Source organism: Elgaria multicarinata, chromosome 1, assembly GCF_023053635.1.
Source record: "Elgaria multicarinata webbii isolate HBS135686 ecotype San Diego chromosome 1, rElgMul1.1.pri, whole genome shotgun sequence".
In the NCBI taxonomy this organism is placed as follows: Eukaryota; Metazoa; Chordata; class Lepidosauria; order Squamata; family Anguidae; genus Elgaria; species Elgaria multicarinata.
Window position 1 is genome coordinate 31,809,272 of NC_086171.1, and position 288,358 is coordinate 32,097,629.

Here is a 288,358-nt window from a genome sequence, read left to right on the forward strand (position 1 = left end):
TTCGCAGTTTCAGAAAACATCCCAATTTGGCTTGGACTGATTTGGAGGTCACCCGCCTTGGCAAGGGTACCAAACCAGAGATGAGATTTGGAAATCTGAAGCTACACGTCTACCATTGACTATCATGGGAAATAATAATAAAAAATAGCCACACCTATTCTTCTCTTTGTCAGAATAGTCTGGTATTTGCAGGCAAAGTTGCCCCATTATGCCTGCCACATGTCATGAAAAGAAGAGGTGCAGGGGGTTTTGTGTCTCGGGAAGCAGGGGCAGGTTCAGGAGAGCAGGGTCACAGATAGAGAAGTTGGAGAAATCCACACAGAATCAAATGATTTTGGATTTCTATGAATCTCACTAACAGATTCCACAGTGGACCAGCTTTTCCCGAGTTGCACGGACTTGAAGACAGTTAAAAAATAATCTTCAACTTTAGTCATAGAAAAATATATAAAATAACAACATGAAAATGCATATTCGGAGGGAGGATTTGCACATTTGTGCAAGTAGGAAGTTGTGCAAATGTGAAGATGCACAAAGTCAGGAAATTGGGGGAGGGGGAATCTGACAATCCATGAAATGCAGACAGAACAGATTTTACAAAATCCATTCATCTCTAGTTACAGCAAGGTAAGGAACTGTCAGGACCCTGGACTGACTAAATGGTTCTTCAGAAGGAAAACTGTTGTCCCAGCAAAGACTGCAGGGAACTGAGGCCTTACGTAAGCTGGCAGGCACAGGATTTTCAGAGGTTCCGCCCCTGTTGGGTAGTAGCTGTAGCAATTACAGAGCCCAGAGTAATTTCTACATCCTCATGTTCCTGCATGGCTAATGGACAGGAGAAGCTATGAGGCAGTCATTCCTCAGAGTATGAGGCTGAGGGGAGTGCTATATCCTCAGGTCTGGAAAGTATACCAAGGATTCTCCCTGAAGTCGCTCATCAGACTCTGCTGTCCTCTGAGCATGGGGACACAACTAAGTCTGAACTCCAAATCTGAATCCCCCATTTCAGATCCTTGTGCCCAGTTTCCAAGCTTTTGTTTCTCAAAATGCAAAGACTCAAAGCTCTTAGCGGAATATGACTATTTCAGTGTGTTCTTCAAATTATGAGTTGAAAAGGGCAACACTGGATTCCATTTGGGTTGTACATGATGCTAAGGATTTGGAAAAGAAAAAGCTTTACTTTTCAACTCTGTTAATACACTGAGCACAATGTATGGAAACATTCACATAGTGGGGCAGCAGGAATCATCCTGGCCTATAAATAAATAAATTAATAAATAAATAATGGTGATGGTGGTAATGATCCTTTTTAACTTCGTATGTCAATTGGGCAGTTGATAAAAACTGAAGAAATAAAGATGCCACCCTCTGGGAATAGACCAAGGTTTCCAATAATTTGGGGGCTGTGGGCACATTTGGCATTTTGAAAAAGTGCCCTTGGCGTCACCACAATTTAGCTGGTTTTGGGAGGGTGGAGGTCCAATCACAAAAATGTTGGGAATACCCTGCCTTCTTCTTCTTCTCTCTCTCTCTCTCTCTCTCTCTCTCTCTCTGTGTGTTTGTGTGTGTGTGTGTGTGTGTGTGTGTGAATGTGTTCACTGTTTTCCCTCTCTCTTCCTTGGTGGTTCCTCTTTCTTTCCTTCCTTCCTTCCTTCCTCTACAGACTTTCTCAGCCTACTAGCCCACAACCAAGTACCCATTTCCTTCCCTCCAAAGGTTGAAATGTTGACCACAGAGCTTTCAGCAGTGGCTGGGAGATCTAGGGCCTCTGTCTCTGGCCTCAAAAGAGGAGACCAGCTATATCCTACAGCCTCTTGGACTCCGTCTAGGGCACATAAGATTGCTCTCTAAATAAAACAACCCCAAAATTTAGATTTGTTTTTGAAATGACAAGAATAGATCCCACAACCCTCTTAACATCCACTCCTCTACTTTCCCTTCCAGATAGTTCCAAAATAATTAGATGTTTTAAATCTCCTCTCCCGATTCAGCCAACAGTCTGACAGAACATCTCTTTAATAGTCAGTGGCTTTAATAATTAAGCAGCGAGAGGTAGCAGGTCTTCATTAGGGATGGAGATGAAAGGAAATTCTCTGCTTTAATGGAAGACAGACAAGACAGGGTGCCAGACATCATGAACCGTGTCCTGTGTGTGGAGGACTTGATATCCCTCCCTTCACTTGAGTATCATGTTCAAGATGAAACAAGAATGTTCATACATTCCGGATAGGTTCATCCAAAGCTTCAAACCATTCATTGCAGTTAGGGGTGTTTTTATATGGGATGGGTGGGTGTTTCAGCTTGCAAGACTGTACCAATCTGGAGGTTGCAAAGGAAACATTTTCTACCTAGAAGATTATATTTATTTACAGCAGGGGTATAGAACCTCTTTCAGCATGAGCTACATATTCCATTTCACTGAAACTCTCAAGGGTCACATTCCTTGATGGGCAGGACTAAAAGCAGAAGGGGTGGGGCCAAAGCCAGCATATTTTAGCCTACAGACAAGAAGCCACCAAACAAAACATAGAATCATAGAAGAGTTCGAAGGGGGTTATAAGGCCATCAAGTCCAACCCCCTGCTCAATGCAGGAATCTACCTTAAAGGAACCCTGACAGATGGCTATCCAGCTGCCTCTTGAATGCCTCTAGTGTGGGAGAGCCCACGACCTCCCTAAATAATTGTTCCCATTGTTGTACTGCTCTAACAGTCAGGAAGTTTTTCCTGATGTCCAGCTGGAATTTGGCTTCCTGTAACTTGAGCCCATTATTCCGTGTCCTACACTCTGGGAGGATCGAGAAGAGATGATTGGGAGAAAGGGAGTGAGGTTGGAGGAAGGAGCATGGCCATCTGGAGAACCCCAAACAGCCATATTTGGAGGGTCAAATTTGCCCCCCCCCCAAAAAAAAATCCTGAGGTTCTTCACCTCCTCTGTTTTAGAGGATGAATGACCTTCACAGACCTGCCAGCTGCCTACCCCTTCTATGAGAAAGATCTTCACTTCCCTGCTTTGAAATCATGCTTTCTTGCATTTTATGGTACATTTTGTGGTTTTAATTGTGGTTCAATAGCTAGAGAGCTTCAGCTATCAGTTGGTATAGAAATGTAACAAATAAATAAAATAAAAATATGGTAATAGAAAACTATACGCATTTATTTACTTATCACATCCTTACCATATGATCACCCATCCTAGCAAACTGTGCAGCAATCACAAGTAATAGGAATTAAGGCTAGTTGATCAATGCCTCGTTTTTCATAAAAGATTTACGTTGCAGTCCTAGACATCTCTCAAGAAAGTCCCACTGAGTTCAGTGGGGTTTACTCCCATGTAAGAAGATATAAGATTACAGCTTTAAGTTGCATTTTGTCTTAATGGCAATGACTGTTTTAAAGAAAGAAAAGAAAAAGAAAGAAAATAAGTTGTTGTTATTATTATTATTATTATTTATTGCGTTTGTATACCGCCCCATAGCTGAAACTTTCTGGGCAGTTTACATAATATTAGGACCTAAGGTAGAAAAACACATGCTTTAAAGAGTGCTTTCCTTTACTTTTAGAAAAATGTTTTTAACCATGGGAGAGGCAGTGTGACGTGAAGGAGAAGTAAGCTACACAGTGCAGCTGGTGAAAAAGATAAAAGAAGAACAGAAGATCAGGCTAAACACACAAGGCTTAGCTTGCTTATTGTGCTTCATGCTTATTTATCTATTTGAAGTATTTCTATGCTGCCCCGCAACCAACATTTTCTGGGCAATATACATTTAAACAAGGGTTAAAGTTCACAATAAAATAGCTATCCACCTATCCAAAACAGGGCAATGAGATTGTTAATATAGGGTGACCATATGAAAAGGAGGACAGGGCTCTTGTATGTTTCACAGTCGTATAGAAAAGGGAATTTCAGCATGTGTCATTTGTATGCATGCAGCACCTGGTGAAATTGCCTCTTCATCACAACAGTTAAAGCTGCAGCTTTAACTGTTGTGATGAAGACTCCATTTCACCAGGTGCTGTATGCATACAAATGACACATGCTGAAAATCCCTTTTCAATGCAACTGTCAAAGATACAGGAGCGCTGTCCTACTTTTCATATGTTCACCCTAGTTAATGATCATATTATGCCAGCAGTGTTCCATCTGCACTGGCTGCCAATCCATTTCCTGGCCCAATTCAAACTGCTCATATTAACATTCAAAACCCTAAATGGCTGGGGGCCAGGTTTACCTGAAGGAGTGTCTCCTCCCATATTTATTTTCCCAGAACCTAAGTCCGTCTTCAGCAGTCCTTCTCCAGGAGCCCCTGCCAAAGAAGGTGAAGTAGGTGGGCACTAAGAAGAGGGCCTTTTCTGCTGTGGCACCCAGTTTTTGGAATGAGCTTCCCAGGAAGGCCTCCCTTGGCTCTACGTTATGTTCTCTTGGGCACCAGGGGAAGACCTTTTCATTCTCCCAGGCATTTTCGTTTTGCACCTTAATAAATGAATCAGCTGCATTAATAACATGGATCAGTATATTAATAAAACCTATTTGTTAAGAGTGGAGGGGAATTAGCAAATTCCTGGACCAGCCCTTGAGATTGACCTATTAACACACACACACACAAATCGTAGGTAGCCATGTTGGCTCACGGGGAGGGGAAGATATCCCAAAGCTAGTGGGGCCTGATGTCTTTCTTAGGACCCGCCTGAAATGACACAAAGTCTCAAGCAAGCTTCGGAATCAGCACAACCCTTTCAACGTCTTCATCTTAAAAGGATTTTCAGACTTTGCAGGCTTGAATTTTACTATTCTTGTAAGCCACGCTAAGAACATGATTATAGGAGGGAACAGCAATATTTAAAACAATATTTATCTAATGCTCCTCCACGCTTGCTTTGCTTGCTTGAAGCAGAATTCTGGATAATGCCAAAATTTGCTCATGACTTTGGGTTGTTGTATCCAGCCCTAGTTTACCCCTGCCTTCTCCAACCTGGAGCCTTTCTTAAGCGTTAGACTACAACTCCCACAGTTCCTAGCTGGCTGGGGATTGTGGGAGTTGCAGTCTAACGCATATGGAGGGCACCAAGTTGGGGACGACCATGTAACTTAAATCCCATTCATTTTCAAAGGGTCTACAGTTACTGTGTACAGTTCTGGTCACCATGCCTAAAACAGGATATTATAGAGCTGGCAAAAGTGCAGAAAAGGGCAACTAAAATGATTAAGGGGCTGGAGCATCTCCCCTGCGAGGGAAGGTTACATCAACTGGGATTGTTCAACTTGGAGAAGAGGAGGTTGAGGGGAGACTACAGGTGCACAAAATTATGCATGGTATGGAGACTGTGCGTAGGGAGACATTTTTCTCCCTCTCAAAATACTAGAACCTGGGGTCATCCCATGAAGCTGATTGGTGGGAGATCAAGGACAAATAAAGGGAAGCACTTCTTCACACAGCGCATAGTTAAATTATGGAACTCACTACAAGATGTAGTGATGGCCACCAATTTGGATGGCTTTAAAAGGGGGCTGGATAAATTCCGGGAGGCGAAAGCTATCAACGGCTACTAGCCCTGATGGTTGTGTGCTATCTCCAGTATTTGAGGCAGTAAGCCTGTGTGCACCAGTTGCTGGGGAACATGGGTGGGAGGGTGCTGTTGCACCATGTCCTGCTTGTTCATGCCTGGCCAATGGCTAGTTGGTTACTGTACGAACAGTGTGCTGCACTAGATGGACCCTTGGTCTGATCCAGCAGGGCTCTTCTTATGTTCTTATGTCTAGCCTTGGAGTAACACTTGACGTACAATCTACTGTGACATTGTGAGACTGGTCCTCATGAAACTTTTCCGGGGCTCTTTGGATTCCAGCGGTGGGTGTCAGCGGGTTAAGAGAGCATTGCAAAGCATGAACCCCGGCATATCTTGAGTATACCGATTCTGTACATAAGTTCCTGGGAGTAAGCCCCATTGCACCCAGAGGGGCGGACTCCCCCCCCCCCCGCCCCCTTGAAGTTTAAAGCCTAGGGCCCTAGTCCGCATTAAGGCTGCGCAATGCAACCCGACTGCAACGCCCCGGCTGGGAGCAAGCGGGGCTCTACTCCCGGGTAAAGAGGCAGCGGGGCCCACGTGCAGCCAGCGGGGAGAGGCGGAGCTCGGCGGCCCGGCTCCGAGGGCGCCCCTGACCCAGGCGGAGGCGGCGCCAGGGCCCGACCGGAGGCGGCCTGCGCGTGCGCGCTCGAGCCCGGCCGCCTCTTCCTTCCATTCGGGTCTGCGGTGGCCGCCGGGAAGGTCGCGCTGAGCCATGTGGGGCCGGTTCGGCGCTGCGGGGCGGCGGCTGGCGCTGCTGAGCCTCGCCCGGTGAGGAAGAGAAGGCGCTGCTGGTGGACGGGGAGGGCAAGGCTCGGGCCTTCCAAGGCACTCTACACATGCTCAGAGAGCCCCTTACCGTCCTCCTCCTAGCCTTCTTAGTCTCTCCCCGACCCCCTTGCTAGCGTCTCCCATAATTCTGAGCCCCCTGGTTTTGTGGGTCCCAGGCAGGGATTCATCCCTTGGAATCTCCTCCTGGTTGGAGCACAGAAAGGAAAGGGTGTCTCTGAGAATATGCAGAACACCTTGGAGCCTGCTTTTCCTGGTTGGGGTATGGGAAGGAAAGGGTGTCTCTGAGCATATGCAGAATCTCTTCCGCCTGGTACTAGTCAGCTGCAGCCTGCACTTGGGCTAAGATATGGAGCAGGGGGCTTTTAAAGGGGGGGGGCGTATTCGAGATAGGCATGAGCCCCGGCACCTCTCGTCTTCAGCAGCTCTGCTCAATGCCTGCCCGTCTGCAAGCCCCTCCTCATACTGCTTCCTCTGCCAAACCTCCTTTGAAAGAAAGAGCAGGAGTTGGACTATTAGATTTATGGAGGCTGCCTTGTGGCTTTTTGCTCTGCTTGCAAGTATCAGATGGGGAGCAGAGGACTGTTTGTGTGTGTGTCTTTTCCCCCTTGCCCATGCCCCATCTCATACTAAAGAGAATTTGGGGAGCGGGGCTGGGGAAATGCCCCACCCATTTCTCTCTGGGGTTATTGGCAGATGGGATTGGAGAAGGATTTGGAATGGTGATCATATTTAAACATAAGAAGAACCCTATCTTTTGAGTAGAAACCCTGAATCCAGGTCACTCTCCTTAGGCCTTAGGAAGCTGCCTCGGTCTGTCTAGCCCATGGAGCTGTCTGGGATTGAACCTGGGACCTTCTGCATGCAAAGCGTGAGCTCTACCACTGAGCCACAGCACTTGATTGCTTAAATCATTGCCATTAGGCATATTTTGGGGGGGCGCACCTGCATTGTCTGACTGCGGTTGTCATGCTGAATTGCTAAACAGGGCCTCCATGTTCAGACGCAGTATATCTCAAAATACCAGGTGCTGTGGGGACCAAGGGTGGTGGCTTTTGTAGGCCTCTTGGAGACACCTGACTGGTTACTCTTGGTTGGTTCTTCCCACTCCTATATTATCCTTGCAACAACCATGTGGAGTTGGTCACATGTCCAGAGATAATTTATTTAAAATGATTGCTAGGCTGCCTTTAAGGTAGAACTTCTTGTTTTTTTACTTTGTGGAATTGGAGCTAGGTGAACCTTTGGCCTAGACTTTTATCTTTCATCCCATTCTCTCCTACTCATCCCCCCTATTCATTGCATTGTCCATCATGTTGTTTCCCCCTTTGCAAGGGAGGCTGTCCTCTTGTCACTGGGCCTGTGCTCCTGCATTATTGCTGCCTGTTTACCTCTGCTTCCCTTTTCTCTGTTTCTCCTGTGCCAGATTTCACATTGAAGGCGGTGTGGGGCAGGGACTTCTAATGCTCTTTCTTTTGGAAACAAAGAAGTTTCATCTTTGGTTTTATCCTCTCTTTTTTTAAAGTATACGTAGTTCCAGATCGTTCATTCCAAGTTCATGGAGATGGAAGGGCAGTTCCGCTAATGAAAGAGCCTTGCAATACAAGACCGGAGATCATATCCATGGTTTCACAGTGGACCAGGTACTACCGGTTTTTTTGCTGCAATCCCCAACCCTGACATCTGTCTTGTTCCCCCATTTCCTCAGAGGTTTCGGGTGCTGGGGGCATTCAGTCAGTCCTGAAGGTTAAAAGCTCCAGCAGTTCTTTCCACGTTAATTTTTCTGCTGAGGGACCCTTGCAGAACCCTCACGAACTGTCGGCGAATGGTAAAGTGCCCCCCAACACTCCCATGTGACTGAACGATGCCAGGGAAGATGGGTAGTGGCAGACAAGCTTTCTTTCCGGGAACATTGTCTGCTGTTCCTGACCTTCTCATTTCAAGGAGGCTTGATAAGCTTCCATGGAACTTAATTCCCTGGAATACTGTTCGAAGAACTCTGCCCTAGATCCAGTGTGCAATGCCAGTTTGCATGGAATGCAACTTGTTAGAAGGTTTCTACAGCTCAGCAGAAGGTTACTACAGCTCCTAGCCATGTTTCCAGGACAGCACCCTCCCACCCTTGTTCCCCAGCGATTGCTATAAATAGGTTGACCCCCAATCTCTGGGAAGGTTCTCCTTGTCACCAGGACAAAGTGAAAGGTGCCAGTTCTGGGACAGGAGACGACCTCTCGCTTCCTGCTGGGCAAGACAGGTGGAACCAGCCAGTGTCAAAAGTCCTCTGGCGCATGCAGAGTCGGAACAAGTCAGTGTCTCAGTTGGAAGCGCCGAGAGATATCCGCCTAGTTTCCAAACGTCTCCAAAGTCCAGGGTAAAGTGAGAGGCTGCCCCATGGTGTAATGCAGAGGTGCAGAACCATTTTGGCCCCAAGGGCTGCTTATAATACCAGCGTCAGGAAGGGTGGGTGCATGCACACCCACCCAATACCCGAGGCAGTAAGCCTATGTACACCAGTTGGTGGGGAACATGGCCGGGAGGGTGCCGTTGCACCGTCCTGCTTGTGAATCCCCCCTGCTCAACAGCTGGCTGGCTGGCCATTGAGTGAATGGAGCGCTGGGCTAGATGGACCCTTGGTCTGATCCGTCAGGGCTCTTCTTCTGTTCTTACACACACCAGCATACACACACACACATCCCAGCATTCCCGATGCATAGCTTTTCTTTCATTGCTGCTGGCAGTGGCAGGGAAAAGCGCTCTGTATGAAGTTCTTTGGGGGAGCAAGTAGAGCAGTGGGAGGGGATTTCAGGCTCGAGGGCTAAACCTGATTGTTCAGGGTTCCCCCAGATTAACCACGCCTCCTTCCCCTGGCCCCTCCGTGATTGTTTGGCGATTTCCCTGTTTCTGTGCCGGTTCTCCCTCCCCGCCCCCTCTAAAAGGTTGTGCACTCCGGGCATAATGCCTAAATTGCTGCACTATGAGTGGAGAGACCTGAACTCCGATCCACGCTCAACCAGGAAGGTCACTGGATTACTTTGGGGAAGTTGCTCTCCGTCACACAAAACAACTAACAGAGGGCCTGTTCAGACAACATGGTTAGGCCGCTAACCCTTTTGCAGCAAATGGTTAGTCAGCATGTTTAAACCATGTCACCATGGTTAGGAATGGTTCACACAATAGGCTAAGCCATAATGCTTGGCTCAGAATGCTTAACCACCATGGCTTAGCGTGTCATCTGAACAGAGTCATAGATGTAATAGAAATGCTTGTGGCCTAGGCTGTTTGCCTCGGCACCAAGGAAAATCCATGCCAAATCCCAAACGATATGGGGGGAACGTTTCAGTTGGATATGCGAATCTCCCTATACATAATTACGCTGTTGTTGTTGTTGTTCTTTTTAAGTATGTTGTGGTGGCCTTTGGCTTTGAGCAAAAAAGTTGACCTGACTTTGTGCTCCAGTAATCAGGGTTAACGGGAAGGTGTGTGTGTGTTTTCCCCACTCAGGTGACGCCTGTACCCGAGTTTTCCCTAACGGCCGTTAACCTCAGCCATGATACAACAGGAGCCAAATATTTGCACGTGGCCCGAGAGGATTCCAATAATCTATTCAGGTAGGTGGCGGTGATGATATTAATAATGATAGGATACTTTTGAATATCTCATTTCTAAGCCTTTGGTACCACGTGAAAGGCATTCACCTTTGAAAATCTCCCTGTGCTGTTGCAAATGATTTTCGTGTGTAGGGTGATGTCTTACTTCTGGGTGTTCAATGCTCAAGGGTTTTCCTGCTTGCCTTACAGCGTCCAATTCCGTACCACCCCCATGGACAGTACGGGCGTCCCCCACATCCTCGAACACACCGTGCTTTGCGGTTCGCAAAAGTATCCCGTCAGAGATCCCTTTTTCAAAATGCTGAACAGGTCACTCTCCACGTTCATGAATGCATTTACAGGTGAGCAAATGAGGAGTAAGCCGACTCCTGGATTTCCACTGTGTGCAAACGGCAACTTCATTTGTATGATGAAATCTACCACGGATGTGGCTCCTTCTAACTGGGAACTTGGGTGGTGCGTGCCGACACGCATGTAGCCAAAACAGAGCTCCTTAGGAATGAGAAGGGGGAATCCCTTGGGTTTGTAGAAGGACAAAAAATGTTTTCTTAAAAGGGGGTGATGGACCCCAGAATATCCTGGTGAAGGCTGAGCATGCTCAACAGCTGCAGTTGGAAAAGAAACCTGGGACATTGCAGGGAGGGGAAGACTGAAATCTTCTGCTTGGAGAGGATGGCTTGAAAGGGAACGCTCCTTTTAGGAGGAAGGGTGAACTGCAACATTTTGTTGCAGATTCCACTTGTATGTTAATTACTGTTGAACAGGGCAGCTTATGAAGCGTTATTAAGCTATCCAATGCTTACCTTATCAAGGATTGGAGTTCCCTGCATAGTGCAGAGGGGCACCGAATGAGGGTGGGTGAGATGGCCATCTTTCCTAAACAACATGCAGCAGCAAGACCTTTTTGGAAGTTGGAGGCACTCCCATCTAAGTCCCTGCCCCAGTATGCCTTCAGTGCACACTTCTTGACCTTTTACTGATGAAAGACGATTTCCTCGGAAGCGGAGGACGGCAGCACCGTGCTGTAGGCTTCCAAAACACCTGGGTTATCGTTTTGTTGGTTGGGCTTCTGTATGGAAGCCAAGGGCAGTTTCTGCCCAAATGTGGCAGAACACGTTTGTGGCCTGCAGAAGGTCCTGGGTTTAGCAGTTGGTGTTTACAGTTAAAGGATCGCCATCTAAGTCCCTGCCCCAGTATGCCTTCAGTGCACACTTCTTGACCTTTTACTGATGAAAGACGATTTCCTCGGAAGCGGAGGACGGCAGCACCGTGCCGTAGGCTTCCAAAACACCTGGGTTATCGTTTTGTTGGTTGGGCTTCTGTATGGAAGCCAAGGGCAGTTTCTGCCCAAATGTGGCAGAACACGTTTGTGGCCTGCAGAAGGTCCTGGGTTTAGCAGTTGGTGTTTACAGTTAAAGAATCGCCGGTAGCAGCGGATGGGGGTTGTTCATTTCCTTTCTGTGCCGTCCAAAAGCCGAAGCTCTTTGGGCAGCTCACAACAATTCACAACATAAAATATAGCGTAAGAATTGAAATATACAAAATTTAAGAACATTTTAAACCATGTCAATAAAATACTAGACCTGGTCAAAATGCCCATCATGTTGAGTGAGGAATTCCCAAGATCTCTGCCCCCAAGTTTTATTAAAAAGGGGAAAAAAGAAGCCGCTAGTCAGCCTTGAGTTCCTTTTCCTCCTTCACCAGCTCCCCTTCGCTGGATGCCTTCCACTCCCTTCCCAGCTCTCCCCCGTCCCCGGCCTCTCCCAGCCTCCCCTGTGTGGCCTAGAGCAGCGCATCGCCCATGGCAAAGTTGAAAGACTCAATGTGCACTGTCAACAGGGCCTGCATGGCCGGCTGCTGTTGCTGCTTTCTGGGCCGGCACCCTGAAGTGCTTGAGCTCTGGGCAAACTCAGCCACTTCCACACAGCATCCATGCCGGATTGGTCAGCAGTGTGGGAACAGCAGTGTATTCAGGTGGTGTTGATGAACAAGTAAAACCAAACACTGGTACGCTCATCTGTTAATATCGAACAGGAACTGCAACAAAACGTTACAGTGCGAAGTGCTGCTCTTCACTGTTCCAATCCTTCCTCTGCGATACTTCACTCGATACTTCCAGTTTTCAAGGTCCCCCTCCCAACAGTCAGTCATCTTTATGTAGCAGCTGAGCATTGCAGGTCCCCAATGGGCTGTTTTGAGTTCCCCCTCCCTACACACTTTAGATTCTTTTTTTAAAAAAGAAAACTTATGCAAGCCTTGGTGTTCCCCCATGCCTGCCAGTTCCTCCCTTCTGCACATGGACAGTGCCTTTTTAGTCGCATAGCCCTCTGCATGCACACCTGCGCATTGGAAAGAGAGGGGATGGTGCCATCCAGGGTTAAATGATAATAATAATAATAATAAATTAGATGAAGATTGTAAAGCACACTAAATGCACTCCAGAAATCACTAATAGATGTATGTATATAATTATTTTCTTTCCAGCAAGCGACTACACTCTCTACCCATTCTCAACGCAAAATACCAAGGATTTTCAGAATCTTCTGTCTGTGTACCTGGATGCTGTGTTTTTTCCTTGTTTGAGACATCTAGATTTTTGGTAAGAGCTCGTATTTTTGGCACACGTGCACCGACACGTTAGTACAACCTAAAGGAATACTAACCCATTTTTGTGTGTCCTCATCTCACCCAGGCAGGAAGGTTGGAGGTTAGAACATGAGAATCCGACAGACCCTCAGACACCGCTGGTCTTCAAAGGAATTGTTTTTAACGAAATGAAGGGAGCATTTGTAAGTGCTTTTTTTAAAAAAAAAAAAAAATGTTGTGTTCACTTTTGCTAGATGAGAACATTTAAGCTGTAAATTAAAATAGACACTTTTGAACGGTGCCGGTTTCCCGGATGTAAACTTCCAAGCTGCAGGTGGATGGAATAAAAATGATTTAAGAAACATGTCTTAAAAGCAATGCGTGAGGCCTACTTCTCAAAGTGGTATACTTTGACCCTGTTCAGATGACACGCTAAGCCACAGTGGTTAAGCATTTTGAGCTAAACATTATGGCTCAGTGTGTCATGTGAGGAGAGGCGGAAGAAGCACCACTGAAGCTGGACAAGGAAGAAGAGGCGAGGCTCTGATGCTAGTGTCGACAGTAAAACTGGCTTTAATATAGAGTTTTTAAAAAAGTTTTTCTTGACAATGTATCAAAGATGCGGTCAACATTTTGTATTATGGAGAATCCTTCTTCAGGTGTTCCCCGCCTCAATCCAAAGGGAGAGGCGGGTAAGAAATTCTTCTTCTTCTTCTTCTTCTTCCCAAGAGTCAGTAATGACTCAGTGCTTGCATGAGAGGTTCCTTTCTTCCTTTCCTTTCCTACTAAAAGTGTACCTTAAATTTTACAACATGTATGAGGCATGAAGACATGTAGGTATTGATGTAAGCATAATCCAGGTAAAAACTATGTTATAAAAACTAGCGTTCCAATGGTCGTGGTAAGAGACAATAGAAATGCTATCGAGATGTTCTATATGCTTAGGGTTTGTCCATGTTGTTTGATATATGCTATATTGTAAAATTTAAGGTACACTTTTGATAACAGTATATTAATTCAATCTATTTTAGCTCCTGAAGAAGGATTCTCAGTAATCCAAAACGTTGAGCGCATCTTTGATACATTGTCAAGAAAAGCTTTTATATATATATATATATATTAAAGCCAGTTTTATTGTTGACTCTAGCACCAGAGCCTCGCCTCTTCTTCCTCATCCAGCTTCAGTGTGTCATGTGAACCATTCCATGGTGGCTACATAACCACGGTTTAAACACGCTCACTAGCCATTTGCTGCAAAAAGGTTAGCAGCCTAACCATGGCTTAGCATGTTATCTGAACAGGCCCTTTGTGGGTTAGATCCAGATTTAAGGGTCAGCAACTGTGCTGGTGGTAGAGGACTTCCTTGCCTCTTCCTCCTTACAACAGCTCTTCCTGATCCTTGAAAATGCTCTGCAGAGAGCCAGAGGTGGAAGGGGCCATAACTCTGTGTGAAAGCTTCGATCCCTGGCTTTTCCAGGTAAGGCAGGGTAAGAATTCTGCCTGAAACCCTGGAAAGCCACATCCAGTCAGTGTTAACAGTATTGGGCTAGATGAACTAACGATGTGACTCAATGGCCCCGTTCAGAAGACACCTTAATCATGGCTTTAACCATGGTGGTTAAGCCAGAAAGCCAGGCTGTGTTCAGAGACACCTTAAACCATGGCTTTAACCATGGTGAATAAAGCAAAAGGCCTTATTCACTGTGTTTAAAGCCATGGTTTAAGGTGTCTTCTGAACACAGCTCAGCTTTCTGGCTTAACCACCATGGTTAAAGCCATGGTTTAAGGTGTCTTCTGAATGGGACCAGTATAAGGCAGCTTCCTATGTTCCTAGAGGTCCCCACTGAATGGAGTGAGTTTTGGTATGTGGAGGAGGAGATATTCCTACAAATGGGGCAGATGGACCTTCTGCAAGTGGAATCCTTCCTCTCGTGGAAGGCGGATCCTGGATCCAGTGCCAGGCCAACCTGGAGAGAGGTCTCAAGTGGGGTGCCGCAGGGCTCTGTCCTAGGCTCTACACTAATCAACATTGTTTATAATTTGGATGAGGGCCTGGTTGGGCAACGTGTAGCCCTCCAGACATTCTGGCCTACAGCTATCATGCCTCAGCGTTGCCTATGCTGGCTAGGGCTGGTGGAAGTCATGGCCTTCCAGATGTTTTGGCCCTACATGTTTCCCCACCCTGGTAGAGTGGGAGCGTTTACCTAATCTGCAGGTGAAAGGAAGCAGGGAGGGAATGCTATCACCGTAGAAGATGGAATGGAGATTCAGAAGGAACCAGCAAGATGAAATTCAACAGAGGTGTAAATGTAAAGTCCTGCATATAGGTACAAAAAAAAATGAATGCACAGGTATTGGAAGAGGGAAACCTCTGGCTTGGCTGCAGTATGTGTGGAAAAGATATCGGTGTCTTAGCTGATGACAGGTCCCAACATGAGCGATCGATGGGATGAGGCTGCTAAAAAAGCGAATGCAGTCTTAAACTGTACTGCAAGGGGTGGGCAATTTCAGTGGTCCCTGGTGCCACTTCTACCACCATCCCGGATGCCTCCCCTTCTCCTCCCCCCACCCCACTCACGCCTCTGCATTGCTTAAATTTGGCGATGCAGCGGTAAGAAAACAGAAAAGGGAAATACCGAAAAAAAAATCTGTTATGGAGGCCTAGAATTGACAAACTTAGCTTGTTTCCAAGCTAGCTAATTTGCCACTTCTAAATCTCTGTAGGGCTTTGTTGTTATTTGCTAGCCCAGGAGGGGTGGCAGAGGCCATACCAGAGGTTAGGGGGGTACACATGTTGTCGTCCCCCCATTGCTATAATGTTATACCAGATGTTTTGAGCAGTCTGACTCACCTGGGTTGAGACCTTTTCCCACCTTGCTTCTCATCTTGTTGAGTGTTTTTTTTTTTGCTGAAGCGTTTTTATTCTCACTAAAATATTTCTTTTAAGACAGACAATGAGAGACTTTTCTCTCAGCACCTTCAGAACAAGATTCTCCCTGATCACACGTATGCCGTTGTATCCGGTGGTGACCCGCTGAAGATCCCTGATCTTTCCTGGGAGCAGCTGAAGCAATTCCACGCCACTCATTACCATCCCAGCAATGCAAGGTATCAGAAGTCTCAGAGAAAGAAAACAAAGTCCTTGCTATGACAATCGGGTCTGCCTTCAACACGGCTAATGCCATTTCAGTGTCCAAACTCCGTCTCGGGAGCCAGCAAATCACTGGCTCCCAGGTTGTGGGAGTGTTTAATTTCCTGTGCAAACGCAGCACAGCAGGACGGTTAAAGGCAGTTTTTTTAAAAAGTGAGAAAACCCATTAAACGTTTTGTATTCTCTTATCCAAATAAAATCCAGCATTTTAAATATAACAATGGCCTGGTTTGGATGATCCCAGATTGGCTTAATAAGCTATGGAATCTTTTCTCCATATACTTGGTTGATTTCCTCGAGCCACGATTAAAGAAGGACGTGTCTGAGTACCCATAGTTTCCCCGTTTAATCTGATCCAAAAATGATGACCAGCTTTGGGACAAGTCAGTATATTAAACCATGGTTTGACATTCGTTTACGATCCCCCAAATGCTAGCATATTTTAGCTTATAGCTCTTAACTGCCAGTAAACAAGACTGAGGAGAAGCCGGGCTAAAGGTAGGAAACTTCCCAAGGGGAAGGGAAGGGGGTGGGGGTCCTTTGGAGAACCCTGGAGGGCCAGAATGGGGTTCAGGGAGGCCAGATTTGGGCTGCAGGCCTGAGGCTCAACTACCTCTGTCTAGAGCAGCATCTCATTTGCTGTAAGGGGCTGCAGTCCAAAGGGAACAAAGAATCTTATGGCACCTGCTCCCGACCTCCATCCCTGCAAATGCGCCTTTCTGAATCCAGCCCTTGTGGGTACAGTTGTTTTTTTTCTTGGAGGACGCTGATGCTGATGCATCCAATTACAGGTTCTTTACTTATGGGAACTTCCCCCTAGAGCAACACTTGAAGCAAATCCACGACGAAGCACTGAGTCGGTTCCAGAAATTGGAACCCAACACTGCTGTCCCACGACAAAAACTCTGGGATAAGCCTGTGAGTACTGGTTTGCTTGATATTCGTGTACACCAAGATTTCTGCTCTGTGTTTCTATGAAGTGCTCTCACTCGTGCAAAGGAGAGCTGTTGCCTCAGCAAGATGCAGAGGCCTTCTAAAGCTTTCTGATGTCTGCCCATACTGTTGGCCCTACCCCTCTGAGGAGCTGTCTGTGGCTTAGGAGGATGGTTGCTTGACTCCGCAGCCATCGGTACTGGGATGTTGAGGGACTGGGCTTGCATGCATGGCCACATCCCCTCCACGTTTTTAGCCTTCATATGAAGGCTATAGCTCCTTGTTCTCAGTGGTGGCCCATGCGCCACTTTCCAGTGTATCTCTTGGGCAGAGGTGGCTGTTTAACAGCCAGAGGTGGCTTTCAGGGCCAGCCCTCTCATGCTGAGCAAGGCAGCTCATTTTGGGTGGTGATGTTGATTGTTTTATGGCCCTGTAGCAGCCACAGAAATCCCTATTTGTAGGATTATCTGTCTCGTGTGCCCAGATCACTTGACTGGTCTGGGGTACTGCTCACCTTGATGGAGATAGAGGCACCATTTTCCACTCCGCCCCAGGCAACAAAATATCTTGGGCCGGCTCTGCCGGCTTGGCAAGGTGAACATGGCTCCCAGTTTCATCGCCCCTATCTTAGAGGGAGGAAACCATAGCTTAGAGGTGGAGCATCTAATTTGCAACCAGAAGGTCCTTGGCATTTCCAGTTAATAAAAGTCTTGTAAGTGATGGGAAAGAAAGATCCCTGGCCTTCAACCCTGTAGGCTGACTGCCAGGAGTGGATCAACCTTCCGCAACCTGGTGCCCTCCATATGTGTTGGACTACAAATCCCAGCATCCCCAGCCAGCTGGCTGGGGATGCTGGGATTTGTAGTCCAACACATATGGAAGGCACCAGGTTGAGCTAGATGGATGAACAGACTTTCTTAGAAGAAGGCAGTTCCCCTAACTCAGGCTTGGGGGCGTTTCCCCGGCCCTGGTCATTCATTGGTTTCTCTTTCACAGAGGGAACACCATGTGACGTGCGGTACGGATTCATTCACTACGGACCCCAAGAAGCAGACGATGGTCAGCGTCAGCTACCTCCTGTCAGAGTACGTGGGTCAGAATGTGAAGAGGGTTTTAAAAAGCAAAACAGGAAATCGTACTCGCTGTTCCCGGCTGTGGATCCACTTGGGAGCATCTTCAGCTACCAGGAACCTTGAAATGTGTTGCGTCGCTGTTTTCCTTGCTTTCTCCAGCTGTGCAACGCATCCAACCCAACCCCAGGTTCCTGAAAGGTTACCCTAGCCGCGAAAAGCATAAACGGGCTAGTTTGGGATGGTTGTGGTGATATTTAGCTTTGCCTGGAACCCTGACCTTTCTCCTTTTCTTCCCTTTCAGGAAGGCTTAGCTGAGAAAGGTGACCCGCAAATGCCATAAAAAACATATAATTAAAACATTTAAATCTAATACATTATTAAAAGCAGCACATTATTAAGAGGCATCTTAAAATTCAACTGGGTAGGCCTGCCGAAAGAGATCGGTCTTTATGGCTTTCTTAAAATCCGGAAGACTGTTAAGTTGACGAATCTCTCCCGGCAAGCCATTCCACAAACTGGGAGCGGCAGAAGAAAAGGTCCTCTGGGTAATAGTTGTCAGCCTTGTTTTTGTTGGCTGGAGTTAATTCAACCCAGAGAACCTGAGTGTGCAGGGCGGATTGTACGGGAGAAGGCAATCCTGCAGGTAGCCTGGACCCAAACCATGTAGGACTTTAAAGGTGATAACCAACACTTTATACTTCGCCTGGAAACTAATTGGCAGCCAGTGAAGAGATTTTAAAACTGGCGTAATGTGGTCACCCCTAGCCTGGCTGCCAATTAGTATCCCTGCAGTCTAAGGATATTTTCTGTGATTGCAGCACATTCCCAGAAGATATGGCACAACACTCGCCAGACAAGTCGCCAAATAAAATAACATACATTTGTGGTGGTCTCACCGGTGCTCTGAACTTTTCTTTCTGTTTCTTTAGTATTACAGATAGCTTTGAAAACTTCACGCTGAACCTGCTGTCTTCTCTCTTGGTCGGTGGCCCGAATTCTCCCTTTTATAAATCTTTAATCGAGGCTGGTCTGGGGACAGATTTTTCACCCGACGTTGGGTAAGTGTGTTGCCTTAGCAAGCTATCGAAACCCATCCTATAGCTTGATTTTAATTTGTTGTTGTTTAATTACTGAGACTGGGATTTAAAATAGGAGCAAACCTTTCTCTTAAGGTGGGACCACCCCAGTCGAGCTTGTTGAAACTGGGATAAATAGGGAATTTGGGATGGGAAGGCAGGAGAGGCCTTCCCATCCCAAATTGGGAGAATGCTTTCTCGACTCTCAACACTTTTGCCAAAATGCACTAAAAGTGTGTTCTGGGCTCTCCACCCCTATGCAGGTGCTCAGCCTGCTCATGTGAAGGCTAAAATGTGGAGGGGGTCTGGCCAAGCTCCAAGCTCTGGCCCCCACCATATCTGTCTACGGCTGCAGAATCAGAACTGTCCTTTAAAAGCACAGACAGCTCCTCAGAGGGGCAGGGGCAACAACAAGATAAGACCGGGCAGCCGTTACGTGGCCTCAGAAGGCCTCTGCATCTTGCTGAGGCAACAGCGCTCCTGTGTGGGTAAGAACTCTCCGCCCAGCACCTTCCAGAGTGCTCTGTCCAGGGTCCTGACTGACCCTAGCTCAGGGATGCTGAACCTCTTTCAGCCTGAGGGCCAAATTCAGTTTCTGAGTAGTTCTTAGAAGGTTGCATCCCAGTGATGGGCAGGACCAAAGGTAAAGTGCAGGTGTGTGTGTGTGTGGATATTTTAGCTTAAACCTCTTGCTGCCAGTAACTAAGCCTTAGGGGAATGGAGGCAAAGCATGCAAAAGCTGTGAAACTACCGAACAATCGGGTGGGGAAGCGTCAACCACGTGGGTGATGTGGGGAATTGGGTGTGTGGACATCTGCGGAACCCAGAGTCACTTGTGGCAACTAATTCAATACGTGATTATGACACAAACGAAGGCGGAGTGGTCACAGCACCGTGTGCCTCCGGGCGCACCATAGTCGGCAGGCCCAGGCCTGGGGTTCCGCAGCCCTGCTCTAGCCCTATGCAGGCACTCAGCCATCTCACATGGGGACTAAAAGTGGGGAGGCGACCTGGGCCTGCACCCATGCTCCACCCCCAGCGTCTCAGCCCTTGACCTTCTTGCTTAAATCACAGAGGTTGAAGGGGGCTTCTACTCACATTGGCTTGAACATGAATAGAAATCCCCCTCCAATCCGGAACCCGGAGAAATGGCCCTTTGTACCTTCCCCTTCAAGACTGGAAGGTCAAGGACGGGGTGGGTGGGGTTGGTGGGCATACTCCTGTCCCCTCTCCACTTTTAGCCCTCGTGTGAGCAGGCTGACCAGGTGACACTACCTTCATTTTGAATGCTTGAGGCTTCCTTTTATTTGTTTATTATTGCATTTATATCCCGCCTTTTTTCCTCCAAGGAACCCAAGGCGGTGTTACATAATCCTCCTCCTCTCCATGTTAGCCTCACAACAACAACCCTGTGAGGTAGGTTGGGCTGAGAGTCTGTGACTGGCCCAAAGTTACCCAGTGGGTTTCCATGGCCGAGTGGGGACTAGAACCCAGATCTCCTGACTCCCAGTCCAACACCTTAGCCACTACACCACACTGGCTTCCTTTTGGCGACTGCCACAACATATTGTCAAGTGTTGTCACCTCTTTCCTCTCCCTGCCCTTCCCAGGATGCTAATCTGTCAAGATCCAGCTTCCCAAGAGCACACTGCAGGCTGTTACACTGTTTGCATTCCTTTCTCCATTGTGTTCCAGGTTTAATGGCTCGACGCGCGAAGCTTATTTCAGCGTAGGCCTTCAAGGGATTGCTGAGGAAAACATTGACGCCGTCAAGCAAATTATCACTCGAACAATTGACGAAGTCATTGAGTAAGTACAAGCCTTGTGGTTCCTTTTCTTTCTCCTCCCCTCCCCCGCCCCGATCACAAATTATTTAAATAGTTGTTTGTTTAAAACTTCTTGGAATGGCACTAAATTTTGGGTTGTATGATATTCTGAAAATGTCATCCTCTGGCTGCATTCAGACGTCATGCGAAACTTTATTTATTTATTTATTTATTACATTTCTATACCGCCCAATAGCTGAAGCTCTCTGGGCGGTTCACAAAAATTTGTTTATCATGATGTCCAAATGTGCCCTATGTCTTTCCGGGTAGATGAATGGTCCCACAAAAGCGTGCGCCTGCATGTGTGTGATATTCAGCACATCTCCAAGTTACGCACTTTATTCGTGTGTGGAGGAGTCCGGTTAGCTTCATGGTTTGTTTCTGCATTCTTGCAGCAAAATTAAACGGGTTATTTTTCTCTCAAGGAATGGCTTTGAGGACGAAAGGATTGAAGCCTTACTTCACAAAATTGAAATCCAGATGAAGCATCAGTCGACCAGCTTTGGACTGGCCTTAACTTCAGTAAGTGCTCTTTCCCCACTGAATAGTCACGTAGTGGCAAATATGTGGGTTGGATCCAGATTCAGTCTTACTTTGAGTGACTAGCTTTAGTCCCATTGATTACAGTGGTTGCACACTGAGCATGGCAAAGATTGGGTTCAGACCACACAATAGTCAACGGTTGATTAAATAGTCCCCCCTGGGTGAGGTTATTATTATTATTATTATTATTTATTTATATAGCACCATCAATGTACATGGTGCTGTACAGATAACACAGTAAATAGCAAGACCCTGCCGCATAGGCTTACAATCTAATAAAGTTGTAGTAAACAATGAGGAGGGAAAGAGAATGCAAACAGGCACAGGGAAGTGTAAACAGGCACTGGGTAGGGTGAAGCTAACAGTATAGAGTCAGAACAAACTCAATATTTAAAAGCTATAGGGAAAAGAAAAGTTTTTAGCTGAGTTTTAAAAGCTGTGATTGAGTTTGTAGTTCTCAAGTGTTCTGGAAGAGCATTCCAGGCGTAAGGGGCAGCAGAAGAAAAAGGACGAAGCCAAGTAAGGGAAGCGCCCCCCGCGTGTTCCCAGGGATGTGCATGTCCCTTTGCCCCCGCCCTGCTCCACAATGCATTTGTATATCGGTTTGAGGGGATGGAAGGAGCCAATCCAATATCCTAATGGATATCCAAATGGATCTCGGGGTGGGGCGGGTGAAGGATGGTTCCCACAGCTTGACGTGTGACGTCAAACCACAGGAGATCTCCTTCCACCGGTGTTGGGATGGGATGCACAAGCATTTCCTGCCGCCGTCAAGCAGCAGGAGATGTTGGGACCCTGCCCTCGTTCTCCTCAAAGTGATGGGGACAGAGGACGCTTGAGAGCAACAGGAGACCATAGCGGTCCCCATCCCCGCCCCATTCGCCACCGCTTTGAGGAGGGCGTGGCGGAGGAAGATGTAACGCCTGGAGAAGGACGCTGTCAGAAGGGCACTGTCTGTCATGTCTAGCCATGCTCCCCCTAGTTTGGAAGGAGGTGTTTCAGGTAAGCAATCAGACTCTGATGTAGAGGAGTCGGCGCCAGACACAGACCAGCTTGTATCAGTGTGGGGAGAAAGCTCTCATGGGTTCTTCACCAGCTGGTGGTGAACTCTCTCCAGAGCTTATCTCGTCAAGGGCAAATAATACACAGTCAGTGGGAAGCCAACATTCTTCCGAAGGAGAGAGCACCTTCAGGCTAGCCGATCCTAGAGTATGTCGCAAGCCAAAAAGGGCGGAGCGAAAGGAAGGCGAGAGAAAGTCTGCCCGGCTCGCATCATGTCAGAAGCCGCCTCAGAACTAGCCTCTCTGAAGTTAATGCTTCTTGGGAAAAGGCTTTCTTCTTCTTGAACAGACAGTTGTCCCGCTTAGTTTGCCTCGTTTTGCCTAGTGGAAAGTTCCAAGAGATTAGACTTTCTTCAGGCGGGAAGAGATGTTTGTTGCTTAAATAAAGCTTTGTGGATTACTGAGCAGGCCTTGTTATTGTCTCCCAAAAAGGCAGTAGGTTAAAGAGAAACATGACAGCTTGTCCGTTCAAGAAGAAGAAAGCCTTTTCCCAAAACACGTTAACTTCTGAGAGGCTAGTTCTGAGGTGGAGTCTGATTCTGATTGATTACCTCAAACACCTTCTGCCAAACTAGGGGGAGCAGGGCTAGACATGACACTGTCCTCCTCCGCCCGTTCCACATCCACAAACGGGGAGAGCGTGCGTGGCGGAGGGAACGCTGCTCCTGCCCCTTTGCCCCGGGATGAGCCTGCCTTTGCCCCCTCCCCACCCTTTGCCTTTCACTCCTCCAGTATATCGCCTCCTGCTGGAACCACGAAGGCGACCCCGTCGACCTCTTGAAGGTTGCTGAGAAAGTGGCTCGGTTCAGGCGGTGCCGGGAGGAGGATCCCCAGTTCCTGCAGAAGAAGGTCAAGCAGTACTTCAAGGTAGGGATCCATGACGGCGCGTGTGTGTGCATGTGTGTGTCTTTCGGCCCGGGGGGCAGGTTCCATTTTGGAGAAGCTCGTAGGGGCTGCGCTCCAGTGGTGGGAGGGGCCTAAATGCCAGCAGGTTGTCGTTTAAAGCTCTTATCACCAGCAGCTGAGCCTTAGGAGAGGCAATCTTGACTTTTCAGAATGGGGGAAATTCTGCACAAAAGCCAGGAAATTCCGAAATGGTTAGTGGGGTAGGGAATGGGGAAAGACGGTGGGGCCAGAGGAAGAGTTTGGTCATCTGGGAAATTCAAAGGGGCTGTAATTGGATCCCAGGTGGGCCAGATTGAAGCCACCCTGGAAGGGTGGGGAAAGGAAATAAGTGATAACCCCCACCCCCCGCCCTGTCCCTGCCTGGTAAACGGGAAAGGTTGGGAATGACAGCAGGGCAACTGGGGGGGGGGGGGAGAAGCTGGGGGTGGATCCAATGGAGTGGAAGGAAATGCATGGAGACCTAGGTTTGGGGATGGCCCAATGGGAGCAATCCTATACTGGATGGAGGAAGTGAGGAGACGGGGGCTGGGTTAGGCGCAGTTGCGAGGTGACCCAACAGGGGTCTGCGAAATGGGTGTTTCACAACTGGCTGTGCCCACTGAGGTAGCCATTTTGTGACAGCCCCCAAGACGCTTCCTCAACATTGCAAACGTGCCTACCAGCCCAACGAGGTTGGCCACTCCTGCACAGTTGGTGGACCTGCTCGTGATTTTCTTCCCTCTCCCCCCCCCCCCCCCGCTTTCCATGGCCTGTGGCGCTTGTCCTCGAAACAAAAGCCCCTCCCTCGCCCTCTGTAATGAGATGGTTTAGATGGCGTTGCTACCAATAGCTGAGCGGGATTGGGAGGAAAGAAGACAGAGAAATAATTTTCCCACTGATGGGCGCTTTTCTTCCTGGTTGAAGGATAACCGCCACAGACTGCTGCTCTCCATGAGTCCCGACGCGGCTTTCTATGACAAGCAAGCGGTGACGGAAGCGGCAAAGCTGAAAGAGAAAGTGGAGGCTCTTTCCGAAGAAGAGAAGAAGCAGACGTTTGAGAAAGGCGAGTGTCTCCTGCCTACTCCCGCCCTTTCCTCGACTGGCAGTGAGACCTTTAAGCTAAACGATGCTGGAATGCGGCCCGTGAGGGTTTCTCTGAAATTGAATTAGTCCCTTGGGCTCATAGATCGTAGAATCGTAGAATAGTTGAGCTGGAAGGTGCCTCTAAGGCCATGGAGTGCAACCCCCTGCTCAGAAAGATTCAGCTCCCCAGTTCTAAACACTGGCAAGATCCCTTCTCCTTTTCCTTCTGTGCATTATTATTATTATAATTGTTGTTTCATTTATATCCTGCCTTTTTTCCTCTAAAGGAACCCAAGGTTCCATACATAATCCTCCTCTCTATTTTATCCTCACAACAACAACCCTGTGAGGTAGGCTGGGCTGTGAGTCAGTGACTGGCCCAAAGTCACCCAGGGTGTTTCCATGGCCAAGTGGGGACTAGAACCCGAATCTCCCAACTCCCAGTCCAACATTTTAGCCACTACACCACACTGGATCTCTACTGATTCATCAAAATTTGCAAGGGTGGGGCGGGGGCTGCATTTTTCATTTGGTTTAAAAATCACAGGTAGGTTTTTGGGAAGTGCTTCATGGAGGGATCTTATTTACAGATCCCCGCAGGGCCTTGCCGCATCCTTAACCATTGCCGCGGGACGCGTGTTCCATTTTCTTGCCTGAAGCGGAAGTTCTGGCCCACTATTTACTGGAAAGCCAGTTATATTCCAGTTAAAGGGCACATTATTTGTCTCCATTTCTTGGGTGTATGAAAAACGGTGGTTGAATAGCTATATTTCCTCTTACGAGGATCTAACCAGTTTGTTACTGGTTGCCTTTTTGGCGGCTAAGGTGGCCAGTTTTAGGAAAAAGGAAAACATGTGTTAAATGAGCCATGTAACAGCTTTTAAATCTTGTGGGGGCTCAATAGGAGCATAAACGCTCATTTTATCGAAAAGTATATGTACTTTTGTGTAGTAACCTCACGCACACGATGGGTGATGATGGAATACCACGTTTATTGAGAATACATCCAGGGTTTATATACCATTCTTCTCTCCCCTCTTCTTCTGCTCTTCCTATGTGAGGCAACCCAATTATCACCTTGCTCTTGTATGAGGCAGAAGGTAAACAAGGTAAACAGGACGTTTGGTAACTAGCTCTCTTAACATGTTTGTTCCCGGATTAAGGTGGAAGTCAAAGCATGACTCATTCTCTTAGACAATTAACAATGGCCAATTAACTGGGAGGAAGATTACCACAGAAGCCCGTTTACCCCCCCGGACAGTGTGCTGTCAGCGTGGCGTTTCCAGGCCTATGTGTAATACTTCACTTTTGTCTTTTTGAATATTTTATTACCTCAATGTTAGACTTTTTAAAAGTAATGTTTTAGGATTCATGTATTTTGTTGCCGGAACACTTGACTGCCGTGGGCCCCCGTTGTCAGAACTGGCGATTAACGTTCTGCTTCTGTCTGCTAGGTTTGGAATTGCTGGGCCTGCAGAGCCAGCCTCAAGACACGTCCTGCCTCCCAGCCTTGCAGATTTCAGATATTGAGCCCAGGATTACGTTTACTGAGCTGGAGACGGCGCTTACAGGTTGGAGTAACTGAAGTCTCGTGGGCAAAAGGGATAAAACGCTGGAGTTCGGTTAAGCAAAAAAAAAAGTGGAGCAATCTTTCCCAACCCCGTGGCCTCCAGAAGTGTCGGTCTCCCAACTCCCATCATCCCCAGCCAAGCAGATTCCTTGGCTGTGCTGGTTGGGGGTGACAGGAGTTGTGGAGCAACACTTCTCAAAGGAGTCCACGTTGGGGAAGGCTGATGTAGAGACTGCTGAATGTAGAGAAGCCTTGAGTCGGAATAGCAGCCTGTTTTTAGGGGTTGGAGAGGTTGACATCACGTGGAAATGAAGGCAGACCTCAGCACAGTACAAGTGGGAGCTGCAACAAAATGTTGCAGTGAATAGGAGTGGTCCTCCTACTCAGGGTGCCAGCCATGCCTGCTTCTAGAACATTCCATTCCATTCCCCCTCCCAGTTTTCTGCCCCCTCCCCCCCCCTTCCCCAACAATCACAACTCCGCAATTTGTGGCCAATGAACTTGTTCAATCCTCAGTGGGCTCTTTTATTCCCCACCCCCTTTAACTTTCTTTTGCACTTCTGCAAAGTTTGGGGTTCTCCCAAGCCTTTGGATTCCCTACCTCTTTTGTACGTTTGGTGCCATCTTGGCTATGTAAGGATCCACATTCACTCCTCTTCTTCGAGAAGCAGGTTTGTAAGAGACTTTTGCAGCATGGCACGGTAGACTGGGGTAGCAGAATCCTGGACTGTATCCCTGTGTGTGTGTGTGTGTGTGTGTGTGTGTGTGTGTGTGTGTGTGAAAGAGAGCGAGCGATTTGAAATCCCCTTAATGCGAGGAACCACTCAAATTCATGATCCCACCCCCCACCAGCCACCTTCTCTCTTAAATGGCACAATCTAGAATTCTAGCACTCCTGAGAAAGGAAAAGAGTTTGCCATCTAGCCACTGGAAACAGAGATGCCTATGTAATGGTGTCTTAGTAAGGACACAGAAGCCCTGGAAAACTACAGTTCCCAGGGTGTTTTGCACAGGGAGGGTTCCTGTTGGGTTAGGCTTTAGGGCCCAGTAAACACCTGTAGGTCAAGGAGAAAAGGGAATGGGCGGCTCAGAATGGGTCTAAGCTTGTATATATAAGCCAAGCTGAAAATTCTGCTTCCTTTTCCTATCCTGTTTTTACCTTTACTTTATTAAACTTCTTTAATTCGGTTCCTGGGCTAGATTGCTTTGCCTTTTTGCACCTTCAAAGTTGGTTTTCCCCACATTGCCTAGATTGGGTTAGGCTTACCCGAGCGAGGCACCGAAGGAGGGAAAGACAAGCTAAGTACCTGTCAGACTGTCGTTTTACTGTAGCTGGCTGCCTTTCTCCTGAGTAAATGCGAGGCAGAGGCGAGGGCCTGCCTGCTCTCCTGGTGAACTAGCTGATTTAGATGGGAAATGGAGGGAAACTAGAAGGGCATGTAGCGGAGTGAGCTACCTTGCAGGGTTGGCGCTGCCACAGCCAGTGCATGAACTTGACATGATTATGGCCTGAAACCTGGTGAAGCCAACATATAACGGCTGAGTCCGCAGCCTCTGTTGGTCAAGATTGCATCGGTTAAGACTTACATCATAACTTGATGCTCCGGACTGCTTCTCTTTGGTCTCTAGCTGAGGATGTTCCCGTCCAGTACTGTGCGCAGCCCACCAATGGCATGGTGTATTTCCGAGCTGTTTCCAGCCTCAACACCCTCCCGGAAGAGCTCCGTCCTTACGTTCCCCTCTTCTGCAATGTCATCACCAAGTAAGCAAGTTTTGTGTTCGGGGCTGTTGAGCCAAATCAGGGTGATACCTGTATTAGGCCGACCAAAAGATCACGAAACATGTGCAAGCCCTTCATTGGGCACCACGTTATAAAAGGCAGGTGTCTGTTTAAGAGACCTGTGGACCTCGAAAGCTTGCACATTTTTGTGATGTTTGGTTGGCCGAATAAAGGCATTACACTAATGGGGGATTTAGAATTTTACTTATGGTCAACGCAGCTACCTTTGCCTTTTGCTCTAGAAAAGACTGATAATGGGCCCTTTCCAGAAACCTCCGTACCCCTTGTTTGTTTTGGGGTGATGAGATGGCGCAAATTAGCTTAGTTTGGGACACCAGTTTGGGCACATGTTGTGAACGTCATTCCTCTAAATGGCATCGCTGTCGATCTTACTCAAGTTCTCAGCAACTTAACTGACTTTGATAGTGCATTATGACGAATGGTTCAACTCACGGTGGGGACCGATCCTCCAGCAGAGGTGCCAGATGTTTAAGGTTGAAGACTCTGAGGGTTCAAAGTTCCAGAGAGGAGAGGATTGTGCTGAACCTGATGTGCTTCCCTCCTTGCGATTGAGGTTTAGTGAAACCTGAACTGCTCTGCTACTCATCAGAGCAGCAGGGAACATATGGGGTAGGCATCCTGATGTGCTCGGTGTGTTTTGGACTACAATTCCCAGACCATGGGCTATGTTGACTGCGGCTTTGGGGAGTTGTAGTCCTAAGGGTCTGGAGGACACCAGGTTGTCTTCCCCTAATCCAACCACAGCGCTTTCCTTTTCTCCGCCCGCCCCCAAAATCTGGTTTTAAGCTGGAGTCTCCTAACGCCACTGTTACATTAGTGCTCTAATACAACGATCTTCAACTGGTCCGCCTTGGACTCCCAGCCTGCCACATGGGACCACGTTCACAATTTTCTCCATGCCCAATGTGGTGGCAGCAAATTTTCCGTGACCCATCTGGACTGATCTTGCCACCCATTTGGGGGTCGCGATCCAGCAGTTACACACAGACCTTTACAGGCGCAGAAATGCGCTTGAGCCCAGCTGGAGTGTGTGAGCCTTCTGTGGGCTTTCTGAAGAGGTGGCTGCCGCCGAGTTAGGGAGCAAGCTTTAAGAAAGGGAAGGTTGTTAGAAACAACAACAACAACAACATGAAAAGGAGCTGCAGAGGTGGTGTTTGTGCAATCTGTGCACCTCGTCCATACAACTGTGGGAATTTGAAGATCAGGAGTGACTTCAGCTGCACCGGGAACTGCTCTCAATCCATTGAGGATTTCTGGAAGGTGGAAGCCGCAAGGGAGATATGACAACTTCTCTGTGAATTGCAGAAGACCCCGGGCAGGTGCATGCATGCATGTTTTCCCCCCCCACACACTTCATGCAAAGCTTGTGCAAAGTGTCTCTTGCTTGAATGCATCTCTCGTGCTGATTCTGCCTTTTGCCAGAAACCCTTGACAAAAGTGAGATATCCCTCCCCACGGCTTTGTTTTCTGCAATTCATTGAGGACATTCCGGGGAACTTTTGGGGCTGGCTGGCTGTGGGAGGAGGAGGGGCTTTTGCCATACCAATTTTTTTTGAGTCCTGACCGAAGATGATGAACTTTGGCTAAGTGCCATGATCTCTTATGGCAAGGAGCTACAGACTGAATTATGCACATGTTGTGGCGTTACCCCACAATTGATTAGATTGTAAATGTCTGGATTAGTATGTCTGGTAAGTAGGGAACGTTAGAACTGAGTGGGTGTGGTTTATGAGGTAATAGGTGGGGTGGGGAAGAGGAGTATATAAGGAATATATTGGGAGCTTTTGTAGTTAGTAGAGTTTGGGTTTTCTTGTGTGTGTTTTGTAAAGTAAGAAGTGTTTAGATTCTAGGGATTTAGGATTGGTGTAAAGAGAGAGAATTGCTTGGGGTATGGAGAGTTTAGATTGGGCAGGATTGAAAGTATTACATTTTTATTTAAAGCTTTTAAATAACAATAAACTTGTTATTATTTTGTTAGCTACCAAATCCCACGCGTCAGCTTGGCATTATTTACCTGCCTTACCGTTATTAAACACCCACCCCAGAATATACCCACAGTATATTTAGAGCAGATCCTGTATAAAACCTGTTTCCCTCATAGCTAGGGTAAGGTTTTATTTAACCCTCCCTCAGGTTTTCAAGTGGTGGCGCTTGGCCTGAGAAGGGTTTATGCGACGGGCCTAGTGTGAGGGTTTGTTACATCGCACACGTGTAGGGCAAATTGTGCAAAATTAAATGTATGGAGAAGCATCCGATTTTGTGGGGCCGGAGTCCACGTGACCCATGGAGAAACCCAGCTTCTTCTTTCTCTCCCTCTTGCAGAATGGGTTGCGGGGCTCTCAGTTACAGAGAGCAGGCTCAAGAAATAGATCTGAAAACGGGCGGCCTTTCTGTCGGCCCTCATATCACTGCGGACGACTCCCATCTAGACATCTATGAACAAGTAAGTCAGCTTCCAGTTAGCTGGCAGTAATTTTCTTTTAACGCCAGTGCTGTGTTGACTAGTCCCGCTTGGAGTAGAGCCATTGTCATGAACAGGACTTAATTTAGACTAAGATAAGGTACAACCCATTGGCTACGACCCCGGGGGATGTAATGCTTCACTTGCTCCAGATCAGATGTAAACCTGGTTCAGGATTTGATAAGGTTGTTGCTTTAATTTGACAATCGCTCATACGTATCGTTCTAATGTGGCAGTTAGTCAAGACATCTTAAAATGGAATTTATTGCAAGACTTATCATAGTGGAATGATTTAAATGAGTGTACTAATCAGGAAATGTTGTGTCTGACTTGAATTCAGGAACAGCCTTAGGCAAACCACTTTCTGTCTGTGTGTGTGTGTCTCGCAGCCTTCACAATCTTTCCATCTGTAATACTGAGATAATAACTCTGATCCACTTTACAGGTTTTTTGTTGTGTTTTAATTTTTATTTTTATTTTTTAAAAAAGTATTCAGTAATTTTTTCAATACACAACAGCCCTTCTTCAACCAAATAATCAGAAATCAGAAAAGAAGCAGAGGGGGAGGGATATTAATGAAACCATGAACATTTAAATAATACAAAAAGGGTCAGCAGTCGCAATATCATAAAGACAAAATGATTGATATACCAGCCACGGTTCACGTTGCATTTTGCTTCTTTTAAAAATCTATTTTAATGTGTTTTTATTCTGTTTTTGTTTTATTTTATCTTGTACACTGCTCTGAAATTTTGAATGGGGAGCGGTATATAAATATTGTAAATCAATCAATAATAAATCAATATACATCTGGAAGTCTTAAACAGATCTTCTTGAGCTGTCTACCAATCAGCTGAAAACACATTCTTGTATTTTTGTCCTCTAGCCAGGCGTAAATTACTTGTCAATTTTTCAGTTAGAGCAATTCTCCAAACTGTTTTAAGCCAATTATCCAGTGTGGCTCCGGTATTTTTTGTAAGAATTACTTAGATATTGCAATTTTAAACACAGCAATTGCAATATCAACCTATTAGTGTAGCACAGCCTTCTCAAACCGGGTGCCCTCCAGGTGGCTGAGATGACGACTCCCAGGATTCTGGACTATATGCCATGCTGGCTGGGGCAGGTGGGAGTTGAAGTCCAATACAAGCTTGTAACCGGGTTTTCTGTTACAAGACTTAGTTGGTAATTTTGTTAAAAGAACACACATTCTTACAACATACCTTACTTAAGTCAATCAGATGGGTATGTCATATTGGGCCTGTTCAGACAACACACTAAGCCATGGTTAGTCTGCTAACCCTTTTGCAGCAAATGTTTAGCGAGCGTTTTTAAACCACAGTTATGTAGTCGCCATGGTTAGGAATGGTTCACACAACACGCTAAGCCATAATGTTCAGCTCCAAACGCTTAACCAACATGGTTTAGTGTGTTTGAACAGGGCCAATGTTTTTCCCAGTGACCTGATCTTCTTTCTTTCTTTTCCTTAGGGTGTAGTCTTCACCTCTCTGTGCCTGGATAGGAATCTACCTGACATGATGCACATCTGGAGCGAAATATTCAACAAGTACAGTATATGGGGGGGGGCATCATTCCTTCCTTTGTTGCAGATGTTCACTTCCTTGAGAGATGTCTTGCTTTTTACACAGGCCATAAATCTTGGAGACATTCAAACCAGAACAATACCCCCTAATCTGTCTGCTTTTACTTCGTATCAGTTCACATAGGAATAACTCCATCAGGCTTATAGTCTTATAAAGACATGGCCTTTTGTCTTAAGTACAATTGGCACATTAACAGAAGCAGATTTGACAGTGACTTTTGGGGTCCTTTTGTACATGCCCTTGATATTCTATCCTGATGCATCGAGTAGTGGGATTCACGGTAAGGTCTCTAAACCTCAGGCCTGTGGGCCAAATCCAGACCTCCTCCTCCTGGCCCCTCAACCTGATTGCTGATTATTTGGTAGTTTACTAGTTTTGCATGTGTTTGTCTCTCCCCCACCCCATTCTTAAAAGTCTAATATACCCTTCCAAAGGCTTAAATACTACCCGTAAGAGATTTAAGCTAAATATGCTAGTTTTTAGGCCCCACTCACTAATGGAGTGTGGCCTCCGAGAACTTCTCTGAATGAATTTGGCACTCAGGCTGAAAGAGGTTCATCACACCTGCCATGGTGGGTCACATGCTCTGTGTGGGGCTACCCATGTGTGTGGTTTGGAAGGTGCAGCTTGTGTAGAACGCAGCAGCTAGGGTGCTCACCGGGACGCCTAGCTCTGCCCACGTAAAACCTGTGCTAAAAGTACTGCACTGGCTGCCTGTTAGCTACCGAGCCACATACAAGGTCATGCTATTATCCTACAAAGCCCTAAACAACTTGGGACCAGCATACCTAGCAGACCGCCTTCCCTTATACACGCCCAGACGACATTTACGGTTGTCTGAGGAGGTCCTGCTCGCCATTCCAAGACGAGCAGAATGTCGCCATGAAGAACCTCGACGGCGGGCCTTCTCTGTAGCGGCACCCGTTCTCTGGAAAACCCTCCCTCGTGCGGTTCAGGAGGCGGAAAATATAACATCTTTCAAACACCTGAAAACGCATCTTTTTAGACAAGTTTTCCTTGGATTCTAACTTTTTGTGGTTTTATATGAGTTTTTTTAAAAAATTAAAGTTTTAAGTTCTGACTTTTGTATATTGTGGCTTTAATTGAAAACTGCCCAGAGTGCCTTGGCTGTTGGGCGGTATAAATATGTAATAAATAAATAAAGTGGAAGGTGTTGGTCTTGGGGCTACATGAGTTTTAAGCCTTTCCAGTGCTTTACTCCTGTGAACTGTCTGTAACTGCATGGCTTATTTTTTTTCTCTCCCTCTCCTTTCCTCTTTCCTGATTCTCTCTGCAGCCCCCATTTTGAAGAGGAGGAACATTTCAAAGTCCTGGTGAAGATGACGGCTCAAGAGTTGTCGAACGCAATTCCCGACTCTGGGCACCTGTACGCCTCGATTAGAGCCAGCAGAACCCTGACCCCAGCAGGAGAATTGCAAGAACTGTTCAATGGCATGGAGCAGGTAAAATGAAGGGAGATGTAGGAACGTAGGGAGTGGCCTGATTCCAGGTCAGACTATGGCCCCGTTCAGAAGACACCTTAAACCATGGCTTTAACCACGGTGAATAAAGTTTTTTGCTTTATTCACCGTGGTTAAAGCCATGGTTTAAGGTGTCTTCTGAACACGGCCTGACTTTCTGGCTTAACCACCATGGTTAAAGCCGTGGTTTAAGGTGTCTTCTGAATGGGCCCATTTTGTCTGCCTAGCCCAGTGCTGTCTTATTCTCACTGGAAGCAGCTGTCTGGGTATCAGGCAGAGAGGTCTTTTTCTTGCCTGCTGTCTGATCTGTTGAACTGGAGATGCAGGGAATTGAACCTGAGACCTTGTGCGTGCAAAGCAGCCATTCTACCCCTGAGCTATGGCTCCTGTACTGGCTCTGTGCAGCATCTGTCCTTCGGGTAACATCAGACACTCTGGGTCACCCAGGAGGAGGAGTGCACAATGTGGTTCTCTGTGCTACAACAGCATTCCCCCAGGTTCTGACAGGGGAGAAGATGCTGGCTTGGGAAGGTAATTTCAGAGTAAACTGAGACCTCACATAGTCTCCAGTCAATCTAATTGGGGGAAATGTAATTGCCCACATCGTCCACCAGTCGGCGTCCTGCAACGGTTATGTCCGTTCCTGGATCTGTGAACGGTGCACTTAAAAGCACGGCAGGAAATGTTTTCCTCATTGACCTTGGTGCTGAGCAAGTTTCCTGGTGGTTAAGAAACTGGGCAACTCATCAGGATGCGTCTCGCTTGTGTCTGGCTTGCTGGGGGGTGCTGGGAGTTATGGCAAAATACATCTGCAGGACGCCAATTTAGGGAAAACTGTTATGGGTTTTATAACAAGATATATGTGAATCGCTTTAAACAGTCTAAAACTTTAGAGAATCCAAAAACACAATCTTATGCATGCTTATGCAGAAGAAACTCCTACACCTTCCAGCATTCCTCAGCCAGCACCTAAACATGCATAGGATTGTACCCTAATGTACTGTGTAAATGCTTAGTAGAAATACTATGTTCAGATCTAGCATGAACGCTCTACCCTCCTTGGACGCTGCTATCTCAATCGGTTTCAGTAGTGCCACTTTTGCCAGCAGCAGGAAGAATGCGTCCAGGATCTTAGACTCTTGTCTTTTAGGGGCTCGATCTGCATGTGTTTTAATATTAATTGACACTGAATTCTATTCAGGTGAAATTGATGAAGCGCATTGCTGAAATGTCCGATATCAGGCCCGTGCTCCGCAAATTGCCGCGCATCAAGAAACACCTCTTAAATAGCGACAACTTGCGGTAAGATTCTAGTTGTGTTTGCTTGACCATAACTGATGTTTGACGGGAGTTGATTTCTGAACCCTTGGCCTGTTTTCTCTCTGAATTTCTAGTAACATATATGTCAGGGCTGCAGAACCTGAAAGCTAGAGGTCGTACCCGGCCCACCTTGGAGAAACGGGGTCCATGGTGGGGGTGACCTTTGCCCCCACCCCCACCCATTTTTTTGGCAGAGGGTGCTTTTCCTCTCCCTATTAAAACCAACTAACAGATCACTCCATTGGCTTTAATATGGAGTCAGAGAGATGGATGGAAGGAAGGAGGGGCGGGGGAGGAAGGAGGGGAGCCACAGAGGAGAAAAGAGCCAGAGTGAGTAGCATACACACACACACATCACTACAGATAAGGGGGGGCGCCCCAATATTTTTTGTGATTGGCTCCTCACTCCCCTATAGCAGCTAATTTGTGGTGGTGCTCAGGGCACTTTTTCCCAAATGCCAGATACGTCCACTGGCCCGAAAAGGTTGGAGACCCGCCGATGTAAAAGAGAACGCCTTGTTTCGTGCAAATGTCCCTTTTTGTGTGCAACTAGATGCACTGTTTTTCCTGCATAGCTGTTCGGTGAATGCCACGCCTCAGCAGATGCCGAATGCTGTGAAAGCCATCGAAACATTTACAAAGGGCCTGGCCAGGAGCAAAAAGGAACGGAAGCCCGTTCGTCCGCATGTGATCGAGGTAAGGGGGGAGACTTGGTTAAAATATAAGATACTTTGACAACAAGCGATTCTGATCTTTCCATCCTTATGCAAATAGAAACCGGTTGCAGGATGCCCAGAGAGCATTAGTTATAGGGCAGATTAGAAATGGACTAGAGAAATAATATGAATAACATGTTTCTCTGCATCTTGCCCTAATAGCACCTTTAGTGGGATGGGGGTTTAGATCAAGACCATGATGGAGGAGAAAAAGTACGGCGTCCTTTCGTGTAGTATTACTGCTCTGATCAACTACTGAGCTTTCCTGCAGCTGTTTTAAAGTCCGAGGACAGGGAAGACTGGGAGAGACGATCGTGGCTTTCCTGTACCGCTTCTGCTTTGGCTGCTCCCATCGCCTACAGCAGCCTTTGCTCACCTGGCACCCTCCAGGTGTGTTGGACTACATGCTGGCTGAGGCATGCTGGGAGTTGTGGTCCCAACACACCCAGAGGGCACCAGGTGGGGGAAAGCTGGCCTGCAAACAAAGCCGGACAACTTAATGACCCCCTCCCAGATGTTTTGGCCTACCACTCCCATTAGCTCTAGCCAGCATTGCCAATGTTGACGGATGATGGGATTTGTAAGCCAAAGCCTTGGAGGGCCACAGCTGGCCCACAACCTAATCCTCATTGATCTTGGAGTATTCTCGGCATTAATGCTGGCAGCACATCTCTCTGGGCCTGAGGGTCAGAGGTCTGGTGCGAAAGGAACGCTCCGGGGAAGGAGGACTCACGACTCAACCGGCTGGATTTCCACCCATTCAACGACATCTTGTATTTGTAGAAACCTTCGGACGCTAAAGCTGCTGGCAGTGAGGCTCTCGCCTGCTCCCTGATCACGAGGAAGCTCATCACGGTGAGTCTGGTTTATGTGGCTTGAGTTGGTTTTCTCCATTACTCCGCAGACTGGTTCCATGAATTGGCCGTCTCGGAAATAAGTCTTATGAAGTATGGGGTAATTTCCCACAATCCATGAAGCCGTGATGGCTAGCATCCAAGGTGGATTTGATTTAAATCAATTTGATTTAAATCGTGATTTAAATCACGATTTAAATCACTACTCAGAAAGACTCGAATTAATTGTGTGACTTCTCCCCCCCCACACCTAAAATAAAGTGCACTCTTCCTCGCTATATTTTACACAACTCAGAGTTACCAAAGACTCATTCTTGCTGGTATAATCTTAATATTTACGACCAGATGAAGGTTTCATTTTTAGAATAGCAACTTTTCAGATTAGTTTTACAGTTATATCAAAAAAAAATACTGATTTGGTTATACTATTAGAAACACATCATAGATAGATAATTATGAAATTATTGCGAGGTGAACTATCTCTTGTTTAATAGGTTAATCATTCATATTTGGACAACTTTTCTGCTGTACTTTATTGGAAGGAGAAAAATAATCTTACAGAAACCTCTGGAAGAGCATAACATTGTGAATGGAATAATAGAATTCATTTAACCAAAAAATTTAAACAGCCTCATGCTACATAATTAAAAACTAATCCTTATCTCATGATGAATACCTTTGGACTATAATGTATCTTAAATAGAAAACTATCTTTAGATTTTTCCTCAAAAAGCATTTTGTTAAAAAAAATCCGATTTAAATTTAAAAAATCAATTTTTAAAAAATTATTATTTTTAAAAATCATTAATTTTTATCGACCCTGCTAGCATCCAACAGGTTGTGGAGTACTGTTTTAAGCTCTCAAAGTGATCAAGTTGATCACACATATACACAGAGGTATATACACTAGAACTATAGAGATCTGGTTTCTAGTTCCCACTTTGTCATGATGTTCACTGAGTGATTTTGGGCCAGTCACTGATGCTCAGCCTAACCTACCTCACAGGGTTGTTGTGAGGATAAAATGAAAAAGGGGACTAGAAGCATCATGTATGCCACCTTGGAGGAAAGGCGGGATATAAATGCAGTAAATAAATAGAATAAAAATGTACTCGCCTTCATTTGCACGTTTGTGCTCAATTGCTGGTGCAGAATGGACTTAATTTAGACACGAAAGAGGCTCCTTTTGATGCTTTTGGATGCCTGAGAAGGGAGCCCTGTGTTGGGGGGTGAAGGGCTTTTCCACCTCTATGGATCTGAGCTAGAGATGATCTAATCCAGGGGTTGGCAACACAGCACCTGGGAGCACTAATGTGCCCATGGACACGGTGCCCCCCAAGTTGCAGTAGCCCTCTCCCACTTTAAAAAATTAACATATTTTCTTATCAGCAGTTGGGTTTGCTGTAAAATAGGTTTCTGTTGGTGCTTAAAACTCTGGGATCAAAGGACTCATTTAGTATGTTGGGCTCAGAAACAACCTCTGCCTTGTCCCCAGCCTTTCCGGCAGGCTACTTATTCTTTGCCACACCTTCCATGGCAGCCGTTCTGTGATGGCACTCGGGACAGGGCTTTTTGTTCTTTTCAAAATACCACACGTGTTCGTGGCCCCCAAAGGTTGCCTACGAATCAAACACGCCCTGACTTTTCCCCTCCAGGATCCCACGTTCCAACCTTGTCAGATGAAGACCCACTTCCTGCTTCCCTTCCCCGTCAATTACGTCGGCGCGTGTGTTCGAACTGTTCCCTTCACAGCATCAGACCATGCAAGGTAGGACAACGGGCGTGTGATGTTCGTTAGCATTGTGAGAAATAGTGAACCTGAAAACTTGCAGATTAGGTGGATTTCATAGAATAGTAGAGTTGGAAGGGGCCTATAAGGGCATTGAGTCCAACCTCTTGCTCAATGCAAGAATCCCCCTTAAAGCATCCCTGACAGAGGGTTGTCCAGCTGCCTCTTGAATGCCTCTAGTGTGGGAGAGCCCACAACCCCCCTGGGTAACTGGTTCCATTGTCATACTGCTCAAACAGTTGGGAAGTTTTTCCTGATGTCTGGCTTCCTGTAACTTGAGCCCGTTATTCCGTGTCCTGCACTCTGGGAGGATCGAGATGAGATCCTGGCCCTCCTCTGTGTGACAACCTTTCCAGTACTTGAAGAGTGCCAATATGTCTCCCCTCAGCATTTTCTTCTCAAGGCTAAACATGCCCAGTTCTTTCATTCTCTCCTCATAGGGCTTCACTAATGTAGATCTAATCTTTGAATTCATTTTGATCACAAAGAGGGGATGAGGAGTGTCGTATCTTCAGGGCAGCTCCCTTCCTCGTTCACTGTGGATCCCTCTCTAGTTACACCCTTCACCTCTTTGCTCGATTAATAACAGCCAAATTCCCGCATACAGAAATCAAAGAAAGGATGATGAATTCAGAACATCTGGGAGGGTCCAGGTGCTGTTGGCTCAGAAGCATGCTTTGCAGCGACGTGAATCTTCAGGGAGAGATGTTGCCAAGCTAATAGCTCCACTTCTGAGCTGAATGCACCTGCACCCATTGAAAAGGGACACCCCTTCTGACTAGCAAAACGTTGGATAGCTGGTTTGGATTCTGTCCGTGGAAAGCGCCAGTTGGCATCTCCCTCTGGGAGAAATCTGTGAAACTCCCAAATGGAGAAAAATGTCAGGCTGTATGTGCAATAAAAAGAAAAACCTGCACTGAAAGATGAGGCTTAAACAACCTGACTGCCCGTAGGGAGAAAATGGATTGTTTAACATAGATTGAGTTGAGAATCATGGTCGTTACCATTGCAAGGAATCTTACTGAAGCTGAAAACTTGGAGATTAGGTGGATTTGATACTGCGGGTCTAAGCTTTGGATTTGTTTTGGTCCCAAAGAGGGGACAGGAAATGGTGTAGCTTCAAGGCACCCCCCCCCCTTTCTCGTTCACTGTCGATTCCTCTCGTTTCAGCCTTCGTATCCTGGCGCGCTTAATGACAGCCAAATTCTTGCACATGGAAATCAGAGAGAAAGGAGGAGCGTACGGAGGTGGCGCTCAGCTCGCCCATAATGGCATCTTCAGCTTCTACTCCTATAGGTAACGGTTGGGCTGATTGGGGTGGGACTTCTTTACACAGCGCGTAGTTAAACGATGGAACTCACTACCACAAGATGTGGTCATGGCCACCAATTTGGATGGCCTTAAAAGGGGGTTGGATAAATTTCTGGAGGAGAAGGCTATCAATGGCTACTAGTCCTGATGGCTCAAATGCAACCTCCAGTATTAGAGGCATACACTAGTTGCTGGGGAACATGGGTGGGAGGGTGCTGTTGCACCGTGCCCTGCTTGTGGGTCCCTGGTCGACAACTGGTTGGCCACCGTGTGAACAGAGTGCTGGACTGGATGGACCCTTGGTCTGATCCCACATGGCACTTCTGATGAGCCATCATTTCCTCCTCTGACCATCTTCGTTGATCACTTTATAAACCAGCCTCCTGTACCCTTGTCGGGGTGCCAGTTGCATGGCTTCAGAAAAGGACATTATGCAAACCATAAGGTGTTCAAGGGAAGGACATGTATGATTGTTTACACAGGAGCGCTCGGATCAGAGGTTTTAAATTGTGGAGAAGTCCCACAGAGGCATGGAGTAGGCCAAAACATCTGAAGGGTCACATGTTTCCCATGTTAAGCCATGGTTTATGTTAAGTGTGGATTGTGGCTTTAGACATGTGTTGTCTTGCAGCAGAGAAAACAAACAGTGGCTTAATGCCCCTATTTCTGGTTGCTTCTCTTCTGCCCATTTTGCCAGTTTTTAGAACATTTACATTTTCAGGCTGTTCTTGCTTGGTACCTCTGTTTCAGGCAGTTAGCCTGGGATAAGCCACAGTTCTGGGTTCAGACATCACGACTAGCCATGATTTAAATAAGGCATACTTAATAAGTTAGCAACAAACCATGGCTTCTATTTGTGGTTGTAGCTGGTTAACAAACCATCAGTTGTTTGCAGGGATGGGTCCAGAAACGGACCCAGTTCACATGCAATGGCAGCAAATTGGGGGTTATTGAACCCACAATTCACGGGAATCCGTGCAAAGCAGGGTGCCTACCACTGAGCCACTCCCCTTCTCAATATAGGATGTGAAGAATGTATGCATCTATTCCGAGAGTGGGGGGCGGGTGTGTGTGGAGTTCAAGAATCCCTTCTGGATTTCTACAAGTTGCAGAAGGTTCTAGGGAGGGTTTTTGTTGTGCGGTTGGCATGAACTGAAGATGCAACAAACCTTCTGTGCAGCTGCATGTTGCAGGTCAAGATTGGTGGTCATGGGCAAGCTGTTCGCAGGGCATGGAACCCAGTTTGAAAATAATTTCCCAATGTGAATGCTTAACGGAGATGAGATTTGACCGATCTCCCCCAACCTACCCCGGTTCCTGCTCTGCCTCTGACCCCACTGTTGACATCTATCTGATTCCTGCAAGACGCGAGGATAGCGACGCTCTTGCTATCAAAAACAAGACCGAGGACTGTGACACCCTTGAAAGATCAACTGATTTAATGTGACATGAAGGTTTGTAGGCCAGAACCTGCTGGCTCAGAAGCATCCCTTGGCACTGCTGACCTGCAGAAATGACCCTTGCTGTCTAGTGGCTGGGTTTCGTGAGTTTGACTTCTGTGTGGCAAATTTAGAAAGACTTCAGCCCTGATCAGAGATGAGTCCCCTTTGCAGTGGCTTTTCTCTGTAAGAACGGGCGGTACAAATGTATCCACCACTACTTTGAATTTTAGGGATCCAAATTCGATGGGTACTCTGGCTACTTTTGACAAAGCTGCCGAGTGGGCCAAGGCAGGCCAGTTCACTCAGCAAGACATTGACGAAGCCAAGCTGGCTGTGTTTGCAGCCGTGGACGCCCCCGTTGCTCCATCTGACAAAGGTACGTCAACGTCTCTTCTTCGATTTGAGTCTCGAGTCTTACTACTCCTAGCGTTCCCCAGACAGCCTTTTCTTTTCTTTTTTTAGGTCTATACATGTATAGGGTTGCACCTCTAGTTGTGGTTTGGGGAACTAAATTTGTGGTATGGAGAACTACATTGGATGAGCAAGTGTTATATTTTCTTAAAATTTGCAGTGTAGGTTGGAGACTAGAGGAAGGCACCCTCCTATTCTCAGGTAGGGCAGTGAGAAAAGCTAAAGATAACTAAAATAAATTATTTTGTGTCGATAATCTGGGAGCTTGAGGAATGACACTTATTAAACCAAGGGTGGATAACATGCATGACACATGTGCCACCTCTGGCCATTATTGTCCGTCCCCTTGCTGCCAAATAGCTGGTGGTGGCAGCCTCCCCAGATTTTTGAAGGAAACAAGGACCCTGGGGACGACACCTTATTTAGAAGCATAATCACGCTCCTGGGTGCTTCCGGTGTGCCTTGTTTCCTTCCAAAATTGCAAGATTTTTTGCTCCTGCAATTCCGGTGGCAGGGGAAGGGGTATGGCTCTGGAGGCGAAGTCTGTCAATGGCTACTAGCCCTGATGGTTGTGTGCTATCTCCAGTATTTGAGGCAGTAAGCCTGTGTGCACCAGTTGCTGGGGAACATGGGCAGCAGGGTGCTGTTGCACCATGTCCTGCTTGTTCATCCCTGGCCGATAGCTGGTTGGCCACTGTGTGAACACAGTGCTGGACTAGATGGACACTTGGTCTGATCCAGCAGGGCTCTTCTTATATTCTTTTGTGTTTTGGGGGAGGTAGTGTGCCCCCCTGATCCACAGAAGTACCCCGACTCTGTATTAAACAGTTCCAATACTGTTTTTGAAGGAAACTATCGGGCTGCTGAGAAACATGACAAACGCATAGCACTGAAACAGCAATGATTGTAATCCATTCAGAATTCAACACAATCCAGGTTGAAAATGGCAAGTCAAACACCCATAAAAATGGTTAATGCGTCTTAATATTTGTAATTAAAAAGCTAGAATTCTAAAGGTTGAAGTATTAATTTACACTGACTTCAGTTCTCTCTAATGCTTTTGTGCAAGGCAATACATTTTATCTGTTTAAATCATAGCCCCAGTGGTTCTTGACGAGAGTAGCCATTTGCGACTGGCAATTTCAAGGGGGAGGAGGAATTACTCAGAATAGGTTGCATAATTTTCGGCCATGCATATGCCGCTCAGGATTACATTGGGGGGGGGGGTGATGCGTATTTATGAAATGGATTAGTTTAATTTAGGAACTGAAGAATGAGGGTATGGAAGCCATCTGCTGCTGCCCTTGCTCTAAAGACTCATCTGAATTGCTCACACTTGTGGATTCTGCTTTGCAGGGATGAGTAACTTCTTGTACGGAATCTCTGATGAGATGAAGCAGAGGCACAGGGAGCATCTTTTCACAGTCTCCAAGGATAGCCTGATGGATGCAGCCAACAAGTGAGTCTGTCTGCCTGCCTGGCGGAAAAATGCAGAGATGATTCCAGAAATCAGCAAGGGGGAAAGAGAAGAGCTTGCCCCATTCACCGTTGAATTCGGCAGGGTTAGATTTTAATCTGGCATGAAGCCATTGAATCTGGTTGGCTTCACGTGCAAACGTTGGGTTGGATCCAGATTTAGCCATACACAGAATAGGCCCACTGAACTCACTGGCCCTGTTCAGAAGACACCTTAAACCACAGCTTTAACCACGGTGAATAAGGTATTTTTTTGCCTTACTCTCTGTGGTTAAAGTCGTGGTTTAAGGCATCTTCAGAACAGGGCCAGTGAGACTTCAGTTCATCATGGCTAACTTGCACCCTGTTGAAATTGTGGGCTCTCCCTCACTAGAGGCATTCAAGAGGCAGCTGGACAACCATCTGTCAGGGATGCTTTAAGGTGGATTCCTGCATTGAGCAGGGGGTTGGACTCCGTGGCCTTATAGGCCCCTTCCATCTCTACTATTCTATGATTTTAGTGAGCCTTCTCCAAGTACGTCTGGATCTAACCCATAATTCTCACTGGATTGGTGAGGAGCCCTCATATTTATTTATTTATTTATTACATTTATATCCCATGTTTTTTCCTCCAAGGAACCCAAGGCAGCGTACATAAACCTCCTCTTCATGTTATTCTCACAACCCTGTGAGGTAGGTTGGGCTGAGAGTCTATGACTGGCCTAAAGTCACCCAGTAGGTTTCCATGGCCGAGTGGGGACTAGAACCCGGATCTCCTGATTTTCAGTCCAAGACCTTAGCCACTACACCACACTGGCTTATATAACACATGTAAGGCCTGAGACACCTGCAGTATGGAATGAAAATAGAAATGACTGGCAACACGCTCATGCAGAGGTACTTCTTTGGGACAGAGAGGTGGGCAACCTCAGCCTGAGAAATCTCCCCAGGAAAGCTCCTTGCAAGCCAGACCCTTCTTTCCTGCCCCTCACCCTTCTGCTGCACATTCCCTGGGGAAGATCCAGCCCTCTAGCATTAGGTGAGAATACACCCCAGAGGCTTCAGTGATCATGCTGGTGTCTGGGGATGTTTCAGCACAACCGTTAATGGTGGGAGGGCTGCTTTGCTTGTCCAGTGGGGAGGGGGAATCCGAAAGCAGTGCTGTTGCCTTTTGACTGGTGGACATTCACTCCTTCTGTCTGTCTCATTTCAGTGTCCTTTCCTCAGTCCTATTCTATCCTTTTGTGATGTCCATAGTAGTGAGGAATGCTATGGGTGTCCTTTTAAAATATATATATATATAAAGCTATATGGCAGGAGATTTATAGCAGCAATCTACATAAGAGCCATGCTGGATCAGACTAAGAGTCCATCTAGTCCAGCGCTCTGTGCACACAGTAGCCCCAACCAGTTGTCAACCAGGGACCCATGAGCAAGACCCTGGGGAGCCGAAGGGCCTCTAGGCAAGGTAGAAGTTTTGATCAATCCGAGTCAACCATTCTGCATAATATATGGTAGTTACACTTGTGTGCTGGGCATTCTAAGATGCTGCAAACAGCGAAGTTGGATCAAGACTTTGTTATACTGATATACGTTGAAATCAATGGGACTAAAGTCACTCATGACTAACAAGTCCCATTGGTTTCAGTGGGTCTACTCGGAAGTATGGCCCGGTTTGGATCCTATCCAGTGTGGTGTAGTGGCTAGAGTGTTGGACTGGGAGTCAGGAGATCCAGGTTCTAGTCGCCACTCAGCCATGGAAACTCACAGGGTGACTTTGGGCCAGTCACAGGCTTTCAGCCCAGCCTACCTCAGAGGGTTGTTGTTGAGAGGTTAAAATGGAGAGGAAGATTGAGTTCCTTGGAGGAAAAAAGGCGGGATATCAATGCAATAAATAAATATGTTCCTGTATCTACCCAGAGGAGATGGTTCACTGGGGTTCCTGCATTAGTCACTGTTTTGCCTCTTCCCATGAAGTCTTCCAATGGGGATGTGAGCCTGGTAATTCTATGAGTGTGTGTCTGCATTAAATGCGGTTAGAGTATCCAATCACTTCCAGTACTTCTATGCAACAGAATTGCCTGCCCTCCTGTGGAAGCTGTCCATTGCATTCCTCTGTGGGTCACTACTTTGGATGTGCTTCCTTCCAGTCTGGAGGCATCTTTGGAGCAGGGACTCGTAAGAGATGGGCTTCACCTGGCTGTGATTTGTTCTTGATTTTACACCCTCTAAAACTGGAATTTCTCTGAGAATGAGAGTAAAGCACACTGCAATCAACTGTGCAGTTTGTTAAACGGCGGTGTAGAGGATGTATGTTCAACGTTACATTTGCCCATTGGGTTTTGAGAATGGAAAAATCCTAATATTCCTTAAGCTTGGGGTTGGGGTACCTCTGGCCTACTAGCTGTCCCACCGAGCCGTACCCTTCTTCTTGGCTCCAGCTTTTCTGGGGCATCTCTCCCTTTGCCCTTCGTTTCCCCCATTATTTCAAGCGCGGTCGTCCACCTTCGAGTGCTTCGGGCCACTTCCTGATGCTCCCGACCGCTCTCACGTCGCCATTCTGTTCGGCGCTCGTCTGTCATTGTTCGTCGGGCGGGCGTTGTGGTCTTCAGAAGCACGAGGACAGCAGTGAAGCCAAGCGCATCCAGCGGTTGACAAGAGTGCTGAACTGAATGGGGATGGTGGGGGGAGCGGGGAACACAAGGAAACTGCGGCAAAGTTGGCTTTTGAGGAAGATTGGCTACATGACAGCACTCCCCAATCGGTAAGTTGGGGGCGGGGGAGGCAGGCAAGATTGGACTGGCCAGGGCACCGGTACAGCAGAAGTTCTTTATTGTGTCTTAGCAAATTGCCATTATACCGGTACAATAGTTAAAGTATTATGTTGCAGAATCCTTGGTAAATTTGCATTCAGCCTTTCTGTGTGCATGCACAAATAGACACATGGCAACCTATGAAGCACACGCCCACCCCCCAAACCCATTGAGATTTAACACTCAATTCCAAATTAAGAGCAATAGCAAGAGGCCCCTTTTAACGGTTGCACTGCACTCATGCTGGATGGTTTGTTCCTTTCAGATACCTCGCCGCTGGGAAGAGCACAAGAGGGCTTGCTATTCTTGGACCAGATAACCCCGACACTGCCAAAGACCCTTCATGGGTTATACGATAATGCCTGCTGTTGGCTTAGATGAAATCAAACACGCCAATTCATGTGGCAGACACCAAAATGACTTTGAAACCTGCTCCTGTATCAAAGTGCTATCGGGACGAGAAGCCGTTTGCACTGTGTCATCTGAAAGATATAACCTGATCTAGTGTTTTTTTTTACTGAAGGAAGATTTCACCCTAGTGAAAGCCCCCAGTGGCTTTTTTCCAAGATGAAGCTCTATGGCCCAACTAAGTCCAACTGGAGCCATAATTAGTCCTGACAACTGCTCATAATTTTAGCTAAAATGTGCAGAATACTTTAGAGGTATGCAAATAGTATTTTGTCAAAGCACAGAATTAGTTTTCAGGTGGTTTGCCTTAAATCATGTCCATAAAATAAAACATCATGTTTTTAAAGATAGCTACTTGATTGACTTTAACGTTCCTCTGTACTCGAATATTTTGTGTCTCAACTTCGTGCCAATAAATATGTTGCCCTCTGAGGAGTAGCTTGTCATGAAACTTCTGTTTCGCAGAAGGTGACACTCTAAAGTCAAAACAGAACTACAAAAGTCTGTGCCTGCCTGTACCATGTGTTTTTGTTTGATGATGGAAGTTTTAATTGAAACTGCTTTCTTTCCAGGTGCTGCTGCTAGAAAAAGAATCCATTGAAGGAGGCACATATAGCAATGTTTGGGATTTAAATACATGGTTATTCCTACCATCTGATTGTATATGCATGTCACATAGGTATTTTTAAGCAGGAGGGTGCAGTTTGACAATTATGAATTGTCTGGTTTTCACCCCCGGGTGGTTAGTGGCCACGTGGCTCCTGTATTAAACGCCCTTTGTAAGGATTCCAAGTAAGGGGAAGAGATTACTGTCTCCAGAACAAAGTTGTGTCCCTGCGACTGCTTGGATCCCAAGTTACAGCTTGTTATTCACCAGGGATTACATGATGGGCTCTCTATGCTGTTAATGCTACTACAGCAAAGGATGATAGTCCTGCATTGACTATGTGTGGGTTTTTTTTCCTCTCTCCTTGCATAGCTACCAGGGCTTTCAGAGTGAAGGTGGTTGCACTAGATAAGTACTGGAAGGGGGGATTTTTCTGTTTGCAATTAATTGATAAATGCTTAAGATGCCGTCCAGCTCTTTGCTGGTCCCAGGCACTCCATCCTCCCCATCTGGATTTGGGCCTGAAAGATCAAGGGAAACTGGGTTCATGGAGGGTAAGTTTTAAGCGAGCACAGTTCGGGAGATTGCATAGTGCTGTCCTGAATGCGAACAAGAGGTTAATTAGCTTGCCTTCTATATAATTTAAGTTTTAGCAATTATTTCTAATGATGGACATATATGATTTATTTATTAACATGATTTATATACCATTCCATATCTAGATTTTGGAGTGGTGAACAAGAAGAGATAAAATAGCACAAAGAATTGTTGGGGTGGGGGCGGTATGCAATCACCCATTGAAACGGGCTCCTATCTCTGTGTCCCCTCTGAGCAAACATGTTTGGCTGCACTGTGCCTGGAACCCTGTTGCAAACCATGGGGCTTCTGAAATCATCCCACAGATTTCACCAGAGCAAAATGGTCAGAGAGACCAAAGTGAGAAGGCTCTTGAGGGGGTGGGAGGATGCCCTAGTTAAACAATTGAAGAGGCAAGATTTCTGATTAAAACAGTCTAGTTTTATGCAAGATAAGACAAAAAATGGGGGGGAGGCTTCTACTCATATCTACTCAGAAGTAAGTCCCACTTAGTTCAATGAGGTTTACTCCCAGGTGGGCGGATATAGGATTGTAACCTTAACGTAGTGTATTGCAATGTAAAAAGGAAGGGGATTTACAATTTGGAAAGAGTAGAAAATGCGATTTTCGGGTTCATGGTAACTTGTTGCATAGCAAGGCCATTATTGGGTCTTGAGCTTTGAGCAAACCTTTCAAAAGAGCAGTTTACACAATCAGGCAAGGGGTTGGTGGGATGAGACCACGTTGTTCCAGGCATGGGGTTGTATAGAACAAATGATTCCAGTCCTTATTTGTAATATAGTATTTTTATTCCAGCTGGAGCCTATATAATTTTCCTTTTAGCATGACACAAAACTAAGCCTCTGTAATGTTTTTGAGTGTAAACACTATCTGGTAAAAAGTGCAAGAGATGAATAACGTCACACGGAGTGCATAGAACCGGCTTTGGACAGGTTATCGGTAAGGAGCACATTGGTAACTGGGTTGGCTTTGTCAAGTCAGGCGCTAGGGTGTTCGTGTGGTGTATTGAGAACCCTAAAACAATACCAGGCAGAGAACTTCTGTGATGGCTGCTTTGTTTTCCCACATAAAGTGCTGGTACAATAACTTAGATGTTACAAAAGGAAGCTGTAACAAGTATTCTAAAGCATTGTTGACACACAATGGACAGCTATCACAAACTTTAACGGTACGACATCTTGGGATCAACCCCCTCAGGCTTCGTTTGGGTTTGGTCTCTGCACGTGCTCTAACTGGCCTGAATCTGAAATATCGTAGCTGGTCTTGTATTTGGCCAGAATTTTCATCAGCGGACGTAGCTTTAGCCACCATTGTTCCTTGGGAATTCTATGCCTGTTGGAGCGAGAGAGAGGGTGGGGAAACGGCATCAAAATGTGTATTTAAGCTTCTAGGAGGCTTGACCCACAGCTGCTATTCAATTTGTAACAAATAGTAGGAATGATGACCATTTGCATGGTTTAGCCATGCGAAGGAGGGAGGGCAGGCAGGGTGCGTTTTCACTCTGTTCCTACAAGCTCAGTTATAATATATTGTCTCAATGCACACACTGGCTACTCCTAAGTCAGTCCGATGAGAGAGCTCTGCTGCCCTTCTGCGAAAACAAAAATAGCAAATTCCTGATTCTGGTACTCAGGCGAGCAGCTTAACACAAGCCATCTGGTCCAGTCACACCACTGGTCCATTTGTTTTATTGTGACTGGCCAAAGCTTTCGGAAAGAGGTCTTTCTGGGCACTGCTACACAAGACTTGAGGGATCAAACTAGCGAAGTTATACATGCAAAGTATATCACCTTGATTAACTTCTGCACAAGGGCTTCTCTGCGATCTGAATTCAGTAGCTCTTTCAACTGAAAAGAATCCTACCTTTAAGGCCACAAGAAGAGCCATGCTGGATCAGACCAAGGGCCCATCTAGCCCAGCTCTCTGTTCACACAGTGGCTAACCAGTGATCAGGGACCCACAAGTAGGACACAGATGCAACAGCACCCTCCTGCCCATGTTCCCCAGCAACTGGTGCACATGGGCTTATTGCCTCGGACATGGGAGGTAGCACATAGCCATCAGGATTAGAAGCCATTGATAGCCTTCTCCAGGAATTTATCCAAGCCCCTTTTAAATCCATTGAAATTGGTGGCCATCATTGCATCTTGTGGTAATGTCTTCCTATCCACATTCTCCACACTGCAGAATTTTCCTACACCTCTATCATATCTCCCTTTGCCCTCCTTTTTTCCAGGCTTAACCCAGCTGTTGTAACCTCCCTCATAGGGGAGATGCTCCAGCCCTTTGCTCATTTTAGATCAAGACCAAAAGTGCTTGCTGGACATATATGGCATTCTTGCATGCCAACACATCTCCATTAATTACACCAGAAGAATTGGATTTGGCAGGAGAGTCAATCATGAAAATATCCTCTGCATATAACTGTTCACTCTGAACACCCCAGAAATCCTAGACGCACTTTACGAGAATTGCCATTAATAATGAAATGGACAAATCTGAATACTGGAGGAATTAAAAGCTGGGTCTGACATTTGTGCTTGGGAGTGGTGGCTGTGGGTAAACTGCAAGAGGGTATAATCCCAGAACAGTTTTTAAGTCCAAAGCTGAACTGCAGTAATACAAAGAATCTGTAGCATTGTCCTCAGAGATGCCAAGGAATGCCATACTATTTGGGTGGGTGTGCAATTCTGGTCTTCTTTTCTACCTCAGTGGTAATATGTAAGCCTATGCGGCAGGGTCTTGCTATTTACTGTTTTACTCTGTACAGCACCATGTACATTGATGGTGCTATATAAATAAATAATAATAATAACACCAGTGTTAATTTTTCACATGTTTTTACGTACTCAAAGTCTGTTTCAACCTTCAATTCAACCACAGGCTGGAAAACAAGGTTCCTCCGGCGCATTCCCAGAAGACAGACTGAATCCTCCTTGTTGGCAAATACCCTTCCTTTAAAAACAAAACACATTTTCTGCTTTCAGCTATACGAAGAGCAACGTAGCTTAGTTATATGGACGGACGGGGGGAATACTGAATGGGAAAAGAAAACGAGCTACAGATTTCCTCGCAGGGTTAAATCTGATTTGGTTACTGAAATGTTATTACAATGAGAAATGGCATAAGGTGAATTAGTGGTGAACAGCGTTAGCACACAATTGGCGTCATAGCAGTGAGAAGAGGCAGTGTTGTGACCACTCCTCAAGCTGTCCACCCTGGATCCTACCACTATCACCCTGTCACAACTGCCCCCTTTTGGGGGAAGGTTCTCAAGGGAGTCGTGGTGGGACAATTACAGGCGTTCTTGAGCTATTTGAATCAGGCCTGCTTTGGGGACATGAGGCTGCCATTAAGTTTGGTCCAGAAAGCTGTAGTTGGGGCAGAATATCGCAGCCAGGCTGATAACGGGAGCAGTTTATTGGCAGAACATCACACCTATGCTAAGAGAACTGCGTTATGCTGCCAAACCAGGTTTAAAGCTTTGGTATATTGTTTTACAGTAGGGAAGTGCTCCGCTTCTCCTCGAACCGGAGAAGCAGGAGCAGAGCGGGGGGCTTCGCCTGCCCTTAAGGCAGAGGCGAAGAGGATTGGGGGGCCGGCGGAGCGTGGCGAAGAGGATTGAGGTGAAGGCGGATCCTTTGCCTCAATCCGGAGCTCCACCAGAAAGGTAAGTGGGGTTTACTGGGCCCTGCTGCTCTCCCGGCCTTACCTGGCGTCACTCCCCTCCACTGCGGAGCTCCGATTCGGAGCCGGAGCTCCGCGGCGAAGAGGAGCGGAGTATGGGCAGAGCGGGCCGATCCGTAATTTTCGGATCGGCCCGCGGGGCGGAGCGGGGGGTCCGTGCACACCCCTATTTTACAGAGCCCATAACAATTCAAGGTCAGAATACTTAAGGGATAGCCTGAGCCCCTACCTGCCTGTGCTCATCAGGAGGTACCTTCCTGATGGTACCCAAGGTTTTGTGATTCAATCCACGACAGCTTGGAGTAGGCGTTTAGTATCGTAACTCCGTCTCTCTGGAACTCCCTAGCACTACAAAATAGGCAAGCCCCAACCCAGGAAAGTAATCTCGTCCTCTGTATGAAGGAAGACTTGTTTTTGTGCATTGTTTAGAAATTTATTTAATGTGATTGTTAAATAAATAAATGAGAGATAATTTGGGTCACTGATAAGGGACATTTGTCCAAAGCTAGCTTTCTTTTCCTTCTATTAGAAAATTTTCAGTGCCACTTTAAGAACTGTACTTCAAAGCTGACAAAATTTCAAAAGAATAAAACATTACCTTCATCTGTGATCCGTGCAGCCACCAAGAAAAAATGAGAAAGGAAGAATACTTGTAACTACAACACTGTGAATTCCTATATATTTCTAAATTATAGTCAGGAACGTATAGGTTCTGGGGGGTGGGGGGAAGGCTGGTGGAGGTGGAATTCTAACATCATATATTTTAGTACCATTGAAGAAGCTATTCTGAAAATGCAGAAACTACAGTATCAGCTACCAAGTCCAAATCACTGCAAGCTATGGCAATTTCTCTTAAGCATTCTTTTGTGAAATGTGCAGGTTAATTCTGTGCAAGTTTCCTGAGAAATAAATACCCCTAGAGTTTGGTGGACTTTATCCCCCTTCCCAAGTAAGTTTGCCTAGGATGGTAAGATGTCAGCTAATTGAAAATGTCCCCTGGGTAACTAAGGAGCTTTCACTGAACTCTCTTGGGACTACTTGAGTTTGATATACACACTTAATGTGCAAACAGTGCTTTAGCATGCATGAATATTTTAGTCCTTGCACATGTAAACAAGGAACTGATGATGAAGTACTCTCATAAGAAGATAAGAAGAGCCATGCTGGATCAGACCAAGAGTCCATCTAGACCTCAAATATTCCTGATAGTGTAAACTACCTTCGTCCTAAGCATGATTTCCCACTGATTTGGGGGGAAAGGGATGTGAGAGATGGCTTAAAATGGTTAAGAAATATTACAATAAATAACTGCAGCTACTAAACGTTTTACATTTTTTTATTTTTCTAATTTTCTATCCCTATTTTTCTGCTCCAAAAATGATGTAACTTACAATGAATAGTGACATCTAAAAACAACTTTAAAAATAGTTCAGATCTATTTAAAAAATGTAAAAGTAAAGGGGGGGGGGGAAGATAGCAAGCAGAATTAATTATCCACCTCCCTCCACACCCTGTCCCAAAGGCACATAGAAACAAAGCCTGCTCTCAAAAGACCAACAGTGAGTCAACACTACAGCCTTTTAATGGGAGAGCTTTGCACAAATGAGATGCAATTACTGGAAAAGTTCTGCTCCTAGCAGGTGCCAACTTCCACTTCTGGCCAGAAAAGCATCCATAGCAGGGCCCTCTCCTAACATCTTAATATTTCATACAGGAGGAAAAGGTCTGTTCTCAAATACCCTGGGATCCAGATCATCACCTTGAATTTAGCCCACAAATGAATGGGCAACCAATGGACTAATGATGTAATATAGTCTCAGTGACTAGCACCTTTTAATAAATTGTTTCCCCAAGACCATCACGAAGTTGAAGGTTTCCTTTTTAATTACCAAAATTAAATCGAATGTTTTCCTATCCCTACTGATGAAAATACACTGTAGCCATAATTCTCAAGCCATTCTTAATGGTGTTCTGCAATGGTATAATATCCAGTGATGAAAAATACAGTGGTAGCAAGACCTGGATCTGGCTATTTAAGGACCCATCTTCTGTGGCCTGTTCTATGTTTGAGGGACAGAGGGAGAGGGAGGGGGAGGGGGAGGGAATGAGAATCCTCATCTTTCATATGTGGCCAGTAGTGAGCTGACCTGGCCTGCTATCGAGCTACAGTGCAGGTCAGGACCAGCTCCAGGGGCCAATTGACGGTGGTGGCTGGCCTCTGGGGCAGAGACTGGAGCAGACATGGGAGAGAACCTTCCCTCTCTGGTCTACTTCAGCGGTGGCCAAGGCCTCAGCCCAGCTCAGGGGCGAGAATGCCTGCCACACACCACGTTGCAGGACGGGTCCGTATTATTGGTTGGCACTGTGATGGGTCCAAGGTTGTTGCCGCTTCCGAAGAAGTTATCCCAAAAGGTGGGACTGGATCCTTGTCCTATGTCACACCAAACCCTGTGAGTTGTAACCCATGAAGTTGTGGTCATTTATAACACACTTCAGTCCATGTGTTGTTATTACACCGTGCCCTTGCTCGATACTGCAGGTGCAACCATTTGAATTCTGGCGGTGGGAGTGGGGAGGCTATACAATTCACAGGTCCCTAACTTCAATATTGCCAGCAAGCTCATAAAAAACAGACAGGACAACTATACCAACTTTTCTCTATCTGATGTCCTCCAGCTGTTTGGGATGACAACTCCCAGCACTCCCAATTGGCCATGCTGGCTGGGGCTGGCTGGAGTTGAAGTCAACTACATCTAGAGGGCATGTAGGTTAAGGAAAGCTGGCCTTATACTAAGCCATCTTTTGTAGATGTGATGACATCCAAGAGTAAAAAAACCCACACATTTGGGTTGACCCAGATGTGCTACACACATTCAATTTACTATATCAATCTTCACAAGCTTGCCAATATCCTACGGATACAAGAAGCTGATGCACTAAACTAGTTAATGGGATGAAAAAGGCTGTTAACATTTCCTCACCTCTTCGGTAGCATTCTTTCAGTTTCTTGGAGATCCACAGAACAGCTTTTGCGGAAATTTTTGTCCCAAAGTTTCTATCAAATGGAGAAGGAGCACCACCCTGTGGAATTCAATGCTTGGTTTAACAATGACTGGAAGTTTCAGGGGTGTTTTTTTTTGGGGGGGGGAAATGTATCTGTTGTTATAAGTTACAGAACATGCACAGGAATAACTGTTTCACATTTAGGCACAAATGGAGGCACACTCATGTGCAAATATATAGGCGCAACAACTTCACAACTTCTTTTGCTGGATCAGGTTCCTACACATTTTATAATGACCTGTTTTCCAGATAGGTCGTCTTTAGTCCCTTTTTACAGAAAACTCAGGGAAGAGTCCAGGCAATACTGGCACTTTGAACAGAGATTTGAATCAGACTTACTGACACGCAGGACTGAAAAACGTAATTCAGTGGCATTTGATTCCAATGCTAATATGAGAGCCAGTGTGGTGTAGTGGCTAAGGTGTTGGACTGGGGATCGGGAGATCCGGATTCTGGTCCCCACTCGGCCATGGAAATCCACTGGGTGACTTTGGGCCAATCACAGACTCTCAGCCCAACCTACCTCACAGGGTTGTTGTTGTGAGGATAACATGGAGAGGAGGAGGATTATGTAACACCGCCTTGGGTTCCTTGGAGGAAAAAAGGCGGGATATAAATGAAATAAATAAATGTCTTCATGTCTAGTTAACTGTTGCCGCTGAATTAGTATTAAGACTATTTAAAATTATATTTCAGACTAATTCAGGGCAAGAGTTAACCGGGCATGTAGATCCATGCGGTGAATGCAGAAACTAAGCAATGGAAATGACATGTGCTGTAGCCTCTCTCATGGGTGTTTCCAAGCCTGCTTCTGAAGTCTCACTACCATTACTGTGTTAGAAGAACTGATTTACGCCTCTTGCTTCAACCTGGAGAACCTCTAACCCCTCTTTACCTGCTGCATGTGTCCCAGGACGTTCTTTCTGCAGTCAAAGACTCCTTTCCCTTCTTCAGAATACAGCTGGTAAATGAAGTCAGTTGTGTAGTTCTCACTACTGTTTTCATTCCTGTAGAGCACAAGAATAAATATGTTTTATTTATTTATTTATTTGGTACATTTTCCACTCTAGAAGTGAGGTGGAATGAATGTGAAGGGAGTGGGGTTCCTGGGTGGTTTCCCATCCAGACACTGACTAGAACTACATCTGCTTAGCTTTTCAAAAAAGCAACACGAGAAACTTTGTGTTCATAGAATAATAATAATAAATATTTCTTACCCGCCTCTCCATTCTGATCGAGGCAGGGAACAACAGTAAATATAAAATACATAAAACTTTCAGATGAATAATGCTGATAAGGGCTCAGTCTTCCTGGTGGGAATTATCAACAGAATGCCCTAGAGCGTATCTGCTTCAAAACATGAGTAGGACTCTTTGCATGAAAAAAATACGAAATGTGGGACAATCTATGAGTAGAAGAAACGGCCCTATGCTCAGGCATGGTGTCAACACCTGGCATCCTTAGGCAGCTGCCAAGGGCCCACAGATGCCCAGACCTGGGCTAGATTGGGCCCATTTACCTGCCCATTCACTTCAGCTCAGTTTTTACCTTGTGTGGCAGGTGGCTTTTTAAATGTCCTGTAATACTAGAGCTAAATCTAAAATGTGGCAAATCTAAAATGGAAGGTGCCTCCCTACTGACGGTTGCATACTGCAAGATTGCCCACCACCACCATTAAGCCCGCCAGGGGCAGAGGATATGCAGAAGTTGACAGCATTTTTTCAAGGGCCCATTTGAACCTGGAGCCAGCTCTGGCTACAACAGGGGTAGCAACCTTTTTGGGCCGTAGGCACATTTGGCAATTTGAGAAAATGTCCGGGCCCATTGCACAAAAAGGCCGCCATGAGAGATGTGGCAAAGGACAAGTGGCCTACCCAAAAGACTGAGGTATAAGGCAGAGGTGGAGTCTGAACCCCAATATACTAAACAATTCCTTTGAATCCACAGTTTTCAGCACTAACAGAAACTTATTACACAGCAATCCCAGCTGCTGGTAAGAAAAGGTGTTAATTTTTTTTTAAAAAAAAAACTGAGATGGGTAGGATATTGAGCAGGGGTTTGGACTCGATGACCTTATAGGCCCCTTCCAACTCTACTATTCTATGACTCTATGACATCTTGGCAGGCACCAAGAAAAGTGTCTGCAGGTGCAAACACAGATAATTTCTCTCTCTAACCTAGCATTAACTCTTCTGACTGGCAGGAATCTCCAGGGCCTCAGGCAGAGGCCTCTGGTAGCCCTGTTACCTGAAATCTTTAACAGGGGAATGCCAGGAATTGTACATACACTCTGTCACAGAACTGTGGTGCTTCCCAGGGAAAATGTGTTCTCTTCCTGCTGAAATATTATTTGCCATTCCTCCCCCTGCCCTCAAAAAGCACAACTGCCGCTACAATTTCACTTGATTTGATACTGTAACTCCAAAAAACTGTCAACTTACCTCAGCACCAAACCACGCTGAATACCCGTCTTCATCTTTTCAGTCAGATGCTCCACATTGGCCTATGAAAAATATAGCACTCTTCTGAGCCGGTCTAGCAGCATAAGTTTGCCTATTCCTACACTTTGCCTTGCAAACATCGCAAATATATATATTAATATGTTGTGGACCACCTTGAAAGGGGTAACCCTGAAAGATAGCCTATAAATAATAATAAAAAAGAAATCTCTGCAAGATAGGACTAACCACTCTGACTTCATTTGCAGTGCTGGTGTAAGGATTACTGAGGTATGTATGAGAACTACTTTGGACACCTGACGTATGCTATAGAATAACTATTAGAAATATTGTTTGGTTAGATGAAAGGCTTGGAGAGTCAAGTTAGACTCCAAGACCATGTCCCAAGTTTTTGTGAGTCAAGAGCCTAGCCAATGGGCCCTCCTGTTGAAATTTTGATACTTGACATATGAGGAAAATGTCCAAAGTGTGTGTGTGTGTGAGTGTGAGTGAGTGAGTGAGAGAGAGAGAGAGATTTAGGGCCAGAGTTAGGGCTCTTCAAGGGCATGGAGCACCAACTGTTCTGAGTCAGCTCAGAAAAAAGGAAGGGATTAGCGGAGAGGGGTATATTATCTAGCCCAGAGATAGGATGGATTAAAGTCACTCTTTACTTTTACCTAAACACCATTTCCCATTCTCGCCCACTTCAGCTCCTAAAATAGTGGCACTACTTATTTTGCAAGCATTATACAATGGGGTGGGATGGATTATTGAGAGTTTAAGCACTCCATCTTGTGGAAATTAGGGGGAAATGCTTTAGATGGACAGTAAAAAAACAAAGCATGCGTTGAAGATTTAGGCTTTATATATCTAGACATCCTCACAGTTAGATTACTGTAATGTGGGGCTGCCCTTGCACCTGGTTCAGAAGTTGCACCTAGAATGCAGCAGGTAGGGTGTTCAGTGGGGCACCCAGCCAATTTTACATTATACCTGTACTAAAAGGACTGCACTGGGTGCCCATTAGCTACTGAGCCATATTCAAGGCTACGTTGTTGACATACAAAGCCCTGAGCAACTTAGGAACAGGATGTCATGCGAACCGGGTCATATACTGATCACTTGATGACCATCGTGTGATGACTTGCACGTGTGAATAAACCAGCTCGGATCAAACCAACCAGCAGGACTTTCCTTTTCCCTTACACCACCTCAAATATAATGCCACTTGATGGAGAAGGTTCAAACATTCAGCAGTAAGTCATCAAACAATGATAAATCACTGGATGGACATATAAATGTGAACCAGCACATAGTCACTGCACGAACATACCATTGCATTTAACAAACAGATGAAGGGTTTTGCCTACCTGGAGCTCCCGAATATCAAACCTCTCCTCGAAGATGTATGCTGCATCAGCCCCTGCAGCAAGGGCCCCCATATTTGCCAGGTAGCCACAGTAGCCTCCCATCGTCTCAATGATGAACACACGGCGCTTTGTCCCACTTGCGGACAGCTTGATTCGGTCGCAGGTCTAGCAAAGGAGGGTCTGTTAGTAACTCATGCACCAAATGCTCACCACATTGGGAAGGTGATGTTTTAGCATCACCTGGGTTGTATCAGCAATGTTTCACACCCTAATCATAGCATTAGCTACCTGATTCCAACCTTGTACTCCTTTCGGCGCCTCCTGAAAACGTCTTTATTCCAAGAAGCCTTTCTTTAACATGCAGCCTTGGATTTCTGTGTTGTTGCTTTTTGCTGATTTTTAAATTTTGTTTTAACTGTTTTATTCTGTTTTTATTTTCATTTTACCTTGTACACCGCTCCGAAATTTTTCAATGGGGAGCGGTATATAAATATTCTAAATAAATAAATAAATAAATAAATGATTCTTAGCATTACAAAAAAAAAAATTGAAGAAAAAAATCTTACACCCAGCATTTTGCTTTTACGGAAATCCAAGACTGCTCTTGATTTTGAAATCTCTGGGTTGTGATTTTAAGAGAGCTGGGGGGGGGGGGGAACCCTTATTCCCCATCAAATGGAGAAGGCTTAGGTCAACCACACAGTACAACACAAAACCCACAGAAGATCCACTGAAATATAAATACCAACTAAAATTATTCCATTGCTCCCAGCCTCTGCAAGCCAACACAGAGAAAGTCTTATACAGCTTGTGGACAATGCTCAGGGAACCAACTTTTTACATTTCAAGGCAAATGAATTTTACAGCTGAATCTGGAGGCCTTGCATTTTGCTGTGGCAAGAAGGCTGCTGAAACTTTTAATTTGAATAATTATCACACTTTGGGGCCAAGATCTAAATCAAGGCATGGAAGAGAACATCTGTTTACCTTGGGGCAACTTTGCAACAGCTCTACACACCCCGTGACTAGTATAAACTCCAAGGCTTGGATGCTGGTCTTCTTTCCATGAGTGGAACAGCATTCACAGAGCTGGCCTTCCCTGCCTCCCTTTCCCCTCTGCTTCCCCGTGCCCTCCAAAACTCTGCGCTTGAGGGTTGGGGAGTGCTGTGTGGTATGCAGTGGGGGGCTTTAGAAGGAAGGGGGAAAGTTGGCTGAGAATGCACTCCCACTTATGCGAATTTCCCCCCTTAAGTGGAAGACCTGAACGTACAGGTTGTGCTGAACTAACATCAGGTCAGTAGCAGGACCTATATATTACATCATGATGAACTAATATTGAACACTGATCCTCTACAGCAAGCGATACAAAGGCTTGCCTGCACAGGTGGACCTATTTTCACTGCAGCGATATATTGTTGTGCAATGGCCAAAGCAACTAGTCTTTTTGACAGTGGGAGCTGCTGCTGCTGTAAATATTGCAAGTCCCGCTCTGGAAAAGCGTGCTGTCATAGCTTCATGCCATCCTTCCCCAGCCTGGGGGCCTCCCAACGTTTTGGACTTCAACTCTAATCAGCCCCAGCATGGCCAATCACGTAACCCCAAACATCTGGAGGGCACCAGGATGGAGAAAGTTGCTTTATGAGACGGGTATCAAAAGGCAACCGTTACCTATGATGCTGCCTTATAAGGCAAATGAATATATATATTGAATGAATATATACACTAAAAAGTATACATCCCTACAAAATATCTAAGATTTGCATAATCTTCCTACTTTCCAGGATGAAGCATTTGAGGAAACTCCCCAAACTGGTTTGGAATATTAAAAGCTTTTCTTTGTGCCTGTCCATAAGCAGGGAAATTGGTGCAGAGTCAGTAGCCCTGGTCCCTAGATCACAAGAGAAAGTGCATTTCTGACATCTCTGTCATGATCTTTTAAGACCCTTTTCAAACCTTGGATGACAGCAGCCAGAAATGAAGTATTGGTTGTTGTTTTTAAACTGATTTAAAATGCTCTTGCTGGCATTTTTATTCCAAAATCATATTCTGAAGCAACTAAATGAAAACCACGGGAGCAAAAATGATTTAATATTAGCAAGGGGTAAAGAAAGCTGGCCTTTTGAATTCATACTATATACTTGCCTCTGACTTGATGTGCCTTGCTTGTCCCAGCCCAGTGCACATGGCACAACAGCACCTGGTTTGAACCCAGACTCAGCCTTGCTTAGAATAGACCACTGAAATCAATGGGATGTATAAATCATGACTAACTTAAGTCCCACTGATTTCAATGGGTCTATTTTAGGATGTTTTTAGAATGTTTTTTTAGGATGTTTTAACAATGTATATTATGTTTTAATTCAGTTTTATGTATTTTATATTTACTGTTGTTCCCTGCCTCAATCAAATGTAGAGGCGGGTAAGAAATATAATAATAATAATAATAATAATAATAATAATAATAATAATAATAATACTGGATATTGTGGGCTCATCTGATGCATAGGGGGGGTGGGCTAGATATGGAGACCATGGCCATAGCTAGACCAGGCCTATATCCCAGGATCATCCCGGGATCATCCCTGTGCATCCAAATGACACATAGAGGATCCCAGGAGCAGGCAGGGACGACCCCTCCATTTGCCTGGGATAATCCTTAGGTCTAGCTAAGGCCTATAATTCTCATCCAGTCCTCAATTAATGGCACGAAGTACAAGCAAAAGGGTCCTGAAAGTGGTTCTTCTCTTTGAACTTGCAGATCCCCCAAGCCAGAAACATGCTCACTCGAAGCATTTGCTATCTTACCTCTACAATGGCATTCAGGGAAGTGTCAGCACCGATACTGAAGTCGGTGCCAGGCACATTGTTGCTAATAGTAGCAGGCACCACACAGATCGGGATGCAAAACGCTTCATAGTTGGCCCGTGCTTCAGCTAACTGCAAGCAGCTCTCAAAGGCCTGAAGCAGTGGTACAAGGAGTGTTAAGCAATAAACTTCATGCCCCTTCCGTTGCACTATTAGAAGGCGTTCTGCTAGTGGCTGCTTGTGTGTGGCAGTGGGCGTTTGGGATTTTCAGGGCTGCAAATCCCCCAAAGCTGGTGATTTTAATAATGGCTTGTCCCATGTAAATCCACAACGGGTCACTGGATTTGCATTGGCGCAGAAGAAGATCAACAGGAGTTAGCAGAAACGTGGGATGAGCAAGATGTGGAAAAGACAAAAGAGACTGAAGCAGATTAGTAAAGGAGATGAGCGACTGAACCCAAGAGTAATTCTACATTCGGAAAGGTTGAGGAAAATAACTGATGTCAGTTATTTATACCCCACTTTGCATTTTCTAAAAGGTTATTAGGAACACGTCCACTGCTGGAAGAAGATGTCAGCAGCCAGGCCTGGTTTCTTAGCCAGCCATCATTTGTGGTCCATCGCTAACCCCACCCCTCCCCACAAGCTGGAGAAGTCCGGAATAGGGCAAGTCTGTCAGTTCACACTGGGCTTTGGAGTAGGCATTAAGCATGCCAAAGCAAAGCATGACATGAGAGAACTCCCCTCCCACTTCCTGTGTCAGGGGGAGGGCAGGAGGCCAAAGCACAAGCCCCCAGCAAGCAGTTCTATGGTGGCCAGTGAACGCTAATGCTACGCAACATGCATTTAAGGCTTCTATTTGGGAGATCAAACTTAGGAGTTACCTACTATATACTTGCAGTGCATGCTGGGGGTGTTAACAGAGCTTTGAACACTGGCCCCAAACTGTTAATAAAAAGAGAACTAAACTATGCTGCTATAGCAGTGTTTGATCATTTTGTTAACATGGCTATCTCCAGACTTGGCTGGTTAAGTTTTAGTTCCTTCACCTCTCCTGACATAGTTTCTCTTGATTATACCAACATTAATTCGACCTACACTGAATGGCAGAATTCTTGACTGTACCACTAGGGATTGCAGGGATAGGTTGTTATATTTTTAATGCTTGCTTCCAATTTAAAAAAAGAACAGCCAGGAGAGATAAAAGGTTAGTCATCCCCCTGTTGTGCTAGTTTTCTAGGTATGTCGTCTTCTTTTTGTATGAAAGAAAATGGCATGCCTGTACCTGCGATCCCAGGCAGTGTAGTTCAGAATTCACATCACTTCATTCTGCATAATGTATACTCTTTTACAATGAGTAAATCCAACAACTTGACAATCATTTTTTAAAAAGAAATCTGATATTAGTCGTTTAAGCTTCAAGATGTAATAATCCTTTCTCTCTCCTTCAAGGATCTCAGGATGGCATATGTGGAGGTTTAATGTGTACAGGGTGGGCAGGGAAGAGTTCAAAATTTTCCTCACAACAACTCTGTGAGATAAAGATTAATTTGAAAGAGACAGAGGCCCAGTTTATAATTATCACTGCAGCTTAAATAAGCCATGGTGGCTTGCTTAAGATGCAGTGTGTGCTGGGTTTCATTTGCCTAATTATCTGCCTGGGCACAGCTTGTTGTGTCTTCTGAATTCGAACATCATGGTTTGTTGGAGGGGGAACCAATCCATGGCCTGTTGTTGGGTTATTTGAGGCTCGTTTCCCACTCAAACAAGTCATGCTGCCTGGGTTCAGACAAAATGACAAGCCACAACAGGGTAGGTAATTAGGTAAAGGGCACCCCAACATATGCCAGCATGGCTTGTTTAAGCTGCAGTGATGGTGCGAACTGGTTCACCCAGTGACTGGCCCAGTGTCAGTCAATAAGCTTCAGGGCTGAACGTGGATTTGAACACAGTCTCCTCGGTACAAATCCAATGTCGCACTAGAACCAATGCCACTATATTTACGGACAAAGAGAAGGTAGTAGTGGGCGCAGAAAGTCTGTACTGTTCACATACATATGAGTCGTTCTGAAGAAATTCGTTAAAAGGAAGATGAACCAGTTTTGCACCAGTTTTCACTGTGGAAGATGTTGGGAGCTGGACAATATTTCTCAGAGAAGAGTTCTGAAGAACTTAGGCAAATAACATGACAACTGATGTGGTATGAGAGATGACACTGGGTCTAAACAGCGTACACCTGAGAGTTCTTAAAGAACAAAAATGCAAAATGCTGATCTAACTAAAAATACGACATCACTTAAATCAGGTATCCTTACTAGAAGTGCTAGAAACTAGCCAAAACATTACTGAATTTTAAAAAAGGAATCCAGGTGGGTTGGTGGGTAACTTCTATAGAGCGTAAGCTCTATAGAAGTTAGCACCTCCACCATAGCAGCCCATTTGTGGAAATGCTCAGGGCACTTTTTTTAAAAAAAAACCCAAATATGCCCATGGGCCCCAAAGGGTTGGAGACCCCTGATATAGAAGAACAACTCTTGCAAAAGAAAAAAGTCAGCATGGCTTCTGAAAAGGGAAGTATAGTCTCAGCAGTCTTAGGGAGGTCTCAGAGTGTAAAAAAAATGTACATTGTTTTGATCAAGTAGATATTCTATATCTGGATTTGTGAAAGCTTTTGACAAAGTCTCTCCTGAGTCCCCATGGATTGCAAAGATCTCCAAAAGGATCTCTCTGAACTAGGCAAATGAGCAACCAAATGACAAATGAATTTGAAGAAAGTGCAAAGTGATGCACACTGAGGCAAATATATATATGCACTGATGAGGTCAAAACTGTTACTAACCAAAAAAGAGCTCTTGGTCATCAAAACAGTTTGCAGTGGTAATGAAAAAGGCAAATTCCATCTAAAGATTATTTGGAAGGAGACTGAAAATAAGATGGCTAGTACTGCAATGCTTTTATAAAAATCTACAATGTCGAAACATTTGGAATATTAGGACACGTTCTTATCACATCTCAAAACTGATCTTGTAGAGCTGGAAAAGGCGCAAATAAGGGTAAGTAAAATGATTAAGGGGTCACCTTTCCCAAGAAGAAAGACTATGGTTGCAATTTTCTGCATGTTTAGACAAAGAAGTCCTACAAGCTGGCTGGGGCATACTGGGAGTTGTAGAACTTTCTTTCTGCCTAAAAAATGCAAAGGTTTATGCCTTGACATGCTCAGGGTTTTTTAGATCAGAAAAAATATGATCGGGGGTGGGTGGGTGGATAATTGGGGATTTATATAGTTATGCAAGATGATGAGAAAATGTATATAGAGAACCTATCCCCCTCTCTCATAATACTAGAACATAGGGTCATCCAATGTCAGTAGGTTCAGGAAGGAAAATAAACATATCACACAAAACATATTTAATGTATGGAATTTATGGAGGCGATGACCATCAGTATAGACATATTAAATAGAGGGAATATGTTGTGGAAAATGCCCATCAATGGCTATTAGCCACTGAATACCAGATGCTTAGGTGCTGCAGGAAGGGAGGGTTGATGCCTTCATGATTTCCCCAGAGGCATCTGGCTAGCCCACTGCGAAAACAGGATGCAGGATCAGATGGACTCATAGACTGAGTTTACACAACACAATAGCTAATGGTGGTTTAAATAGTCTGTGGTTGGTTATTTAATCCACCATGGGTTATCGTGTTTTGTGGAGGGAGCTTTTTAACCAACGGTTGGTTATTTGGCCAAAATAACCAATGCGAATAACCAACGCTGTGCAGAGTTGGCTATGTGAACCACCATTGGTTATTGTGTTGTGTGAAGGGCACCATTGGTTATTTCCTTGGCCATTGTTGGTTATTTCAGACACAGAGTCGCAAGGCAAGAGTGGTCAAAGTGGTGGCTACCCTCTCGGCCAGCTGGCAGGATTGATTTTCAGCTGCAATGGCTGATGGGATACTAGTGGGAGGACTGAGAGGGTGGAGAGAGGGGGTGGATAAGTGAGTCAACTCAGCATGGACTAATTGTCAACTCAACACTGATCCTAATTCACACCACAGTTGATTATTATTAAATTGTGTGAGGAATACCCCCTAGAAAAACAACTGTCGAGCTGATTATTATCCCACTGTTGACAGTTGTGTTGTCTGAATACAGCCATGGTCTTATCAAGGATGTGGGGCAGGGGATGTGTTCATGTAAGCTGTCCACACGTTAAAATCCTCTGAGACTTATGAAATGAAGCTTACCCCATCTCATATAAACTAGCTCAACACAAGTACAGTTTTGGTTATCAGTGGACAGAAAGTGCAAAGTTAACATTTTACAATCATTTCCCATCAATGAGTAGCAATGAAAACATGCCATGGATTTTTTTTTTTCTGTTATAAAGGCGGGAGAATCCAATATGTTTAAGATTACATTATGTATGGATTGAATACAATAACTGCAGAATGTTGAAGCTGAATATCCGTCTGGTGCTTTTAGAACTTCCTTGCCACACCAACATCTTCAACTTGCAGAGCATTTTGTGGCATCTTTCGAGAGCTCAGCCAGTTTGGGGGTGATTTAAGCAAGGCTTCCTGGAAACTGAGCATGCACTTGAACATGCACATGGTAGCGCAAGGTCAACTGTGTGAGCATCCCGTCGCCGTTACCGGAACACCATTTGAAAAGTACTGATCAAAGCGAACAAATACAAAAACAGTCACCAGGCTCCCCTAGTATTGACACCACTAAGATGGAGCAGCTACTCTATTAAAAGAAATCTAGGAACTACCATCTACCTACAATCTAGCCAGACTTTGCGGTATCTGCATTCTAAGTAAAATGCAGAGAAAGAAGAAAGAACCACCACACGTCATTTAAATAAGACAAGAAAACCCATGAAGCAGAGAAAGGAGAGCAAGAAACATGCAAGAAAGTATTTCTCACCTTAGTTTGTCTATAAAAACCGAGGTGGGTAATTTTTTTGTACCAGAACTGGAAACTAGCACCATGTAGAGATAATTTATGGCACATGAGGAAGAAGTTTTAAAACTACACTCCATGTCCTGCCAAGATCAATATCAGCAGGGGGGAAAACAGAAATCCTTTGAGCTCTCTGTTGTCTTTTTGCATCTGATAAAATAGTCTGCATCCAACAACACTTTTATATTTCAACTCTGGCCTTAGCTAGACCTAAAGGTTTATCCCGGGATCGTCCCGGGGTCATGTAAATGACACACAGGATAGCAGGCAGGGACGATCCCGGGATAAACCTTAGGTCTAGCTAAGGCCGAAGCTTTAAAACGTTAGAGGGTTTAAAAAAGAGATTTACATGGCACTGCATTTAAAAGAGAAGCCTCAGGCTGGGATCTATGACCAGAGACTTTGGCAGGCCCAGTGGAATTTTCTGCCTTTTAAAACATTTAATAGCAGATTCCCATGACAAATCACTAAATGCTTTTGAGACACCAGTAGTTTAAAAAGCAGTTTGCCATATGGAATGGTAAAAGTGTGCTGCTTGAGGAACATTTGCACAAATTCCCCTTGGGCATGCAGAATTAGCTTTGCAGCTCTTGTCCTCATTTATATTTTAAAAGTTGCTTTATAGGAGTCTAGAAAATTCACCTTGCCTAAATGATGAATGTATTGAGCCAGACTGGTGTTCCAATCCTGAGCACATTGGCTATTTTCTTGAGCATTTAATGGTTATCTGCCTTTGTCGCCGTCTATTTTCTGCCGATTCTTCTGTTTTAGATTGTTTGATTTGATCTATCCTTATGCATATTTTTGTAGAACTATCTCTTTACTCGAGCCTTTTTGAATACTTAGGCTGTCCTTGAGTCTGGCTTAATAACTGCTGTTCTTTTAGTTTTAAATATTTTAAACATTTCAACTGATGATTTATTTTGTAGCTGTAGTTGTGTCTGTAAGCTGCTTAGAGATATGGTTTGATATTATAAGGGGTATATAATCTGAAATAAAAATAATAATGATGAGTTTTGATTTTATTTTAGTAGGGTTTGTAAGCTGCCTTGACGTCGAAATTTTTGGAAACGTGGGGTACATATTTCTTATGTGAATTAACAAAATAGAATGTAGCTTCCATGTTTTTGGAAACCTATTGTCTGATCATGGGGCAACCTCTGTGCCTAATCTGGAAACTTCAATTAGTCCAAAATATCGCAGCCAGGCTGGTCACTGGTACACCTAGGGGTGACCACATTATATCAGTTTTAAAATCTCTTCACTGGCTGCCAATTAGTTTCCGGGCAAAGTACAAAGTGTTGGTTATCACCTTTAAAGCCCTACATAGTTTGGGTCCAGGCTACCTGCAGGATCGCCTTCTCCCATACAATCCGCCCCGCACACTCAGGTCCTCTGGGAAGAATCCACTTCAGCTAGCAAAAACCAGATTAACAACTGTTACCCAGAGGACCTTTTCTTCCGCTGCTCCCAGACTGTGGAATGGCCTACCGGAGGAGATTCGTCAACTTGACAGTCCTTTAGAATTTAAAAAAGCAATAAAGACTGATCTATTCCGGCAGGCCTATCCAGTGAAATTTTAGAATGTTTCCAGGATGTTTTAATCATGTATGGTATGTTTTAATTCATTTTAATGTGTATTTTATATCATGTTTTTATACTGTTTGTTTTACACTTTGAATTGTTTTAGTTTTTGTGAACCGCCCAGGGAGCTTCAGCTATTGGGCGGTATAAAAATGCAAATAATAATAATAATAATAATAATAATAATAATAATAATAATCAAAGGATTACGTGTCTGTGTGGATATGCATCTAATTTTTGGAGTGATCATGTTTCCCAGCATTCTGGTCCAAGAAAATCTCCAACTCCAGCTGTCTTCAGCAGTAACCAGGATGGCTATGTTAGTGAGCATGCACACAAAAGAAGATAGACTTACATCAGTGATAGTGTTCAGAGCAGTGTCTGCACCAATGCTGAAATCTGAACCCGGTACATTGTTGGATACGGTTGCAGGAACCATAACCATGGGAATACAAAACTCGTCATATTTCTCCCGGGCAGCAGAGAGTTCCAAAAGTCCCAGGTAGGCCTGATGGGCACACATGGTAACGTATGCAGAATTAGAGGGGGCAAAAAGAGATTTGAATTACAGCAATGGGGATTTTGCGCACACGTTGGAGACAGAAGTCAGTTTTTTTCACAGGCTCGAAGGTGATTTGACAGAGGGATCGCTGCACACGGTGTGTGTATTGGGTACGCCCATTCTCCTTTGTCTCTGGTAAAGAGGTTTGTGCATGGTTTCAAAACCCTGCTTGACTAGAGACAACAGTAGAACAGAAACACAAGTGGACTCCATGGGAAGCAAAGCCTCTCTCAAACCACTTTCAGTGCTCTTAAAAACGACTGTGCGTCTCCAGCCACAGACACTAGGGAACACCTCATACAGAATATAACAACACATAATACAGATACAAGCAAAATAACTCTAATATCAAGCTGTTACAGTAAGTATTTCTAAGCATTTCTGAGAGTTCTGTGTAACAGTACAATAGCACAGAGAGAGAAAATCCCACATGTATAAATGACTTTTTTCTATTCATACACGGATTAAAGAATTGAAGCCCATGTTTAGGAAGGTTGAACATTAATCATGGAATCCATATTCCTGAACAGAAGTTTGGCTATAAGCAGTGCCTTAATGCTGTACGAAGATTAATTAAGTACAATTATATTTATATTAAAAACACACGCCATACCCAGTCCACAATTCTAAGAGTAATAAGAAATATGGGACTTCTACTGAAAACAGGAGGCCTGTGTAGTGTTTCACTTCCTGCTCTGTAACAATGTAAGTATCTAGATATCATCATGTTGTATTTCCCCCATCCCCACTCAATGCTATTAGTAGCTGCTGTAATACAATAGCATAATTGTATTACAGATTAAGGAGCAGAAGGAGGAAACTCAACACAGGACTGCCATTTTGGGCTTCACTGAAATGGAATAGGTGAATGCCCAGAAGTAATGTTTGCAGATTGTATCCATAGTCAATACAGAAGATTCTTAGATTGAAAATGTCGTCACTATCAGTTCTTACAAAGACAATCTGTTTTGCATTAAACCCAATGATAGAGTGTTGTGAACATCTGTGCCTATATATGTTCTCTTTCTTTTAGCTGGATCCTATGTTCTGATATACAGAGGCCATCAGTGCATAGGATGGTGTTGAGAAGTTCCCAATGCCACTGCCTGGGGGAATCCCCCATCCCCCACCCATAGGACTGCCCAGGGCATGGGGAGGGGGCAACTGGGCAATTTGCCCCAGGAAAACAACCCCACCCCCGCCTCAGCTCTTGTGCGTTCTGTTGATCCCTGCCCCAACCATGCCACATTACTCATATAGGGCCTTATAAGAAGCAGCACCAGGGCCCCCAACATCCCACCTGCCCCAACCCCAGAAACCTTCTGGGCAGTGCTGCACACACCTACACTATAACGATTGACACTGGTGTTTTGACACCTTTTCTTAGAGTGACTCCAATTATAAAGCTTCTAACTGGTTCACTGGCAATGAGCACTACCAGTTTCAATGGGCAGTATCCAACGGGGCACTGTGCCCCTACCGATTCCGTTCTGCAATGAGACCCACAACTTGCATGGCAGAGATTTAGGAAATGCTCATTTCTGGAAAAGGGTTAGGTCAGCGGAGCTTGCCTAAGGGGTCTCGGTCCTAATCCAGAAACAAGCATTTCTGCTCATTTCAGGGCTTTCTATAAGAAGTGTTAAATCTCTGTTGTGCAAGCAGTAGGTCCTGCTCGAGTAATGTAATGAGAGGGAGAGGCCACTTACCCAACAGTGACATTGGATACTGCCCACTGAGACATTTAGCAGCATGCAGTCTTGAGGATGGACTGGATAGGATTTGATCACAAAGTCTTACTGGTCTTTACATTTGAATCTTAGCATTACCTCTTGATAGTACACAATATTTTAGTTGTTCGAGCTTGTTTACTAATAAGAATTTACATGGGAAAGAAAACAAAGTGATATACCTCAAATCCACCAATAACTAGGAGGGCATTGATGTTATTAGTTCGCATCTGTTCTGCAATCTTCTCCATATACTTTCCAGGGAGCGTACTAAAATATATATTTGGGGGGGTTTTTTAGAAAAAGGCTATCAGCAATGCAGTTAGGATAAAATATTGAAACACATTTTATTTGTCACACTACTAGGCAGTACTTTTGAACATGTTAGTTTTATAAAACTATGAAGTTACATGTAATTGCTAATCTAACATACTATGTTACGGTACTTTATGAAAAGACTTTGTTTCCGTGTTGTTTGGATTGAAATCCTTCAGCCCTGCATATTTCAGAGCTTGTAAAATAACAGGTAAATTAATTTAATCATTATGTGTGTTTTTATCTTTCTGGTTTTCCCTCATTTTCCTTGGAAGGTAAAATGGGTAGACGGACATCACTTATTTTCAGAAGTACATTATTAAAAGTAACAACTGTGAATTTGGATAATATTATAGACATTCGGGTGGTTTCGATAAATAGGATAGTGGGTATCAAATTTCAGAATACACTTATTTATTATTCTTGATACCTCTATGCACCAGTCCAACATTCTGTAGATAGAGTGTCTGTACATGTGTGTGTGTCTTACCCAATTTATTTCAATTGAGGGGTTAGCATATTTATTGGCCAGAGTGGTGGTAACTATATAATCTTCCTATTCTATGTGTACTCCACATTTCAAATCTTACTAGACTCCAGCATCATGGGAGCTGAATAGCAACTATGCAGCACAGGTAACATAACTATCAGGCCTGCCTCTACAGAAGCAGTGTTCAAAGCAGTAATTTCCTCTTTGTTGACCTGTGCATCAACCCTGCATGTATATCTTCACATGAAAGTACTGATACCTATACACATTTTCACCATTATATCTTCCATTTGCTAGAAGATATAGTATATAGTCTTTTTACATTACCGTTTTGTGCCAAGGATTGACCCTCCTTGGCCAGTCCAACCTCCAACATCTCCCCAGCTGATTTCTTTGATCTATAATTTTAAACCAAAAAAAAAAGGAGCTTGTTCAAGTGATTTTCAAATTCCTACGACATAGTTTAAAAACAGATGTTAACCTCATCAAGCATCTAACTGTGCACAGTGTCCAAATTTGCTGCATTCAATTTGGGGATGCAATCCTGCAATCCTAGAAAGTGCCACAAGTTGCTAAGAGGGAGGGGAAATACTTTCTTTAAATGTTATGCCAGTTGTTAATGGGCTGAGGAGAAGCCAGTTGGAATTTGTTCTCAATGAAAAGAATATTTCATGGGTTCATAAGCACGCCACACCAAACGCCTCAAGAATAGGAACGCTCTAAACGTATTTCACAAACACCTCCTCAATGGAGGGGGGGGGGCAAAAACAGGAATCAAATGTGACAGATTTTGTGATATAATGGCCTCTTGTCTATTGTTATGTAGCCTGTGGGTCTTATCACCAGATACTGCCATAGCTATTTCAGGACAGGCAGACGGCTGAACGTGGCCTCCTGTCAAGGTCACATAAAAGCTTTCTTCAGAACAAATATATGGAATCTGAAATAGAAAGTTTCACACGAGGTATCCATGAAGCAAATGTATATACACATAAACACACATAAACAAACACACACACACACACACACACATACTTAATCACAGCCTCTTTAAAAAGATCTTTATGGCTTTTTAAAAGAAGTACTATGGGGAAATTAGCTGTTGTTCAAGTAAAGATGGACCAAGGCCATTTCCACACCTGCCTTTTTTCCTGGGATTATCCCGTGATCATCCCTGTGCATGCAAATGACACACAGGGGTCCTGGGAGCAGACAGGGACGATCCTCCCATTTTCCTGGGATAACCCTTAGGTGTAGAAAGGGCCCAAGTTTCAGGCCTCTTTTTGAGGGTGGGGGAATGATATAAGAGGTTCACAATAACCTTGCAAATAAATTACCCATTTTTAATTACATATTACACTGCACAGTCTTGCATCTTCTAACAGAGCCTCTGTGGGGAATACCGTATACCTCCATCCATCGTAAGGAGTCTTCTTCTCGTTGTTCTTCGGTATTGCTAGTTGCTAGGGTTTAGTGTTCTAAGGGTAGGCATGATCTCCTCACCAAGAGATTTCACTAAATTTCTCTCAGAATTTGAAAGATATTCTGCCCAATGAAAATCACCCCTTCTCTTTTGTATAATATTTCAGTGGAAACTCTAGCTCTGATCTTTTTACATTCTATATTTGTATGAAGATGTATTTTAAAAGTAGGATATTTTTAAGCTGCTTTCACGTCCTGGTATAGGGCACGAAAGCATCATCATCACCACTTCCCATAATATTATGAAAAAGGTCAGACGGGAACATACTAACCTGCCCTCTTGAAAAGCCTTCGAACCCATCAGTAACAGCAAACATTTTGTGTCCTTCAGTTATCCCAATTCTCACCGCGGAACGCACAGCTGCGTTCATTCCAGCTGCTGGAGCGCCTACATTTAGAACAGCTACGTTGAAGTTACTCTGCAAGAGAAGGAGAGGAAATCTTCTCAGGTACCGTATTTCTTCGATTCTAAGACGCCATCAATTGTAAGACGCACACTAATTTCAGTACCACCAACAGAAAAAAAGCTTTGATTCTAAGAAATAATAAATGACCTGCGATTCTAAGACGCACCCCGTTTTTAGAGATGTTTATATGGGGAAAGAAGTGCGTCTTAGAATCGAAGAAATACAGTATATAGTGCATGTAGCAGACCACAGTAGCGTGATCTTAGGAGGGCAGGGGGAGACAGCAAATTATGGAGTTCTAAAGCAATTCTCAGTGTAAGCAACCAATTTTTCTTTAACGTGTTTACTCCCAGTTTTGAGAGATTCCGTGTGAACAAGCTGGAGCTTTTATAATAAACACCTATATTTCATATATTGCCTAAAAATAAATTTATTACAGGCAGAAGCCTATGCAGGTCGAGACAAAAAAAGGCCTACAAGTCCCAGCATTCCCCAGCCAAGCAGGAGGTGAAGAGTTAAAAGCTCAGGAGAATATGTATACATGTCAATTTTGTGGGGGCGGAAAGTGCAAATACTTTCCCAATTGACTCTCTGGCTCCTATTCCCATCTCCCATTAAAAATATTTTAACACCTTAGACCAGCTGCCTGACTCACTGCTAACTCATAAGGAAAACCCCCACATTATTTTTTATATATGGAACTAGATCTCAAATATACCAGATGGAGAGTCCCAGAAGAGTCCTGCTTCAACATCAACTGGCTCCCGTTGCGCTCTGTGGGTGGTTCGTTAGGGAAGGGCACGTTGAACCCTCTTAGTCCATAGGTTTAATAAATAAATTGATGACTTTGTGTGAGTGAACAACAGGGCTTTATTAATTATGCCTAGTTCCTTCACTGGCATTCTGCATTCACTATTTTAATGTGGTAAGGGCAATTTTCCTGTCTAGATAATGGGAAATAATCCCAAGAATGCTCCACTGGGTCTGTACGATAAAGGTCCCATAGCACTCTCCTCTTGGTGGTTTGTCTGTCTTCCTATCCCTTCTCCTTTCTCTCTTAACTCCCTCCTATCTGCTTTCTCCTTCCTGTTGTTAATTGCTACCTCCATATTGGAGCACCCCACCCCACCCCCCGCCATCACTGTAGCTTGTCAAGGCACCCGGAATGAACTGAGGGCATATGACGGCCATCCCGCTCAGCAGATTGGGCCATTACTGCCCATGGCTGCCCCATCATTTCCCATTCTTCCATCAAAGAAGTGTGGCAGAAAGCATTGGATTCTGGGAGCTCCTCGTACCCTCCTTTTGGTGGAGGTGGTTAGTCCTCTGCAAGCCAGCAGCGACAGTTGCTTCAGCATCAGGAATATTTCCCATTACTGAATGTTCTTCCAGAGAAAAAAAAGAAGAAGAAAACCCTGCACACATAAAACTATGTGCAACCTTGTTAGGTTTTTGTAATGATGGAACAGTCAGGCACACGGCCCCATCTGCAGTGCGATGTGGCATACCCAAAGACAGGTTTACCACCTTATCAGCTGTAGAACTAAGCCTATGACTGATGAAAATAAACTATGAATATACAATTATCTCTATAGGCTTCTACCCATTTTTTTTCTTTTGTCTTATAGCTGCAATGAATTGAGGGAACATGCCTTTCAGGAGACTGGACTACCTGACCAAGAATGGACAACTTGTGGTTCTCAGATGTTTCGGCCTACAACTTCAATCACCCCTCAGTTGCTTGGGCTGATGGGAGTTGTGGACTAAAATATCTGGAACGCTACAAGTTGCCCAGTGAGATCTAAGAGACCTGGGCCTAATCTACACCAAGCAGAATATTGCATTATGAAAGAGGTATATAAAAGGCAGGAGCCACACCAAGCAGGCTATAACACTATGAAAGCAGTATGAAAGTGGTATATTTATTTATTTATTACATTTTTATACCACCCAATAGCCGAAGCTCTCTGGGCGGTTCACAAAATATATGTTGGGACTCACACATATGGTATGTGGGTCCCAACAGTTGTCATTGCACTTCAATACCACTATAAAGCAGTAGTGTGGCTCCTGCCTTTTATATACCACTTTCATAGTGCAATATCCTACTTGGTGTAGACTAGGCCCAAATCAGCAATTACCAGCCCTCTTGAGATAAAGTTTTAGCCCTAGGAAAGGTCCTGCTTTCTGGTTTCTATTTCACCTCTCAAAGCTCCAACACACCGGGGGTTAACACACTCCCTACCTTCGCGTCTCTGCCCGTGTTTTTGTTCCTCAGTTACTTCCTCTTTTCAAAAGAGGAAGTACAGAACGAGCACAAGGCCCATTGAGTCTGCTGTTCTAATGGCGCTGCTTCTCCTGCACACAGCAATTCTGAGTTTAAAAAAACATCAGACTTAACCAGAGGGTTTTTTTTAGGGATGTGCTCCGCTTCTAATCGGACCGGTGAATTAGAAGTGGAGCAGGGTGCTTCGCCTCCCCTTAAAGCGGAGGCGAAGAGGATTGGGGGGCCAGCAGAGCGTTACGAAGAGGATTGAAGTGAAGGCAGATCCTTCGCCTCGATCCGGAGCTCCGCAAGAAAGGTAAGTGGAGTTTACCAGGCCCTGCCGCTGTCGCTGTCGCCCATGCGGCAACAGCGGCAGGGCCCGGTAAACCCCCCCCTCCTCTCCCTTACCTGCGTCCCCCTCCCCCTTGGTCCCTTACCAGGCTCTGTAGGTAAGGGAGGGAGGGGAGCCTTACCTGGCACCACTCCCCCTTGGTCCCTTACCGGGCTCTGCAGGTAAGGGAGAGGAGGGAGGGGGGCCTTACCTGGCGCCGCTCCCCTCCACTGCGGAGCTCTGATTTGGAGCCGGAGCTCCGCGGCGAAGAGGAGCGGACTATGGGCGGAGTGGCACGGAGCGGAGCGGGCCTGATCTGAAATTTTCGGATCGGCCCGCGGGGCGGATCGGTGGGTCCGTGCACACCCCTAGGTTTTTTGTTGTGAAACGAAGGCCAGAAGGGGTGGGAGGTGTGCGGGAGGCAAATGATGTCATTTATTCATTTATTTATTTATTACATTTTTATACCACCCAATAGCTGAAGCTCTGTGGGCGGTTCACAAAAATGTGGGGGACCTGAGCAAACACCACGAGCGCCCAGTAACGAGCGTGCAATAAAACGCTCGCCAGATGGAGCTTTTAGTCTTTCAGCTAAGGGCATGTATATGGAGAACCTTCCCTTCTTCCTCCCCCTGGGCATTCGTACTGTGAGAGAAGTTTGGGCTAGGAACAATGGCAGGATTAGCTCCCTGGAGATCCTGGACCTTCTCACCTCCCCTACTCTCTCAGGCCCTGAAAATTACTCCATTCTTGCGCTTACTGCAGGAATGGTTGGAATTTTTGTAAGCTTGCCAACTTTTGAGGCTTAAATAAAAAACGGAAGCCACTGCAAGGCTGTTCTATTGCACGATTTGTCTCTTACAACTCCCAGAAAGCAGAGAGTAAAGCAAAACAGCACAATCTGCATGTGCTCATGCACACGTCGAAATCAGCACTATCAGGTGTCTGAAATGGAGCCTTCTTGTAAGCAAAGTGAGGAGGAATCACAGCAAAGAAATTTCTGAGGGCTATAACTGTCTACGCTAAGTCATATAAAAACAGTGGAATGGAAGATGAAGCTTGTAAACAGTTTCATGCAATTATTTCAATTGATTTTTGTTATGTCATCATTTTGTTTAGCCATCTCATCACCTTAGCAGTCTATAAGAAACTGATAAATTTTGCATCGTCTAAAGAATCCTTTAAACTTCAGAGTCATTTCTTATGCACTCTAATCACATTTTTGCAAAGGTACGTCTGAAGTAAATCAAAACTGTGGCAAAACTGAGGAACAGGGCCTGAGCATTTTTGTTGTTCAGCTTTAAGCAAAAAATAAATAAAAATGCAGTTGTAAAATACACATACAGCATGTCTTATTGCCATGCAAAAACAATAGTATAGCCTCCAAGCCTAGCAATTGAGAGCTTGCTAACGTTAATCACTTTGTAATAGGGCTGTGCAGGAACCCCCTGATCCGCCTCGGAGGCCGGTTCGGAGCCCCCGAAGCAGCCGCAATCCACCTTGGGGCTGCTTCGGGGGTTGCCCGACTCGACTTGGCGCCGAAGCCGAGATTCAGGTCCTCTGAGGCGACTCAAGACTTTTCTAGGTACCGGCTGTGCAGCCGGCACCCGGAAAAGCCTCCCTTTCCCCACTTACCTGCTGCCTCCACCGCCACCGCCGCCGCCTCACTTCTGCCAGCTTCTGTCGCCAGCGACGCAGTTAAAAATAAACAGGCCGCACGCGATTTTAAAATATCGCAGGGCCTCTGAGTTTAGTACCTCTATGGCCACCTTAGTTTGTAGCCATAGAGATACTAAACAGGAGGCAGCAGCGGCAGGTAAGGCCCGCCCGGTGCCATTCCAAATCAGCCCGCAGCAACCCAAAGCTTCGGAACCGCCTCAGAACCAAGCCAAGGTGGGCCGAATCTGTCCGCCTCAGCTCAGATTCGGTGCCTCGGCCCGAGGCGGTGCACAGCCCTACTTTATAACACTGTGGCTGTAAACATTTCCTACCAATCTAGCTGTTATATAAAACCAGTATGTGCATTTCCTGCAACATACAAAATAGTCAACAAAATCTGCTTTTAAAATGCTGATCAATTGAACAATCAGGCTACTTTGGTACTTTAAATGCGGTGAAAATTGTGAAATTGTCTTGAGACCTGTTTTAAGACAAACAACTTGTCACACAGAGTTGGCCCCATGTGGTTGCATGCTGTAATTGTCATTGTATGGGCTTATTTATACCATCACTGGAACAGGTTAGTACCAGCTGGCCTTATGCTGACCCGATAACATATGACTCAGAACTAGAAATTGTGCCTTATTTTGGAAGGCAAGTGTGTAAATGATTTGCTCTAACAAAATATGCACTTCAGCCATAGATTTGAATATTGCAGCTAGACATGCTTTTTTCAATCAGAGAAATTAAGGCCTTTCAGAAAGTGCCTTCTGGTAATTAAAGGCAAGAAATATGCCAATCTAGTGAGTTTCCAAAACGCCTAGCATGCTTCAAAACATTCTACAGGCCTGTGGCCAGTTATACCAAACTTAGTAGCAGGTGTTTCCATGGAGACAGTTTTTCAGAATTCAAAATAATCTGCTTTTCTTAATTTTTTGCTCAACAAGGCATCCACCAAGAAGGAAGAAACCAGTCAATGAATGAACCAAATATCTTGACAATTACATAAGAAGTACCTTGGGAAGCTCAGCAGCTGACTTTTTGGTAGACAACAGCTTGTATGTATTCAAATTGTTCTCAAAACTCCTGTAGAAGAAAACAATATTTCTCATTGGGTTGTTCTTTTTAACATCCAAACGATTCCACATTATTAGAGAATGGCCATGGCTAGACCTACCGGGTCTAGTGCGATGCAGGGGGGAGGATCTCGCGACATGGTTATCGTGAGATCTCCCCCTGTCTACATGCAGCGCGTGACGTCCGGGAAGAAAGAGGACATCCCAGCCACTGTTTTGTTTATTTGGTTTTAATTGAAAAAGAGCGCAGGAACGCTCCTACGAAAATGTAAGTGTAAAAAAACCCACACCCCACTCCCACTCCCCCCACCCCTGATGAGCACGGAGTTCTTGAGGAGCTCTGCATCTTGTGCCCGGCTCCTTGCGGTTACTCGGGAGGAGCCGGGACAAACCGTGATGCCCAGCCACACGTCCCGCAGTCTCAGGACGAGCCCAGGACCATGGGAAAGAACAGCATTAAACTGTAGGGTCATATCCCGTGGAAATGGAGGGATCATCTCTCCCTGTCCCCGGGATCCCCTGTGCATCATGTAGACACACAGGGATGATCCCGGGGTGATACCCAGGATATCGCCTCGTCTAGCCATGGACAATGTGTCAAAATTTCTCCAACTTAAAAAAGACACTGAGAACATTTAGTAACCACAGATCTTTACTTGTTCCTTAAGCCACTGCTACTCTTGATAGAAATGTAATGCTTTTAGAATGATAAAAGCATTACATTGCGAATGATATCTCATTGCACTTTGGACAGGACTGAATGGAAAACATTTTCATACTACTTTTAATGCCACACCACATTACTTAACCATGAAAAATAGCCCCTTAACACAATTAGCCAGTGTTCACTGGAATGCAACATGGTAATTTCTGCCACCGTGAGAATGAAGAATAGCACAGCACCTTCCACGGAGCTCCACAGCCTCAAGAAACTTCCTTTCATCCATGCACTTCTGCACATCTTGGGTCTTGCAATATGGGAAGAAGATAAAAGAATAGATTAGCATAAATGATCAAGTGATACCATCTACCAACAAAGGCCCTTTCTATACCTCCTGGCCTTCCGGGAGGGAGGGGGGAGGATCTTGCGATATTCTGCACGCAAGATCCTCCCCCTGAATCCATACGTGCGCATGACATCCCGGGAGGAAAGAGGGACGTTGCACCCGGCATTTTTTTAAAAAAATAGGGGAGATGAGTGCACTCCCAACAAAAATGTAAGTTTTTTTTTAAAAAAACAACCCGACCCCGCTTCCCCGCTCCCCCTCCCCAATGGGCATAGAGCACCCAAAGAGCTCCATGCCCATTTCCTGCTTCCTCACATTTACTCACGAGTAGGTGGGACAAAGCAGGGGCAAGCACCCACACATCTCCCACGGTCCCGGGACTGCAGAAAAACCAGGAAATCCCTGTTTTCCTGGGGTTTCCCCAGGTTCATCCCAGGTCGAACCCGGGATTCCCTGTGTGTCATCTGGACGCACAGGGATGACCCCAGGGAAAAACAACGGTGTAGAAAGGCCCAAAGCGAAGGTTAGTTGGTTATAATATTGATGGCTTTGATTTTCTATAACCTATATAATTAATAGAACTCAGTCTTGTTCATTCGTTTGTTTGTCTTTTGTATTTAGTGAGCTGCCTTGGTTCAGTGCTTAAGAAAGGTACAACAGAAAATTTTAAACTAGAAATAAATATGGAATCATAGAACTTTTGCTTGAATTCATGGATTCATACCATGCATTAAAAGCCTGTGGCTTACAGAACGCCCCATTGTAACATTACTGTGGAGGTTTTAAGAAGCCAGAATCATCTCTGTATGCCTTGAACTGGTGTGTGCATCAAGCGGAGTGAATAATGTGCTTTCATCAAACAAACAACAAGAAAAGTGAGTTAAGATAGCAAGAGAACCAACACCAAGAGTAGTGGACTACTAATATTTCAAAGGCATCAGGATGACAAAAGAAACCAAGAGTCCTGTTGGCTGTCAAGATTCATATGGCAGTTGTAACCCCAATTACTGCCACTGAGGAAATGATTAGAGCTCATTGTACTGAGCGTGGATAAGGCCTCTGCTCATGTCTTTCCATGTGCTTCAAGTAACAACAGACTATTGATTGCTACCAGCAAGATAGTGTCTGTACAGTAATACAAAGGCTTCTTTTCAGCAGCTCACCATCTGCACACACTCCATTAAAGGCAGGCGGACAGCTTGGTTTCCAGACAGGGATACCACACAAGCAGGGGTCTCAGGTGTAGCTTCTAGAAGGGCGAGGACGGCCTCCACACCCATGCGACTTGCCTGAAAATGAAAGAGGGATTTACATGCTTTGACTTTAAGTGGACAAGGTGACTCTTCAGAATATGTGCTAACAAGCAACTACAGAATGCTCTTATTATCTGTTTCTTAGAATTAGAAAAAGGAAGAGATACATTACAGTACTATAACCACAAATATCCACAGCTTTCTTTAAAATCTGCTGTGAAACCTACAAAAAAGCAAATAACTCATATACATTATGCATATAATCCCTTAGTTAATCCATTTATTTTCCCATTACCTTATTTACTTATTTACCTTAGTTGATCTACTTATTTATCTCCATGGCATCCCCACCTACATATGTCCTCTAGAAGATCTATGTGCTATATTCTGGACAGTAAATAGCTGTGCTGGAGGATCACATCTACCACAGAGTAGGGGATCTGGGCCAAGGCCTTCACCCCCTCCAAAGTCCTCCTGCCTTTTTTATACCGCTTTCATAGTGGAATATCCTGCTTGGTGTAGGTGAGCCCTAGGCCTCACAGATCCAGCATTTTCTCTATGACACCACGCAGCAGACAGCCAATAATATCACTGTGACTATTCAATGAGAATGATAAATTATATAACGCTGATCACGTCCTACAATACAGTTTGACATACTTCTGGTACTCTGAAAATGACTGGTTGGGATCACTCACCAAAATCCTATCAAAAGCCGAGGGAGTACCTCCTCTTTGAACATGACCAAGGATAGTTACACGTGTGTCATACCCTAGCCGTTGCACCACAAGCTGCAAAAAAGTTGAAGTGTTAAATTAAAAAGAGAACACATGATTATTATGACCTGTAGCAGCTGTATAAACATTCCTGTATTATTTTAATTGAGTAATGATTGGAAATCATAGCTTAAGAATGCCTATGAATCCTTACGATAAATTCAGATTCTTTGGTAGGCAAAACTAATCTCTAAGTTTCTTATACAGAAGTAGGCAATAGAAAACCATATTTAAGAAATGAAGGTGGCAAAGTTGAAAAACCAGTTTGACCGGAAGCAACAGGAATTAGTGTGTATACCAGTCTTCCAGATTTTGGACTTCAACTCCCATCAGTCCAACCTTGCCAATAGTTAGACATGCTGGGAGTTGGAGTCTAAAACATCTGAAGTGCATCTCAGGTTGGGGAAGGCTGGTTTGTGAACCGCCCAGAGAGCTCAGGCTATTGGGCAGTATAGAAATGTAATAAATAAATAAATAAATAAAATTTATCTCATTTCCAATAACGGCTCTACTATACCTCTGCCCACTCTGAAACGTTATCCTTTGTTTTCAGCCTGAATTAATGCTCCCTATAATAATTGAAATAAAACATTTTCATAGTAGAAGTTATTTCACTGCAGTGCAGAGGGATTACGTCTAGGCTGACAAGACAGTGCTTATGACACATCTTATAAACCTGAGGGGAAAATATCTATCACTGCAGGCAGAGGCATAACAAGAATTCAAAATACAGGAGGGAATGCCAGCACTGTTCCACTCCTTAACGCTACTAAGCCCTCATTCCATCTCCTGATTTGAGGCAATCTTTCTTTCTGCCCATACTGTGAAAGAGCATCCGACTTGTGTGGGGAGGGCAGGGAGGGGGAGATTCCTGGAGAAACTGGCTTACCTGATGTCTTCCTTCCTCATCAAAAATAAGGGCTCATCTACACCATGCAGGATATTCCACTATGGAAGTGGTATGAAAGCGGCATATAAAAGGCAGGAGCCACACTACTGCTTTATAGCAGTATTGAAGTGAACTGACAACTGTTGGGGCCCATGACACATATCATAGACCGCTTTCATACCACTTTCATAGTGTTATATCCTGCTTGGTGTAGATGTGACATGGGCCCCAACAGTTGTCATTGCACTTCAGTAGCACTATAAAGTAGTAGTGTAGATCCTGCAGTGCACTTCAATACTGCTATAAAGCTGGGTGACCATATGAAAAGCAGGCCAGGGCTCCTGTATCTTTAACAGTTGTATTGAAAAGGGAAATTCAGCAGGTGTCATTTGTATATATGGAGAACCTGGTGAAATTTCCTCTTCATCACAACACTTAAAGCTGCAGGTGCCCTGCCCTCTTTTAACTCTGGTCACAGTATAGCTCCTGCACTTTAACTGTTGTGATGAAGAGGGAATTTCACTAGGTTCTCCATATATACAAATGCCAACTGCTGAAATTCCTTTTTCTATGCGACTGTTAAAGATACAGGAGCCCTGTCCTCCTTTTCATATGGTCACCCTATATAAAGCAGTACTGTGGCACCTGCCTTTTATGTACCGCTTTCATAGTGGAATATCTTGCTTGGTGTAGATGAGCCCTTAGAATCTCAGTAAGGCAGTGGTGACTCCACACCTCAAGCTTTGACTGGGCAGCTTAGTTGCCTCGTGAGGGGCTGTTCAGCCATGAATCCTTCCCTCATAGGTTTGCATGGTCACATTGGGAGCAGGCCTCAAGCTTGGACATTTTCGACTATGCCGTTCCCCTCCCCCACTTCACCATGTATAGAAGTGAAAGCCCAACCCAGGAGATTCTGAAATTATTTGAATGTAGGGTCTCTCGTACCCCTGTATATTAAAATTATTTTAACAGGCATGACCGTGGTGGCAGCAGAAATCAGTGTTAAGAGTTAAGGTCAGGTGACAGCCACACCATTTTGGCAGAGTATGTGTTTCGCACAGTCCTTAGAAACACAGAATACCACACTATGTTAAGGTAAGTTTATGGCCTCCTCATGATTGGTGTACGTTAGGGTGACCATATGAAAAGGAGGACAGGGCTCCTGTATCTTTAACAGTTGTATTGAAAAGGAAATTTCAGCAGGTGTCATTTGTATATCTGGAGAACCTGGTGAAATTTCCTCTTCATCACAACACTTAAAGGTGCAGGTGCCCTGCCCTCTTTTAAATCTAGTCACTCTAGTATAGCTCCTGCAGCTTTAACTGCTGTGATGAAGCGGGAATTTCCCCAGGTTCTCTATATATACAAATGACGCCTGCTGAAATTCCCTTTTCTATGCATCTGTTAAAGATACAGGAGCCCTGTCCTCCTTTTCATATGGTCACCCTAGTGTACGTGGACAATTATCCTACTCATATTGGAACAATTTTGAAACTTGCTCATAAGGGATGAGTTTTAGCCTTTTATAGCAACTTCTGAGTCACTGTCTGGCTGAAGCCCAGAATTCAGTGTAACAGTTTGTTCCAACAAGCCTTGGTGATATATCATGCTACAAACTGCTGGGTTTGTAGCACAGTGGATAAATACCATGACGAGCTTATATAATGACTTTATTCGGATATTAATAAATAGGGCATAGGGAAAGAAACAGATTGAGAAAGATACATTCAAGGCAGCAAAATGAGAAGATTTTCCCACAGTTTCTAATAGTTTCAGTTAATATTGCTTTCTCAGGAAAAAGAAAGGAAAAAGAGACACCATGGATCAGTTCACGTTAACCCATGCTATGTACAAAAACTGAGGGCCAACCTACAAATTATGATAAACTTGTGCTTTAAAGAATGTTCTTACAATGGGCTTTCTGTTTAGTATAAGCAGCCATGGGTGCCCCAAACACAACCGGGGCGGGGTGGGTGGGGAGAGAATGCTTCAGCTTTTGTTAAACAAATATTATGTCCAATTATAAGTATGTGCTTTAAAACACATGTTTAACATAATGTGTACTTTGACCTTTCTGCAGGGAAAGAAAAAAAAAGCAGATTATAGAGCACTTATCTCTGGATATATTATATTTCCTGGAAGGCTTTGCACTTGGGAGGCTCTTGTGTCCTCTCACCTAGCCCAGCCCCCCCTTCCATCTTTGTCCTTCCTGTCACCTGTTTCCCCACTACTCCGCCTCTTCTGTGGCTCCAAGTCTCTCTCGCCTGCCGCACCTGGCCTCTCTTCCTGGGATTCATCGGGAGAACGAGAGCCGGAGCCGGTTGGGTTTGAGTGAGCTCCGTGATTTTGCTTACTAAAATTCTTTTTGTGCACGTATTTTCTTTTTCTTCCCACCTTATGTACTCTCAACTACTTTATCTCAGGGACTTGTTACCCTGAGCAACTCCCACTGAAAACTGAGATAAACCGTTGTTGTTTTTAACGTGTATAAATAATTTTTATCTTGGGGCCTCTGGTTGAAAGGAATTTGAAGGGCTAGCTGCTGCTGATCCTGGAAGTTTTTGCCTTTTGCTTTTAATACTTTGCCTTTTAATTCTTGGTTCTCTATTTTTTTAAAAAACTTTTTAACTTTTTAACTTTTTAACTTTTTATTTTTTAACTCGAATTTTTAACCTTCGATTTTAACCAGCAAGTTGGCTATATATTTAATGCATTGCATTAACTGTTTAATTGCTTAATTGCTTCACATTGTGCCTAAATATCTCGCAGTTGTTTTTGATCTCCTCTACTAATCAAGCACTGAACAATTACGGCTGTTCTGTTCTGGCAAAGCCTGTGGTTGACTTCACATTCCAAAGGATTTTGAATTGGCTACCTCTTGTGCTTTGACCTATTCCCTTCTATTCCCTCCTCTTGATTGTTATAAAGGAGGTTGAAATTATCCACCAGCATTACAATAAGTCTCCTGTTCAGAATATTTGTGGGACTAATGTAGAAAATATCAATCTCTGGGAGCAAAAGAAGTGAGTCCCCCTGCTTTTAGTATTACATGAGGAACTGTGTGCTGGGTATTTCCTTTTTATTAAAATGGTTTCTACAAGAAGTATCTATAGAAGCCAGGGGATGGTGCCAGTCTCTCCCCTTGTCCAAAGGGTATGTAAACGTACCAAACAAACGCAAATCACACAGTTTTGTATCCCTAGTGGGACGAAGAAAAAATATAAGGAGACAAGAGAAGAAATGACCGAGTCTTTGAACTCTTTACCCGATTGTACAGCAGAAATAAAAGGATTAGAGGGAGAACGGGAAACACCCATTATAGAGCCGCTGCCTAAAGGCCTTGCACAAGGGCACTTAAGGTTCGAAAATCTGACCCTGCAAAATCCAATATATTCCCCTGAGATCGCTGAGTTAGAAGACCCAGAGTTAAAGGAAATAAATGAGGCGATGAAAGATCAAATGGAGAAGTTAAAAATTGAAATGAAATCAATAACTTTAGAGGGGGAAATAAATAAGTTGTTTGCTGCACAAGAACAGATAAGAAAAGAAAGCCTAACAATAGAAGGTGGGCTTTATATAATAATGAGAGAGATAGAATTAATTAAAAATTTTATATCTGAATGCAACAATCTTCTAACCACCATTGTGGAAACGTTCATAAAAACAGACCCTAAACTAGAAGATGTGGGTTTAGGGAAAACCTGTAATAAAAACTTAGCACCGAAAAGTAATTTCACATCGAAGAAGGGTGAGAAACAGAAGAAAGTAGAAAAGAAGAAAAATGTAGTTCAAGCAAAGAAAAGCAAAAATAAAAAGACCCCAAAGATACAACGTTATAATAAAAAGGATCTTGAAAGGTTATGCAAACTACTGGACTCTCCACCAAGTAAAAAAATGAAAATAAGGAGCAAGAATCAAACTAAACAGGGATCATCATCAAAGGAATCAAACAATACTAAGGACGAATCTCTCTTGAAAGAGGCAGCTGTTTCGCCTCTAGTTACTGTCCAAACACAAGTCGAGGCATCAGAACAATTGGACCCTTGGGACAGCGTATGTATGCAATCTAAACAAAAATCAAAGAACTCCCCAAATAATAAAAAGTGGTCGTTAGTATTAAACCGCCAAAAATTGGTGATGTTAAATTATCCTAAACCTTCTGGTCTACTTACACAAACTGAACGTAAACTACATCTTCTAGAAATTTTGAATGTGACTTCTCCAGACTTACTTACTATAGACAAAATAGTTCAGGTGGAATATTTATTCTACAACTATATTTCTGCACGTGCTGTTATCACTTTTAGAGATTGGAACAGTGTTAAATTAGTTCTCAAATGTAAAAATGCACTTAAATCTAGAGAGATCTTAATGTCAAGATTCTTTGAGAACCAAGCTCCACCGCAGGATTTAACATTGGGTTCATATTTATATCCAAAAAATAACTCTATCAGAATAGAGATCCCTGTGGGGAATCTAATTGATCTTAACTCCGGGGAAGTGCCCACTCTAAGGCATAAAAGCAGTGTGTTGCCTGAATACAAAAAGGAGAAACAAACCGAACCTAAAGCACAAACGTTAACCCCAGGGGATAAGACTGTTCTAATCGAAGAAGAAAAAATGTTATTGGACTCTTTCTCTGCACTCCCACTAGTAGAACAAAATGAAATTATACTAAGGCTGGAAGGTCTTAAAGGGCATTTAACAACTTTACAAGCAAAGGCAAAAGGCTGTAACCACACCAAACGGGGAGACCACATGGAAAGTGAACTTGACACAGTTCATTTGCTTAGTTCTGTAAGTTTGACTGATTTGGATACTGCAAAGGCATGTCGAATAATAAAGGAGGATTCATGTCAATCAAAGAAAAGGACCCCCAAGTTCCAGTTATGCGCAGAAATACACCAACCTCCCAAAAACACAGGGTCAAGCAAAAATGAGAAGAAAGTACGCCCAGTCCAAGCTGCTGTAGCACCTGGGACATCAAAGCATCTGACCTGGTTAGACATGAGATGTCTAGATAAGGAGGAAAACGGATCACCAGAGAAGGAATCTAAAGAAATCAATCCACCAAGCAAGAAATCTGGCATACTTTGCCCAGTGATCTCAAATGTGAGCACTCTGAAAGCACCTTTGGATGTTATAGAACATCAACACCCAAAGGATACCTGGCAGAGACTTTCAAACTCTGTGAACAACGGAGAGCTCTGCCAAAAGCAACCAGGTACCGAACATTCATCAAGTAGAGATTGACAGAGAGCAGACCTCGCTAGAGCTCACTTGAAGATACTTTCATGGAACATCTCTGGATGGAAGGGAAAAGTGGCAGATCCTTCCTTCTTAAAATTTATAAAAAAGCATGATATAATTTTGCTGCAAGAGACATGGGCCACGGATGTTATTGCGTTGGACGGCTTTGCAGCATATCTACTAGATGCAGAACTAAGCAAAAAAGGGGGTCGGCCTAAAGGGGGTCTCTTACTTTTGGTAAATTTAAGTATTGAAGCTAAGTTTATCACTCTTGATCCTCTCCCTGGGCTTGCAAACGCCCTGATTGTAAAAGCTAAGTGGGCAAGTTTATTTATTATAAATGTGTATCTTCCCCCTCAGCGTCAAAAGAAATTGGTAAAGGAAACCTGGTGCAGATTAGAAGAATATATGTCAACTAATATTGCTCTGTATCCTGAAGCCTCCATTTTAATGGCAGGCGATTTAAATGCTAGAACGGGACAAAGTGAGGAGGCTATATATTCGTATTTTCATATACCCCCGCCTATAAGCGAAGAGATTTTAAAATTCCCAGTTAGACACTCCAAAGACAAGGGATGCAACTTCGCGGGGTTATGCCTCATGCAAATGCTAAATAGGCTAGATTTGTATATTGTTAATGGGAGGGCGCATGGTGACAAAAATGGAGAATTTACTTTTCTATCAGGCTTAGGAGCTTCTACAATTGACTATTTCATTGTTTCCTCTGATCTATTTTGGGCAGTGACCAAGTGTGTAGTGGAAAGATGCATAGAAAGTGATCACCTACCCCTGGTCCTATTTTTAAACTATGGCAACCAGAGAATCCATGCAGAACAAAACCTCATGCAAATCGGGGACTTTGAAATAAGAGCTTCCCGTGTTAGATGGACAACTAGGCTTGAGAAAGAGATGAAGGAATTATTATACTCTGAAATCTCTCTAAATTATCGTAACACACTGTTAACAGCAAACTCTGTGGACTCCATGCATGAAGCCTATAAGGGTTTGATCTTGACCCTTCAAAACCTTTTAACGCAAAAGCCCCCACCAAAACCATCTTTCTCCCAGTGTACTTCTAAGCGTTGGTTTGATAAGGAATGTGTAATTATGAAAAAATCCTTGGTCAAAAAGTACAAAGAATATAGGGAAATGCATTTGACAGCAATTCCCCATGAATGGTTTGAGCTAAAAAGGGGATATAAAAAACTAATAAAGGCAAAAAAGGCCAAAGCACAAAGGGAGGCATGGAGTGACTTAATAACAGTATCCAGGGAAAAGGATACAACCACTTTCTGGAGGCTGGTTGCAAGGGGATATCCAAATGCTCCTATAAACATTGAGTCCCATATCCCCCCCGACATCTGGGAGCGCCACTTTTACAATCTAGTGGGAGCTCGCCAGTCCTGCCATCAGATTAAGCAGATACATATTAATAACTTCCCAGAATGGCCACCCGTATCTGTCCTGGAAATAAAGTGCCTTATAAACAGACTCAAAGTGGGTAAAGCCCCGGGCAGTGATAACCTCCCACCGGAAATATTTAAATCTAACATAAACTGGTGGGCACCTGCGCTGGCAGCCCTTTTTACAAATATTGACCAATCAGCACGAATTCCAGATGACTGGGGCTTGGCTACCATTATCCCAATTTACAAAAAAGGGAGAAGAGAAGACCCTGGGAATTATAGACCTATTAGCCTCCTAAGTGTTATAAGCAAGTTGTATGCTAGCCATTTACTGGAAAAGTTGAGTGATTGGCTGGAACAGGAAAATATAATAAAGAGTGAACAGGCTGGGTTTAGGGGTGGGCGCTCCACGGCAGATCAGGGACTTATTCTTCAGCATTTAGTAGGCAAATACTCAACTCCCCCGGGGGGTGCACTTTATACTGCCTTTATTGATTTTAGATCTGCATTCGATCTGATATCTAGGGACAGACTGTGGGAAAAGTTAGAGGGCACTAACATTGACCGTCGACTGCTGATTCTTATCCGCAGTCTATATGAAAACACTAGGCTCCAGGTGAGATGTAACAGCGCTGGTCTTATGTCCCGGTCTATCACTACCACGATGGGTGTGAAACAGGGCTGTGTATTAGCTCCCACTCTGTTTAATTTTTACATTAATTCCCTGGTAGAATGTCTAGCGGAGCAAAGAGCACAACCACCTAGTATATCAAATAGACCCTTATCGATTTTGCTCTATGCGGACGATGCGGTACTGTTGTCATTGACCAAGTCAGGTTTGAGGAGATTGCTGAGGGCCTTGAAGGGTTACTGTGAAAGTGAACTACTGCAGATCAATTATGATAAAACAAAGGTTGTAGTTTTTTCCAGAAGAAGATTAAAATATAAATGGCAACTAAATGAACACCAAATTGAACAGGTGGCTTCGTACAAATATCTGGGAATAATATTTCATTCATCAGGAACGTGGAGGGTTCAATCTAAAAATGCAATCGCTAATGTGCAGAGGAGCATTAAGGCACTCCTCTCCTTTTTCTACAACAAAGGTGGGCAGCATATTCCCTCTGTTCTCCAAGTTTTTGTTGCTAAGGTTTTAGCTCAAATGCTGTATGGTTCAGAGATTTGTGTCTATGAAAACCTGGCCCCTCTGGAGGCTGTACAAACTAAGTTTCTGAGGGCAATACTTGCGGTCCCGTCCTGCCTTCAAAATGCAATTGTAAGGCTGGAGGCAGGCCAGATCTCATTAGAGGCTCGTATATGGATACGTAAGTTCCATCTCTGGTTAAAATTACTGTTTGTCCCTGTGGGTTTAGCTCCGCTTACTCTAACAGACACTTTCAATTCAAGGTGGAAGGATACTTTGAATAGGAAGTTGCAATCCCTGGGCTACTCCATGGATGCAGTCCTGAACCTAGGATATGAGAAAGCGAAAATGGATATTGCCCAAAGAATTCAAGATATAGACTTTCAAGACCAATTGAGTCGAGCTAGCCTGAACCCGGGGTTCAGGGAAAATAGTAGTTCTCCAACAATTGCCATGTACCTGATAAACTTGACCGTTCCGAGGCTCAGAAGAGCTTTTACGTTAGCCAGATTTAATGTTCTACCTTCAGCATTGCTGGAGGGTAGATTCAAAAAAACCCCTTACAGTGAACGGCAATGTCCATGTGGGTCGGGGGATGTTGAGACAATAGCCCATGTTCTACTTTACTGCCACCTGTATAAAGACCTCAGGGTCTCCTTAATAACTCCACTTATAAAAAAATTCCCAGGTAGAACAGACAAAGTGTGTTTAGATTATCTTTTCTCAGGCATGAACACTCAAGTTACTGTAAAAGTCGCAAGATTTTGTGCTGCAGCCATCTCACGCCGTAAGGTGGCGAGACAATAATAATATTCACGTCCCACATCTGTAATGTAATGTAATGTGTTAAATGTGTTAAATTGTATGGTGTTTGATTGGAGTGCTGGTTGTCATACCGTAATAAACTTATTCATTCATTCATTCTCTGAGTAGCTCCGTTGTCTGGGTAAATACAAACAGTCATTTACCAAGTGGCAACTTATTACAGTGTTTGCGTAAGCCACTATCTGTATTACACTGACAGTCTGTATTTGTCCTGCCAAATGGTGAAGAGGATTTCACCACAATCCCATACCGGATCAGAAATCTGGGAAAGTGTAGAGAAGTGATAAGATTCTCCTCACAACTTAAAAGTCAAGCACCTTACAAGTGGTAACATGCATTGTGTGGCAAGCTACTACTCAGTACCTAGCATGCTTTCCTGGTGGAGATGGCTCATAACTCCATGCCCCTTGGAGTATGCACCCTGGGGCTTGGAGGGTGGGGTAGTTCTTTATGCCAAAATATGTCACTGCCTAATTTCCTTGGTACCAAAATATTTCATTGCTAAGTTCTAGAAGGTTCCGGATATTGCTCTGTGCAGGCATGGAACCCATATGTGGTACTGCACAGAGACCGCTCGAAGAATAGAAGAAGCTGTTTTGCCACACTACCTAAAAAGTTAACACACACACACCACATGCAGCCTTCCCTCTTTTCTGAAACAATTTAGAATATTGAAGTTTTTGAACTGAAGGTTCAAGAAATTGATGGAGGGAGATGGTGACTTTCACCAACACCATTAGAGAGATGAACTGGATACCCTAATATCAACTCGAATTCATACAATAATGTACTAGGGCAACAGCAGACAGAAGGTAGACAGTAGTCTACCAATAAAATATTGTAAAATTGAGGGTGTGGTTGGCTGGCTGTTGTAATTCTTCCAAAGAAAGCTTGACTAGATAGACCTTAGATGGACATCTTAGCGCAAGAGTGGACACTCAGGAGAGCTTTAGTACTTTGCTACTGAAACATAACCTTTATAACAAAAGAACAGCATCCACCCCCATACATGATAAATGGGTCACAGCTAAATTCTGGTTTCTAATCAATGTAAACTCATTTGAAGCTTTTCAAAGTGGTCACACCGAGTTCTCAGCCATAGGCTGGTTGCTCTAGTTTGAAGTTGATAAATATTGGCTCTCCAGAATCTCTCAGGCCTAAAATCTAATGTTCACTGAACACATACAGTAAAGGGAACATTGATTTAAGTTACTCAGACATCCTATGATTGTATTTCAAGATCTAATGCCAGGAATAAGAAAGCAATTGAGATCCCCTACCTCTAGCCTTGGCTAAAAAGAAGATTGGTGACAGAGCCATTTAGAGCTAAAGAAGCTGTTATAGTTTCAGCCAACTGTCATGTGAAAGATTAAAACATTTGTTTTCACAAGGTCCATCAAGTATATATAAGAGATCCAAAATGGCTGCCTGCAAATTGAGTTTCAACAGTTCCTATAAGCACTATTGACACAGTTTACCCTGGTTCCATGTGCTCTCTTAATATGAATGTCTATCATCATAGCCTTTGCCTAAGTTTAAGTCAAGTCTTACATTTAACAGTTCTGAGAAAGTCTAACAAGAAAAATTCAAAAACTCATATTAGTGCAATACCTTTACTAGGTTAACCAAAAGGTCACAAAAATGTGCAAGCTTTCAAGACCTCCAGACTCTTCATCAAGCAAGATGTTACAAATATCATATATATGCACACATAACATATACTGTACATCTACCTGTACATTACAATCAAAATCTGGGCCCCTCGTCTGAGTGCTACCTCTGAGGGAGGTTATTAGGATAGCAACAAGGGAAAGGGCCTTTTTGGTGGTGGTTCCTCTGTTTATGGAATGCTCTAACCGCCAAAGCCTGTGTAGCACCAATATTACCATTTTGGGCACCAGATTTGTTCCCAAGCATTTGATGGCATATGATGGGCTGTATTGATACATCAGTTTAGTTGTGTCTATGGTTATCAGATATTTTGTCTTTTGTATTTTAGTATGATATGGACAATTGTTTTAGCTGTTCTAAATGTTGAATGTTTTAATTTTGCTGTAGTTCACCTTTTAAAAAGGCATCTAAGAAATAACAACAACAACAACAACGTAGAACTATTCTGAAACTTCATGAATATTCTATCCAACTAGTACTTATTCAAGGACTGTATCACTAGGTGTGACTTATAAGAAAATAACTCTAAATAACTCATTCCTTTAGCTTTTTGTTTTTGTGTTGGTTTTTTATATGCACACAACCAGGAGTTTTAGGACACAGCGTTTTAGAAGGCACAAGCTGTTTCTTATTGAGACCACGTTACTGTTCTAGGACACAATATAAAGAAAGGGGGAACAGTGTTCAGAGAGAAACTATTCAGTTACATATAACCTCAGTAGAAGGCATGACTGGCGGCTTGATACTTACATCCTTCACTTGTTCTGAAGTTATAGCTTTGTTATGGGAATCAATCGCACCTTCTGCTACAATTATGATATTCAACCTTTTCTTTCGTGCACGGTTCTAGGACAAGAAAAATGCAAGACAGACCATTAAAGCTAATGACAAGGTCCACAACTGAAGCAAACAGCTTCTAGAAAAGAGGGAGTGGTTAGGGTTGGGCACAATGTTCTCCAGTAATCATTTCTGGTATGAAAATGGGCTTTTGGGGGGCCTAAAAATTTTTTGTGCCAGGTCACTGCTATTGGCAGCCACATTCAGCTGTAAATTAGGTGCCATTTTGTTTTTGCTGCCAAATACCCCTTCTTCCTTGTGACAGTAGTACCATCAACTAGCCAATCAGATTCTGTCTGGGGTATGTCTTAACGTGAAGAAAAAATTGTGGGGAAGGGGGGAGTTCACCAAAAAGGAGAACATTTCACAGGGGCAGAAGACTTCAAAGAACACATCTCACATTTTCGCTATGGACAAGCTGTCTTCCAGGGAGCGGAAAGCTTTCCTGCCATTACTGATCTTTTCATGGAGGAACCCCAAAGGATCCCAGGACACCGTTTGAAAAGCAGGATTACCTCAGAAAGCTTAGCACACATATGGTCTTCCCATCCTTCCTCAGGTGGATATTCAGGAATAAAGACATAATCTGCGCCACAGGCTAAGGCACTAACAAGAGCCAGGTACCTAGGACAGAGTCACAAAATCCAAATGAGCGCTTGAACTATCCGTTTCCACAATTTTTACTAATTATGGTGCTTCTAGCCATACATACCCACAGTGTCTTCCCATCACTTCCAGGACAAAGGTCCTCTGGTGGCTATAAAAATCAGAAGAAAGATCAACAACACCACAACAGCAACAAGGCATTACTGAAATGTACAAGAGGCACAGAAGAAGAAGAAGAAGAAGAAGAAGAAGAAGAAGAAGAAGAAGAAGAAGAAGAAGAAAGCAAACCACTGTTTGGGACTTTGAGGATGACATTGTGCTTTTATGCTCCCTCCTCCCGCTGCACACTCTGCTTAACTAGTAACTTTCCAGCTGGCAGTCAATTATAATGTGCCATTTTACCAAAACCAGCAAAGCATTCTTTGCACTTCCCCGCAAAGCTAGAACTGCAAATCACTGCACCACATTAAAATTAGGGTTGTCACGAGCGCCCGACTGCGAGCACTGATGCCCCCCATGTGCTGGTGAGGCCCCAGCAAGCGCTTGGCAGCTGCCCGTGTTCGCGCCTTTACCCTTGCGTCAATAGGGCCTTTAAGGCCACCATTGGTGCTGGGGGGGGGGGGATTGCGCAATTTACAATGACTCCCCAAAATGCGCACTTCGTCCTGTTGTGTCAATGGTGGCCGCCATTGACATAGGAACAGGGAAGTGTACGAGTTCAGCGTGCATGAGTGCAGCTGCTGAGCACTCGCTGGGCCAAGCCGAGCATCAGGAGAGGCTCACGCAGCCAGCAGGAGGGGCAAATGGCAGGTGCCCCCGAACCTGGCACAGGTGAACTCGCCCATCCCTAAAGCAATGAAGTTATTTATTTTTATTTATTTATTTATTTATTACATTTCTATACCGCCCAATAGCCAGAGCTCTCTGGGCGGTTCACAAAAATTAAAACCATTCATAATATAAAACAACAGTATAAAACCGTAATATAAAATACAATAAAAAAGCTCAACCAGATAAAAACAGCAGCAATGCAAAATTACAAATTTAAAACACCATGTTAAAATGTATTTATAGATTGTTAAAATGTTGGGAGAATAAAAAGGTCTTCACCTGGCGTCTAAAAGCATATAATATAGGTGCCAAGCGATCCTCCTTAGGGAGCTCATTCCACAGCCAGGGTGCCGCAGCAGAAAAGGCCCTCCTCCTGGTAGCCACCTGCCTCACTTCCTTTGGCAGGGGCTCGCAGAGAAGGACCCCTGAAGATGACCTTAGTTATGATACTTAACAGGGGCTTCAGGCTGTTCTTCAAATAGTAGCTGCCGCTCAGTGATGGTTACTAATTGACAAATTGCAAGACCCGGGATGCTTCCTTAAACAAATCCCACCCAATGTTTCCCCCTCCTTTTTGTTTGCACAGCTAAATATCAACCAACAAAAACAATATTCAAGCACAGCCCAACTTAAAAGCACCCGATCCATGTACAGCAAGTGTTTCTCCCCCTGCCCACCCCCGACACCTGCAGGTTGTTTTCATACCACTGCATGTGTCCAATGATGTGATAAATACCAGGGAAAGTGATGACAGCGCTCAGCTGCTGTTCCTAGGAATCCAGAAATGCCTCACGGAGTAGTTCCATTCCCATCTAGTTACACAGTGCCAAAGGCTGCAAACCTCCACAGAGGCTGTTTAAATCCCACTGAATAATAGGATTTCAGCAGACTAAGACCCGGTTTGGATGCAATGCTAAAAGAAATCTTTCAGCATTAATTGAACAAGATCATAAACCACAGTTGATCCTGACTTGTTTCAAAAAACAGAAATCTTCTTGAGTGAGCCAGAAGTGAGGCAGTCCCAAGTAGCTCTTTCTGAAACATTAGAAGCAAGTGAAGAATCACCTCAATAAAGGGATGGCTCTTAAAACATATATATCGGTGCAGGTGTCTCTTTTTACTTGCTTTTGGCTTTTACAGTTGCTTTTTTATCCTCCTTATTTTTGCATGACTTAATAAAACGTAGTTCCCATAGCATGGGAAGGGACTTGGCAGGTGCTTGCAGGACCAGCTCAAGGAAGCACCTGCTGAGTCCAGGGATGCCATGTTATCTCCAACCTCTGACTGGAGATAACAAATGGATTCCCCTGTGCACCACTTTCCCTCCCATTGGGAAGGTGAGCGGCACACAGGGAAATCCCCTTGTTATCTGTGATAACATATCATAGAGAATATGGGGATTCTTCTCCAACACTCCCTTCACAATTTATTTATTTATTTATTTATTACATTTTTATACTGCCCAATAGCCAGAGCTCTCTGGGCGGTTCACAAAAATTAAAAACATTCAAAGTATAAAACAAAACCATAATATAAAATACAATATAAAAGCTCAACCAGATAAAAACAGCAGCAATGCAAAATTGTGAATTTAAAACACCAAGTTAAAATTTATTTATAGACTGTTAAAATGCTGGGAGAATAAAAAGGTCTTCACCTGGCGTCTAAAAGCATATAATGTAGGTGCCAAGCGATCCTCCTTAGGGAGCTCATTCCACAGCCGGGGTGCCACAGCAGAGAAGGCCCTCCTCCTGGTAGCCACCTGCCTCACTTCCTTTGGCAGGAGCTCACGGAGAAGGACCCCTGAGGATGACCTTAGGGTCCGGGCAGGTACATATGGGAGGAGGCGTTCCTTCAGATAACCTGGCCCCAAGCCGTTTAGGGCTTTAAATGTTAATACCAGCACTTTGAATTTGGCCCAGACCTGGACTGGCAGCCAATGAAGCTGGAAAAGGACTGGCGTAATGTGGTCTCATCGGCCAGTCCCTGATAGTAAACGTGCTGCCCTGTTTTGTACCAGTTGAAGTTTCCGGACCGTTTTCAAAGGCAGCCCCATGTATAACGCATTTTTGAGATGCAATGATAAGCCAAGTTTTGTTAAAACCAAGAAATGGGTGCTTTCAATCTCCTCCTTGTGGCTGCGCTAGCTGGGGTTGGAGTGAATGAGGCTGAATTCATGTTGCACTAATGAAGCTTTAATGTCCAAGCTGTGCCTAACAGTGTACCACATTACTAGTCATAGGGCCTTGCTAGACAATGGGGTAGCCCGGTGCGAGCCCCAGGCTGGCCCCTGTGTGTCCAGATGACACACAGGGGATCCCGGGCTCAGGCAGGGGTAACACTCCCTTGGCCCGGGATGACCGGCACCGGTTGTGGCCCGGTATTTCCCGTGGTCTCAGACTAAGCCTGAGACCACGAGCGTGTAGACCGTTCCGCCACTTTCCCCAGCTACTGCATTTACTCACGAGTAGCTGGGCAAAGCAGTGTGCAGCACTCCGCAGGACCGCTGCGGCCATCAGGGCGGGGTGGGGAGATGGGGCAGAAAACAGAGCCGGGGGGGGGGGGGGATGTGGGGAATTGGAGATCGCAGGCGGGCAGGCGGACAGGGGGGATCAGAGATCACGGGCGGGCAGGCGGGGGGGATCGGAGATTGGAAGCATGTGGGGGGATTGCGGCTAGGGGGAAATCGGGGGCAGGGGGAGTGAGGAACCCTTTAAAAAAAACCACCTACCTTTATCATTGGTGCGCTCCTGCGCACATGGCCCCTTTAAGATACAAAACAAAATGGCTGACGTGACGGGGCTTTCCTTTACCCCGTCGCGTTGACGTGTGGATAGGAGTGACAGCCTGAGCTACTTCTAGCGCGGGCTGGCCCCACCACACGCCCGAATTTTAAGGTAGGTCTAGCAAGACCCATAGTCTCCAGCAAATGCGTTATGGAAATATCCCTACAATTCACCCACACTGACTCAAAATATTATAGTTAATTTAATGTGCATTACTACCGCCAAATCAAAACCCCAAACAAAACCCCACACTGAGCATGCAGGTGCTCTTCAGCTGTAGCCATCTCTTCCTTTGAAATAGGAAGTTATATCAACCCTTCCCACATGGATTTATTTTTAAGAGATGGCAGCGAGCAGCAGGACTGCTTCTTTAGGGAGAATTAGATGCAACACTGAAAAGGGAGTCGCCAGCAAGAACAGAAACCCTGTGTCAAATTCCCCTCCTTTCTCTGTAATGGAAACACAATAAGTGACATGAAGTCATCAAATTGTGCACCACTGGAGGCAAGGAAAGAAAACACACACCCCATTTAGGTGCTATGCCATGCCTTTGCTCAACCTCCAACAGGGGAGCTTGGCATAGGGCTGTTTTTGGCAGGAACACCATGTTTTGGATATCATCTAATTCCTCCCTTTGACATAAAACAGAATACAGGCAGCTTTGTTGCGTTCAAATTACCTCCCTTGGAATTTGCTGGTAATAACACTCAACGCCCTAAACGGCTTGGGGCCAGGTTATTTGAAGGAACGCCTCCTCCCATATGTACCTGCCTGGACCTTAAGATCATCTACAGGGGCCCTTCTCCATGAACCCCTGCCAAAGGAAGTGAGGCAGATGGCTACTAGGAGGAGGGCTTTCTCCGCTGTGGCACCCCGGTTGTGGAATGAGCTCCCCAGAGAGGTCCGCCTGGCACCTACACTGTACTCCTTTCGTCGCCAGCTGAAGACCTTTTTATTTTCTCAGTATTTTAACACCTAATTTAACTTAAATTTAAACTTTGCTGTTTTAATTCCGTATTTTAATCTATATCAATTTCTGCTGTGTGGTTTTGTCCTGGTTGTGCTTTTTATATTGTATTTTGTATTTGTGTTTTTAGACTGTTGGTTGTTTTATTATGCTTTTCATGGTTTTAATTTTTTTGAACCGCCCAAAGAGCTTCGGCTATTGGGCGGTATAAAAATGTAATAAATAAATGAATAAATTTTAGCCGAAGGTTGCAATGATTCCAACACTGGTACGCTTTAGCCTTCATATGTTTTAATGTGATTTTAGATTGTAAGCCTCTAGGCAGGGTATTACTGTTTTATTTGTATATTCTGTACAGCACCAAGTACATTGTTGGTGCTATATTATTATTATTATTATTATTATTATTATTATTATTATTATTATTATTATTATTAATAATAATGTTGGAAGGGAAGGGAAGGAAAAGATCAATGAACATTGGCCTTTGCCTGAGATGTCCATTTGCCTTCTTTAAACCATACAGTGCAACTGTTGAAATCAAAGTACCTTTGAGCAGTGGTCATGATGGCATCCACAACTTCAATGATTCTGTGCAAGGCTGAGTCAGTGCCGATGGTCATATCTGTACCACAGAAGTCATTGTCAATGGAACCGACCATTCCCACAATATTGAGGTAAACATACTTCTTCACAGCCTCGTCGTCAATCTCACCTGCCAAGAAACCAACAGAAGCGTCTGACAAACCCCCCACAATTTTCATATCAAAGTTAAATCAGCCTCGCTTTCGCAGTTTTGCAATGGGTTTTCTTAGGGCTTTGGCAGCTGCAAGAGCTGAGTTAATAATTTATGTACAGAAAGGATAAAGTTAATTAATGCTGTGTGACGTTTCTGCACTGAATGGTAGCCTTATTTCTGCCTACATTAATTTGGGAGAGTGTGGAATGCCATCCCAATTGCCTACTTTGCTTTTGGAGTTACTTTCTAAAACAAGGGACAAAGTCCACATTCAGTGGTTGAGGACATAGGTTTTGCATGCAGAAGGGTCCAGGCAAGCAGGGCCAGATAAGAACTCTCCAGAACCTTGGAGAACTCCTACCTATCAGAGAAGACAGTGACTGGGTTCACACAACACGTTAACCCACACTCACTGGGTTGTTGAACTGTGATTGTTTGCTGAACCATAGCATATTGTCTGAACCCAGGACATTTTCCACCTGGTAGCTTGCTAACCATGCAATGTGGCTTCTTTGTGTGGAACAATTCATGTTGAGAAGCCATGGCTTGTTGTTGGGTTGTTCAGGGTTGTTGACAAGCTCACACAACATGCTAACCCATGATTCCACCATAACCCATTCTCAACCAGTCAGTATGATTTAGTGTGTTGTGTGAACAGCCCCAGTACAGGTACAGTTTGCCACTCATGCCTGCCTCAGGTCAACAGATATATGTCCTCTGCAAGGAAGGAAGTGACAAATTGACTAGGTAGTCTGATTTTGGCAGCCCACTTTGAACTCCTGCTTCTCTGTATATACCTGTCACACTAGAGTAATGTCAGGAGTTGTAAAGCACACATTATTATTATTATTATTATTATTATTATTATTATTATTATTATTATTATATTTATTTGTATCCCGCCTTTTGCCCAATGCTAAGCACTTATTTCCGGGAACAGCAATTCTTACTTTCCTTCCCACCTAGTTGATCATTTGATCTGGCAAGTGGGTGTGCAATATATCTGTTATTTTGTAACCTAATATTTTAGAGCCAACAAGGAGGGGCTCAAAAATGATAAGTTATTTCTTAAGCACTGTTGGTGGTTAAGCTGCCTTGTTAATTAACACAGCAACAATCGATAGTTGTGTGCCTGATTCTGGAAGTCTGCAAAGCAAGAGCATCCAAGAAATTGTTTTCTCACTTGGAAAGCACAAGAAATACCGGCAACTTAATAACCTTGGATTGATATTTTTCCAAGAAGGTACAACAACGGAATTAACTCAGGGAAGCAAATGAAATTTGGCACTGATCATCAGTGATTCAACCTACACTAGACGGAGTTGAAATGTGCCCACCATACAAATTTGACACTCCATGCAAGGCTTTGAATGGCGTGGTATTTGGGGTGGGGGGGGGTGGAGATGCAAACAGGAAGGAGGTGTACACTCCACTGCTGGTGGTGATGTCCACTCTCCCTGCCTCTCAGCACCATTCTCCCCTACCCTAAAGGTATTTCCTTCCTACCCACACAAGGAGCAACTTTCCTTCTGGCACCTTCAGGGTAGAAATATTCAATCCGCCACAAGGCCCCCAAATTCAAGCCCCAAAAGTTATTTTAAAACTCTGTTCTAATCTGTATATTACACAGAATGAAGCGATAGAATTCTGAACTGTACGATGTTAGACCAGAGATCCCCAACCGTTTTGGACCTGTGGACACATTTGGGAATTTGAGATCATGTTGTGGGCATCACCACAAAATGCCTAAGCAGTGGATCACAATTTTGTAATGTCTATGAATCTTAATTTTAGGTTCCCCCCCCCCCCATTTTATTCAGCAAAAACATCTTATTCAGCAGAAAAACAAATCAAAAACACTTTGTTTTGGATCTACTGGATACCGCAACGGCCCTTTAATAAGGGATTGTCTAATTTGGCTAATTGCTAGTGGTGCAAAACAGCTAATATTTCTTTTAAACATACGTTTTGGCAATGTCCAGTAGTTGCTTCTTTTTGGGAGGAGGTTATTTCACAGATACATTATGTACTGGAACAGTCTTTAATATTCACTGAGGTACATTTTCTTTTAAATTATTCACCTGCTTCATGGAAATTAACAAATAAGCATAAATGGTTCTTTTTTGACAGCTGAAAGACTGATATTACAACACTGGAAGGATCAACACTCACGGATATTTATTTGTATATATGGTCCATTTTTGTTGAACCTCATGTACAATGGCTAGGATGTTGTATGCAGTTCATACAAATCCATGTATGTATATTTTAAAATGGGAAAAGCTAATATATTACACAGGCGTCCATGGGCACCATGTTGGGGACCTGTTCATGGATGCCACTTGAGATGCCCACAAGCGCCATGGTGCCCATGGGCACCACATTGGGTACACCTGCAGTAGATTGGGGGGCTGGGGTTGGGGTGAGAGACAGATGGGTAGGCCTTTGCCCTGGCCATGCTGCTTGCTCTCACTGCAGCTGTCTATTAGATAAAGAACTGTGGAAGCCTTTGTTAGCACAGGCCACAGCTAGACCTAAGGTTTATCCTGGGATCATCCAGGATTTGTCCCTACCTGAGCACTGGATCCCCTGTGTGTCACCTAGATGAACAGGTTTGGCCACAGTCTGAGGGGAGGAGGCAGCCATCCCAGGGCGCTGATTCCCCATCCTAAAAGACAGATCTTTTAGCTTCCTCTTCCTTGTCATTTGCCTCAGCTGCCTAGAACTTCAGCTTCCCTGAGTTCTAAAGCAACTGATGCAGAGGTTTGTGAGTGCTGTGACTGGAGCAGCCTAAGATTTGTGCCTCTGCCAAAGCAATCATTACAAGCTTCCCAGATGCCGGAGGAAACAAGAGATCGGTAGCACCATCTCTGTTTTCAAACGTTCTCATTGCTTTGGCCACTGTTTGAAACAGGGCACTGTGCTGGGTGAACTGCTGTTATATTCTTATGGCTGAATAACGTCCGCGCCTTGGCCAGACCAGAGCATAAATTGGAAGATGTGTTTTAGATTATATTTTCAGCAGGACAGAACTACTGCCACAAGCTCAACAGCAACACGGCAACTTACCGTTTTTTGCCAGCTCCTCCAACAGCCCACTCCACTCCGCACGAAACAAGTTAGCACCCGTTAAGCTGCCATCTCCACCAATCACACAAAGGTTCGTGATTCCGCACTTAACCAAATTGCGGGCTGCCTTCAAACGACCCTCCCGGGTCCGAAAAGCTTTGCAGCGTGCACTGCCAATAACCGTCCCTCCCTGCAACATAAAAGGGAAGAATTAGAAACTCACTCTTCTGTTTCCATGGAAGATCTTCACTACCACCTTTGCCTAAAATGCAACTGGTCCACATATGGGTTTCCGCATAGTGGCAGCAAAAGATTGGGGGGGGGGGGAGAATGGGAAGGTTGGTTACTTTCTGTATGCTTTACATTGGGCCTCTCCAGACAACACGCTAAGCCATGGTTAGGCTCCTAACCCTTTTGCAGCAAACAGTGAATGTGTTTAAACCGTGGTTGTGTAGCCACCATGGTTAGGAATGGTTCAGACAACATGCTAAGTCATGGTTCACATGACACACCAAGCCATAATGTTTAGCTTAAAATGCTTAACCACCATGGCTTAGAACATCATCTGAACAGGGCCATTGCCTTCCTCTGTAGTCAGCTATAAACACTATTTGGCTAAAGTAAGAAGCAATGCATATGGTTTTCCTTGTCGGTCCAGTATGAAGCCATGCATACTTTTGGTTATCATATTTACTCTGCAACTCAGCGATGATAAATTGTTCCTTTTATTCTAGTGACCAAGTTAATGATGTTGGCAGTCCAACGACAGCACTCCGACCCAGGCCAATGATCAGACAGAAAGCCACCCTCACAACCTAAAAGAGTACAGGATGCATGTCAATACTTGCCAGAGTCTTGGCTGCTTTGGAAGGAGATCAATAGCTGAGGCTAGCGGAGAGGGAGAGCAAGACGGCAGCAAGGCATGGGTCCACTGCCATAGCAAAAGAGTTACTTCCTCTCCTACGAAGAGGGCAGGCGTTGAGTGCTCAGGGAGAGAGGGGGAAAACAACGGGGGCTTTAACCCCCTTCCCCCTCATATCTGAAGCAGATCAGGGTGGGCATGGTGATCCCTCCTTACCAGACAAAGGCAGTGCTAGTTTGATACACTCTTACTATCCTAGCAACAACATGTTGATTTTGTACAAAGGACATTTCATTTCAGATCAGCTAGCTGTTAAGGGGGAGGGGCAGAGAGAGATGAAAAGCAGGGAAGGAAACAAGCACCAATTATAATTCGTTTGAACACCCACCATCTTCTCCGGGACCCACAAGTACCCATATGTAAAGAACTGCAGTCTGAAACACTGAAACTGCAGTCTGAAACAATGGAATGACACTCATTCAGTTAATTTGATATCATGCAGTCAAAACAGAGTATTAGATTTGGACTGGGGAGGAACCATAATAATAACTGATTTTCAAAACCCCATGCCACTGGAAAAGCCACTCTCCTCCTTTTTCTTTCAACCACACGTGGCTGTTGTGAGGTTAAAATAAGATATGCCAGTACATGCTTCTCTGAACATCATGGACAATGATGAGTAACCATGAGCAACAATGATGACCACAAGAGGATGACTGAAAAGGTAGGTAATTTACATTTCATGGGCTTTCATCCTATTTGCTTGGCTTACACCCAGGCCAAGACGCTTACTGTCATCTGGTTGCCAGGGGTGATTAGAAAATAATGACTGACCAGTCAGTTACATACAAGCTTCATTTATAGATAAGTGGTGTGATAATAAAGAGATTGCCACCAGAGTGGCAACCTCCTTGATAAGTACCACGCTCACTGTAGGACATAGTGGCATTTCTCCCAAGAGTGCACTTTGCCGGCTGGTTTCACTTGACATTATTGCACCACATTATTGCCTTATTTATTGTTTGACTAGTTTTCTGATGGATTAGTATTCCCTTCCTCCACACTCTCAGAACGGCTACTGTGTACACAAAGGGCATGTCTACACCATGCCTTATCCCGGTGATCATCCCGGGATCATCCCTGTGTGTCCACATGACGCACAGGGGATCCGGGGGGCAGGGACGGATGATCCCTCCATTTCCCAGGGATAACTGGGATGGCTTTTAGCCTGATTTTTCCTGCAGTCTCGGGATCATCCCGAGACAGCAGGAGGTGTGGGCAGCCATCCCGGTTTTGTCACGGCTCCTTGCAAGGTGGGAACAGGGCACAGAGCTCTTCAGGCGCTCCGTGCCCATCAGGGGTGGGGTGGGGTGAGGGGAGCGGGTTTTTTGTTTTTTAAAGAACACCTTAAATTTGCGTTGGAGTGCAGGTGCACTCATTGTCTGTAAAAAAAAAAAAAGGCAGGCACGACATCTCTTGTTCCTCCCGGGATGTCACGCGCACGTTTGCCCAAAGAGGAGGATCTTGCGAGCAGAATATCGTGCGATCCTCCCCCCTCCCTCCCCTGGTCGAGACATGCCCCAAGATGGTGAGATTAGAAGTCAGGAAGAATCAGTGTGTCAGGCCAGATCAACATCAAGCAGGATCTAACACTTTGAAAATAGTTTTAAAACTATATATGGAGTGTGTCCTGGGCCCCAAATGTTGTCACCACTGTTATAAACTGTTTTAAAGCAGTAGTGTAGATCCTGCCTCAGTGGGGTCTTATGAAACAAAGAATCAGCTGGGTTAGGTTTGTGTCTGATTAAAACACATCAATCCCTTTGTTGAATGTTTAATCACTCGTATTGTCCTTGGCTGAAATTCTGTCGCCTCTTAGGATCAGCAAAAGAATGTGTCTGTATACTAGAAGAGTGTATCAATATAAGAGAAAGCTGTTATGTAATTTCCTTTGCTGAAAATGTGCCCGTTGTTGATTACATAGTAGTAATTCCTCTTTTTCTTTTCATTTTCTTTTATGGAGGAAGAAGAATCAAACATGTGCCCAACTATTGCCCTTAGAAACTGACACTTCAAAGGCATTTCTTGGCACTATAATAACCATACGTGATGCAAGTCACAGCAGGCAGGCAACGGTCAATGAAAGCAGGGAAGAGGCATGGAATTTGCCTCCAACCGGAGCAGAATTCAAACCAACATGAAAGCAGTTATTAATAAGCAGCCAACAGAAAAAAACGTTTGTGCAGTGACTCATATTGGGAGGGGAAATGAAGAGCAAAAAGAAGAGGCACCAAGCTCCAAAGCATTCCCAGGCTCCTTCTGCACAGATGCTGCTGCTGTTCTCTTCCCAGTGTGTGCATGGGAAGAAGAGGGAGCACGACAGCCCTGCCGTGCATTGCTAGCCAAGCATGCGCTGGAAATGCTGGCTGCTGACGGAATACAACAGTCCTAAATATGGATATAGGGGACTTAAGTTCACATAAACATGTTTAGGCTTTAGGCATAAAGCTGTTACGTGTAAAGTATATTGCATACTTGTTCTTATCTTAACCTTCAACCTTTGGGGAATTGTTTAAAAACAACGCGTTCATGCATACACACATAGATGTATAAAACTATTCTTAATGCAGTACCTACCACTTGGAGGATGCTTGAAACACTTTCCCATGTAACTTCAACTATATTTTCACCTCCATCAACCATGCCTTCATAACCCTGTGAGAACAGAAAAAATACTTTAGAAATCTGCCATATATAAAAACAGAGAAAAGAACAAAAGACATTCATTCATTTAAGGAGAGGTTTAAAACATATTTAAAATAGAAGGGGAAGGTGTGAAGACCAATCCTACTAGTGATGTTAACGGTGTTGAGCTTGGACTGGCAAAACCGGGCTACAAATCCTTGCTTAGTTTAGAATTTTATTGTACGTCGACCAACAAAAGTTGCCACTTGGGAAGAAAAGTGGGATACTAATACAAGAAATTCAGTTTGAAGAATAACAATGCTAGCTTGACCAGAAAATGATCATTTTAAAGCATTCTGATGCAGATAGATAACTGAACTTTGAATAGCTGCCTGGTTGCCATCAGTGATTAGAAATGGATAGCTGGCAATCACTATGTGCCACTACCCAGACAGAAATGCTTGAATATTTTCTCTGAGACAGCTAGCCTGGGCCTATAAATTAAAAACCACCAGCCAACTACTCTAAAAGCTTAATCTTCAGAATCTCAAAAATAAGTCTATTTTCAGACACTTGGTACCTGCACGTTCAGTCTGAAAACTAGGGATGTGCTCCGCTTCTCCTCGAACCGGAGAAGCAGGAGTGGAGCGGGGGGCTTCGCCTACCCTTAAGGCGGAGGCGAAGAGGATTGGGGGGCCGGAGGAGCGTTGCGAAGAGGATCGAGGTGAAGGCGGATCCTTCGCCTCGATCCGGAGCTCCGCCAGAAAGGTAAGTGGGGTTTACTGGGCCCTGCTGCTGTCGCTGTCACCCATGCAGCGACAGCAGCAGGGCCCGGTAAACCCCCCTCCCTCCTCTCCCTTACCTGCGTCCGTCCGCGGTCCCTCGGCTTCTTCAATTGAGCCCGCGGCTGCGGCCCAGACTTCCTGGTTGAGCCACGGGCTCAATTGAAGAAGCAGAAGGACCGCGGACGGACGCAGGTAAGGCCCCCCTCCCCCTTGGTCTCTGCAGGTAAGGGAGAGGAGGGAGGGGGGCCTTACCTGGCACCACTCCCCTCCACTGCGGACCTCCGATTCGGAGCCGGAGCTCCGCGGCAAAGAGGAGCGGACTATGGACGGAGCGGCGCGGAGCGGAGCAGGCCAATCCGAAATTTTTGGATTGGCCCGCGGGGCAGAGAGGGGGGTCCGTGCACACCCTTACTGAAAACTAACCATCCTCCACAAAAGCTTGTAATTAAGTCAACTCCAGTTGCCAACACAATTCAACCATTGCAGGTGCCTGGATCTCTCAAGCCAGACCTGAAAATTTCATGAAAGCCTGTTTATATAGATTCACAGTTTAATAGGTCCCATGGAGATATTAGAAACCAAGAAAACAGAGGAGTGGTACTTATCAGGAACAAATATATTTCATAAGAAGTAACAGCCAGCACTAAACAGGTCGGACTGTATCAGAGGTCTTCTTTCCCCATTTCCCCAATGACAACTGACAGAAGCACTAGGTTTGTTTGGTGTGGGTTTTTTGGGGTGTGTGCAGAGGACACTACAAAAAAATATGTCAATTTTTGAACCTCATTGTCTACATAACAAGTCCCTCTAAGCTTCAAGAATAGTCCCACGGATTCACTGTACATCCTTTCAGGTGGGAAAAAAATCTCACCTGAAAATGTCCAAATGGAGACGAGGAATAGGTAGAAACTAATGTAAAGCAATTGTATTTCTCCAGAAATCTACATGCAAGAGGAGGTTGCATATTTGAAGACAAATTTATTTTGTGAGAGTTCTATTTTTATGCAACCCGTAATGATATCTCATCCATACTATCCCATCTTTTATTTTTTATTTTATTTTTTGTTTTAATAACAAAATCTAATAAAGGCTTTTATTTCACTGGCAAGTGATCAATTCTTTTTATTGCTTGGGACTATCTGATAGCGCTGGATGTTTGAGTGGGCACATGTTATAAAAAGAAACCCGTATGCAATCTCAGTTCAAGTCATAAAAGCCACCTCCAGGAACAGTTCTGGAAGAGAAATAGATGAGACCTCCCTTCCCCCCCCCGCCCCCATCAAGCACTTGAAGAATGACTCCCACATGATGCCATGCTAAATACAGCTTGCAGGATAAAGAGAACTGGTATGGCATAATGGCTGAGATAGAAATCGGGATGTGCCCAGTTCACATCCCACCAGGAACTCACCAGATTGCCTTAGGCAAGTCAGTCTTAGCCTCAGCTCTTCATCTGCAATATAGGGATACTAATATTGCTCTTTTCACAGCCTTCAAATATCTACAAGATGATATTGTGAACTGCTTTGAACACTCTAAATCAGGGGTCCTAGAGCAGCGCCCACCAAGCTATTTCCCCCCTCTGCAAGTGAATGGAGCAATTCCTTCAACCATTTGGGCCGTAGCTAGACCTAAGGTTTATCCCTGGATTGTCCAGGGGTCAAACCTGTTCATCTTGGGCCATAGCTAGACATAAGGTTTATCCCTGGATTGTCCAGGGGTCAAACCTGTTCATCTTGGGCCATAGCTAGACCTAAGGTTTATCCCTGGATTGTCCAGGGGTCAAACCTGTTCATCTAGGTGACACACAGGGGATCCAGTGCTCAGGGAAGGATGAACCTGGGATGATCCCAGGATAAACCTTAGGTCTAGCTTTGGCCTTGTACAGTGGGCGCAGGGTGAGTGGGTCATCCTGACTGGGGCAAAGTTCACCCCCACAAAGGACCAATGGGGGAACAGGCTGCTTCTTGAACTGCTACTTTCTGTTGCACAAGCAGTGGGTGGGTCCCACTTTCACAACAGATTGAGCTGTAGCACAGCAGCAGTGTTGGATACTGCCCGTTATTAAAACAGTAATCGTTCTTGGTCCCCCAGTTGTGATCCAAAGCCACAACCCAAAGTTTGCAACCAAAATGACAACTGTGCTTGCCATTAACCTGAGTGCTGCTTCAGCTGTTAGCCATATTCCTTGTCCCACCTTACTTGGTTCAAGTAGGTTAGCTGCCATTTCTCAAGGACCACATGCATATTTATCTACTTTTTTAAAAGCGTCCCCTTTAAATGCAAAACTGTCTAAGGAAGAGGAGGTGAGGAAAGTTATCTGGCAATGCAGAAGGAAACAGCCCTCAGCATCATTCACAACCAGCTTTTGTTGCAAATTTGCTGAAATGTTCTTGTTTTCCTTTTCCATGAACTACATAGGAAAAGTACATTTGCATTAAATGCAATGGCGGCACTTCTAAATATGCTCCACTGGCGCAACACACACACACACACACACACATTCAGACAACACAATAGTCAATAGTGGGTTAATAGTCAACTCCACGGTTGATTATCAAGGGGTTACTCCCCACATGACATTATTATAATCAGTCATGGCATGAATTACCGCCAGCATCGAGTTGACTATTAGTCAATGGTGTGTTTGATTGACACATCCACCACCCTCTCTCCCTCCTCAGTCTTCCTGCTGGTATCCCATCAGCCATTGCAAGTTCTGCTGGCTGGAGTAGAACAGCAGCTGCCACTTTGGTTGCTCTTGCCAGGGCACTCTGTAGTCACCGAAAATAACCAACTGTGTGCAACGAAATAGTCAATACTGCCCAACACACAACACGATAACCAACAGTTGTTCAAATAATCAACTCTGCACAGCATTGGTTATTTGCATTGGTTATTTTGGCCGAATAACCAACCGTTCTGCGAAAAAGTCTGGGCAGACAACACAATAACCGACCGTTGACTATTTAATCCACCATTGGTTATCATGTCATCTGAACCCAGTTACTGTCTTCACCCTTATATAATTCCCAAAACCATTTGCGGGAAGCAACGCCAGTTATTTTAACATATACTAGTGAATAATGTAGATATACCTTCTGAACTTCCACACAAGGGTACATGAACTGCTCCAGGCATACAGAGCTTAGACTGGGTCCAATATGAGCACAGTGAGTATCTGCAAATCTCTAACTTCTACATGTCCCTTCCTCTGAAGGAATGCAAGATTAAAAACAAAGTTCTCATTGATCATTTTCTCCAAAACAGTGTTGCTTTTTGGAGATGCTCTTTGAGCAGTGTAATAAATCTGTGCTTGTTGTGAGGCCTCGATTTTTACTATGTATCCTTTTCCAAAATAACCTTCTAACTGAGGTAATGTAAACCAAAACTTGTTGTTTTTTCCAGAAAGAGCAGGTAAACCATAAATACTGCAGTGTTCACAAAGACAGCTTAAGCGTAGCGATAAATGCATGTCACAAAAAAGTTCAGAAAATGGGATAAAGTTCTCCACCAATTACAAGTGCAAGCATGCTAGAGCTACCATTGGCATGGCTACACTCCATTTGTAGGGCAATCACTAGAACAACATTAATTGAAGCTGATGTGCTCAAGAGGATTTCTGATGTGGAACAGGGAAATGACTGTCCTTTGGACAAGTCATCCGGTATTTCTTAGCCTACGTGCCTTGGCAATGGATTTGCCTGATTATATCCTAGTACCTACAACAAAACACCTCTTTGTAGCAACCCCAGGCTACAGCCACATTGGCTGAAAGTTATTCTTCAATTAATGAAGCATTCAAGTAATACAAAGCAACTCAACCACGTCCCAAGATCATATGCTCTAATTCTCCTTGTCTACCAGGAATAAGCCAGTTCTACACCAAGCAGGATATTGCACTGTGAAAGCGGTATGAAAGCAGTATATAAGAGGCAGGAGCCACACTACTGATTTATAGCAGTATTGAAATGCACTGACAACTGTCCAGGCCCATGACACGTACCATATACCACTTTCATAGAATGATAGAATAGTAGAGTTGGAAGGGGCCTATAAGGCCATCGAGTCTTATAGCTTTCATAGTGCTGCTGTATCCTGCTTGGTGTGGCTCCTGCCTCTTACATACCACTTTCATAGTGCTATATATGCTTGGTGTAGATCCGGCTCTGGTTGTTTTGGCCTTTGTTCCTAAAAATGCTAGCTTATTTTGTCACTATTTTGCCTTTTGAGATGTTGGGGGGTGGGATGGGGGGCAGCAAAGGTGCCTTGATTTTAATGTTTACATTTCTGCACATTTGCACTAGACTCATCATTCTTTACATTTTAGATCCCTCCCCAAAGTCTCTAGAAAAGTAACTGAATGGAGATGGATGCATTCTTGAATGCATGTGCATGCATCACTTAATGCATAGCCTGCGATTTCTCAGATTGTAGCTGCTGAAGTTCATTGTGCCTTATAATGTTAATGAACAGTTCTATTATGGTTTTCTAGTACAGCCCAGTTGAGAAGTGGCTGGAGAAGGCCTTAGTTAAAAATAAAACTGAAGCTCCAACAAACAGTTCCAAAATATCCATGAGGGTTATTATTGATATAAACATCTGAAGCTGCCTTATACTTGGTCCATCTCACCCAGTATCTTCTACAATGGTTCTCCAGGGTTTCAGACAGGTGACCCAACTCTTCTCCTGCCCTACCTGGAGGTGCTGGGGGCTGAACCCTGGACCTTTTCCATGTAAAGCTCCATCACTAAGCTATGGTAGGTTTTCTATACTTCGAAAAATCATGATATAAATGTGAAGTGTTTTTAGCAGTCATTTTGAAGGATATGTTAAAAACATGAATGGTATGAAATACCACTACAGAATGGATTTTGTATGTGTACAAAAAGGCAGCTGGCAGAAGTGTGTTACATATAGAAAACTACAGCTCGGAGCGTCAGTCTCACTGCAACCATATTCCAGAACAGGGATGTGCAAGTGGTGGTTCAACCTGCCCATTTGCATAGTACCCCAATCCCAAGGAAACCACCCACTATACCAGGGATGGGGAACCTCCTGCCAATGGGCCGAATGCAGCCTGCAGAGCTTCCTCATCTGGCCCACAGAGGATTTCCCAACAAGCCTCTCCCTCCCCCACCCCTCAGCACCATGTACAGCACCATGTACATTGATGGTGCTATATAAATAAATAATAATAATAATAATAATAATAATAATAATGAGAAAAAATCCCACTGTTATCTCCAACTAGTGATCAGAAGTAACATCAGGAATTCCCCTTTGTGTGCCTCAAGCTGTCTGAATCGAGATGCTGAGTGGTGCGGAAAGGAGGCACCAGAGTCTGCCGGTGCCTGGCTCTGTGGGCACCAGCCATGTGACCCTACATATTGCTTGCTTTTCCCATGGGAGCCAAGAGACAGGAAAGTAGCTTGGGAATTTTGAACACTCTCCTTCCAGTGTGAACAGTAACAGAGCCTTTGACAGATCCCTTTTCTTAGTATGCTCCTTGCCTAGGGCTCTTCTGCACGGTGTAGTGCAAGTAATTAGACGAAGCCTCTGCCAAAGCCTTTGTTGGTGGTCACACTGATGAACAAGCACTTCTGGAGGCCTTATCTGTGTCTCAGCTCGGAGATTCAGTGGAGAGCCAACATTCCTTGCACTTCAGCCTTTGCTCCGTTCAAAATAGGGTTACTCTCCTTCTTTAAAGGGGCCAAAGGGCTATAAAAGGACAGAGCTGGGAACGGAGAGCTAATTTAAGAGCTAAATCTGACTCCATTATTTCAGAGTTTTGTGTTCCCACGGAGATAAGGGAAAGAAAAGTTCCATAAAAGCCTCTGGCTTCTTTCGAGCAAGATGGCAAAACGCTCGTGAGAGGAAGAGAAACTTCCAAGCCTGGCATGACACACTAAATAAATGCTTAGTCAGTTGCTGTGGCAATACCACAAAGGGACTGTGCAGCACAGCACTCTGTTTGCATATTCATGTGTTGCACAGATCTTTGACAGACGCGTTATAGGAACAGACAGACGTGGGCTAGCACTGGACAAAGAGTCTGGGGGGGAAAAGCTCTAGAAGAAGAAAAGTACACTTCCTGGTGTGTTTTGCAGCTCTACAATTACATCCATTCAGACCCACTTTTATCAAGAGCTGAAAGTTTTATTATCTTCTAAGCTTCAAAAGTGCAAGGGGATCATTGTATTGCTTCTGAAGAAGAAGCTCATAGACTGAATTCACATGTCCATGTGGAACACTTTTTGCATGCGTATATGCATGGAAGGCTGTTTACAAATCAGTTTACATAATAAAACCAAGCCCATGTTCTCCATCAGATAAAAGTCCTAAAATTTCCAGCATGGTTGGTTGGGGAATGCTGGGAGTTGTAGGACTTTTTTCTTTCTAAATATGCATGGGATCGTCTAAAAATACATGGGATTTCTATCTAAACATGGATGGCATTGTGCCCTAAAGGAATGTGGGGTAAATGGGCCACGCACCCAAGCGCAGGTATCAGCTTTCCACATTGCATTGTTTTCAGTGCTACAAGCACCCAGATGTACATCCAAATGGAAGTCTCGATAGAGGTGCACAGTCAAGGACATATTCCATTGAAAGCAATGCAGTGTGGACAGAAAATACCCACATTTGGATGTGCATCCAGTTATGGCTCCTGGCTCCAGATCCAATAAGTGACATCCGTGTAGAAGACTGCTTCCATGCATAGATCTCCTTAGCTGGATCAGGAAAGAAAACAAAGGTATGGATGAAGAGGGAGAGCAAAACGGGGGCTTAGTCTTCCTCTTTACCCTCACACTCTTGTTCTTCTTTAGGAGTGGAATGTGAGGAGGAAAAGGGAGTAGATGCAAAACGTACCAGCCAGCAACATGATCTAAGTGTATGTACTTAACTCTACCTTATTTCAAAACCTGTTCAGTCTGTGTGAGGACAGTTTAGATAGCAAATTAGGATTTCAGGAATGACAGGAGAAGCATTAGAGATTACTCATCGTTGAAGAAAAATAGGGATTCCAAATGCTCCGTCCCATGGCTATGATCTCCTGGTAAGGTGAGCATATGCTCCCCTCCTCTCAGCCCTGTGATGGCCCTGGGGGTAAAATCAGTTGAGCGCTCTGCCCCCAAAGTTATCATTAGGAGCCCCAGCAAGGTTAAAGCCAAAGACATGGGTGCGGCCTACAGCGGCCTTCTCCTCACCCCAAATAATCCCCCCACAATGGGCTCAAGGGTTGAAATCAGTTGAGCTGGGATAACAATGTCAAAAGGACATTGATCCTCCTCTTGAGAGGAATCATGGGACAGACACTAATACGCGAGGGGCAGAGGGAATCATCTCCTTTCCTTTCCTCTCTGCGTCCTCCTGCCCCTCCCACCCCTGTTGCCATCTCCTGCTGATCCCTACTTACTTTCATTCAATCCTGTCGGGCCATAGGACAGAAAGGCAATAGGAATATTTCCCATTTTGGCCTCACATTTTCTCCTGTTGTCCCACACTTTGCTAGAAGGATCTCTCTATTTGGGAACTGCTGGTGCAAAGGATAAATATTGAGCAGGGGAGCATGCATGTAATAAACGTGAACACCAACCTCGTAGATAAAATATACTTTTGCTTCAACGTAGATCCCCATCCGTACTACTGCACGGACGGCTGCATTCATACCTGGAAGTGGGGAAACACAGAAAGGCAAAGTTACCATTGTTACCATATACTAACCTGAAGTGTCTTTGACAACAAGCCAACTGTAATTCTTTAGTTTGAAAAACATAACAGAAAACCGCCTGTGAAAACTGATTGGGCCCAGAAAAAGGACATTGAGCACTAGAATGATATGCTTTGTTGCCATATTTACATTGATACTAATAAATGTTTGAACCAATGCACTGTTCACTGGGTTGTGTGCGCATGAATGGCACCAGAAACCTAAGTACCATTTTCTCTTGTTATTCACAGGGCATCAAGGCATGATTGAACATCTGCTGGGTCTTGATGGAAGAGCCCAATCAGGAGGTCCGTGAAGATGTGATTCACTATTGCTATTTCCATGGTTCCATCATAGAAAGAAGTACAAAGGAAATCTGGGTTGAAAACCCCAGCAAGTCATGAACCTTACCTCTCAGCCTAAACTACTTTGACCAATAGTATTCCATTGATTAATAGTGCAAGCAGTGGAGGTTGGTGGCTCCAACTTTGGTGGGGCATCCATTTCGAGTTTCAGCTAGAACCAGCCAGACTTCTAAAGGAGCTGTCGTAGGTGCTGAACCACCAAACTAGGTTCAGCACCTTGGACAGCTCCTGTAGGATTCCAAATGGTCCTCCCTAAAATCTGGAATGCATACACAGCCCTGCCGAAATCGGAGCCACCAGCCTCCACTGATTGCAAAGGCTAGATAGCCAGGACTTCTGAAAGGAAACGCAAAGGAATCTACTTCCAGTAGGGTGAATGATGGGAAAAACTGAGCCAGCTGTAACAGGCATGCTGTGAAGTCTACAGTCATATTTTGTTTTAAAGTATCCTTAGGAAAAAGTACTCCTGTCTAGTTGCATTCCCAAACACTGCTGCAGCGTCACTATGAGGGATAAGAGCTTCTCTCGTTTTTTTGTCTTTAAATTCCACTACTCCAGAATAAAACAGCAGTGTAAACTACCAGAAATGGTGTCTAGAATCCTGCTTCTTCAGCCTCATGCCAGGGTACAACACGCAATATAAGGCAGTGGTTCCCAAAGCTTTTGTGCTTTTATATTGTATTTTATATCATGTTTTTATACTGTTGTTTTATACTTTGAATGGTTTTAATTTTTGTGAATCGCCCAGAGAGCGTCGGCTATTGGGCGGTATAAAAATGCAATAAATAACTAAATCAATTTTACAAAGGAGATTTGCCAATGGAATCGTCCGCACTTGCAATGCAGAACAAAGTTCCTACCCCTGACACCCAGAGGAGAAACCTTTCTGCCCCCTGCATTGCATCCCCTGAACTAAGTTGCTTGGGTCAATGACAGTATATGCCAATAAAAATACCATCCGATATCCTGCAGCTATGATAATCTAATGAGTCATTCTGAAAGCTGCTTAACGTGCCTCCCAAAGGGAATTCAAAATCTGCCCTTCACACTGGGGATCTCACTGTCAGGCGTTTGTTCCACAATCCTTTTTATAATAGGATTTCTTCCAAATCACACAAAGGAAAGAGAGGTCCACAACAGCTTATGCCACAGTAAATGCGTTAGCCTTTAAGGTGCTGCAAGACTCTATGTTGAGTTAATAGGGTTATTTTGCTTTTCCTCTAGACCCATCCTGTTAATCAGCCTTCCTCAACCTGGGGCGCTCCAGATGTGTTGGACTACAACTCCCAGAATGCCCCAGCCAGCTGGGGCATTCTGGGAGATGCAGTCCAACACATCTGGAGCGCCCCAGGTTGAGGAAGGCTGCTATTAATGAACCTCATCTGTTACTGTTGCTGTTGGATCACCATTCATATCGACTAAAATAAAGATGTCTGATCAGATCTTGGAGTTGTCTCCTTCTTTACTCGTAACTTTAATTTTTTGCCTATTGCCTTTGAGCAATTTCACTATTTAGTTACCAGGCCCAGGCCCTATTTTCTATGCCAGTGCGTAGCAACAGAGTATCTCTGCAGGGAGAAAAAAACTGAGTGCCAGTGCACACCCCATCACTACTGAGCACACCCCATCACTACTGAGTAACTGCAGCTGAGGGCATGTCTAGACGAAGGGGGTAGAGGGGTATGATCTCGCCATTTTATTATCACGAGATCGTCCCCCTCGTCTACAAGCATGTGCAATGTCCCGGGAGGAAGAGGACGTCACGCCCGCCATTTTGTGTGGGTTTTTTTTAATCGAAAATGAGCACAGGAGCGCTCCTACACAAAAAGTAAGTTTTTTTGTTTTTTAAAAAAACCTCCTGCTCCCCGCACCCCCACCCCCGCACCCCCACCCCCGGTCCCAGTTCCTCCTGAGGAATCGGGACGAAAATGGGATGGGTGACCTCACATCCTGCAGTCTCAGGATGAGCCCAATACCGAAGGGAAAAACGGAATTGAACTGTAGGGCCATATTATGGGGCATGGGAGGGATCATGCCTCCCTGCCCCCGGGATCCCCTGTGCATCATGTGGGCGCACAGGGATGATCCCAGGGCAATCCCCGGGATATCGCCCCATCTAGACATGACCTGAATCCTATACATCTGGGACTAGAGGATGTATGGCTTCAGGTTAGGAAAGAAGCACCATTAGAGCTGGACCTTACCGCTACTAAAGGAGAACTATTGTACATCAGAAATGCCTTATACTAGAGCAGACCAAAGGTGGATGGGGCCCAACACGCTGTTTCCAACAGCAGCCAATCACATGCCTCTGGAAGGTCACAGATAATCGGGCACGAAGGTGATGATTTTCCCCTATTGTTTATTCTCGGCATCTATTCAAATGTGTAAGTGAGACTTGAAACCAACGTTGCTGTATATCCTCACCTCCTCACAGAAGTGCTCCTATTCAGGATACTAGTCAGCAATCCATATCCACCCACAGGATGCTCCATTTCCCTCCGCACGCACGTACACACACACACACACACACACACACACAGGCCTAATTCATACATCACACTGCAATTCCTGGGTTGTTTGCTCACCATTCATATCAATTGCTGGGGAAGGGTGAAGTGACAAACACATTGCCTCGCCCGTTCCACTTCCAATGAACAACCCAGGAATGCCTGTTTCTGGGTTGTTTCATAATGTGAGAACCCCAGAATTCTGGATTGTTTAATCCATGCAGTTATCTTGTTTATTTAATCCTTTTTTAAAAAAAGAGTTTTTGGGTTCGCATGTCATGAAACAACCCAAAAATGGGTGTTCCTGGGTTGTTAACTGAAAGCGGAAATGACGAGTGTGCGGGAGACAGTGCACTTGTTGCTTTGCTCACCCCTGTTTAACCCAGGAATTGCAGTATGAATTGCAAACCTGCTTCTACACCCTCCAATTGTCCACTTTTCCCTTTCCAGGTGAGTCAGCATTCCATAGCTACTGAATATGCTCAATTATCATTGGACTGTTTTGGGGAAACTGGGAGAAGGTTTACACTTTCATTAAAAAAAAAAAAAAAAATTTTCTTTGTACTTGAGCAAGCCTTTAAATTCTACTGAATATGCTGTTACCTCCCTCTCTTATTTCTCAGTGGTTCGTTTCTGGCTCCAATCCCATTGAAATTGACCAAGTTCATCATTATAGATGCAGTACACTTCCTCTACTTGAAGGTTCTACTTAGGTATCATGGCTAACAGCCACTCAAACATGGGCTTATACGCACACCCCATCATTGGCATCAGGTATACAGGTGTATACTTACTTTGACCTTGGAGGCCAGGAGGGGTGGAGGAGGTAAGAAATGCAGACATCAGGCCTGCCACACAGAGATGTCAATACCACAAAAGTCTTCCCTAGTTCAAAGGGCTTATTTTAATATTTACTTTCAACTGTTTACTTGCGCATATGTGTGTGTGTGTGTGTGTGTGTGTGTGTGTGTGTGTGTGTGTGTGTTTTCAAATTGCTACGTCCTTTAGCTAGGAACAATACAGCTTATATTGTATTTATTTATTTAGTGAAAGAATGTATAAACTGTTAATTTATTGCTTGCTTGCCTTAATGTCCCACTTTTTCCCCTCCAAGGAACTCAAGGAGGCGTAAGTAATCCTCCTCATCTCCATTTTATCCTCAGAGTCACCAAGTGAGCTTCCATGGCTGAGTGGGGACTAGAACCCAGATCTTCCGACTCCCAGTCCAACACTCTAGCCACTACACCACTCTGGCTCCATAGGATCCTTTGACTGTGCACATTCACACAACCCAATGGATTGGATCCAGAGTATGTTAGTTGCACTTCATTCTCCCTGAAATTTATGGGAATTACGTCATGATTAACTATTCATTTCAATGGAACCTAAGGTGAGCTATTGTGCAGTATATTCTTATCCATGCCTATAAAAGTATACATGAATTCAGTGGGATTTACTCCAAGGTAATTCTTTGCAGGATTTCAGCCTTGATCTGGATCCAATCCGATGTCCAGACCTTCAATGTTTTATTGCTTCTCAGAGAATCTATGACTTTTGTTACTATTCTCATCTTTCATATAAATCTGAAAGTTCTAATCAGGCTATAAGAATGCACAGAGGAATGGTATCTCCTCTGCAGAATCAAATGAGATGCCGTGCAAAGCAAGGATTTATTTAATTAGCTATGGTTTCTTCACTGCTGTAATAGAAATTGAGTTTATAGCTACAAAACTGTAATCATGTTATCATTTCTGAGAAATGGATGTTCTCAACCATAAATAGTGTTCTGTGCAGTAAGGACATATAAACATCGTTTCTCGAGTTGGGCTGGTTACCAGAAGTGTGAGATTCCCTTACTACAATACCTTCACTGGGTACTGGTGAGTTTTGGGGCACAATTCAAAGTGTTGCTTATGACCTAGAAAGTAGGGTGACCATATGGAAAGGAGGTCAGGGCTCCTGTATCTTTAACAGTTGCATAGAAAAGGGATTTCAGTGGGTGTCATTTGTATGCATGCAGCAACTGGTGAAATTCTCTCTTCATTACAACAGATAAAGCTGCCGGAGCCCTGCCCTCTTGACCAGATACAAAAGAGGGCAAGGCTCCTGTTGAATTGTAAGAAGTGGGAAAGGTGTGTGCACATATAAAGGGCACCACGACCTGGTAGGGACTGCATTTAAATATACTGTATGTGGCTTTAAAGCACCTAAAATAAAGAAATATATTTCTACATAGAAACCTCTGCCATCAGAAGTTAAATCTGCCTGGCAACGTAACAAAGCTTATAACAGGACAAAGTCAAGAGGGATGGGAGCACTGAACAGTCCCAACTGTGTGGAATACCCAAGATGCTCATCTGAATGAGGGTGCCCCTCATCATAGGCTGGTGATTCTCAGAGAGTCAAGGCCCATCCGTCGGTTCTTCATAGCTGAGTCACCAGACTTGCAGGAATGAGCGTAAGAGACAGCACAGGTCATTGCTATGCTATATATGGATTTCACAGAAGCCAAGGTCTGAGCGTATTTCAGTGGTCTGTGGGTTCTAAAGAAAGCTCCCCCTCCACTGCAATATCTAAGCACACAGTCTATAACTATAGACTAACAGAAGCTGCAAGCCAGTGCAGTGTAACGGTTAGCATGCTGGGCTGGGATTGTGGATGTGTGGGTTCAAAGCCTTGCATAGCCACAATGATCAATTAATGCCTTTGGGCCAGTCACTATCTCTCAGCTTAATTTAAATCAGAAGGAAAAGAACAGGATTTACTATTGCTGGTTTTATTGCTGACTTTTATCGTTGTTTTAATTGCAATTTTAATGTGTTGATGTTTTTCTCACTTTTAACATTTAAACTGTTTTTATGTATTTTTATTGTTCTAAGATGCCTTGGGAAGGCTTCTGCCCTGAAAGGTGGCCAAGAAATATTATAAATAAATAAATAAATAAATAAATAAATAAATAGAGAACCTTCATAATCATCACTATGAGCTTCTTAGAGGAAAGATGGTGAACTAATATATTTAAAAAATAATTTAAAAAATGGGCCCTTCATTGAGCCCACACCTCAAAAAGGCTTAGAATGAATTCCGTGATGGCTATTTATTAAACAAATATGTTTTAAATTAGCTATCTATATAAAGAATAATTGAAGATTGTGATATTTGAAAGTCCAAACCTTGAAACATGGATGGAGAACTTCTAGACTGGTGGCTGTATGTTGCCCACTGCATAATTTCATCTGGCCTCTGGGCATTTCCAGGGACTCTTCACCACTGAGGTGGTGAAGTAAAGTGGTCTGCTCTGGATTCATGGAAACAGCCCCAGCCCAGCAGCACTTCAGGGAAAGTGAAGCAATACCTAGCAGCTCTGGACCACAACCAGCCTGCGCATAGCAGGAGCAAAATTGGAAGAGAACAGTCGCAGAAAAGGTCAAGAAGCTACAGTTCTTGTGGGGATGAGAGCAGTGTCTAGGAAAGAAGGCTCAAAGACTTAAGAGCTAGCAAGGATAAAGAGCTGTTCGCATGTAACTGTAGCAAATCTGTAATGTTCCCCAGCCTTTTTGAATATTCAACCCCCGGTTGGGCCGATTGGGGGTTGTTACCTGGCATCCAAACCCAGTCACTATAGGTTCAATGTGGGTTAAACAACCCACAGTTAACAAAACTTCTAACTGTTGGTTAACTGTGGGTTAAACCAGGGTGACCATATGGAAAGGAGGACAGGGCTTCTGTATCTTTAACAGTTGTATTGAAAGAGGAATTTCAGCAGGTGTCATTTGCATGCATGCAGAAGCTAGCGAAATTCCCTCTTCGTCCCAACAGTTAAAGCTGCAGGAGCCCTGGTCTCTTAACTAGATACAAAAGGGGGAGGGCTCCTGCAGCTTTAACTGCTGGGATGAAGAGAGAATTTCACCAGGTGCCACATGCATACCGATGACACCTAGTGAAATTCCCTTCTCTATACAACTGTTAAAGATACAGGAGCCCTGTCCTCCTTTTCATATGGTCACCCTAGTTAAACAACCCACAATGAACTATAGTGTCCGGATTCAGACATCACATAGCAATCCCTGATCAGTTTGATTGGGGGCTGAGTATTCAAAATGGCCACAGAACACATCTGGCATGCACCACGGCAAACCATGGGTTAATTAACCCACAACTTGCCACCAATTTGTGAGAACCAGGTCTACCTGTTGTTGCATGAGGCAGAAGCACAACCATCCCACTCCCTCCCATGTGGAGCCAGAGCCATCTACCACCTCCGCCCAGACATTCTGAGGCACAGGCCATGATAGCTTGATGCACCTCATCCCTCAATTCAGCAGATCACATTTGTGTTTTTATCAGCCTCCCACTCCAGGGATAGTTGTAGAGTTCTTCCTCTTAATCTATAACAGACGTGAGTAGCCAGAGCTTCAGGAGATGGCAGTGAAGGCCTGGAGAAAAACCTGGAAAAATTTGGGATAAAACCAGTTTTTCCCCATTGGTTTTTTTTCTCTGAATCCATTTTTTTCCTGAAAAATTGGAAAAAAACGAAGAAAAAACGGATTATGGGATGTTTTATTTTAGCATGATGAATAAAATGTTTAAGTTAAGGTGTTCAGATATTTACTTCTCCAAATGATTTATAAAAACTATACAGTATCAGATTATTACAATTTTTGTGCACTGAGGACAAGTAAGTCCTACGTTGCAAACTGAGACTACAACTCTCAATTGCAAGAATAAGATGCATTTCTGCCTCTAGGGGGCACCACTGCCATTGAAGCAGAGACTGAAACTGATAGTGATGGCTATAGCTCAGAAAATGAGGCTGATTAAATTTCATGCATATTCATTGAATCTTGGTTCAAAAACACACACACACCCATTCTCAGTTCTTTTTATGGGAATGGGTGCTTTATGTCTTGACACTGGAGGACTAGTGGAGACATAAATAATTTTCTTTGTTACTAATGTTGGTGGTTTCTTCTGTTGTTGTTTTAAATTGTTTTTTACTTGCTCCTCATAAACTGGCAGAACCAAAGAGGTTCCTAACAGTTCAGGTGTTCCTAACAGTTCAGGAGCTTGTAACTCTATTTGTTACCTCCCAAAATTAAAAAAAGTAAATTCAATTTGTAATAATTGTTTGAATACCCTGTACTTTCAGTATACCAAATGTAATAATTTTATGCCAAACCAACTTGGACATAATTACATTTTATGTTCTTAAAGTAACAAAGTGATTTTCAATCTGTAAAAAGTGCTAATATTGCATTATTTCATTTTTTCCAAAAAAAATCCATTTCCCCCCCGAACCCCCCGGAAAAAAACCAGGTTTTTTTCCATGGCTTCAAAATTTCCGGAAATTTTACATCTCTAGGCAGCACACCAACATCCTCATCCTAGTCATTACATTATGTAAGGTATTTATAATGCAATTAATTAATTAATACTTCTGTGTGAGTGCCAATTGATTTTGGGTTAATTTTGTAGGTCAGTGACCCTTGATAGGGGAAAAAAGAGTTCCCTAGCCCTGACTTAAAAAAAAAAATGCTTCCAGTGCTAATCATATATTCTTGGAACACTTGTGTTGCATTCCTATTCATCAGAAGAGGGGAACAACTGGTCTTCGGTGGATCCCTGTCCAAGTCACAGAACCTTCCTGGATTCTTTCAGGGGGTGGAGCTTGGTTTCCAAGCCCAAGCCCCTGGAGGAATACCCACTGTTATCTCTGATAATAAATCGAAGATAACAGCTGGACATGAGTGGGGAAGGTACCGCGGAGGTAAAACATTTGGGACTGAGCTGGTGGCTGGAGGAACACACCTCTAGCTGCTGGCTCAGCCATGGCAGCTTCACCTGCCCCATGTCCATTCCCCAATGGGAGAAGGCAAAGCGGCTGCACTTCACACAGGCCTTCTCTGATGTACTGCTGAAGTAACCATTATCCTGCAATGTCTCTCCTAGCTGCACTTACAGACATATTTACTCAAAAGCAGGTATACCATATATAGAAAACACCTGCAACCCAAATCCAATGCACCATTTCTTGAGACTAAGGTTTGGATCTGGTCATACTTGGAGTAGACCCATTGAAGTCAACACGATCAAAGTTAGTCATGGGTCTATGCTATATCTATGTCTGGATGCAACCCAAGCTGTGTGTCCTGTGCATGTTTACTCAGAAGTAAGTCCCATTGTGTTTAATGGGTCTTATTCCCAGGTAAGTGTACATAGGGTTGCAGCCTTAACTCCAAATCAGTGAGATTTACTCCCAGGTAATTCTGTTTATGACTGCATCATTAGTCCCTGAAGTGTGTGTGTGTGTGTGTTTTAAACCATACTAGCAACTAGAGTCTAAATACACCCAGCTATCTATCTGTGCTCATACTTCAGTCTAATTCAAATGCAAAAGTTAAATCCTAGGCTACTAGGAGAAGGGCTTTCTCTGCTGTGGCACCCCGGCTATGGAATGAGCTCCCCAAAGAGGTCCGCCTAGCGCCAAGCTCCTTTCGTCGCCAGCTGAAGACCTTTTTATTCTCTCAGTATTTTAACACTTAATTTTAACTTAAATTTGAATTTTATTGTTCTAATTCTGTATTTTAATCTTATATCAATTTCTGCTGCATGGTTTTATCCTGGTTGTGCTTTTTTTTTTTTTTTTTACTTTATTTTGTATTTGAGTTTTTAACCTGTTGGTTATTTTATTATGGTTTAAATTTTTGTGAACCGCCCAGAGAGCTTCGGCTATTGGGCGGTATAAAAATGTAATAAATAAAATAAATTAAATAAATAAATAGGAGAAATTAATATATATTGTGCGCATACACGAGAAGCAAATAAGAACAACCTGACGTAAGAGTTGTGCCTGTGAAATGTAAATCAGTCATTGCACTTCCTAAGCCTGAAGCAGGATCTACACTACTGTTTTACAGTTGTATTGAAGTGAATTGACAACTGTTGGGGCCCATGACACATCTACACCAAGCAGGATATAACACTATGAAAGTGGTATGAAAGCGGGATATGGTATGTGTCAATGGGCCCCAACAGTTGTCATTGCACTTCAATACCACTATAAAGCAGTAGTGTGGCTCCTGCCTTTTATGTACCACTTTTATACCACTTTCATAGTGCAATATCCTGCTTGGTGTAAATCTGGCTGAAACTCCATATAACATCTACACTAGCTATAATGCACATTCAGCTTCAAACTGACAGCCTTCCATTTTCTGTCTGCGATGAATATTGTACACAAGATATGTCTCTGATCATAGAGGCCTTTATTAAAACTTTTGAAAACAAAACACACCACACACACATACACACACGACTTTCCTCTCAAATTGTGCGTTTGGGCATTAAGCATTTGGCGAATCAGGAAAGCTGACACCTCCAACGTTTGTTTGCAACTTTTTGTCAGAAGTTCCCACTTGCCCCACCTTGTCTCAATGACCTTGAAAGATTATGACTCATAGGCAACCAGCACATGCTGATGGTCCTTGCAGGTTGCTAATAAAAGGCATGTTACATATTTCCCCTCCGTTTGCTGATGGTTTGATAAAACAGAGATCCCACCAAAAAACACCTCTTTTCTCCCAGAGGGATACTCTTTTATCTCCCTCCAGGCAACAGAAACATCCAAAGTCTTCAGATTGGATTTAAGCCTTTCTCTCTCTCTCTCTCCCCTCCCATTTAAGAAAACAAAAGTGTTTGGCTGAAGTCCAAAAGTTCCAGCTCCCAAAGTGTTTGCAATACAAACTTCCTCTTCTTCCCTCCAAACGCCACGGCTGTAAACCGGCCCTTTATATAACCCAAACTAGAGAAAATGGATCAATTTTCCAAAGATGTTTAATGTTGCAATGGATCCTCCCCTTGGCAAAAATACTCTCTCTCTCTCTCTCTCTCTCTCTCACACACACACACAGAGACCCAGCTGCTGCTTAGATTATATAAGGCCCAGCCATGTAGAAACGAGTGCCAGGGCTGAGTCCCTCTGGATGATACAGTTGTTTACTTGGGGGGGGGGGGGGGAAATGGATTGAGGCTGTAATTCTGCTTGCACCCTAGAAAGGTGTGGTGGACCCGGGCTTTTACCTAATGGATTTCTATGCTGGGGGGGGGGGGGGAGCGCAACTGCTTCTTGACACAAACATGATGGCCAGTGGCAACCTGGAGCGATGCCCTATCTATCCACAACACTGGTGCAAGCAGCTTGATCATAACGCATTTTTACGCGGAAGGAAGAGAGCGCCACGGAGTTCATTGGGGTTGATTTCAGGTAGGTATGCCAAAGGCTCTGAAGCTTCCCTCTGCTCCTACTGCATCACTGGGCATGTAACGGCACTTTGCACACTCTCAGAGATCCGTTTTTCTTCACGAAGAGGCACGAGGGCTGCGGGGAGGGGGGACACACCAGTTAAAGCCAGCCTGAAATTAAGCCCTAATCCAGGGATTCCTTCCTCCCCGGCAAAGCAAAACCGCCCGAGACGGGATGCTCTCGTGGTTGCTTCCAGCATGCGTGACGTACCGAGGCACAATCCGCAGCGACTCGCAAAGGATCACGTACGCAGCGGAGGCGGGGCCTACGACGCTTACGCCGAAAATACCGGGCGGCATGGCGAGCCATGGCTGCGGCCCAAAGCAAGATCACAAGGGAATGCGAGTTGGCACGCTCAGGACCGCGCGGCAGAATCGCGTTACAAGCCCCGAGGGAGAACGATCCGCCGGCGCCCACGCCCAGTTCCGCTGCAGAGGGCGGCCTCCCTTCGCCGCTTCCTTGAAACGAAGATTGCGAGTCACAGGGCCGATTTCCTCCCTTTTCTACGCTCTCTCCATTACGGAGCATGGGGAGGGGAGGGCCAAAGATTTCCGTCTGAATCCTCCCCACCCGCACAGCTAGGTAGCCCGCCTTCGCTTCACATGGCACCGCTTTCCCTCTCGCCGCACGTCCGCGGCCAAACCGGTTTCCTTAAAACCCTGTCCATGCGGGCTAGGAGGCAAAGCTGGGGACGATCCACTTAGCTGCAGGTCCGAGCGGAAAGGGAGCCAAGCCAAGGCCGAACTCGCAAATCCGCTGGATCGCGTTGGAATGGAACCTGATCAGGTTGCAAATTCCAGGCGTGTTAATAGACCGGCGGGCAAAGAACCAAAGACGATTTGGCCCTCTGGCCAGCTGCCAAGTTAGGCCGGAGTCGCGCGCCTGGCATTCAGGAGCCCCTCCCGCCAAACCAGCTGCGGACCCCTTTGAAATCCGAACCAACCTGTTAGTAGCCGGTCGCAACTGTTAGGGGGAGAATTATGAATGAGATACAGGATGATCTCCTCCTGGCCATCCTTAGACGTGTGTGTGACTTCCCCGCAAGGTGTTTCCAGGCCTCTTACTCACAGGCCACAAAGGCAAATTCACTTAGGGCTCAGTCCTACCCACGTTTAGACAGATATTACTCCTACAATCCCCAGTAACTGGGGAGTACTTGTTTCTATGTAAAAGTACATGGGATTGCACACTGAAGCACTGATTGGTCATCCCTAACGCCACTTTATTCACCCGTTGAAAGCTCCCTTCACGTGTGCAATTCTGTACTCTACCGATGCAAAACCAAAGTAAAGTGAATTAATCCGAATTAAAACCTGGTCTTGTTGCTGCACTTAAGAACGTTGTTCAGCATTCTGTTCATACAGTGGCCAAACGGCTGTCGACCAGGAACCCAGAAGCAACCCAGAGTGCAACCTCTGTTCCCCAGCAACGGGTGTACACAGGCATGCTTGCCTCTAACACTGGAGGTGGCATATAATCATCAGGACTAGTAGCCATTGAGAAATCATTCCTCTCTGGCTGTTTCTAAACCTGACTATCCAAACGACACAAAGGGGATCCCCGGAGCAGGCAGGGACGATCCCTCCATTTTCCTGGGATAACCCTTAGATGTAGAAAGGGCCTCTTTTGTCAAGCAAGCCACCCCCCACAATGTTCAGTACATGGGATTGATCCAGAGCAAGTGGTTTATGGCCGCAGTCTTTATTTAACCCTATACGGGTGTTTCAGAACCCCTCAGGCTCAACTGAAAAATGATGTGTCATAAAACGCAGGGAAAGGTGGAAGATCTCAGGGTTGGCTGAACCTCAACAGGAACAGTCTGTAGCAGACCGGCCCATCACCCCCCCACACACACACACACCTGACCCTTCGCTGCCACCACCCCTCCTTCCTTCCCTGGGTGCAGACATCCGATTGATCTAAGAGAGCTCCCAGAGACCCCTGGCGATGCTCGGTCCTCGAGGAGGAAGGTCACACGTTTGGGAATGTGATGGGAGAGGGAGGAGGAGGGCGGGCGGGGGGGGGGGACAGGAGCCCATTGCCAGCCAGCCTCGCGTCACGCACGTTTACAGCTCAGACACTCGGCTAGAGGAAACCCTGCGATGAGTTTTCGGGTTCCCTCTTTCTCCTTTCAAAGTTCATCTCAGTTCTCAGCTACTTAACCAGCAGCAAAGGAAGACGGTCGTTGCAGTGTCCTGAAGAGGCGCAGCCCATCCCGTTTCCGTATCCAAAGAAGCCTCCTCTCGCCCCATTGTCCAGCGCCCCTGCCTTAAGCCTTGCAGCCCCGCTTCCTGCCACCACCTATGAATCCCCTTTGCTTCTTCCTTGTCCATCAGCAAGCTAAGATTTCTTAGGGCGTAATCCTATGTATGTTTCGAAAGGAAAAAAGTCCTACACCTCCCAACATTCCCTTGCCAGCATGGCTGGCTGGAGAATGTTGGGAATTGTAGGGCTTTTTGCTGCCCGAACATGCATGGCATTGCTTAGGATTGAGCCCTATCCACGTGGAACCCTTAATCCATGTGGAATGCTGGGAGTTGTAAGATCTCTTTCTGTCCTAACATGCATAGAATTGCGCCCTTCGGGGCCCCCTATCCACGTGGAACCCTTAGGGGCCCCTATCCATGTGGAATGCTGGGAGCTGTAGGCCTTTCATCTCTCCTTGTCCGAATATGCATAGGATTGCACCCTTAAGGGCCCCTATCCACGTGGAGCCCCTATCTTTTCCGATACTCCCCCATCCTGTAGGGAGAGCCATGCCTGCGCGCACGACACCCGACCCACATGGGTCCCTCATCCACTCCACGCACATCCCCAACCCAGGCTGCACACAGCGCCCCCTAGAGGTATCTCGCGATCAGCGGCACTAGCCATTGGTACGCACAGCCCTTCTTCCTCGTCCCAGCAGAGAAGCGGTCGGGGGTTGTGGGGTGGGTGGGGAGGTCACAGTTACCTTGAGCATCGCCGCCGCTGGTCAAGACCCCGATGGCTTTCCCTCCTCCCGAGAGGTTCTCGAAGAACTTCTTGCTCGGCATACTGTAGCAGGCAGAGCGGGGCTTCGATGAATCTGGAAACGCTGCTGCCCCTCCTGTGGGCGAGAGCGCCGGGCCCCGAGGAGGTGCCGCTCCTTCCCTGGGCGAGGGAGCTGCTGCGCCTTCCTTGGGCTGTTCCTTCCCTGCTGTTTCTTCGCTGGGCGGCGGAGAGCGCGCAGTCCCCGGGGTTTGCTGGACCGAGCCCTGGGCTGCACGGCTGTGCGTGGAGCGGACGCGCACCGTTTGTATCTCCACGGCACAGAAGACGGCGCTTCTATCTAAATCATGGGGGGCGGGGGGGGGGAGAAGAGCCGGTCAGAGAGAGAGAGAGAGAGAGATGCTATTTCCAGCCCTCTGGCCCAAGCCACCAACCAGCGCTTTCCCCTTTCCGCCGCTGCACTGGGCTCTTCCCTGTGGCAGCCCTACGCAGAGCCGCCTTAGCCACGCCTCCTCCCTTCAGATAGCTGCGGGTCGGCACTCCGACAGGCAGCAAGAAGGAGCCAATAGCAAAGAGTCCGGTAGGCAGGGGCGGGATGAAACCTTGCAGACGGGGGTTAGGTTGTGCGTGATGCCGGGCGCGTAGGTGGGAAGAGTCTTGGGTGCAGCGGTGGCGGGTGGCTCCGATGTCAGTGGGGCAGTGAATCCGCTCTGGGTTTCAGTCACAACAGGACAGAACTCTAAAGGAACTCTCCAAGGTGCCAAGTCCTACCACTGAAATGGGTTCAGTACCTTGGAGAGCTCCTTTAGAGTTCTGGCTGAGACACAGAGCGGATTCACAGCCCACTGACATCGGAGCCACCAGCCTCCACTACTAGGGTGGGTGGGAAGGTAGAATAGGGGTGCAATCCTATGCATGCTTAGAGGGAGAAAAAATCCTACAACTCACAGCATTCCCCAGCACAGGGCTCCTGCACCTTTGCATGGCCTGACATTCATTCCCTCTTGTAAACAACTATTAAAGGTGCAGGAGCCCTGTCCTGTTTTGCAACTATTTATTTATTTTATTATTTATTTATTTATTTATTTATTTATTACATTTTTATACCGCCCAATAGCCGAAGCTCTCAGGGCGGTTCACAAAAATTAAAACCATGAAGAACCTAATAAAACAACCAACAATCTAAAAACACAAATACAAAATACAGTATAAAAAGCACAACCAGGATAAAACCACGCAGCAGAAATGGATATAAGATTAAAATACAGGATTAAAACAATAAAATTTAAGTGTAAGTTAAAATTAGGTGTTAAAATACTGAGAGAATAAAAAGGTCTTCAGCTCGCGATGGAAAGAGTACAGTGTAGGCACCAGGTGGACCTCTCTGGGGAGCTCATTTTAACTACCCTAGCTAGATCCAGCAAGTATAAGATGATGTGCATTAGGACCAAAACCAAAAATCCTAACTTTGCAGGAATACTGATGGGATCTACGCTTGGGGTTATGGTGATGGACAGCTGGATGAGAATGTGATCCCGCTGTGAAAAAGGCAGATTTCATTTGGGAATGATTAGGAAAAGAATCGAAAATAAAACTACCAATTTCATTATGACGTTATACAAATCTGTGCTGTGACCACGCTTGGGCCAGATCTTCACCAAGCAGGATATGACACTGAAAACAGTTTGAAAACTGTATATGGAGTGTTTCCCCGGGCCCCAGCAGGTATCACTACTGTCATAAACCGTTTTAAAGGAGTAGTGTAGATCCTGCCTTGGAATGCTGCTTCTGGTTCTGGTCACCGCACCTCAAAAGGATATTGTAGAGCTGGAAAGCGGGCAGAAAAGCACAACCGAAATGATAGAGGAGCTGAAGTGACTTCCCTATGGAGAAACATTACAACACATGGGGCTTTTTAGCTTAGGAAAAGAAGCCAAGTAAGGGAGGATAGGATACAGGTCAGCCTTCCTCAACCTGGGGCGCTCCAGATGTGTTGGACTGCATCTCCCAGAATGCCCCAGCAGCTGGCTGGGGCATTCTGGGAGTTGTAGTCCAACACATCTGGAGCGCCCCAGGTTGAGGAAGGCTGATACAGGTGCATAAAGTATGCATGGTGTGGAGAAAGAGGGCAAGGAAACGTTTTCCCCTCCCTCTCTCATAATACTAGAACCCAGAATATCCAATGAAGCTGAATGACCAGAGATTCAGGACAGATAAAAAGAATAACTTCCTGCAGTGCATAAACTATAGAAGTTACGGCCATAAGATGTAGTAAGGGCCAACAAAACAGATGTCTTTAAAAGAGGATTCGACAATATACAGAGGGTAAGGCTATCAATGGTTATTAGTCCTGATGGCTAAATATTATCTCCAGTGCCAGAGGCAGTATGCCTCTGTATACCATTTCCTGGGGAACATGAGCGGGAGGGTGCTACTGTGGGAACAGAATGTTGGATTAGAGGGGCCTTTGGTCTGATCCTGCTTGGCTCTTTTTCCATTCTTGAGAGGGATTCCTACTCCTCACCCAGAAAAAAAACAAATCCACCAGCTCAGATTACGTGGATTCCCCCATCATTAACATCTCTGTCTTGTCTGTGCTAGTGACAGCTTCAGGGCCTGGTTCAAAAAGTTCAGCCCTAACTAGAAATTGGGCCTCCTGGGCAGCAAAACACTGTTTACTGGCAGCCTCTCTGATAGTGGCTGTGGGTCTAAGTGCAGCTATCAGATAGGTGGTGCATAATAGGAATGTAGTTAGTTAATCTAGTTAATATCCTACCGAACTCATGAACACTCCAAAGTATGACATGCAGCTCATGGTTCAATACTCTTCGCAGAATCATAGAATAGCAGAGTTGGAAGGGGCCTACAAGGCCATCAAGACCATCGAGTCCAACCCCCTGCTCAATGCAGGAATCCACCCTAAAGCATCCCTGACAGATGGTTGTCCAGCTGCCTCTTGAAGGCCTCTAGTGTGGGAGAGCCACAACCTCACCAGGCAACTGATTCCATTGTCGTACTGCTCTAACAGTCAGGAAGTTTTTCCTGATGTCCAGCTGGAATCTGGCTTCCTTTAACTTGAGCCCGTTATTCCGTGTCCTGCACTCTGGGAGGATCGAGAAGAGATCCTGGCCCTCCTCTGTGTGACAACCTTTTAAGTATTTGAAGAGTGTTATCATGTCTCCCCTCCATCTTCTCTTCTCCAGGCTAAACATGCCCAGTTGTTTCAGTCTCTCTTCATAGGGCTTTGTTTCCAGACCCCTGATCATCCTGGTTCTCCATGGTTTAGTCTTATTAAGAAAGAACAGTATTTGCACAATATTTGCTTGACCTATCGTTTCCTGCCCTAAGAAAGGCCTTTACTGCCCTTCGTTTCCAGACAATGCCCTCTGCTTTCTTGGAGGGGAAGTATAAAAAAGTCCCCCATGCCCAGCGGATCTGTATCTGTGGCTCGGGGGAGATTGAAGACCTAGCGCATTATCTTCTGTGTTGCCCTCTGTACAAAGAAATCAGGGAGCGTTTTCTAAAGGAACTATTGTTAGCAAGAGCGGGTTGGCACACCAGAGACATTATCTGCGATCTGCTGGCGGACCATAGTAAAGCAATCACAATCAGGGTAGCAAAGTTTGCTGCTGCAGCCCAAAAAATCAGAAATAACTTTCTTAACACAGTCTGCGTAGATTGTAAGGGGGACCATTTGATTTAATAACCTTGTATAAACTATCATCAGAGATCCCACCTATCTGATAGTGCCAGTTATTGACTGTTAGCACTTCAGGTTATAATGTAATCACTGAAATTATTCTTGTGACTTTGACATGCATGTCACCAGTGTGATAGCAAAGGGCGGGTGCTGCAGACAAACGGAACACCCCTAGAAAGATCTACAGATTGTCTCCATGGATAATAAAGGATTGTACCCTAAAGATTATGAATATTGTAAATAATGTGTGTTGCAATGTTAGCAACTTTGTATTTTGTAATGGTCTTTGTGCCACAAACAAATAAACTATTCATTCATTCACTCTCCCACTCTCATTCAAGGAAGTGCTCTTGTTCCACAGAATAAATTTCTCTTACAATTCCATTAAATATTTGCTTACTACCCCAATGTACATCTCGGGTGCCTTTTTAATTTCAATTTTTTTACTGATGATTTGGTAGGAAAGGATCCTTATCTTTAAAGAAAAACTGTCTGTGCTACCATACTTCTAGTTTACAATAAAGTTACTTCACCAAAGAAGTGATGATTTAATTATGTTACTTCTAATTAAGTGTAGCAATTACTGAAACAAACAGATTAAGTGAAAAACATCCAGACAGCATAGTAATAACCCACCTTCTGCATGTTTAATTATAAGTATGTTACACTGTGTTAAATGGGGTTTATTCCTAAATATACGGGCATAGAATTTCAGCTTAATTTTGCAATCTCCAGAGCAGGGGTGGGCAATACATGGCCCATGAGTCACATGCAGCCCAGCTAGGGTGACCATATGAAAAGGAGGACAGGGCTCCTGTATCTTTAACAGTTGTAATAGAAAAGGGAATTACCGCAGGTGTCATTTGTATGCATGCAGCACCTGGTGAAATTCCCTCTTCATCACAACAGATAAAGCTGCAGGTGTCCTGCCCTCTTTTGTATTTTGTCATACTAAGCAGCAAATGACACCTGCTGAAATCCCCTTTTCTATGCAATTGCTAAAGATACAGGAGCCCTGTCCTCCTTTCCATATGGTCACCCTAGCAAAAGAAGACAAGACCTTCTTCACTTTCAACAGTTGTGTACAAGAGGAAAGCTTGCGTGGAGGGAGGATACATGTTGTTTAGTCTGTAACTCAATTTTCTCAATACCTGCTGAAATTCTCTTTTCTACACAAATATTAAAGCTGCAGGAGACCTGTCCTCTTTTGGACATGGTCACCCTATATATTTCTGTATAGAAATATATAGATGCTATTTCTATTTCCTTTACTTAATATTTGTACAGTTTCTTTTCCAATTTTGAATGACGGTCATGCTCCAAATTTGGGCATCTTTCAACTGACACTGCCTTATTTTCTTCACCTTCTCCTCTTACCCTGTGATTTTATTTTATTTTTGCTGTTTTTTTGTGCTCATTCACTCATTCTCTCCCTTTATATGACTGGGTTTCTCTTCCGCTCCCCCCTTCCTTATGGACTTACATTCCGACATCACTTTGCTGCCCCCCCCCCTTGGGGAGAAAAGAAAAAAAAGGTCTGTGGTTCAATGTGTAATCCTCTTTTCTCTCACACAAAAAAGGCTGTAATGGGTTTGACCAGTTAGCTGGTCTTTTCTCAGACCAACTGTCACCAACTGCCAATTCCCCTGCCCTCTTGCTTTCATCCTTGTTATGCCTTTTTATGTTTCTAATATTCTGTTCTTACCAGAGAGCTTGGTTCATATGCAGCATCAGGGGTTTGTGGGGCACCGGGGGGGGGGGGCGTGTTCTTTGTTTCTTTCTTTGTTCTTTTTTGAAGGTGCAGGTTGTCTGTTTTGTTTTTCAAAGTATCCCCCACACACACACACCCCTGGGGAGGAAGCAGGGAGTCCTCAGAAAATTTTATCTCATCTGTGGGTGGCCCTGTGTTTCATGCCTTACGGGTTGGCGTGGAGGGGTCACCAAGTTTACTGTGAATGGGAATGAGTATGAGTCATCTTGGGTTGTATCCAGTTTGAATTTCCCGTCCCCTCTGTAGGCACCTTCCCCCATGTGCCCCCACGTCTGCTTCAGTGGGTTGGGGGATTTTGCAGAGCAGATTTGAGGGATATGCAAGGAAGGGGCTCCAGTGGGAGAGAGGGTCATTGCACGGCACGAGTGGAAGTCTGCTTTTGCAACATTGGATTTTATTTATTTATTTATTACATTTATATACCACCCCTTAGCCGAAGCTCTCTGGGTGGTTTACAACAGTTAAAAACAGTGAGCATGAAAAAGTATACAAAATTTAAAACCATCAAGAACATAAAAACAACAGTATAAAAACAATGGTATCCATTTTAAAAAAAACCAAACCAGTTCTGGGGTCCGTTAAACAAACTTAACATTTTTAAATGCTGTTAAATGCTTGGGAGAAGAGAAAAGTCTTGACCTGGCGCCAAAAAGATAACAGTTTTGGCGCCAGGCGATCCTCTTCGGGGAGATCATTCCAGAATTGGGGGGCCACCACTGAAAAGGCCTTCTTTTGAATATTTTAATATATTTATTATATAGATTAAAATTATATATATATATATATATATAGAGAGAGAGAGAGAGAGAGAGAGAGAGTAATAAAATACATTTGCTGCATTTATTTGTATTTCTATCAGATATGTATTTTGTTTAGGGTCTATCATATCAAGAGTAATCAATCTGTCGAATAGAGACTGAACCCAAGTATTTCCTTTGAGTGGTTTGGGAACTACCCTATTTCTTCGATTCTAAGACACATTTTTCCCCATATAAACATCTCTAAAAATGGGGTGCGTCTTAGAATCACAGGTGTGTTTTAGGGTTTTGTTTTTTTCTGTTGGTGGTACTGAAATTAGTGTGCGTCTTACAATCGATGGCATCTTACAATCGAAGAAATATGGTATGTTATTTATGAGTAAGAATTTCCGCCCTTAAAAGTGGCCTAGAAATAATTTAAAAATAAATAAATTGTGGTGCGGGTTATCCAAGCTTTTTCACAGCAGAAGTAGGTGTTGTTTTTAATATTACCTACATTTTGTATTTTTTTATATTTTATGTTTTTCAATATATATATTTTTGGTACATCATCCAGAATATCTATTAATGGGCAGTATAAAAATACTATAAATGAACCATTATCCTTAATATATAAATGGGAAGAGTTGGAACTTCAGCACTGAGCACTTCTGGAATTACGGTTACCAGCTAACCAGAAAAAAGAAAACTAGACTGGATGTCTCTTATGCCTTGAACAGCAACTTAATGGACAGTAATCAGCAGGTGATTACATCCTCACAGAGATAATCATCATAACCATTTAATGTTTGCCCATCAAGCTGAATGGTTTTGGGTTTGAATTTTGTGTTTTCAAAAAATTGAGTTTTACTATTGTTTGTTTGATCCCAAATCCATACTTGGTTTATACTGTTATCACAGCCAAACAAATTTCCACAAAAATGGAAAATGTGCAAGCTTATGAGTTCTCCAGAACTCTTCATCAGCATAGATGTTACCCACCAAAAAAATAGGGAACAGGGGAAGAAACAAACAGAAAAGTCCAAAAATCTGGCCGGATGCAGTGTCTGTGATGTCTGAAGTTTATGTAGACTCAATCGAAGATTCAGGACCCGAATCTGTATTAAATCTGCATATGTTACTTTATGGCCCTATTCAGACGACACACAAAGACACGGTGGTTAAGCATTTTGAGCTAAACATTATGGTTTACCGTGTCGTGTAGGGTGACCATATGAAAAGGAGAACAGTTGCATAGAAAAGGGGATTTCAGCAGGTGTCATTTGTATGCATGCAGCACCTGTTGATATTCCCTCTTCATCATAAGTTAAAGCTGCAGGAGCCTTGCCCTCTTTTGTATCTGGTCAAGAGGTCAGGGCTCCTGCAACTTTAACTGTTGTGATAAAGAGGAATTTCAGCAGGTGCTGCATGCATACAAATGACACTTGCCAAAATCCACTTTTCTAAACAACTGTTAAAGATACAGGAGCCCTGTCCTCCTTTTTCAGATGGTCACCCATGTGAACCATAACTCAGCGTGTCATGTGAACCATTCCTAATCATGGTGGCTACATAAAAACGGTTTAAACATGCTCACTAACCATTTGCTGCAGAAGGGTTAGAGGCCTATCTATGGTCTTTCTGAACACGCACACAGAAATAATTACTGGAATTTATTGAAATTCCACAAGAAGCAAGGACAGGCAATTAATCTCTAATGCAAATTATGTCAAATGTTTTTCCCCCCCAATCTGGGGGAATTTGCACCCATTACCCAGATCATCCAAAACCAATGTGGTTTTTTTATATATGTATAGCTTAATCGCTATATAAAATTGCATACAGGTAGAGACATTTTGGAGCGGTGTTGCAGCATCTGGGAAGAGAAACATAAGAATATAAGAAGAGCTGTGCTGGATCAGACTAAGGGCCCATCTAGTCCAGCATTCTGTTTACACAGTGGCCAAACAGCTGTCGACGAGAAGCCCACAAGCAGGGCACAACTGCAACAGCACCCTCCCACCCATGTTCCCCAGCAACTGGTGTATGCAGTCTGATACTGGAGGTAGCACGAAGCTATCAGGACTAGTAGCCATTGATAGCCTTCTCCTCCATGAAATTCCCCTTGAAAAGTGCCTCCTGCGTAGAAATTTAACTGAAAAACCACCTTTTTGTTGACACCAATGGATACTCTGGACTCTATAGACTAGATCCTGTGTCCCGAGAAACAGATTTGTGGCCTAGCAACCCTCGTGCTTGGGAGAAGGAAATAAAGAGTTGTACAAAAAAGGCCAGGGGCCCTGCATCTTTAATGGATGTTTAAAAGAAAGGGTTTCAGCAGGTACGGTTTGTCATTGCAAGCTACACCTGCTGAATTTGTGTCTTCTACACAACTATTTAAAGGTGCAGGAGCGCTTTCCTCTTTCCCCCGGTCACCCTACAAAGAAGTGGAGAAAACATTCCCCAGATTAATAAAACACAATTTGAAAATCGAGAGGTCTGACAAAGAGCATGTTGTTAAATGTAACTTGTTTCTTCTAGGAATAATTAAGTTATTAATCTGTATGTTTATGATAGGTATACATAGCATGAATATAGGAAAGAGTTTACAGTGGAGGGTGGAGATAAGGACAAGGTTCAAAATCCTGCACTGGAAATATATGAACATTATCAGCATTTCCTGAGATATTTGCACTTCTAAGGAATAATTACAAGTGGTCATAAAGGAGGAAGCTGCCTTTCCTGCCCTAGGTGACTATAGGGAAAGGAGGGCAGGGCTCCTGTATCTTTAGCAATTGCATGGAAAAGGGAATTTCAGCAGGTGTCATTTATCTGCATGCAGCACCAAATGAAATTCCCTCTTCATCACAACAGTTAAAGCTGCAGGAGCCCTGCCCTCTTTCGTCATTGGTCACTCAACCTTTCCTCTGCTTTGTGTGTATAATCTCTGTAACACAACAGGGATGTTGAACCTCTTTCAGACGAAGGGTCAAATTTAGTTCCTGAGAAGCTCCTGGGAGCTGCATTTCACTGGTGGGTGATGCTAAAGACAAAAGGCATGGAGCCAAAAATCCAAAAAAGACCAGTACATAACTAAGCCTTAGGAGAGACAATCCAACTTCTTAGCCAGGAAACCATCAGTGATCAATGGTTGAGGGAAATGAACTGAGGTGGGGGAGGGGCTTGACCATCTGGGGAACCCTGGAAAGCCAGATTTGGCCTCCACTCTGCCTTGCAACAACCCTATGAGGTAGGCCACTATTATCTGAAATTACATAATTACATATGGGGGGAGGGTTGAAGATGAAAGAGCTTCAGAGTTGCATAACTCAAGCATTTTGTCATTTAGGTCAACTAAGTACAACAAGAAGAATGACAACAACCAATCTGAGTGAAAATAAAGACTCTGGATTGCTACATTTCAAAAGAATCAAAGGTAAAGAAGTTTTCATTCATGGCAAGTCAATAACAACATATACAAAACAATGCTTTCTTTTTATAAGATGCATGATGTGGGGGTTGGGTTGGGTTGTGGAATTGGCAGTCAACCCAGTGAGTGGGTGAAAAAGGCAGCCATGGTGTTGATAACAGTCAGCCTGAGACAGCAGAAATTCTCATCTGAAAGGGGAAAAAATCCTTATGTAATATGTTTACTGAACTGAAGCATGTTACTATAAATACACAAAATGATAGAGTTGGATGGGACCCAATGACCAGCCCGACATTTCCTTAGGAATGTCCAAGGGAGGAAAAAGTTCCCAAAAATCTCTTCACTGAGCTTTTTTCTACTGTCTAACTTCTCTTCATTTTTGGACATTCTTTCTGATATATAATGTAAATGTATTTAATTTTATTTATTTAATCAATTGATATTCTGTGCTTACCATATGTATAAAATGCCTCTATATATCTAAATCTATCTTTTTTAAATTAAAACCTCTTTACTTCTGGGTTCATGCTTCATTGTTATGGCAAACAATAATTGTACAATTGAAAATATTCAAGACCTGCACATCTCATAATCCATCAAACAGACTTCAATTTTCCAGTCATGTATAGTGAACCACCAGGATCTCAATATAAACTGCCCACCCCATCCCTGGTTCCCCTCCTGGGACAGAAATAAAACAGGAATTATTCAGTGTGAAGAAGACCACAGAGTATGAACTGCCATTCCCTATGACGTTCCCATAGGCTATTATGTGTAGCAACCTTCCCCAACCTGGTGTTGCCCTCCAGGTGTGTTGGATTGCAAAACATATGGAGGGCACCAGGTTGGGGAAGCCAGGTATATACTCACAGACACTGTATACCTTAAAGGTGCAAATATTCAGGCACCCTGTTTTCACTGGTGGCAATTTAATGATTAATTTTATTTATTGTACTTTTATACTGCCCAACAGCTGACATTCTCTGGAAATCTGATCCCAGAAACTGTTGCTGAAGAATATAGGAAGCAACATTTGTGTTGCTGCCATTTGTGCTGCTGTCTGTGAGACTTGGCCATTCCTCGTCTTTCTTCTTGAGACCAAATTTGCAACCAGCATCCACTAACTGGCAAAAGAGACCCCACGGCAGAGGCTGTGGATTTCAAGTAGGCCTGAGCATGGCACTTCTCAATTAACGACTGCCTGCAAGAAAGTGAAGTGAGAAGTGAGGAAGAAAAGGGTCTCTCCTCTAACTAGGGCACTCTGGTTTTCATCTCAACCCACATCCAAGCTGACTCCGAGGCCTTTGCTAGGCCTACCTGAAAGTCCGGTTGGGAGGAAGGGCGAGCCCGCGCTGCAGCTAGCACGGGTTGTCGCCCCAGTCTATATGTCAGACGTGACAGGCTAAAGGAAAGCCCCGTTGCGTCTGCCATTTTTTATTTTTAAAGGGCTGGGTGCGCAGGAGCGCACGAGCGCCAAAGGTAAGGTGTTGTTGTTGTTTTTAAAAAAGGTTTCCCCACTCCCCCCTGGCCCTGATCTCCCCCCTGACTGTGATCTCCCCTCCTGGCTGCAATCTCTCCCCCCCCCCCGGCCGCGATTTCTCCCCCTGCCTCGTGCACGGCTTCTCCCAGCTATGCGCGAGTAAGCCTCGTAGCCGGGAAAAGCCGCGGAATGGGCTAGACCTTCTGCAGTCCCAGGTCAGCCCAGGACTGCAGAAATACCGGGCTACAAGTGGAGCCCATTACCCTGGGCCAAGGGAGGGTTGACCCCCTACCTAAACCCGGGATCCCCTGTGCATCATCTGGATGCACAGGGGCGATCCCGGGTATCAGCCCGGGCTAACCCCTCATCTAGCAAAGCCCCAAGACAATCTGGCCAGAAGATAGGAAGCTTCTGGCCAGATTGTTTTGTAAATGCCTCCTTGAGACAGGGAGTGGTGCCGGCCTCTTTAAAAGAGGTGGTAATCAGACCACTCCTGAAAAAGCCAAACCTGGACCTGGAAGATGCTAAAAACTATAGGCCAGTGGCGAACATCCCTTTCCTGGGCAAGGTGCTTGAGCAGGTGGTTGCAGGACAATTCTAGGCACTCTTGAATGAAACAGATGATCTAGATCCCCTTCAATCGGGTTTCAGGCCTGGTTTTGGAATGGAAACTGCCTTGGTCGCCCTGTGGGATGACCTCTGCTGAGAGAGAGACAGGGGGAGTGCGACCCTGTTGGTTCTCCTGGACCTCTCAGCGGCTTTTGATACCATCGACCATGGTATCCTTCTGAATAGGTTGTCTGAGCTGGGAGTTGGAGGAACTGCGTTGCAGTGGTTCCGCTCCTACTTGGATGGCCAATTCTAGAAGGTGGTGCTGGGGGATTATTGCTCTGTGCCGTGGCACCTAAGCCATGGGGTTCCACAGGGCTCTATTTTATCCCCCATGCTGTTTAACATATACATGAAGCTGCTGAGGGAGGTTATCCGGAGATGTAAACCGCCCAGAGAGCTCCGGCTATTGGGCGGTATAGAAATGTAATAAATAAATAAATAAATAAAATGTGGACTGAGGTGTCATCAATATGCGGATGATACCCAGTGCTACCTTTCCTTTTCATCAAACCCAGGTGAGGCAGTGACTGTTCTGAACCAGTGCCTGGGCACGGTAATGGACTGGATGAGGGCTAATAAACTGAAACTCAATCCAGACAAGACGGAGGTACTGTTAGCGGGTGGTTCATCTGTCCGGTGAGGTGATGTTTACCCTGTCCTGGACTGGGTTGCACTCTCCCTAAAGGATTGGGTCCATAGTTTGGGGGTGCTCTTGGAGCCAGAACTGTCACTTGAGGCACAGCTGAACTCAGTGGCAAAGAGCACCTTTTATCAGCTTAGGCTGATATACCAACTACGCCCTTATCTGGACAGAGATAGCCTAGCTACAGTTATCCATGCTCTGATAACCTCTTGTTTGGATTACTGCAATGCATTATACGTGGGGCTGCCTTTGAAAACAGTCTGGAAACTTTAGCTGGTACAAAACAGGGCAGCCCATTTACTAACAGGGACTGGCCAGCGAGACCATATCACGCCAGTCCTTCTACAACTTCTTTAGCTGCCAGTCCAGGTCTGGGCCTGATTCAAAGTGCTGGTACTAACATTCAAAGCTCTAAACGACTTGGGGCCAGGTTATTTGAAGGAACGCCTCCTCCCATATGTACCTGCCCAGACCTTAAGATCATCTTCAGGGGTCCTTCTCTGTGAGGAAGTGAGGCAGGTGGCTACTAGGAGGAGGGCTTCCTCCGCTGTAGCACCCCGGCTGTGGAACGAGCTCCCCAGAGAGGTTCACCTGGCACCTACACTGTACTCTTTCCGTCGCAACCTGAAGACCTTTTTATTTTCTCAGTATTTTAACACCTAATTTAACTTAAATTTAAACCTTGTTTTAATTCCGTATTTTAACCTATTTCAATTTTTGCTTTGTGGTTTTATCCTGGTTGTGCTTTTTATATTGTATTTTGTGTTTGTGTTTTTAGATAGCTGGTTGTTTTTTATGCCCTGCATGGTTTTAATTTTTGTGAACCGCTCAGAGAGCTTCGGCTATTGGGCGGTATAAAAATGTAATAAACAATATAAAATAAAATAAATATAGTTAGGGTGATCGTATGAAAAGGAGGACAGAGCTCCTGTACCTTTAACAGTTGTATAGAAAAGGGAATTTCAGCAGATGTCATTTGTATGCATGCAGCACCTTGTGAAATGCCCTCTTTATCACAACAGTTAAAACTGCAGGAGCCCTGCCCTCTTTTGTATCTGGTCACTCTAGTATAGCTCCTGTAGCTTTAAATGTTGTGCTGCAGGTGCTGCGTGCATACATAAGAACATACAAATGACACCTGCTGAAATTCCCTTTTCTATACAACGGTTAAAGATACAGGAGCCCTGTCCTCCTTTCCATATGGTCACCCTAGATAGTACACTAAATCAAACCACTGGTTCATTCAACTTAGTGTTGTCTACACTGATTGGCAGCATCTCTCCAGGGTTTCAGACAGGAGTCATTTCCAGCCATACCATGAAATGCCAGGAATTGAACCTGGTTCCTCAAAGGATATGCTCCACCACTGAGCTACAGCCATACCCCATAAAAGCTAAGCCCCTTATCTCCCCTCTCACAACTGGCTCCCAAGTTTGGCAGAAATTTTTGAATGCTGATACATCTGTTATTTATTAAACGATCCTGCCTTTCTACCAACTATGCCATTAAAGATGGTTTATGAAATTTATAAAGCAACCATAAAAAACCACTTGCAAAATAAATGAAGCTTAAAATAAAATAAACCGGAGATAATAATCAATCAAAAGAAATCATAAAAACAAATTACAGTTTTCAATCTCAAATAGCTAACCACTAGATAAAACCATTTAAGTAGCAGTTAAAACTAAGCACTACTAAAAAAAAACTATCCACAAAAGACTCATGCAGACAGATTAGGGGTAAAAGATAGCAACGGTAGCACCAGGTAAAATCTATCAGGAGGAAGTTCCATAATCAGGATACAGCCACCGAAAAGGTCCTAAGTCTAGTAAGCGCCTACCTAACCTCCTGGGGCACCTGGAGAAAGGCTTCTGATGCTGGGCAGCAGATTCATATGGAGAAGGTGGTCCTTCACGTCAGTGGAGGCTGGTGGCTTCACACCTTGGATAGCACCTTTAAAGTTCTGATTGGTTCTGACTGACACCTGGAGCAGATTCGACAACAGCATCAGCTAAGGTCTCCTCTGAATGAATGCTTGGAGGCAGTAATGGGCTGGATGAGGAAAAACAAACTGAAGCTGAATCCAGAGAAGATGGAGGTGCTTGCTGTCAAAGGCTGTAACCTGGGCTTGGAGGTGTGTAAACTAGTTCTGGATGGGGTTACACTCCCCCTAAAAGACTGTATTCACAGCTTTGGGGTGCTTCTGGATTCATCGCTCAAATGACAGCCCAGATAGATGCGACAGCCAGGAGTGCCTACTACCAGCTTCAGCTGATAACGCCAGCTGCACCCCTTCCTGGAGTCGGAAGACCTAAAGACGGCAGTGCATGTGCTGGTAACTTTGAGGCTCGACTTCTGCAATGCGCTCTACATAGGGCTACCTTTGTGCTTAGTCCGGAAGTTCAACTAGTTCAAAATATGGCAGCTAGGCTGGTCACCGGTACACCTAGGGGTGACCACATTACACCAGTTTTAAAATCTCTTCACTGGCTGCCAATTAGTTTCCGGGCGAAGTATAAAGTGTTGGTTATCACCTTTAAAGCCCTACATGGTTTGGGTCCAGGCTACCTGCAGGATCGCTGTCTCCTGTACAATCCGCCCTGTACACTCAGGTCGTCTGGGAAGAATTTACTCCAGCCAACAAAAACAAGGCTGACCACTATTACCCAGAGGACCTTTTCTTCTGCCACTCCTAGTTTGTGGAATGGCTTGCTGGGAGAGATTCATCAACTTAACAGTCTTCCCGAATTTAAGAAAGCCATAAAGACCGATCTCTTTCAGCAGGCCTACCCACTTGAATTTTAAGATACCTTTTTAATAATGTTCTGCTTTTAATAATGTATTAGTTTTAAATGTTTTAATTAGTTATATGTATTTTATGGTGTTTGCATTTGTGTTGTACCCTGCCACGATCCAGAGGGAGAGGCGGGTAATAAATAAATTATTATTATTATTATTATTATTATTATTATTATTATTATTATTATTATTATTATACACCACCCCACTGACATTGGAATCACCAGCCTGCACTGCTTAAGGTCCCAGACAATTTGAATTCGGGCAAATTGCAATGAGTTAATCACTTATTGTAATTTGGAGGCAAAGTTCTTGTTCGTATATTATCTGGAGTCTTCCAGTAGTGGGCATGAACCTGAATGGCCAAATCACAGTATTCTCCTCCCTCAGAACAAGAGAGTTGAGGGATAACTGCATACATAGGTCTTGGGGCATTTTTGGAGGCCGCCCCAGCAAATACATTACATTATGTGTTTGCTGCAAAGACCCAAGGAAATGAATCCACTGTGCAACAAAACGGTTGTACAACAAAATGCCTGGGTCTCTAACTTGGTGCCCGCAGACACATCTCTTGGTGTTCAACAAGCTCCCTGCCCCTCCTGGTTTTTATTTTATTTCTTATGGTTTGTTAAAAATTAAAACTGGTAGGCCAATAGGCTGCAAAGTGAAGTGCTCCCCCTCCCCCATCACCATCTTTATTTGGGTTCACAAGAGTTTTGGACTTTGGTCCCCACCTCTGCCTTGTGCTTAAGTTCTTAGACAAGGTACTTTTGTTTTAGTCTCACCTGTTTGTCTTCTGGAAATGAGTGTTCTGTCACTGGCCATGCCCACTACGGTAGCCGTGTTAAGAACAGGCAAATTCCCTAATGTAGGCTGAGCATATGAAAAGGAGGCCAGGGCTCCTGTATCTTTAACAATTGTAGAGAAAAGGGAATTTCAGCAGGTGTCATTTATATGCATGCTCCACCTGGTGAAATTCCTTCTTCATCACAATAGTTAAAGCTGCAGGTACCCTGTCCTCTTTTGTATCTGGTCAAGAGGGAAGGGCTCCTGCAGCTTTAACTGTTGTGATGAAGAGGGAATTTCACCCGGTGCTGCATGCATACAAATGACACCTGCTGAAATTCCCTTTTCTATGCAACTTTTACAGGAGCCCTGTCCTCCTTTCCATATGGTCACCCTACCTAATGGCAGCCATTTTGTAGAGCACCCACAACATTCTCTCAACATTCCAAATGTGCCCACCAACCAAAAAGGTTGGAGACCCCATTACGTTTCTAGGTTGTATGTGCGAAAGAGAGCAGAAAGGGCTGTGAAGGGTCTAGTAAGTTTATAAAAGGGATGACATTACAACACGGCTGTGAAATACGTCTCAAAATCAATGACTGAATAAGGATTTGCAGTAGAAGAATAACCTCAGAATCATCAAAAGTGGCGTCAACAGAGGTTTCCATGTTTAATTATGTATAACTTAGACCAAAATTGCTCTGAACCTGGATTGAGATGCAAGTTCAGCTGTGGTTTCTGGTTTTGTACCAATTACAATACGATATTGCAGGGGCTTGAGTATTATCAGCTTGCCATGTCTGTTCAAGGTCAGAAGCCATGTAATAAATAAGGAGCCCAATGGAGTTGAGAGGGGGAGGATTTATAATCCTTCCTCTTATCATTTTCACCAATCATTATAAATAAAATATTTCAGATAAAACGAATCCAAAATTTAGCATCCCAAGTCTGTAATGAATTTTTGGACTGTGCTTAACATTACCACCTAGCAACTCCAAATCAGTGGAAGAGACTGAGCAGAACTGGTTGAATGATAGAATGTATATATATTCCACTGTCTAATGATTTGGACAAGATTTGTTTCTTGTTGTACATTGATTTGGATTCCACTGTTCACTGTGGCCACAGCTAGACCTAAGGTTTATCCTGGGATCATCCAGGGTTCGCTCCTGCCTGAGCACTGGATCCCCTGTGTGTCACCTATGAACAGGTTTGACCCCTGGACAATCCAGGGATAAACCTTACGTCTAGCTATGGCCTGTGTTTATCTCCCACTAACATGACATACTTAAGCCAGGATTCACCAATGCTCAGCCTAAGGTGCATTTGTACCTACATATGTCTGCTTGATTTACTGCCCATAACTTTTGTAGGCATTGTACTTGACCCAGAGTACATTTCCTGTTTAACTATAAGGCTTGTCCAAGGAAATACTCCGGATTCTTTGAAGCTGCCTTGAGTGTTTCTTTTTAGCAACCGAAAGGTGCGATATAAATAAATCAGGAGCAGCAACAGGTGATATAGGATGTAGTTATTCTTCTATATCTAGTGTCAGAGGCTATGCAATGTTTGCTGAACACTTACGAAAAAGTAACTTGTATAATCAATGCAAATACTTGAAAGTTCAAACTCTTGTTAGGGTACCATCAGTGGAGTTTCTTTTTATGTTGGTACTTAAAAGCTAACCTGCTCTGAAATGTTGTTCTTGTTCCAGAATACCTTTTTCAGATGCTTTTAATGTCAAAATAATTCAATGAAGAAAAAAAGAACTCCACAAATAGCAGCCCGATAACCATTTCTGAGAACAACCAGGAAGTGTATGCCTTTAATCACCTTTCAAAATAAACATGCAACTCCTTGAAATATGTTTGGCTTACTTTACTGGAGATCTTCCAAAGCAAAGGATTTGGAACTCCTTGGAGATATTTTGATGGAAGAAGTTGTTGCTTCCATGATTTAGAAGATAATACAAACAGTGGTTCCAAGTGGCTACAGAGTCCTGAACGGATTGCAATCTCTTGCATCGATCAGCTACAGCAGCATATGCACAAGTGAAATTCATTTTATGATGCTGACTGTCAGCGGGAAATCTATGACAGCCAATTACAATCACAATCATGATTCAAGTGTACATGTAGCTGTCCACACAGAGGACAAAAGAATGGTACGTAAGGGAACTAACTGGAGTCCTGCATCAATCTGTTGTACTATCCTCCTCTACCACATCCTGCCTGGAGGAAGCTTTTGTGAGTTGTTGCTGCGGCTTACATAAAGGAGTGTTATGTGGTATATCTTTTTCAGGAGCACGGTGTGTGGCATGGGCAGCTTGAGAATCTCAGCTTTCAGGGTTGTTGTTTTTGTTTGCTTTGTTTGAAAAGGGTAAGTTTCTAGGCTTTGTGAATGCTGGAAAATGTGCGGAAAATGCTTGCTGAAATCTCAGCCAGAGGGGTTGTTAAATAAGATTTCCAGTAGCTGGCTATGTGGCTTCAGTGCTCTGCATACCTCTTTGGCCATCTCCATGGCTAGCAAACCAGAATAAATTCTGCAAAATAAAAGAAATCTGAGACAATTAGCATAATTTATACACAGTGCTTCTTGATTTAGAATTTAGATTAACTTTACACCAAATTATATCTCAATGCAGACTATAAACAGTCCTGCCCATATAGAAGAATGGAGTATTGACACACATTGTAGGAGGACAGGAGTCCTCTGTTCTAATCCAATAAGTTCCTCTGCCTACGCAGCAAGCCTCAGAACAATAATTCATGCTGCTGGAGGCAACCCAATTATTTCAAGTTGTTTGTGTTTTATTCTTATGTTATTCTTTTTAAAATTATTGTTCTCTTTTATGTGTCCTTTCTATAAAGTTCTGCCCTTCAGCACCAGAAGTCTTTCCGTAAAATATTTTTGGGCACTCAGAAGATATTGCACTTACATTTTCAGTCTTGGTTCTATAGCCATGAATAGTAGAAGCTTTTAAAAATAAATAAAAAAAATAAAAAATAAAGGAAGTGAGATCTTCAGGAAGCGGAACTCTTCAACATGTTGTGTACACAGAATAACTGAGGGGATCTCTAAATGAGTGATTTATAGCACACTCGTGACAAGCCACTCCCAGAAGTTTGAGGGTTGATTTCATGACGTTGTAAACAAATGGGACGTCACCTGCCTTATCCCCCAACAATTCTGTTTTTTTATAACTCAAAGATAATCCAGTATCTATTTATGATGGGTTTTTATTCTGCCACTAGATGGCGGTGTTACATTGCAGCCTTCCCCCCCCCCAATGAAATTCCCTTTTCAATTCAAAATCACGTGGTCGCTATTTGTCACTGTTTGAAGTAGCCCAATTTGAATGTGAAGAGATCTGAGACCTGATAAGAAAGTGAGTTTTTTTCCTCAACGTAGAGAACCTCTGAGAATCAAACTAGGCATTAATTTAATGTTTTGTTTGAATTGCATATTTGGGATTCCCCCACATCACTGCAAACACCCCCCCTCCCTGTCCAGGAGGAGTCAGATGCTGAGCCAGATGTGACAAGGACATCCAGCCCCCAAGTGCGATGAAGAATGAAGCATCAGGAAAAGTGCCAGGCTCGAAGCAAGGCCGGCAGCTCGAGAAGAATTCCCTTTTATAGTCATCTTCACTAGAGAGCTCTCCAAGGAGTTGCGGCTGGCAATTGGTCATGTCCAGACTAGCACCTGTATATAAGCCAGCAAGGCCCCCCAGCACCTTAACCCACCCTATCTGTCTGCACTTCTCTGTGCCTACCTTCTTGCTTGCTGCTACTGCTCTTGACCAGACCAGCTCTGGTTAATCCCGTCCCACGCCTATCTTACTTCCCTGCCTACCTGCCTTCTCTCTCCTCATTTCTTCCTTTAATTCCTTTCTCCCCATACCTGTCCCTATGGCTCGCTCCAATTTCATCTCTCCCAACTTAGTTCCTATTCGATGTCTCCCCCCTTCCCAGCTGCCTTTCTCGTGTTCATTATGGAACTGTCGCTCTATTGCTTCCAAGGCCCCTGTCATCCAGGACTTGTTTTTCTCCAGACCCCTTCACCTCCTTGCTCTAACTGAAACCTGGCTCCCTGCCCATGATACCGCCACCTCAGCTGCCCTCTCTCATGGAGGACTCTCTTTCTCTCACTCGAGTCGCCCAGAGGGTCGAGGTGGTGGTGTGGGTCTTTTATTATCGAGTTTCTGCCAGTTCCAGCCTCTTCCAATTCCACCTTCACACTGTTTCTCCTCCTTTGAGGCACATGTGGTGAGACTCTTCGCTCCGCTGCGACTGCGGGTTGCAGTTCTCTACCGCCCCCCTGGCTCATCCTCTAAATTTCTCTCTGATCTGGACTCATGGCTGTCCTTTCTCCTCTCTGACAACTCTCCTACTCTGATCTTGGGTGACTTCAATATCCATGTGGATGACCCTCACGATGCTGCAGCTCTACGATTTCGCTCCTTATCTTCCTCTTACGATCTCAAGCTCTGCTCTGAAGCACCCACACATTCCCTTGGACACTGTCTGGATCTTGTCCTCACTCGGAACTGCTCTGTCCTGGACTTTTCTATTGTTGACTTTCCTCTGTCAGATCATCATCTAGTCTCTTTCAATATTACTCACAATCCCCCTCCTTCACGTCCTGCTTCACGCCCTTGTCGTGACCTGCATTCTATCAACTATGAGGCTTTCTCTCAGTCTCTAGCCTCCTCTCTTCCTTCTGTCTTCACAGCCGTCTCCTTGGACTCAGCCGTCTCCTCCTTTAACTCCACATTGTCTTCAACTCTTGATAATCTTGCTCCATCTACAACTCGGATAATTCGCCCCTCTCAACCCCAACCGTGGCTCACCTCTTTCCTCCGCTACCTTCGCTCTTGCTCCCGGGCAGCCAAACGCCTGTGGCGTAAGACCAGGGACTTGGCGGACTTTGTCCACTACAAATTTGTTCTCTCCTCTTTCTCTTCTGCCATTTCACTGGCCAAACAGCAGCACTACTCAACGCTGATCCAGTCAAATGCTAGACACCCTCAGCGGCTCTTCAAGTCCTTCAATTCTCTCCTGAAACCTAATCCACCATCTCTCCCCGCCTCTCTGTCTGCCAATGACTTTGCCTCTTTCTTCAATGCTAAAATCCAAACTATTCGCTCCGATCTGGCCAGCTCTGCTCCGCTCCCAGCTCCTGTGCCTCACCTGTCAGTTCCTCCTGCAACTCTCTCGGCGTTCCCCTCAGTCTCAGCTGATGAACTGTCTAAAATACTGCGCTCGTCGAAGCCTTCCACTTGTTCCCGTGATCCAATTCCCTCTCGCGTCTTTATTAATCTTATCCCCGCTATCCTCCCGTCCTTGCTTCACATCATTAATTCTTCTCTGTCCTCTGGCTCATTTCCCTCTGCTTTTAAACATGCTACTGTCTCTCCCATTCTCAAAAAACCCACTCTTGATCGACTTTCTCTGTCTAACTACCGACCTGTCTCTCTGTTGCCCCTTGTCTCAAAGATTCTGGAACGTGTGGTCTACTCTCGCTGTCTTGACTTTCTCTCTAGTAACTCTGCTCTGGATCCCTTTCAATCTGGATTCCGTCCTTTGCATTCCACTGAAACAGCCCTTACCAAGATCACCAATGATCTTCTCACTGCCAAGTCTAAGGGCCATTATTCCGTCCTTATTCTCCTTGATCTAACTGCAGCCTTTGACACGGTTGATCACGATCTTCTCTTAGATTCCCTCCATGACCTTGGACTCTGTGGCTCTGTCTATAACTGGTTCGCCTCCTATCTAGAGGGTCGCTCTTTCAGCGTGTCGGCTAACGGCAGCTCGTCCTCCTCCTTTCTCCTTTCAGTAGGGGTTCCGCAAGGCTCGGTGCTTGGCCCGCTGCTGTTTTCTCTATACATGCTGCCCTTGGGTAAACTTATTCAATCTCATGGCCTCCAATATCACCTGTATGCCGATGACACACAACTATACCTCTCATCTCCGGAACTTTCTCCTGATGTCCACGATCGTATCTCAGCATGTCTTTCAGATATCTCAGCCTGGCTGCTTCATCGCCGTTTGAAACTCAATATGGCAAAAACTGAACTGCTTGTTTTTCCTCCTAAACCTTCTCCTCATCTCTCATTCTCTCTTACTGTCAACGATGTCACGCTTACTCCGGTCAAGGAAACTCGTAGCCTTGGCTTTATATTTGATTCCTCGCTCTCCTTTATTCCTCATATCGAGGCAGTAGCTAAATCTTGTCGTTTCTTCCTGTATAATATTGCCAGGATTCGACCATTTTTGTCTGTCTCTTCTGCCAAGACTCTCGTTCACGCACTGGTTATCTCTCGGTTGGACTACTGCAACCTCCTCCTCTCTGGCCTCCCCTCATCTCACATCAGTCCGCTGGTCTCTGTCCACCACTCTGCTGCTAAGATCATCTTCCTGGCCCGCCGCTCTGACCATGTCACTCCGCTTCTGAAATCTCTTCATTGGCTCCCAATTCATTCCAGAATCCAATATAAACTTCTCCTGTTGACCTTCAAAGCTTTTCACGGTCTAGCTCCTGCCTATCTCTCCTCTCTCATCTCACACTATTGCCCCGCTCGTGCTCTTCGCTCCTCTGATGCCATGCTTCTTGCCTGCCCAAGGGTCTCTACTTCCCTTGCTCGGCTTCGTCCATTTTCCTCTGCTGCCCCTCATGCCTGGAATGCTCTTCCAGAACACCTGAGAACTACAAACTCAATCACAGCTTTTAAAACACAGCTAAAAACTTTTCTTTTCCCTATAGCTTTTAAACTTTGAGTTTGTTCTGACTCTATACTGTTAGCTTCACCCTTCCCGGTGCCTGTTTACACTTCCCTGTGCCTGTTTGCATTCTCCTTCCCTTCTTATTGTTTACTACAACTTTATTAGATTGTAAGCCTATGCGGCAGGGTCTTGCTATTTACTGTGTTATCTGTACAGCACCATGTACATCGATGGTGCTATATAAATAAATAATAATAATAATAATAATAAGTATTTGGAGCACTTCCCATGTTCATGTATCTTCAGTGATCCTGACCTTTTGCCTTGGAAACCAGTCCTTCTTCAACCTTCGGACTGATCCTGACTTCACCTTTGCCTAACCCTTGTTTGGATACTATAGAATCATAGAACAGTAGAATTGGAAGGGGCCTGAAAGGCCATCGAGTCCAACCCCCTGCTCAGTGCAGGAATCCACCTTAAAGCATCCCTGACAGATGGTTGTCCAGCTGCCTCTTGAATGCCTCTAGTGTGGGAGAGCCCACAACCTCCCTAGGTCACTGGTTCCATTGTCGTACTGCTCTAACAGTCAGGAAGTTTTTCCTGATGTCCAGTAGGAATGTGGCTTCCTGTAACTTCAGCCCGTTATTCCGTGTCCTACACTCTGGGATGATCGAGAAGAGATCCTGGCCCTCTTCTGTGTGACAACCTTTTAACTATTTGAAGAGTGCTATCATGTCTCCCCTCAATCTTCTCTTCTCCAGGCTAAACATGCTAAGTCGTTTCAGTGTCTCTTCAAAGGGCTTTGTTTCCAGACCCCTGATCATCCTAGTTGCCCTTCAGCTTGTTTGGATACTATACTCGGAACTGGAGTGATTCTTTTAGACTGCTTTCTGGTCAACTCCTTATCAGCCGGCTGTGAGTAAAAGTGACCTTGAGGAGTCCATTAACAATAATTGCTACTCTTGCTGGCAGGGCTCCCAGCCCATTTAAGTGGACTGTGTTTGGAAAAGTTTGTTGAGGCAGGACAGAGGGCCAAAGTCAAAAAGGGGAGAGCATTTTTTAAAAATCATAATTTAGTTTGAAGCCTTTACGTCCAGTAATTATGCCTTAGGAGAGGCATTTCAACCTTTTAGAATGGAAAGAAACATTTATTACATTTCTATACCGCTCAAAGAAACATACAAAAGCCAGGAAACCACCCAATGATGGGCAGTTTGGGTTAAAAGGTTTGGGCCATCTGGAAAACCCCGAAAGACCACATTTTGCACCTAGGTTGGCTGGATTTGACCTGTGAGACTATCAATACCCCTGTTTTAGGGCGTTATCAGACGGATGTTTTATCGCATGCTTGTTACTGCCTGCTCACGTTTTTTCATGTTTATTTTTTGGATGACAATGTCCACCTCCCGTGCGACTCCCTTCTGATTCTTTTTCTATGACAAAATAGACCCCTCTAAATCCGACTTATTTTTTAAAAACAAAACTTGCTGCCATTTCCTGCTATGTGCAGGAAAAGCAGCGCAATAAAACCACCCACTGAATGGGCCACAATGTCATTGCTGATTTCTCTTTCTTTCCCTGTATAAAGAAACTGTCACTATTGTGGGACAGCAGCAGGAAGCCATAATGACAGTAGGAAAATGTGATCCCCCTTCCTCATCTGATAATAGCTTTGGGGACAAATAATAGCTTGGGGACAAGCATCAACCTTGGAAAGAGATTTTCAGGAGGCAAGGGTTAATCCCCCCTTCCCCCTTCCTATCCAGATTGGGATGTCCCATGGCTCCTTTTTGCAAAGAAAAGTCATGGGGAGCCCCAAACACAGGTAAATGTTAAACTATGCCTTCTTTGTCCTGCAGTTATCCTGCACATGCAACATGGTGAAGAATTTTCTCTCCTGAAGATCCCACTTCAATATTAAAAAATATGCTATTATTCATAGCTCAAGAACCAAGATGAAAATGTAGGTAAAGTATCTGCTGAGTGCCTAGAAGTGTTTTAAGGATTCTGGTGCTGAAGAAAGAATTGTAACATTAATAATAATAATAATAATAATAATAATAATAATAATAATAATACAACCTACACCATACTATACATACTCACCTGTTACATACATACTCATCTTGGAAAATGCAGATCATAAAATATACGGGGATGGAACAATTCATACGGACAAGACAATAGTTTGCAATTGACCAGATATAACAGTTATAGACAAAACAGAAAACACTAACCTCATCGACATAGCAATGCCTAATGACAAAAATGTAGAAAAGGAAGAGGAAAAAAGACCACTAGCTATTGAAGTTAAAGAACTATGGCAACAGGAAACAGTTACAATTATTCTTTAGTATCATCAGCCACCAGCATCACATTAACTTTTTTTTTTTTTTTTTTTTTTACAGAAAACCTTCAGAACTAGGCCTATCAAAATACATCCACACCAACATCCAGAAAGCAATAAAACATGCTCAATAGTCAGGGAATTTCTAAATCAGTAAAAGACTATGACTTCGCAAACCTGTCACATTCATCTAGGAAGACTACCATGAGTGAGAAAAGAGAGATAATAATAATAAATTTAACTGGGTTTTATGCACACCGATGCCACCATAACCCAAATGTTGAGTAAGAAATATAGAGCTGTGTTATCAGACTGAATTATTAACCAATTTTTGATGTGCATGTATTATCCATAAATTGTTATTCTTTGGCTAAACATGAAGAAAGGCAAAGGGCTATATGGAGAACTTAAGGCCAAATGCATTTCCACTCCAAGTCCAAATCCGGCACGGCCAAGCCAACATGTTTACAAGCTTATCTCCACAACTGCAGGGGCTTGAATCTTGTTATTTTCTCTAAATGGAAACTGACACTGTCAGTCTGCTGAAAAATCTCCCACAGTCACAAATTCTGAGTTTAACTGGAGCAATCGTGGATGTGTGGAATATACAAGCATAGTAGCCCAGGCTAGTTAATATTAGTCTCTTTGTAACACTTCGTCGCTCTAGTAATTGTTCACATTTTAACAAGTTTGAAATGTTTACCTGTCAATATATTTGCCAGGAAACACCCTTCTGATCATACCTACCCCTTTCATAAGGTTGACCAGTCTTCCTGTCGGTACGCAGAAAAACACTGATCACGGACCACCAAGTCAATACATTGGCTTGCTCCTTTGGGTACTGATTTTTTAAAGTATCTTTGCAGAGGCTTCTGAAGCCCTCTCCATATATATGTATACTCTGAGTCATTAATGGCAGTTCAAGTAAGGATCTGCAATGATTCAGCTTGAGGAGAGACATATTGTCTGCTGAGCCGTCTAAAGAATACTGGTGAGCACATACAGTGCTTTGCTTGCGGTGGAGCATCCGGCCTGTGAAAACACGGCATCATGCGCCACACTGCATCTCACAGGACACCCTTCAGAATATATCCCCGTCAACAAAAACCTGAAGGGGATACAAATGTGGGTTATGGCGAATGTGAGAAACTCAGTTAATTCTGTCATCATGTTCCAGTTCCTGGAGCTGGGACAGTGACCCCAAGGCAGAAGTGTCCCCTTCGGAAGCAGGTCAGCAGGAGTCTGCTTTAGGTTTACCACATGAACCCCAAGGTTCAAAGAAAGTGCTCAGTGGGCCAACCCATGCGAGAGAGAGTGGTATCTGGCCCTGCCCAAGACCGTTCAGACTAGGGCTGTGCACCACCTCAGAACTGAATCCCGAATCCGAAGTGAATCGGGGTGATTTGGACTTCCCTAAAACAGTTCTGAACCAAATCGGTGGCGATTCAAATTGACCCAAACTGAATCGGGCCCAGTTCGGAAGGTCCAAATTGGGATTTGCAGTGAATCGGGGGGTCTGTGCACAGCCCTAGTTCAGACTCTTGAAGTGAGGAACCACATCAGTAAATGCTCAAAGGCCCTGACTGCTCTGTTAGCTCCCAACAGAGTTTTCTGGGGCATTTACAGTATGGCGTTGAAATTCAAAGTGATGGTTACATTATATTTAGACTACTACAATGTGTTCTATGTGGGACTGTCCCAGAAGAGGGTCTAGATACTTTAATTGGTATAAAATGCAGCAACTAGGCTTCTAACTGGGGCATGGTATTGGAACCATATTATGCCTGTCTTGAAAGGCCTGTACTGTTTGCCAGTTGCTTTCCAGTGCAATTCAAGGTTTTCACCTTTAAAGCCCTAAATGGCTTAGGACCTGGCTAAATAAGGGACTCCCTGACAGGATCTACACTACAGCTTTAAAATGTTTTATAACAGTAGTGACAACTGCTGGGGCCCAGGACACACTCCATATCCAGTTTTCTAAATGTTTTCAAAGTGTCATATCCTGCTTGGTGTAGATCTGGCCCTAGTCTCATTATGAATCTGACAGATTATCCAGATCTGTTGACCAGGTCCTCTTGAGGAAGCCATTAACCACAGAGGCAGCATGAAAGGCCTCTCTCCTGTGTCACCCCCAAACGGTGGAATGCGCCCCCTCAAGAACTCTGATTGGCCCCCAGTTTCCTGGCTTTCAGAAAGGGTGTGAAAACACACCTTTTAATTTGGGCTTTGGGGAGAGCAATCCCTAAACAGAGCGGGGGGAGGGGGCATAGGATCCTTGAGATTCCTGGATCCGTGGCTGGAGACACTGATCCAACTTTGGACCAGGAGTCTGAGCTCCCCTCCCACTCTCCCTTGAACCCGGTGCACAGGGAACCATGCCGGCTGCCTCTCCGAGGTCCCACTCTACATGGAGTTCCGTGGCTTATGGCCATCCCCACAGGATTGCGCCCTAAATTATGTAGTTGTTTTAGCGTTTGTGGTTTTCAGTGTTCTTTTTTATTATTATTGTGTTATGATTTTCTTGTTATACATGGTTGCGCGCTGCCTTGATGGCTTTTCAGTAAATAAGGCGGCATATTAATGTTAATAATAAATACATAATAAAATCTCTTTATATTCCCGAAAGCTTTTACCTATGGGGCGCAGGGCAGCCATGGTCTTCTATTTATCTTGTAATTTGAGAGATCAGACGGCCTTTGTTTGTGGGCTGGAAGCAACATCTGCCTTGCCTGAGGGCTTTCGCTTGGAGCGCTGACTGGGACTGCAGACTCCTCCTCACCGTGCTATCTAGATTTGGTTATCTGGGCTCTAGTTGTCCGTTGCCTGATACCTGCTAAGCACTGCCAGGTGACGGCTGCTCGCTCCCTGCAGGTTCTCACCTTGGCTGATATAGGATGTTATAATATACCAGTAATTATTAAAGTTTTAATGAAACCAATAGGAAACACCAGAAAATTCTGGAATATACTGGTAAACCTCAAGGCCAACATAATGGCTTCAATACATGACTAAGTTTTACCCCATTTTCCACCTCTTTACAGTAAAGCAGGGGTGGGGAACCTCAAACCTAGGGGTCAATCCAGCCCATCAGGGTTCCCCATATAGCCCCACCCCTTCCCTCTAACCCCTGGTTGTTTTGGAGTTTCCCACCTTCTGTGCATTTCCCCCCCCCACTTCTATTGTTTACGTCTAGCAAACAAAATTGGCAGTGCACAGTCTATTATATCTATTAAACATGGATCTTGAATTTGTTTAGTTTTGAAACTATGGAATTCGCTACCATAAGCTGGTAGGCTACTGCATGAACAGAATGCTGGCTATAATAGCCCCTTGGTCTGATCCAGCATGGCTCTCCTTATGTTCTTATGAAACCAGTTTGTCTCTGAGATACTATTATAATAAGAATTATGAATAAGATGACTTAAATGTCGTAATTCAAAACCACAGAAACAAAAATCAGTAATACTTCAAGCGGTGGCAGAGAACAGTAGAACCGATCACTAAAACAATGACACATTTTTTTAAAATCAGATGAGCAGCAATATAAATATGGAGCTTCATAAGCATCCAGGTTTTCAAAAACACTTTGAAACTGAAATGTCATGGCCCAGCATCTGAAGCTCAGCGGTTAACTTCCCTTGGCAGAGCCTGGGATACTTCATACCCCATATCCATAATGTAAAGGAACATTTTAAAGATGGTTTGTCCTTCAAATAATCAGTAGTAATTTTTGTTTGTTAAATTTCAAGTTTATCTCACACTTAACACACACACAGGCCATAGCTAGACAGGGCTTTATCCCGGGGCGAACCCCGGGATCATCCCTGTGTGTCCACATGACGCACAGGGGATCCCGGGATCAGGGAGGGATCATCCCTCCCTTGCCCCAGGATAGAGCCCTCCCCTTTGGCCCCAGTTTTGGCCCTGTGTGGCCCATTGCCGCAGGTTGACCCAGCTCCAAGCGATTCCTCTCACGGAGCCGAGCGCTGCGCCCATCGGGGGTAGGGTGGGGGGAGCAAGGAAATTAATTTAATTTTAAAAACCACTTACCTTTTGTGCACAAGCGTCCATGCACTCCCGTCGCTTTAAGAAAATAAAAAATGGCGGGCCCAACGCCTCTCCTCCTGAGGTCGTCGTGTGTAAAAGGAGGAGGGATCTCGCGTTAAACACAACACGAGATCTTCCCTCCTTCGTCGCGTGATAAAAGGTAGGTCTAGCAAAGGCCTAAGTCCATCCTCTTAAGGATTATGGAAAAGAAACTTTATTTAGCTTGCATGTAATTGATTAATTCCTTAGAGATTAGACCGTAAAAGAAATCTACTGGATTCAATTCTGTTCAAGAAGGGGTTATAGAATGTCAGCAATTTAGAATGCAGGAAATCCTGTCCCTTCTTTTGTCAGACTCCTGAACAAGAAGGAGCTACTGTTTAAGCTACTTTCAAGCTGCTTTCTTACCATGTAGTTCACCCAGATGAATCCCAAATAATTAATGACAATTCCACCATCACTGCGGCACAGTGGACTCACTTTCTCCTTCATTAAATGCCCCTCTTCTAAAAGAACATCTTTTTATAATTTATAATCAATGCCATAAATAGTAAGTTATATTCCATTGTCAGAATCTACTGGGATTTCAGGTGGGGGCTTCTGGCTCAGGCTGCTGGTGCCCTTGAGAGGGAACTAGGTGAGGCTGCACAGCGGAGGTAGGAACAGGCTGTGCGACGTTTCTAGACCCTAGCATGGCTCAAAGTCCCAGGCAGCTCCTTTGGTCCCTCCTGACTTGACCTGGACACAAGGGTCAAGCTTCTGTCTTCTGCTGGAAAACAGCTTACCAGTGATTGTGCTCTGGGTTTCTCGAAACCTGTGTTCCCTGATTCCCAGTTCCCTCGGCCCTGAGACCACGGATGAATGGACGAGCTGGTGTCTGATTCTTCAATTCCTGACTCTGGGCATGGCTAAACAGCGCGATATCTATAAGTCCCAGCATTCCCCTGCTGCAGCAACCTACGGCTGTCTGGGCATGATGGGAGTTGTAGGACTTATTGTCTATCTAAACAGGCATAAACGCTAGTCCTCCAGTTTCAAGACATGAAGCACCCATTCCCATAAAAAGAACTGAGAAAAAAAGGGGGCGAACCAAGATTCAATGAATATACATGAAATTTAATCAGACTCATTTCCTGACCTATAGCTATCACTATTAGTTTTAGTCCCTGCTTCAATGGCAGTTGTGGTCTCAGATTGCAACCTAGGACTTGCTTGTCCTTGGTGCAAAGACATTGTAATAATCTGATATTGTACAATTTTTAGAAATCATTTGGAGAAGTAAATATCTGAAGTTCTTTTGTGAACCGCCCAGAGAGCTTCGGCTATTGGGCAGTATAAAAATGTAATAAATAAATAAATAAATACATTTTATTCATCATGCTAAAATAAAACTTCCCGTAATCCGTTTTTTCTTCATTTTTATCAATTTTCACAATTTTCACAGGCATAAGAACAACATATTATTTAAATGTTTTTTTAAAAGAATCTAAAACTCAAAAATCCAATTTTTTTAAAAAAAAACACCTGATTTTTTTATCCACCATGCAATATGATGAGCTCCCATAATGCCACTCTTCTTCCCTCTCTCCCATGTCTCCATTCTACCGAAATATCAATTCCATGACCAGGCAGTTATACAGCCTCACCCCATTCCCATGATCCTGTCTGAAGCCCCTCTAACCACAATGGCCACCATTTTTCCTATCACTGTCCTATCATATAACTGGGCAGGATCTACACTACTGCTTTAAAACAATTTATAACAGTAGTGACAACTCTTGGGGCCCAGGACACACTCCATATACAGTTTTCAAACCCAAGTGTCATATCCTGTTTGGTGTAAATCTAGGGTGACCATATTTGGGAAACCAAAAAAGAGGACACCTAGTGTGTGTGTAGGGAAGCAGCTTTCTGAGTCCTGCAGAAAGTACGTTATTCCCCCGCCACCTTAAAGAACTCGATTGGAGTGGAGGAGGGGAAAGGATTTCATTCTGAACCACCACCATCCACTCCAGTTGGGGCCTTTTCTATAATGTCCACGAATGACCCACTTTCCCCTTTAAGACCTCAATTGGAGCTCAGGGTGGGGGAATGATGTGCCTCAAGAAAGCATGTCATTCCTTCCTGCCATGCTAATGGCAGCCTTAAAGAGGAAGGTGTGTCATTCCAGGACATTATTGAAAATTATAGAAAATCCCCCCTGACACCATGGAAAGAACAAAAACCAGGACAAATCCGGGAAAATCCTGACAGTTGGTCACCCTATGTAAATCTGCCCTTAGTAGCAGAACTGGCTTCTAAAATGGAGATAAAATGAATACAGGGTGAATCTTCCTCTCAGACACTGCTTGGGTAGGTTGGGAGGCCAAAATCCAGGGCTCATCTACACCAAGCAGGATATAGCACTATGGAAGTGGTGTGAAAGCTGTATATAAAATGCAGGAGCCACACTACTGTTTTATAGTGATATTGAAGTACACTGACAACTGTTGGGCCCCCGACACATACCATTTATCGCTTTTATACCACTTTGTTAGTGTTATATCCTGCTTCGTGTATTTATTTATTTATTTATTTATTTATTACATTTCTATACCGCCCAATAGCCGAAGCTCTCTGGGTGGTTCACAAAAGATGTGTCAATGGCCCCCAACAGTTGTCAGTGCACTTCAGTACCACTATAAAGTAGTGATGTAGATCCTGCAGTTCACATCAATACCACTATAAACAGTAGTGCGGCTCCTGCCTTTTATATAACTCTTTCATACTGTTCTCATAGTGGAATACCCTACTCGGTGTAGATGAGCCCCTAGAGAGAAGGCCTTTGGATAAATCGATACAGTTGACCAAGGCCCAGAGGGAAGCCTGGACTGGTCTATTGTAAGCAAAGCCATCAGTATGAGGGGGAAAGTTGAAGCTAAATTGTAGCTGACAGTGCATAAGAATGTTTGTGCAAACGTATGTTCCACCATGAATAAATTAGCTTTTTATTTATGGGGTGTACAGATCTTGTAATGTTTTCAGGAGCTGATCAACAGCAACAGCATTAGAGTAGTAGAAGAAGCAACGTTCTTCTAAACAGTGAGCTGCTGGCCTAGGCCCTATAGGAAGTCCAGGCCTGGCTTCCAGAGTCTACTACTATTTTCTCAATAGGAACAGTCTCAGAAATCTTTCTAGGCCTCCTGCTGATGTGAGATCACTAGAACACCCTAATATCCATACATGAAGGAGGGGAACCCAATATACTTAAAATAAGGGGAGGCAACCCCCCCTCCCCCGAGAAACTCATATATGTCACTATTATATTTTATGTGTATAGTGCTCAAAGTACACGAAACACTTCACAGAGAATGGAAAGGACAAGTCACTGCCTGAAGGCTCGTGATCTAATAATAGAGACACAAGGGGAAGTGGGTGTGGAGGACAGAAACAGAGATTAGAATATGGGAGACAAGCAACGTATGATGTATAAAGTGCATTGCCTTCGTAAAAGTGGACAATTATGGTAACATGTTGATGAATACATGAGAGATAGAGAGACAGGATGAATGGATCAATAGGATAGATTGTATGGATGGATAGCTAGATAGATGTATTTGAACAAAGGAAAGAAATCTTTCAAGAGGTAAAGCAAGAGGAAACCTGGAATGAGAAGTATTTTAGAAGAGTTAAGACCAGAAGTGTGGTTGGTTCATTGACATATTATCCGAAAAATTAACTTACTCTCGTAGAGTTCTGTCGGGCCCACTCAGCAACGACCGCTTTGTAAATATATGGTCTCCTTTTGTCAATTTTATTAATGGCACGGCAGGATTACTTAACTCTCGTTTATTCGGTCTCCCTCTGACTGTAGATACTTGATAGAAATTTGTTTCAGTTCTGCACTTTTGCGCAATCGGATAGACAAGTATCCTCTTTCTTTGTAACGCACAATGGTACTTTTGTAGTTTGTCAAATTTAATACAATTATTAAGATTTTTGTTGTTGTTGTGTTGCAACCTTGTGAGCTCTGGCTCCACTGCACCACTGGAAAAGAGCTACCATGGGGAGAGCAAAACCACAAACAAACCACTGGTTCTTCCCCTCTCCTTATGTTCCGCTGTGATGCTCTCTCTTTTGCACTCCTTGTCCGCAAGGAAGCTTTCCGCGTTCTCCATCAGCGGAGTCAGGGTGCTCTCTTGTGGTGAACTTAAGATATAGTCTGGCTCTCCAACCTGCTGTATTTCTTTCTTTCTTTTTTTCAGATTCCTCTTCCGTTCGTGACCACACAGCAGCAGCAAGGAAGGTGAGCTGATGCATACATTGACCTTCCAATTTATATTGTCAAAACACTAACTTAACCCATTTTTTTGTGCGTGCCCCCTTCCCCATTTCAACTTTCGCCTTTCCGTTTGGTTGGGATGCTTTTTTAAAATTTTCTCAGCATTTTAACAGTAACTTTGATGTTTTCGATTTCTATTTTACATCTGTATTAATTTCTGCATTGCTGCTTGGTTTTGTCCTGGTTGTGTTTTTATATTGTATTTTATATCACGCTTTTATACTGTTTGTTTACATTTTGAATGGTATTTATGGTTTAAATTTTTGTAAACCACCCAGAGCGCTTCAGCTATTGGGTGGAATAAAAATGCAATAAATAAATAATAAATATTTTATCACTGTTGTTCCAAAACCTCCAATAAAAAGATGGACCAATCTAGTATTGCTAGAGTATTGCGTCCAGTTCTGGGCTCCACAATTCAAGAAGGATGCAGACAAGCTGGAGCATGTTCAGAGGAGGGTAACCAGGATGATCAGGAGTCTGGAAACAAAGCCCTATGAAGAGAGACTGAAAGAACTGGGCATGTTTAGCCTGGAGAAGAGAAGATTGAGGGGAGACATGATAGCACTCTTCAAATACTTAAAAGGTTGTCACACAGAGGAGGGCCAGGATCTCTTCTCAATCCTCCCAGAGTGCAGGACATGGAATAACGGGCTCAAGTTAAAGGAAGCCAGATTCCAGCTGAACATCAGGAAAAACTTCCTGACTGTTAGAGCAGTACGACAATGGAATCAGTTGCCTGGTGAGGTTGTGGGCTCTCCCACACTAGAGGCCTTCAAGAGGCAGCTGGGGCGTTGCTAGACCTACCGGGTGTTCCGTCGTTGAGGAGCGGTGAAAGCGGCTTTTCCCGTTCAGCCGTGACGCCTCATGCTCCACACCTGCCTTCGATTTGTGGCGGAAGTTTGCGCCGGTTGTGCTGCTGCCGCCGCGAGAACGGTTGCGCAGCCACACCGGCCTGATTGCCGCGGCTTTTTTTTTCGCTCGCTGCACGGTTTGCGCACGTCCGAAAGACCGCAAACTTGCGCAGCCGTCAGCGATGCCGCCGCCGGCCCTGGCGGCGGCAGCGGCGGCAGTGCCAGTGCCAGCTGAAGTGCTGCTGGTGCTGTTGAGGGTCAACATTGATGCGCTCACTTCCTGATGGGGGTCGTGGCGGGTGTCATATGACCCGAGGTCAATCGTCTGCATGGCCACTCTGTGCCTACATCTCCCATCATGCCTCTGAGGTGTCGGCGGCGATGATCGCCTCTGTGCCCTCTGCCCCATCCCAAGGAGCCAACCCACATCTGGCAGAAACAGCTGCGCCAGCGGAAGCGCATTGTCCGGATGCAGCATATCAGGGCAGCAGAGGTGGCTGTGTGTGCGCGTCTGTGCGGGAAACGATAGCCAAGAGAGGGCAACTATGCTCCCTGACGAGGACCGTGACGATCTTTGCGCGGCCATAGCCATGCTGATCTTGCTTCTGTCGGAGTATCAGCGCCTCCGTGCACAGGTGGCTGCCAGGCGGCGGCAGTTGCGGGAACAACTGGGGAGGTGGCTACTCCGCCGCAGCAAGCTGCGGGCCGCCCTCTGCCGAACGAGGCTAGCCATGCTGGCCGCGTATGGCGACTACGTCCGCGAGACACGCCGCCGCTTCTGGGCCCGGCCGAGGAGCAAGGACTGGTGGGAGAACTTTGTCCTGAAGGAGTGGGACGATGAGCAATGGCTGAGCCATTTCCGCATGAGCAGGGGCACCTTTTTTGAAATCGTGGAGGAGTTGCGGCCGCATCTGGACAGGAGGTTGACTGTCATGCGTAGACCTATCCCAGTGGAGAAACGCCTAGCCATCACCCTATGGAGGCTGGCTACCCCTTGCGTCTACAGGACCACAGCAGAGCAGTTCGGGGTAGGCTGCTCTACGGCGGCACAAATAGTCCTGGAGGTGTGCTTTGCCATGGAAGTGACCCTCCTAGCTCGTACAGTCAAGATTGGGAACGTGGCAGAGGTGAGTGGGGGATGGGGGATGGGGTGGGGGAATGCGCTGGGAACAGGCACTCACTTTTGCGGAGGTCCGCAACTTCGGAACAATGGCGCTGTCACTAATATGCCCTTTGTGTTTTCTGCCCCACAGATCATGCATGGTTTTGGGGAGCTGGGGTTCCCTCATTGTGTGGGCGCGGTGGATGGCAGCCATATTCCTCTCCAATCTCCGATACACCAAGCCTCAGAATACATAAACAGGAAGGATGAGTACTCCATGATTCTGCAGGGGACCTGCGACCACAAGGGGCGGTTCATCAATGTGGAAATAGGATGGAGCGGCAAGAACCATGATGCCTATGTCTTTGCCAACTCAGGCCTCTGTGAGACGATGGATGCAGGTGTCTTCGTGCCTACCCATCCAACAATCAGATTGCACGGCCAGCAGATTCCACCCCTCATTATTGCGGATGGCGCGTACCCTTTGCGTGAGTGGTTGATGAAACCCTATGGTGGGGCACTCACTCCACAGCAAGCCCACTTCAACCGCTGTCTTAGGCGAGCACGCCTTGTGGTGGAGCAGGCGTTCGGCCGCCTCAAGGGGAGGTGGCGGAGCATAGGCGTGCGCCTGGAGCTGGCCGAAGAAAACATCCCTTCGGTCATCAGTGCTTGCGTCATCCTGCACAACATCTGCGAAACCAAGGGGCACGCCATGCTCGTGGAGGCGGCGGAGCACAATTCTGTTGAGCTGGCTACTCTGGGCGAGCCCTACGTCAATGAGGCCAATCGCCACACCCGGGAAGGGCACAAGGTGCGGGATGCTGTCAGAGAGTTCCTGTGGGCTAACCGCCACTGACAGCCTGCCTCATAAAATTGGACTGTGCTTCTTCCCCTGTGCAGTCCTTCCAGTCCTTTACCCCAGAGTAACAGGCGTATGCCCACTTGTGTGCAATCAACTCTAGGCTATGTACGCCCACATGTATGCAATAATATATATGCTATGTACGCCCACATGTATGCAATAATATATATGCTATGTACACCCACATGTATGCAATAATATATATGCTATGTACGCCCACATGTATGCAATAATATATATGCTATGTACGCCCACATGTATGCAATAATATATATGCTATGTACGCCCACATGCATGTTATTTACTGTTTACTCTGTACAGCACCATCTACAGTGATGGTGCTATATAAATTAGTAATAATAATAAACTCCAGTCAAACTGCGCAACGTGAAATCATCCTAAATGTAGCCCGAAGGGCAAACCGTGCTTATCACCATCGTCCGCTTATTTGCGGACGTCCGCAATCTCGGAAAACGTCAACAGGGGGAGCGTATGTCTCCGAAGGGCAAACCGTGCTTATTGGCATCGGCCGCTTCTTTGCGCATGTACGCAGTTCCGAAAAACGTCAACAGGGGGCGCGTACGTCAGGCCTACCCCGGTCAAGATGGAGCCTCGGAGGGTCGCCTACTGGCAGGAGCCCGAGATGGAGATGCTCCTTGAGCTCCTCCTGCAGTCTGGAAGGTCGGAGCGCCTCATGAGGAGCTCCAGCCTCCAGACTATAGATATTTTCAGGAGGGCTGCAAGGAGCCTCTCCATCGCGGGCTACTCCCGCACTGCTGAGCAGTGCAGGAGCAAGTTTAAAGGCCTAAAGGCGGCCTTCTTTGAGGCTCTGGAGTGCTACCGGGGTAGCCCTCCTAGGAGAGCCCAGCCCCCCTTCTACACCCTCCTGCACGAGCTGTGGGATCGGGCTGGGCGACCCTCGTGGGAGGAGCGGCGCCCAACAAGTAAGTACCCTTTGTATCACTGTGCCCCATCCCCCAACACTGCAGCCATGCTGAAGCTGCCCTGCACCACCTGCTATAATCATTGCCCCTCTGTGTGGTGGTTGCACTCAGCCTCATGCCAGTGCCTTGGCCAACTTGTCATTTCTCCATCCCAGCCCATGTATAATGCATGTTGGCAGCCAGGTGCAAAGCCCATCCCCCATCCTGGTTCCATGTAGGCAGTGGCCCCTAGAACTGCTTACCATGCCCATGTAATGTGGGTTCCAATGTGGCATCTCATTGCGCAATGAATGTCCTGGCCCACTAACTGATGCATACCTGCCTATTACCTTCACAGGGCTTCAGCGTGCCCGCCTCCGGGCTGTGTGCCAGGAGCCTGTGGGAGCTGAGGAGGAGCAGCACCACCAACCAGAGGAGGGCAGTGGGGAGGGAGGCCCCCCTCCTGAGGCGGCCCCGCCAGAGCAACCTCCCTGCAGCCCACCCACCGCACCACCTGGTAAGTCCACAGCCCTACCACAAGCAGGGGTTGGTGCTGGTTCCACGCACCTTCTGTTTGGGGGCTTGGGGAAGAGGCTGCATTCATTGGAGAGGGAGTGGTGCACATCAGTCTAGTGGCATCCAAATGAACACGTATGTGGCCTCCTCCCTGCCAGGTTGTGCACCATTCCACCTGCCCACCCACTCCCTCACTACAGTTCTGGTTGTGCACTCCCCACTCCCATCCCTCACCTCCTCAACACCCCTTCTTTTCTGTGACAGGTGATGGAGCTGCTGTGGCCGTCACTCCGGACCTCATGCGGTCGTTCAGCCGCTTAGAGGGGGCGGTGCGCAGAACAAGTAAGTAGTGACTCTAGTGTTTGGTGTGCTCATGGGGGGGTGCTGCAGCATACATCACTAATACCATCTTTCCTTTCGCAGTGCGCTCCTTGGAACGGAGGGTCACCCGCCTGGAGCGGGACGTCCGGGCCATAAAGAGATCCTGCAGGCAGGATGCTCACGAGCAGCAAGGCCCCTGACTGTGCCGTTTTTATTTTTTTATTAATGTTTTAGAAAAAAATGCTTTTCAGAAAAATAAAGCTTTTCTTTGTTCTTGTTAAAAAAAACTACAAATTTTCAAATGTTTATAAAAAAAAATAAATCTAATATATTTTGCTTAAAGGTGTGTGTGCGCTTCTATGCAGTGCTTGGCCAGGGTCCCTGGCAGGACTAGGAGGAATGGTGAGCCACCCCACCCCACTCCACCCCACACTCAATACTACCTTCCCCCCTTCATGGGGAGTAGGGCTGGCGCTCCTTGGGATTACGCTTCGGCCACTCCCTGCGCTGCTGCTTGGCAGGTGGGCTGTGTGGTTCCCCAGGCACTGCAGGGGGAGGTGCTGCAGGCTCCAGGTGCCTGCTCCTGGCCTTTCCATTCCCCCCCACCGCTGCTGGGGCTGCCTTGGCCCTGGGCTGAGCCCCCCCAGCCGGTGGGGCTGCCTTACCCTTGCCGTGAGGCCCCCCAGCCGGTGGGGCTGCCTTGGCCCTGGTCTCAGGCTCCCCAGCCGGTGGGGCTGCCTTGGCCCTGGTCTCAGGCCCCCCAGCCGGTGGGGCTGCCTTGGCCCTGGTCTGAGCCCCCCCAGCCGGTGGGGCTGCCTTACCCTTGCCGTGAGTCCCCCCAGCCGGTGGGGCTGCCTTGGCCCTGGTCTCAGGCCCCCCAGCCGGTGGGGCTGCCTTGGCCCTGGTCTGAGCCCCCCCAGCCGGTGGGGCTGCCTTGGCCCTGGTCTGAGCCCCCCCAGCCGGTGGGGCTGCCTTGCCTTTTGCCCTGCCTTTCCCCCCCTGGGATGGGGCACAAAGAGGTTGCTCCTGGGGTGGGGATGGGGTGTCCTCCCTCTGGGGTGGGGATGGGGTGTCCTCCCTCTGGGGTGGGGATGGGGTGTCCTCCCTCTGGGGTGGGGATGGGGTGTCCTCCCTCTGGGGTGGGGATGGGGTCTCCTCTCTCTGGGGTGGGGATGGGGTCTCCTCCCTCTGGGGTGGGGGTTCAGGAGCCTCCTCCCAGAGTGGGCCAGGGAGTAAGTGTTCCGCTGGGTCCCTGCCTCTCACTCCACCAGTTTGTGGGCCAGTAAGAGGCAGTGCCCTCACAGGGCGATCCCTATGCCTAGGGGGGCCAGTCCTCAGACCACGCATGCCACCGACCAGCTCCTCCAGACAGGTGGCTACCCTATCCACACAGTGCACCATTGCTGCCCCATTTTCAGCATCTACTTGGAGTTGCTGCCTTGCGATGTCCAGATATTCGCTGAAGTTCTCAGAGTCACGCTCAAGGATTTGGAGGATGCGGGCGTTGTCTGCTGCTGCCTGGCGCATGATCTCCAGAGCAGCATCTCCTCCTCTCCTCTGGGAGCGACGGTTGCGAATCTCTGCAAGGCGAGAGGCAGGTGACAGGGTGGCCCTGGGGTTTGCCACCCCTGGATCTGTGTGGAGAAGGTTGGCTATTCAGACACATGCGGCAGCACTGAACAGGGGAGGTGAGGATCAGGTGGAGTGTGCAGTGCCATACAGATACACCACCACCTTGGGCAAGCACACTGCTGCACATCTAGCCGCCCAATTGCACAAGAGGGCACAGCAGGTGAAGTGCCCCTTCCTGCCTGGCAGCGAAAGGGTGTGGTTGTGCGCCTAGAACTGCCCTTAGCAACTAAGCAGCTGGCAGTGGTGCTGGTGGGTGGCTAACTCACAACATTGCATTCCAGCCCCAGACTTCTGCTGTTCTGTTATCTGTGAGAGCCGTTCCCATGGCTGAGGAATGCTGACTCCCACTCCCACTCCCACAGCATCGACCTTGGTGCATCTGGGGAATTGCAGGCTCCTTCCCAAGATCTTCCCCCACTGCTCCCCTCCTGTTGGTGTGATGGACTGAAGGCAGTTCAATCACACCCACCCACCACACTAACTGCACCTTCCCCCATTCAGGGCATTCAGCACAGGGCACCTGCCAGGGTGCCGTGTAGATCCTTGCCTACCTACATGTGGCCACACACCTGTGTGTTAGTGCTGCCATATCCCCAGCATGTCTGAGTGGTTGCAGGAGCACACATGCACACCTGAGGAGTGCAGAGTACTCACCAGGAGCACGTCCTCTATCTGGGCTGTCCCTGGAGCCACCTTCAGTGGGTTGTGGGGGGCCTGTCAAGGCAAAGTCAGGCCTATGTCACACTCATACCTCACCATTTGCCAGTCCACCCTCTACCAAGGATCAATGCCCATGGTTGTGGGGATGCTGTATGGTGGGCACATACTCACAGTTCAGTCCAGTCTGGCTGCTGGTGCCTTCACCTGCTTCGCTGTCAGAGTCTGCAGCTACATTACCGGATTCTTCATCATCTGGTGGCATGTAGGAGAAAACATTGGAGGTAGGGGGAAGGGCAGCTTCCCCTCCCCAGAGATGCAGGGGCCTCAAATGCAGCCCTTCCAGGCCCCCCTCCTCCAGGCATTTTGCGTGGAGAAGAGAGGATTCCCACTGGCATGGGATGCTGTGCTGGTGCCCCCACCTCCCGCCCCCTACCAGCAAGCCTTTGGGGTGGCTCTGCAGTCCCATTGCCGAAGTTGGTGGGGAGGTGTAGGGGTGGGCTGGGGGAGGCAGACGGGCACACTCACCAGATGATGTGTCTTCGTCCACATCCCTGCTGAGTGAGGTGGTTTCACTGGCGTCCTCACACATGTCCTGGGAGCCCACAGGAAGAGAGGGTGGTGGCTGAGTGGCTCGGGAAGTTACACGTGTGGACTGTGTCCGAGTAATTGTCAGACTGCCTGCCACGCATTTGGGGCGCGTCGTGGTATCCCCACGGAGAATGGAATGTAATTTCTCATAGTAGGGGCACGTGGTGGCATTGTTGCCTGACCTCTCATTATGGTTCCTTACACGCCGGTACTCTGACCGCAAGCTCTTGGTTTTAGTGCGACACTCTTTGGCGGTTCGGTCATGGCCTCTCCTGGCCATCTCCCGTGCCACTTGTTCGAACACATTAAAGTTGCGGTGGCTAGCCCTCAGCTGCTGCTGAATCCTTTCTTCTCCCCAAATGTCCAGCACATCTAGGATCTCTTGGTGTCTCCATGTCATGCCCCGCCCTTTTGGCCCCATGCCTGATACCTATTCAGGGGCTAAGCAGAGAGAACGGGGCTCGTTACTTTCCGCATCGGAAGGGCAGGGGAGTGTAGTGAACCATTTTAAAGGGGCTTCCCTCACCTGCTGCCGGGTGGCCGCTGGAAGATGACCGCCCACCCTCGCTTGCTGCCCTCTGGCAGCCGGTTCCCTCCAGCTGGCTGCCCACCCACACCCACAGTAGCTCACCAGCCACTTTTCCGGTCCTCCGGTCCTGCGCGAAATGTAGTTATGGGAATAAAATAGCCGCTCCGCCGCGCTGCCCCAGCTGGCGGACTGCGCGCAAATGGCGGAGGCGGCTTGACCGAAGCCGCTGGCCACTCCCCTAAGCACGCCTTTTCCTGACCCTACATCTGCATGGGCACTCTGCATGGGCACTCTGTGCCTACATCTCCCATCATGCCTCTGAGGTGTCGGCGGCGATGACCGCCTCTGTGCCCTGTGCCCCATCCCAAGGAGCCAACCCACATCTGGCCGTAGCCATGGCAGCAGCCCACAAACAGCTCTGCCCTCTGCCAGCCTGGTACCCACACTAACAGGCAGCGTACAGCACCGCCATTATGCGGCCACGGTAGCTGCCCACCGCAAGGAGTCACCAGCCACTTTTCCGGTCCTCCGGTCCTGCGCAAACTGTCACTGGGGAAATAAAAAAAAAAAGCCGCTCCGCCGCGCTGCCCCAGCTGGCGGACTGCGCGCAAATGGCGGAGGCGGCTTGACCGAAGCCGCTGACCACTCCCCCTTAGCACGCCTTTTCCTGACCAGTGCCGACCGCAGTGACCTCACATCCTCCCACACGTACTCCGAATTACCGCGGGACAGCAGGAAAAGGCGCCCTAAAACTCACTTTTTTAAAGTCGGGAGAAAGAGGCTTCACCGCGGGATAACGGCGGATCCTCGTGAACGTCATCTGGAAGCCTCGACGTGACTGCGGAAGGTAACACGCGCTAGAGCCTCGTCTAGTAACGCCCCTGGACAACCATCTGTCAGGGATGCTTTAGGGTGGATTCCTGCATTGAGCAGGGGTTGGCCTCGATGGCCTTGTAGGCCCCTTCCAACTCTGCTATTCTATGATTCTACGATTCTAGTGAAGTCAGTAGAAGTCTGTCATAACAACCTGTAACTGCTGTGCTTTCTTCTTTTTCTTCTTTTTCTTTTTAAGAGAAAAAAAATAGTGTCTAAACTCTAATGGAAGATAGGAATTTTACTCAGTTTTGGTAACGAGCAATCGGAACAATAAATAAATAAGTCAAGGCTTCTAAGCACAGCAATAAGAATTGTTCATGTCAAGCTTACTATGATGGTTTACAGCCTACATGTTGGGGGCAGCTGATCCCAAGGGATGACTCCCACTGTTACATGTTTAGAATCTCCTAAGGCTATTCAATATGTTCAGATTGTTTTTACTCTGTTGATTTATGTTCCATTAAGCCACAATCCTAAGGATACATTTCTATTTTTATCTACTTAGGTCTAAATAATATCACCCCTTATTGAATTAAATGATTGTAACAACGTCCATATAAAAATAATTCAGAATCCCATGACATGTTACAGGCATGTTTGTGACACACACAAAATATTCCTTTGATGGCATCCTGTCTTGTGAGTACGTGTTCTCAAACGTATCTTTCTGTATTTACAATCTGAGAAGATCCTGTTAGCTTATCTGATCACATTCCTGTTTTTATGAACCACCTAATTATTTTTTATGGGTCGATACTACTATGAACCTAATATGGGCACTGACCCCCTGGTGCCCTAAGTAGAGATGTGAAGGCCCGGAAAAAAACTGGAAAAATTTGGAAATAAACCGGTTTTTTTCTGAAGCCTTTTTTTTGGGGGGGGGGGGTTTCCGAAAAATTGGGAAAATTGACAAAAATGAAGAAAAAATGGATTACAGGATGTTTTATTTTAGCATGATGAATAAAATGTTTAAGAGAAGGTGTTCAGATATTTACTTCTCCAAATGTTTTCTAAAAACTGTACAGTATCAGATTATTACAATTTCTTTGCACCAAGGGCAAGCGAGTCCTAGGTTGCAATCTGAGACAACAACTCTCAAATGCAAAATCAAGATGCATTTCTGCCACTAGGGGGCACTGCCATTGAAGCAGAGACTAAAACTAATAGTGATAGCTATAGGTCAGAAAATGAGGCTGATTAAATTTCATGCATATTCATTGAATCTTGGTTCAACCCCCCTTTTTATTCTCAGTTCTTTTTATGGGATTGGGTGATTTATGTCTTGACACTGGAGGACTAGAGGAGACATAAATGATTTTCTTTGTTACTAATGTTGGTGGTTTCTTCTGTTGTTGTTTTTTAAAATTATTTTTTTGCCTGCTGCTCCTCATAAACTGGCAAAACCAAAGAGGTTCCTTACAGTTCAGGTGTTCCTAACAGTTCAGGAGCTTGTAGCTCCATTTGTTACCAAAAAAAAGTAAAAAAAAAATAAACTAAATTAAATTTGTAATCATTGTTTGAATACACTGTATTTTTAATATACCAAATGTAATAATTTTATGCCAAACCAACTTGGACACAATTACATTTCAGGTTCCTAAAGTAACAAAGTGATTTTCAATCTGTAAAAAGCGCTAATACTGCATTATTTCAATTTTTCTGAAAATGTCTGTTTTCCCGCCGAACCCCCCTCCCTCTCCCCCGCCCCGGAAAGAAACCCCATTTTTTTCCATGGCTTTAAAATTTCTGGAAATTTTACATCTCTAGCCCTAAGTGCAAAACCTGGAACCAATTGCTTGAATTTCCCTCTTATCAATAACAATACCAATGAGATCCAAAGAGTATCAATTATTAAAAGTCTAGGACTTATGTTTCCTATCTGGGAAGCTTCATAGATAAGACAAGTTGAATTACTCTCATACCAAGAAGCCAAGTGAGTTGCATTGAGCTTTGGAATGTCATATTTTAATCTAGAATTCTCTGGGAGGAATTTAATTATAGAGTTTCCTAATTTTACAGCAGGGGCAAGGTGGTGCAAATATGGAAGGTTTGCCTGATTTACAACAACTTTATGTGCTCTCTTCAAATATGGCTGTTTAAAAAGAACTACCTGAGGGATTGGTTAGTTAGTTTTGGTTTCATATGATTACTTATTCTGAGTAAGGATACATTTCTCTTCGGATTTTATTTTACTACTGTTACTACTACTACTACTACTACTACTACTAATAACAACAACAATAATGTGCAAGTGAGGAACAGCAAAGGAGTTCAGCACTGTGCCTGCTGGGTAGGCATCCAAAAATACTCTGTAGGTGTGGGGATTGATTTGACAAGGGTGTGGGAACTGGCAAGACATCTCTTCTGTATGTGCCAAGTACCTTTCTCCATTGAAGTGAATGAGGCAGCCTGAAGGATGTGAGTTAACTATCTTTGGCAGAGGTTGAAGAACGTAGTCAAAACTTGTGCCTAGGGATGTATGAGAATTTTTTTCCCCTTCACAAATCATGCAAACGTATTCCAGTCGCAACCCTGAACACAAACGTGAGCAGGAACGCAATTCTCGGGAATTTTCCATGATTTGCGTTCACATTCAGAAGTGCCTACTACGAAAAATGCACATTTCCGAAAATGCATATGTACATATTTGTGCATGTCTACACTTGTGTGAGTGTTCATTTGTGCAAATTCCTTCAAAGATTGCATTTTTATGCTTTTGCCTATGCACATTTTTAGGCTGGAAAAATGTGCGTTTTTCTTGATCAGAAAGAAAAGACACCTACGTTTGGGAACGCAAATGAAGCAAAACAAGCTTTGAGGAAGAGCTCAGAGAACCTCAATAAAACTCAAACATCACATGTGGCTCCCTCTTCTTGTGGCTCCCTCACAAAGCCCACTACCTATTATTTAAGAAGTCATATAGAAGTAGAGCAGTTGCTTTCTTAAAAGGCATTTATTATCATTAGTTTTGCAAGCAGACATTATTATACAAATATATTTAAGACCATAAACCTATCCAGTGGTGACAGTTGACTCATGGAAATATAGGACTTTTTATTTCAACTCCGTCCATCTCTTAACTATCAATGTAATACTGAAGTCGTTGAAGAATCACCAAGCAATCATTGTGAACCACTTGCCAAGTGCAGCTATTATCCTCCTGTTTGAAGAAAGAGAATATAAGAAATGTTGATTATTTTTATTTATTTCATAGATCTATTACCCACCCTTTAGGATTTAATGCCCCACCCCAAATTAATAACCAATGAAAACACCCAAACAATCCCCATATAAATATAAAATTACACCAGTAGATAAAATAGTTAAAAACAAACAATCCCTAAAATCATCACACACTAAAAAACCAAGTGGAACAATTATTATCTATTTATTTAACAGATTTAGGATGCAATCCAATACCCACTAACTGGGAGTAAGCTCTATTGAACTCAATGGGACTTCTAAGTCGACATGCACAGGATTGCATTGCTAATTTATAATCTGTTTGACAGCCCATCAAGAACTTTCCAGTTAGTATACATTATGTTGCTCTGTTAGAGACAGTGTAGAGAATTACATTTATCATGTGGCCGTTTTAGTTATCAGATGGAATAATTTGCTTCTTGGGTTATGTATGATGGACCAGTTGATTTAACACATTAATATTCCACCATTCCTTAAAAGCCCTTAGGTGCCTAACAGTTAAAAACTATAATTAATATTTAAGAAAGAAAGAAAAATTGTTTGGCTAAAAAATCTGAATTCCCAAAACCCTAGAGCAGCAGAATAAACATAATAAATACCAATCAGGACAGCATCAGTTTAAATAATGGCAATACAAAGACAGCAGCATCATTAAAATGACCTCATGGCATAGAAATAAACACCACACGATGTTTAGATGGTAGAAATGATAATGTAATAATGCTGAACAGCCAGGATTTTTAGATCGGCTTCTCGAATGGTGAAGGAATTCTATTTTAGAGTTATGAAAGATTAGACTTGATGCTGAGTCTGTCAATTTTGCTCCTAACTTCTGCTCTTGAATTGTAGCTATACTGCTGAAAAAAGAAAGCCTTATTTATTTATTTATTTATTTATTTATTTATTTATTTATTTATGTAAAGTTCTTTTTGAAGAGCTACATATGTGGATATGCAAACTTTTCTCATCCCCCAAATGCTTAAAAGGGGACTGCCATTTAAACATTCTGGTGTGGAGGCATTTGGCTACGATGGTGGGACACACCCACATAGCTGACATATACCATTTCTGCATCTGGCCTGTGTGACCAAATGAAAACTCACAATGGTTTAAAAGCATTCCTAGAAGCAAATACCTATTGAAAGAAAAGTTCCATCTACTTACGCTGTTCAAAAATACGTGCATCTTTCTATAGCATTCTCTGACCGTACTGGCAGTCAGACGATGACTGAGTCGGGAGGCCAGCTGTAAATTGAGTGAAAAGAGAATTTGGAGTTGAACACCAGGGATGTCAGAGAAAACTGCAACCGACCTGTGAATTCCAATGTGGACCAGCTTTTTCAGATTCCTGTGGATTCCGCAGACTTGTGGGTTGTGTTGTTGTTGTTGTTGTTGTGATGACTTTTGGGGGTGGGGGAGCAGGATTAGCACTAATTTGCGTTAGTGCAAATGTGCAAAACCACATTAAATAATGCAGATTCATGATGATTTCTGTTGCTGTTAATCACACTGCCTCTGCCTCTTAGCCTTGAGAGATGGCAACTTTGGACAGAGTTGTCATAGTATTCCCCCCCCTTAAGAATGTCTCCCTTGTTCCTATAGTGACAGCTCAAGAATGTTCTTTGTTTCCTCAAGTTTCAGCATGCGGCCTAGCAGAATAGGCGACCCTGATTGGTCAAACGCACATCACATGCTAAGCAAACTTGTAATCCTGTATGTATTGCTACCAGCTCCATTCTAACTTACTTGAGGCTTGCCTTTCAAACCTGGGTCTTCTTGTGCACAAGAATAAAGTATTTATATCTTTTACCCCAGCTGAGGACAATTATTGGACTTTGCATCTCGGTTGACTCATGAACCAGAAGAAGCTTTTCTCTTTTACAACAGTAGCAATGATGAGAAAGAGGATGAAGTGCAATAGGAGCTGGTGACCATGGCCATGAGAAGCTAGACTCACTGAAGGAGGCAACCCATGGAGGATGTTGCCACGACACAGGCTCTGAACAACAGACCTGGCCGCAGCCACTCCCTGCTCAAGCCAAGCACCACCGCTTGATACGCCTGAGGCAAGGGATAAAAACCACCTTCCTCCAAACTATGTGGAGAAAGGGGTTTTAAATGGCGAAGGATTTTAATATATATAATAATGCGCTGTGAGTTATATCTGCTGAGGTGAATGATTGTCAGAGTGGGTGTTATATGTGTAAACGTAAGATGATAAATGCCAAACAGACACGTGGGATTTTTGTGGTAGTTTGAAAACAAAACAATCCAAATTTATTTTTAAAAGTTCACAAGCTTTGTTTCAACTAACAACATTTAAAAATCTTTTTGAAACCTTTCATACAATCCTGTCACTCATTCACATACGCACTTTCCTTTTTCTCACACAATCACTCTTGAACTTTCTTTATTCTCAGTATTGATTGATATACATCAACCACACTCTAAAGACACCACTCACTACACTGACCCTCAAATTTCCCAGAACTTAAGTACCATAAACACAGAGAGCACTACAGACTCTACGAGTACCTAACCAGTCCCCCCGAAAAGTTCTCTCAATCCCCTCAGTCATTCCCTTATATATCACTCCTCCCCCTCCCAAGACATTCTAACTCCGCCCACTCAGGCCAACATTCTAAAAACCAGACTTACAAACCGCAGATATACATTTGGAATTGACTTGTGGGGTGTAACGCCACAGATGTCTCACCCAAGGGCCCTCAGAAATCTGGAGGTGGTACTGGAAATTATGTATCATTTACAGACAAAGCTCAATTTCAGTTGGAAAATGCTGCCTTGGGAATAACAATTCTTAGTACTTACACAGATGTTTAGATCCTCTTGAGCCGCGTCGTTGTGCTCCAGAAAATCTCTCACTGCAGGGAAGGGGACATCTTCCCTTTTAAAGATATTTTTGGTTTCACCAAGTATTTGTAAAATAATGGCTGCATCCTTAGAGGCACTCTGGGGTGGGGGGAGTTTTTAAAAAATAACAGTTTACTGGCTGCAATCTTATTATACATTTACCTGGGAGTAAATCTCATCCAACTCATTTGGACTTGTGATATGGTTAGGATTGCACTGTTCTGATTATTGTGCCTTTCTTCAATTTTCCTACAAAACCCATCGAGATGAGCTATTCTTTATTCATTAGCTTAAAGGAGATGTTGAGTGGGGCAGAGATAATGCATAAACCTTACATGCAGAAATGCATTATTATTTATTTTGAGCCCACTTTTCAGCCAGCAGATTCTCAAAGTGTCTCACTTAAAATACAATAAAACCGTACCACCGTTAAAATGCAGCTAATCAAATTACACACAATGAGTGCAGATAAACAAATCTAGCCAAACTCACTGAAACCAGCATATCACAACTGCCAGACCTAGACCATAGAAGATGGCCAAGACGCATGGGGAAAGCCATGGATGTAGCACCCTTGTTCTTATTCAATGGTCCATATGGGACAACCCTTTCCTTCAGATGTTTGATACAATAGCATGAACACTCAAATATTGAATTCTAGTCCCAGTTTTAGCTGGCTTTTATGACAGTACTAAAGATAAGAGCATAAGACCTATTGTGTTTTGCAATAGAATTTTTCAAAGTTGGAATAAGCAGTGTGAATTTTAGAGACATAGGGCTCATCTACACCAAGCAGGATCTTGCACTATGAAAGTGGTATGAAAGCGGTATATAAAAGGCAGGAGCCACACGACTGTTTTATAGTGGTATTAAAGTGCACTGACAATTGTTTAGGCCCATTGACACATACTAGATACCACTTTTATACCACAGAATAAGATAGTCAGATGAACTGGATTACAAAGTACAACTACTTACTGCTTAACATCTTACCGTTATCACAACCTGTGCTGGGTCACACAGACTGCTTTTGTCCATAAGTAAGCATTCTTGAGACAGGCCTTCTTTATTCTTAGATCAGGAAAAGAATTTATGGAGTGAGAAAGAACACTATTAATAATACTGACGATGGTTCACAAAACCTGGACGAAAATGGGTCACTTCAATACGAAATGGTAAAACATTGGGGAAAAAATAGTCTTCACTGTATCTATCAGATCTACATGTGATGACCCCTTCTGGACCAATTTCTACCATGATATACCAACTACACCTTTATCTGGACAGAGATAACCGTGCTGCAGTTATCTATGTTCTGATAACCTTTCATCTGGATTACTGCAATGCATTATATGTGGGTCTGCCTTCAAAAAAGGTCCGGCAACTTCAGATGGACCAAATCAGGGTAGCAAGATTGTTAACTGGGACTGGGCAATGGGTTCACATTACACCAGTACTTTTCCAGCTGCGCTGGCTCCCAATCCATATTTGGGCCCAATTCAAAGAGCTAGTATTAACAGTCAAAGCCCTAAACGGTTAACTGAAGGATCATTTTTATAAACCACCCGGACAGCTTCAACTATTGGGCTGTATAAAAATGAAATAAATAAATAAATAAATAAATAAATAAATAAATAAAATAATAATCTCCTCCCATATGTTCCTGCCCAGGTTTTAGTCCTTCCATTAGGACCAGCCGAGAACAAGTCTGCTCCATCTTCTATGTGAAAGCCCTTCAGATATCTGAAGATTGCTATCTTGTCCCCACTTAATCTTCTCTTCTCCAGGCTAAACAAACTCTTCATTATAGGACCTGGTTTCCAGATCCCTCACTCTCCTGGTCACTCTCCTCTGGACACATTGAACTTTATACTGAAGCATTAATGACTCTGAAACTCAGGTAATGAATCATAGAATCATAGAATAGCAGAGTTGGAAGGGGCCTACAAGGCCATCGAGTCCAACCCCCTGCTCAATGCAGGAATCCACCCTAAAGCATCCCTGACAGATGGTTGTCCAGCTGCCTCTTGAATGTCTCTAGTGTGGGAGAGACCACAACCTCCCTAGGTAACTGATTCCATTGTCGTACTGCTTTAACAGTCAGGAAGTTTTTCCTGATGTCCAGCTGGAATTCAGCTTCCTTTAATTTGAGTCCGTTATTCCATGTCCTGCACTCTGGGAGGATCGAGAAGAGATCCTCCCAGATAATTTCCACCCCATCCCCTTGGGCACTAACGACTAAAAGATGTGTGCTTAATAGCTTTTGAGGGCTGGTGGGGACTAGCTAATAGACACATGAGCCACAATGGCCAAAGTGGTGGGTTAAGATCAGTGTCATGCCTCTGTATCTATGGCTAGACATAAACAGTAGAAGAGCTAGAATGGAGATAAAAGCCTGAGTTTCTGCCGCTGTCTGGGGTCTCTGAGTGCATACCACTGCTGAATTTTTTTAGGCATTCTTAAAATAAAACCGATGCATTGCTGATTGAGAATACAATGTGACTTACTAAACTGTCGATGTTTTCCCAAAGTTCCCTCCAGTTAATCATTGAGATGCAGACATCCTCTTTGGTTCTGGCATTCACAAAAACATAGTTGAGGAAGATACCACTTGTCAAGAAAAGGAGGCCTCTGAGCCAGTGCATTATCTGAACAATAGACACTTGGCCTTGGTGTTACTGTATTTGGACAAATGAAAATAGCTGTCACTTGCTAGAAAGAGCATTAAAAAACAGGAACACATTTGCTTCCTTGCTTGTCCATATTTGCTGATAATCCTCTTTTGCATAAGGCAGAGATGTGGGGTGGTGGTGGTGGAATAGCTTTCCTTCGTTCTACAAAAACACTATTCTAGCACATCCCCCTGTCCTGGAGATTTCTCCTAAATTTCAACTCTTTTTCTATAAGAGCGTAAAAGTTTGTATCTTTAGTATGCCAACCAAAAGATTACCAAAAATGTGTGCAAGCTTTTGAGATTTCCAGATCTCTTCATCAAGCAAGGTGTTACACAAAAACAGGTTTCCATGGGCAAGGCGGCAAGATAGGGGAGTGGAAAAAACCCTAAGTTGATGGTGAAGTACTGTATTTCTTCAATTCTAAGACACACTTACCCCCCGCCCCCATATAAACATCTCTAAAAACGGGTGCGTCTTAGAATCACGGGTGTGTCTTAGGTTTTTTTTTTCTGTTGGTGGTACTGAAATTAGTGTGTGTCTTACAATCGATGGCGTCTTACAATCGAAGAAATACGGTAATAGTATCCGCATATTCAGAATCCCAGGATGAATTGCAGGTGGATGGGTCAATGGACATTACAATGAGACTATAGCAGGTCATGGCTGGATCTGGAGCTGCCCCTACTACTAGGTAGAAGTATCCAATTTGGCTTCAATGAACTTCATTTTTTTTTAAAAAAAATAATCTAATACAGCATCTAAAACTATCTCAAGTTCTATTAATATAAAGACTGCCTTTTTTCTCTTTGTGGTCCTTTACTTTCAACCCTCTTCACTCGTATTAATAGACCTGGGAATATTCCCGATAAATGGAGCAAAGCAGTTATAGTTTCCATTTTCCAAAAAGGTGATATTATCATCCCATCAGCCTTCAATCAGTAGCAGGGAAACTCTATGCTAGTTTTCTAAAACGCAATAGTTCTGAAAGAAAAGAAGAGCCTCCTACCTTGATAAGTCTCAATCAGAGCTTGACAGAAGATGTGGGGACCCCATTCAAGTGCCTTATAAATACCCTTCCCTTCCTCTGTTACTGTCCTGCCCATTTCTCAACCAAGTATGAAGAACTTCCTCCTTTCAGTATTCCACCTGTTCAGGTAAAGTTATTTCCAGGCAATAGAAAATAGTTATGTGTGGGTGGTAAGGTTAGACGAGGAAATCCAAATCCTTTGACTCCAGAATCAAATTTGTACAAGCCAACAACCGATGGTACAATTTCAAATGCAAATGTAGTAACAGCAGCAGCAGCAGCAGTAGTAGTAAAGCAATCAGCCTTCACAATATAACAACACATAAAAATATTCATTACATACAATGGGACTGTGCAGACAACGCAGTAAGCCATGGCTAAGCCACTAACCCTTTTGCAGCAAATGGTTAAACCATGATTTTGTAGCTACCATGGTTAGGAATGGTTCACATGACACACTAAGACATGGTTCGCACTACATTCTAAGCCATAATGTTTAGCTCAAAATGCTTAACCACTATGGTTTAGTGTGTCGTCTGAACAGGATCATTAAGAGGTTAGCAGAAAAATGAGGTGGTGTTGGTGGAGAGGGAGGAGGAGGAGGAGGAGGAGGAGGAGGAGGAGGAGGAGGAGGAGGGCAGATAGAAGAGCAAGTTGGAAAAGAAAAGGTACTGATTTTTTTGACTACCACCACTACATTTTACTATTTTCTTGTTGACAAAATAAAGCCACTAAAGCAAAAAACTGAGATCTGCTTCTAAAGTTGTATATTTAGAACATGCATTTAGAAAGCATGTTTTCAGAGGGAAAATGTTTACTCAGACTTCCCTAACCACGTTTCCCGGGGATGGCCACGTTGGATCGTGATGATAGGAGGACACCAGTTTGGATAAGGCTGAGTTAACTTACATAGCAACAGCGAACATACTGTGCTAGTCAAAAAAAGACTCAACAATTCCTCTGAAGGAGCACCACCAAGAGAGCAAAACAATATGCAGCTAGCAGGCTCCTCCCTGGCTCCTGACCCACATGGGGAACGCCTGGGTCCATGAAATGTATTAATACATAACAGCAACTTAAGCAGAAGTTTCTGTGATTTGTAGTTTGAGGAAGAAGAAATTCATGTTGTTGTTGTTGTTGTTGTTGTTGTTGTTGTTGTTGTTGTTTTAATTAAAACACAACTATTTGAATGTATGGTAGCTTGGAGAGTTCTTGGAGTTGTGACACTTTGTAAGTTCTTGTTGAAATTCACTATCAGCTAATCTAGAATTTACCAGAGATTTTGCTCAGGAATAGCCTTTTTCTATTGCAGCCACCTCAGAAAACTCACACCTGTTTAGTAATCTATGAACATACAGTGGTGGCACCATCAAATTATCTTAAGAACATCGGAAGCTGCCTCATACCAAGTCAGGCCATCGTTCCAAGTACTGCTGATGCCGACAGGCAGTGGCTTTCCAGGGTGTTGGCTCCAGATTTTGGAGCAAGACACCCTTAATGGACCCCTCTCTCAGCAAGTTTACTTTTTCACCACCTTTGCCACCAGCTGTTCTTGCTCCTCATCTTCTTTCTCATCATTGCTACCACTAACTTGCTTGACAGGCAGAAAGTCTGTGAGCAAGTAGGCCGTGGCATCTACTGGTTTTCCTCCTCACCTCCACCATTGTCTGAGGGAAGCAAACAAGCAGGTTGCGGTGGTGAAGAGGAGCAACTCCAGGGGGATCTTCTTAGTGGGCCCTTGCTGGGGCGTGGGCCCTCTACAGGGCCCAGCCATGCCTACCTTTGATGCCAGCCCTGCCAGCAGACCATATTTGTGTTGATATCAGCCTGTCTTGTATTTTCCATTGCATTGTGTAATTGTTTAAATCTACAAATGAAAAGATTTAAAATAAAAGAGGGATTTAAAACATTCCAAGTATATGGGTGATCAAGTAACACAGGCATGTGAGTGGTTCAGCTGGCAACTGGCTCGATCATTTGAGAACATACCTTAAACGTTCTGAAAGAACTACACCGGCTGTCAGTCTGTGCCCTAACACCATTTCGGAACGCTGGTTTTAATTTTGAAAGCCCCAAATAGCTTGAGATCAGCCTACTTGAAGGACTATCTGGTCCCACATGAAATCAAGTCCTGTGAGGAACAGGTAACAGAGCTGGGTAGGTGTCGCCTGGAAAAGAGAAGATTTGCGGAGAGAGGAGAGCAGCTTTCAGCAATCAGAAGGGGTGTCACAGAGAAGATGGAGCAAGGCTTCTTCTCGGTTGTTCCAGAGGACAGGACTCGAATAAGTGGGTGGAAACTGCAGAGAGGCAGATTTGTGACTAAACATGCCTTTGATTTTATCATTTACAATGTTTACAGAAGTATACAAACAGATAATTGGACCATAATATTATCAACAATTTAACAATAGAGTAAGGGCACTTCAGAGGGGGAGAGATGGAGGCTGGAGAAGGCTCAGGATAAACCATGCCCTGGCCTCTCTGGTCTCCTCCCATCCCCATCCACTGGAACGCCCCCTTTCCCTCCTCTCTGAGGTTGGTTTTCTGACCTTGGAGAGGCAGCCAAGTCTGTCTGCACCTAGCTACGAGGGAGCAGTGTTTGGATCGCCAACCTTCTGAGGTCGGAGCACTCACTCCAACCTTGGAAGGGGTTTTCTGAGCTATCCTATGGTCCCTGGGATGGTCAGCCATGCATGGGGGGATATTTGGTATTTGGTTTTACTCTGCCATCATCTGTAATTTGTTTTTAATTGTTGCAATTGTTTTAACTGCTCTCATTTTCTTGTGATTTTAGCTGCCTTGCGAATCACTATGACTGACAGACGGGAGACAAATACTTTAAATATTAAATATGTATAAGCATGCAGATATTACACATAGAGAATTGCTCGATCCTGTGAAACTGAGTATAGGATTGCAGCCTTATAGCATGCCCTCTATTCGGCACTGGTCAGACCTCATCTTGAGTTTTGCATCCACTTCTGGGCACCACACTTCAAGAACGATGCAGACAAGCTGGAGCGTGTTTAGAGGAAAGCAATGAGGATGATTAGGTGTCTGGAAACAAAGCCCTATGAGGAGAGACTGAAAGAACTGGGCATGTTTAGCCTGGAGAAGAGAAGATTGAGGGAAGCACCCTTCAAGTACTTGAAAGGTTGTCACACACAGGAGGGCCAGGATGTCTTCTTGATCATCCCAGAATACAGGACATGGAATAATGGGCTCGAGTTACAGGAAGCCAGATTCCAGATGGATATCAGGAAAATCTTCCTGACTATTACAGCAGTACGACAATAGAACCAATGACCTCGGGAGGTTGTGGGTTCTCCCACACTAGAGGCATTCAAGATGCAGCTGGACAGCCATCTGTCAGGGATGCTTTAAGGTGGATTCCTGCCTTGAGCAGGGAGTTGGACTCGATGGCTTTATAGGCCCCTTCTAAATCTACTTTTCTATGATTCTATGATCACACGGAGAAAATCGCATTTGCTTACCATTGCTTCTCCGCCCATGCGTTTGTTCCTCATTATTTCCTCTTTTGAAAAAGGAAGTAAACAATGTGTCCATGGCCCATTCAGTGGGCTGCTTCTCCTGCACACAGCAGGAGATAGCGGCAACTTCCACCTTTAAAAATAAGCCAGACTTACTGGGGCGGGAGATGACGTCGTGAGAGGGACCCGCCAAAATCCATGAGTGCCCAGTAATGAGCATGCAATAAAACGCTTGTCTGATAGAGCTCTTTAAGGCGGATTCCTCCATATGTAGAAATAAAGCTCCATCCAACAAGCGTTTTACTGCACGCTTGTTACTGGGCACTCACGGATTACTCACATGACGTTGTCTTCCGCCCCTTCTGGCCAATGTTGCGCAGCAAGAAACTCAGATAAAGTCTGGTTGCAGCTCTTTCCTACCAGACTGAATGGGGCTATTACTTCCTCTTTTCAGGAAGCGACGTCGGAGCAGCGACAGAAGAAATAATGGGAGCCTTGCATTTGAACTAGATGTGATGGGGCTAGGAGTGTGCTTAAGTTAAAAAACATTGCCACAAGGTCTCCCAAGCACAAGGCAATTTAATCATGCCATCAGCACCCTGATCACCTCCTCCCCTCTTCTTTACCCTGCAGTTTGAAATAGCCTGATTGGAACCATCATACGCACTTTCTATGCAGGACTCTTTGGCTTGGATCTGTGCAAGAGGAAGACCCTTTTATTGAATGGGGTGTGTGTGACCTAGTGGCACCAATTCCCCTTTCCTCTTCATTCAGCAGTTCTTTGCACCACCAGTAAAACCATCCTGGACGGTCCTGTTGAAACTGTTTTCTGATGGCAGAGTGACCTGTTTAATGGGGTGAGTGGGTGGGTGGGGGGCAGTTATTTTTCTATCCGACTCCTGCATGCATACATGCACACGCCTTCCATTTATGCAGCAGAAACCATTTCAGGATACGAGAATGTTACAGGATTGTAATGTAATTTGAAAATTATTAATAAAGTACGACTCAACCATAAATATGGCAATATACACTTTTTCCAGCTTGTGTTCTTACTTACAATGCTTGTCTATTATTGTAAATGCTCTGTGTGATCTCCTTTCTCTTTCTTTTCTTGGTTTCTGAAACCCGAGAGTGAACTGGGGTTAGGGGTGGGGGTTGGAGGGTGCTGGGAGGAAGTATCTCCAGTAGAAGTCATGTTCAAACACGTTCCTGGTCCACCCAACCCAGTCTTTGAAAGAGGTTCATTTCCTGAGTTTCCAGAGTTTATCACTGTACAGGTTAGCACAGAATTGACAGGTGTCCACCTCACTTTTGGAAAGCAAATTCCTGCTTGCCCACGCAACATCTTTTCAACAGGTGTCAAAGGAGTATTTTCGTTTATCTCAACGGAAGATGCTTAAGTCCTTTGTCGAAATGTGTAGCAATACTGAAATAAAAAAAAAAACCCTTTTAAAATCTTTTTTTTAAAAAAAAATATGGCAAATGCTCCTTTTCCAAACACCCAAACTCCCATTTTTTTGCCACTCTCTTAAGAGATAACAAAGTATGAATCCATAAATGCAAAAGTAAGCCAAAACATGCCCAGTACAAGAGTCCTTTGAAATATATTAAGCTCTGAGATAAGCTCTATTCAGAAATTATCCTCCGTGCAAAGAATGCATGGAGCAGGACTACATGTTCTGGTCCTCGGATGGGGGAGAATTTCGAGAAGTACTTGCCATGTTTACCCTTCCTGAACTGGAATGCCCTTATTATTATTATTATTATTATTATTTATTTATATAGCACCATCAATGTACATGGTGCTGTACAGAGTAAAACAATAAATAGCAAGACCCTGCCGCATAGGCTTACATTCTAATAAAATGCTGGAATTTTGTGAAATAGTTTTCTGAACAAAACAATGCGTGGAAATTTGCAGCTATTAGGGGAAAGTGCATCCAAATATGCCAACAGAAGTGGGGGGGGGAGAATGCACAAAGTGGCATTATGTTAAAGGAAAACCACTTCTAAAAATGTGTACAACAAGGGAAATTGTATATTAGGCAATGTATAAAATGCATGTATTGTATTAGGGAGAATGTGCTCCAGATGATTGGGACCCCCAACATGCTCCTGCCCCTTTGCAGATGTCCATACTGAACACACAGACCTCAAGGGGTTGGGTGGAGGGCAGCATAAGAACATAAGAAGAGCCATGCTGGATCAAACCAAGAGTCCAGTGCTCTGTTCACACAGTGGCCAACCAGCTGTAGACCAGGAACCCACAAGCAGGACACAGGTACAATAGCACCCTATTACCCATGCTCCCCAGCAACTAATGAGAAAAGGAGTGCAGGATGGGTGGGAGTATTTAAAAAAGGAAATTTTAAAGGCACAGTTACAAACAATTCCAACCAGGAGAAAAGATAGAAGACAACAGAGGAAACCAATGTGGCTCCACAAAAAGCTTAGAGATGACCTGAAAACAAAAAGGGTTACATATAGGAAGTGGAAGGAAGGCCAGGCTACAAAAGAAGAGTACAGACAAGTGGCGCAGAAGTGCCGAAATGGCGTCAGGAAGGCTAAAGCTGTGAATGAGCTGAGATTAGCGAGGGATGCTAAAAGCAATAAAAAGGCTTTCTTCAGATATGTGAGTAGTAAAAGACAGAGGAAAGAAATGGTGGTTCAACTGCTTAATGAGGATGGCAAATTGATAACAGACGACAAAGAAAAGGCTGAAGTGCTCAATTCCTACTTTGCCAAATTCTTCTCCCAAAAGTGGGTCTATGACCCCCCCCTGGAAAAAGTGAAGCAGAAGTTGAGGGTGCAGGATTACAGTTTGAGATTGATAAACAAATGGTCAAAGAACACCTAATTTCCTTGAATGAGTTCAAATCTCCAGGGCACGATGAACTGCATCCTAGAGTAATGAAGGAGCTAGCGGAAGAACTCTAAGAACCTTTGTCTATTATCTTTGCAAAATCATGGAAGAAGGGTGAGGTGCCGGACGACTGGAGGAGGGCTAACGTTGTCCCGATCTTCAAAAAGGGCAAAAAGGAGGAACCTGGGAACTACAGACAAGTCAGTCTGACATCCATCCCTGGGAAAATTCTGGAGCAGATTATAAAGAAGTCAATCTGTAAACACCTTGAAATCAATGTGGTGATCACTAGAAGCTAACATGGATTTGTCAAGAACAAGTCCTGTCAGACAAATTTGATCTCATTTTTTGATAAGGTAACCTCCCTTGTGGACCGTGGGAACGCTGTGGACGTCATATATCTTGACTTCAGCAAAGCTTTTGACAAAGTACCACATGACATTCTGATTAACAAACTAGCTAAAAGTGGGCTAGATGGAACAACTATTCGGTGGATTCACAGTTGGCTACAGAATCGGACTCAAAGAGTACTTATCAATGGAACCTTCTCAAACTGGGGAGAGGCAACGAGTGGGGTACCGCAGGGCTCAGTCCTGGGCCCAGTGCTCTTCAAAATTTTTGTTAATGATTTGGACAAGGAGGTGCAGGGAATGCTGATCAAATTTGCAGATGACACAAAATTGGGTGGGATAGCTAATACCCTGGAAGACAGAAACAAACTTCAAAGTGATCTTGATAGGCTGGAGAGCTGGGCTGAAAACAACAGGATGAGATTTAATAGGGATAAATGCCAAGTTCTACATTTAGGAAATAGAAATCAAAGGCACAGTTACAAGATGGGGGATACTTGGCTCAGCAATACTACAAACGAGAAGGATCTTGGAATTGTTGTAGACTGCAAGCTGAATATGAGCCAACAGTGTGATATGGCTGCAAGAAAGGCAAATGCTATTTTGGGCTACATTAATAGAAGTATAGCTTCCATATCACGTGAGGTACTGGTTCCTCTCTATTCGGCCCTGGTTAGGCCTCATCTAGAGTATTGCATCCAGTTCTGGGCTCCACAGTTCAAGAACGACGCAGACAAGCTGGAGCGAGTTCAGAGGAGGGCAACCAGGATGATCAGGGGTCTGGAAACAAAGCCCTATGAAGAGAGACTGCAAGAACTGGGCATGTTTAGCCTGGAGAAGAGAAGATTGAGGGGAGACATGATAGCACTCTTCAAATACTTGAAAGGTTGTCACACACAGGAGGGCCAGGATCTCTTCTCGATCCTCCCAGAGTGCAGGACACGGAATAACGGGCTCAAGTTAAAGGAAGCCAGATTCTGGCTGGACATCAGGAAAAACTTCCTGACTGTTAGAGCAATATGACAATGGAATCAGTTGCCTGGTGAGGTTGTGGCCTCTCCCACACTAGAGGCCTTCAAGAGGCAGCTGGACAAGCATCTTTCGGGGATGCTTTAGGGTGGATTCCTGCATTGAGCAGGGGGTTGGACTCGATGGCCTTGTAGGCCCCTTCCAACTCTGCTATTCTATGATTCTATGATACATAGGCTTACTGCCTCTGCTACTAGAGGTAGCACATAGCCATCAGGACTAGTAGCCATTGATAGCCTTCTTGGGTGAAAGCCCTGCTTCCCTTTCTACTCATGTAGCCCCTTCATACATATAATATATGAAACAGGCCAATATGTCACCACAGATTGTACCTTTTGCTATTTCATGTAGTCACATCTTTACTATTTCTGCCCCTCTATGTGTACAGAGAGAGAGAGAGAGAGAGAGAGAGAGAGAGAGAGAGAGAGAGAGAGAGAGAGAGAGAGAGAGAGAGAGAGAGAGCTGGCTCTAGATGTATTGCTGCCTGGGGCAAGAACAAAGTGGCACCCCCTTTGTAGGAGGTACTGCGTTGCAGTGGTTCCACTCCTACTTGGCCAATTCCAGAAGGTGGTGCTGGGGGATTATTGCTCTGTGCCATGGCTCCTAAGCTATGGGGTTCCACAAGGCTCTATCTTATCCCCTATGCTGTTTAACATATGCATGAAGCCACTGGGGGAGGTTATCAATATGTGGATGATACCCAGCTCTACCTTTCCTTTTCATCAAACCCAGGTGAGGCAGTGGCTGTTCTGAACCAGCCTGGGTAAGGTAATGGACTTGATGGGGGCTTATAAACTGAGACTCAATCCAGACAAGACAGAGGTACTGTTAGCAGGTGGTTCATTTGTCCGGCGAGGTGATGTTTGCCCTGTCCTGGACGGGGTTGCACTCTCCCTAAAGGATCGGGTCCATAGTTTGGGGGTGCTCTTGGATCTAGAACTGTCACTTGAGGCACAGGTGAACTCAGTGGCAAAGAGCACCTTTTATCAGCTTAGGCTGATATTTATTTATAATTTATTTATTTATTACATTTCTATACTGCCCAATAGCTGGAGCTCTCTATAGATATACCAACTGCGCCCTTATCTGGACAGAGATAGCCTAGCTACAGTTATCCATGCTCTGATAACCTCTCGTTTGGATTACTGCAATGCATTATACGTGGGGCTGCCTTTGAAAATGGTCCGGAAACTTCACCTGGTACAAAACAGGGCAGCTCAGTTACTAACAGGGACTGGCCAATGAGACCACATCACGGCAGTCCTTTTCCAGCTTCACTGGCTGCCAGTCCAGGTCTGGGCCCGATTCCTAGTGCTGGTATTAACCTTTAAAGCCCTAAATGGCTTGGGGCCAGGCTATCTGAAGGAACGCCTCCTCCCGTATGTACCTGCCCGGACCCTAAGATCATCCTCAGGGGTCCTTCTCCGTGAGCCCCTGCCAAAGGAAGTGAGGCAGGTGGCTACCAGGAGGAGGGCCTTCTCTGCTGTGGCACCCCGGCTGTGGAATGAGCTCCCTAAGGAGGTTCACTTGGCACCTACATTATATGCTTTTAGACGCCAGGTGAAGACCTTTTTATTCTCCCAGCATTTTAACAGTCTATAAATAAATGTTAACTTGGTGTTTTAAATTTGTAATTTTGCATTGCTGCTGTTTTTATCTGGTTGAGCTTTTATATTGTATTTTATATTATGGTTTCATACTGTTGTTTTATACTTTGAATGTTTTTAATTTTTGTGAACCGCCCAGAGAGCTCCGGCTATAGGGCAGTATAGAAATGTAATAAATAAATTAATAAATTAATAAATAAATAAATCCATGTACAAAAGCCAACTGGACTGGGCAGTTGAATCTTTCTTCAACACTGGTGATGGGAAAGTGGACTCCGCCACACATGTCAGAAGGCCAGTTTAGAAGGGACCCAGGGCACAATACATGGCTCTATCTTCCAACGCCTTGCTGGCACCCCTCATCAATTGCCACGGGAGGCGATCACCTCACTCTTTGTAACGGTAGGGCTGGCCCTGCAGACATGCATGTCCACACACACACACACACACACACACACACACACACACACACACTCCTGAGCATAATAGTATACATTTAGGGTTGCAGTGTACACACTTCAGTTTTCAAAATGGAAGATCCAGGGGTCTACTGCTATCAATGATGGTATTTATTCATTGCATTTGTATACCGCCCCATTGCCAAAGCTCTCTGGGCAGCTCACATTAAGATAAAAACATTTAAAAACAATATACAAAAATTAAAACCACAAAAACATGCAAAATGCTCATACATTTAAAACCACTATAACAACTTTACAAACGATGACCCCCCAAAAACGATAACCCACCCTGTATCTGTTCTGCTGCCTCATGTTCCCATTTTGAAGCACCCCACCTCACTTTGGTCTGAAAAGTAAAAAAGCTTTTCAGAGTTTTCCCAGTATAAAACAACATGCAACCATAAACCACTTGAACAATGCCGGCGTCTTTTTTGTACCAAGTCGTGCCTAAATGTGCCAGCATTTTTACCCATCCCCAATCCTCAAGCATCTCTTTCCTCTTACAGGAATGATGCTGTGTAAATAAACGGAAGCCAAGCATATATATATTTTTTAGCAAGGAGACGCAACTTGAAAAGTGCCCAAAAGATGACATAATGTCCGTTACAAAAGTTTTGGAGAAAGCAGAGATTGTAAAGGAAAGCACCTCCTGCTTGAAGTGTATTATAAAAAAACATGAAGTTGGGTAAATGAAACTGAACGGACTTGATGCACTTAGAGGAGAGACGTCTGAGGAAAAGCAACCTGCACAAGTGGGAACATGAATGGGTATCCATCGTCGTTAAAAGTGCCACAGTTGATAAACGAAACGAAACATCGTTTGCTCTCCTCCAAGAACGCTTCAGGCATCAGGATGGGCTGTGCCCACGTCAGTCACCGTGGTGGACACCAAGAAGATAATACTGGATCAAATCCAGATTTATTCTGGATCAACTGTGCTGGCGAAGTCGACTTTCCCACTCCCTCCTTCCCACAGCAGTGTGTGTGGTGTGATGTGTGTGTGTGAGAGGATCCCCCAAAATCAGATGGAGGAACCTTATGGGAGCAGAGCCCTTCCTCTTATGGAGGGTCCCTTACTCTCACAAAAGGCAGGTCCTGGATCTGACCCATTGCCTGCATCTAGGCTTCAGGAACAATCTTGAGGCTTGTGGCCATTTCTGAATCCAGATCTAAAACCTGGGTCCTTCAGATCAATTGCCGAAGCTGAGCAGAGGTGCAGACAGCGGGTTGGATCCAGATTTAAGCTGGATCAAATACGCCGATGGAAGTGGACTTCTACACACCTTCCTTCCCCAACAGCCCCTCCAACCCCCTGGAAATGCTGCAAAGAGTGTTAGAAGACCCTGCTGATTGGATGGGCCATGGTGTGTGTGTGTGTGTGTGTGTGTGTGTGTGTGTGTGAGAGAGAGAGAGAGAGAGAGAGAGAGAGAGAGAGAGAGAGAGAGAGAGAGAGAAGTAGGGATCCTCCAAAATTGGATGAAGGGACCTTCCATGAGTGGAGTCCTTCCTTTTGCAAAAGGCAGATCCTGGATCCAATCCAGAAATTATCACTTTGATGGCCTGGTAAGGGCAGAAAGCCAGGCTCCTAATGTTCCTAGCAAGACCGAACTTCCTCTTTCAACAGAGGAAGTAATGAGGGACAAACGCACAGGCGGAAAAACAATGGTAAACAAATGTGATTCCCCCCCTTCTTGTGATGATGCTCAAAGTCAGTAGTGAGTCCATTTCTTTTATTGCCAGTGCATCACTGCAGACATTCTTGCATAAAACAGAGAAACCAGCAGAGGGAGCCATAATACCTAACAATGCGACCAATATTTTTAAAATATAATTATTCCAACTGGCAAAGGTGTTTGTTCTTAGGTAAGGTGTTTATTCTAAGCCTTTTCACCCAGTGTATAAGCAATTGGAGCATATGCATCCCAAATCCATGAGCATCCCTTCCCCCAGACCATTTTAGAACCCAAAGAAACAAAAAGAAAAGAACAAATGAGACTGGAAAAGGCAGAGACGAGAGAAGAAGTGTGGAGTGCTTTGCAAGGAATGGAAGTGTGAAGAAAAGCTCTAGTATAAGAAAGTTGGGCACAGTTTTCATACATTATGAGGAATGCTACAAGTACAAGTCATGGGCTCTGCCACACTGGAGGCATTCAAGAGGCAGCTGGACAACCATCTGTCAGGGATGCTTTAGGGTGGATTCCTGCATTGAGCAGGGGGTTGGACTCGATGGCCTTGTAGGCCCCTTCCAACTCTGCTATTCTATGATTCTATGATTCTATGCCCCTTACATTGTTATAGTGAGGTATTGGAATATATGAATATATATAATTATTTATTTATTTATTTATTTATTTATTCATTTATTTATGTAGCACCATCAATGTACATGGTGCTGTACAGCGTAAAACAGTAAATAGCAAGACCCTGCCGCATAGGCTTACATTCTACTAAAATCATAGTAAAGCAATAAGGAGGGGAAGGGAATGCAAACAGGCACTGGGTAGGGTAAACAGGCACAGGGTAGGGTAAAACTAACAGTATAAAGTCCGAGCAACATCAAGTTTTAAAAGCTTTAGGAAAAAGAAAAGTTTTTAGCTGAGCTTTAAAAGTTGTGATTGAGCTTGTAGATCTCAAATGTTCTGGAAGAGCGTTCCAGGCGTGAGGGGCAGCAGAAGAGAAGGGACGAAGCCAAGCAAGGGAAGTAGAGACCCTTGGGCAGGCGAGAAACATGGCATCAGAGGAGTGAAGAGCACGAGCGGGGCAATAGTGTGAGATGAGAGAGGAGAGATAGGAAGGAGCTAGACCGTGAAAAGCTTTGAAGGTCAACAGGAGAAGTTTATATTGGATTCTGAAGTGGATTGGAAGCCAATGAAGAGATTTCAGAAGTGGAGTGACATGGTCAGAGCGGCGAGCCAAGAAGATGATCTTAGCGGCAGAGTGGTGGACAGAGACCAACGGACTGATGTGAGAAGAAGGAAGGCCAGAGAGAAGAAGGTTGCAGTAGTCCAACCGAGAAATAACCAGTGCATGAACAAGCGTCTTGGCAGAAGAGACAGACAAAAATGATCGAATCCTGGCAATATTATACAGGAAAAAATGACAGGATTTAGCTACTGCCTCAATATGAGGAATAAAGGAGAGCGAGGAGTCAAATATAAAGCCAAGACTATGAGCTTCATTGACCGGATTAAGCGTTACATCATTGACAGTAAGAGAGAATGAGAGATGAGGAGAAGGTTTAGGACTATATATATATATATATATATATATATATATATATATATATATATATATATAGTCTTCTCGAATCTGGTGCCTTCCAGATGTGTCCAACACATCTAGAAAACATACAGAGAGACAGAGATAGACACACACAGAGAGAGAGATTTCAGACAGGGCAGGGGAAGGTAATTGTGTTTCCCTCCTGTCATTTTGCCTTGTGCTACAGCCCAACAGTTAAGGTAAGCAGCTTCCTCTTCCTTCACACGCTGAAGGAAGAGGAAGTAAACAAAGACCATGTGGACCACTGAAATGGGCATTTTTATTGCGCTGCTTTCCCTGCACACAGCAGGAAATGGCGGCACATTTCTCTGTAAGGGGAAACAGGATTTTCCAGGGTCTTTTTTTTAAAATGGGAAAAAGACCAGAAGGAGCAGGAGGCGTGCAGAAGGTGGACGGCGTCGTGAAAAGGAATCACAAAAATCCATGAGTGCCCAGTAATGAGTATGCTATAAAACACTCATCTGATGATCCTCAGAGAGGCAGGAATGGAAAGAGGTTTGCCATTAGAGGGAAGCAATTTTATGATTTATAATTCTCAATAGCTTTGAAGGAGGGTGAGGCAGGACAGGAAAAAAATCCTATAGCAATCTGGGATTCCCTTCCCCCCTCTTTTAATGGCCATGTGGGATGTTTTGTTCTTTTAAAAAAATCCAAGAGAAAAAGAGCAGACTGAGGACATGAACACAAGTTCTCAGAGCTTTTTCTCATCATAACAGAGAGAAAGAAATGATCTCCGAAGCTTAAAATGCTGTTCCAGATCATGGCCAACCAAGCAAATTACATATTAAAATAATCACAGGTAATGCTTACATATCATGCGCCCGCTTTCTCTGCCTTTGCGCAATCTACCTCGTTGCTTCGGATGCTGCGAGCCCTTTGTATAAAGAGAAGCTCTGATTGACTGCATTCAGGAGACCTTATAGCCCGGAGGCGACCCAGAATGGCAAGTGTCAACGCTCAAACAGATTTCTCACTTAAAGTTAGAAGTAATGACTGGGATGACAGTCATGCACCATTCATTAATGCTGGTTTAGCGTTTGTGTGGAAGCATACGCTGGACTTTTCAAAGGCGGCAGTGAACAGGAGCAAACTGGTGACATAAAGCAAACGAAGGAGCTGTGCACATGTTTATCATCGACAACCCAACCCAAAATCCACTTGGAACTTCTCCTGGAAAACCCTAGTTTAAAGATGAATGAGAAATGCATTAGAAGTGGTGGTGGAAAGTGGGTCTGAATGCAACCTGCACATACATAGTTGTACCATCTGAGGACACAGGTTGGTGCTTTGCGCAGAAGTCTCGGCATACTGCACTTTTGATGAAAACAGTACAAAGCAAGTTTCTAGTCCTCGTGCCTGTGAAGATAAGTGCATGGGAAATGTATGGGAACATAAAAAGAGCCCTACTGGACCATCTACTTTCCCAAAGGGCCTAGACAGATGTTCCAAGGAATCTCACAACCACAGCATGGATGGGAGGATGTTTGCTCTATGGCAGCCATATTCTAAGATACACTGCCTTTGAAGTTGGAGGTTCTATTTAACTGGCAAGGCTAGTAGCCGTTACAGAAGAGTCAGTAGCCTCAGGTGGACTGGACCACTTTAAACTGCTAGAAGTGGAAATTTATAATTTGAAGTTTTGCTCATCAGAAATCATACTTGGACTGAACACTAGGAACGTGTGGTTTGATTTCTATAATGTTTGCATCTCTCCAAGCACAAGCACAGGTTCATTCCATCCTATTTCTGCATCAGTTTGCATTAAAAACCATCACCACCTGCACAACAATTCAACATTCATATGCATTTGTATGCAATTTCCCCTAATATTTATTACATTTTTATACCACCCAATAGCTGAAGCTCTCTGGTTGGTTCACAACCATTCATAAAACCATAAAACACGCAACCTGCTAAAACATAATATCAAAGTTTTAAAAGTTTTAAACGACACTATAAAACTAGAGTTAAAAAAACATTAACAGTGTAAAATTCTAAAAATACGGCAACAGATTTAAAACAATAAAAGCTGAGTGATGCATGCATTTGTGCAAGCACTTCCCCTAATATGACCCTGTTTATGCTATTTTCCATGATCTATGATTTTTTTGTATGCGATTGCCCCTAATGCATACATTTTTTTCACATGATTTTTGATCAGAGAAAAGCAATGCAAAATTTGGAGCAGTGCAAAAAACCCCGAAGGGTAATTGTGTTCCAGTTTGCGTATTAGTTTGGGGAAAGCAATTTAGGTCGATTCATATTAAAATATGAATCAATAAAAAAAATATGAATTAAGATGTGAATCAAAAGAGTTTCAACCCCCACCCTGCATAACACTTCTCATAGCTACCAGGAACAGAACAAATTGTGCAAAGTAAATGCACATTTTGACGGGATCTTAATTTGAATGATTTATTCCACACGAACAATTGAGATATACATCTTTCCGTCTCATATTTGAGTACGTACGTATACTGAAGTTTATGGCACAGCAGCTGTTAAGCGCTAGCATAAATTACATTTGAAAGGGACCATCACTCAGTGGTAGAGCGCAGGCGGGAAGTCTCAGGGTTAACCCCTGGCATTTCCTATTAACAAAATAAGGCAACAGATGATGAGAAAGACCTCTGCAGAGAATGCTTGAAGAGCTGCTACCTATTTGAGTAAGCAACAGGGCCAACCCTACCATTAGGTAGGGTGACCAACTGTCAGGATTTCCCCGGATTTGTCCTGGTTTTTGTTTTTTCCATGGTGTCAGGGGGGATTTTCTATAATTTTCAATAATGTCCTGGAATGACACACCTTCCCCTTTAAGGCTGCCATTAGCATGGCAGGAGTGAATGACATGCTTTCTTGAGGCACATCATTCTCCCACCCTGAGCTCCAATTGAGGTCTTAAAGGGGAAAGTTGGTCATTCGTGGACATTATAGAAAAGGCCCCAATTGGAGTGGATGGTGGTGGTACAGAATGAAATCCTTTCCCCTCCTCCACTCCAATCGGGTTCTTTAAGGTGGTGGGGGAAGAACGTACTTTCTGCAGGACTCAGAAAGCTGCTTCCCCACACACACACTAGGTGTCCTCTTTTTTGGTTTCCCAAATATGGTCACCCTACCATTAGGCAGAGTGAGGCGGCCACCTTAGACAGATTTTGGGTGTCATGAAAGTGCAGCAAACTGTGAGTTAGTTAATTTGTTATTACTATATTTTTATTGTCAGGGATGGTATGAGGCGCTTGTGCAGTTTTCTGCCTCATGTGCCCAAACGACTTGTCTGGCTTTGGATGTTATGTGCCTTGTTTTGAGTGGGTGCGTTGGTAGGGCACCATTTCTTGCTCCACAAAATGTCTTGGGCCGGCTCTTGTAGACCATACTGGGTTAGATGGACAAGAAGACTAGCCTGGTACACATTTGGTCCTGGCCTTGCAAAGAGGAAGTACACACCAAGTCACCTGAGTCCAGTCCAGCTGGAGATGCAGCACCTCAGAGAAGTTCTGAATAAACAACTTGCTTCAAGAAGGCTGCGGGTCCAAATAAGGTCTTTTATGCTACGCAGGCCAGGTTACCCCTCTCAGGCTCTACCTCTTTCCTGGAGAATGCCAAACTTAAAGGGCCAGTCTCCTGGTCAGGAGCTTAGCGCTCCATCTCCTCACCATTATTTACCTCCTTGCCTTTGCTCATGGTAGAAAGAACAGTGGACGCTGGATAGAGAGGCGGTTGGTTCCTTTGGGACTATAGGCTGTGGGGATCTCCGCTTAGCGGGCTCTCAGGGAATAGGCTGTGGCTCAGGCCCCGAACTGGGGCCTTGGAGAGCTGCGACCTGTTTGAGGAGACAACAGGGCCAACCCTACCATTAGGCAGAGTGTGGCAGCCACCGCAGACAGATCATGAAAGGGCAGCAATGGGGAGGTCCCTGCTTCTAGTTGTTCTACTCTGATTGGCCCCCCTCCTCATCTCGATTGGGATCTGATTTGCTGCTGAGTCGTGACAGCTTACGTTTAGTTCATAATGCTTCTCCCTGGTCAGGAGAAGGGAAAACAATTTATTGTTTCTTTAAGAGAGTGAAGTTATAGTCTATGAGGTCTGGCAGGCCTCTACAGTGTATGAGGCCTGGTGTCAAGGGTCAGCATGATTGGGCACCTGCTGAGGGACCACACACCCCAACTGGAACTCACTGCCAAGAGCCCCCTGGACTTGCTCCTCCTCATCTCCCCTGCAACCTGCCTCTTGCTCTGGTCCAGACAACGGAGGCAGCGATGAAGAGAAGCCGTAGATGCCACTGCCTCAAGAACGCAAGAGCTAGCAATGGCAAGAAAGAGGAGGAGGAGCAAGAGCAGCTGTTGACAATGGTGGAGAAACTCACGGAGGAGGAAAAGGCCACTGAGGGGGTCTTGCCTCAGGGCCCTCCAAAACCTAGAGCCAGCACTAATCCGTACTATTATTATCATTTCATTATGTATTGCATTTGTATACTGCCCCATAGCCGAAGCTTTCTGGGTGGTTTACATAAGATAAAAACACATAAAAACAGTATACAAAAATTAAAAACCAGAAAAACATACAGTATGCACGTACATTTAAAACCACTATAACAACTTTAAAAAACTATGAGTCTAAAAAACAGACCCAGGCTCATTACATACTGTTCCACTGTGGGGGGGGGGGCACCACAGAGAAAGCCCTCTCTCTTGTTGTCGTCCTCTGAGCTTCCCTCGGAGAAAGGCACCCAGAACGTAGTGTATGGGTAGGTTCATGTCGGGAGAGGCGTTCTGTCAGGTATTGTGGTCCCAAGCCATGTAAGGCTTTATAAGTTAAAACCAGCACTAGTGTGATTGATTCTTACTTCCAGGTAAACTGGTTTACCTGGAAAGTGTTAATCAGAAGTTTTTTCTGAAACTATTGAACAAAGTAACAACCTCTGAGATAGCCATCTCAAGGTCTTTGGGAACAGCCAAGATGTGCATCTGGATGGCTCTCTGTCCAAGGCCGTTTGCCCATGTTTTTCTTCTTCTTCTTCTTCTTCTTCTTCTTCTTCTTCTTCTTCTTCTTCTTCTTCTTCTTCTTCTTCTTCTTAATAAAGCGCCATCAATTTTCATGGCGCTGTACAGAATAAAACAAAACAAGACAATCTGCCATATGGCTTACAAGCTTGAGGCATAGCAACACAATCCCGGTGATGCAATATGGACACTATGGTTGGCTCACAAGGCTATTAATATGTGACATGTGATTGAAGAGTGTGGAGAGTTTTTGGTCAGTTGGTTTTGTCTAAGTGAACATTCCTTAGTTATGTTATATTAGATTTCTGGTAAATATGTGTACAGTAAATTTAGCTTAGTATTTCAAAAAGGCTACTGTGTCTGAGTATTCCTTTGCTTCGTGAACATCCGCCTGCTGCCAGTGACCTCTGTCTCTGCTGACGTGTGCTTGCACTCTGTGCATGCTCTGAAGAAGTGCAATACATCAGACTCCTAACACATCTTTTCCCCCTCACCCCATTTACAGGGAGGAGATCACCCACCAATCTCATAATTCTAGTCTTTCCCTCCAAATATTTAAATTATTTGGAGCTTAAATAAATCTAAATGTATTTTTTTTAAAAAAACAAAACCCAGCTTCTTTAATTAGATTCAGCTGAAAGTTAATATAGTTCATTTTCAAATAATTTAATTGTGGCATATTTTAAACTGAGTTTCTGTTAACGGCTAACCATATTTTGATATATATATATATATATATATATATATATATATATATATATATATATATAGTCTCAGCTGCAGTAATTCACTTTGTCAAATGAATTTAAAGCACTCATTTTATTTTGTCGTGTCGCTTGTGTTTTGAGAGAATATGCCAAGGGAATGGGACCCAGAAGAAATACTGTGTCGTGATCTATTACTTTAAAGGGATACCACCAGGAGAACAAATTTCAGAGAAGTAGCCATGTTAGACTAATAAATTCGTTCATCTTTAACATGCCAGGAGACTCTTGCTTGCTTTATTCAGCCTTCCCCAACCTGGTACCTTCCAAATGTGCTGGATTACAACTCCAAGCATCCCCAGCCATGCTGATCTGAGGGAAGTCTGATGTAAGGGAACAGCTCTCTACCTTCTTTCATTGACAAGTTGATCATCTGTTCTACAATCTCAGCTGGGAGCAGTGGAGGCTGGTGGCTCCAATTTTGGTGGGCTGTGAATCCATTCCAAGTTTTAGTCTGAACCAGCTGAACTCTAAAGGAGCTATCCAAGGTGCAGAACCTGTTTTGGGGGATGGGGTTTAGCACCTTGGATAGCTCCTTTAGAATTCTGGCTAGTTCTGACTGAAATGAATTCATAGCCCCACCAAAATTAGAGCCACCAGCCTCCATTGCCCAGGTCTAAGCCCCATCGAAGTCAAAGGCAGCTTACTTCTTACTAGACAGTTATAGGTTTTCACTGTAAAGCTGCAATCATATGATCACTTACCTGCTTGTAAGCCCCATTGAACACAATGGGATTTGCTACTGAGTAAGAATGAATTGGATTGCGCTATAACGCTAGACTCCTACCCACATCATTAATTGGGAATGCCCCATTGAACTCAATGGGAGTTATGTCTAAGTAAACATGCCTGAGATTATGGCTCTAAGCCCATTCTGGCTTAGAGTGTCATGTGAACCATGACTTAGCATGTCGTGTGAAACATTTCTAATCATGGCTACATAAACACAGTTTAAACATGCTCACTAACCATTTGCTGCAAAAGGTTTAGCAGCCTAACTGTGGCTTAACGTGTTGTCTGAACAGGCCCACTGTAGACTAGATGAGCAATGGTCTGCCTCAGTATAAGGCCACTTCCTATGTTCCTATGCTCCTATTAAATCATACTCTAATCAATGGGACTGACTTCCAAGTAAACATGGTTAGGATCAGGCCAGGAAATCCTGTTATCCATTCTGTGCCTCGCCATACCGAAAACGCTTTGTCTGTTTCTCATTCTACACAAGACTTCACACCTCTGGACTTCTCCATCAGGAATTAGTTGATCCTTTAATCACAATTACAATTACTTTGATTCAGTCTTTGTTTAGGCTTCAGAGAAATTAAAATATAACCCATTTACATCTTAATTCTGTTGGTATGCTCACTTGAAATGAGATTCAATGGCTCTTCCTTTGTTCTGTATTTACATTGATTGATTTCAGACCATTATCTTGAGAATATTAATTAATATCTGATTTTTTTTCCCCCAGTCCTTCTCTGATAGTAAATATTTGAAAAGAAACTATTCATTTCTCAGGCTTTTTTTTTTAAAGCAAAGCAAAAAGCTGCTCTGCAAATAAAATACTGTTTGCAATAGTGACAGGCAATTAGCAAACCATTTAGATTTACTTTGCATTTTCGTACAGCGATTTTTTGCTCTAGAGTTAAACGGAGTATAATTATACACTGGATTCCCTTTCTTTAGACTTCTCCAATTCTGGGTACACAGAGAGTGAGAATGGTCACGGAGGCAGTAGTGGCTCAGGGTTCGAGGGCCCTTGGCCACGCATCCTCCATGGATCCCTTCTTTAGCTGAGTCTACCTTCTCATGACCATGTTCCGCAGCTGCTGTTGCTCCTCATCCTGTTTCTCGTCATTGCTACCACTTTCTTGATTTATTTATTTATTTATTACATTTTTATACCGCCCAATAGTCGAAGCTCTCTGGGCAGTTCACAAAAATTAAAACCACAATAAAACAACCAACAGGTTAAAAGCACAATTACAAAATACAGTATAAAAAGCACAACCAGGATAAAACCACGCAGCAAAATTGATATAAGATTAAAACACAGAGTTAAAACAGTAAGATTTAAATTTAAGTTAAAATTAAGTGTTAAAATATTGAGAGAATAAAAAGGTCTTCAGTTGGCGACGAAAGCAGTACAGTGTAGGCGCCAGGCGGACCTCTCTGGGGAGCTCATTCCACAACCAGGAATGAAAGGCAGAGAGGCAGGGAGCAAGCAGGGAGTGGTGCTAGAGCAAGAGGAAAGTCAACAAGCAGATTGCAATAGTGAGAAGGAGGAGGAGGAGGAGGAGGAGGAGTGCCAGGGGTCTCTTGTCAATGGGAGGTGTGGCCCCCCTGGCAGGAGCCCAGCCCTGCCTACCATTGATGCCATCGCTGTGAAGATCTGGGAATCACAACAAACACAACTCATGATTAGGGTTGTGCTAGAAAAGGCTTCATGGCATCTTCCACACATACAACAGGGATTCTGAAACACCTGCCTTTCCCCGAAAGCAAACTTGATTCTTGGGATGTCAGCAGGACATGCTACAACCATTCTTAGTGATATTCTCCTTCCTATGCAACTATAAGCAGGAGTGCATGTCAGGCCCAGGGAGACATCATCAGCAGAGGAAGATTTAGATGCCTCTCCACGTCTCACTCCCACAGAAGACATGTGACAACCTGACATGTTTTTTTTTCCAGGGATGCTTCACCTGTGATACCAAATAACCCCTTGGACCCAGCCCTGCTGTGGTTCCTGAATCAGTCAGAACTCTAAAAGGAGCTATCCAAGGTATGGGGCTTCACAACTTGGATGGCTCCTTCAGAGTTCTGGCTGGTTCTGACTGTGTGAACAGAGTGCTGGAATAGATGGATACTTGGTCTGATCCAGTGTGGCTCTTCTTATGTTCTTACTGCTGATTTGAGAAATGTTTCTGCCTGACCAGTTTCTCTAGTGAAGCACCCTAAAATTGGGAGTGAAGTCTACCTTGATTTCTTCTCCTGAGACTTCTTTCATTTTGAACCTGCTCCCTTTTGCCTTCATTCTCACCCACCACTGCAATGTCGCCCCCATGAGCTTCTCTGAAATGGAATCCAGGCCACGGGCTCAAAGAGGTTCAAAACCCCTGGCTGAGGTAGTGGTTCCCCTCTATGCAGCACTGGTTAGGCCTAATCTTGAGTATTGCATCTGGTTCTGGGCACCACACTTCAAGAAGGATGGAGACAAGCTGGAGAGTGTTCAGAGGAGGGCAATGGGGTCTGGAAAAAAAGCCCTATGAGGAGAGACTGAAAGAGCTGGGCATGTTAAGCCTGGAGAAGAGACGCCTGAGGGGAGACATGATAGCACTCTTCAAATACGTGAAAGGTTGTCACACAGAGGAGGGCCAGGGTCTCTTCTTGGTCATCCCAGGGTTCAGGACATGGAATAATGGCTCAGGTTACAGGAAGCCAGATTCCGGCTGGACATCAGGAAAAACTTACTGACTGTTGGAGCAGTATGACAATGGAACCAATTCCCTAGGGAGGTGGTGGGCTGTCAGGTATGCTCTAAGGTGGGTTCTTGCACTGAGCAGGGGGTTGGACTTGATGGCCTTATAGGCCCCTTCCAATTCTACTATTCTATGATACTATGAAGGAAACCTTATGAAAAATGGTCAGCGTGTTGCAAGCAAGCCTGTATTTCTATCCTCATTGATTTAATAACTCTTTACAGCCATCTAGGTCAGTTAAAATGAAGACCTTGTGGCAAGTTAGATGATGATGAGTTTGCAAACCATTTAATGTGCCCAATGATTCGTGCTTAATTTATTGACGGTTTAACATGCAGCATCTGAGTCTCGCGCGGTGGCTTTAAACACACACATGCACGCATCCATGCACACGCACATCTGCCTCGTGGACGATGGCCCGGGTAAAAGACACCAGGCAGAGCCGGATTGCCAGGCTCAGAGAAAGTGTGTTACTTTTTATGCACTTGTTTAATTTAGTGCTGTTGTGCTAATGAGACTGTCTGGGTTGAATGGCTCCCTCTCAGGAGCTCTTTGGATTTTATGCCGACATGATGGGCCTTCAATGAGGGCTTGGTGATTTATGTTACAAGGACAGCTGGCTGCACGCATTGAGCAGGGCTTGCATTTTATGATCCTTTTCTTAAAAAACAACAACCATCGTCCCCACCATTGCCACCACCAAGCAGGCAGTTGGGCAAATGAGCTGCACTTTCTTTTACGGCTAAGCGTGAATTATGCATTCAGTGCTTTGGAAAACTCTGACAACAATTTTAGTTGTGTGTCATCACAGACGTTGGAGGCCTTGTTCAAAGTGCGATGGGCTTTTTTACTCATGGGATTTCCTTCTGGGATACATGAGGCAATTTCTTTATTTTATTTTATTTTTTAAAAAATATTAAACTAGTTATATGCTACTTGGTGTCATAAGATTTTTCAGCAGTTGACATACAAAAAATAGAACATAAAAGCCAATATAAAACAAATTATAATAATACATAGATTAAAAATGTTATAGAAACTGTAAAACAGAGCCCTGCAAGTACATGTCAGGGACATATCAGGATATTTATTGGCCAGTGTCACTTGTTCACTCATAAACTTGTTTCATCCCATTTCAGTGTTTATCTGTAATTTATGCAGATGGTTATCTTTTTGGCACTTGGTTAAAACTGCCCTCTTCTCTTAGGCACTTTGCAGCAAATAATGAGTTTTTTATCGGGTCCTGGATTGTCTTTGGTTGATCCTTTAAAAAAAAAAGTTTTCTAAATATATGTTATCTGTTTATATCTTTTAATGTAAATGGTTTTTGTACTCTGTATAATACATTTTTAATCGTTTTTAGAAATATATCTTATTGATGGATTGATTTAAAACATTTCTTGGATGCCTTTCAGGGCAGAATCTCTCCAAAGGTGGCTTACAACAATACCTAAAAACAGTTTTAAACATTAAAAGCAATAAATAAACAGTAAAATAGCAATTAAAATGATAAAAGCAAACAATAAACACTAACAACGAAATCATTAAGAACAACAAAGGTAATACAGCAAAACGGCACTCACCATGAGAAGGCCATGGTAAAATAAAATGTTTTTAAGGCCTTCTTAAAAGCCTGCAAGGATGGTGCATGGCGGACCTCTGATGGAAGTTTGTCCACAGGTGTGGAGCCACTGCTGAGAAGGCCCTTTCCTGTGTGGACACCCACCTGATTTCTCTCACTGGTGGGCAGATGAGAACGACCTCTCTTTCTGAGCTTAAAGTGGGGGCAGGCTGATATGGCTGAAGATGGTCTTATAAGTAACTTGGTCCCAAACCGTTTAGGGCTTCAATGATCAAAACCAGCACTTTGAATTATAAATGAATGAAAAATGAATGAATGAACGAATATGAAAATTCATGTTTAAATGTGTGCAAATAAGTATTTTTAACTGTATTTGATCTTAAAACATGAACATAGAAAGCTGCCTTGTGCTGAGTCAGACCATAGGTCCATCCAGCCCAGTACTGTCGACACTGGCTGGCAGCAGCTATTCAGGGTTTCAGGCAGGATTCTTTCCAGCCTTACCTAGGGATGCCGGGGATCAAACCTGGGTCCTCCTAGCATACAAAGCCCAAATTAGAAATATGCATTTCTAAATGTATTTGCTCTCAAAGTGAATGCATTTTCTCTTAAATGTGTCAAAACATTTGGAAAAGTGCAAACTCCGGTGGGTTGGTTTGTTTGTTTGCTGAAAGCAGTTTTCCCACTTTTTGAACCAAAGGGCATGTCTACACCAGCCCTATATCCCGGGATCGCTCCTGTACATCCAAATGCCACACAGGGGATCCCGGAAGCAGGCAGGGACGATCCCTCCTAAGGATAATCCTTAGGTGTAGAAAGGGCCAAAAAGGCTCCCCTTAGTGGTTTACAAAGTTCAGTGCCCTCAGGCTTGAAATCTAAAAGACATAACACATAAGGTAAAAAGGGTGGGGCTAGAGAAAGGGTAAAAGCAAGCTCAGGCATCACAGTTCTTGCAATAACCAGTTGTGGTGGAAACAGTTCAAGTAGCCTGATGGAATGGCTGCTGGTATGTGACAGTTGAGGGAGGGCCTAAGGCAGCTGGTTTCTCAGCAGATCCATTAGAATAACCCTGCTTCCCTACCTTCCTTCTGCTCTGCAGCTCGATGGAATGGCTACTACTAGGTGACAGCTGAGCGAGAGCCAAAGGCAGCTGGTGTCTCAGCAGAGGTGATGGATAGCTAAGTTCCAGTCTCCAGGCCAGGGCACCTCATAGTGGAATTCCCAAAGACCCGATTCTTCACACATTTGATGTTTTCTCATCTCTTTCCTCATGATGGGGTAGTTCTCTACTCTCATTGGACAGAAAGAAGTAGACAGCTTGAGTGGCACCTTTGAGGGAAAGTGCTGATATCTTTCCTACCCCCACCCCCTGAACAGAGAGGCCATGGTATGATTAATTAGTTAGCAGTGAAGGTCAGTCCAGTGTTATATTAATATTTGTTTGACTGATCAATTCAAGATAATATTTAGGATGGGGAGATAGAACTGAGTTGGCTTTCTATGGAGTTTTTCTTGTTCAGTGAATTCTGGAACTTTGCATTATATCAATAGCAACTTACAGCATTAACTTCAAGTTAACCAAGGACAATCAGCAGGACTGGAGTTTTCTGATTTGAGTAGTATTAACTCAGATCCAGTGGACGTTCACTGAATCAGCTGTGAAGTCTATATGTTATTTAAAAACAAACAACCCAACTTTAGTCCTTTCAGGACTTTATTCATATTATATTGGAATAATAACATGTGTGAACACTGCATTATTTTCTCCCCCATGTTTCTAGAGATCAACAATACTATAAATATTGTATATGTCCCCACCCCCCAATGTGGTTTTAAGAACATAAGGAGAGCCCTGCTGGATCAGACAAAAAGTCCAACTAGATCAGCAGTCTGTTCACATAGTGGCCAACCAGCTGTCATGGGAAGCCACAAGCAGGACACAAGTTCAATCCCACCCACACCAATTTATGAAAAAATGAATTTATTTTTGTTACATTTTAGTTCAGAATTTGTTTTTAATCTGTATTTTAGTTTAGCCACCTTGAGCACCATTTTTGGCGGAAAGGTGGGATATCAAATCATAAAATAAAGAACTAGGTGGCCCTGGGCCAGTCTTGATCTCTCAGCCAAAGCTGTATCACAGGGTTGTTTTGAAGCCTACATGGGATAACCCCCTGCTAAGTCCTCAATAGAGGAAGGGTAGGTTACAAATAAGATGGATAAGTATGGCACAGCTAATATTCCAGGAGGTGTTTAGATTCAACTGTGGGCCAAACACAGCCTTCTCTCCCCCATGTTCACTTCTCCATCTCTGGCTCTTCATAGGAAATGCCCTTGAAAATACAAATCCAGCAAGTTATGAAGCAGCCATGTTGAGAGGGTTTCGTCGGCTGAGTAATTGGATTCTCCGTACTGAAAAAGAGTTTGCCACATATCCTCTTCCTCTTTCAAGAAAGTTGCAGAGTGAACACTTCAATGGTTGCTTGGGATGTGCCAGTTTTAATTTCCTGATAACAAATAAGCCCAACGTCCCCAAAGAGCAAAGCTAATTCCATGCTCAGATTTATACAACTCCGACTAAATTGTACCCTGTAGTGTGTCTGAAAACGCTTAACGCAGAGCAGCCTGGTTGATTGCCAGCACATCAAAAAGAGTATGTTCCAGTGTGGTTTTGAAACATATCTGAAGAGAGAGACCTAGACCCTTAAGGCTTTGGTTCCTTATTAAACCAGCAACCCATGTAGGGGGAAATAGTTTATTTTTGTCAATTCAATGTTCTGCATGCTTGTCTTTATATTTTGCAATGACTAGTAGCCTGTGAAGCTTTGAGGAAGAACTTGCAGCCTTGTCAAGCTGCTTACATAACGATCGCTCAGAACTTTGCATGAAGATGGCTCCCTTCAGGATCCAACCGTTAGTTAGCTTTTAGTCAGGCCGAAGCGAAGCTGTTTTGCATCCAATGGATTTCAGTGATACCTGCCTCTCTCACTCCGGCCCAGATAATGGCGGTGGTGAAAAGGAGGGGCAGTAGATTCCATTGCCTACTAGCTTCCTGGCGCTCTGCCCGTCAAGCAAGCCAGTGGTAGCAATGAGGAGGCAGAGGAGATGCAAGAGCGGCTGGTGACAGTGGCAAGGTGAAGGTAGAGTCACGTGTTCTCTAAATGAGCTATTTATAGCCTGCTCAGTTCTGGCCACTCACTGAAGTTTCTGGGTCAACTTAACTAGGGTGGCCATATGAAAAGGAGGACAGGGCTCCTGTATCTTTAACAGTTGTACTGAAAGGGGAATTTCAGCTTCTAGCCCTGATGGTTATGTGCTAGGGTATCCGAGGCAATAAGCCTGTATGCAGCAGTTGCTGGGGAACATGGGTAGGAGGGTGCTGTTGCACCATGTCCTGCTTTGTTGGTCCCTGGTCGACAGCTGGTTGGCCACTGTGTGAACAGAGTGCTGGACTAGATGGACCCTTGGTGTGATCCAGCATGACTCTTCTTATGTTCTTAGGTGTCATTTGTATGCAATGCAGCACCTGGTGAAATTCCCTCTTCATCATAGTAGTTAAAGCTGAAGGTGCCCTGCCTGCTTTGGAATCTGGTCACTCTAGTATAGCTCCTGCAGCTTTAACTGTTGTGACAAAGAGGGAATTCCACCAGGTGTTGCAGGCATACAAATGACATCTGCTGAAGTTCAATTCAACTGTTAAAGATACAGGAGCCCTGTCCTCCTTTCCATAGGGTCACCGTATCTTTGTATCTGGTCACACTAATATAGGTCCTGCAACTTTAACTGTTGTGATGAAGAGGGGATTTCACCAGGTGCTGCATGCATACAAATAACACCTGCTGAAGTTCAATTCAACTGTTAAAGATACAGGAGCCCTGTCCTCCTTTCCATATAGCCACCCTAATTTAATGGCACTGTAGTCAAACAGGATGTCTCCCATAACCCCCCCTACCTTTATTCCCTTTAAGTTAAGCTGGAATAAACTCCTAACGGCATGTAAAGCTGGCATTGCTCTATGAACCCTCCGAGGAAGAGAGGAAGGACTTTGAAGAAGGGGATAAAATGCATCCCTGCAACAAAGGGAAACAGATTCAATCCCCATGTGTCTACTCAGAAGTAAGCCCCAGAATAGTGTTTAATAGAGCTTACTCCCAAGTAAGTGTGATGAGGTTTGTAAACTTACAGCAAAAACTTACTTCTACTCAGAAGGAAGTCCTGGCTTTCACTTGGACCTTCCCTCCCTCCCTCTCCTCCCATGTAATCCAATTCATAACAATACCGACAAAGAAATAGGAAGCACACAGCACCAGATAAACAACGGGTTTTCCTTTAATGTCGGGAAGCTCTCACTGAGGGAGGAGGACCCTCAGGGGTGCTTTGCCCAAGACCCCTTGAAAACCTGGAGCTCCACATGTTGATGAAAACATGGAGGGGCATTTTTGAAGAGGGCTACTGTCAAATCCATTATTGTATTTGGGGATCAGAAAGAAATTCATCCCAGCCTGTTTGACAATGACCAGAAATGGCAGTAGGATGAGGCAGTCTCTCTCTCTCTCTCTCTCTCTCTCTCTCTCTGAAACATGTAGATCTGTTGTGATGAAGAGGGAATTTCTTCAGGTGCTGCATGCATAAAATGACACCTGCTGAAATACCCTTTTCTATACAACTGTTAAAGATACAGGATCCCTGCCCTCATTTTCATATGGTAAGCCTAGGCTCACAAATCTAAAATAGGAGGAGGAGGAGGAGGAGGAGGAGGATGATAACTGCATTTAAAAAAATAGTTGTCAAGGTGAAGGATCCTAGCCTAGTTTTCTCTCTGACATGCTAACTTTCCATGTACAGGGGAACGGTGGGTTGGGTTTCGTTTACAGTTCGGGGGTTGGAAGAACATTCATTTATGTGAACAGAAGAAGAAATAAAAGAAGAGGAAGGAAGAGGAGGAGGAAAACCAGAGACAAATTGTCATGTGGAAACTGCTGGATAGGGAAAAGAGAAGAAGAGGGAGAGAAGGAAGGTGGCGGCAAAAAGAGAGAGAGAAGGAGTGGCACAGAAAAAGAGAGAAAAGGAGGGGCAGAGAAAGAGAGAGAGAGAGAGAGAGAGAGAGAGAGAAGGAGCTGCACCTTCTCTCTTTTGGCTCTGGACCTGCCTACTGCTGTCTTTGGCCCCATTCAGTGCCATTATGCGAAACCCGTCAGATTTTTCCTGAGTGTGTGAATTCCCTACAGAAGGTTCCCCTGTCCTGCTCTACATGTTCCAGGAACACGTCACAGCAGAGCAAATCTCTGTTTGCCAGAGCTGCTGAGCCCCAGTGTGGCTCAATGACCTTGTACAGTAACAGAGGGCAGAATTTGGGTCGGGGAGAATAATAATGTACTTTTCTTTGGGGGTGAAACCCTTGTTTCTGCAGTGGGGATTTTCGTTAAGTAAGGGCTGCGGGCTAATAGAGTCAATTAATAATAACCATCATAATTAGTAAAATGCTGCATCTGTTATGTGCAGCTTTTCAATTCTGAGATCACAAAGCACTTTACAACAGTTAACTAATTAAGCCTTTCAACACTCATGAGACTTCCTCTAATCTATGGCAGTCTAAACTCTCTAGTGCTAAAACAAAGCCATTTGCAAACGAGGAAGGTGAACAGCAAGCTCAAAAGAATGAAAAACAGTGGTTAAAAAATAGAAACCCTCACTCAAAACTCCTGTTCTAGCAGAGGTCCCTGTTTCTACATAGGTGAAGATCAAATTCTTTTACCTCTACCTTGATGTTACTAGACAGGTAATTTTGTACTACATTTTAAAATTGGCTTCCCAGAATTCTTTTTTGTGTGTGTGTGTATGCAAACCTTCCTGTATAAAATGCTGTGTCAGGCCTAATTTAAGAGAACTTTGCTCAGATGGGGTTGACAATATTTTGCTCATCATCTTACAAAATGGAAGTGCGCGGTTTAAGACTTCGGCTCTGTTCAGACAACACAATAGTCAATGGTGGTTTAATAGTCAACTCCACTGTTGATTTTCGAGGGGGTAGAATCACAGAATCATAGAATAGTAGAGTTGGAAGGGGCCTATATAAGACCATCAAGTCCAACCCCCTGCTCAATGCAGGAATCCACCTTAAAGCACACATTTATAATCAACCATGGTGTGGATTAAGGCCAATGTCGAGTTGACCATTAGTCAATGGTGTGTTTGATTGACACATCCTCCACCTTCTCTCCCCCCTTCAGTCCTCCTGCTGGTATCCCATCAGCCGGCTAGACTAGAGTGGCAGCCGCCGCTTTGGTCGCTCTTGCCAGGGGACTCTGTGCCGAAATAGCAACAGTATACGACGTGATAACCAATGGTTGTTCAAATAATCAACTGTACACAATATTGGTTATTTGTGTTGGTTAATTCAGCCGAATAACCAAACATGGTGTGAAAAAGTTCTGACAGATGACAAAATAAACAACCTTTGACTATTTAACCCACTGTTGGCTATTTAACCCACTGTTGGCTATTTAACCCACTGTTGGTTATCACGTCATCCGAACCCAATCAATGACTTCTATGTTGTGCAATAAGGCCTACTAGAGGAGAAGGAACTTGGCTCGATACAATGCAGGGAGTCCACTGTCTCAGGTTTGAAAAAAGAACAAATGACTAGCCCTTCCAGCTATAGAGATACATTTGATTATGTGATGAATCTCAATAGTAAATGTTTGGTCCACCTTTACAGGATCATGGACAAATTGTGAATGGATCTTCCACTGCCATTCTAAGGGTTTTCAGACTTTCAGATTTGGGCACATGTTAAACCATTCACAAATTGTCTGTGTCTGTGTGTGGGGACAAGATTGTAAAGCTGTGAGGAACTCAGCAGGCTATGTAGCCCTGCCTCCTATTTCATGACAGGTTGCCCTGTGCTTTCTCCCTATGAAATTTCTTTTTCTGAACTGATCTTAATTTGGAAAGGTTTTCAGTCTTCCCCACCCTGGTGCCTCCCACCAGATGTTTTGGACTTTAACCCTCATCAGCCAGCATGGCTAATGGTCGGGGATGATGGGAGGTGTCGTCCAAAAGGTTGTCCTAAAATTTAGTCTAAAACATTTCCCCCTGTAGAATTAACTCCTCTGCAGGAATGGTGAAGACCTTTTACCTCTTTCTTTGTCATTCCCATCTTATTAAGCTTTTTTCAAGCCTTTTCGTGAAGCCTGTTCTTGTCCTACAGAGTAGGATATATGGATATACCTAACTTTTCCAGGCCTGATCTAAATGTAAAGTTGAGCATGTGTAAAACATGGAACTGTTTTACAAACAGTGTAAATGCACACAGTTCCATGTATGCCATGCGCTTATATATGTGCGATAGTCCACGCACCAGCAACTAATTTAAATTGGGTCTCCTCACCTGTGCGAGAAGCACTCGTACTCTATGGATCAGCAGCCCGAACCGGTACCATGCTGGAGTCACGTTGAAATTGAACCTTCATCAACTCAGGCTGAGCAAACAAAATTCTGAACAGAGTGCTGTGAGAATCTCCATTGGCAGAATGCATTCCATGAGCTCTCACTTTTACTCCTTTCTTTCCTTCTTTCTTTGCCATACAATGGCTATAAATCTCTTGTCTGAAGTTGAGGTGCTATCAGAAGAATGGGAGAAGAAGATGCAATCAAATTCACAATTAGGGTTTGATTCGCATTAGGCGAAAGATTCATCACATGCCAATTGATGGGGAGTAAAATGGGATCGCTAGAAGTTGATTGCGTGCAGCCTTAATCATCTGTCACGCTGAAGCCTGCACCCACAGCTCAAAACTCCCTTTGTAATCATTTTCTGATAAATGCATTTCCACAACGTCCCTATGTGTAGCTTCTTATTTATTGTCGATTTAGGCACCTTTCACATCTCCTTTCAAGCCTATCTGCGGGGTGTGGCGATGAAACGATAGCCGTTCCGTGTAGAAATGGACCGAAGGAGGTGTTTCCCAAGACCATGTATTTCACGCTGCCTTCTAGGCCCATATATATATATATATATATATATATATATATATATATATATATATATATGTTGTTACTCAGCCTCCTTTGCCCCTGCTGCTTTTGCTACTTAAGTAACAGTCTGACCATTTTCGTTAAAAGGGATAAAGGGGAATAAGTGCTTCGTGGTGATCTGATAACAGCAGCCAGTTTCCTAAAAGTTGATTATATTCCATTTCTCTCACTCCCACCCCCTGCCCAGCCTCCAAATAGCCAAGCTCTGGACTTCATTTGTGAGAGTGCACTTGATGTATATCAGGAACAGTAGATCACGAGGGACCCCAGTCTGGCGGATGCCTTGTGTCTACTGAAGCAGAAGCTAGGGATGTGTGATTCAGTCAGTTTCGCCTTCTCCTGAGCCAAATCTAGACCAGCGGGGGTGGAGGCCTAGATGAGCGGGGTGGAGGGCAACGATCTCATGATTTTATGATCATGAGATCATCGCTCTTGTCTACACACAGTGCACGACGTCCCAGAAGGAAGAGGACATCGTGCCTGCCATTTTGTGTGTGTGTGTTTTGAATCAGAAAAGAGTGCAGGAGCTCTCCTGTGCAAAATGTAAGTTTTTTAAAACACCCACCCACCCACACCCACCCTCCTGCTCACCCACCCCACACCCGATGGGCACAGAGCTGAGTAGCTCCGTGCCCGGCTCCTCGCAGTTACTCATGAGGAGTCGGGACGAAAACGGGACAGTGGGCCACATATTCTGCGGTCTCAGGATCATCCTAAGACTGTGGAAGAATCAGAATTAAACTGTAGGGCGATATCCCAGGCCAAGGGAGGTATCGTCCTCCCCTGTTCCCGGGATGCCCTGTGCATCATGTGAACGCACAGGAACGATCCTTGAACAATCACTGGGATATCGCCCAGTCTAGCCATGGCCCTTGTGCCAAATCATTATGATCCCATCATGGTAATACCATATCCCACTTGTGCATTTATACCTGAGAGGTCACGCAATGACATACGTTGCGGTATTTTGGAGAATGTGAAATAAAAAGCAGGAAATAATACCATGCATGCAGTATATGAAATGTGTAATGTGCCCTGACATTTCTCAGTGCACTTCAATACCGCTCTAAAGCAGTAGCATAGATCTAGCCCTGTATTCAATTAAAAATAACAACAATGCAAAAGTTCTTTCTACTCCAGATATGAAGAACTTAGTGAATTTTGGTAAATTCTGATAAAAAATGAACTGAGATGGAATTCTTGCCCATCTGCACCAGCTAAATTCAATGGGTACAGCTCTTCCCAGCATGGAGAGGACCATGATGTGCCTCCCTCCCACATAGCTATTAAAGATTGAAATGTTAATCAGCATATTATACATTTCTAATACTAAGAATCAATAGAAACCAATACACAGAGGCAATTGGGTGCTTGGTGGGAAAGTAGGGATGTGCTCCACTTCTCCTCGAACCGGAGAAGCAGGAGCGGAGCGGGGGGCTTCGCCTACCCTTAAGGAGGTCATACCTGAGTCCATCTGCGGTCCCTAGTCTTCCTGGTTGAGGCCTCGGGCTCAGTTGAAGCAGCCACGGGACCGCGGACAGATGCAGGTAAGGGAAAGGAGGGAGGGGGGGTTACCTGGCCCTGCTGCCGCCACTGCCCATGCAGCGACAGCGGCAGAGCCAGGTAAGGGACCAAGGGGGAGGGGGGTCTTACCTGAGTCCATTGCGGCCCATCCCAGCTTCACTAGAGCCCGCGGCTCAACCAGGAAGTGTAGGCCGCAATCGGGGCCTACAGTTCCTGGTTGATCCGTGGGCTCTAGTGAAGCTGGGATGGGCCGTGACAGACACAAGTAAGGGGGAGGAGGGAGGGAGGGCCTTACCTGACGCCACTCCTCCCACTGCGGAGCTCCGATTCAGTGCTGGAGCTCCGCAGCGGAGCGGAGTGGCCCCCAGGCGGATAGAGGCGGCTCGGAGCGGGCCTGATCCGCAATTTGCGGATCGGCCGCGAAGAGGATCGGGGGGGGGGGTCCGTGCACACCCCTATGGGAAAGTAATAGAAGTGTCTTTGAGTAATGAGAACATCACCAATTCCCCCTTCATTTCTTGGATGCCCTTCCTGGAATTGGGTCAGGCTCAGCCCTTTCTGGTGAGGAAGACTAGCTATGGTCCTGCATTCAATTTCTGATCATTAAAAGTCTTCACATGTTATTATAATCCTCCAGAGAAGAGAAAATCGGTAGCCTGAGGTGTAATACGTTTTTAACTGACTCCAGAAAAGTTGTTTTAAATGGATATTGTTGTTTTTATGCTTTTGATGGTTTTAAATGTTTATATATTTGTTTTTAATGCTCTCTGTTTTTAACTTTTGTAAACCACCCAGAGAGCTTCGGCTATGGGGTGGTATATAAATGAAATAAATAAAAAGAAAAGCATCTCTCTCTCTCTCCACCCTGTATCTTCACGTACTTCCAAGTGGTATATTTGGTCAACTTTCTAGTCTGAATTTGGGAACTTAGAAGAAAGAAACTTTCTTGATTACTCTAATGAGGAGAACTTCAGACTATGATCACTAGGGCCTGTTTCAGCTGCCGAGATTCAACAACCACCTTGGAATTATTTCCGTAGAATCCGTAGAAGAGTGATAGCACTCTTCAAATACTTAAAAGGTTGTCACACAGACAGGATCTCTTCTCGATCCTCCCAGAGTGCAGGACACGGAATAACAGGCTCAAGTCACAGGAAGCCAGATTCCAGCTGGACATCAGGAAAAACTTCCTGACTGTTAGAGCAGTACGACAATGGAATCAGTTACCTAGGGAGGTTGTGGGCTCTCCCACACTAGAGGCCTTCAAGAGGCAGCTGGACAACCATCTGTCAGGGATGCTTTAGGGTGGACTCCTGCATTGAGCAGGGGGTTGGACTTGATGGCCTTGTAGGCCCCTTCCAACTCTGCTATTCTATGATTCTATGATATGTACACCAGTGATGGCTCCAGGTAGTGTGTGGGCCTTTAGTCAAGGCACCATCGATGGGCCCTCCTCCCTCCGTGAGTCTATCTTCTCCCCACCATTGTCACCACCTGCTGTTGCTCCTCATCCTCTCTTTCCCATTGTTGCTACCACTTCCCTGCTTGACAAGCAGAGAGCCAGTGAGCAAGTAGGTCGAGGCATCTACTGTTCCTCCTCCTCCTGACCATCATGGTCTAGGTCAGAGTGAGAGGCAGGCGAACAAGCAGGTTGCAGTGATGAAAAGAAGAGCAAGTTTAAGGAGTTCCTCAGTGAGCCCCTCACCAGGTGCCCAAACATAAGGCAGCCCTGATGTACACACACCTGTAGAACATCACGAACTTTTTAGACAAAGGGTGTGATGCAAACGGGTGGCACACAAACATGGTAAACAAATCATCTGGCCAGTTTCACTGCTCTACATGTGAGTATATTTGACCTACAGAGAGTTTTATTGGAGCAGTTGAGTCATGAAAGTCTACACATGTTCCCAGCAGATGTTGTCCTCAAAATCTACCCCCCCTTGTTTGCTTTGTTTCATTTGCCAAATGTAATTTCCTGATGCCCTTCATTGGTAGGTCCCCACCACCTCCGTTATTGTCAAGATGTTAGCCCTTCAATAAATCCCGAATTTTTGTTTGTTTGTTTGTTCTGCTTTCTCAAAAACCATTTAATTGGATAATATTTTCCACTCTCTGCTTGATTTTTATTAACACTGACAGCAAAATCCATAAGGAGCCTGGAAGGTTCCAATGTGCTGCTCAGCGTTGTATCAGGACTTTTCAGCGCTGTGTGCTGAATTCGACATGCTGACATTTTCTCTGCCTCAGCCATGACCAACTTTAGCTACCCAGCTTCTCAAAATGAAGAATACCCGTGCAAAATATATGCATAAGACTGCTTCTGCCTACCATGGAATTAGAACCATGGCAGTGATAAGAAGGAATCTGAGATGAAGAAATAGTTACATTACAACGGGAAACGCACATGGGTGAAGACACCTCAGGTAACTGTGACAACCACCTCTACACTGGGTTTTCTCTGGATTACTCCTGTTGCCACCATGTGTGACAACCACTACTTTATACTGTTCTCTTATTCTTTCTGGAACCCAAAGGACCCAGCTCAGGCGCCTTCGTCAAGGGTTTGGGATGCTAAAGCCATCCCTGTGGCACGCCTTCTTCTGCCTAGGCCCCACAGGTATACAGATCTGCACCCTCGCCCCAAACTTCTCCCTTCTGCTGCCACCATAGATCAACCTGTACGCCAATGACCAGGTGTAAATGAAAGTATTTTATTAACAAGTCGTTAATGCAAGTTCAAAAGCTTAATTGGTTCTCTCAGTTCACAAATGTAATGGTTTCAAAGTACAATGCATAACTGTTTCAGATGGTAATTTCACTTCAACGTTTCAAATGTAACTTTATAAGTTCTCCTGCCTACTCTACCCCTTCTAGGCTACACTATTCTCTCCCCAACCTTTAATCCACCAAAACATGCAGACCCTTCCTATCTCTATTCCAAATCTCTCTCATACCTGTCAGCAGCATATATACTGCACACTCCTCTGACTCCGCCCCTTTTCTAACAGCCAATCCAGACGCTCCACTCAAACATCCAATTAGTACTCTCCTTCCACCCAGCACTCACTCTTCCCTCTGTGGCTTCATACTTACCCTGAGTACCTTCTTTAAATTTTGCAAACCTTAATAAACTTTCATATTAAACTTAACAACATAGCCACATGCAGTAAAACCTCACAGTAACAACCTAAGCCAACATCCTGAAACAGCCTAAAATACCCTTCCCTAACCTGGTTCTCTTTCAGATGTTTTGGACTCCCATCAGCTCCAGCCAGAATGACCAATGGGCAGGAGTACTGGGACTTGTAGTCCTATTAAACCCAATTAGCCCAGTCCCTTTGGCATCAATGGGTCTATTCTATATATGACAAAGTCCAGATTAGGGATAAACAGATTTTGTTAAATCTCTTCTGTCAGTGTCCCATGTCAGGCATCTTCCATCTACTCATTGACAGAATCAGATCTTTCAAAGGGATGTAGGAGAATTTCGTTACTGTTTGCAAATGTGCTTGTGTGAATGTGGATTGGATCAAATCCCTCTGCAAAATAAAAAAAAAATACTGGTCTGCAAGTCCATGGAATTCGCACAACTCAGAAAAAGGTGGTCTATTGTGGAATCTGCAGGTATGATTTGCAGAAATCCAAACTCTTTTGAATCCATTGCGGATTTCTCCTCTAGATCCAATCCCTTGTGCAGCATGTTCCAGCTTTTCTAGGTCATGTGGAATTAGCCAGTAATTTTGAGAACCCCCTGAGCAAGTGAATGGGAATAGTTCCATTCACCCAAAGTTATGTGTCCGTGGAACACAGGTAAGGGGGAGGGGGAATCATGCCTGCCCATCTCACTCTCAACTTCTGAGCAGTCAACAGTGTGCATACAACTGAGCAGTGTGCATACAAGTGTACGCATATAGCCTCTCCGCTTGGTAGGGTTCCCAATTGCAAGTACACGTATGTGTGCATTCACTTCTGTGCATGGCGAATGTGTGTGAACAAATCTGTTAGTCCCATGCAGTGTGTGTCCGTCCCAGCTTTAATCTCTGGACTGGGAAAGGCTTCTGTCTCAAATCCTGAAGAGATGCTACTAGTCAGTGTAGACAGTACTGAGTGAGATGGTCTAATGGTCAGTTTCAGTATGAGGCAGCTACCCACGATTCTTCCCATTTTACAGATGGAAAACTGAGGTTGAAAGATTGCTCCAAAGCCACCTAGGGACTTTATGACTACTGTCAGACCCAAGCGCCACACTCTGATCATTGGACTACAACAGATCTGCCTGTTGTTATTATTATTTATTACATTTGTATACCACCCCAGAGCTAAGGCTCTCTGGGCAGGTTACATAAGATAAAAAAACTAGGGATGTGCTCCGCTTCTAATCGGACCGTAGAAGCAGGAGCGGAGCGCGGGGCTTCGCCTGCCCTTAAGGTGGAGGCGAAGAGGATTGGGGGGCCGGCGGAGCGTGGCGAAGAGGATCGAGGTGAAGGTGGATCCTTCGCCTCGATCCGGAGCTCCGCCGGAAAGGTAAGTGGGGTTTACCGGGCCCTGCCACTGTCGCCCATTTGGCGACGGCGGCAGGGCCCGGTAATCCCCCCCGACCTCCTCTCCCTTACCTGCCTCTGTCCATGGTCCGCCAGCGTCTTCAATTGAGCCCGTGGTTCCAGCAGGAAGTCTGGGCCGCTTGCGGTCCCCCTCTCCCTTGGTCCCTTACCGGGCTCTGCCGCCGTCACCGCATGGGCGGCGATGGCGGCAGGGCCCAGTAACCCCCCCTATGGGGGGGGAACGGAGCTCTGATCCGGATCCGGAGCTCTGAGCGGAGCGGAGTGGGCACAGGCGGAGTGGGGGCGGGGCGGAGCGGCCCGATCCGAAAATGGCGGATCTGAAAGTGAAGCGGAGTGGGGGGTCCGTGCACACCCCTAAAAAAACCCCTTACAAACAATATACAAAAAAGTGACTTTCATAGCCCTATTTCCATCATTGTAATGCCAGTGCCTGTACCTTTTTGTTCTATATAACTACAGGTTTAATAATGACATTTAAGTGGTGGAGCTACTTCCCAAAGGCCACTTCCAATAAACCATTCTGCTGGCCATTCGATTTTGATAGATGCAATTTTTTTTCTAAATGAGCTTGACACCCATTACGGCAGAAACATATGCTGGTAGTAACAGGAGCTGGAGGCCCTCTGCCAAGACACCTTTGTCGTTACGCAGCGAACATTGGTACTTCGGCTACGTCTGCTTCCAGCTAGCTCCGCAGATGCTGCTCTTTCGCTCGGTCTCTTTTACACATCAGGCAAAAGATACTGCCAATTATATATCAAGCAGTGGCCATTTTGTTTTATGTCTGCTTGCAATTCATCCTCTAATCAAAACAAAGCTACAGGTTGGAAATTGGGGAGAGGAGTTTTATCTTTCAGATGTGAAGGTAGAGCAGCAAATCCCTAATGAGCGGCACCCAGCCACGGACCCAGCTGAAGCTACGATAACGCTCTCTTTCTTTTGGCAGACTTCGCTCCTGGAGGCGATAACTCAGAATCAGTTTCGTGACAGGGAATAAATGTGGCATGTATGGTAATAAACGAGTGCTTTGGAAAACAGTAAGTTAGGGTATCAAAGGACGTAACTGGAGACAGGTTACATTTCATACTAGTTCCAGAGACATTAGAGGACAATTCCCTCCCTCAGAGGATCTGTCATTAGAGGCTTGGATTAAAAAATAGGTCTGCAGGCTATAATCGGTTTAAAACTTCAGGGGATTAATTGGCGTGGGTTCAATTTTAATTCTGGAGAGCTCATTTTCATCGGTGAGGCTCCATAAAATGGCTGCCATGGGTGGGAATGGCCAGCCACAGAGGACAAGTCACCTGCCCAGAGGTATTCAAGGGAAATTAAGATGGCAGCTAGAGGCTCCCAATTCACTTTGAAGCCATCCCAGCAAATGGTAAGAAAATATGCAAATAATTTTAAAATAGGCAAATATTTTCAAAATACAAATTTGGGAGAATATCATGTCTCAGTGAGCACCAAGGAATGTGTCTGTGGGCACCATGTCACCTACCACTGATTTAATTAGAGCTATTCAGGATTGAACCTTTTTTTGCATGGAAAGCAAGGGTTATGAGTTATGGCCTCTTTCCATCCTAAAGATAAGTGAAGACATCATTTAATAAGCAAAGGCTACCGTGCCTCCTTTCCTAACTCAAAAAGGCACCCATATTGAGGTCATATGTAAAATCTATTTGCATTGAATACATTTTAAAACCAGTTGAGATAAAGAATTGGTTGACAAAGATTATTTCACCTATTGGCAGCCTGTCACAAATATTTCCAGCTATTGTTACTTCTCATCGTTCTACATGCCTGCCCCTCTGCTTGAAAATAACTCGGTAAATATCTGCCATGCTTCAGATTAATCCTGCTGATTGCTACCACGGTGCTCCTATGTAACAGATTGGGCCTGTTCAGATGACACTTCAAGTTCTGTGGTTATCCAAACTGTGGTTCTTTGGAGTTAGCACTAACCACAAACTGTGCTGATGCACACAACACTTTAAGATAGGGGTGTGCATGGACCCCCCGCTCCGCTTCTCTTCCAGATCCACAATTTGCAGATTGGGCCGCTTCGCTCCACCCCCGCTCCGCCTATGTCCGCTCCACTTCGCTGCAGAGATCCAGATCCGGATCGGAGCTCCGTTTTTCCCCCCCATAGGCTTGCATTAAGTTAAAAAATATACAACTTTTTTTCTGTTAAAGTTAGAAACCTCAAGTTTGGCACCATGACACCTCATGGATGTATACACACGCATGCCAAGACTCAAGGCAATCCCATCATCCCCTGATTTTTGGGGAATTTATGAAAATCGGGTACCCCATTCACACCCCTTTCGATAGCTCTGTCAATTTGCATGTTAGAAACCTCAAACTCACCACCATGATAGCTTATCCAGGGATACACATGCACACCAAGACTCAAGGCAGTCTCATCATCCCCTGATTTTTGGGGAATTTATGAAAATCGGGCACCCCATTCACATCTCTTTCGATAGCTCCGTCAATTTGCATGTTAAAAACCTCAAACTCACCACCATGATAGCTTATCAAGGGATACACATGCACGCCAAGACTCAAGGCAGTCCCATCATCCCCTGATTTTTGGGGAATTTATGACAATCGGGCACCCCATTTGCAGACGTGGACTGTTCTCTGACATTTGGACAGATAAAAAAAAGGGAAGTGGGCACACTCACAGATGCCATCTAGACACACAATCGTGCCAAGGTACAAGGCAATCCCATCATCCCTTGATTTTTGGCGGAGCTTAAACCTGCAGACAGCTCAATGGGGCCATTTCAAAGGAAATCCCAAGACGCCATGAATTGGGGAGTAGAGATCAACCTAAATATGAATCTTCTTCCACACTTGAAAAATGGATTTGGAACTTCCAAAAGTCTAACTTGAGCGCAGGAAGGACTTCTCCCCTGAGTCAAAGCCAGACACAAACCATCCCTGCGAGGCGGGCAGGGGAGGAGGGAGGGAAGGCAGGCAGGCAGCAGACATTTCTGGGGGCATAAGGAAGTGAGCCAAGGATAAGCCAGTAATGCATATAAAATGGAATAAATAAATAAATAAATAAACAAAGGAGGGGTGGAATTAAAAGCAGCAGTGTTGCTGAATAAACAACAAGAAGAACTTTTTTAAAAAGGCTATATCTGTCTTTTACTAGTAATGGGGTGGGGGTGGGGGTGGACGTGCCCAAAGGGGGAATCATCTGCCAATTTGACTGGTCCTGTGTAGGTACCAGTCTTTTAAGAAGCAAACGCTCACTTCAACTCATGATAGGCATTGCTCTACTGGGTTACTCTTTGGAGGGCTCTGATGGCCCTCCAAGTACAGGAGAGTGAGGGCACGTCCACATGCCCTAGGGGAGCTCATCCCCTTGCACCACATGTATTCAGTTGTTCCCCAAAGTTAGGGTGGGTAGCACTGCTGTGTGTTTCCTATCTGTTACTATGATTTCAGGTTGTGTTTGTGCATTTGGTGAGGCTACTGTTTTAAAAAACACTGGGAAAAGTCCGTTCAGACTAAGAAAGAGAAGTTCCCAGAATCCCAAGTTACCCATTTTGCCTATCCCCTCCTACAACTTTGGGATCATGTGATCATGACCGGGAGTTGACTCTGCCCCTCAGCAATCGAAAAGGTAATCTTTTTCCCGCCTTTACCCTACTTTTTTAAAAATTCTAGCAAGCGAACTGCACCACGCAGAGAGCTGAGAGTAGGTTCAAAATGACCCCCAGCCATCACTCTCTAAGCACAAGAATTTTCAGAAAGATAGCTTCAAAAACAACACAGTTATCCCCTTTTCTTTTCCGCAATGCAATCCTATGGGCGAAATGTTTCAAAATGGCGATTGGATCGGTCCGCGGAAAGAGGATCGCTCCGAAAATGGGCGCTTCTCTTCGCCTTGCTTCTAGGGATCCGCGGTCCGCTTCTACTCCGCCTCTGGGCAAGGCAGAGCAGGCCAATTCGCTTCTGATTCTCCGGTTCTAATCGGAGCGGAGCACATGCCTACTTTAAGCCACGTTTAGAGCCCCTAACCCTGCTTCAGACGGTCCGACTGTGGTTAGCGAGTGAGCAGGGTTTAGTAAAATGCATTGCCGAAGACACTTTAAACCCTGCTGCTTAACCAAAAGCCTTAACTAGCAGAGTTTAAGGTGTCTTCTGAACAGGCCCACTGAGCATTTATTTATGTCATTTCTATACCGCCCAATAGCTGAAGCTGTCTGGGCGGTTCACAAAAAAAAATAAATCACAAGGTACAACATAAGCTTAAACTCACAATATAAAAGTACAAGCAGAATAAAACCTAGTGACAATGCACAGATTTAAAAAACAAATTGAAAATACAGATTTAACACAGCAGAGCTAAAAGACTAGGCTGCTAAAATGAAAAAGGTCTTCACTTTATGCCGGAAAGAGTTCAATGTAGGTGCCAGGCAAACTTCTCTAGGGAGGTCATTCCACAGCCTGGGGGGGGGGGAGGGGCACACAACAGAAATGGCCCTCTTCCTGTTAACCACTCACTTCACTTCCTTTGGCAGGAGCTCCTGGTGAAGGAGCCCTGAAGATTATCTTAAGGTCCAGGCAGGTACATATGGGATGCCATCTATTTTCCATAATCTGTACAAGACAAATAACATTGTGAAAATCATACATCTTGGGAAGAGCAAACTAGGTGTGGAAATAGCAATTTTCTTTTCTGGGTCTGCAATCGTATATTCACTTATCTGGGGGTAAGTCAACTGCATGCTCTTAGACTTACTTCTGAATAGGATCTACAGGATTACTCTGTGGAGGTCATGGGCTCTACCATAGAATCATAGAGTCATAGAATAGTAGAGTTGGAAGGAGCTTATAAGGCCATTGAGTCCAACCCCCTGCTCAATGCAGGAATCCACCTTAAAGCATACCTGACAGATGGCTGTCCAGTTGCCTCTTGAATGCCTCTAGTGTAGGAGAACCCACAACCTCCCTAGGTAACTGGTTCCATTGTCGTAGTGCTCTAACAGTCAGCAAGTTTTTCCTGATGTCCAGCCGGAATCTGGCTTCCTGTAACTTGAGCCCATTATTCCGTGTCCTGCAGTCTGGGATGATCAAGAAGAGATCCCGGCCCTCCTCTGTGTGACAACATTTCAAGTATTTGAAGAGTGCTATCATGTCTCCACTCAATCTCCACCATACTGGAGGCATTCAAGATGCACCTGGACGGCCATCTGCCAGGTATGCTTTAAGGTGGATTCCTCCCTTGAGCAGGGGGTTGGGCTCAATGGCCTTATAGGCCCCTTCCAACTCTACTATTCTATGATTCTATGATTGTATGTAGGATTTTGTATTTTTAAAACAAACATTAATATTTGTTTAAAACAAGAGGTGTTATATCTTGTAATTAATCACCTACTTCTTGGTGTTATCCTGCCTACTCTACCCCCTTCTTACTCCCATTAACTAGATGTAGCTATATCAATCCCTAAGGCCTTGTCCACCCCATGACTAGCTGTCTGCTCCCCTACTAAACTCCCCTACTAAACCCTAATAAACTCAGTCTCCTCACACACACAAGCCCCTCCCACCTTCCACTCACTCTCTACCATAAAATTAACCCTAACTTATCTGGGCTGTATTTATCCCAGCCAACACCTTTAAACATTAATGCAAATTCAACATGGCAAGCATTGTGATTTTGTCACAATAGCCCTTTGGTGTGATCTAACATGGCTCTTCTCATGTTCTTATGTAACACAAAACATATTGTGTGCAAGGGATGCAATCACGCACAATAGCAGAAGAGAGCTTCTTAGAGGCTCCAGCTGACTGCTGGTGGAAACAACATCCAGGACCAGATGACCTCACTCTGACCTAGCGAGCTAATTCTTATCTTCACAAATACCGATACTCTGATTTGTAAAGGAGTGCGAGAGAGCCCTCCCCTCCTGCACTGCCAACCTCTTCCTGATCTAATAACAGCAATTATCCTGTTAGCAAAAGGGGGATGAATGATATGTAAAGGACTCTGTTTCAGATATCTTTTTCTTTATTTGAATCAGAGACTTTTGAGGACCACATTCTTTCCCCGAGATCTCCTCGCTCGGCAAACCAATAATGGCTTTTAAAACACTACATTTGATATTGATTTTCACATCATTAAGACGACAATTACTGGGAATGCAGAGCTGTAGGATGTGTTGTTAATATGACAGGAGATAAAGTACCAAGAGAACTGGAAAACAAGGGGGGGGGGGAAATCCAATTAGAGCTGCTTGCTCAGGGCGACTTTAACAATGCTCCAAACTCATGGTGGAATCCAATGCTTATAAAAACTGGAAGATTCTTGGGTGACAACCGCTTGACACCCCAGAGACTCCAGTTTCTGCGGAAAGGAGAGCAGGCAGTGAACTGGCTATGCATTCTTAACGCCCACCAAGAACTAAGCAACTATGGAGGCCAGTCTAAACTCTCCTGGCAGGGAATTGCACAGTCAGGGTGCTGCCACAGAAAAGGCCCTGTCTCACATTCCTATCAACCCAACTTCTTTTGGTGGTGGGACATACAGCAGAGCCTCAAAAGATGACTGCACACTATAGGCAAGTTTGTATTAGAGGAGGTGGTCTTTCAGATATCCTGGCCCTGGAATTGTGACTTATAAATCACCCCCCCAAAGAGGAAATGTATCAGTATAACAGTTCTTATGGTTCATTATCTTTAAACTAGAATTATCAGGAAAGCCCTACAAACAGAGGACACTTTGAAATAGAGGTCAGTCCACTGGCAGCCCTTCAACTAAAGGACTGTCCTCTGAAAAAGAGCATATCTGGCCACCTTACCTGATCCCAAGCCATGTGAAAAAGAAACAGCATCTTGAATCGGGCCTGGGAACATATTGGAAGCCAGGTGATTGGTATAAGTCCAGTCCAATATAGATGGTAAACTGCACGCTGGACCTGTCCAGTTCTTAGAGGACCAGCACATATGTTTGTGTTCAAACATGCCACTCTACCTGGTTATTTATATGTGTAGCCTGTTGCTCCTTTTTCAGCTATGTGTTGTTAACGATATACATAATGGTAAAGCAAGATCTAAAGCAAACAACACCTTCATAAAATAACTGGCAGCAAGAAAGGCATTTGGTAACCATGCAATTAGGAGTTCAGGGTTCTCTCTGGAGGCATCTTTACACAAACCAATTGTCACTTTCCCCATCTGCAGTAGTTTGATTTGAAAAAGCGTTTGGTGCTAAACGATTCAAAAGGACTCTGAATATTTCATGAAAAGGAGGCGTTTTCTTCATTTCCCATTTTAATAAGAAATGTACTAAGTAATTAAGATGAGAGTTTGAAAGTGGGAGATTGTTTCTCCCCCACTCCCCCGTCTTCTTTCTTGTTGTTTCATGAACAGGGCAGCCATCTGCAATATGAGATCCTCCTGGCTTTCATCTGCCTGATGGGTGCGGATAAGACAATTTACGGTCGTCTCTTTTGAAAACAGCTTTGATATGCTCATAGGGATATGACACAGTGCAACTTCAAAAACATGTTCCAATGGAACAGTAGCTTTTCGTTAGCATCTCTTTTGCATTTTCTTCCTTTATGTTATGATCTAATTTGAATATATTTTCGGATGGGCGGAGGTGGGGATGGGACGATGTAGGCCCAGGAGCACCAGCAATGGTGAAGTGGGTGACTTTGCCACCAAATGGCCAGATTGTCAGCAAACAGACCCGTTTGAAAAACGACATGGGCGCCATGATTTCTTTGGAAGAATGTCAGGGCCGGCCCCTTGTACCTTTAGGACCAAACGCAATGTGTCACTAAGGGCGTTGCTAGACCTACCGGGTGTTCCGTCGTTGAGGAGCGGTGAAAGCGGCTTTTCCCGTTCAGCCGTGACGCCTCATGCTCCACACCTGCCTTCGATTTGTGGCGGAAGTTTGCGCCGGTTGTGCTGCTGCCGCCGCGAGCACGGTTGCGCAGCCACACCGGCCTGATTGCCGCGGCTTTTTTTTTCGCTCGCTGCACGGTTTGCGCACGTCCGAAAGACCGCAAACTTGCGCAGCCGTCAGCGATGCCGCCGCCGGCCCTGGCGGCGGCAGCGGCGGCAGTGCCAGTGCCAGCCGAAGTGCTGCTGGTGCTGTTGAGGGTCAACATTGATGCGCTCACTTCCTGATGGGGGTCGTGGCGGGTGTCATATGACCCGAGGTCAATCGTCTGCATGGCCACTCTGTGCCTACATCTCCCATCATGCCTCTGAGGTGTCGGCGGCGATGACCGCCTCTGTGCCCTGTGCCCCATCCCAAGGAGCCAACCCACATCTGGCCGTAGCCATGGCAGCAGCCCACAAACAGCTCTGCCCTCTGCCAGCCTGGTACCCACACTAACAGGCAGCGTACAGCACCGCCATTATGCGGCCACGGTAGCTGCCCACCGCAAGGAGTCACCAGCCACTTTTCCGTTCCTCCGTTCCTGCGCAAACTGTCACTGGGGAAATAAAAAAAAAAAGCCGCTCCGCCGCGCTGCCCCAGCTGGCGGACTGCGCGCAAATGGCGGAGGCGGCTTGACCGAAGCCGCTGACCACTCCCCCTTAGCACGCCTTTTCCTGACCAGTGCCGACCGCAGTGACCTCACATCCTCCCACACGTACTCCGAATTACCGCGGGACAGCAGGAAAAGGCGCCCTAAAACTCACTTTTTTAAAGTCGGGAGAAAGAGGCTTCACCGCGGGATAACGGCGGATCCTCGTGAACGTCATCTGGAAGCCTCGACGTGACTGCGGAAGGTAACGCGCGCTAGAGCCTCGTCTAGTAACGCCCTAAGAATGCAATCCTACGCATGTTTAGGCAGAAAAAAAGTCCTACAGTTTTCAGCATGGCTGGCTGGGGGACGTTGGGAATTGTTGGACAACTTTTCTGTCTAAACATGCTTACGATTCCACCATAAACATGTCAAATGAGGTCACATTTGTTTTTTTTTAAACAGTTAATACCCACATGGGAAGAGGAGGGTGATTTTTGTCAAGTTTGCATCATATGGGGAGGATGTGTGTATGTTAACCGTTTCTTTCCCATCAGAATGAAGATGACATTGGCAGGATCTACACTACTGCTTTATAACAGGATTGAAGTGCACTGACAAATGTTGGGGCCCATGATACGTTCCATATACCATTTCCAAAATGCTTTCAAAGTGTTCTATTCTGCTTGGTGTAGATGGGGCCATTGTCCACCTTGGTCACAGAAGGAAAGCTTCCAATCATGTCAAAGGGAGATACCTACCCTACATTCAAGGCAATCTAAACTATGGTCATTCTTTCCCTCTAAGGAGTTTTGGGAACCTTAGGCCTTATCATGGGGCGAACCCCGGGATTGTCCCTGTGCGTCCATATGACGCACAGGGGATCCCGGGATCAGGGAGGGATCATCCCTCCCTTGCCCCTTGCCCCGGGATAGAGCACTCCCCTTTGGCCCTGTTTTTCCACGATCTAGGGCTGAACCCAAGACTATGGAACGTGTGGCCCGTTGCCGCGGTTTGACTCGGCTCTGTACGATTATTCGTGTGGAGCCGGGAGCTGCGCACGGGGCGCAGCACTCCTCAGGAGCACTGCGCCCATCGGGGGTAGGGTGGGGGGAGTGGGGAAATGAAATTCTTTTTTTAAAAAAGCACCTACCTTTAGCGCACGGGCATTCATGCGCTCCTCTTCCTTTAAAAACATGGCGGGCGCAACGCCTCTCTTCCTGAGGTCGTCGCACCTCACATGTAAATGGAGGAGGGATCTTGCATCAATCGCAACGCGAGATCTTCCCTCCTCCCCCAAGATCTTCCCTCCTCCATCATGGACTATCAGGTAGGTCTAGCTAAGACCTTAGTTCTTAGTACCAATGATCTCTAACAAAGGGTCTTCACCTCCCTTACCAAACTATGCCCCCTAGGATTCTTTGTGATCAGCCATGAAAGCTAAAATGAATTAAAACAACGTACATTTACATAGGGGATGGAAGCATGGATTTTGTAAAATGTGTCCCATCTGTGTTTCACAGCTTATCAGTTGCCTTTCGTTCCTTTGCTCATCGATGGAATCCGGTTATTTTTTACCTTCCAAATTTGGGCAAATTTGCCCTTGCACAAATTCTTCCCAGCAGTGCATTTTCATGCTTTATTCTACAGAGGAAATGCACATTTATGGCATATTTTCTATTACTAAATTTGCACAGAGTTTGGGAACATTAGAAAAATGGTCCACAAGTCCATAGAACCTGCCTGGCAGGGGAAAAGCGGCATCCACAGGTCGGATTCATAAAAATCGAACTCATTTGATTTCATTGCAGATTTCTCTGACATCCCTAGGAGAGGGCAACCTGTGATCCTAGGGCCATATGCCACCTGTGACCTAATATTATATAGCCCTCAGCCTATTTTCAAAAGCCCTCTACATGCAATCGATTTGGACCTCTGAAGAGCAGTTTGTCTTTTCCCTGGCAGCCGTCTGCATGGAAAGGAAAAGGGAGAGAAAGAAAAGGGGGAGGCAGAAAGAGACAGTAAAGAGAGTGGCTTAAAGAGAAAGAGAACAGGGATGGCTCTATAGCATTCTCTTCATACAGTGGCCAACCAGCTACCTGCTCATGCTCCCCAGCAACTGGTGTACTTAGGTATATTACCTCTGATACTGGAGGAAGCATATAGCCATCAGGACTAGTAGCCACTGGTGATAACCTTATCTTCTGTGAATTTGTCCAATCCCCATTGAAAGCCATCCAAATTGGTGGCCGTCACTATTATTTATTTATTTATTTATTTATTTATTTATTTATTTATTTATTACATTTTTATACCATCTTGTGGCAGTGAATTCCATAGTTTAATGATGCACTGCATGAAGAAGTCCTTCTGTTTATCTATTCTGAATCTCCCACCAATTTTCCCATTGGGTTCTAGTGTTATGGGAGAGGGAGAAAAATGTCCCATTGTCCACTTTCACCACACCATGTATAATTTTGTTCACCTCTTGTATCAAGTCTCCCCATATTCACCGTTTCCCCCCTAAGCTCATATTCTGATGAGCTTCCTGAATATATGGCTGTTTTCCCTTTTGTTCTCCTTTTCTAATCTTCATTAGACAGATGAAAACCACAAAATGGTAGGAGGCCTGGTTCATCTCAGCTGATAACGCCACAGAAAGATAACACAGTCATGTGACAGGCTTTCTTCTTTGGCTCTTTAAGGCATTTGCAGAAAGGAGGGAGCAGGAAGGGAGAGAAAGTAGCATTAATTTAAATCAGATTTTAGAGAAAGCAGATTTAACCCAAAAAAGGGGGTAGTCAGAGAGAGAGAGAGATGTAATCTGCTTTCTGAGAACAGAAAGTCTCATTGTGATGCCTCAGATTTTAACTAGCATTTAAGAACAAGTCTAGCTGCTTGGCGAGAAAATATAATCTTGTAAAATAAGCCACCTAAACCAAAGAAACCCAAACTCTGCCTCTTTGGGGAAATTCTGAGGAATTCAAAATGGCAGTTTCCCTGCTGCCTCCTGCTCCTGCTGTATAAACCCACAGCCGGTGATGTCGACGGCACTTTACTGGGGGGGGGGGGCTCCCAACCCTGGAGCCAGCCATGGTGTCATGAGAAACTCAGAGCTGCCCCCAATCCATCTATCTTTGCTGTCTCTTCCAACACCGTGCCAGGCATTTCTTTGACCACTGCAGCTGACAGATATTTTCCCCGTGATGTGTAGAACCTATAGCAAGTATCAAAAATATTTCTAGGAAATATGTTTGGTGGCACTTAATGGTGAGCAACTTTCTGCCATCTGCATGACAAGCTGTTGACTTTATTTATTTATTTACTTTGCTGCAAGCTAATGGTTCAGGGGTGTTGAGTCTCAGGCCCATGGGCCAAACTCAGCCTGCCTGGCATCCCAGTTGGGACCTCCATGGTCCAGCCAGATGGACCCACCTACTTGGCCTGAATGCACCCACTTGGCCTGACCACCAATCGTTGGGTGTTTCCTGGCTTTTGCACAGTTCCCCCTCCCCCAATTCTAAAAGGTTGAAATGTCTCTCCTAAGGCTCAGTTCCTGGCCGTAAGAGCCGTAAGCTAAAATGGCTTGCTGTTTGGGGTATTTTGCCCCTCCCTCTTTTGCCTTTGGCCCTGCCCACCACTGGAATGTGGCCTCCGGGAGCTTCTCCAAAATTGAGTTCAGCCCTTGGGCTGAAAAAGACTCAGCACCATTGTGACAGGGCAAAGACGGTAAGTTTTGAATTTTTTCCTCAGGACAGAAATACACTTTTCAAACGACATGGGTCTGCTGCTGAAAATGGCATCCCTGTGCTAGTTTCTCCCTGGCTTACCCTGTCATGATGTTATGCATTTCCCATTCCCATTCCATGTCACTGACTGCTCCTGGCAGGGACAGGGAAAGGAACAACATCTTGGCATCTTCGCACTGTGGTAAGTGCCATTACACATTACGGAAGCAGAGAGGGAGAACTTGACTCTGAGATGCCATTTTCAGCAGCAGTCTGGTGTCATTAGTTCCATCCTTAGAATATATAGCCAACCAAACATGATTCCACTTTTCCTATGATGTGGTTTCCCCATCGGTAGATCAAGAATAAGCCAAAATGAACCCTGGCCTAGGGCTGATCACACTATTGATATATCAGGTATAAGAGCAGCGGTCACATGCTAAAATGAACGTATGGCATATTTACCACCTTTTAGCAAGCACAGAACACTTTAAAACATAAATAAATGAAGGCAACACTTCCTTAAAGGTACACCAGTGTTAATGAGCCTTCACCTTTGTGGAAGTGGGAGAGAACATGTATTGTCAATTTCTTTTCATCCAAAACTTTTCCTAAATAGCCAAGTCCTGAATCCTAATGAGAGTTTTGCTGTTCCCATCTTTTAAATACAAGTGCATACAGTTCTTCTTTAAAAAACAACAACTCTCTGCCAATTTAAATATGAAAGTTTGCTTCATAATGCTCTATGAATCACAGAGAAGAAGGCCAAGTGGCCCTCGCATGTTATACCTGCAACTCTTAAGAGCTGGGCTCATTAAATGCTAATCAGATGAGTAATTTTCACATTAATAAAACCTCAGGACATTCTGTGATTTTGATCCATATAGGTGAAAAATGTGGGTGGTTTTTATTTCTGTCTTAGCTCAAGCATAGTTGGAGAGATATTGATAAATAATAAGGTAAAAATAGTGTTAAACAATCTGTCTTCTTGATTTGTAACCAGCTGAAATAATGTTTTTTAGGCAGCAGCTTATGCAGACGTCACTGTGACGAAGCCCCACTGAAAACAGGATTGGGTTGATAATGGGGGGCGGGAATTGATGGATAACAATGGGGAGTTTAATGATGGTGAATGTGGAGGGTGGAGATCTGATCATATATAGATATTCCTTTTTATTTATTTATTAGATTTGTGTATTGTCCAACTGGCAAATGTGTCGTGGAGATTGTGAAATTGAATCAGAGTGGGAGTGAGCCAATTGGGCTTGCAAAATTCCATGCCCAATTTCACAGAGGACCAGTTTGCACAATACTTTCTACTTCCAACTCCATTCCCCCCTCCCCCTTTTATTGTTGAGGGGACATCATTCATATTAGACCTCCGTGAGATTAAAGCCTCCCACAGAGGGTCTAGTTCAGAGAGAAGGCTACACATGTGGTGGAGGGGAAAGGATCGCGTTATACCATGTTTTTTCAACACTGCTCCCCACTGAAAAAATTGGTTAGGATCCAGGCGTGATTGAAGTAGATTGATTGAAATCAACAATGGGACAAGTTAGTCCTTCTGACTAACTTAAAACCTATTGATTTCAGTTTGTCTGTTCTAAGGACAACTAAAACTTTCATCACACCTACCCATTTCCCTCGAATTATCCCATAGGTGCATGAAAGCTGTTGTTGTTGGCCACATCCCACCCCCTCCGCCCTGCTCCTGTGCGTGCCCCGGGAGCAGCCGTTTCCCCAGGCAGCAGCGGCGGAGGAGGAAGAGGAAGGAAACTTCGCACAGGCGAGAGCATCTCTTTACGGGGAGGGTGGGTGGGGTGACGAGGGAGAGACGCTCCCTTGGGGGCCCTCCACTTTTTCTGTGTGTGTTTTTACTCAAGCGTAAGCACACACACACACAACACACACACACTAGCAAAAGCAACTTCAAAAGAGCTTACTGTTTCTGCGATTGGCAGGGATAGGACTGAGCTGTTAGTATCTGTACTCGAAAGGAAGCACCTTCCTGAGTGCCAGAACACTTCGGCTGGGTGACTCTGCTCTCATCCTCCTCCTGCGCCCCCTGTGGCTGCTCGGAGAAAACAAAAGATTCACTCTTAAAGGGGTTCAAAATACGTCGCTTCTTTTGGGGAAGGAGTGCAATCAAAGCAGGATGCGTCGGAGTACTTCACAATAAAAACAGATTATAAAGTGGAAAACATCAGAGTCATTTGCATGTAATTCACAGTGAAAGCACAGTATAACGCTGGTGTGATGAAGCTCTAAGCCTGGATCCAACCCATAGGCCAGTGCTTAGATTGATGGCCTCCTATAGTTTAGCCTTGACAGCAGCCGTGTAGCAAAGTGTCTGAGAATGGGAGTCTAGTCACCATGCTGGCACGTCTATCCTCATCGAAGTCTTGAAGTTGACCTATTTTATGTCTGATGGAACAGCTTGAAAATACCTTCCATCCTTTGTCTTTCAGGCATACATGGGCATAGTGATGTCATTTTTATGAGCAGTAGTCAGGACTTCTTCTCTAGACCTTAGGACAATCTCCTCCAACCTGGTGTCCTCCAGATGTGTTGGACTACAATACCTATGCTGACTGGGGATGATGGGAGTTGTAGTCTAACACATCTGGAGGACACCAGGGTAGGGATGACAGCCTTAGAGTTTATTTTATTGATGAATTTAGGGTGCAATCCTACGCGTGTTTAGACAGAAAAAAAGTCCTACAACTCCCAGCTTTCCCCAGCCAGCCATGAACTTCTGTTTTAGATCTAGAGATCTCCCAACACAGGGATGGGGCAGAGGGAGCTGATGGTGGATCTCCTCCCCACAAAACTTCCTTCTTCAATGCCCTGTCCCTGAATTAAAGCTTTTGGAGCTAGTCATGATATTCAGTTGAATTCACACGGTGTGTCTGGAATGCACTGCAACTCACCAGTGTTTGCCACCAGCAATTCCGAATACTGGAATTAAGGTCAATTATGGATATTTGAGAAACGATCATACATATACTTTGATGCAGAGAACCGAAGAGCAAAATCTACATTTGTATTTGATTCTTTCTGAAAACAGATGACGCATTTAAAATTTCTTTTTTTACAGTTTCTTATTTTGTACATCCAATTTATTATTAGGATGCTCTTCATTCAGAATAAGATTCCAACAAGTTAAACGACCTTTTCTCCTAATTGTGAAAATGACTTGCTGGTGTGCCATGTTAAATATTAATAAATAAATCCATTTTATATGTCATGCTATGTATTTCCACAAGAGGGTGCTCAGAACAAGCCAAAGATTTCCTAAGCGATCAATCTAGGATGGTGTTTTGCTAGTTTCAGTGTAGGGTCATCTTGCTCTCGCTTGCTCTCTCGCTCTCTTTCTCTCCCTCCCACCATTTATATATGAAGTTCCTTCTTTGAGTGTATTGCATGTTGACTTTCGCCTTGAATAAGAAACTTTCCGGTTATTTTTTTTAAAATTGATTGCTGCTGCTGTTATTAGGGACTTTAGTAAGTAACATCAGCATAAAAGACAGCAGGTCCTTGCCTGCCAGAATCTTGCAAGTTAGAGAGAAAACAAAAGAAAGGGAAGGAAGAGGAACATTGAACAAAGGGATGAATGGAGCGGAGGCTGGTGACTCTGAAGTCAGTGGGCCAGTGAATCTGCTCTGGGTTTCAATCAGAACTAGTCAGAACGCTAAAGGAGCTACCTTGGGTTGCTCCTTTAGAATTCTGACTGAAACCTGGAGTGGATTCACCACCCCACAGACTTTGGAGACACCAGCCTCCGCTGGATGAATGCATGTAAATGTAAGCCCCATTTAGATCTTCAGTTTGGGCACCAAAAAACCTGCAGAGGGAGATAGGCAGGCAGGGTTCTGGCGGTGGTCTCCCCCCTTGACCTATGCACATTTGTTTGGATGTCTGCAGAGAGGCTGCATGGTTGCTTTCGAATAAACCCACCTGGGTCGGGGAGGACCATCCCCTCTGTTATCTCACCCTTCTCCATTGTGCATGTGCTTCACTAAAGGTCCAGAAGGGACCACAGCTGCACAGCTGCTTGGATGCTTTGTCATCTCAAACTAAATATGACCAAGATCAAATTCCTTATCCTTCCTCCCATGTCCTCCTTGCCTTATACACCATCCTTGTCCATTGGCAATGTGGCCTCCATCCTATTGAACAGGAACAGGTTGCTTTAGCTTTACCAATGACTGCTCTCTCTGTGTGCGTGTGTCCTATTTGTTCTCCATATTCAGCCCACTGTCAGGTTGTGTCACTTCTGATCTTAAAACGTTGCCAAAATATGGTCCTTCTTCTTGCCAAAGCTCTGGTCTGGGCCCCGATTATCTCTTGTTTGGACTACTACAGTCTTCTCCACTCTGGATTTCTATGGTCTCAGCTTGGTTCCCCATGTCTATCCAGCATGGTACTGCAGAAACCAGTCCCCTCTCCCATGGCTCTGATCACAGGATCCCTGCACTGGCATCCTGTCCTCTCCTGGATCTATCACAATCTCCTTGGCCTTACCTTCAAGGCCCTCCATGGTCTCCCCACCCACCTCTCTGCCCTTATATCCTGATACATCCCTGCTGTAATCATTGGTCCTCCAGCTCCACCACCCTCCAACTGTCAGCCACTCTGTCAAAAAACTCTGCTTTTCTTCTTGCCTGCCCCATGTGCTTGGAACTACCCCTCAGAAACCTGTATGATGCCACATCTTCTTCCTACAAATCCCCTTTCCATATCTCCTAGTCAAGCTTATCATTATGCTATTTCATCTTGCCCATCTAATGTTGCGTGTGTCCCATTGACTATGCAGACCAGAAAAGTACTTAGGACAATGTTGGTGCGAAAACAGGATGAAATATAATTTTGTACAAATCACTCAAGGATGCCCCATTTGCAGCCCTGTACGTGAATGGGAGTGCAGGTTCTCTGAAAAATGTTCTCAAATCCCCAATCTTGCATTCACATTCAAAATGACACTTTCCCCATTTGAAATATGTACTTGTCATATTCAAATGAAAACAGGTCAGGAATGAGAACAGGAGCAAGCTGAGCCCAGCTTTGACCATAAATTCAAAGCATTTCGGCAAACTTCAGCATCCCTGATTCTCCCATCCTTCGTCCAAATTCACCTTTTTCATGAAACATTTTGGAAAATCCCTGAGCCCCTATGCAGCCTTTCCCAACTTGGTGCCCTCCAGATGGTTTAGACTACAGTTCCCATCAGCCACAGTCAATGTGGCCAATGGTCGAGGCTGCTGGGAGTTGTAGTCCAAACCATCTGGAAGTAGGGTGGCTGTGTGCCCTACTTTACAGGGGACATTCCTCTGCTTGACGGTATTCTCTAATAGAAGGGCTGTCCGGTCCAAGGTTGGTTTAAAGATAAACCAGCGTCAGAAGGGAAAGCAGGGATTTTGAAGTTGCTCATCCTGAGTCACAATCTTCCCCATTGTGGGGAGACACATTTTATTTCTATTTAACTTACAGTAATTATTTCAAATGGTGCACTTACACTGTACATAAAACTAGCATATGCAAATTTTATGCAAACCCCTTTTTCGTGTGCTCATTTTCCTTTGGAGTGATGCATTTGCTCTTTCTTTGCTATGTGTAAATGGCCACCCTATCTGGAAGGCAGTGGACTGGGGAAGGCTGCCCTACTGCAGCCTTCCTCAACCTGGGGCGCTCCAGATGTGTTGGACTGCATCTCCCAGAATGCCCCAGCCAGCTGGCTGGGGCATTCTGGGAGTTGTAGTCCAACACATCTGGAGCGCCCCAGGTTGAGGAAGGCTGCCCTACTGTAACCAAGCCTTTTTAAAATTCGTTTTTTATTGTGAAATTTCAACCTCCAATTTTAAAATAAATGAATAAATAAAAATAAATTGCAATTGAAACAAAGACAAATGTTCCTTGCTTGTTTGCTGCCTGCTTCCTCTCCCCTCTGGGCTTTCCCCTGTTTCAAATGTCAGAGTGTAAGATCCTCGGGGCAGGGCCCTGTCCTCTTGTACTCTGTACAGTGCCAGGCCCGCTCATTATGAACACAATCAAAGAACGCTGTGCGGAGGACAGTTTCGCATTTCAAAGCGCTTCACTGACAATCACTTCCCACGTGCCTGACTGCGGGAACCAGCATTGCTCTGGGCCAGCGCTGGCATTGGAGAAACTGCATTGTGGGCCCTTGCACATGATCGACAACTTCTGATCTCACCAGAGCAGCATGAGAAGGACCACACACAGCAGAGGCTCATATGCTGATGAGGCAGTGTTCTTCACTGCCAGTGGCTCTCAGCCACCCGAGTGCTCTCTCTCTCTCTCTCTCTCCCTCTCTCTCTCTCTCTCTCTCCCTCCCCCTTTGCAGTAGCTGCTCACTTTCAGCAGGAGCTCTGCTTTGCCTTATTGCTTGCCAGCGGCTGTGATCTGGCCTAGCAGAGGAGGCTTTGCTTTGGGGCTGGGGAGTCAGGAAGCCTGCCTCTCAACTGTCATGTGGCAGGGGCGGGGGGAAGTGGAGAACACAGGAGCAATCAGCCAATTAGCTGTGATGGGGTGGAGGCCACAAGCAACGTGATTGGCTCTTTGAAGTGATGCACTGCACAGCCGCTGGAGGCAGAGGGGAATCGGGCAAGAAGGAGAGAGGAAGCCATGTGGACTTGTGCAGTGAGTGGCCTTGGTGCAACAGTGCCTGAAGTCAAAAAGTCTGTCGTGTTTCTCAGAACACTCCTGCTCTCGATGGGAGGCAAATGACGAGGCTTGATAAAAAATCCACAAAGCTCTTATTAAGCAATAAACGTCTCTTCTACCTGAATAGAGTCTAACCTCTTGGAAATGTCCCCCTAGGCAAAAGTCTGCAAACTAAGCAAGACAATTGTCCACTCAAGAAGAATAGGAAGCCACTTCTCAAACGCCCGGAACTTCAGAACGCCTGGTGCGGAGGCAGGTTCTGGCGTAATCTAACCGACTTTCTCACGCCTTCCTTCCGCGGCGTGCGTTTCAGCTTCCGGCGGACCCTAGCATCAGCTAGCTTGTTGGGACGCTCACCTCCGGAAGAAACCCCACTTCCCACTGAGTGTGTAGGATTTGGCCTTGAGGAGATAAGCTCTGGAGAGGGGTGACTCTCAGCTGGGGAATTGCCCGTGAGAGCTTCCTCCCCCACTGGTACAGGCTGGCTGGTGTCTGGCGTCACCTCCTCTATTTCCGAATCTGATTCTAATTGATTACCTGAAACACCTTTTCCCAAAACAGGGGCAGTAGGGTTAGACATGACAGCATCCCCCTGCTTGAAAAATAGTGACCATCGATGTGCTAAAGTATTGCCAGAAGGAGCTGTGGGACCAAGAATGGTGTGCAATGCTGGCATGTCATGGAGAGCTGTTGAGATGTGTTGGATCCGGCTGCATCCCACGGGACTGAATGCCACTGGGGAGTTAATAATACCATTAGACTCCCCCCCACCCCACCCAGCATTATTGGTGTTCCTATATCAGCCGCCTGAGGCTTAGCATTCCTCAGTGAAATACGCCGGCATTGTCAGCCCTAGTAAGCAAATAGATTGCAGCGCACTTACACAGACAATTCCATCAATTACGAGCATCTCATCTGCCTGGGCTGCTATATAAATTATCTTGTTTTCCTTTATTAATCCTATGCAAATATGAAATCGCAGACTGCTGATCCAGCGCTACAAGGGCCCATCACTTTCCCAAATGTGCAGTAAAACCTACTTTAATTAATTTTATTATCTGCCTCCTAGAAACAGGACGGGGGAGAGAAATCGGGAAGAATATGTAGACACCTCTGGCTGAGTATCAATAAAACACAGCATTTGGCCATTCTCCTACGTGCTCCGCGCCTTTCACGTACTGCGGCAGGGCCAAACCCTCCCGTACAGAGAGCAGGACGAAGTGCATGCAGGGCTTGTAGGTCAGGTGGCCAGGTGGCCTCTTTTACCAAGGACTGCCCTCTATTTGAAGGTGTCCTCTCTCTGATGTGCTCTCGTCTTGAATTCCAGTTTAAAGATAAAGAATCAATAATTACTCAGAGAACACACACACTTTTTTTTCCTGGCGAAATTAGTGATAAGTATACAGATGGTTTTGTTTATTCTATAATACGCTGTAGCTGAAGAATATCCGTAGTGCCATTCTTTTATGCAGAGTGCATAGATGTGATGACATCTTGGCAGGATCTACACTATTGCTTTATAATGGTTTGTAATGGGACTGATAGCTGTTGTGGCCCAGCACATATTCCATATGCTGTTTTCAAACGGTTATCAAAGTGTTATATCTTGCTTGGTGTAGATCTGACCATCATCTGCTATCTGCTTTGTCGGTGATTTCCATCCAAACGGCACGGTATTTCCCGGCATTCTACCATGCCTTCAAGACATCAGACCAGGGGTGGGCAACATGTGGGCCACGAGCCATGCATAGCCCCTGCCACCTCCCAAATTCAGCTAATATTTTTTGAGGGGGGGGGGAAATGATGTTGTAGTGGCTACAGAGTACCAAAAGCTAATTTAGACCCTTTTGGTGCTAAATTAGATGCCATTTAAAAAATTGTTATTTATTTTTCCAGCATTTACATGGGATGGTGGTGGAAATGGCCCATGGACTTCCCAAAGTAACCTCCCTCTGCATTAGACCTGCTGAATTTCAAGCAGATGGAGCAACTTTTTTTCTTTAGAGACAGTGCTGAAAGAGGTACAGCCTTACTCAACCTGGTGTCCTTTGGTTGTATTGAAACAAAACCTCTCTGGGTGGTTTACAAAGGTTAAAAACAGTGAACATTAAAAACAAATATACAAAATTTAAAATCATAAAAAGCATAAAATACAAAGAAACCCAAGACAATATCCATTTAAAACAACTATTCTGGGGTCAGTTAAAAAACTCAGCATTTGCTGTTAAATGCCTGGGAGAAGAGAAAAGTCTTGACCTGGCACCGAAAAGGTAACAATGTTGGTGCCAGGCGGGCGTTGTCGAAGAGATTGTTCCATAATTGAGGGGCCACCACTGAAAAGGCCCTTTCCCTTCTTGCTATCCTCCGAGCTTCCCTCAGAGTAGGCACTCAGAGGAGGACCTTAGATGTTGAGCGCAGTGTATGGGTAGGTTCATGTCGGGAGAGGTGTTCCAGCAGGTATTGTAGTCCTGAGCCATGTAAGACTTTATTGGTTAAAACCAGGACCTTGAATTGGGCTCGGAAACGTACAGGCAGCCAATTCAAGCGGGCCAGACAAACTCGAACCTTCTGGTCCTGGTTATCAATCTGGCTGCTGCATTTTGCACAAGCTGCAGCTTCCAAAACAACTTCAAAGGCAGCCCCACACAGAGCACATTGCAGTCAACTAATTTGGAGGTTACCAGAGCATGGACAACTGAAGCCAGGTTATCCCTGTCCAGCTGTTGCACTCATGTCCTACTTGTGGGTCTCCTGAGGGCAGCTGGTTGGCCACTGTATGGACAGAATAGCAGAGCAAATGGACCTTTGGTCTGATCCAGCAGGGCTCTTCTTATGTGTCATTGTTTGTAAGTCTGAGAAGTCATTGCAGCAATATCCTAAAAGTATCAAGCATATGGGTCACCCAAGGCAGCCTCTGGAACCGCAGCACATCTGTTGAGTTCATGGAAGTTGGATCTATAGATAGTAATTTGGAATGCCCCTAATAACTCATGCAGAAGAATGGCAGTGTTTGGAATGGCAGTTCCAGGGAGGGTATCTCAGGAGATGTGCCGTGCAGCTGTGCTGATGCTGTGCATAACTCACGCAAGATTAATTGGTCACCCCTTTGTCAAGAACTTTGCTAAGGACAGCATGTTGTTCTTTGTTCTCTGAAGGGGAGAATCATGCTTCGGCCAGCACGATTTTATCTCTCCTATGCCGGAATGCTGTTAACTTTCCTTTGTTTAAACCCCTTTGCTAGACAAGAGAGAGAGAGAGAGAGAGAGAGAGAGAGAGAGAGAGAGTCCATAATCAAATCAGGTAGATTCGTCAGCTAACCAGATATGTAATCTATTCCATCTCCACTCACTCAGTGTCACAATTTCACCCTCCTTCCCCCCAGACCTTACAAACAGGTGAAATTCTGGGGAGGGGAGGGCTTAATGTCCCCCCCAATATGCACTTTTCACAGAGTGATGCCTGCTTAAGCACATTGAAACGAAGGTGTGCATAATGCTGGTAGTAATAATCAAAATCCAGCATTATGATTTGATTTCATTCCAGACTGAAATCAAGAAGCCTAATTTTGTTGATGCTTAAGTTTGCATTACACACACTGGCACACATAGCAAAAAGCAAAAAAAAAAAAAAAAGGGGGGGGGGAGACAGCTAAGGCCCCACCACCACCAATGTTCTTCTCAACCTGATACTCAAAGGATTTCAGTTCACTCGGTGGCATTGGGCCAGGCTAAAGGCTGGAAGAAGGCCCTGCCAGGGAGACCACTAATGAATTGCTGGTTTCCTGCTCCTTCTGCCATTTTTCTCATAGTAAAATACTCCAAACAAAAGGCGATTCTTCTGAGTTGTAACAAAATTGCTCGCCATTTCCTGCCATGTTCAGAGAAATTTCATTATAAAATGCCCACTAGAGAGTGCTGTCCCATGACACTGAATGGGCACTGAATGGTTGCAGCTTGTTTCCCCTTCCTCTCCTGTGTGATTCTTCTCGTCCCTATAGCGGAAGAGCAGCAGGAAGCAAGAGAGATGGGAAGGAAACACGATTTCCCCCCATCTGACTATCCCTCAATCCACATTCCATATTCCACTTTCGTAGTGTGATTTCCTGCTTTGTATTCGTTGTGATTTGACACAAGGTGTAGACGTGGCCTGGGACTGGACTGCCCTTCAAACAAACAATATCTTCAGAATAGAGGTCAGGCCTCTGGCAACTGTTCAAATAGAGGACTCTCCTCTGTTTTGTAGGCCACCCTACAAAAGACAGAGTAACATATACACTCTCCACAGATTTTCTAAGGGCATCTACAGTGGTACCACTTGGGTAGAACTTTGGGGCAGATGTCCAGGGCCCCTTTAGTAGAATGCAGCAGGGTCCCCAAATGCATGGTGAAATAGGTAAAGAATTATCAGAAGTGCCATGTTGGATCAGACCAAGGGTCCATCTAGTCCAGCACTCTGTTCCAACAGTGGTCAGCCAGCTGTCAACCAGAGACCAACAAGCAAGACGTGGTGCAAAAGCACCCTTCCACCCATGTTCCCCAGCAACTAATGCACACAGGCTTACTGCCTCTGCTGCTGGAGGTAGCACAACAGCCATCAGGGCTAGTAGCCATTGATAGCCTTGTCCTCCATGAATTTATCCAACCCCCTTTTAAAGCCATCCAAACTGGTGGCCATCCCTACATCTTGCGGTAATGAATTCCATAATTTAACTATGCACTGTGTGAAGTACTTCCTTTTATTTGTCCTGAATCTCCCACCAATCAGCTTCATGGGATGAACCTGGGTTCTAGTATTTTCAGAGAGAGAGAGAAATGTCTCCCCACCCACATTCTTCACAGCACGCATAATTCTGTACACCTCTGTCGTGTCTACCCTCAGCCTCAAGTTGTGGGTGCATGGTGTGAGACTACGACATCCAGACACCGAAATTACCTAGCTGCACCATGGTACCTCATGCAGGGCAGATTCATGCACACAGGTCTATTAGCAACATAACACAAACAGTTTCTATATGCTTTCACTGAGCTTTTCTTTAGCAATGCAGTCATCTAGCCCAGCCCTTGTACCCAACAGTTCTTAGAGCTGAGCATATGATGATAACAATCTCCCCAGAAAATTATTTATCTGTACTACACAGGCTCAAGGAAGCTTTGTCCCTCTTTTTATTTTATTTATTAATAGGACAGCTTAATCAGATGTCATTGAATTTGCTGGATGGGGCGTGGGGGGAGGAGAAAGGAAAAGCGCCACTAAGCTTCATAGACATTCATTGGTGGCAAAATGCCTTTGTAATCTCTTGATATTTGTTTCCTATTCTTTTCTTAATGCCTTTGAAAGGAAAATATTTGAAGCACCAGGGTGGCTGAACTTTTCCTGCACTGAAATGCGTACGTAGATGAGGGGAGGTGGGGAAAGAAAGAGGGTCAGGGTGGGGGGAAGGGAGAGAAAAGAACGCAAAGCTGACAATTGGGCTTAGACTTGTCTTTTGAGGCTGAGAGATAAGACTCCACGGCAATCGGCTGCACGGTGACGGAATTGAAGAGGTGTCTGCAAATCATAACGCCACAACTTTGGTGGAGGTACAAGATATTGCCCAGCAGAAAAAGCTGAGGGGTCGGATAGTAGTGCTATGAGGTACATGTGAAAGTGACAGCGGGCCTGTGTCCTAGGGGCTGTGTATATGGGCACTGAGTTCCTGGCATGATAAGTAAAACCCGCGCTTTCTCTGCTGTGGGGTGGCGGCGGCTAATCCCGACCCTGAAAGAGGATGCCAGTAGGGTTTCCTTCAGCCAGAGTGACTTTCACTGACTTGTCCTACCCACGGCACCTGGGAGTGCCTGGCCGAGCTCACGCAGCTGCAAAGCCAAAATCCAGGCCTGTGAGGGATGCCTTGTGGGAGGAAGGGGAGCACCCAGGGGTGGGCCATCTGGATGCCCCCCTCTCTCACTGACTTCATTCTCCACCCTCCACCTGAGGCCTGGTTCCAGAACCGGCACGTGCGTGGGATCAAGAGCAGCCCTGCTACCTCCACGCTCCATCAGGCCTCGGCCATCAGCAAATTGTCCAATCTTGGTGCCTCCCGGCAGTGGGCAAATGCTGGTGGTTGCTAAGTCTTCGCCGTCTGTCTTCTTCAGCTGGGTGGAGGAAGCAGCTGGGCTGCCACCCCTTGCCTGATGACCAATCGGGGCCATCATCCGCCTGTCTCTGCCACGATTCCTGAGCGAGGCTAGACAGCAGATGCGACGTACTTGCCTCGCTCTGGAAAAAAAAGTCAGGTCAAGTCCTTGGCGTTTTCTTTGCAGCTTCTCTGGAAAGCCCCGCAGTAGCTTTGAAGTGGCTGCTACGTCATATCGTTGGCCCAGTACCACCGTGGAGCCACCTCAGGGCCTCCAGAACATATCGACAACCCACTAAATTCCTGATAGATAGAACTATCAGAGGTGCAGGGTGAGGAGAGAAAAAATGAAAGCCCACTTCATGTTTGCTTCCCTCCCTCCCCTAGGAGCTACCCCTACAGTGGTGGCCGGTGGCTCCGATATCAGTGGGTTTCAGTCAGAATCCACTCTGGGTTTCAGTCAGAACCTGTCAGAACTCTAAAGGAGCTATCCAAGGTGCAGCGCCTGAGTATTGGCTCCTCCTGGACAGGAAGGCGTCCTGTTCTGCCACATTGTGGCCCTGGGTGCCGCTGCGTCATTCCGATGCAAAGGTACAGCGAGATCTGCTGTCCATCCTGTCAATGCTCTGTGCTTCCTCAGCTGTGGCAAAGGCTTCATGTCACTGGGTGCTCTGCTGCCCAGAGCTCTACTATGGGTCAGATCCTGAGTAGGGGTCAAGGCCAAAGGACATACCAGGAGATAGAATTGTGGAGGGAGCCGGAAGTCAGGACTAAGGTTATAGAAACAAACCAAAGCTTAGGAAGACCTTGTTACTCAAGCAAGCCTCAACTGGAACAGGAAGCCCAGTTAGACTCCTTCCTGTACAGGAGGAGCCAACGGCCAGGTGGGGTGGGCAGAGTCCTGGAGGTACTTCACCGCCAAAGGGCTGACCGGGATGGTGGTGGTGGTGTGTTTGTTGGGACTGCAGTGCAGGAGGAAATAGTTAAGCCCCTCACTGCATGCCCCTGTGTAAATGCCAGTAGCTTGGCCTTGCACCTTAGCCTGGGTAACAATTAGGGATGTTCTCCGCTTCTAATCGGACCGGAGAAGCAGGAGCGGAGTGGGGGGCTTCGCCTGCCCTTGAGGCGGAGGCGAAGAGGATTGGGGGGCCCGCGGAGCGTGGCGGAGAGGATCGAGGTGAAGGCGGATCCTTCGCCTCGATCCGGAGCTCCGCCGGAAAGGTAAGTGGGGTTTATCGGGCCCTGCCGCTGTCGCTGTCGCCCATGCGGTGACAACGGCAGGGCCCGGTAACCCCCCCCGCCCTCCTCTCCCTTACCTGCCGCCATCCGCGGTCCATCAGCGTCTTCAATTGAGCCCGTGGTTCCAGCAGGAAGTCTGGGCCGCTTGCGGCCCAGACTTCCTGGTGGAACCGCGGGCTCAATTGAAGACGGCGACGGACCACGGACGGAGGCAGGTAAGGTCCCCCTCTCCCTTGGTCCCTTACCGGGCTCTGCCGCCGTCGCCACATGGGCGGCGATGGCAGCAGGGCCCGGTAACCCCCCCTATGGGGGGGAACGGAGCTCCGATCCGGATCCGGAGCTCCGAGCGGAGCGGAGTGGGCACAGGCGGAGTGGGGGCGGGGCGGAGCGGCCCGATCCGAAAATGGCGGATCTGAAAGTGAAGCGGAGTGGGGGGTCCATGCACACCCCTAGTAACAATGGTACTTGCTGCTCCTTTTTCTTTCAGATCCTTCACGCTAGTAATGTAAAAACCATGCCGCCATGGGTACTAGTATTCCTGCTCCTTTCCCACTTCTTTTGCCCCTCAGCCCTCTCACCACAGAGAGAGTCATACACAAGGCAAATGTGGCTCCAAGCATAATGAAATTTACATGTGTTGTGGCCCCTCCCCCTCCCTCAAGTGTCCCTATTGGCAGCCTCTGTCTCCTTCCCCATTCCTGCCAGTAGTGACAGCCTAACCACGCAGCTGTGCCTGGGGCCTGCCTTCATGCCATGCTGATTGGCTAAGCAGGGCTGTTGATCATCCCGCTGACGGAGAGGCTGCCCTCACACGGAGGAAATAAATTGCTATTAAAAGGTTTGATGGGTTCACTGTTGAAATTTCCAAATTTTCTGCACTTTTATTCTTTATTTATTTATTGCATTTCTATACCGCCCAATAGCCGGAGCTCTCTGGGCGGTTCACAAAAATTAAAAGCATTCAAAGTATAAAACAACAGTATAAAACCATACTATAAAATACAATATAAAAGCTCAACCAGATAAAAACAGCAGCAATGCAAAATTACAATTTTAAAACACCATGTTAAACTTTATTTATAGACTGTTAAAATGCTGGGAGAATAAAAAGGTCTTCTACACTGCTGAAGCTTCAGTTTAAAACAAAAATGATGAAAATCGGTCTGGTAGATCTCAAGTAATAAGCCTTACACTACCATATTCTTATACAGAATTGAAGTAAAAAGTTTGATATGCCCCTACCTGGGTTTTGAACACAATGGGATTGGACATGGAATTTTGTAAGACTCTCTCTCTCTCTCTCTCTCTCTCTCTCTCACACACACACACACACACACACACACACACACACACACACACACAGAGAGAGAGAGAGAGAGAGAGAGAGAGAGAGAGAGAGAGAGGAACATCATACCAACTTCTCAAATCCATGTAAAAGAAGAGACCATTATGGTTAACTAAGCTTTGACACCACCCCCCGCCCATCCCTACCATGAAAATTTCTTTTGTTGCTTTCTCCAACCCTTCTCCTCCTCCTCCTCTTCTTCTCCACACTGAATTTTTTTAAAATAGCTTTCGCTTTAGCCTTTCTGTGAACTGGAAAAGAACAAATGACAATAGCACAGTAATTTAGGGGCCAATTTCCCTTAAATACATGTTCCGTTAGATATTGAACCCTTTTGATATTTTGGAAGCTTTGGGACTCAGTTCTCTGAAAGAAGCTGCATAATTTGCAGGATTCTGAGAATACCGTCTGGCCTAATAGCCCCTTGATCGTGATTCCTCAATGGCTTGTGCTATTCTGGCTGATTGGAATGCTCCATTAGGTACGCGGGTGCAGATGAAGGCCATTCAAAGCGACACAGTTAGGGATGTACGTGTATTTCCATTATTACACCTATTGTCATGACCTTCATAATTTGCTTTTAAAATCCCCCTGCCTGAACCAGAGGCACGTATACAAGCCATATACAGGTCATCACAGGGTGGCAGTGTAGGGCTAGCAATAGGACCGGCCGCAGGAACACTTCTTTCGCTTTGGAGCAGAATCCAGGTCTGCGTGATTTATGACCCGCCATGCTGTGAGTAGCCCATAAGCAGAGTATGCCCACCTCCCCAAACATTTCCTGTCCTAGGTAGGTGAGAACAGTGGGAGGTTGATCAAGCTTCTGGTGGGCCACCGTGCAGGGTTGGCGGTGTGCGTGCGGGTGCAGTCTTGAATTTGTTGGGTTGTTTGTTTGTTTATTTAAGTATTTATGTCCCACTCTTCAGCCTGAAAAGCTCTCAAAACAGTAAAAACAAGACGCCACCCTAAAATCTCACCATTTAAAAAGACACAGCAGAAAAGGAAAAAGCGATGGTGAGGGAAAAGAAAAACGAGAACACTTGGGCACTGAATTCTTCATGTTATAATGTGATATATACAAGCTATGAAGCTTATAACACTGGGAATGGGGCTGTGTCCTCCACTGTGCCCGAGGAAAGCAGGCTTGTCTAGGGGAGTTCAGAGCAGGGTATACGGCCAGCACAGATCTGTGCTCTAGTATATTGTTATTGCTCCCTGCCCCTCAGCATCTGCCGCCTGAGGCAGCTGCCTCACTTTGCCTAATGGTAGGGCCAACACTGGGGATAGAACAAGGCCCTTTCATCAGCTCAAGCCACTCTTTGGATCTGTGCCTTGATCTGTTTTCAATCATCGACGGAGCTTTAGTTTGAATAATGAGAGGCTGACATTCTTAAAAGCCTGCCAATCCTTATACACAGACATACAAACATTTCCTTTCCCTACCAGCATGCACCCATCATCACATCTTCCACTCCTGTGCAAGCAACATCAGAGATATGAACACGCATGAACGTATTTTCGTGTCTCTAGAGTCTGTATTAACTCTCAAGGTAGCGATTGTCTTACCAACCTATTAGACTTACTTTTTTGAAAGTCATGCCTTTCACTCACAGACAGCTGACAGAAGGAATTCAGAGATGCAGCTGATATCCGGAGAGACTTTTAAAATGGCATTTGCTGAAGTGTCACAGGGAGAGAGAGAAAGGGAAGGAGGGGGAAAGCTTAGCGGAGAGGAAGGATTTATGAATTGCAGGAAAAATGAATGGCTCAAAAAGTGAAGTGAAGTGGAGAAAGCCCAGATAGATGCGATTTCTCATTGTGACTGACAGTCCAAATGGGGCTCCGAATTTGGGAACGTGCAATGATCAGACCTGAAGACTGTCTGCTGTAGTCAGCACTGTTCATTAACAGCAAAAACTATAGAGTGAAAGACTAGGTTTGGAGTTGTGTGTGTGTGTGTGTGTGGAGTCATTAGACTTTCCAAATGTCAGTACTCAGAATATTTCCAGCGTGGCTGATTACACTTTAGATTGTACAAATCTTTCTCTAAATAGTTCCTGATTCAGAAAAAAATTCTAGACCTTTTGCGATTTAGGGTGAAGACTTTGTTCCATAAAAGTGGTTTATGTAGCAGTCTATCAAAATAATTGTAAATGAGGGCAATTATTTTAAATCGCCCTCATCTGCCCTCACTTTCAGTTACCCTCATTTACCCTCAGTGACATCCTTATGGAGACAACTGAATTAGCTGTAAAATTATTATTATGTAATCATGTCTGATGTAGCATCATGAGGTCATTCAAACCACTACATCATCCCTAATTGGAGGAAATAGGGTGGTGCAACTAGCTGAGTAACGAGCAAGAAGCAACAATTAGGGGGGACAATGGTAGTGAATATAATGAAAGAAAATGTGAATATATGCACAACTTCGGTATTTACAGTGGGTGGGATTTCTACCCTGCTGGAGTCAATAAATTCAAATTATAAACTGAAACTGAAAAATATTCTATAAAGCTCTAACTGGAACAATATTAACAAAGTAATGTCTAAAAAGAACTGAAAATATAAAGTGGGATTGAAAAATAAGATCACAGTACGAAAGTTGAGCATAATACATAATTTAAGTATTTGATGGAGTTCATTTAATATCTGTAGGATGAAGTTTCAATTTAACATGAACAGTACAAAACCTGGAACATCTTGCTATGTCTGACTTTATGACAATTTTCAAGGGTCAAATTATAAATTCTGATGGAAGAAGAGTTGAATGATGATTCCAAAATTGCAAGTTAATTTTAAGAAGGAAACCAGATAGCAAAAATGCTATTTTACATATCCAATTTCATAATATCTGAAATCCTGATTCTGAAACAGATGATGCTTGGGATTTATGAGAACTCTATTTTGGGGATGAACTCTCACTGGATAGTTCCAGTTCAGCCCAAATGGATTTTGCTCTGTTTCCTCCATTGGCACTGAGGCCTCATCTACACCAAGCAGGATATTGCACTATGAAGGCAGTATGAAAGCGGTATACAAAAGGCAGGAGCCACACCAAGCAGGATGTAGTGGTATGAAAGCGGTATATGGGTATGTGTCCATGGGCCCCAACAGTTGTCAGTGCTCTTCAATACCATGATAAAGCTGTAGTGTGGCTCCTGCCTTTTATATACCGCTTTCATAGTGCAATATCCTGCTTGGTGAAGATGAGGCCCAACTCAATCTGTAGTGAGTCGATCCAATATGCAGATTCCTTTTAAAAAAAATGGCAGCAGTTTGCACAAATTAGATCATTGGGGGGGGGAGTGTTTAAATTTTGCAAAAGGGTCATTTTTTATTTTTTTATTTTATCAGCGATCTTGTGCAAGTGTGCATGGTCACATACCCTCCTATCTGCTGTAGCCCCACAGAGGAATATTACCCTTATGTAAATATCCTAGTCAATTTCATCTTTGCCACACAGTACTTCCTTTAGCCCAGCAGAGCCTTGGAATGTACACACCCTCCCCTCAATATCCTTCTCAATATTAGAGTCACTTTAAAAATTATTATACACTTATGCAAAGTTAAAGGCCTGAAAACAAACAAACCCCAGTTTGCTCAAATTACCATGTGTGCAAATGGTGGGAAAATATGCGCAAAACATTTCTGAAATCGTGGAGGGGGGAGGAATCCTCTACAGTCTGCCACCACTTATTGGAACGGAAAAATGGCAAAATCCCATTGGGCTTAAATGGGAATTCCCAGCATCACACATCCCTAGGTGGCATTACCTATAGGCCTAGATCATACAGCTTATGATTGTGGTTGTTGTACAAAATTGGAGGTCGAATTCAAAATTCACACGCCCTCCCCCCAGTATCCATTTCAATATTAGAGCCACATGGATGGGACCATTTGCCACATAATGGGCTCTAACCTTGGATGACCATATGAAAAGGAGGACCTTGCTCCTGTATCTTTAACAGTTGTATAGAAAAGGGTATTTCAGAAGGTGTCATTTGGATGCATGCAGCACCTGGTGAAATTCCCTCTTCATCACCACAGTTAAAGCTGCAGGAGCCCTGCCTCTTTTGTATCTGGTTACTCTAGTTATACTAGAGTCAGCTATACTAGAGCGACCAGTTAAAGCTGCAGGAGCTATACTAGAGTGACCAGATACAAAAGAGGGCAGGGCTCCTGCAGCTTTAACTGTTTTGATGAAGATGGCATTTCACCAGGTGCTGCATGCATACAAATTACACCTTCTGAAATTCCCCTTTCAATACAACTGTTAAAGATATTGGAGCCCTGTCCTCCTTTCCATATTATCACCCTAGGGGAAAGTGCACCCTCCTCCCTGTCCATAGGCTCAGAGTATTATTAGTATTAATAGTAAAGGTGGTAGTAGTAGCTGTGGTGGTGGTGGTGGTGGTGGTAAAAAAGTGATATTGGGTCCCACACTGCTGCAGGTGCTTATGAAGCCAAGATCCTTTCTCATAGTATCCAGTGATTAAGTTTAGTCATAACAGAATCTATTAAGAGGATGAAGATGGCATTCATAAAAGTGTACGTTTATCTATGCAGCATTTTCAAATTGAACATGAAACCTGGAGGTAAATAGGGTTCTAGAGGAAGTTTTAGGATAACTTGGTGGATATTGGTCTTAAGGCTAATCTAAATGAGGAGAGGCAAAAATAGACTTAATATCCCCTTTTGTGCGTTATTATCCTCTAAGGAGTTTAAATGATTTATCAAAAATGTTGATTCCTTAATAGTGGAAAAATCCAAGCAAGATTGGTCTGTAGATTTAAGACCCATGATGGCATAATTGCAATTTTTCTTAATTTAGATAACTGTGCATCAGTTGAGCCTAAGGCTACTTTGAAGGTTAATGTGGATAAACTTTTAAAAATGAAGATATTGGAAATGAATACATTTTAGAAATTACAGCTTCCAAAGCCATCCTCAGCAGCAGAATGCAGCTGTTAAGATGTACGTTATTTGCAGGCGGGGAGGGTGGAATTATCTCTTTTAAAACCCAGTAAAGTTGCAACTGCAGACGGGGAAAGAACATATACATTTTAAAGCTTTTAACCAGTTTTCCTTCTCATTGCCTATTTGGAATCTTGAGCTGACAGATTTTGGAAATAGGATTAGATTACCTTTACAGTTCTGGGGTGGATCTCCTGTTGTCATTTAATTGACTAAGAACATTGCTGCCAATCTAACATGCTACCCCTTATAGACATACTGTTATTTGGCCTCGTTTACTAAATCTTTAAAAGATTACAGTATTTTGACATTGTCAACTAGTCGCCAATGGAAGCTGCACATCTTTTTAGCTTATTATGAAGCTTAATTTAAATAGCTTTTGGACAATTCCAAAAATCAGTAGGGAAATTTTGGGAGGAAAGGGGAAAAGGGGGGGTCTGCCCCCCCTTAGTCTAATCAAGTATTTGAGAATGGCAGTTCAAATTGTGTCCTATTTGGGCATTTTGCACAGATTGCAAGGAAGCATCATTTTTCCTTTCTCACCAACGGCCACTATAATATCTGCCATGTTCACAGCAGTTACAAGTTGCTGCTCACTGGCTTCTTCTTCTTCTTCTTCTTCTTCTTCTTCTTCTTCTTCTTCTTCTTCTTCTTCTTCTTCTTCTTCTTCTTCTTCTTCTTCTTCTTCTTCTTCTTCTCCTCCTCCTCCTCCTCCTCCTCCTCCTCCTCCTCCTCCTCCTCCTCCTCCTAATCCTCCTCCTCCTCCTCCTCCTCCTCCTTTTACTTTAGTGTAAGTGTGCAGCCCCCCCCCCCCCCAATCTGGATCAGGACTACCACAAATGGGTAGTGGGAAGGTTAAACCATACAATATGTACACACACACTTCCGTCCCTCCTCCTGACATTGAGCATCATCAGACGGGGGAGTGGGAATCACATTTCCTTACCGTCGCTTTCCCCCCACCCCCCACTTCTGTCCCCGGATATTTCCTCTTTCCTCACATGGGGGTAAACAATGACCATGTGGTCCATTCAGTGGGTGTTTTTTATCACACCGCTTTCCCTGCTTTTCCTGCACGTTTCACTTCTTCTTTGTTGCAGAAAGAAGACCAGAAGGAGAGGGAGATATATGGGAGGCGGATGGTGTTTTGCAAAAGGACTCTCGAAAAACCGTGAGTGGGCAGTAACAAGTGTGCGATAAAAGGCTTGTCTGATGACGCTCCTAGTATGCTATTTCTTATATTCACTGGGGACAGGATTTTGGGATCTGGCCCTAGCATAACTTTAGTGGTAAGAATAATATCCATTCCCCCCCCCCCATAGTCTGGAAATTTTCTTCAAGACAAAAACAAGTGCAAAGCTTTTCGATTTCAAACTATATTACCAATCACAACTCTGGTTGTTGTTGTTGTTGTTGTTTTAAAACATCACGATAAATCGGTATCTAGTAGTATCTTCAGTGCAAAAGCATAAGTTCTATTGATCTTACTTTAGAAGGGTTACTGGAGACAGGTATCACATATACTCTTAAAAAAGAATGGAAGGGGAATTGTCCTAACAGACAGCAAGGGGAGCTTCCCTTCAGAAAGAAAAGAAGCCCCATCAGTACTGTACATCCTGGGTATATCTGGAAAATGGCCTCCTGGGATGCTAATAAATCCTTTGCAACAAATTATACACTAAGATCTTTAGGGGGGGAATTTGAATAAATCCTCGCAGCCATTTAGTGGGTAATCTCCTGATCAGGCTCCCATTTTTCTTTAGAGGACAATAATATAATATATTAGCTCTTATGCTCTGTGCCAGCGAAATGCTATATATCAAAGATATGAATATAGTCAAAATATTGATCTTGAGCCAAAGTGGAGCTAGAGGAAACTGTAATCCATTCCATGAACGAGGCACAGAGAGGGTGGGGAGAGAGATGAGAGAGTGAAGGTAGATTAAAACTACAGCTGTTTAAAGGAGGAGGAGGACTAGGTGGTTATGCATGACCCGCTCCCTTGAACAGTGAGGTGGCACGAGGAGAGCTACCTGGGTTTGGATATGTGGGTTTTGGAGGAGAGATCACAGGAAAACTAGGCTGCCTTTGTAATATTTGGCTTATATTCAAGTCGAACACAAATGGTGTCAAGTAACAGGCCCAATCATAACAAACAGCTGATCCAAATGCCCAGAGAGGGGATAGTCACCCAAGGGGCCTCCAGAGCTCACAACCATCTCTCTCTCTCTCTCTCTCTCTCTCTGGGGCCATTCAGACAACATTCTAACCCACGCTTGAGTATGGGTTGTGGTTGAACCATTGTTTGTTTGTTGATCTGTGGGTTAGCATGTTGTCTGAACCCAGAGTATGTTTTGCAGGGTGGCTTGGCAACTGTGCAGTGTGGCTTGTTAAATACCCTGAACAACCCAACTACAAACCGTGGGTTCTCAGGGTGGCTTGTTTTAAAAAATCAGCAACATTGCATGGTTAACAAGCCACCCTGTGGATGTTTAGACAACACACTAACTTGCAGCTCAACAAGCCACTCTCAACCACTAAGTATGGGTTAGCTTGTTTACTGAACAGCCTCTCTCTCTCTCTCTCTCTCTCTCTCTCTCTCTCTCTCTCTCTCTCTCTGTCTCTCTGTGGCCTTGGCTAGACTGGGCTTTATCACAGGGCAAACCCCGGGATTGTCCCTGTGCGTCCACATGACGCACAGCGGATCCCAGGATCAGGGAGGAATCATTCCTCCTTTGCCCCGGGATAGAGCCCTCCCCTTTGGGCCCCGCTTTTTCCACAGTTCTGGGCTGAGCCAGAGACCATGGAACGTGTGGCCCATTGCCACGATTCCTCACGCGGAGCTGGGAGCCGCACACGGGGCACAGTGCTCCTCAGAAGCACTGCACCCATCAGGATTAGGGGGGGAGCGGGAAAAGTAGTGTTTTTTTCAAACCTACCTTTAGCGCACAAGCGACCGTGTGCTCCATCTTCTTTAAAAATAATTTGTAAAAATGGTGGGTGTGACACCTCTCTTCCTGAAGTCGTCACGCCTAATGTGTAAATGGAGGAGGGATCTCACATTAATCACAATGTGAGATCTTCCCTCCTCCGTCACAGACTATGAAGTAAGTCTAGCTAAGGCCTCTCTCTCTCTCTCCACCTCTGTTTTGAAAATTGCTTCTATTATCACCAGACACAAAGACACACATGCCCCTTCCCTTAAGCTCAGGAATGGGGCACAAGTGGCCCTTGCCTGCCTTTTGTGTCGTCCGTGGGGCCTATGGAAGGTCAGTCCAAGCCTTCCCTGCCCAGGAGCAATTCAAAAAGGTCAATACTAGTGGTGTGTCCAAAATTTCTCCTGTGAAAACTTCAACCATTCTCATTCAATTTGATAGAAAAGAAATTGCTTTTGAAATGAAACTCAAAGGAGAAGAACTTTTGGAGAAATTCCCGTGGGTTTGGTTCAGGGTTCTTGTGCTTACCTTACTTATGAGATGGCTGAGGCGTGTGTGAGAGTGTCCTGTCTTTCATTGTACAGTCACTTCTCTGACAGCCTGTAGCCTTCTTGGCTTCCTGCACTTCCTGCCTAGGGGAAGACATCATTAATTTTATTCCTCCCATAAGGCCTTTTCAGATCAGGAAGTGGAGGCAGCCTGGAAGACTGTAGAGCAATGGCGAGATGTGTAATAGAAAGAGAAATATAGACAGTGCCCTCAGACACCTCACAGGGATTGGTTAAGGTCAAAAACACCACTAACACACACTCAAAATAAATTATAAAATGCCCTGAGAATGAGGCAGGAAAATGGGGAAAGAAAACTCTCAGGAAATTCCTCTCTTAGGGCATGATCCTATGCATGCTTAGACAGAAAAAAAAAGCCCTGCAACTCCCAGCATTCTGAAGCCAGCATGGCTAGTTGGGGAAAGTTGGGTGCTGTCGGAATGTTTTCTGCTTAAACATGCATAGGATTGTACCCTTAGAGTCTTAAACTGCTAAGCTGTTGTTGGATTATTATTAGTTTTAAAGAAGAAGACAACTGCCATTCCAATGCCTGCTATGAGTCTGTGTTTTTGGTGATGTTCGCTTTCTGCGGCTGAGCATAAAATTGTTGAGCCTTATAGCTTGTAGTGTTCAGCTGCATCAACTCTGCCGCAATCTTCCCCGGCTGTTGAGGCACTTGGTTTCCAGCTCAGAGAGGAAACTGCTGACCTCTTCTCTTGCAGTGAGTTATGATGGAAATAAAAGAGTTCGCCTACAGGAATGAAGGAGCTAAATTTCAGAGGAGCAAAATAGCATCTGTCATAAGAGATATAGGTCTCTGAGTGTGTAGTCCTCCCCCACTTTTCTTCTCCAAACCGGTGTTGGAGCTTGTATGATAATAGTGCTAATGGATTTGCAGCTCCATCTTATGAAGCTTTACTCAGAAGGAAGTTCGACTTTATTCAGTGAGCTTTATCCTAGACTTTTTTTGCATCAGTTTGCATCCTGAAAACAGTAAAGCAAATGACAATATTTGGGCGCCTTACATATTTAACAACAGGGTCTTAACAGCTTGATTCCTAAACCAATTAAGCGGTGCTGGCTTTAGCATACATCTAAAATCTCAACGGTCTAAAACCTTGCTGCTGTTGGTTTATTCTCTCCAGATACGCCCGGTGCTTCGAGTTGCCCTGGGCTTGGTACCTGCGGAATACCAAGATTCTTGTTTTCTGGAATCCAATGCCATGGATCTTGGAGGGAGGGCTGCGTGAAACAGCAAAGTCCCAGCTCTTCAAGGTTCTCCAGTTTTCACCTCTGAAGGTTGTATTTTTGGCTTTGGTGAAAAAGCCCCCCCCTTCATGTACACTGCTAATGGTGAATGTATGGACACTGGGGGGTGGAGGTGGGGGGATAGTTAGCATGTGTGAACCTTCTCCCCGTCCTATATTCAGTGAAAGTGTCAAACAGTTCATACGGATATCTCTTATGTTTTTGTTCCGTGAAATGAAAACAGTGACACAACATGGCTACGCACATTCATTTAGCATTGACCACCTTATCAGCAGTGGCATGGTAACAGACAGAGTGATATGGGGGGCGGGGGGAAAGAGAGAGAGAGAGAGAGAGAAACCCCTTTCGTCAGTGTTACAGCCAACGGCAACTGTTAATATAATAAAGTCATTCATCCCTGTCATCATAACCCAAGATTAAATAGCCCTAAAACCACTGAAACAGCAATTTTGTGATTAGCTTGATGGGTATTTACAGTCCTTAATGAAACATTATATAGTAATTTGAGCACAGTGCTAGCATATTGCGTACCCAAAGTTGTCACAGAGCCAAAAATAGGATTCTACTGTATATAGATAACATTGCAGCAGTATGTTGGGATGCGGGTCTCTGTGTGTGTGTGTGTGTGTGAGAGAGAGAGAGAGAGAGAGAGGACAAATAGTTCTGAAAGATTTCATGGGCCCATTTTATTTATTTATTTATTTATTACATTTATATACCGCCCCATAGCCAAAGCTCTCTATGGTCTTAGCTAGACCTAAGGTTTATCCCGGGATCGTCCCGGGGTCATCCCTGTTCATGTAAATGACACACAGGATATTCCGGGAGCAGGCAGGGACGACCCCGGGATAAGCCTTAGGTCTAGCTAAGGCCTGGACGGTTTACAAATGCTTCTCCAAATACTATTTTTTTTAGCCTCTTCCTGTCCTCCCTACTGTAAATTAAAATAAACCTATTACAAAGACTCGGGGCTCATCTACACCAAGCAGGATATTCCACTATGAAAGCGGTATACAAAAGGCAGGAGCCACACTACTGCTTTATAGCGGTATTGAAGTGCACTGGCAACTGTTGGGGCCCATCGACACATACTATATACCGCTTTCACACTGCTATATGCTGCTTGGTGTGGCTCCTGCCTTTTATATACCACTTTCATAGTGGAATATCCTGCGTGGTGTAGATGAGCCCTAGGTTTTTGTATCACCCTCCAGAGATTTTTGTACCACCCTCCACAGAGACATGCAGAAAGTTAACGAAAATATAGGGTTGAATCGAGACCATGACTAGATCTACACCACAGGTTTATAGCAGTATTGAAGTGCACTGATAAGTGTTGGGGCACATTATACATTCCATATACTGCTTTCATAGGCCTTAGCTAGACCAGGCTTTATCACGGGGCAAACCCCGGGATCGTCCCTGTGCGTCCACATGATGCAAAGGGGATCCTGGGATCAGGGAGGGATCAACCCTCCCTTGCCCCGGGATAGAGCACTCCCCTTTGGGCCTGGTTTTTCCACAGTCACGGGCTCAGCCCAAGACCGTAGAACGTGTGGCCCATTGCCGCAGTTTGACTCAGCTTCGTGTGAGCTGGGAGCTGCACATGGGGCGCAGCACTCCTCAGGAGTGCTGCACCCATCAGGGGTAGGGTGGGGGGAGCGGGGAAATGAAATTATATTTTAAAAAAGCACCTACCTTTAGCGCACGAGTGTTCATGCGCTCCTCTTCCTTTAAAAATAAAAACATGGCCGGCGTGACGCCTTTCTTCCTGAGGTCATTGTACCTCCCATGTAAATGGAGGAGGGATCTCGCGTTAATCGCAATGTGAGATCTTCCCTCCTCCGTCGCGGACTATCGGGTAGGTCTAGCTTAGGCCATAGTGTTATTTCCTGCTTTTTATTCCACATTATTCAAAATACTGCTACAAATGTCATTGAGGCCTTAGCTAGACCTACAGTAAAGTCCGGGGGAGAGGAGGGGACACCTCGCATTGTGAATAATGCGAGATCTCGCCCTCGTTTACACGCAAGGCGCGACGACCTGAAGAAAAGAGGCGTCATGCCCGCTCCGAACAACCTTCGCTTCGTGAGTCTGCGATGGTTTTAAAACCATCCCCGCTCCACTTCTCAAGATCGAAGCTTCGGCAAAGCTTCAGCAGACCTTCAGGTTTTTGGAGCGGAGCCCACGCCGCTACTAAGTATGGCCCACTTCATATACTTTTACTGGGCTGCAGATCCACCTCAGCTGTGTTCAGGAGCAGTTCACTCATTTCTTCCCTTCTGTCTAGCTCATCTTCACGATAGGATCAAACTAGATCCACCTTCCCTCACTTGGCACCCCCCAGATGTTTTGGACTGCAGTGCCTGACATTCTTTAATATTGGCCAAGATGACTGGGGCTGATGGGAGTTGGAATCCCACACACTGGGAGAGTGCCAGGTTAGGGTAGTTTGAACTAGATGATATGTTGAGACTGCAATCCTATACTTACTTCCCTGGGAGGAAGTTCCATTGAACTCAGTGGAACTTACTTCTGAGTAGAGATGTATAGGATCATCCTATATAAGCAGGGGTAAATTTAGGCAAAGAGTGCTTGATAGAGAGAGTAATGGCATGGGGTTGAGCACTTCCACCTGCCTCTAGCTCCATTGGATGGGGTGGCGCTTGGTGGAGAGAATAGCATCTTAGTGTCAACATTTCCCTCTGACCTGCCATATGGGACTCTGACTAGAGTTGTCCCAGAAATTGGTCACGGATTCAAATGAGATTTCTGTGAAACTGACCTGCGGATCCTGCAGCCGACTGGCTTTTTCCAAGTCACACAGACTTGTGGATCATTTAAAAAATGGGGTTTATGCAAATACACACCTCCACATTAGTAGGGTGACCATATGAAAAGGAGGACAGGTCTCCTGTTGTATAGAAAAGGGAATTAACTGTTGTGATGAAAAGGGAATTTCACCCGGTGCTGCATGCATACAAATGACCTCTGCTGAAATTCCCTTTTCTATACAACTGTTAAAGATACAGGAGCCCTGTCCTCCTTTCCATAGGGTCGCCCTACCCATTAACTAAAATGCAAATTTTCAAATGAATGAATGAACGATGGAATGAAAGACTCCTGATAACCTGCAAAACACAGACAGAATATATGCAACAAAATCTGTACATCCCTAGCTCCAAAACAAAGAAAGAAAGAAAGAAAGAAAGAAAGAAAGAAAGAAAGAAAGAAAGAAAGAAAGCAAGCAGAGGATGCAGCTTTGTCTACAGCCCCATTGAAGAGACCCACTGTTGGTTTTCATTATGCAGGAAAGTTTGAGCGAACAGCATAATCTCAAAGAGTTGTAGAGACAATAACTAGCTTAGCTTCACTTTGCGGTAGGTCAATGGCTCTGCAGGAAAGGAATCTGGGAGACATAAATGCCTGACTACTTGCCAATGACCATGCAACAGTCTGAGATAAAATTCTAGATTTTGGTCTCTGCCATTAGAATTACTTTCTAAATATTCATTTTCATGTTAACGTGTCCCCAAACTCTTCTAGTTATGGCTTTGTTTTGTTTTGCATTATGGATTAATTCTTTCCCTGAAATGAACTGTCCCCTCTCACTATTCTGCCCCCCTCCCGAGCCCACTGAGTTCAATATAAGGAGTGTAATCCCTGGCATGAAATCTGACTATTGCCATAAAAGTCAGAGAGTTCAGTAGAATTGCAGTGTCCTGTGCTGAACAGAGGTATTATTGCAACTCCCAGAGAAGCTAACGCAAATGGAATTCCATGTCGGAAATGGCCCTGTTCATGCAACAATGGGCCTGCAAGGTGAGAGTCCAGCAAAGGCTGGGTTGATCCAGGCATAGCTGCCATCCCAAAATCCAATGAACAATGGGATGGGCAATGTGTATGAGATGCAGATGTGTGAACGGTCACCCGAGGCTTCTTGTCTTTTTTCACAACTGTAAAGCAGTGTGGGAGGCTGCAGAGCCACCCTATCACTTTCTGATGTTGGAGGCAGAATGATAACTATCCTCAAGTAGGGATGGCAGAGAAATCCACAATGGAATCAAATGAATTTGGACTTCTATGACTCTAACCTGTGGTAGACTGGATTTTTCCAAGTTGCAAGGGTTCTGCAGACTTGGGGACCATCTTTTCCCCCCTTCAACTTTCTGGGATTTTATGCAAATTTAGTTGCAGAAAAACCTACATAAAACACTTTAAAAAAATGCTGAAAATATACATTTCTCCCAATAGGCTGAAACATGAATATGCTCAATTTATTTATTTATTTTGCATATTTGGGAGGGATTCACACATCTTTTGCAAGTGTGAATTTGTGCAAATGCAAGTTTGTGTAAATTTGAGAACTTGGCAAAGAATCCGATTCTGCCAATGAACGAAAGGCAGCTGACAATTCATTTGCACTTCCCAGACTGATACATGGATTGGAATGTAGTTTTCCTTTGGGTTTCACAATTCTCTGAATTTTATGATACAGTCCTCAGTTCAAAAAAATATCCCACAATGGAAATTTCAAAATAAAATGGATGCAAAGGGTAATACCCAAGGTTAGTCCTATATAATCATGCCACCAAATGTGTTAATTAGTCAGTTTGCTGGTCAAACCTCCCCATTCGTAATGTTCACCTTTTTAACGAGCCTTGACCGGTGGTTTATGAATCCATTATTAAATTTGAAACAGGTTGTGAGCTTCTGATCATGTGCATTGTGTACCTAAACAATGTCATTTCTGTGCATGTGTTGCATTGGTTAGATTAATCCATTCCTTTCCTAATCTAGGACTTCTGCACATGCACTGTGTTGGTTGGATTAACCCTTTCGTTGCCAAACCCAGTGCTGTTTCCCTCCACTTCAGCCCTGTTATTCTGGGTCTACAAGAAGGAGGAGGACTCAGGAGAGCCCACCCCTAATATTTAGTGACCCTACAGTGTCCTTTGCAGCTTCCCTTGGCATTGCCATGTCTGCTCCATCTCAGGCTGTAGCTAGACCTAAGGTTTATCCCAAGATTGTCCTGGGGTCAAACCTGTTTATCTAAGTGCCACACAGGGCATCCAGCGCTCAGACAGGGGCGAACCCGGGATGATCCTGGGATAAACCTTAGGACTAGCTACGGCCTCAGGCTCCAGGGAGGCACTACACAATTTCAAACTACAGCTCCCAAGATCCACTTTCATATTGTGCATGTGCAAAAGCTCATTTACAGGGATTGAGAGTTCACTTTGAGGTTGAATTCTCGTCCAAGTCTACATGGATGAGTTCATTATAGTCTGAGTCAATAATGAATTCACTTGGGGTAAATTTGCCCATCATTCATCCTACATGGAGTACACCCATTGAAATGAATGGGACTTAAGTTCGTTATGACTAACCTAAGTCTCATTCATTTCACTGGGTCTACCCTACAATGGACTAACATTGGAGGGTACATTTTAGCATTAAATATGTACAAAAATCTGTTTTGTGACCGAAAAAGAAGTGTCCATTAAAACAATGTGCAATTTTCGTGTGTGTGTGTGTGCGTGTGTGCGTGTGTGCGTGTGTGTTTAATTGCAAGTTGATGCAGAAATGGACAGAACAGGACATGGGCATAGTCTGAAGGCACATCAGGCAGCTGCCTTGCTGAAGCAGGTCTGGTTTTGGAGGGGGAGACCACCTAGGAACTGCACATTGAGTCCCGTGATGGAAGAAAGGTGAGCTGTAAGGGTAATAAATAATTTAAAAAAATAAAAATGAATGAGCACTTGTGAAACTGGCACAAACTGGAAATAGATAGATCTGACTATCCCTAACTGGGGGGACCCCTTGGGTTGTAGGACCGTTTTCTGTCTAAACATGCATATGATTGTGTCCTTTATTTACTCATACATTGACAGGATTATTTGTCTTTTTATACTTTTTTAACTCTCAAATCTCCTACATAATAATAGTTGATCAACTATTTTCATCTTTGCTACGACGAGTGTTCACTTATACATACAATCAATCATGGTGGAAACCACACAAACATAGGCGGAGTGTTTTGGGAATTCCCTGAAGCTCTTTGCAAGAGGAAATTCCCTTCTCCACCCACCTTTCATACAATGTTTGAGCATAAGTCTACAGCTTCCCCAATGTTACTCAGTGAAATTATCTCAGGGTCCTAAGGTTGGCATTAATGAGGAAAAGAAGCCCATCATTTTATGGTTGACCGAGTCACCTGAAATGGCTGAAAATTAGATCCTCCATTGATGAAAATACTATTGTTTAAGGTTTACTTACACATTTACACATGGTATGGAGATTTGAACTCTCCCCTTTTCTCCACGGCATTAGCCCTATAGATGGTAGTGAGTTAAAAATTCCTTACACCAAACTGAATACTTCTCGCACCAACAATATTATGATTGGATTTTCAATTTGTTTATGGGGGATAATAAGACTTTTATCTAGTACTATTTCTTTTCAGTGTCTGAAAAGCAACTCACGAAAAAAGGATTTTTAAACCAGTACCTTGTTAAAAGAGGTCCATAAAGACTGCTGTAGATTCCTATTGTAACTACATTATATTGTATTGTTCATTGGGTTTTGAAATATTTAAGAGACCTATCCATGTTTCAATACTGTTGAGCATTATTACAATTGTACAGCATTGCAATTATTTATAACTTTTATGTTATCTGCTAAAGATTGCTTTTGTTACAATATTGTTGAATTTTTGTTCTTGTTATAAAACTTTCGGTTTGTTATAACTGTTCACCCTGTCTTTGACTTTAATATTCATACTATAGTAGTTGTGTGTCTAGTACACTATTTTGGTTGTATCTTGAAAATTAGATCATCATCATCTCATCAACAACAACAATAATCCCTAATAGCCATACAGGATCAAATTATAGCAACCAAGAACTACTAAAAAATACATCATAAAAGATGAGAGTGTAAAAACAGATTCATGTAGGAGATGTCATCAATTCTAAGAAACAATGGCCCTGGGCAGGATCTACACTATTGCTCTAAAGTGCTTGAAAGTGTTTTATAACTGTTTTGACAACCGTTGGGCCCAGGACGCCCTCCATATACAGTTGTCAAAACTGTTATAAAGTGCTTTAAAGTGCTTTAAAGCAGTAGTGTAGATCCGGCCCAACAAGAAGATGTAAAAGTCTGGCAGGGATGGACTATATGGACAGACACAATACAGCTGGAAAAAAAACAATTCACCAAAAATAATTCAAGGGCCTTGAATTAGAAGTGACACTGCCCTGGAGTGCCCACTGCCTGAATTTGATTGAAGTAGCAATACAACTATCCCCACCAGCATGTAAAGCCATTCGAAACTTTCTCCAAAGCAGTTTGTGAAGAGCGATTGCCATGGGTAGAGCACATGGCTCATTTCTTGGCATTTGTAGTTAAAGGATCTCTGGAGAGCCGCCGCTAGTTAGAGTTGACTGTAGTGGGCTCCATAGACCAATAGGCTAGCTCAATATAAGGCAGATCCACCTGTTCATATGACATGGCATGGTGTGTGTACTTGAATGTGTGCGTATGCACTGTTTAACTGGACATGGACAGGCCTTTGGATACATTTCAAGTCGTTCTTTGGATCTCCGTCTTGCATAATAAGATCACGGAAATACAAGAACAATGGGGCATTTCCCCCCCCCCCTATTAGATCATCTATAAATAGAAATGAGTATGATTTACAGGGACGGGCATCTTCGGCGTATTATTATTGTTGTGGCTACTACTATGGCAACTGTTTTATTTCTGCTCCAAAGCAGCAAACAAAAAGCATAAAACCACAATCAAAGCACAGTCAAAATACACAGCAAACACCAAATAAAAGCAGAACACCCATATCCAACAACCATAAATAATAAACTGGCATCATAAGCCATGCACCATAAAAGAGAAAGGGGGGGGGAGGCACAAATGGTGCTTAGGGTACATTCTAGCTAAAGTCAATAACTTTTAAGTCTGTGGCAATTTCAACAGGACATTTCTACTCTTCTGGAGAAATATCTGTACTTAACCTTGAATGAAACATGCTCCCTTTGTTTACTTGCACTACGACAATTACTAATATATCTGCTACTACTTTACTAAAAATAATATGGGGCATAAGCCAGCAAGAATCAAGCACCTATGCGCAAAATCTTACTGGGTTTAATGGCAATGTTAAACACAAGACTTTTCTCTTCTCCCAGGCATTTTAACAGCATTTAACAACGTTAAGTTTGTTTTTAATGGACCCCAGAATTGTTGTTTTTAAATGGATAATGTTGTTTTATACTGTTTTTATGTTTTTTTAATTTTTGTATACTTTTAATGTTTACTATTTTAAATTGTTGTAAACCGGCCAGAGAGCTTCGGCTGTGGGGCGGTATATAAATGTAATAAAATAAATAAATAAATAAATAAGTAAATAAATAATACTTTAACCACACTCCAAAATAAATTGGACTTGCAAGTGTTTAATCATGCTTACTAATACCACTATGAATTTTTAAATACTTTCCTACCACCACAGCTACTACTACCACCATTACTATTAATACTGTTACTAATAATACTATTAATATTCAGAGCCCAAGGACAGGGAGAAGGGTGCACTTTCCCTTAGGGTGATAATATGGAAAGGAGGACAGAGCTCCTGTATCTTTAACAGTTGTAGAGAAAAGGGAATTTCAGCAGGTGTCATTTGTATGCATTCAGCACCTGGTGAAATTCCCTCTTCATCGCAACAGTTAAAGCTGCTGGAGCCCTGCCCTCTTTTGTATCTAGTTACAATATTATAGCTCCTGCAGCTTTAACTGGTCACTCTAGTATAGCTGACTCTAGTATAACTACAGTAACCAGATACAAAAGAGGGCACGGCTCCTGCAGCTTTAACTGTGGTGATGAAGAGGGAATTTCATCAGGTGCTGCATGCATTCAAATGACACCTGCTGAAATTCCCCTTTTCTATACAACTGTTAAAGATACAGGAGCCCTGTCCTCCTTTTCATATGGCCATAGAGTGCTTTTGATTTAATTATCTGTTTGAAGACTGTTGCTGTTTTAGTTTGTTAGCAATCCTGGAAACATAGATCTAAGTTGAAGATGTGAGATGTAAATTCGGTTAAACAAACAAATAAATTTGTAGTGAGCTTCCAAAGCAGGTTTGCCTGTGTGTGTGTGTGTGTGAGAGAGAGAGAGAGAGAGTATGTATATGTATGTGTGTGTGTGTGTATATATATATATATATATATATATATATATATATATATATATATATATATGAGTCTCCAGTCTTATTTCACCAAGGGCTTTGCTAGACCTACTTTGGAATCCATGCAGGAGGAAGGGTGATGCCGTTCTACAAGTAGCGCGGGCCATCGCTCCTTTCCACATGTCAGAGGCAACGGGGAAAGGAAAGCCCCATCGCGTCCACCATTTTAGTTGTAGTTTTAAGGGGAAGGATGCGCACAGAAGCTTGTGTAATCAGGTAAGTATGTTGTTTTTTCTAAAATAAGTGTTCCCCTGCTTCCCGGCCCCCATCTCCCCCCATCTCCGAGCTTTCCCCTCGCCTCTGCCCGATCTTGCCCCTGGCTCCAATCGCTCCCCCTCCGCTCGCCGATTCCCCCTCCCCACGATCTCCATGTCCCCTCAATCCCCCCCAGCTCCCCTGGGCTCCGTTTCCCCCCCTGATCTCCCCCCCCAGCCCCAATGGCTGCAGTGCTCCTGGGGAGCGCTGCACGCCGTCTACCACTTGTCCTGGCTACTCGCGAGTAATTGTGGTAGCCGGGAAAAGCAGCGGAACGGGCTGCATGCCTGCGGTCTCAGGCTCAGCCCGAGACTGTGGGAAAAACCAGGCCACAAACAGTGCCGATCATCTGGATGCACAGCGGGGCGCCTGGGCCTCACACCAGGTTAACCCATCGTCTAGCAAGCCCGTAAGGCTGCAATTCTATAAGCACTTATCTAGCAGCAGGCCCAAATGAACACAATGGGGTTTACTTCTGAGTAGACCTGTAAGTGTACATACTTTCAGCCTTATCTTCACAGCCTTGATGGCTAGATACGTTTGGAAAGGAAGCTAAGACTTTTCAGGATGCTAAATTCTGCCCCCGCTTTTAACATGTCTGTGTGAATCTCTGCAATACTGTCTAGATGCAGTTGTATTTTGCAATTTGGGGAAAATAAATGTGCAAGTATGTCAGGTGCTAAAAATGCTAGAGATAACGGGCTAAGTTACTGTCAGGGCAAACGTGAGCTCAGAAACAGGTTCTTGGGAAAGGTGCCAGACTTGGCAGTTCTAAATTAGAAATAATTATGTAAATCTTGGCTCCAAAGCAGAAAAGAAAGTGAGTTGCTAAGGTTGTTAAATATGGTCACATATCTCCGCAAATTAATGCAATCTCATGTCATAGATTACAGCTCCCTTATAAAGCCACTGAAAATACAAGGTGTTGCATCACAGCAGAAAGTAGCCTTAAAGTGGTTCCCCCTTCCCCCCATGAACTAAAAACAACAACATTCAGTCACATATTCCATGCCAAATTTCTGCGTTCCTGAAGAGGTAATAGAAGGATCTGTCTTCCACTTATAGGCCTGACACTGAGGGCATCTACACGTCGTACTGAAGGCACTTGCGTGCGCCTCCAGTGCGCCCCCAAAACGATTGTGTAGATCCTGTAGAAGAGACGGAGGAAGAGGCAGAGGAGGAGGCGGTGGCGGCGGCCCTGCATCACCCCACGTGAGGAGGAACGGCTCCGAGTGATTGACATCATTGGGGCCTAGAGCATCCTTGCCGCCCACCTCCCCGCTGGCCTCCTGCTGCCGACGAAAGAGCCACCCGGGGCGGAAGAAGGTGGGGCTGCGGCTTCTTCCGCCGAGCTCTCCGCCCCGGGTGGCTCTTTCGCTGGCAGCAGGAGGCCGGCGGGGAGGTGGGCGGTGGTGGCAAGGACGCTCTAGGCCCCAACGATGTCAATTACTCGGAGCCATTCCTCCTCGCGAGGGGCGATGCGGGGCCGCCTCCGCCTCCTCCTCCTCTGCCTCTTCCTCCGTCTCTTCTACAGGATTTACACAATCGTTTTGGGGGTGCACTGGAGGCGCACGCAAGCACCTTCAGTACGACGTGTAGATCCGCTCACTCTGAGCATACCTACTCAACAGAGCTATTCTACCTTTAACAGTCATTCCTTTTTCTCAGGGAGTTCTGGGAACTGTAGTTCAGTAAGGAAAGCTGGAGGCCTCTTACAGGGAATTCTCTGAACCCTCATGATACTACCAGGGGGAATCTACACTACTGCTTTTAAAGCGCTTTGAAAACGTTTTGAAACCTGTATATGCAGTGTGTCCTGGGCCCCAACAGTTGTCAAAACTGTTATAAAGTGCTTTAACGCAGTAGTGTAGATCCCCCCCCCCCCAGTTCCCAAGACATGTACACATGTCTGTAGCGAAGATACGGCCATAATACAAAGGTGTTCTGTGACGTCTGCCTCTCCTTTACCTGGGCTTTCACCTGTTATTCCCTCACACCTAGGAGTGGGACATCACTGCCACATCAGCTGTACACCCTGACTTAGCAACCTTCCACCCAGCCACAGTCAATGCCAAATCTGTGTCAAAGCTAACACAATGACTATAACTTCTAGTTTGGGGAAGTTGGCTGTGATGTGCTGATGGATGCAGTAGCATAAACAAAGACTGATGGATTTAATTTGGCAGGATCTACACTACTGCTTTATAATGAAATTGAAGTGGACTGACAACTGTTGGTCCTGGATTATACAGCCATCACAATTAGTGGCCAGTGATTAAGAAATTCAGATGGGAAGATCTTAGAAAAGATGATCAGAATTTCTGTTCTGGAAAACCAAACTCGGCAGTCTTCTCCTTCAAAAAACAAAAACAAATGTGTACACTACAAGACTACTACTAACTGAAGGCCTTCTCAGTGGTGGCATCCACACTTTGGAACACTGTCCCTTGTGTGATTTGAGAGGCAGAAGTAATGGAGAGTTTTAAATGTCCCTTGAAAACACACCTATGCACATGGACTTTCCCTGACCAGCGAGGGACTCTGTTACCACCCTCTTTTATTGTCACGAGGATGCCATACTTTTAAATGTTCTTAACTGTTTTTAATTCCCTGTCTCTGGAGGTCAGGCAGGCGCCAACTTTGTATTCCTTCCGGCACCTCCTGAAAATGTCATTGTTCCAGGAAGCCTTCTTTTAACGACCAGCCGCAGTTTATTTTGCACTTTGTTTCTTTTAATATGTACTTCTAATGTTTTTTTTAAATGATTATTCTGTTTTTATTCTAGTTTATTTTGTCCACTGCTCTGAAATTTTGAATGGGAAGTGGTATATAAATATTGCAAATAAATATTATTTCTAGCTTGTTTCTTTATTGTTAGGTTGTATGAGCCACTTAGAGCACAACCCTATTACTATGACTATAAGTCCCCAAACCTGGAGGTTTATGCTTATCCTATGCAGAGTCGGAGAAGTGGCGGATGTGATCTTCACTCCCTAGTCCTTGAGCCCTGCATTTTTGCTCGATGGGCTTCTTTGTCCATTTAGCAAAAGTGTTTCAGAGGGGAGAAGAAGAAGGCTGGAGAGGCACCAGGATAGCTCATATCTTGGCTTCTCCATTCTCCCCCCAGTCCTGCCCATTGACATGCCCCCTTTCCCCCTCTCCATAGTCATGTTCTTGACTTCAAAGAGGCAGCTGGTGTGCTTCTTTCTGTACCAGGAGCGAGGGGGAGGGAGGACAGATTGCAGATTCCATGCCTCTGAGTTCAAACATGGTTCCAATCTTGAATCTGGGACTCTGAATTATCCTATGGCTCCCTCAGTGTTCTCTAGAAATCATAGAATAGTAGAGTTGGAAGGGACCTACAAGGTCATCAAGTCCAACCCCCAATGCAGGAATCCACCTTAAAGCATGCCTGACAGGTGGCTGTCCAGCCGCCTCTTGAATGCCTCTAATGTGGGAGAGCCCACAACCTCCCTATGTAATTGGTTCCATTGTTGTACTACTCTAACAGTCAGGAGTTTTTTCCTGATGTCCAGCCAGAATCTGGCTTCCTGTAACTTGAGCCCATTATTCTGTGTCCTGCACTCTGGGATGATTGAGAAGAGATCCTGGCCCTCCTCTTTGTGACAACCTTTCAAGTATTTGAAGAGTGCTATCATGTCTCCCCTCAATCTTCTCTTCTCCAGGCTAAACATGCCCAGTTCCTTAAGGATTTTATTATATTAAGTGGTAAAATAGTATTATAATAAAGAAATAAACAAATAGTACTGAGCACAACTTTTCCTTTCTCTCTCAGAGTAAGTCACTCTGCATCCAAGCCTCATTTGCATTGTTACCTTGCAGGTGGAGATTGAAAAATTCTTTAGCAGAAAAGCCCTTTTCATCTTGGTAAGCGAGAAAACAGACCTCTCCCCCACCCCACTCCAAATCCTCCTTCTAAAACACCTTCTCAGTAGGACTTCTGTATTTAAAGATCTGAATTGACCACTTCATGTCAGTGGCACTGTGCACAAAAAAGTCAAGACAAATGCACTGTTCTGAGGTAAGTAACTTGGTTCTCCAAAGACATTCTTTAGGAGTGGCAGATTTAAAACATCAGGCGGCATCTTTCGTTCTCTCCAGATAAATTGTACAAGTAGGTAACTGCTATTGAGTGACCCTGAAGACAATAAGCACTGGGGGGGGGGGGGAAACGATGTCGCAGCTCCAAGATGACATGGCGCACTTTACTCTCTGTCCTGTTAAGACCAAAAGACGCTCTGGAAAATGGCTGATATTAGAGTCTTCCTGAAGAAACACAGAGTAAGCTGGTTAAGGCAATTTATTTATTATTTATTTATTTATTTATTTATTTATTACATTTCTATACAGCCCAATAGCTGGAGCTCTCTGGGCGGTTCACAAAAATTTGGTGACACTGAGCACTCAGAACAATGCAGTGCTGGCCGCAGGTTTTTGAGGGCCCTGGTGGAAGACATTCTCAATGAGCCGCCTTCCCTTAGCAAGTCTACCTTCTTGCCACCACTGTTGTTCGGGCAGGTTGCAAGGGTGAAGAGGAGGAAGACCTCGATGGGCTCTCGTCAGTGTGGGCCCTGCTGCAAAGTGAGCCCTCAGCCAGTGCCTGACCATTAGGGCTGTGCAGGGTCTCCCTGATCTGCCTTGGGTTACTTCGGGCCCAGTCTGATCTGCTTTGGTTATGGATCCAAAGTGAGAGCTGGACATCCAAAGCGGGTCAGATATTGTGGGTTCATAGGCACGAGGCTGACTGGGAGTCCACCAGACTCCCTGTTCAGACTGGAGAAGGGGAGACATGTTCAGGGGAGACATGTCATCAGTGTTCAGGCACATAAAAGGGTTCCCCAGGAAAGATGTTCAAGAACTATTTTCCATTTCTACAGAAATTAGGACTCAAAATAATGGGTAAAAGTTACAGCTATCCAGATTTTATTTATTTATTTATTTATTTATTACATTTTTATATCGCCCAATAGCTGAAGCTCTCTGGGCGGTTCACAAAAATTAAAACCATGATAAAGCATAATAAAGCAACCCACAATCTAAAAACACAAATACAAAATACAATATAAAAAGCACAACCAGGATAAAACCACACAGCAGAAATTGATATAGCTTAAAATATGGAATTAAAACAGCAAAGTTTAAATTTAAGTTAAATTAGGTGTTAAAATACTGAGAAAATAAAAAGGTCTTCAGCTGGTGACGGAAAGAGTACAGTGTAGGTGCCAGGTGAACCTCTCTGGGGAGCTCGTTCTACAGCCGGGGTGCCACAACAGAGAAAGCCCTCCTCCTAGTAGCCACCTGCCTCATTTCCTTTGGCAGGGGCTCACAGAGAAGGACCCCTGTAGATGATCTTAAAGTCTGGGCAGGTACATATGGGAGGAGGCATTCCTTCAGATAACTTGGCCTCAAGCCATTTAGGGCTTTGAATGTTAGTACCAGCACTTTGAATCGGGCCCAGACCTGGACTGGCAGCCAATAAAGTTGTAAAAGGACTGGTGTGATGTGGTTTCGCCGGCAATTTGGATAAAATATAAGGAAAAACTTCCTGATGGTAAGATCTGTACAACAGTGGAACAGTCCACCTACAGAGGTTGTGGATTCTGCATCTCTGGAGACACCTTCCATGGATGGTTTAACTGGTTTTCCTTCACTTTGCAGCGGGTTGGACTAGTTGATCCTTGTGGACCCTTCCAACTCCACAATTCTATGATTCTATCATTCTATGATTCTATGAATGCAAGCACATTATCTGGGAAATGCTTGGATATTCCTGAGCTTGTGTACACATTTGAAAAATTGGATAGAAAAGGGAATTTGGGAATGTGCAACCCAAGAAACACTAGTGCTTTCAATAAATGATACAATCTTGCCCTCCTTTCTGTGCAAAGTCAACAATTAATAGGACAGGCTGGGGAAAAAATCCAGACCTGTGAAGAAATGTAATTGCTTTCCATTCATTTCATTGCATATTATGATTTTGTTTAACAGTACTGAAGGCATTCCTCAGTCATCTCAAAGAATATTGTACTTCAAATAGGAGATAATTTGATGAACGCACTACTTTGACTTTGCCGCTTTCTTATTTCCCCAACTCCGTTTCTGACCCTAATTATTCTCCTTCACCCCACATTTTACGGGACTTCAGTTTCCTCCTGGTAGATCACAACATCTGCATTTCCAGCAAGCTGTTCAAAGGGAGATGAGAGGGCCATTCCACCAACCTTACTGAAAGACTTCTAATTCCCCCCCCCCCTTCTTCCTTTGCCATCCCCTTTTCCTTGGGTGTCATGTCTTTTTCATTGTAATTAGGAATGCATGGATTTTGTTAAATCCATTCTGGCTGTGTTTTGCTGATTGACAGGTGTCTTTCATTCTGTCATCCGCCCATTGACAGAATCAGATGTGTTGGTAGGAAAATTTCATTCTACTTGCACTAATTAGCATGTGCACTAATGTCCACTTGTGCAAATTTTCATTAACTCATGTGCATTAGCACTAATGCACATAAGTTAATGTCAATTTGATCATTTCCCCCCCAAAGTTAAAAATAAATAAATCTAAAATGTGCATATTTCCCCCCTAACCCACATTTTTATGCTTTACCTTGGGGGAGGATGCCCATTTTTGATCTGTGGTCCCCCCCCCGTTATTCATACATTTGTATGAATGAATTTCCGTACAATTCCAGAAAGTTAAAATAAAAATACTGTATTTCTTTGATTCTAAGACACCATTGATTGTAAGACGCACACTAATTTCAGTACCACCAACAGAAAAAAAGCTTTGATTCTAAGAAATAATAAACTCACCCGTGATTCTAAGACACACCCCATTTTTAGAGATGTTTATATGGGGGGGAAAAGTATGTCTTAGAATCGAAGAAATACAGTAGTACACAAGTCTGTGGAATTGGTGCGAGTTGGAGAAAGCCAGTCTGTTGCAGAATCCGTGGGCTGAATTCATAGAAAGATGAACTCCTTTGAATCCATTGTATATTTCTCTGACATACCTCCTTATAGTCCTGCAGGCCGGGAATGTCTTGTTTCACTGATGCACACTGCTATACAGTCTAGAACAGTGATTACCATACTAGGGGCATGGCTAGACGGGGCGATATCCCAGTGATCATCCTGGGATCATCTCTGTGCTTCCACATGATATACAGGGCATCCTGGGAGCAGGGAGGGATCATCCCTCCCTTGGCCTGAGATATCGCCCTACCATTAAATTCTGATTTTTCTGTGGTCTTGGGATGATCCTGAGACTGCAGAACATGTAGTCTTCTGCCCTGTTTTGTCCCGATTCCCCACGAGTAACTGCAAGGACCCGGGCCCCAGGCATGGAGCTCCTCATCGGGCGTGGCGTGGGGGGGAGTGTGAGGTGTTGGTGCTAAAAACAACAACACCACTCACAGCTTGCACAGGAGCACTTCTGTATTCCTCTCCAATTCAAAATTCAAAACAAAATGGTGGCCGCGACGTCCTCTTCTCCCTGGGACATCACGCACCGCATGTAGATGAAGGCGACGATCTTGCGATCATAAAATCGCAAGACCGTCCCCCTCCACCCCCTTCTCTAGCCATGCCCTAGAAGCTAAGGCACATGTGTGAGGTGGGCTGTGATCACGTACATATTGTTATATGTATTTTATAGTGCGCCATCTTGGGAGGGCTCCTGCCCTGAAAGGCAGCCTATAAATATTTTAAATAAAGACATTTAAATAAATACGACTCAGTGGGAAAACACACGCTTTGTTTGCGTACAGTCCCATGTTCAGTCCCTGAACAATAAGCAAGGCAGTAGGTGACGTGACAGACCTCTGCCCAAGAAATCCCACAGAGTTCCCTGCCAAGCAGAACCTATGTTGGACTAGTTGGACAAAGTTGTCTGACCTGGTATCAGGTGGCTTTCTATGTTCATGTGCCTTGAGAAGACTGTGAGTGTACTGGGACAGGAAAAAAATGATAGTTAAATGTTCGGATGAGGTCTAAGTACCCTCTCAAAGAGGAGGCTACCCAATGCATCTCTGTATGGTTCACTGTGCTGGGCTTGCCTCCTCCCAATCAGCCTTCACTGAAGGCAGAAAGTTCTGCTGGGTGTGTGCTCTGCATTTGATCAGATCGTTCAAATGCACAGACGAAGCAAAATTACCCACCCTCAGAGGAGGGTGGCTGTTGCATCTCTGCATAGAACACTGCTCTTAGCTTGCATTAATTTCACCCAGCAGGCTTTCCAGGAGCAGTGGAACACCGGAAGCTGTGTTATGCTGCTGCCTGATGGATAAGAACATAAGAAGAGCCCTGATGCTGGATCAGACCAAGGGTCCATCTAGTTCAACACTCTGTTCACACAGTGGCCAACCAGCTGTTGACCAGGAACCCACAAGCAGGACATGCATGCAACAGTACCCTCCCACTCCAGTATTTATTTATTTATTTATTGCACTTATATACCGCTGGGGCTCTCTGGGCAGTTTACAGAAATTCTAAAATTAAGATAAAAACGAGTATACAAAATTTAAAATTCTAAAACACAGAACATACACACATAAAACATTAAAAATCATTAAAAAACTAAACATGTGGGTGATTAGGATGTGCCGCCATATGCCTGGGCAAAAAGGAAAGTCTTAACCTGGCGCCGGAAAGATAGTAGCGTTGGTGCCAGGTGAGCCTCGTCAGGGAGACCATTCCATAGTCTGGGGGCCACTACCGAAAAGGCCCTGTCTCTTAAATAAATAAATAAATAATAATAATAATAATAATAATAATAATAATAATAATAATAATAATAATCCGAGCCTCTCTCGGAGTAGGCACCCAGAGGAGGACCTTAGATGTTGAACGTATTGACCAGGTATATTCACGTCAGGAGAGGCGTTCCATCAGGTATTGTGGTCCCAAGCCGTGTAAGGCTTTATAGGTCAAAACCAGCACCTTGAATTGGGCTCGGAAACATACAGGCAGCCAGTGCAAGTGGACCAGAGCAGGTGTTATATGGTCAAACCTTCTGGTTCCCGAAATCAATCTGGCCGCTGCATTTTGCACGAGCTGCAGCTTCCAAACCGTCTTCAAAGGCAGCCCTACGTAGAGTGCATTGCAGTAATCTAACTTGGAGGTTACCAGAGCATGGACAATTGAAGCCAGGTTATCCCTGTCTAGATAGGGGCATAGCTGGGCCACGAACCGGAGTTTGTAGAAGGCACTCCGTGCCACTGAGGTCACCTGAGCCTCAAGTGACAATGATGGATCTAAAAGAACCCCCAAGCTACGAACCTGCTCCTTCAGGGTGAGTGAAATCCCATCCAGAACTGGTAGAACACCCCCCATCCTGTCAGCGGAGTCACCTACTAACAGCAACTCAGTCTTGTCTGGACTGAGTTTCAGTTTATTAGCCCTCATCCAGTCCATTGTCACAGCCAGGCACCGGTTCAACACATCCACAGCCTCTCCTGCTGAAGATGAAAAGGAGAAATAGAGCTGCGTGTCACAATGACCCTGTTCAGATGACATGCTAAACCATGGTGGTTAAGCATTTTGAGCTAACTTTTATGGCTTAGTGTGTCATGTGAACCATTCCTAACCATGGTGGCTACATAACTACAGTTTAAGCACACTCACTAATCATTTGCCACAAAAGGGTTAGTAGCCTAGCGTGTCATCTGAACAGGCCCATTTTGTTTTGCTGAAGCCTAGCAAATATAATCCTGCATCTTCCCAGGTCTACTAATATAAATCACAAAATATGCCATTAGTACTAATACAACCAAAGTTAGTTGTGACTAAGTCCTGCTGAAACCACAAAACTAGTTAGTCGTAACTACAAACTTAACTCTAGCTTCTTCTCTCTTCAATGGAGGCAGATGAATTTTCTCCCCCCACCCTGAACTATACTCTTCACTTTCACTTTTTAAAAACTTTGTTCTAAAATATTCAACTCGGAACCTCACATTTGTATAGGGAATAGCCCGCTATTCTTTGTCTTATTCTTTACAGGTTTCTTTTTACATTCTTCTTGCAGGGTGTGTGTGTGTGTGTGTGTTTTAATACATATGAGCACCTGACAATCTGGATTGCCCATCCTCTTGGTATGGATTAAAGCAGAGTGGCATGAATTGCTTTTTTGTAATCCTACTATATGCAGAACTTGAAGCCTGCAACCATTTCTGTTTCACTTCCGATACAGAAGAAATAATGCACACACCCACACACACATAGGTCCAGTTTGCTTCTATGTGCTTGTAAAATAATAAAAAAGAACTCATCATCCTGATCATGCTGCTGTTTTAGCCTTCTTAAATATTTTTGCTTTAATTAGATTGTTGTTCTGGATTGCATTTTGATATTGCTTTTCTTCAGAACAGTGTTTTAAGGAGGTCTGTGCTCTGCTCTGTTTCGGGTTGTAGAAGCTGGAGCAGAGCGACCCGATCCACCTCTGCCAAGGTGGTTCCAAATCAGGTCGAGGGGCAGAGGATCGAGGCGAAGCGGTTCGCTCAGTTGAGAAGCAGCTCGCGTCGTTGCAGAGCTCCGATCACCATTTTGGATGTTTTTTTCCCCATAGGATTGTATTGGGCAAAGAACTTCTTGTATTGTATTGGCCTATAGCTTCTTTGTTTTTAAAGCTAGATCCCTGAAAATGACTGTGCTTAGAGATTGATGATTGGGGGTCATTTGTGTAGATTTTCTAAAATATACGTTTTGTGGTTGGCTTGCAATTAATTTTTACTGAAAGGGTAAAAGCAGGAGGGGGAACCTTTTTCTCCCCAGTGTTGATTGACAGCTTCATCTCCTAATCATGATGATAAGTGATCAACCTATGTAAATCATCATCCAATCCCAAAGTTGGATGGGGGACTAACCCAGAGACACTTTTCTGTCTTTGTCTTTTATAGGACTTCGGTCAGTGAGGAGTGGATTGGCAAAGCAGTAGCCCAAGCCAACTCACACACAACCTGAAATAATATATAAAGTAAAATAACAGATAGGCAACACAGCACTGCAAGGTACCCACCATAACCTTGGTGGACAACTGGATAGCAGTGGTGGAAGTGGATGATGTCCTGTACGGCATGTGGACGTGCCCAGTGCCCACTGCCCTTGAGGACAATCAGAACCCTCTAAAGGGGGAAACAGTGGACTGTGCCACTGTAGCCAACCTCAGCAATGAGTTGCATGAGTTGATGTGTGACGTGGCTTCTCAAAGGCAGGAACCTAGGCATGAGCACCCAAAGCACTGAGAGGTAGACTACAGTGGCACAGTCCACTGTTTCCTCAAGGGCACTGGGCAGTGGACACGCCCACTTTGCAATACTGGTAATAAAGTCAGTCAGCCTTTTTGTTCTAATTCTTCTTGTTGTTGGGATGATGATGACGATGATGACGATGATGATGATTTAATAATGGCTGTGTAGTCAATCAACTCTGAAGCAAGGAACACAAAGCTTTACTGTTGTCCTGCTAGCCTTCTATTATTTATGGGATGCAAAGGCATCTCTCTGTGCTGTTCCCGCCTCACAGGGCCGTTTGGTGTTTCTGCCTTTGAATGGCCTGGAAACAACCCTTGGCTCACTGACTTGTGCCCGCAAAGCTGTCTGCTCTGCTGTCTGCCCGCCTCCCTGGGTTCCCGTGTTGTGGGTCAGCTGCATCTGGTGGGATTTACCCATGGATGTATTGCTGACTTGTGCATTGCGTAGCACCTACCTGCCAGCCTCCTTCACCTCTCTGCCTGCCTCTCTGCCCTCCTGGTGCCAGGGAGATGTAGATGGGCTGGGTGGGTCCACCCCACAAGCCTATGGCATGCTTGCTCCCAGTGCTTCAGGAGCATAGCCACCTGCTGCCTCTCCTCCTCTGTGCCCGCCTCAGAGGGCCAGTTTGTGCGTGTCTTGCTTTGACTCAGGGCATTAGTCCTTCCTCATCATGAAAAGGCAGCTGCATTTTGTATGTGCTGCTGCCATGATGGCTGAATCCTCTGCGACACTGTAGGCTCATTATTAGTATTACTATTGTTATTGTTATTACATTATTGGCTGGGCTTAGCCTGGAGTGTATGAACTCTGATGGATGCTGAAGGATCATCTATTCAACGGCATCTCTGTTTGAGGTGTGTGCATCTTTATTTATTTTATTTTATTTATTATAGCACTTTGAAATGAGTGGATGGCATGAAAAAAATTAAGTTTTTAAAAAGTATTGGCAACGCAAGGTCTGAGTTGTTTCTCACATGACCAGCTATGTGCTGTATGCTCACCCTATTTAATATTTCTATCTTGAAGTTCCTTGTGTTCATTTTTGAAGTGGTTAACCTGAGAGGAAGATTCTGATTTAGGTTTCCCCCCCTCCCAAAATCAGGGGATGATCTGATTTCCTTCAAAGTGGCCATGCCTAAGGTCCTATGTGAAAGCTATCCTGGTGCTCAGTTCCATGTGTGTAGCTGACCAAATAACTGAGATCACTGCATTTCTGTAAATGGTGGGAAATCATTTAAATGTTCTTCAAAAATCAAGGCATGATCTGATTTCCTTCAAAATTGGCATGGCTAAGGATCTATTTAGAAGCTATCATGATGCCCATTTTGATGTTTCTAACTTGAAAACTAAAAAAATTATAGGCGTTTCACCTTTGCAATGCAAGTCTATGGGGGGGAAAGCGGAGCTCCAATCCGGATCCGGAGCTCCGCAGTGGAGCGGAGCAGAGGGGGATTGACATGGAGTGGACCCAATCGGGATCTGGAGCAGATTGTGGGGTCCATGCACAGCCCTAGTTTTAAGTAGGGATGTGCTCCGCTCTGATTAGAAGCGGAGAATCAGAAGCGAATTGGCCTGCTCCGCCTTGCCCAGAGGTGGAGTAGAAGCGGACCAGGGACCCATAGAAGCACGGCGAAGAGAAGTGCCCATACACGGAGCGCTTCTCTTTTCGCGGACTGATCCGATCGCCATTTTGAAAAATTTCGCCCATAAGATTGCATTGCGGAAAAGAATAGGGGATAACTGTGTTGTTTTTAAAGCTATCTTTCTGAAAGTTCGTGTGCTTAGAGAGTCGTGGCTGGGGGTCATTTTGAGCCTACTCTCAGCTCTCTGCGTGCTGCGGTTTGCTTGCTAGAATTTTTTGGAAAAATCGGGTAAAACAGCGGGAAAATACCTTTTTTCGAAGGGCTGAGGGGCAGAGTCAACTCCCAGTCATGATCACATGATCCCAAAGTTGGAGGAGGGGATAGGAAAAATGGGTAACTTGGGATTCTGGGAACTTCTCTTTCTTAGTCTGAACGGACTTTTCCCAGTATTTTTTAAAACAGTAGCCCCACCAAATGCACAAACACAACCTGAAATCATAAACTAAGCCAATAATAAGAGATAGAAAAAGCACAGCAGTGCTACCCACCCTAACTTTGGGGAACAACTGAATAGATGTGGTGCAAGGGGATGAGCTCCCCTAGGGCAAGGACGTGCCCTGTGCACTCTCCTGTCCTTGGAGGGCCATCAGAGCCCTCCAAAGGTAAATCACTGGAGTGAATACCTATCATGAGTTGAAGTGATTGTTTGCTTCTTAAAGACTGGTACCTAGACAGGACCAGTCAAATTGGCAGATGATTCCCCCTCCTCTTGGGCACGTCCACTCCCCTCTTACTGGTAAAAGACAGATATAGCCTTTTTTAAAAAAATCTTCTTGTTGTTTATTCAGCAACACTGCTGCTTTTAATTCCACCCCTCCTTTGTTTATTTATTTATTTATTTATTCCATTTTAGATGCATTACTGGCTTTGAAACTATCCTTGGCTCACTTCCTTGTACCCCCACAAATGTCTGCTGCCTGCCTGCCTTCCCTCCCTCCTCCCCTGCCCACCTCGCAGGGATGGTTTGGGTTTTGTGTGTCTTGCTTTGACTCAGGGGAGAAGTCCTTCCTGTGCTCTCTTAGACTTTTGGAAGTTCCAAATACATTTTTCAAGTGTGGAAGAAGATTCATATTTAGGATTATCTCTACTCCCCAATTCATGGCATGTTGGGATTTCCTTTGAAATGGTCCCATTGAGCTGTCTGCAGATACTGGGGTGTCCGACTTTCATAAATTCCCCAAAAATCCGGGGATGATGGGATTGGCTTGAAACTTGGCGTCCATGTGGACACACGGGTAAGCTGTCATGGGACTGAAGGTAAGGTTTCTGACATGCAAATTGACATAGTTGTAAAATGGGACTTGATTTGGGGTGAGTTAAAAGGTTAGAGCCCCGCCAAAAATCAGGGGATGTTGGATTGCCTTGAATCTTGGCATGCATGTGTATCCCTGGATAAGCTATCATGGTGCCGAGTTTGAGGTTTCTAACATGCAAATTGACGGCGCTATCGAAAGGGGTGTGAATGGGGTGCCCGATTTTCAAAAATTACCCAAAAATCAGGGGATGATGGGATTGGCTTGAAACTTGGCGTCCATGTGGACACATGGATTAGCTGTCATGGTACCGAAGGTGAGGTTTCTGACATGCAAATTGACGTAGTTGTAAAATGGGACTTGATTTGGGGGTGAGTTAAAAAGTTAGAGCCCCGCCAAAAATCAGGGGATGATGGGATTGCCTTGAGTCTTGGCATGCATGTGTATCCCTGGATAAGCTATCATGGTAGTGATTTTGAGGTTTCTAACGTGTAAATTGACGGAGCTATTGAAAGGGGTGTGAATTGGGGTTATGGGTTGTGCGTTAGAGGTTAGAGCCCCGCCAAAAATCAGGGGATGATGGGATTGCCTTGAGTCTTGGCATGCATGTGTATCCCTGGATAAGCTATCATGGTGCCGAGTTTGAGGTTTCTAACGTGCCAATTGACGGAGCTATCGAAAGGGGTGTGAATGGGGTGCCCGATTTTCAAAAATTCCCCAAAAATGAGGGGATGATGGGATTGGCTTGAAACTTGGCATGCTTATGTATACGTGCATGAGGTGTCATGGTGCCAAACTTGAGGTTTCTAACTTTAACAGAAAAAAGTTGTATACTTTTTTAGCTTTCAATGCAAGCCTATGGGGGGGGGGGAAATGGAGCTCCGATCCGGATCTGGAGCTCCGCAGTGGAGCGGAGCGGACATAGGTGGAGCGGGGGTGGAGCAGAGCGGCCCGATCTGCAAATCGCAGATCTGGAAGAGAAGCGGAGCGGGGGGTCCATGCACACCCGTAGTTTTAAGTGTACACAGTACAGAAAATCAACTAATACACATTGGATTATGATAGTAACTAATGATAAACCTACCCACAGCTATATTGGATGAAAAGTGAGCTTAGTTCATACATCAGGTCATAAATGAAGAGAGGGTAGGCAAAACTGGATAATGGATAGATGGAAACAAGGCAGTCTTTCCCACTAGAAAATCCTAGGGCAGGGATGTAGGCGAATTCCATTTGGGGGTTGAAATTCCAACAGATTTTACCATCCTGGTTCTGGAGGATTTCATTCCATTTCCCCCTGCTGGCATGCACTCAATCTGTAGTGAGTCAATTCAATGTGCTTCACACCTTGGATAGCTCCTTTAGAGTTCTGACTGGTTCTGACTGAAACCCTGGAGCAGGTTCCCCGCCCACTGACATCAGAGCCACCAGCCTCCACTGTTGAAATCACCTCTGTCATTCCTCCCACCCTGCCTGGCTCTTGCCAGGAAGGCATAGGATAGATGGAGGGCTCCGATCTTGGAGTGGAAATGAAAACACTTTCACTGGCCATCTGAAAATGAAGACATCTGTCTTCACAGATCTCCTGGGGAGAAACTTATACACCAGTGATGAGATTAGTGCATCTGAGACTATGGCTGTAGCTAGACCTAAGGTTTATCCCAGGATTGTCCTTGGGTCAAACCTGTTCATCTAAGTGCCACACAGGTCATCCAGCGCTCAGGCAGCCACGAACCCGGGATGATCCTGGGATGATCCTTAGGTCTAGCTATGGCCTAAGAGCTTCATCACACCAGGGTTATACTGTGCAATCACTGCAAATTGCATGCAAAGGAGTCCGAAGTTTTCCATCTTATAATCTGCTTTGACTGTGAAGTACTCCCATGCGTCCTGCTTTAATTGTGCTATAAAGGCAAAAGACCGGACCTATTTTGCTACCTGTTTAGAAGCGAATCATTTGTTGTTTTCCGAGCGGCCACTGGGGGTGCAGGAGGAGAATTTGATATGTTTAAAGAACAAGTTAAACAAATGCTTATATCGGCGTAAGATTTAAAGATAAAAATATCAAAATTGGCACAGTAATAGAAATGAAGGAGAGCTTTAAGCATACCAAATTTGAAATGGATTGGGTCATCCATTGATGTATGATTTTTTACATTTCCCCCCTTAAACCCCTTTCCTGATATGCAAAGGATCTTAGGAGCGCTGCCGCCCAGGGTGTGATAGCTAGCAACAACAACAGCTTTACGCTACAGGGGATAATTCGAGGGAAACAGGTACGTGGGATGAAGCCTTTAGTATGAAGACTATGTGAGCACTTGGAGGACATGGTTCACTGGGATGAATGAGAAGGAATCAAAACAATGGTGTTTGGTGTGTGTTTTTGGCAAATGTCAGCTGGGTTTCACAGCTGATATGGGGCTGTGTGTGAATTGAGGGTGAGGGAGAATTTTGTTGGTTTACATGTTAGTAAAAACTTACCAAATCCACACTGCCTGAATCAACTGGTGAACTGGAACAGTTATCCTTTGATACTTTCACTTCTCAGAATTTAACGACACAGTGGTGTGAACAAAAAAATGCATCCCAAAAATCTTCACAAAAAGGCATATATTAGTGGCGGGAAGTAACCACCCCAAAGCATCAAATAAACAAAAAACTCCTTGGAAAAGAATGTGCACAGTAGACAATATTGTGTACAACATGCATATATTTGGAGAAATACTCATGAAAATGCATGCAAATTATCATGCACACTTAAAAACACACACGAATAAATCACAAACTGGTGCAGAAACAGGAGGAAAGATGGAGAATGAGAAACCCGGATGAACAGATGTATCCATCCCTAGGGATCGACCCCAAAAGGCAACAGAAAAAGTCGGATGGATGGAAATTAAACTTTCATTCTTCTGAAAATAGATTAAAACAAATTAATAAGGGGCATGTGCACAGAGCACCCGACATACCAATAATAATAAAAAGAGGCATTGCTGCTCGTCCAGGTGCCAAGCCTCAAGCATCGTCTAAGTGTTCTGTACCTTAAGTATATCAGACATGATGCCAACTTTCATCCAGGGTTTGCAGGAACATACATTCCCTCCTGTTACATTCAATTGAGCCCCTCATCTTCTCAGGGTGCTTTTATTACGGCAAATCACTCTGAAGATTATGTTCCTTTAAAAATCAGCTCACATAAAGGATGCATTTCCCCCCCAAGCTCCCGGGCATCATTCTGAACATAAAGGGATTAAAGCAAGCAACGAGACAGGTAAATACAAGCAAGATCTACGCTTCCTGAGCCCAGCCCATTTCCCACAAACTTTCCTGATAGAGTTCACAGCTGTAAAGATAACCAGCATTGGGCTATGAGTCCTGCCTGAGGGCTGGATTAAAAGGCATGGCGTCCTTATTCACAACCATCAACAGGCCATCAGACACATTTTCTCTTTTGCTGAGATGTATGAGAACCTTTTCTCCCCCGCTCACAAAAGATGTGAGCATGCCCCGATTGAAGCTCTGAACATGAACACGCACCCACCGAAAATATTTGCAAATCCTCAGACACATGCTCGCATTTGTCTCATTCCCAATTCCTAACTTGATTCCCTAATTTGCACGAATTTCCTAACTTGCTCAAATTACCTCAGTAGACAGAATCAGCCATGCTTAACTCTATGGAGGAAATTTGCACAAATTGGGGGCGATATGCACAGATTTGGGGTGGTATGCACAAATTTGGGGAGATTTGCACAAATCTCCCATTTGATCGCTACTCCCCCCACAAGTTTCTGGTTCATGGAACGCAAACAGTGGTCACAAATGTAAATGGGAATTGGGCCTGAGATGTTCGGAGCATCTTGGAGATCTTGGACATGGCTTTTTTGTCCAGCCCTATATGAGTGTTATTAGAGCTTGAGGAGTCACTGGCTACTTGCTCAGTTCCAAGAAACCAGTGCTTACGTATAAAGGCTAAAAGGGTGTGTGCCCCAAGTAACTAAAGGGATAAGAAGAGCCATGTTGGATCAGACCAAGGGTCCATCTAGTCCAGCACTCTGTTCATACCGTGGCCAACCAGCTCTCAACCAGGAACCCACAAAGCAGGACATGGTGCAACAGCACCCTCCCACCCTTGTTCCCCAGTAACTGATGCGCACAGGCTTACTGCCTGGGAGACTGGAGATAGCACACAACCATCAGGGCTAGTAGCCACTAATAGCCTTCTCCTCCAGGAATTTATCCAACCCCCTTTTAAAGCCATCCAGATTGATGGCCATCACTACATCTTGTGGTAGTTAATTCCATAACTACTGTGTGAAGAAATCCTTTTATTTGTTCTGAATTTCCCAGCAATCAGCTTCATGGGATGACGCCATTGGGTTCTAGTATTTTGAGAGAGGGAGAAAAATGCCTACGGCTGTACCAACCTGCTTTTCTCCTGATGGGTCCCCCTATCAGCTGTTACGCAGGTGGAGTCCAGACTCCAGACTAAGGACCAAGCGACACATTGCTTTGAAGTTGTAGCTAGTAACTGCATTGTCTTACTTACTTTAAAGCAGGACTGGGGGACTGTATTTGGTTTGGAGACTGAATGGGGTGAGTTGAATGGCTTCCATGCATAGAGGCATGCCACTTGACTTCAGGGGGTGGGATAATTTGATTCCTGGATGACACGCCAGGTGGTTCATCCACCCAAGACTTTGACCAGCAATCCAGCTTTGATGTATGTGGGCTTCTCCCACTGGAGAGGATGTGGAGCAGGTGAAGTCTCCTTGGCTGACATGCCTGGTGGATCATCAACTGAGCACTTTGGCTGGGGAGCCAGCTGTGCACAGCAAGAGCTCCCAAGAAGATACATCTGGTAAATAATACCAAGGGTGGACAGTATATTATTATTATTATTATTATTATTATTATTATTATTATTATTATTATTATTAATTTATATAGCACCATCAAGATATGAGCATTCCCCACTGTTATCTCCAATCTGTGATTGGAGATAACCCAGGGGTTCTCCTCCATGCTGCTTGTCCTCCCAACTGGGAGGCATGCATGCAAGGGAATCCACAGTCCTGATTAGGCCTGGGGGGTGGAGATTCCCCACCCATGCTCTGAAGTAAACCCAGGGCCCCAGTCTGGATTGGAAATCTATAGTGTGTGGGGGTGGGTGCGTAGGGGTTATTTAACTCTTTTCCTCCTGCTGCTCTGATCCAAATTGTGACCCCCAAGTGATCTCCTGCACTTACAGGAGTGAGAAGAGTGTGGCTCATAGACCACAAAGCACCCACAAGATCTGTCTGCCAGTCCCCACCCATGCACTAGGAAGGGTTCATGTGCTTCGGCCACTGTGAGGTATCAGTAGTATTGGCCAGTAGCTTTGGTCATCATGAGCTAAACATTTCTGACACACTCACTGGATTACACAGCCCATTCAGGAAGTAGTTGTTTTTAAGGTGTGTCCATGGGGTTCTCCACACTGTTTCCTTGCTGCACCCCCAACATAAACACTTAGCAGAAAAACTGATGAAGTCTCCCCTCCCAAGACTATATATAGCTATAGAGACAGACAAGGTGGTTCAGTTTGGTGGGAATAGGCTAGTGTGGAATTGATGAAGTGGGCTGAGCTGAAGAAGCGACCATGAGATGGCCCATTCTTCCAATGCCACCACCATGCTCCACTATAAAGAAGTCTTGAACTGGTTTTCAAGCATCATAGCTCCTTAGCCCCTGAACCTGTCCTGCTGAAACTTTGCAGGTTTCTTGCCTGGGTACACCTCTACGATATGTGCCATTTCCATACAAATTGCTCAAGCAAATCGCTAGAGGACGGAAGGGAAAGTGAATCACTTCCAGAACAACGGTCTTCAAAGAACATAAGGGGGAAAGTGGGTCTTGTTTTCGATACCCTAAAACTGTCAAGGCTACTTTTGCACAAAACCCATGGAGACTATTCATCTGAAACTTGGCAGGCTCAACCCCTCCAGAAGGGGCAACTATCCCTGTATTTTTTATGCAACTGTGCAAGGAACTAAATAGTTTATCAGCAGTTTTTTTTAAAAAATGAAAATATAAAGGCACATCACACAAAAACCCCTTTACTTATTTTTCAGACATTTGGTCACCATGAGCCCATCCTAAGGGGCTACCATACTTGCAAATTTCAGGCAATTCTGACAGAGAGAAAATAAGTTACAGCCATTAAAAAAAAACTTGAGAGTCAATGGGAAGCACAAAGTGTCAATTTCCTGAATCTGGACTCAGGTTCGGTACCTGAGTCAAAGTAAACAGTCTCCAGATTGGTCTGAGATGAATCTGACTATTTTCCAAAATGCTGAATCATGGTCATAGTCAAATCATATGGTTGGTGTACACAGCTCTCATTTCCATGTGATAAGAAATAGAGATGCTTCTGGACAAAATTAAAGTGTTTGTACTGTATTAAAACGAGCAATTTAAGTGCTGTTACTGAGCTGTTACAATCTGGAATGCATTTATACTACAAGAGATACAAGCATAAGCATGCTAGAACTCAAGTATTGGATTTAATTTAATGAATCCAATATAATGTGATTTATTTCTATTACATCCAGATTACACCACAGATTAGTTTAAAACATCTGGATTTTTTACTTCTTCATTCAGTTCCCGTCCATAATTTATTGTATGGCTCTTTAATCCCTCCCCATATATTTGTGCAGTTGGAGTGGAGGGTGGGGAATGTTCCCAAGCAAAAAGCAAACAAACTAAAAAATGTCCAACCACTTTTTTCCCTGGTTGATTGACAATAGGGACGGGGCAACAAGCCATTTTTGAGCTCACTTAAAGTCTCCAAAAATCACTTTGAAGTGTGTTTTAACTCACTCATTGGAATGGCAAAAGTGAGCATTTCAAATATGAAAAATGCACATTTCTGAGCATATTTTTTTTTTCAGACGTGCACAATTTTTCTCCATAGACTAAAGCATGAAAAGGCATATATATTTGCATTTTTAACACAGCAGCAAATTCAGGAATTTGCAAACATTTCGCCAACCCCTCCCCCCAAACCACACACTCTTGCTCACATTCAGTGGTGAATGGGATGCATTTGTTGTTTACAAAACGAAACAAAATAACACTCCTGGGGGGTGGTCTTCACAGTGCTGCTTCAGCCCTGCGTTCCCTTAAAACCCTGCAGCATCGCAGCTGTGGGGTACGGACAGTTAATCCTCATGGCGGGAAGGAGCATGGACTTTCCAGGGGCCATTCAGCTCTTGGCCCAACCCTCTGACCAGCCCTCTTGCTCTTCCGGTGACCTATCAGTGTTCACCATCCATCCCCGGAATGCCCCTGGCCCGAAGCCGAAGAGAGGTCACTACCGATAGATGGTGGGAAGACCTCGCAGCAAAGTAAAAAGTTGGGGTATGTCCCCAACTTTTTAAATGTGCAACTTTAGGGAAAACCCCTGTGGTGGCTGTGAGTTGGCGACTGTGTCGTATAACCAATGCAGCACCACAATGCAGCCACAATAAAGTAAATAGGGTGTATAGACACCCCCCTGCACATATTAAGGAAAGTGAATGGGATACATTCACATTATTTGTGAATCCAAACACAATTCTCATCCCTCCCCAGTTGACAAACCCAGTTGACACATTTCAGGTTTCAGCAGAGTGCTGTAAGCAAGGTCCAATTCAGCACAGATACAGAAAGGGCTGCACCCTTAAACCAAGTGAGACTTGGTTTACTCCCAGATTCTGGTGCATCTCTTCTCTATAAAACATAAAACCAATCAATCAATAAAAAGGATAGCTGTCTTTCTGCTTTATTTATTTATTTATTTATTTATTACATTTTTATACCGCCCAATAGCTGAAGCTCTTTGGGTGGTTCACAAAAATTAAAACCATAATAAAACAACCAACAGGTTAAAATCACAAATACAAAATACAGTATAAAAAGCACAACCAGGATAAAGTATCTGCTTGATACTTCGTGGACGATAAGGGATGGATGCAAACCTTTAAGAAGCCAACATGGTGAACACTGCAGGCCTGTGTGTTTCCTATGGAAGTAAACCCACACATTTCCACACCATGGGTCATCCAAGCACCAGCAGCAATGTCAGAATAACACAACCTGTATCAATGATGGAAATTAAGCAATTTGGGACAAGTCTTCCTTCCCTGTCACGAGCCTTGTGTGGCGCAGAGCGGTAAAGCAGCAGTTTCTGCAGCTGAAACTCTCCCCACGGCCTGAGTTCGATCCCAGCGGAAGCTGGTTTCAGGCAGCCAGCTCAGGTCGACTCAGCCTTCCATCCTCCCGAGGTCGGTAAACTGAGTACCCAGTTAGCTGGAGGAAAGGTAATAATGGCCGGGGAAGGCAACGGCAAACCACCCCGCTATAAGGCCCTCCAAGAGTCAGTAATGACTCAGTGCTTGCACGAGAGGTTCCTTTCCTTCCTTTTCCTTCCTTCCCTGTATGCTTTCCCAGCAATTTGGGATAAGTGTGTTTCTAAATCAAGCACAGGGGATCCTTTTTCCATTGTGGGCTGTATGCCAGTGGTGGCAAGAACAGAACCAAAAGTGGTCAGGGTCACCCTGCTGCAGCATCCCTGACACATGGCCATTCAGCCTCTGCTGAAATACCTTCAGCAAAGGAGAATCCGCAAGGCAATCCGTTCCACTGCTCTCCCCGTTACAACCGTAACTGCTAATGTTTAGCTGAAATCTGCTTCCCTGCAATTTCCACCCGTTGATTCTAGTCCTGCCTTCTGGAGCAAGCTTTCACCGAGTTGCGCCCGGAAGTCGGCCATGCACAGCTGAGAGCAGGATTGCACCTTAGATGCCGTGCACACACACACACATGCACGATAGTTCAGCTGCAGGGCAAGGGTGTGGAGAAGATACCAGAGCTAGGTCCAGACCTTATGATCCCTCGTTATGAAGCCTGCCAGTGATGAGCCAGGGAGAAATGAAGGCATGCCTTTATTATAAATAAAATGCTTGGTGCCTTTGCAAAATACTCTCCCTCAATCGGATCCCTTTCATTTAAATAAAAAGAGAGAGAGGGAAAAATACGGCTAATGAGGTGCCAAATTATAGTGGCAAGCGCTCATATACATCCCAGGAAGCTGATTATCTTTCATCAAGGTGGCTAAGTAATATAGTCCTCATAATGAACTAATGGATTTGCAGGTCCAGTTAACACCCAAAAGTTCAACCTCAGACAAGTTAAAGTTAATCATGGTCTCAAAAGAAAGGAAGATTAAATTACTACATTGGAATTCAACTGACAGAGGCATTAGAAATAATTTTTACTCCATTCCCCCATCTTCTCCCCAGCCCCTCCCACCTCTGCCCACTCCACACCCTTTCTTTTGGTGTGGAAAGAATTGTGCTTGAAGTCTTCAACTCTATGGGGACTTCATGCCTCAGTACCCTACCACCCATGCATACGGAGTCGCTAATGATAGAAAGCCGAGCCACCGGGGAATGCAATTCCAAGTAGACATTTCCCCCCAAATGGATTATTTCAGCCTGGTTGGCCACAGATTCTGTAGTTTTCCAGCGATTCATCTTACTATTAATAATGTCAGAGAATTTTAGGCCCTTGAATTAAATAATGATAAATAGGAGCCGCTGAGCGAGCTCAGCTCAGGCAGTGGCTGTTTATTTCGGCGCAGAGCTCTGTCAGCCCTGATAAATCGGATCCCTGAAATAGTTTATAAAGTACCGAATTGATGTGGCAGTCAGCGAGGGGGAGAATTAATGTGACGAAAGAGGCCGGCAACCCAGGTTTTGATGAAAGCCCAGGGAAGCCTTGCATGTACATTCGGTGTCTGGGGGTAGGAAATGGTCACTGGGAGAGGCGAAAGGAGCTCGTTGCGGGGGACGCAATGCCCTCCTGTAAGATCAGAGAGCTACGGGTCAGTGAGAACGTGGAGCTGCATGGATGCCGGGGGTAGTGGCTCTC

The 288,358-nt window shown here is 44.7% G+C and overlaps 3 protein-coding genes across 7 annotated transcripts; 2 read left to right on the forward strand and 1 right to left on the reverse strand.

Moving 5' to 3' along the window:
* The first annotated feature begins 6,253 nt into the window (after positions 1 to 6,253).
* PITRM1 (pitrilysin metallopeptidase 1) lies at positions 6,254 to 46,034 on the forward strand. The gene is made up of 27 exons (XM_063125633.1): positions 6,254 to 6,334; positions 7,878 to 7,995; positions 9,854 to 9,960; positions 10,150 to 10,301; positions 12,445 to 12,559; positions 12,653 to 12,749; positions 15,494 to 15,654; positions 16,489 to 16,615; positions 17,627 to 17,715; positions 18,633 to 18,761; positions 20,475 to 20,588; positions 21,031 to 21,127; positions 22,942 to 23,076; positions 24,019 to 24,157; positions 25,632 to 25,748; positions 27,377 to 27,509; positions 29,871 to 29,991; positions 31,500 to 31,576; positions 32,911 to 33,076; positions 34,296 to 34,396; positions 34,990 to 35,110; positions 35,914 to 35,985; positions 37,640 to 37,752; positions 38,944 to 39,069; positions 40,757 to 40,902; positions 42,294 to 42,396; positions 45,471 to 46,034. The coding sequence occupies exons 1-27, from the start codon at positions 6,279 to 6,281 to the stop codon at positions 45,562 to 45,564; spliced, it is 3,126 nt and encodes a 1,041-aa protein (XP_062981703.1). The 5' UTR covers positions 6,254 to 6,278; the 3' UTR covers positions 45,565 to 46,034.
* A 1,549-nt stretch (positions 46,035 to 47,583) lies between these two features.
* PFKP (phosphofructokinase, platelet) lies at positions 47,584 to 127,751 on the reverse strand. 5 transcript variants are annotated; one of them, XM_063125676.1, is made up of 23 exons: positions 127,280 to 127,751; positions 113,036 to 113,109; positions 104,603 to 104,680; positions 101,104 to 101,293; positions 97,845 to 98,010; positions 92,818 to 92,862; positions 92,621 to 92,729; positions 92,019 to 92,114; positions 80,006 to 80,098; positions 79,218 to 79,343; positions 77,951 to 78,015; positions 76,988 to 77,057; positions 71,581 to 71,727; positions 70,154 to 70,224; positions 69,204 to 69,291; positions 67,088 to 67,240; positions 60,181 to 60,333; positions 57,376 to 57,540; positions 56,009 to 56,070; positions 54,463 to 54,574; positions 53,486 to 53,585; positions 49,667 to 49,772; positions 47,584 to 48,149 (listed from the first exon to the last, which is right to left on the reverse strand). In XM_063125676.1, exons 1-23 carry the CDS (start codon positions 127,359 to 127,361, stop codon positions 48,011 to 48,013), a joined length of 2,490 nt encoding a protein of 829 aa, XP_062981746.1. In that variant the 5' UTR covers positions 127,362 to 127,751; the 3' UTR covers positions 47,584 to 48,010. The 5 variants fall into 5 exon arrangements, with proteins under 5 accessions (XP_062981746.1, XP_062981739.1, XP_062981731.1 ...); XM_063125669.1 differs by lacking the exon at positions 67,088 to 67,240 and having other exon boundaries at positions 127,280 to 127,750; XM_063125661.1 differs by lacking the exon at positions 60,181 to 60,333 and having other exon boundaries at positions 127,280 to 127,750.
* A 34,189-nt stretch (positions 127,752 to 161,940) lies between these two features.
* Positions 161,941 to 163,901, forward strand: LOC134405584 (uncharacterized). Its single transcript, XM_063136862.1, has 2 exons — positions 161,941 to 162,678; positions 162,805 to 163,901. Exons 1-2 carry the CDS (start codon positions 162,097 to 162,099, stop codon positions 163,507 to 163,509), a joined length of 1,287 nt encoding a protein of 428 aa, XP_062992932.1. The 5' UTR covers positions 161,941 to 162,096; the 3' UTR covers positions 163,510 to 163,901.
* Positions 163,902 to 288,358: the final 124,457 nt, after the last annotated feature.

Coding starts and splice junctions, on each gene's coding strand:
- PITRM1 (XM_063125633.1), top strand. CDS start 6,279: ATGTGGGGCCGGTTCGGCGCTGCGGGGCGGCGGCTGGCGCTGCTGAGC. Junction 17,716..18,632: donor GTCAGCTACCTCCTGTCAGA/GTACGTGGGTCA, acceptor CTGTTTCTTTAG/TATTACAGATAGCTTTGAAA. Junction 18,762..20,474: donor GATTTTTCACCCGACGTTGG/GTAAGTGTGTTG, acceptor ATTGTGTTCCAG/GTTTAATGGCTCGACGCGCG.
- PFKP (XM_063125676.1), bottom strand. CDS start 127,361: ATGCCGAGCAAGAAGTTCTTCGAGAACCTCTCGGGAGGAGGGAAAGCC. Junction 101,294..104,602: donor TTTCAAGCATCCTCCAAGTG/GTAGGTACTGCA, acceptor TTTATGTTGCAG/GGAGGGACGGTTATTGGCAG. Junction 48,150..49,666: donor AAGGTTGAAACAGACTTTGA/GTACGTAAAAAC, acceptor TCGCTCCAACAG/GCATAGAATTCCCAAGGAAC.
- LOC134405584 (XM_063136862.1), top strand. CDS start 162,097: ATGCTCCCTGACGAGGACCGTGACGATCTTTGCGCGGCCATAGCCATG. Junction 162,679..162,804: donor AGATTGGGAACGTGGCAGAG/GTGAGTGGGGGA, acceptor TCTGCCCCACAG/ATCATGCATGGTTTTGGGGA.